The 288,358-nt window shown below is 40.8% G+C and overlaps 2 protein-coding genes across 3 annotated transcripts; both read right to left on the bottom strand.

Annotated features, from left to right (window-relative positions):
- Nucleotides 1–2,991: 2,991 nt before the first annotated feature.
- Nucleotides 2,992–9,851, bottom strand: CDCA7L (cell division cycle associated 7 like). Its single transcript, XM_062508231.1, has 7 exons — nucleotides 9,492–9,851; nucleotides 7,731–7,805; nucleotides 6,749–6,931; nucleotides 5,207–5,341; nucleotides 4,265–4,414; nucleotides 3,562–3,698; nucleotides 2,992–3,219 (listed from the first exon to the last, which is right to left on the bottom strand). Exons 1-7 carry the CDS (start codon nucleotides 9,849–9,851, stop codon nucleotides 3,189–3,191), a joined length of 1,071 nt encoding a protein of 356 aa, XP_062364215.1. The 3' UTR covers nucleotides 2,992–3,188.
- A 68,197-nt stretch (nucleotides 9,852–78,048) lies between these two features.
- On the bottom strand, nucleotides 78,049–232,336 carry RAPGEF5 (Rap guanine nucleotide exchange factor 5). Of its 2 annotated transcripts, XM_062495573.1 has the most exons (27): nucleotides 232,148–232,336; nucleotides 203,312–203,362; nucleotides 202,071–202,177; nucleotides 200,932–201,053; nucleotides 199,400–199,568; nucleotides 194,208–194,274; nucleotides 187,369–187,417; nucleotides 171,672–171,748; nucleotides 165,951–166,076; nucleotides 163,547–163,549; nucleotides 139,083–139,186; nucleotides 138,658–138,746; nucleotides 111,120–111,198; nucleotides 109,865–110,009; nucleotides 107,992–108,089; nucleotides 107,227–107,257; nucleotides 106,204–106,282; nucleotides 103,058–103,207; nucleotides 100,407–100,504; nucleotides 98,545–98,667; nucleotides 97,123–97,301; nucleotides 93,750–93,840; nucleotides 91,043–91,093; nucleotides 89,843–89,930; nucleotides 86,586–86,650; nucleotides 81,489–81,543; nucleotides 78,049–78,304 (listed from the first exon to the last, which is right to left on the bottom strand). In XM_062495573.1, the coding sequence occupies exons 1-27, from the start codon at nucleotides 232,334–232,336 to the stop codon at nucleotides 78,186–78,188; spliced, it is 2,604 nt and encodes an 867-aa protein (XP_062351557.1). In that variant the 3' UTR covers nucleotides 78,049–78,185. The 2 variants fall into 2 exon arrangements, with proteins under 2 accessions (XP_062351557.1, XP_062351566.1); XM_062495582.1 differs by lacking the exon at nucleotides 163,547–163,549.
- Nucleotides 232,337–288,358: the final 56,022 nt, after the last annotated feature.

Below are 288,358 nucleotides of genomic sequence, written 5' to 3' on the forward strand. Positions count from 1 at the left end.
AAGGTGTGCAGATTTTGCCAATAAGGAGGAATATGACCCAGGCAAGAGAAGGAGCCTGTATATGTGTGCTTCCCATGCAAGGTAAGAAATAAACTTAAATTGCTTGATTTCCTAGCTCAGGGACTCTATTAGGCAATCAAGTTGCATCAAGAGCTGTATTAAAGCGTTGTGATCCTAAGAACAGCACCAAGAAGTTTAGGCACCGTGCTAGATTGCTGGCATTTGTCACTGGGACTTTAAATTTCATACCTACTTGGTGGTCTAATCATTAAATATACTTCCAGCATTTACATAACTGTTAGGTATGTCTGAGCAAGGTCTGCATTGTAGTAAAGCAGCAGCTCTAATCCAACTGAGGTTCAGAAACTTAAAGACTATTCCAGAAACTATAAATTTCACAAAAATGAACTTCTTGAAATTTTTTGCAGCTCTCAGAGGTGCAGAATAGAATTAGTAGTTACCACATGTTGGCAACCTGGATCAAGTAATCTACACAACTGCAATTTGAAAAAAAAACAAAAAACAAAAAACAAAAAAACAAACCCCCCCCCAAAAAAAAAAACAAACAAAAAAACCAACCAACCTAATCCCCACAAAAAAACCACCAAACAACCTACCACCAAAACCAACAAAAATCTTTATCCCGTTTTATTTCTTCTACCTTGACTGAAAGTTGCCAATTCTAAGCAAACAGATACGAAGAATTATGAATGTTTTATTTGCTGGGTCATAATGCCTGTAAAGCTTTTGGGGAGGCATACAAATAAAGGAAGTACTTAGGAACACCTGTATTGTGGGTCCCTTCCAACTCAGAATACTCAGTGATTCTGTGATTAGCATAAGGTATAGAGAGGTAAAATTAGATGGGCAAAGCCTAAGTTTTTCATCTAGATTTTCAAGCAGTTATTGCAGTAGCTGTAACATGGTTGGTTGTAGGCTGTCCTTGAATGTTCACCTTTTGAGCTGCAACCCCTCTTTTAACAACCTTCACATGACAAACATTGTATTTTGTTCTTTTGAATCTTTATTTTCCTCAGACTGAAACATCTAGTTCAGGACAGACAATTCAGACCTGCTGTCAACATGAGATTTGAATTTTAACTGAGAAAAGCTGTCAACAAAGCTCATTAGAGAAAGGTGAGTGACTCCCAGTGGCAATAAGAGAAACACCATCGTTACTCATACTCTTCACAAGACCCAAATCTAACAAAAAGGAAAGCCACTCTTTTGGAAGAGTTACTACTACAGCAGGTAAACCCCAAGGGGAAAGCTGGGGTGGGGGAATGGAGCAGTGGCAAGGATGTTATTTGAATGTTGCTTTTTGAAATAGGAGCATCAACTTTTCAAGGGTTTTTTTTTTTTTTAGACCTCTGTTAGTCCAAGACCATACAGACCATTCCTCTTCTGGAGATAAGGAAAGTATCAAGGAAACTTGTGAGTGCAGTTTGGGCTTGTGTTGTGTTACTTATCTTATCTATCTATCTATCTATCTAGTCCCTGCTTTTAGTAAAAGGGCAGGTTGATGTATCCATTCCTGATGCTATATACTCATCTCTGCATCCATACAAAGAGATGATGCATAGCAGGCCAACAAAATCTAAATCAACCAAACCTAGTCTACACTACATCTATATGTTCAAATGTAGCCCTAGCTATTTATCAACTGACAAAACACAAGTGATTCTGGTCTTGCACTACAGAACATCATGTAAAGCAGGTGCTAGTATTACTGCAGGCACAACACAGGACATCCAGTGGGGCCCATAGCAGAAGCATAGCTCAGGAACTGACTTCAACAATGCCAGACTTTGATTCACTGGAATAGCCTTTAAAAAAAAGGGAAACTAAGAATGTTTATGAGTGTCTAGCTGATAAAAGCAAAAGCAGGAGGACAACTTATGTTTTGACTTTCAAAGTGAAAATCAAGAAGTCAGGTAAATAGGTTCAGACAGGAATAGCTTTCCTCCTGGCAGTTTCATACTAAGCTTTCAAAAAATTTGCTGCTTTCTCAATCTGCCTGATAGGAAAAGGAGATAAGGATTTTTCAGAGTCAGCTGAAGCCAGGAGATTTGTCTCACGAAAACCACAATCTTTAATGCAGCACTTATGTGGTCTTTGTTGCTATTTCCTCATCTGTCACTGTTGTGTTCATGTGTTTCTCCACATAATGATTATTGATCTCCAAGCACCATCATACCTGCTATGGGAAAGTAAATGGGAAACATCAGCATCAGGGTAATCTGAATCACAAAATACTCCTCATTAGACCAGTCTTTATTCTCTCTACATAAAATGAAATGTGTATCTTACACAAATTTTAACATACTTTAACATGCAATACAAATATGTTGCATTTAAACAAGGTTGCTTGAAAGCCTGGTTGTACAAAAGAAAAAATATCTAAGTGTGAGCCATAAGTAAAAAAAAATTACTCCTGAACTCTGATATAGAACAGTCACAACAGCTGGGTAGATGCCTCAGGCAGCAGGTGCACAACACAAAAACTGCTGGTGAGAAGTTTTGTTTGTTTGTTTGTTTTTTAACTGGGATATTTGAAAACTTTTTTATTCAACACTCTTCTACTTTCATGTTTTGGTGAATAATTGCACTTTGGAATAAAATTTTCAAAAACCATTCTTCCACTGGTCGATTGCATCAGCTTTGGCTGAAATATAATGGCATTCAGATGAAAGTACCTTTTCCTTCTTTGCAAGGACAAGTTCTATAAAGTACAGGTGGTGGAACAGGTTCAGAAAGCAGAGCTGGAAAAATGGATCTTTATGGCTGAGCTGGTAGACAAGGGTGTTTTGTTTCTTTGAAGATGGGATGCTTTGAAGGTAGTTGTTAAACACCCTTTCTGCAAACTTGCACAATTATATAAATAAAAATATTGCTCATTTTGACCAAGCTCTCCATCATGTGGCTGTGCAGCTCTATTAAAAATTAACCACTCAAGGTTCAAGAGTGCCATTTCACTTAACATATAGGTCTGTGCATGTAGATTTCTCTACCACAACATTTTCCTGAGCGACCTTTTGCATAAGACCATATCAATCAAAAAGTTCCCAATACAGAAATGAATATGCTATATGCTACAATTCTATTTTATATAAAACATAGTAATAAACCTCTGAAGTAAAACTGTTAACATATTAACCAGTTGCAGGCACCGCTTGAGATAAGTGTTCTCAGCTGTCATCCGCCAGTTGTTTTTGTAAACTAGAAGATATGAGAAAACAGTGTTAGTGCTTTTTAGGAAACTCAGCTTCTCCAAAAATTTCCATTGCTGAAGATGATTAACTTCCAAAACAGCACTTCTATGCACTTCAGCCAACCAACAGAGACTTCAAAATAGGCAGAAGTCTCCCAGTTTTTAAATCAAATTAGTTGTTTACACAGACAAATATACCTCACTTGAAAGAAGCCGATTTCAGGCAAGGAAAAAAATCTGAAATCCAAGAAACTTCTTTTACAGGATTTGCCCCGGGGCACAAGAAGTCAAATGTTACTTAAAGGGCTGTAAGAGTTTAAAAAGGAATGACCAGAGTGCTGAACTCTCACCTTTCCAGGTACTCCTTGACATTATTGTAGCCATAGAACTTGGCCAGGTGGATGAGCATGCCGGTGGCACAGCGCCCGTCCCGCCGGCGGCAGTAGCTGCAGTTGCACACCCCGCGACAGGGAGGACAGATCCAGGCCTGCAGGGGCATGAATGTGGAAGGGGGGGTTAAAGCAACTTATGAAAAATATTACATTTGCCTTCCTGTTGCTCAGAGACACACGAGTATGGCTTCCCCGCCATGTGATTGTTCAGGGCAAGGTTTTACAAGCCTCTATCAGCCAGCCAGCCAACCTTATTAACGTTTTCAAAATTCTGCAGGATTAGAGGAATTATTCAGTGCTTGAATACTTCTTACTCTGAAGCCTCAGGTTTTCTGATGTGCTCAGTATTTTCCAACAGACTGAAGTCATCTGTAATGCCTAACATTCATTCCATGCTAGGCTGACAGTAGTCAACTCCCTAGAAGGAGATGGGTTCCCGCTGTAACAAGCTCCTTTGCCTCTCTCTGCCTGCTGGTACAGGACAATTCCCGGGACTGAATTAACCAGCTAGTACATGAAGTCAGGCATCTCCAAACTGCTCAGCGACTGGACATAAAAGCACATGTGCTAATAGAGCAGCCACTGCCACGCTGGGCCAGCACATCAGAGCTACTAGTACTATTCATTACACTTTCATTCCAGGTTCAAGAATGATACTTACTGGATCAAGCAGAGCTGACTTCACATCTTCACCGTATCGATTTCGAAGACATGGTCCACAGAACTGCCCCCTAACCCCTCCACAGCCCTGGTTGCGACAGATTGTCTTTGTATCAGTTGTCTTCTGTCGGCACTGGTGGCAAGTACTACCCTAAAGGTGGAATGAAGAAACATTTGTATGCAGGACATCTTTCTTAAATACCCACTGATGAGCTTTCCTAATAATAATAAGCACAAACCTCAAACAGAGGTCAATTTAAACAATGAAGAGCAAGTTCTTTTACTATGATAAATCATATAACAATGCTAGGAATTTTACAGAGACAGTGCCAAGTTTCAGTTGCATTGGAGGTCTCAAATTACATGAACCTCATAATCACAGTTCTGGTCCTTTCTTCTCTCTAGGAAAAACCTAAAACTATTGAGAAAATGATCTTGTGGCTCATCCCTGCCAACACCATGAAGCATGACATAGGTGGTAAGATGATCTTTATCATAATAATAGCCAAATCCAGTGAAAGCAAGGAAGGAAGAGTTCTATTAAGAACACTGGACACTACACAACCTGTACAGAAATGTCATTTGCAGGTGTACAAACAACAGCAGGGATCACCATTATTTAATGGTACAACACAACATTTTTATTAGAGACAAAAAGAATGCCAACTCTTACCAGTGGCAAGTAATAGCTACAGCAAACTTAATAGCTCTGTGGCACAAAACACTCTTTAGGGGCAGAATGCCAGTGGAGCCAGTATCAACCACCACAGCCAAGCCCAGAGAAGTCTGGCAAAGCTTCCAACACTGTACTTGTGTGACATAATAATGAGCTGAACACCCCAGAGCCTCAAGAAAGGACACCTTTTAGCAAACACCACTGAAATAGTGAGAGACTTTTCATTTCAAGCACACAGACACACAGAATAATATGGCAACCACTTACTAGAACTTTGTCATAGATTTTGTCTCTAACAGTGATTGCAATGTTGTCCAAGTCCTCCTCAGTTATGTCTTCTACTGGACGATGAGACGAATACTTAGATGATCTCCTTCTTTTGCGTACTCCACAATCCCCCTGCTAAACAAACTCATCTCAATACCTTTTGTCTGATGTCATGAAGCCTCTGTCACCACACTTGGTGACAAATTCCTTCATTTACAATGAGTATGCAGTCCACAGCTGGCAAACTACAGGCTCATGCACCACCATAAGAACAGGGAACAGCTTCCAAATCCTCCCTGCCTCTTTCTCTCCCTCTCCTCCATAATCTTTTCTCTACTACACCTTTTACTCGTTTAGTTCCTTTCCATCATTGCTGCTTCTACTGGCACAAATCCCTGACATATTTTACTGCTAACTTTTCTCTGCATTTCCTGTCCTACTCCACTGTAACTCTTCATACTCCATTTCTTCCCTCTCAAAACTAAGAACTGTGATCATCTGCCTTCCCATACTTTCCTCCTTCAATTTCCTTGTATGTTCTCTAGTTGCTTCCTCTAAAGACAATCTCTAATGTCCTGCAAAAAAAACCTCTACTGAAGTTTTAGGTTAGCCCTGCCATACCCAGCCCTTTCTTATAAACCTGTTATTTGGAAGAAAGTACTCTACTCATGATTAAGTGTTTTTTTTTTTTTCCTTCTAAATATCATTCTCTTTGACCCCTATTAATGAATAAATCTCATCAAATTCTTAGCCTTCCCCATACCTGTCTCTGAAGACCTCATTTGTCCTTCACTCTAGATCAGTTCTGTTCTGTCCAAAACAGTCATTTACAGGCCCAGGTTCTCATCTGGTGCTACTACTCTTCTTCTAATAGCTAAGTTCCCTCTATAATGCTTTAACCATGCCCAGCACTTGTTCCTACAAGCAGAACTGGGATCCAGCCCGTAAGGATTCAAACTTAAAAGGTCTTCCTCATATGGGCTATATAGAAAATATAAGCAAGACCATCATAAGCTAGAGGAGGTAAAAACCAGATTTTTAAAAATTGCAAAGAGTAAAACCTGCAACTTTTCAATTACTAGCCTGTACATCAGCAGTTTGCTGGTGCAGATTCCCTTAATTCATTCTCAGTTCAGCCATACAATTCACATCTTCCCTCTGCTATTTCCAGAGAAGTATTTTTGCCTTTTTTTTTTTTTCCTGATTCGGGTAACAGAGAAGATTTGCTTTGCCACCTCCACCACCCTACTGCCTTGCCACTCCAAGGCCTTGTACATTATGGGCTCTAGTAATTTTCAGGTGAAGAGTTATTAGCAGACCATAAGTTAACTGCCTTGTTATGCCTGAATAACACTGGTCACAAATAGAACCCACTTAACAGGTGAAAGATGAGACAGAAAGGTCTGGAGGAGATAACTTATGTAGCTAATCCCAACCAAAGATTAACTTTGCGTAGGATGTGACATCTGGTCCAAGTGCTGGCCAACAATTTAAATGTCTCCTAGTTCCTGACTGCTGGGGATATCAAAATTTTGCAAATACCACACTGAGTCTCTTCAAGAGGTTTTGTTGTCTGCAGCTACGGATGTGTTCTGCGAATTTGACAGCCGACATAGTAAATTTTTCCAAGGCAAATTTTTCTGGTGGACGAGCATTTCTGGTTGGGTTCATCCGACGTGTTATCTGGCCTTCAGAAAATGTCCTCCTTGGGGTTTTCTTCTGTTTCTACAAAGAGAAGAAAACTCCAGTAAATGTCTTTTCAGTTATGTTTGTAGTGTTAAACACTAGAAAAAACCTGAAAATGTCTGTACCACAATTGTACTATCATGAATTGATCTACTGTCCTCCAACTCCTTATTGGTTAAGCCAAACCCCACCAAATATACTCGTACACATTATACCTTTTTGCTCCTTTTAAAACATCATACCTTCATGTCAAATTCCATTGCAATTAACATCACAGAACTCTACCTAAGACATAGCCCTTCAAGTTTCCTCAAATCTTTTCAGTTTATAATATACATGGAAAAATGCTACTCTACAGAGAAAGAAGGGCTGACACTTCTCTGCTTAAAGCTGAGAAAAGTCAATTGAAATAACTACTGTGTCATTTCTGTTTGTGTTGAATGGTTCAACTTCATGAGCACAGCTCTACTGGGAAGCATGGATTTTATAAGAAAATCCTACAAGAAGGAAATTAACAGGATCTGAACCCAAAGGAAAGCAACTACTCTTCCTTCTTTCCACATACAAGACATTTGTCTAAGATCTCAACTGTACTTCTGTAGCAAAAATGATAAAGCAGCATCTCATCTTGGTCTTTCTATTTCTTCGTAAATTATTTTATAAAATTCCATTTCCTCACATAATCTCTGGCACTTCCTGACCAATAGCAAATCTACACAAATGAAGTGACCAAACCCAAAAGAAACCAGAACAAACTTGCTGTAAGTTTCTGGTGAAACACATTAATCCTAAGTCTAACAAAAATTACTGTCACCACCAACTAGTAGTGGGAACTTACTGAAGGAGTCGAGCTGGGCGTTTTCACTGGGAAGAGGTCCGGTATGGAATTCAGTTCTGCCAGCAGCTGGGCAAGCTGGAATCAAGTGAAGTCGCATTGAAAACCCACTGCAACTTGCAAAAAAAGCAACACCACCTACCATCCTTTCTTCATGTGCACTTCAAATTATAGCTAAACATGTGCAAGGAACCTTAATGGAAGCACTTAAATAAAATGGGGCTCATAAAAGGGGTTCATTTACTCTGCCATGAGGAAAAACTCGGCCAACAATACTAACTAGCCAGATTTATATAGTATCTTGTGAAAACAGCACCAAAGGAGTGCATTACACTATGGTAATGATTAATAATGAGAAATTAAGTTCATAAGATAGGAGGGAGAAAAGAAAGACAGGGTGCCAGAAGACAGTAAGACATTCCCAGTAAGCTTCTACTGACTGCAGATACATCTGTGCTCTTTGCCAGGGAGCTCAATGTCCCCCTTAAGCAGTGTAGACACTGGGTACACACTCATTATAAAGAGAGTAATTAAGCTCCACTGGCAGTTCCCCCAGTGCATGCATGGTCTGATCATGTACAGCATCAGAAGTACTTCAGCAGGATGATGATTTCCTGCATCGTGTACAAGATGTCTTGGAGGTACATTTTCACAGACGTAGTGGCTGATAGGTACAAAAAAACCCACTGACCTGTTCTGGAATTCCAGAAGAATGAAGTTAACTTCTGAAAAGCCAGTGGTAGTGGGGATGAGCCAAGCTGCTAGCTCTCTGAGATTGCCACAGCCATCAAGAGATTAAAAGCTGAATACAGTATTTCTGAGTACATACTTCAGTGTGGCATCTATTAAGAGCTATTTAAAGCCATTACAGTACTGCTCCTAGGATGCCAGTGAATTTCACAGTGGTTGAACTGCAAGGAAGAGTGGAAGGTGAGAAGGACCAAGGAGAAGCAAGACCAACACAACAGCAGTGGAGTCACACGACAGATTAGAAATGCGGGTACAAAGCTGAAGCAAGTTTTTACAGAGGAGCTTCAGGCCTACACCAAGAGGGATTGCTTGATCCCCTAGACTGCTTGGAAGCTGCAACGTTCCCTGGAATACAGTAAAACTGAAGGAGCTACTAAAGACTGAACATCAGTTTGGATTACATAGCACCATGATAATTAAAGAGATGGTGGCATGTTGGATAATAGAGGAAGAAACATTAGGAAATGATCAGTTGCCCTTTTCCACACCTACACACACATAGACACATGTTCAGCTGTTATATACTAAAACATTACTGTAAAAATCACATTGCACACAACTGAAAAATTACATTTATCATCCTCAGCAGTTTTTAGCTGGCTTTCCAATCAGTAACTGCAGCTGATCTGTCACACACAAACAAAAAGTAGAAACATTATTGTGCAAACACCATAAACCACCTGAAAGGACCGGCTGGTTTTCTGACATGTTCTGAAGGTTGCAAAACTTGGTCATTTGTAACTTTATTCACATACACATTAAAAATTTTTAGTTCTACTCTGGTTTTAAACTTGACCTGGGTACTTGAAGTTTTTTTAAGGGTAAATGTCTGAGTGTTGAGTGTTTTCTAGGGTTTTCCTAGGCAAAAAAAAAATTCTACCTGGGAAAAACGCTACAATAAGATTTTTCCAAAGTTCCAGCACAGCAACAGCAGGGACCCTAAAATTCAAGTATGCTGAAGCTAAGTAATGGGATGTAAATGTCAGAGAACAAAACACTGCTCTAAAGTCTTACCATGGCTTTATTTTCTTTAATATTTATGGCTCTCTTAAGCAGTGCACTGGAACTTTCCTCCTGTGTTTCTTTACTGTCTTCTTCAGACTCTGAAGCAGAGCCGTCTACTTTGTCCGAACGCTTGAGGCTTATTTCTTTTGAAACAGGTGTGAGGGATTCACTGTCCTTTGGAGGTAAATCAGACAAAGCCTGTTCAGGCACTTTTTTCTCAGATGACTTCCTGGTGGGAAACTGTAAAGCAACACGAAGGCCAAAGCTTCCTCTCTTGGGGGAAACCTTCTTCTTCACCTCTTCTTCCTCCTCTTTCTCATTGTCCAGCATCTTATCACATTCTTCATCACTCAAGTCTGTCTTCACCATCTAGAGGCAGGAAAAATCCCATGTTACATTATTGGCTCTGACATAAGAGAGGTAATTTTTAAATCACTAGTTCTAGACAGCGGTCTTTCCACCCAAAGGCACCACCATAAATTCACCTTAATTTACATCTTTTTGCAAGTTCTGCCTGTTCAAAGATCAAAAACCTCCACATATTAGTATTGTCTGGGATACAGACATGGCTGTTTCCAGAAGAACAATCTTGTCCAGTACAATCTACAAGCAGTGGAAGTAGTTCTTATTTCTAATATGTGATGCTCCATTAAATAAAGCATTCTTTCTCTTTCAAGACAACACCTTTCAATTCAGCATTAAAAAAGAGCATCACAGTATATCAAAAATTCCTACAAGAACAGGAGGTTTACACAGAAGAGACAGAAAAAAACAGAAGTCAACATATACATTCACACGTAGGTGTGACTGCCTTTACCAGAACTTCTTTCTTGTTCACATGCACCTCGTTTGAAGTGAAGCCCTCAAACACTTCTGTTTCAGAGTCTGTGTCCTCAGTGAAAATCCTCTGCAGCTCCTCAGTGAGGTATCTGGACTGAAACCGGAGCCCCTGCAAAAAAACAAACACTCAGTAGCTGCTAGACACACTCAGATACAGAGTATTCACACAGCCACAACAAACAGGTTTTGAAGGTCAAGACAGAGCCAACTAAATAGCATACTGCGACAGCACTTCCCAGGCAAAGTCTGTCAAAAGAAACAAACAACAAGAAGACAACATTCACAGTTTCAGTATTGAGTTATTTTAACTTTGCAAGATTTTTTTTCCTTCATTTTGAGGATAGGGCTTTAACTGAGCTGCTTCTTGTGGGGGAAACTTTCTTCCTCACCTCTTCCGTTCTTCATTGCTACCCAATAAAAATAAACTATCAGTTTTCTTGTATGTAAATTAGCATGTTGTTTTATGCATTTACTTCTGGATGAAAAAAGCAGGCCTAGAATAGAAGAAAATACAAATGAGAGATGGGGTCTGCTCCTCATGCTGTCACACCATCACTGAACTGACTGATACCAACACAAATGATCAGAGCTTTGAACAGCCTGACTACTATCCCTCCACCTTTCAGCTTCTTAACTCTCTGTTTTTTTGGTGCTGTTCATCATTCACATGTGTTCTAGAGTAGACAGCCCTCAATTTCAGCCTATAGACGAGGAAGTAAAAAGATCTCATTAAAACACTCTTCATGATATGTATATTACATCCCAATTAAACACAGGGATTTTTTTACTAAATAGAAAGGTATTTCCATACTTTCAAAGAGAACTAGTAGAAAACCATTTAGTCAACTTGTTCCTGTTAATCTCTTGAAAAACTTGCTCCTGGTAGGAATATAATCCATGCTCACATCACACCTGCCTCTTGAAAGTCAGCAACATATAAGTTTGTTTCCCCAATTTTCCTCTGTTTCTTCTTCCTCTCACACAAGAAACAAAAATTACCTTTAATACAATGCATTTGCTAAATATCTTGCATTTGCTAAATATCTTTATTCTTCCCTTCAATTCCCTCCCTTCCCTGATTTAATTACACATTTCTTTATTTTAAGATAATATCTGGTGGAAAAAAGATACAATAGACAAGTGGAAAAACGTAAGAGTGGAATAGGAGGGGGGAGCCACTGCATATGCTGTTTCTTTACACTTACACATGTACAAATTATTATGGGCAATTGTAATGAGTTTTCTATGAGGAAAATTACTTTGTTCTTTTGTTGATAGCTGCAGTGCAGCTGCTTGAGAAAGGAACAAACACAATAGGGAAGTTACTTTAAAGTTAAATTGCATTCCTTGGAGGAAACTGAAGTTTTTATGTATTCCATGTTTTTATGAAATTCCACAATGAAGGTTGTTGGGAGTAAATGTGCTATTTGTTAGCTGAAGTAACTAAAAATAACACACCTAGATAACACATAGATGCAGTTCATATATGAAGAACCTACTACACCAGGTAAAATACACATCAGGGACACCTATTGTGGGAGAAATTGCAGGAACTTGGCAGAAGCGCAGAGATTATCTGAGCAGGACTGCAGAAAGCCCTGAGGAAAAGCAGGCACACAGAGGTCACTACTCAGCATCCAAGGGAACACCTGATGCACTAACAGCCCATTTACCACTCCAGCAGGGCAGCTACCTTGTCTCCTTTCTCAGAACTGCTGAATTTTTCTGAACTTCCCATCATTTTGCCCTTTGCACCAAAACCTTTTTGTTTCCTGCACAGTGGGGTTTTGCAGCAATAGTGGTGTTTGGCATCATGAACACAAGATGCTCATCCTGATGCAGGGCCCTGATGTGCAAAGACTGCAGATTATGCTGCAGTTGGATGGAACTCAGGGTATTTTTATTGTACCATTTAGTGGTAAGGAAATTAAATTCAATACTGATCAAGATTTAAAATAATTCTCATCCCAAGGGAAATGCAGGAATGGTAAAGAAGGCTGCAGTGCCAGCTGTAAATCTGGAACAAGTCTCACTGGGATTCTCAGCAATGCATCTTAAACTAACAGTACCTTCCACAGCATTTTTCATCAGAGGAATTTAAAATGCCTTACAGAACAGATAATTATCATAATCTCTATTTCACAAATTGGGAAATAAAGGGAGAGAAAAGTGCAGTCAGGTGTCTGCAGCCCCCAAGCAGGCAGAAGCTCCCACACAAGGCTTCCCTTCCACCACCACTACCTCTCCCCACTGACCCTTCTTGCTGCTCCCCACAAAAACACAACTGCAAGAGCAAGTTACTTCCTGGTTTTCTGAAGTTGCCTGTACTGCTGTCTAGCAAAAAGATTACAAACCAATTCAGAGCACAATACATTTCATTACATTTTAGACATTATCTTTCTCAATAGCACAGACTGTGGCTCTGGCACCAAAAGGTTTCTGCACTCTCCTGGGGTCATTTGCCTATAAAGGCTCAGAAACAGTGCAAACTTCTACAAACCTTATTCTGTCTCTTTCTTTGGCTAACATTAATCATTTTCCTTGTCATCAGCACCTCTTAACCAGGTGCTGACCTCAGGGACTAGGGAAATAAAAGAAAGAAAAATAAATTAATGAAACAGAGGGACCTTTGCAAGGGCAAAAATGACAAAGGTATCTTATAGCACATTAGCCCATGGCTATCAAGCATGCAGTTATAAGTTTCTAAAAGACTAAGAACTAAGTATTTTGCCAATTAAGACAGCACACCAGTTCTATTCTTTTTTTTTTTTTTTTGTGAATTCAGCTGGTATCTCCAGCTACCAAATCAGAGAATAAAAACTATCAAATCATTGCGCTGATCCAAGCCACTTCATCATCAACAGAGCAAAGTACCAGCAAATAGCACCACTGTGGCAGGAGCTGATGGTTTCTCTGGGTTACCAGTATTAAAACACAATGTTAATGCAGAAACAGCACAGAGATATTTCTGGAAGACATACTTTGAAGTCTACATACTCACAAATACCCATCTAATATAATGTATTTGCACTGTCTTATGTTTCCAGCAACATCTTCCCAGGATGGTAATTCCCTTTTTCCTGTTTGCAACACTTACCAATTTCACTTAAACTCACCTTCTAATGAAACACATTTTCTTTTTTATATTATGAAGGAGTTTTCAAAAGCAACCACTAAACCCTAAAGAGGATACTAAATTTGTTTACATTTATATTTAATATGGGAACTGCAAATTACAGGTTAAGGTAAGAAGTATAATTCACAGAGTTTTGACACAGGCTCAGATATTACTGCATCCCAAGAGCGTAACTGGACTATAGCAATCTGTTCCTACCTTTTTTCCAGACTCCAGGGAACCAAAACTAGCATAGTTGCTCTCTGACAAGAAGCTTTGTTTGGAAGCATCATCTTGGAATCCTGGAAAATCTTCACCGTCGCTGGGGGCATTAAAAATATTGGCCACATCCTTGGGTATCTGTTTCTGATTCAAAACAAGACAGAAAACATGAGACACACACACACACACACACACACACACCAACTTAACAGGAAAATTCAAATTGGCAACAGTACAACTTATTTTTATACTCCTATGCAAGTACAAGTCTGTAGCACAAAATACACAATGTGTAAATTGTACCTTATTTAGCTAAACTCCAGGAAAATCCTATACAGACTGTTTTAATCCCTGAATACAGACTCAGGATCTGGTATTAGGGAGGGAATGCGATTCTCAGGGCATTCAACTCCACAGGAACATACTTCAGATACATAAAAATACATGTGTGCCTCATCTTTGCAAGCAGGAGCTTTGCAAGCAGGCACCTTTATCCATGGGGAAACCCACCCCTGTCCTGCTCTTTCAGAGCAGTGATGGATCAGAGGAGAGGTGAGGAAGCACAATGCTGAAGTACAAAGAAACCTGACCTTTAGATCCCACAGTACCATTATGGATTTTAGCAGACACTTAGCTAACTCCAAAAATAAAACCAACGCAACTCATTCTCCTGGGTCAGTACTGTCACAGAGTGAAAATGTGCTCATCAAGAACACTTCTCCTTTGCTAGAAGCCCATGATGTGGCCCACCAGGAGAGGAGGAAGCATAGCCAAGGGCAGGCAGCAGCCTTCCCGAGGTGACCAAGGCCACAGCTTCCAAGTTCAAGAAGTCCAGTCTCAGCCTAGGAGACGTGTAACACCACATCCAACCATTCTACTGGGCCATATACTTCACAGCAAACACTATGGATAAGGCTCTGCATGTGCCAGGATAGTAAGGAAGCCTTCAGATAGTTCCCATGTGGGCTGCTTTTGGATCTGGTGTGTATAAGGATGGGATGAACAGATCAAACCTTAAAAACCAAGGAAGAAGGCATTTTGCCAAGTTTCAGAATGCATTTTTACACATCCCAGTATCATCTGCAAAACCATTCTTCTAGTCACACAAATGCTCTGAGAGAAGTGTCTGCAATCCTCACAAGCATCCAGACACTCATCTCCTACATTCCCTGGACCACATATACACCTCACACATGCCACTCTAACATGAAACAACCCTCTCTGCTGTTTGCTAAAGCCACACTCTCATTAACTCTCAGGAAAATGAGATCAATGACTGCCTGGTCAGAGGCCAATTCCTCATCTGAAAGTGCTGTTTCCCTGTCCTGAATATTCACCAGTACATCTCAGGGATGAGGCTCAGAAGCAAGAGTGCAGGGTGCTCTTTTCCTCTGTCACAAGAAACCAAGGTTGCTCATACAGGGCCTACAATGATTTATTTATTTATTTAAGTTTACTTGTGGCAAGGCAAGTGATCCAAAGGAGGCTCATTGTCCAAAAGTAATGCTGCTGAAAAAGTTCCACTTCCAAAGAGCAAGCAGTACCTTCACCAAAGGATTGCTCTCTGAAATAAGCTACAGTAAAGGGTGAACATGAGCCTATTTATTCTTGCTCTGCTCTTACAAAGCTGATGCAGGCTGATGCAAAACCAACGTCCTGTTGCTGGACTAGGATTCACCTCTGAAAAACTGACCCTCTCAGGCCTATAATGGCATGATCCGAAGCATGGTTGCTGAAGCCATGCTGTCCATATCCAAACACCTTTGGACATTCCCTCGCTCCCACCTCCTACAGTGAGAATCCACTTCCGTCGCTGTGACAGTTAACTTAGTACAGAGCAGTGTTAAAAATGAAGCATTACGCATTTTAATGGGAAAACATACAAGCAGCTGAGAGCCTCACTGCTATGAATAAACTGCTTCCAGGAGTCACTGCACTAGTTTTTGTGCTAATGTACAGCTGAGTTAGCCGTTGCTGTATTACTATATGCCTGATTTCTTCTTCTTCTCCTTCTTCTTCTTCATCTGCTACTTCTACATCTGCACCAGAGGAGTCATTATGAGACTGTAATTACTGATTTTGAACAACAACAACAAAATTCTTTCTGAGTAGGAGACTTATTTTTTTTGCATTCCCAAATTCTAAGGTATTGGTACTGATTTAAGTAACTTACTGCAGAGCTTCAAGGATTTTTAGTTTGTGACTTGCTCCCCAGAGCCTGACTACCAAGAATCTCAATTTGGTCACTCATAAGTCCTCATTTTACCAGAAGGGCTTAAGCTAATAACAGACAACACCTGACACGTACAAGGTGGACATACTCCAGAAGTTTAGAAACAGAAGCCTCATGATGAATCTTGATTAGCAACACTATTTCTGCACCTGAAATTGTAAGCCAAGTTTATTTCCAAGAAAAGCCCACTGACATAAAAGACGAGCTTGCAGCAACCATCTCTGCTGTGACAGGTTCATTTACATTTATTGTGTAGTCCTGGAAGCCGCAGACATTTCCATCTTCAACTTTCAATTAAAATATGTTCTGAAATACATTTACAATCAGCATCAGAGCCTAGGATTTCAACTCTTGTCAACAAATTATTATACACCAAGAAAGAATATATATATTTGTCTAAACAGAAATATCAAAATGTAATCTATTCAAAATACCTGTAAAACACAGGCACTCCAGGAGAGGATCTTTTGCCACTAAATCCCTAAAAAAGTCATGAAAGCAGGGATGTGATGAACATTCCAAGCTTGCTCTGGGAAAATACTTCAACATGAATAGACCACAATGGATTGCTGAAATGCTGCAGGTGTCTTTTAAAGATACCTATTACAATGGCTAAATACCAAAAGTCTAGCAAAAGCTGGAAATAATTCACAGCTGCTGAAAAAGTCAGTCTGATTTCTGGTAGGAAATCTTGTATCTATTGAACTCTTTTATTTTCGCACATAAAACACACTTAGTTGTTTAAAACCCCTACAAGGTACTATTTAAAAGCATCAGCAAACATTCCCTGCTATAGATGGCACACAACCCAACAATTGCCAGAGCAACAAATCCTGTGTTTCCCCAGAAGTAGTCCAAAGCTCAAGACATCCATGTTCCTTAGGTTTTTCTTCTCTAAATTAGACAAAATACCACCAGTAGACCCAGGAGCATACACAGGTGTGTTGGGCTGCATGGAGATCTCATTCCCACAGAACCAGGGGCAAGCAGCTCGCATGTGCCTATGGAGGCTGGCAGGTCTGTCACCAAGGACAGAAGGTGACAGAGGCTGGTAGGGTTGTCAGAACTCTTTCAGTCACATGAGCTATAGAAAAGTAAAGGACCCAAGGTCCCCAGCAGTCACAAGAACATTTTTCCAAGTACTATGCCCATGAATTCCACCTTGTTAGGCAAGGAAAAAGAAAAAAGCCTGAGGTGAGCTGTTTTGGTATCCACATCCACAGGAAGAATTTTCATGTTTCAATTGAAAAGCAACTTCCCTGACACCAAAGCCAGAAAAGATGCAACTCGTCCTGTAGGCTGTGAGGAGAGAACACTTGCCTGCATGCAAACCTGTGGATTTAGTGGGAAGCACAATATTATCACACCACTGACTACCATGTTTAATTGTTTAAGTGTTATTTGCACGCATCATTTTCCCTGCCAATTGTCACACTAGCGCATTCTTCTCCAACAGTGATGTATCAGGAGAACCTAGAACACAAGAAAGCAGGGCTAGATGTAATTCTCTATTTTTTTGTCCTACCATGGGGAAAAAAAGTCAATTGGGCTGTGTTCCCTTAACTCAGTGTATGGGCATTCCTACTCAAAGCAGAGGATAGAAAAGTTCAGTCACATTCAATCTCAGTAAAACTGAAATAACCAACGTTTAATCCCAAGCAGATACTCACACAAACCAAACCTGTGCAAAGTCACACTTTCTCGACATGCTGCAAAGCCTCTTGACTTGTCCCAAGTTGAGTCCAGAAGCCAGCCTAAGGCACACCACCCAAGAACCCTTGGCACAGGCACTGCATTTGGCTCACACCTCAAAGGAACAAGGAACAGGGAAGCACTCCAAGGTTGACAATTGTGGGCAGCACTACAAGAAGAGAGGGGCCCAGCCAGAATGTCAGTAGGTGCCAGACCAATAAACCAGAACTATTCAGAAGTCAAGATCCTGGTTTTTCCACTGGAGTCATAAAGGCAAACAGCACTCTAAAAGCTTAATTTTAAGCATCATACAAGACATGGAAAGCACAGAGATGCAAACCCCCATATTCCAGTGCAAAAGAACCACACAGACTGGATGCATGGTCAAAGAGACTGTTAACCACACAGCCTGTGTGTAAGATTCGTGGGCATCAACAAAATCCAGGAAGGCAAGGAAGTTCACAGATAACCTCTAGAATTTCTCAACATCATTAAAGCACAAGAACCTGAAACCCCCTGGAGAATGAAGTGTATTCTTGGCATAAGCAGCAGGAGATTGAAAGGGAAGTGAGTGTTCTGAAAGAAGAAGCAACAACTGATAGAATGAGCAATCATCACCCACTTTTATGATCTTTGCACGAATAAATTGATTCTAAAGCGAAGACAGATTATGCCTGAGCCTTCAATCTGTCACAGCAACAACTCTTGGGTCTCTGAGGGTGTCCCCTCAAAAGGTTCTGGCAATTTTCACACCAGTAAACCTATTGCTCCATGAAATTTTGGTAAATTCTGCTATTTCCAGAACAGCCCAATACGGTTTCTATATTGCCTTATTTAGACAGATAAAATGCTAAAGCCCATAAAGCTACTTTGTCCTAAAATAAGGAATGCCCAAATATGATAATCACATGGCACACCATTTAAAATATTATCTTCTACAGGCAGTACCTTTCTGGAAACTATTTCACACTCTTTAAAAATGCGCATAGTACTGTGAATATCAGCAAGCCAGCATACGAACATAATCCAGACACTGTCAAATACTACTATTTCTTCCTTTGTACCACTGACTCTCTCACCAATCCAAACAGTTACAACAACTATTTCTGAATTAATTCTGCATAATTCAAGAGCATCCACTTCATCTATGGGATGCCTAATTACTGTCCAAGGCCTGGTGTTCCAAGGCAAACACTTCTGTACAATACCACAGGCATGTGATGCACCCTTGCTTTGTGCCTGGACTGCTTGAATCTAGGACTCGAGTTCAGGCCTTCAGGGTGCAACCACTTTGTCACAGCCAGCACTCCTTTAATAAGCTCTATGTACTGAAACTGCTGTGCCAGGACCTAGTAAATCAGACCCCAGGACAGGAAATGGAACTGCAGGTCCTGCAATGCAAAACAGTTTTGTACTGCTGACTTCTTCAGCAATTGTTTTCAAATGGGGGCATTTACAAGCCAATCTGCTTGTCACCAGTGATGAGCCGTGACTTCAGAGGTAAAGAAACCTCGTCACCACATCCTTCTGTCCCAGCCAGGACTGAACTCACTGCTCACCAACGTGTATCACAAAGACAAGGCAGAGACAGCAGAAGGCTGTGCTCAGACAAAAACAAACTCCCGTGAGAAACAGGAAAGCACCCAGACCAGACCATATCCTTCTCCCCTTTGCTGAGCCTTGAAAGAAACGTGATGTGCAGTCTTTTAGCTGTGTACCAGAAAGTGAACTAGTAGATGGTAAAAGTCTTGTGTTACAGCACTAAAGGTGAGAACCAAGTGCCATTTGTGTTTCTTGCCAAACAGGGCTCTCCCAAACTGTTTTATAGTGCCCTTATCTTCACAGCACCAACGCAGGGCCTGAGGTCATACAGAGGTGGAAGGTTTACAAAGTCTCTGAGAGGACAGAGGTTCTAATAAACATTCCAGTGGCTCTACTACACTCCAGTTCCACAGAAATCCCTGTAAAGCTCCAACTTTCCATAAGCAAGAGTTGAATGAGATCCTGAATTTATCCTCATTCCTTCCCACCACCTGGGAAGCTCCCCATGATTTAAAGAGAGTCAATTTAGACTACAGATAAGGAAAAGTAAAACACTGAAACAGGTTGTCTAGAGAGCTGGTGGATGCTCCAGCACTGAAAACATCCAAGGTCAGGTTGGATGAGGTATGAGCAATTTGATCAAGTTTAAGACAGCACTGCTCATTCAAGAAGGTAGATGAGGTCTCTTGCAATCCAAAGTATTCTACGATTCTATAGCCATACGACCTCCCAAGATTTGAATCATACAATCAGACTGATGCATCCAAGCATGCACCACCAGGCTTGGACCAGACCACAGCCGATGGAAGCATGCCTGCCTCTCAGGTGGCTCAAATACGTGTCTGTGTAGGCATTGCGGCGTTTCAACAATAAAAAAAAACAAAACAGAAAAAAAAAACAACTAAGTAAACCAAACAAAAAACACCTAAAGGTAGCCAGAATTAAAAATAAATAAATGCATTAGCTACTTCTGTAGTGGCATCCCCAGGCTCCCAACTAATTAATGATCAATGATCCGCTCCGCCAGCCTTCATTAGAGCCGCTGCAAGCCCCAGCAGAGCTGCAGCTGCCCCACGCCGCTGCTGAACGTCTCAGGGCCGCCCCGAGGCCGGTTTCCACCCTAATCCCGGCCTTTCACAACCGCGGAGCCGCCGCGCCACGTGGATGGCTCCCGGCGGGCTCGCGGGCCGCCCGGCGCCCCGCACGGCGCGCTGCGGGCGGGGGCGATGCGGGGCCGGGGCAGCCGCCCCGCCGCTGGCGGTCACCGGCCGGCGCTGCCGGGCAGCTGCTCCGACCCCTCACGCCGCGGGCAGCGGACAAAGGCCGCCGCTGCCCCGGGCAGGCGGAAAGCTGCGGGCCGGCTCCCTGCCCCCGCCGCCCGGCCCCGCTCCGCCAGCCCGCGGCGCCGCCTCACCTTGCCGCGGGTCGCCGCCGCCGCTGCCCCCCGCCGCCGGCCGCGCCGCGCCATGGCCGCCCGCGCTGCCGCGGGATGAGGAGAGGGACGAAGGAGCGGGGAGGAGGGGCGCGGGGCGGTGGCGGGGTGGAGCCGCCCGGCAGCGGCGGGAAAGCGAGTGGAGGGACGGGGCACCCCGCGTGGCCTGCCTGGGGATGGGCCAGTGCTCCCCGGGTGCGGTTGCGGATCCACCGGGCGCCCGGCATCGTCCGTTCTTTCCTGCGCGCTTCTCGCTGGGCGGCAGCTGTTCGTCTGGAAGGGGCAGGCTTTGCCTTGGGGAAATAGGCTTTCATCCTCCAAATAACTTTAAATGTTTATTTACGCAATACAGGCGAGAAGTGTAAGCCTTAAAAACCTCGGGGAAAAAAAAAGGGGGGGGGTGGAGGGGGAATACAGATGATGCCACTTTCAAATCATAAGATCAAATCCAACCATTAATTCAACACTGCATGCCCACCACTAAGCCATGTCCTCAAGCGCCACATCCATATGATTTGTGAGCACTTTGAGGGATGGCGATTCCACCACTTCCCTTGGTAGCCTGTTCCAATGCCTGACCACCCTTTAAAGCGAAGGAACCTTCCTGGAAGAGTCTCCTCTTGTCCTATCGCTCGTCCCTTGGGAGAAGAGACCAAGCCCTATCTTCTTACACCCTCCTTTCAGGCAGTTGTAGAAAATAATAAGGAGCTCGCTGGGCCATGTTTTCTCCAGGCTAAACACCAGCTCCCTCAGCTGCTCCTCATCAGACTTGTGCTCCAGATCCTTCACCAGATGCTTCACCAGCTCAGTGGCCCATCTCTGGACACTCTCCAGCTCCTCAATGTCTTTCTTGTAGTGAGAAGCTTAAAACTGAAAACAGGACTCAAGGTGCAACCTCACCAGTGGCAAGTATAGGCAGGCTTTAAATGCATTCCCCAGCTTCCCAAGCCAACAGTCTTTCTTTAACTTCACTGTGAAAATGAAATCTAAAAGTGAAAGGGATAGCAAGCAGAACTGGCTGCTTGAAACAGCAAGTCAACAGTTCAAATTTCAAAATGTCACAAATGCTGGAAAGTAAATCTAATCAGATAAATTTAGTTGGGGGGGGGGAAGGAATTTTAAAGCACTTTTCCTCCACACAAGTTCCTATTTCATCACGTTTTCCACTGTGCAGTTAGTAGAAAGAAAGATAAACACAAAACCAGGAAAACTATTTTTTCTAGTTTCCTCAGAATAACCTGTGCTCCTCAATTAAGAGGTTTAATATTTATTAAAACTTAATGTTTTATGTGTCCCATTTTAATCAAAGGGACTGTTACTAGATTAGGTACTTTGTTATGATTACCCCGAAATTCAGTGAGAAAATCTACCCTTTGAGCAGAGAGGTGCTCCCAAAGTTGTCTGATTGGGTGGGGTGGAGGTCTGTACTCAGCTTCCCCCTGTCCCACTGGCACTGTGGATACTTCCTTGCCCAATGTAATGTGAAGCAGGTCCAGCAGAAAACTGTTGAGATGGTATTTTCCTGATGCAACTTTGGTACACTTTCCAATATGGTTACAATTACATGATAAAACATGCCCTAATCAGGGAAGTTCTCTTCCCTTTTCCCATCCTTGCATCTGAGTATTTCTCCCTTGAAGGGCTCCCTGAGAAGCATCACTCGTTCTCTGATGGGGCTATTGCCAGCTGTTCATCGCCCTGTAGGTGGCTCAGAGGAAAAGAGGTCTCTTGGGATCAGTAGTGAAGTACCTCAGTGTTTGCAGTACTGTAAAATAAAAGTGTGTCTTTGCCATTCTCCTTATGGGATTTGAGAAAATAGAAGAATAATTGATGACTATATCTGAACTGGGGGATCTCAGTATAAGGTCTCAGGGTATGTTTCACACCCACGTTTCTTTCTGGTGTCTTCCACAAGCCCTCAAATCTGGACAGCTGGAGTAGAACAGCAAGAAATTCACTTGCCCATGTAATCTGGCTGAACTAAGCTCATAGTAACTACCTTTATAGTTTTTGAATTGATAAAAGCAAATCAGAGGAACCAAGTGTGTTACTCTGTAGCTTACCTTCAAGCACAATTGTGAATTGCCACTCTAAAAATAAATTCAGATTGTTTTGATTGTTTCAGACTTAAAAGCATTATGTATTTTTTCATTTAGGGGAGCATTTCAAAAGGTGCTGTGCAGTCTGCCGACTATGATGAGTTCCCAAGTCTATGGTGAGTCTGATAAGTTAAACACTCCACTGTAAAAACTGGCTTAAAATAAAAGTTAGAGAAAAGTAACATTTGTTTGGAAATTGAAGGACAGATGAGATGAGTTTTCCCCTCTCTCTGAGGGGAAGAGCCTCTCTGTGTACCATTACATGATTGTCAGTATAACACATGGGGACTACCCATTTAAGTACTTCCAAGCCTTTACATTCCAACCATATGGAAGGTATTTGTTAGGAGAGAATGTGAGGGAAGTCGTTACATGCAAACAAAGAAGCATTTAGCCAAAGCAGGCCAATTTAAACACTGGTTTGCATTGCAATATCCACTATTGAGGCACCTTCGAGTTGTCACTCAGGGCTGGAAAATAAGAAGCTTTGGGCATGAGGTGGGTAGAAGGGAATTCAGTAGAAGACAAAATGTGGGAATTATGTATAATATCAGCAAAATTGAAATGCAGACTTCTTAAAATACAAAAGAATAAAGATCTCTTGTGCAATACACTCCTGAAAGGATTGTATATTACGTGTTCCACTGCTGACCCTGGGTTTGGTTCTTTCCCTTTCTCCCAGCAGTCTACATTATGAAGCACTTTGTTTGTTAAAAGCTGTCAAGATGCTATCTTGGATTTGGAACAACAGGTTTGAAATGGCTGTGTTGACTGTCCTGTGCTAAATTAGAGTGAATAAAATTGAATTCTCTTACAATAGAGATGCGCAGCTATTATGCTGTTACAAATACATTATGAACTGTCTGATATCTTCAGCTATTTTATGCAATTTGTTGCTTTGGGTTTGTTTCTCTTTCCCACCCGCACCCCTCCGCCCCCCCCCACCCCCCCCACCAACTTTCCACTTCATTTTGTACTTTCATAATCATTCTCCTTCTCAGCATTTCAAACCCTTCATGTCTCAGTTATTGTTCTTTATTGCTTTATTAGAAGTGTAGGGAGGTTTTAAAAATTTTGTTAGTTTAATTTTTCCATGGCTGTAGCTCAAATACTTCTCAGTGAGGATTATCCATCACTGAATTCCTGCCCATTTTCTTTATCTCTTGTCATATTATTTCAAAGTTCTTTTTTCTAACCCACTATAGTGTCTGTGTTATTGCCTTGTCAGTAGGATCTCATCATCTGCTCAGATAAGGTTTAGCTGAATTCCAGGTACTCTTCAACTTTAGCCTGACATATTAAGCCTGAATTATTTTGCAATGACTGGATGCAGAATAGTTTCTGACCTTGAGCATTTGCTGATAATGTCCAACTCTTCAGACTCAAAACTATACAATGAAACTCCTAACAATGATCTCAGTATGACTGTTATAATCAGACTAAAATTTCCAAACAGAGCAAATGTGTACTGAAGGAATTATGAGCTAGTCAAAATATGTATCAGGTATAGCAGATCCATGAGTCTATGGGATACTCAGTAACAACAAGATACACTGTAAAATTACAGGACAGCTCCACCACCTCTCTAAGGTGGCCAGGTAAACAGAAAATTTGTTTCCCATGAGTTTCAAATTAACAAATACCACTCTAGTTTATAATTTTGGACTTTACTGCTGTGAATTTACCAAGCTGGATAAATATTAAAATCAATCCTTGATCCTGAATTCTGCTTTCACTGCTCCCTATAACATTCTCTAATTTGGGGGCCATTGTAATCACAACTGGGGGCTTTGCTCCCATCTTCCTGCCACCAGGCTTCTCTGAGACCTGTCAAGCATTTTAAGTAGCATGCACTTTCCCACACTTCTCAATGAATGCTGACATACCTACCTTAAAAGGATTACTTTCTGCTGAGAGGAATTGTAATCTTCTTTTCCTGCTCTGCAAATCCTCAAGTAAGTGAAAAAGAAAGGCCAAGATCTGTTCTGCTGTGCAGGGCAAATCACCATCGCAGAAGGTATAGAATAAAACAACAAATCTAAGATTTACTTGTGGTCACGCTTGTCCAGGAGCTGTGTCCCTGACTATTAACTCATTGACATCTTCCATCACAATTTCTGGTGCTTTGGTATTTTCTGGGTTATTTTCTAACAGCTGTATGAATACACACACACACACACACACACAATTGCTACCATGAATGGTATTCAGGACAAAACACTTCTCTCAAAGATGTCTACCAGAAGGTAGAGACACATAATTGCCTTAACTTGAACCCAGTCTTTAATATTATGTATTCTGTTAACAAAACCCAGAAACATACTTTAACTTATATACAAAAACTACTGTTTTTTTCAAACTGCCTAATGTCAATTTGCAGAATATTTTCAAAGGCTGGCACAGAGGATTGTGGTGGTGGTGGTAGTGGTGAAGGTTTGTGCTCCAACAGTAGGTTGTGGGTGGTATCTGACAGAACAACAAAAGCACAAATGTTCCTGCTACCTTGATTTCCACCCACCCATCTCAAAACCTTTGCTCACACACGGTGATTGTTGCAACAAATTGGCTTGTGGGTGAGGCTGAGGGCTTGGGTGATCTTACACTAACAACTGAAAATGAAGCCACAGGTTATTCTTTTGCAGTAGTCACCTTCCCCATGCTCTCCCATAATTCCCTTCAAATTCCTGCAAAAAGAGGGGCGGGGGCTGGGAGAGGGCAGTTTGCCAATAAAGCTTGTATTGCTGAAAATTTAATCTTGTTGTTTCGTCTTGCAAAACATATTTTGTTGCCAGTCATTCACAAAGTAGACGAGCCAGGATTAGAGCCCACTCCCTCTTTCCATTCACTTATTAGGCAGCCAGCTATACTCACAAGGTAGATGAACATCAGCTTCAGGCCTCCTCCCACGAGTTTTCCTTTCCATTATTATACTGCTGCAGAAAAAAACTGAGACTCTTAATTTATGAGAAGATCTTTGACATACTTTTCTTAATCTAATCCTGTAAATCATAGGTCCAGATGAACAGACATGTCCTTTGCTAATTATTCCTAAAATTCTTCGTTAATATTTGTCAAGTGTTTTAATTAATTTTTGGTTGTATTTCAGCCCACTCTGATGGATAGCTGCTTCCAAACTGCCAGTGAGGGGGCCGTGTTAGTTGTCCTCGGGTAAATTCTGCAGTGTCAGCAGGGCTGGAACATTTCAGTTGGACATGGGAAATGCCCTTCTCTCCCCTACCTTCCCAGCCATTCACGTGGGACAAATGATTCTCATTGTTTCAGAGAAATGAGCTTTGGATTTTTCCTTCAGAGGAAATGGGTTTTTTTTGTATCCTGTGAGCTCGGATTATCTGACCTTTCTCCTCTTGCTTTCTGTGGTTTTAGAAAAAGGCTAGGAACATATGACAAAGCCCCATTTAATCCACATTCTCTAGTCATTCACTTCCTATTTTTTTCTCCTTAGTCACACTTTTAATTTCTTTCTGATGCTTATTCGTCAGTTCCATAAATCCTGCTGAATATCACAATCACCAAAATTTGCCTAGTACAAAATTCCTCAAAATATTGTCCAATTGCCAATTCACTCTGACTTCAGAGGATGGGAGAGCAATCTGCTCTGACTTGTCATACCCAACAAAGTCTTTGCATCAAAGCTATTCTTTTGCACGAAAGGTCATTCTTTAGGACTTCTCTGGGTGCTCCAGGCTGCTATTTTCATTGCCTTTGCAAAGCTCAGTTTCAATTTCAAATCTATTAGCCAGTATTTGAGTTTTGCAAGTATTGCTATACCTTACATAAGAATTTCTTCAACTCAATTACATCCTGACTCAATCGTTTTTTTCTCGTGCACTTCGGGATCTCCCTTAGAAACCACCTGCATGGTTCAAACCATGAGTTGAAAGCACAGGAAAGTACAGCTTGTCTCATTTTGAAGCAGAAAATTAAAATAATGGAATACATATTTCTTCAGCTCATTCAAGTTTACTTACAATGCACTTAAACACCCTTTTCTGCAATAAAACAGGAAAAAGAAAACCCAGACTATTTTATTCTGCATGGTTCCACATAATTCATCCCATCTAGTTGTTTATTCAGAGTTAACTTTCTTTTAGCTTGCATTCAGGCCATGTGTCCTCACTGCTTTCTGCCTCTGAAACCACTCAAGTCCTACGTTTATATTCAAATTCCTGGGAAAGCCTTCCCTTCTTTCCTCTACAATAATTTTTGACCTGGTGTTTCACATGGCAAACACTTTGGCAGGTGGCCTCTATTGTGTTAGTTCATTTAATCCATAAAAGGCTTAATCACTTCTTTTGCATAGCGTGCCCAGAATCTGGCTAGTGCACCCAGTAGCTTCAACCTGTATTAGACACACTTATTAGCAGCAAACAGTATGTTTCAGTATCACATATGGTGTCACTCGCCATGTGGGTTTGACTATGAATACTCCATCTTTAATACTGAAAATACAGTGAAAGGAGAAAGGAAGAATTTATTTGCTGTCAATGTAGTTTCAGGTGTAGGAAGCTGTGTCTCTATTCTGTAATCTACCCCTTTCTTTTGCCTGACTGCCTTTTGGGAATTCACACAGGAAAAATATTTAAAGTTTGCAAGCAACCACTATTATTAATGGCACTGCACATCAAATAATATAATGAACAGGTGTATCATTCATGTCTGGAGCCACAAGGGTAGAGGATGCAAAGGCAAAGCATAATCCACTATGAGGTAAAAGTGTCACGATTTGCCTTTATGTGACCCAGCATTGTGCCACCTGGGTCCTCCCAGCCAAATTATAAGTGTCTTACTTCTTTCCACAGCCACTAACTGAAAGTGGAATCAACTTATTCCCAGGATTTCCTAATAGTACTAAATCTTTGCAACAGAGGGAGAAGGAGCCAAGACAACATGCCAGGGTGGATTGGATAAAATGCAAACAGAAGCTGGCAACTGAGCTAAAGCAGCATGGATCTAAAGGTGGGGAGAACCAGGAGACAAAAACACAGAAGCAGAGAATAAGCTCCTTCTGCTTTTGCCTCTTTTCCTCTCTGGTAGCCAAAACAAAACATCTCTTGGGATAGGTAAATAGGATTCAAGCCTAGTCCTGACCATGCTACCACCATTCTGCCTTGCTGTGAACACCAGCCAGAAACTCACAGTAGAGGCTGCAGAGGGGCTGACATGAGACAAGAGGTTCCCAGGACTCCCACTCCCCTGCCAGCAGGAGAAAAGGGTGACCCTACTGACAGCTATGGTACTCTACTGTCTCAGGTCGCAGATGACTTAGGTTTTGCATTTGCTCTTGCCCATTTGCCTGTACTTTATTTTCTGGTAGCTGGGCTATGCCTTGACAAATACCTGTGTGTGAGAGAGATAGTCTGTTAGAGAAATTGCTTTATTTCTGGCTCACATTCAATTCTAGCATCTGGGAATAAGGTGGCTATCCTTAGTATTAAGGACTTCTGTCCCTCACCCCACTTTTCAAAAAGCTCCTGAGTTAATTCACACAGAGCACGAAGTGGTACTTGTGCTGAGGCACCTTCTCCCCGTAGCCCAGTCTTGTGGTAACAGCCTTGTTTCTCCAGTTCTTCTGGACACAGTCTAGTATCTCAAGGTGCACTCACAGCCTGCTGGCATTGGTCTAGAAGAAAGCAGTATCACTAACACTTTTCCCTTTTTTTCTTACAGATTGGACAGAATTGTCAGTGATAATCTACCATCACCACACACCTGCTGAGGGCATCATAAAAACTTCAGCCAGACGTGGGTTCATTTCCAAACTGAATAATCAAGGACCTGTAGCAATCCATCCAGCCATCTTTTACTTCTGTCCCTTTCTACCTAAGTCTGTTAGAACTGTGTGTGCCAAAACAACCTCCTCACACAGCTCCAGAAGTCCCACATACTTACGCAAAATGTCTAAGGTCATTGCCAGGCATCCTGTGTCTGGCTGAGGGCACAGAGTGTGACTGTGGTGTGATGGGCTTTCCCAACAATAAAGGAGTGTTGCCAATGTCTCCAGCTCAGCAAGGAACCATCATACACTCTCCCTCAGGAAGAGCTATCTGGAGCAACACCCCTGAAAAAGTATTTGCTACCACCTCTTGTGCCTTATCACTGGAGAGAATGAGAGGTGTGCCAGTGCTCAGTGTCTGGTAGACAGGACTGCCTGTGTCGGATCTGTCTATGCTTCGTCACTGGCTGGAGCACAAATTGCATATACAGAGCTGGACATTGCCCCAGTGGAGTTATCTTATTTGAATTAACTTCTTCTCCTGGGATTTATCTGTCCTTCATCTTTTAAAGGAGCAGATAACCCTCCTCACAACCGATGGGAGAAATTATCAAAACATAGTGTATTTCATTAGAAATGCATTATTTTGGAAGTAGGTTTTCTGTTCCCTGCTTTATAGTCAATTGTGTCATACTCCTTCTTGTAATATGCTGAATGAACTCCACCATAACAGGATTTTCAACACTGTCTTCTTAGAACAGTTTCAAAACCTCATAGCTTGCATGAGGACTGTCTGCCTCCCAGAAGCGTGCTAGAGAATTTTATCCTTTGCATTTAAAAGTTGCATAAGTCAAGAAAATTTATATTCTACTACAGAAAACTAGGAAAATAATGTCTACTATGCAAATTAACTTAAATGCAGCTTAAATCCAGTCCACAGGACTGTTAATGTTTCAAGCAATCACTTCAAATCACTTTAAAGTGAAATCAAAAAGCTCTTTTAAAAATACATCAAACTTCTTTGTGATTCTAGCAAGGTTTTAGGAGTAAGTTTTAAGAGGTACTAAAAGCACTGAGTGAAATAAGCTCAAACCCTTGCAAAAGCCCACATGGTAATTTATCAGTACCTGGTGCTGGATTCCAGGGGAATATGTAGATGCAATACTCACTAGGTGGGAAACCTAGGAAGAGCCACAGTTTCAAGAGCTGTCCTGATGCATCTTGTGCTCCCAAACCACCACTATTTCCTTTTTGGGGCAAGGAGAGGATATGTGGCCCAAAGTGAACCATTAGATGAGTCTATCATGTTGCATCTCACTTTCTTAAAGTCTTGAGCCCATGGTACCTAATGTGAGACACAGCTGCTGTTCATGCTGCTGACTTTTATGGCAGGCAAGATCTTATCAAAAAATTAGTGCATGCATTCTTTGACCAAAACAATAGAGCACAGTTGAATTCTCCACCTAGTCTTACAAAGAACAAAACTGAACTCACTGTAATTAGTTCTGCCTTAGAAACATTGTCTTAGTCAGTTGTGTTGCACTGTGGCTCAAAGAATGTAAAACAAGAGCCTAGTGCAGGAATAGCCCCTCTTCTTTCCTTTTATTTTTTGGTACTTATAATTAGAACTATCCTCTCCATTGTATCAGTGCAAAGACTCTCCAGATCAGACCCTACCTTTAATAAAGGTAATCTATTACTCCAAAGACTTATGGGCATATCTATTAGAGAGAATTAGGTTTATGCTACCATACAATTGGGAAAGTACTCTATATTTAAGGTCTTTCTGTCATTTGTTAAGATAGATCTCCTTTTTTTTTGTTGCTGCTGATGTTGCAGGAGTGAACTCATTATAAATAAAGCTTGCTGGATGCTTCCAAGGAGGGCAAGGTAGTAATTAAGTGAATTGCACACAGCTCTACCTGTCCTTACCAGAAGTAGAGCTCAAAAGAATTGGTCAGGGAAAATCCATATTTCCCACAAACATACAGAAGCTTCTGCATACTCCTGAGGGACAAAATCTCAGTCCTAGGACTCCCTTTGCATACTCTTGCATCCTCCCTTCCTTGTGCCTCCTGCTAAGTAGCTATCACCCACCCAGGTTTCAAAAAGAACACATCCCCTTCTCCAGAAGAGATGCAGTAAGGGCTGCAATCTGCAAGACTTGCAGGTTCATGACAGGTCATGACCTCTGTTATGCTCCTAAAGTTGCCCCCCCCCCCCACCCCCCCCCCCCCCCCCCACCCCCGTAAGAACAAAGGCTGGTTGGTCAGAACAGGAGAAGCCTTCTGACCCTGCCTATCCTTTTGCAATATTAATAATGCTCAGCTGACCCCAGTAATGACTCTCCTGTATGCACACACTTTAAACTGACTGTATTTCTGAGCAATTCATAAGGCAACAGGTAGTGGTGGAATCTAGTATAGAGAGGAATAGACTGGAAGTTCAAACAGACAGTTTGAAAGAGGCTAAAACACAAGCAAAAACCCAAAGAGAACAGTTATGTAGCATTTAGATGGTGTGTTCTGTCATTACATATTTCAGGTTAGCTATAGTTACACAGCTTTGCCTGATGGTGACAAAACCTCCTACATGTTTAAACAGAGCTTCACAAAATACGGCCTCAAGGCAACTGGCAACACTGTTAAAAGCCATATATCCAGATTAAATGACAGAACTTGGAGCGATGATCACTGTGTTTGGATTTCTTTTGGGAAGCTCCTGTTACAAAGTGGCAAATCAGTCACCAAACCCACTAAATCCCTCAGGACAGCAGACGAGCCCTTTGTTCACATGCCACAGCAAACAGCAACAAGAGCCTGAAATTTTTCCATGGGGAAGCATGCCACAGAAAGGGTGGTAATGCCTGGTTTGGCTGATCTCCAGGACAGACTCAGTACCTACTCTGCTCCAAGAAAGCAAGGACTCAGGCTGAGGAATAAACACTTAAGTGCCTTTGTGGAACTCAAACTTTTGGCTGACTTTAAATATTTATTCTCAAATGCTACCTTCCTTGGAAACATGCAAGAACACAAAGACAGACTATTTCTCTGTAACCACACAGAGAATGAAAGCATAGGGACAGGTTTGTATGAGCACTATCTCTCTGCCTTACCCTTCTTTCCTTATGCAGTTTTGGTCTGATTCCAGGTTGGTTTGCTTTCTTTGCACAGCTGGCAGGACACTAACTCTCTCCCTTGGCAGAATATGAAGGAAGTGGTGGTTGGCTGTTTTTGCCTTCCTCTCTTCACTGATCACCTTCTTTCCTGCAGCAACTCATCAGCCCTGTCCCCCTTTCCCTTCTCTCATGGGCTCTTGGCAGCAATTCTCCTTCCATCATTTGAAATGTAACAGCTGCACTGGGAAGGTAGGACTTTGTGAGAAATGTTCTCACATGCCAGCAAAGACAAGGTGGTGACAGCCACAGCAGAAGTCCCATATCTCCTCAAAATGGCTTGGCATCAGCAAAACTGTGATTTGAGGTTGTCAGTGCTCACAGGAGAGCCTGTCAGGAAAGACTTCAAGATAACTCAGGTGACGGAGCAACATCACCACAGCATACATTCTCCCTCTGGCCTTTGCAGAGCTAAGGTTCTTGTAGTACTAAACCTGCTAATTTTTTACAGCAAAACTCCTTGAGCAGTGAGGGAATGAGGTGGTCTCAAATGGCAAAGAACGTCATGGCTGCCTAAGATGTTTGGCACAGTCCAAAGTAGCCAGAACATAGGAACTGGGCTATGTGTGTGCACCTGACAAATGAAGGGAAGCAAAAGATTATTTGTAGCAGGATGTTGAACAGACTAGGAGGAATTAAGATCTGAATTGGCCTAAACATACATCTGTTGCCAAAAGTGAAGTTTCACAAGTATTTTTCACAGAGATCCTTCAAGAGTCTGACTTACCATCTCCTGAGCTCCTATATTCTAGCCACCATCTTCTTCCTCCTGCACATTTCTCACTGAGTTTCACTAGTCTGTTGAAGGGTACAACTTCTTTCCAGGAATTGTGATGTTTTATATGGTTTTGAGACCCAGAAGAAGGTATGGTGCATTGCAGTCACAGCCACCAGTTGTTTTGTATCCCAAGAGTTAAATATTTTGTAAGCTGCTTCCCTGACTGGAGGCTAGGTAGGAAGAATACCTTCAGGGCACTTATTAGCCATGCTGTATCTCCAGCACTATTAAGCACACAAATGTTTTACTGTGAAAAAAACAGAGCAGTTGACCTGAAACCAGTTCTGTACCTTAGTGCCTGTACTTTGTACTGAAACATGTGTTATAGAGAAATATGAATAAAATGTATTTGCTTGTTCAGTCTAGCAGGCAACCTTGAGCCAAGCCAATAAACTACATTTTTTAAAAAGCCTTTTGCTTCCTGTAGAACTGCTGCTGCTTTGTTTGCCATCATTGTTAGGCAAATAGGAAAGGGCTTATCTCTTCTTTCCAGAAACTAGTGTGGCTATAGAAGAGCTCCAGAAACTTGTCAGTCTTTACTAAGAAAAAAATATTGGTTTAACAGCACTTGCCAGGAAATTATCTGAACCTGCGGAAAGAGAGAAGGTGTAAAAATTAGTTCACTGGGCTATGCCATTCTTTTCTGATTATTAGTTCAGTTCCAATTTGAAGCTCTTATCAGGAATATTTTCAAAGGCAAACTACGGTAACCTTTAATATTAGTGCCTTCCAATATTAGATATTTCATGGTTAGCTACAAAATTAGCATTTAGCCCTCCAGTGCAAAATGTACCATATTTTTGTTTTATTAATTTGTAATTAAAATTTAAGCAACTACGTCTGGTTTCTAGCAGATGGAGGCAAAGACATAGCTTTGACCCTAGTTACAGTTTTGTTTAACCCCCTCCAGAGAAACATAGTTACTGTGCATTAATATACAGTCTTTCACTGCTAGATTGGTTAGTGTACAATATGGACTAATAATAATAATTATATTGTCAAACAATTCAAACTGTGTAACAATACAAAGCTCCTCTGAAATGTGAAGCACTATAGGTAATAAACCTACTTTTCTTTATACAGTCAGCTCAAACCTCTTTTTGAGCAATCTGGTGTTAAATAAATAATTGGCCTCGTTGTCCCCTCCTCCAGGAGGAACCATAGGAGGGAGCAGAGTGGGAGGAAATCTCCAGGAGATTTTGCCTTGAGACTTTGCTTTTGTCAAGGGTGGAGTTGCCCATGCCCTCTCCTCCCATGCATTTGAATGAGGGTGTAAAAAGACTCTTCACCAGGAGGACATTTTGGTGAACAAGCTGGCCAGAATCTGGGCTCTTCTTGCCAGGCCAAGTTTGCGGTTCACTGGGTGTGCAGAAAAGACAGTCCTGCAGCACAGCATCACTACCACAGCAACATCTGCTCCTTTTTAGGGGGGCTATAGAGGATGATGGCTGTGCAGAACATTCCTTTGAGCCATGGTCAAAGCTCTGTGGTAGGACAGGGACCTGTTTCGACTTCATTGTTAGTAACTGCCCATTCCTAGAGCATAGTTTTCCAGTTCTGTATGCCACAGATTGACTAAGTGTATCTAGGTGACTTTCCTGACTAGCACCTTTTGTTTATTTAGTCCCTCACTATGGGGGCAGAGCTGTGAGAGCACCTAAAGCTCAAAGTCCTCTGCAATTTCAGTGTGAAATTTCAGGTAGGAGCTGAAGAAATCTGGCAGACGTTTTCCTAAACCCGACCATATGTTTGTGCAGAGTTAGCACTAGGAGCAGAAGTCACAGGGTGCAGCACGGGCATGCAGGTGAGTGCTTTGAGAAGCTTTGTTGGTGGCTCATTATTTTCCATCTTTGGCCCAGAAGCTGTTTCCCCGCAGATGAGACAATGCAGGAGCGACAGTTCCCGACAGCTCCTGTGAGTCACCACAGCCGATGGGATGGCTCTGGCCTGGGCAGAATCACACACAGGCTCTGTGGCAGCGGCTGAGGGATGACAAACTCCAGCAGCAAGGCAGCAACAAGCAGGCAGGGACAGCGGAGCGGCTCCTCCACCGTGGCATTGAAGACGCCGTGGGAAGTTGATACCGGCAGCAGATAGAGCTGGGTGTTATCTGGAAGGTATCACAGGACTAGAGACAACCCTCCTCACCCTTTTCCGACTGACCTACGTCAGATGCAAACCTGCTCTTCCAGGCCAAAGCCACGTGGCATAAATCTCAACCGCTTTTCCCGATAAACCCTCCCTCTCCGGTACGCCCAAATAAAGGTACCCTCACTCACTTCTTGGCTCCTGCCGCTGGTTTATGCTTCATCTCTTATGTCCCCAGGCTCACCTGGACAAAACGTCCCGGGAGCAGGGACAGGACGAGGCCCACTCACGGCGGCCCTCCCGCCCTGCGCTGAGGCCGCCCGGGCCGGGCCGGGCCGGGGCAATGGCGCCACCTGATGGAGGCGGCGCGGGAGCCGCCATGTCCGCGGCGCCACAGCGCCCGGCCTGCGGAACCGGGCCGCGGAACCGGGCCGCGAGGGGCCCGGGGAGCGGGGCAAGTGTCTGCCGAGGCAGGTCCTAGCGGTGCGAACCCAGCCTGACTTCACTAGAATTTCCGCGGGGAAGCCTGGGATGCGAGGTGCCCAGGTGGAAGGCGCACGGACGTGCGCCTCTGCCGCGTGCTGGTGCAGCTCCCTGCGCTTTGCTAGAACAGGTCCTGTGGAGCCGAGAGTGGACCTGGAGCCTAATTCATCACGCTGAACACCTGACTGAACCATCGCAGTGGCACCGAGCGCTTTGCTGACCGACAGAAGAGCGCCTTGTACCGGAGCCCTGGCTCCTGAGCTGCCTCTCCCCCTCTCCGAGCTGCCTGCTGCCGCAGCAGTGCTGCTCGGGGGATGGATGGATGGATGGATGGATGGATGGATGGATGGATGGATGGATGGATGGATGGATGGATGGATGGATGGATGGATGGATGGATGGATGGATGGATGGATGGATGGATGGATGGATGGATGGATGAAAGGAAACCTTCCCAGGCTGCTCAGACTGGGTAAACTTTCACTCTGCTCTTCCCTGCACTAGCCGGATGGAGTAATGGTTAATACTAACACAAGAAAATAACCGGGATCTTAAGCATACCTAAAAATATATATAAAAATAATCAAAAACCCCTGAAGACACCAATTAGTTAATTCTGTTTGCCCCCCAGCAGTGAGAAAAACAACAGTGAACAACAATTTGTCCTGTAGCACAGTATACTGTACTGTGTGCATCCAGATTCTCCTCCTACTTAGATTATATAAATCAAGAAGCCAGTGGAGTTGCACAGGTATAAAAGTGGCATTATCGGTTCCTGGGTCTCTTTAAACATTACCGAACCATACTGCTGATTCTTCTTTGTTCCCCTGTTAGAAATGATTGTTTAAAAGGCACATGGATTTATCCATAGCACACTGTATCATGCAAAGGGGTTCTTTTATTGGTTCTGGTCTTTCTTTTTACTTTTATTATTTCTTTGAAGAAAATGTGGGATTATTACCTTAATCTAGGCAGCTGGCCTGCTGAGGCTCCCTTTGCTACATCAGGGTTTTCTCTTTTTCCTAATCCTCTCTTTATGGATAATCTTTTTCTACCTTCTAATGACTCTTAGCTAAGGAATGTATTTTGTTATTACTACCTGTTGTTAAGAAATTCATTTTATTTGGTGTGGGTGTTGCTAATTGTTTGCTAATGAAAACCTTACAACAATCAATATGGTCAGGATTGTGCTGGTCTTCAATTAACCCGTTCTTCCTCTCTGTTCTGATTTAGATTTTCTTCATGCACTTTTCAGATTTTAAATATAAAGTTTGATTTTATTTTTTGAGGTCCAATGCATAAGACTTTTTACACTGATAGGTAGCATAGGGAACTTTTATTTCCCATGAGAGATTTTTAAAAGACAGAAGTTGTCATTTTGTAATCTGCAAAATGTTTGTACATGCAAATGCAAGTATGTCTAAGCTGAATTCTGGAACAAAATATGTAGGAAAATCTACTCTTTAAGACAAGGAATGGAGACCATCCTGTTTTACATAAATGTGGATAATCTCAAGGCAGGGAAGACTGTACACTCTTGAAGACTCCTCATGTTCTGCTATCATACATGCTTTTTAGATATTATATGTATCCCCTTTACACACAGAGAATGAAAATAAGTCCTGCTTATTAGAGAATTTACAGTTTAAAAAGATCAACAGCATTAGGAATACAAAGAGAACAGCTGTGCAACATGAAAAAAAAAATACAAAGTTTGTTGGCTACCATTCCCTTCTTTCCTTTCATTTCATTCCCTCAGCCTGACCTTTTATCTTACTAAGTGCCTTACAGCCACCTTATCGAGAGGAAAAATGGGTTCAGGGAAGTGATGCCCCAGCCCGTACACTGCCAAAACCATAGGCTCTCTGAATCTAAGGTGTATACCAAGACTGGGGCTTTTAGGAAGAAAGTGTAATGCAGGATGCATCTCCTTGGGCAGAGGTGCCAGAGAAGTTCACACATACACATGCATGAACACTTTGGGAAAAAGATGAAGCTTCAGTGACATAAAGTGGAACCCAGCAGTGTCACCATCCCTCTCTTCCCTAGGAAGGGAGAAGTGAGGTACCCAACAGCTAATGTGGGTCCAGATGCAAGCAGTGCCCTGTTTGGGGAAAGTAGCAGCTAAAGCCCTGACCCTTCAACCTGGAAAACCCAGAAGACTCTTTCTGATGAGGAATTCATAAATCTGACTCTAGACTCTGCTGAGGGTAATTGCAGCTCATCTGAGACTACATCATTCTACTCCAACAAACCTTGGAGTGGCTTTTAAAATTAACTTTACCACAAATGAGGATTGTTCTAAAACACCTGATCCAGAATGCTCTGAATACCTCCAGTTAGAATACCATGGCTCAGAACAGTCCTTATATTTGTGCTTGTTTACCTTATACTGCATTAGATATTGGGATGTGATGAAGAATTCAGCACTGCAAGTGACCAAAGGAAAACCAGGAATACTACACTATTGTTGCAGGTAGCATCTGGGACAAGCAAGGAAGAAATATTGAAAAAAGAGAGGGAGAGGAAGGGCCATGTCATAAAGGTTTTTGTTTCCTTGCTTCAGTATCATCACAGCTGCTGAATGTTAATGTGCTTTAACTCTTTTTTATTAGAATCTAGACCTTTCTTTCTCTGACAGTCAAGGCATTGTGTTATATCATCAGGATGTTATTTAGCTAATCTTTCCTTAATAAAAATATAAATGTCTCTATTATTTTTTTCCAGTCACTATTGCCAGTTCTGCAGAATGCCAGACAACCATGCTACGTGTGTGACTAATAGCACCCAGCCAGTCTTAAGTAATTATATTATACATTTGTTCATTAATGCTCAAAGCAAAAACCAGTTGACACTAACTTTTCAAACCTGTCTATAGCAAAGATCCAGTTCTTTGAGCAAAGTGTAGAAGAAGGAAGAAGAATGGTAGGAGGACTGGGGCTAATCAGGAATCAGTCTAAGCATCCCAGAGAGCAGCATGTCAGCTTGCTTGGGTATAGATACTGCAACCTCTCTGGGAAAGTGGGAGTGGGAAAAATCAGGTAACCTGGATAATACAACAGAATTGAGCAACTGCTGTGGCAGCTTGGGTGATGCCCCTCATCCTTTGCTTTACAGCTCATGCTTTTTGGCTCAGGTAGAGGCACAGCATGAGCACCAGTCCAGGACTTGCTGAGGTGTGTGCTGTCTGCTCTGACCCCAGGCTAAAGGCCATTCTCAGAAGCAGGACTGAAGAGTGGTGACAGATCGGTGACAGACATGTGGCTTCAGCCCAGCTGGTGCTGAGTCTACACTGAGCTGCCCTGCCAGGCTCAGGCACTGCCAAAGCTTTTTACTTTGGGCTTGATGCCACACAGCTGCAGGTGACTACTGGCTTCAGCAGTAGCACCGTGACCTTTGCACAGCAGTTTCAGACACAGGCTGATGGGTCTGGTTGGACCTAGGCTGGATTTCCCTGAAGTTATCGTAAGCATTTCTGTATCCATGAGTAAGCTATTGTAAACTAAAAGGAATAAAAAGCTAGGTCAGGCATGCACTAGGTAGCATGAACAAAAATAATTTGGAGTCAGAAGGGCTTTTAAAATCAGGGTAGAACTTTTCTTTCATCCTTCTCACCATGGGAAGCATCTCTCACGTTTTTGCAATTTAGCTCTTCATTACTGGGGACAGTCTTCTCCTGCCTTTGGCTCAGCATCTCAGCACAGTTTTAGGGTAAGTTTTGAAAAACAGACAGCAATCAGTACTGCTGGCATGCTCTGAGACCAGACATCCTGTTTAAGTTGAACTGCTTCAAAGAGCAGAGGGCTTCAGAAGTCTCTTGGGGTTTTTTCCTTAAGCTCGGGCCCCTTTACCCTGCTCAGATGCAGTCACAGCATATCTGACAGACACCTGGAGCTACAAAAACTCAGTGAAGGGTAATCAGTTCATCTTTTTGATGCATAGCAGTGTTGTGGTGCAAGGGAAAGGCAGCTCATTGTAATGGCAGGGAGAAAAGAGTGGCATAAAGAGCTAAAAGTTTGGGGTTTGGTTTTGTCCAGCAAAATTATTAGTTCAGTTAGTTCAGGACTGGCTTGCACATACTCATGTATTACTGAAACTGTTTGCTTGGGTGGGAATTATGGCTTGTGAAACTTCTTTCCTTGCAGCAGAAAAGCTGTGGATATTTATGGTTACTTCACCTCACCAGCTATAATTGTGTGCATGCATCAGTGTTCTTGCATTAGAAATGACTTGTTGATTTTGCCCCTGACCAGGGCAGGATCTTTCTGACAAAAGCTTACCTCCTTTATAGGTATGATATATTCTCCTCAAATCACATCACATTACCACAAATTGCATAACTCCTCAAGCATAAACTCCTCAAATGACCTCACATTTCCACACATTTTCTTTTAGCTTAAGACTGTTCTGTGTCCCTTATCATAACCAAAGCTGCTGTTTTAGCAGAAGTTGGTTTGAGATCCTTCTAGCTCAGAGAATATGACCAAAACATTTTCTTTGGATGCTCTCATAGTGTAGTTGCCTGGATTTAAATTTAATTTTTATTCTTTTTCATGATTGATTGTACAGAGCAGATTGTACCATAGTGTACCTAATTTTACCAGGTCTGAATTCTCACTAAGTTTCTGCAAGTCCAAAAATGTCCCAAAAATTATAATCCATTTCTTTAAACATGAGTTACCTGAGACCTGTGATTAATGAATTTCATGGTGCTTCAGCCCATGCAAGTGCCCAAAGTCTGTGCTTTGCTGGTTCTTACAAAGATCCACTAACCCCTTACTCCAGGACATTTCTATGAAGTTTGAAAACTCAGTGTGATGAATGACTGTTTACATGCCTTTACTTGCTCTTTTTTAACCTCACTCAATAACTTTACAGTTCAACATTTTGTGTTGGTCTTTAGGAGGTCCTTACATGGTTTTACACTTGAGGCTGAGAAAGATTCATCCCACTCTCTGTTCTGCAAACTTCAGCCTTACAGAAAAACTGTCATTTGGATCTCAAGAGTTGCCAGACAGAGTTCTGAACTTTGGAGTGACATTCAAGATAAGCTCCTTGAAGATTAAACTCCATGAGCTTGAATTTGACTTGGCCAAAGCACTTCAGAACGGAAGGATGCACGGGCACTTAGGATGTTGGCAAGGGTGTGCTGGCAGTCCTTTGTGTTAGGGCAACATTTCGTATGGATTGACTCACTGCTCTAGCAAAGCTGGCAGCATCATTGACTTGTCTGCCTTGAGGATTCCTATTTTTTCAAGTGCCTTTTCTTAATATTTTTCTCACGTAGAAACAATGTGGCAGAGGGCTCTCTATATTTTGGGATCTGTTGCTGTAACCAGTATAGTGCTGTGTACTCTAGAGGAACTATCCTAATTCATGAAGGACTGCATGACCCAAGGTCATCATGTTTGAATTTTGATAAATTGTCACTGTTTACTTGTTGTCAAGAAGGTCAGCCCTGTTTTGAAAACTAGCATCAGCGAAGTTTTGTTTTACAATGCATGACTTTTAATATACTACATATTTTGTTTCAGTGTGAGTACCCTGAAAATCCAGTAGGCCCCTAAATGTATAAATAAAAAATACAAAAAATAAAAAATAAAATAAAATAAAATTTAAAAAATACATACAGAAAAAGCCAGATTCGTCTGTGATTTCTTTTTTTCTCATTACATGAGGGTAAAATGCATAATGAAGCAATTCTCAGATTCCAAAAGGCTAAATATAGAAGAAATCTTTATCAATGTGTAGTTGCCTGACCTATGACAGCAATGCGAGTTGCTGTTTCGTGTCTCTTTTGGTTTGTCTTGGAAGCATCAAATCCCCACTAGCATTGGTGGAATTGATCTTTTATGACGCTACATGCTTTTCTTCCTGCCAAAAATGGATTGATATTTTTAGAGGTCTAATTAGTATGGTAGTACAAAATCAGAGATCCAGCCTAAGAAGTAGGAGGTATGGTTTAAGCTGCAGTTTTGCCTAATGAAAATCAGCCCTGACACTGAAAAGAGGGACCACATTACTACTCCCCTGCCTTATATATTAGGCCTGAAAACACTTTGGGGCAAGTCCTGCTGCTGTAATGGGCATCTCTGTGTCCCAAGGCTAGCTGGAACAGAAAGCACAGCTGTGGGAGGAATAGTCAGCCTAAGCAGCCATTTCCTGAAACCTGTTAGAAGAGTGAAACAGACAGCATTAAGCTTGTATATGCATACACAACATAAAGGTGACATTAAATACGGATCTCAGTGTGTTTTTCACCCTGAGTGCAAAATCAAGCAGTAACAGAATGAAGGTGGAAATGCATCCATAAAATGGGATTTCCAGCAACTTTGGCTACATATACAGAGACAAAAAAGCTGACATTGGAGGTGCAGGAAATAAAATGTAGCTAATTTTAAATATCTTTTTAATAGTGTTGCTGGCTTTCATACATTAACACAAGGGCATCTGAATGAGGAGATTGTGTTTCCCATAGTAGTATTTTTTTTTGTCATAAAATGCCTTTTTTATCCTTCTCTACTCCAGGAATAAATGAGTGATATGGAGACACATGACTGGCTTGTTGAAATCAGCCATTTAGCAACACTAGGACCAGATGCCCATGCAATAGAGTGCCAAAGCAGAGTGCTGGCATCTTTCACAGCTTGGATAAATGTCCAGGTCTAATGACTCCATGGCAGCCCTGTCTGCAGAGAGTTCAGAGGCACAGTCATAGTAGACAGAGAGTAGACAGAGAGCTGCAGCCAGCAGTAAAGCCTCAGGTGGCAAATTTGGGTGGCTGCTCTATATCATGCAACCATTTTTCTGGTAAAAGTGTTGGAAACTTTCTAAGTGTCCTGGCAAAAAGCAGTCTTGGTGTGCTTGGCCCTCTCAATAATGGTGAAAATCAGCTCACAAAAGAAAAAAACATAAAAGTAGCACTATGCCTACAGTTATAGTGGTGACAGCAAAGAAGTTATAATATGTGATGTGTGTGTGTTCCATTAATTTGTATGTTGTCTTTGTGGGGATTTCAGTGTTTACTTCATAACAAAAAACTGCTTCATGTGGTATCTCAATAGTTTAATGTGACTGCACTGCAAAACACTTATTTAAACAAAAAATTAAACCTTCAGCTCTCCTTTCTGTGTAGAAAAGATTGAAGCTGTTAATAAATTAAACACATTTTTCAAGCAGAAAGGAAATACAAGTGCTAAAAAGATACTTTAAATTCATGGCTTTTATGCCAAGCACATTTTTTGGTGGCTGAGAAATATTTTTTGAACATTTGATGACAAAACTTGCATTCAGAGTCAGGAAGAGATCAAGTTTAAAATATCTGTTGATAAGAGAAAAAGTGCCAGGAAATCCTCAGCTCTGGACATGAGGAGAGCTGACTTCAGACTGCTCAGGGAATTAGTAAGTAAGGCTCCCTGGAGGTGCTGGGGTCCATCAGTGCTGTCACTGATTACCTCTGAAGGGCACAGGAGAAGGCAATTCCCAAATGTCAGAAGTCAAGCAGGTGAGGTAAAAGGCCAGCTTGGCTGAACAGGAATCTTCTACCTCATGAAAAAAGGCAAGGAAAGAAGGTGTATGCCCAGTGGAGGCAGGGTCAGGTGACATGAAAAGAATACAGAAATGCTGCTTGCCATTGTAGGGAGAAAATTCATATGGCCAAAGCTCTACTGGATTTGATGTCGGCAATAGGCAGTGTAAATAAAGCATTTCAGGATGAGGATGGTCACCTCACAAACATGAGGGACATGAACAAGGCAGATATGCTTAATGCATTCTTTTCCCATCTTCAGCATTCTTGGTTTCTCAACTCCATGAGATGTACCTTAGTGGCTAAACTGTGGAGGACCATAGGGGCTAAGAACAACAAGGACTGGGCTGCAGCAGGCAGAAGAGAATGGGAAAAGGGGTGAAAGCAGCAACTCTACCTTTCTAATGCACTGAAGAGACCTACATGCTGAAGGTCAGGCCTCAGACAGGTAGGAGAGGCTGTGAAGGTGAATATTGCTGGAAGGCCTCTTTGGCACAAGCAGTTGTCTGCCACTTATAAACTGTGAGAAGAAACCTAAATTGCAGCTGTGATCAGTTACAATGACTGATTATAATACAGAGCAAAGTATTTCTAACAACAAAAGCCCTAGGCAGATTAATTCATTCAGCTCAGTGCATTTTGTGTAATTCTTGCTTACGCTTGCTGTCATGAAATAGAGTTAAGATTTACAATCTTATTGCTGTGAGAGGATATTTTTATATATGCTACTTTGTTAGCCATTTTACTTCCTAATAATTAATCAGCTCCCCAAAGAAGTATGATGTTGGGGAGTGTGGATTTGTGTTATTAAGCTATTCTAGCTAAGTATTTCTGTGTGGTAACAGCTCTGTTATAATAGGGCCCACTTGTTTTATGACAAGTTACAATTTTCTAGTAATGTTAGCTGCAATTCATCTCAGTAATTATGCCAAATTAAGTACTCATGCACATATAGAAATAAACATTAAATACATTAAAATAAAGTGAGAAACATCATTTAATCTCTCTCAAGATAAATAGAGTGAGGCTTGCTTAGCAATCTTTAACTCAGCCATCTAAACTTGGCTGAAGAGTCCCAGGGCTTTCAGCAGGGCTTTTTTTTTGGGGGGGGGGGGGGTGGGCGGCGGGGAGGGGGGCACACGCTGTGGGTCTCTGACTTACTGGGTCACTGATTTCTGCCACCTTCTAGCAAACCTGCAGCCCTCTGGATCTCAGTGGGTTCAAGCTCTGCCCTTATCCAGGCCTGGCTGTGCAGCACCATGGCCCCTCCAGGGGCTGTTCTGGAGTGTCACTGCTCACATGGGTGAGGGTCTCCTTGATCTTCAAATCCGGGAGCCAGGAGGCATTATGATTGTGTTTCTGCTTGGGGGGCTGCCTCTCTATTGCTGATGAGGCAGGTCTGGGGAGAGCCTTGTGCTGAAACCTAGGATTTGCTGCAATTCCTGTCCGGCTCAGCTGAGTTGAGCTGAGCACTTGAACTAGAACTTGTGAAAAATAATCAGAAAAGCAGTGGCACTGCTGAGGACTGACCTCAGCTTCTTGGTAGACTCCACTTTCCCAGCCACAAGTCCACCCTCATCTATTGTTTTCACTCAGTAGTAGATGCCCCTGAGGAAGGCTGTTGGTACCATGTGAGCAGGGGGAGATGTAACAGAGGCTGTATATTTATTTGCTCAACATACAGACTACATCACTGCTACAAAAAAATTGATTGCAGAGGGAAGACAATGCTCTGCTTACTTTTGACCAGCAGAGTTTTGGCCAGAGTCCTGTTGCCTTCCCTTGGTGACACAGTGATACAGAGTGAAAGTTATTTGACTGGGGAAAAGGGTGGTAAGTAACCTAGGAAGGAAGCAGGAGGGAAAAATATTGTCCTATTGCTTTGAAAAGTTGCTTACCCTTCCAAAGAGGAACTAATAAAGAAGTCTGAAGTTAGTTACTGAATCCACTGTTAAATCCTTTGTAAATGGGGTGCATGTGCTATCAGTTTTTCTCTCTATTTCAAAACTGTTGAAAAGACCTGTATTAAAAAAAACTTTCAGAGAGGATTATGTTCATGATGGCATGTCTTTAAACATCCATCATGAAGCATGACTCAGCTGAGGGTCAGACCCTCAAACCATGCCCAGTCTTTGGAGAGGCTTCCTCTTACTCCCAGATGGAAGAAGTTGGTAAGGGAAATGTACAAGAGACCCTCACCTTCTGCAGGTATGCTGTGAACTTTTCTAATGCATGTTTTTCTTCTCTCCTTTGTACAGATGTTTCCCTAGAAACCATTTTTCTAGTCATTAGAGTCACTGATCATAGATAGATTTACCTAGTACTGCTGAAAATTCTTTAATGGTCTCAAAATATAATGACAGGTTGTGTGGCTCTGACTGTTACTGGAAAGAAAACAGTGACAGAAAGGAAATAAGATAAAGACCACTGCAAAAGCAAAATACTTGGAGATAGAGATTTCCAAAGATCTCTTGTTTTATGCAGGCTTCCATTGTCAGAATTATCTAGCTAGCCAGTGCTGCCCCTGTCCCCAGCATTGGCTGGAGTCACAAAGCCACCTGTACACATGGTCACCAGTCACAGCAAAGCTGGGACTACACTGTTGTTCCAAGAGCTGCAGAGCAGACAGAGGGCATGGCACAATGCTCTTCCCATGATACAACACTTCCTTCTACCTGTAACTACAGACTATCATTCCAAATAAAGTAGGGACTTCAGGATAAAAAAGAATATTTTACAGTCACTCACTTTTCCAGAGGGGAAAAAAAAAAAAAATCTAGCCAAGTGTCTCTTTGCAGTATATTTTCATCATTGCCCATCAAGTTAAACAAGTTCTGGCTTCCTCTACTTCCTTGCCTGGAAATCAAACCACCTGCTGAGATACAAAGTAGCCTATGCTGCATCACCAATTAAATAAAAACCTTTGCTTGACCATGTACTTGTTTGTTTGGGTTTTTTTTTCTCTAATGTGGAAGCACTGGGGCTATAAAAGACCTATCTTATTTTTCTTTCCAAACAATCATGTAATTTGGATGCATTTTGTCATTTAAGAACAGAAACACCACCCAAGATAAAGCCTTGGTTCACTTCAGGGCCATGAATGAATGTGACATTTGAGATTGCTCCAGCTTGTCAGTCTGAATCTGTGCTGCCTTACCTGATTTATCCATTGTCACCTACCAGGAAGAGATCAGAAGATATGCTCAGTATCTGTAAATTCTTCTTCACTGCCTGATCTTTTTCTGTAAATCCATATTCTGTATGATCTAAAAAATGAGTAGTAGCATCTTCAAGTAACAGTCAGTTGCTTGGTTACAAGACACTGAGAGGTCCATGCACTCACACTTTTGCCTATTCATGCTCTGTTGTCCTGAGCATTAGTTTAATTAAGCTGAGAGTCAGACTGATTCCACACTATACACAGAACAAATTCCTAATAAATTCAATTTTCTCTCACTGCCATTCAAAAGTTTTAGATGCCAGGAGGGAGTTTGACTGGTACTAGTTGAGGCAATGGCTTAATGTACTGTGTTACTTATTTATTCCACCCACCCTTCTCAACTTTTTTTTGGCTGTTTACCCAGATAAAGGCATAATCTTAATTAAGACTGAATTAGGGGCAGAATGAATTCCTGCAGGCTATTACACAGTGTGTGATATAAAGCAGCAAATAAGCAAGCATGCTGCACACCATGTCTGTGATTACTGTGCTCAGCTGTATAGTGTAGGTGAATTGGTGTCAATTTCCCATGTCTATTCTCTGCAGTATCCTGGCTTCCTCTGCTGCACTGTAGGATCTGGAAATCCTTCCTGAGATGGGTGATTCATTTCAGGGGACTTTGGTGAACATCACTTCAGCTGAAAGATGTTTCTCCCTCGTGACTACTGGGTGAGAGCTGGGCAGTGGGCTGGAGCCAACCACCACCCAGCTGGGAGGACAGCCTAGCCTGGCCAGCAGGGACAGCAGTGGGCAGGAGAGCATATGGCACTGGTACGTCCCTGAACCATGTATCAGGGCTCAGGGTGTCTCTCAGGAGTGCACGTTCACCTACAGATTCTACTGGTGTAACTGGTTTTGCTCCTGACAGATGGCAACTGCCTCACTTTTGCAGTTCGTGCACTCATCCAGAGATGCTGTGAGACCAACAATACCCCAATAATACCAATAATCCAAATAATCCTGGGAGAGAATGATTTTCCATTTCACATTACTGTGGGAAGCAATGCAATTGTTCATTTGGTCTTGACTTGTCTTCTGTGCAGCATATGCAGCACACATTTCAGTTGTATAAGTTTCTTGTGTCAAATTTCATATACTGCATAGGTGAAAAGAACTCTGGGATATGTGGATATACAAATACTGACATGCAATTATAGCTATATGTTGTCTTTGAGCAAGTAGTCAAGTGGTTTTGGGCCCTGAATTCTAATTTCAAGATTGACCCTATGAACTACTGTATCCCCAAATTTAAGAATTCCTAACAAAGTTCTCAGATCACTCATTTTTGTTTACTGAATTTGATTATTTTTTTCATCAAATTGAATCTGACTTAAAATTGAACATATCTATATCTTGTAGGTGTTCTGTAGAAAGGAACTCTGAACTGTTTTGAATCAATTGTGTTTAGATTTGCAGTAAAACAGATTATTTACTTTCCAAAATAATTAAATATACTGTAAAAATCTGGGTTAAAAAAATCAACTCTTTAGAATTTTTATCTTTTTTAATGATAACACTGTCCTGAAATACTCCATGCTTCTTAAACACAGCTGGGTATTGGAAATTACAGCTGTTCCCAGAAATTCATATTTCCTGAAGAAATTCAGAATATGTTTCACATGCAAAGCAAAATCAGCAAAACCATTAGGTCATAAGCCTTTACCATGACTCAGTTGTGAATTATTCTGGTTTTTGGAGGCCATGTGCAAACTCGCCTTCTCCAAACAATAGGTGACAAATCAAGCTGCCCACCAGTAGCTAAACAGCCACATATTGTTATGCTTCACCAATCCGAATAAATTTATTATTTCCAACATATTTGGAAATTATGATTGTTCAGTTCACAAGATATCGAAGTTTACTATTGTTGCAATTTTCTCATTTCTTCAAGCTTTGCTCAATTATTTTCATCCTTGGTGTTCGTTGATGCCCATCATATTGGATTGCCAAAAAATGGGTGTCCAAGTGCATTTTCAAATACTCTAATTAACCCTACATTCACATCAAATACAGTTGTGAGCCATCTGCTACAACACATATAGTATCCATTTTGAATTATCACTTGCACTATTACTTCACAGGCATTTTGTCCCTTTGCTGTCCTCAGAAGCTCTAGCAGCTTTACTAGTTATTCTTTCAGTTCAGTGCGACTTTCAGGTGTTTTCATCTAGTCAAATGGAAGGCTACTCACTTTTCAGTGATTTAATTCATCAGTCATGTCTCATTCTTTACATTTCTGTTGTACATGTTTTTGTAACCAAAGTCTCTGAGTAAGTACTCTGCACATTGTTTCTTTCATGTAATTACTGTCAGATTTGTTTTTCCATAGTAAGCCATGCAGGCTGCCTGTTGACAGCAAGCTGAAACAGCACTGATTTTTGCAGAGCTCCACCAGTGAGTTAGTATAGTGGCAGGTATATAAGTACAAGATAGATAGATAGATAGATAGATAGATAGACAGACAGACTCACCAATAGATAAAATAATATGGTCATATGGGATAGATATGTAACTATAACTAAACAAGGAGGTGAAGTAAATTAATTTCATGTAAGAGATTAGTTAACTTGCTTTTCTTCTTCCACCTTGGCATCTGACGTGGAAGTTAAAAACAGAGAGGAAAACAAAATTTACACTGAATTTATCACTAACAAAATTTACATTATACATCTAATTTCAAGTATTTTAGCATAATATGCTTTCTGAATCAATATCAGTATTTACACTGCACAAGCCAGCTACGTGAGGACAGAATAAAGGCTTTTTTCCTCTGATATTTGATGACTTTAAAATGATCTTAGGGAGGAGGAGGGAGGGATTATTTTTTTTTTAATAAACTCTTAAAGGTGAAAATTTAGACAGCTACAGAAGAAGGTCTTGTTAAATCAGCACAGTTCTGAATTATGAGTGAGAGTTAAGGAGTTTAATGACTGCTTGCCTCCTTGCTAGGCTTGCTTTCCTGCTAGGCTGACTCAAAACAACAATCCACCAGGAAGATTGCTGCCTTGAGGACCATTACAATGAAACCATGAGACTCCTACAAACAATTTACTCCATTAGAAAATCCCTTCTTGGAACTACTTTTCTTTCCTAGAGACTCGCTAGACTTTTCATTGCCACAGCAGAAGCAATTTTTTCCCCCTCAATTCCTTCCCTGAAACTTTGCCTGTGAAGATGGAGAGACTGGCTGTAGAGGAGGCTGTGGATGATCTCACTCTGTAATAGAGAGAGGATTGCCATCCTTACTTTTCTGCCTCTATGCCAATTTAGTTTTCACCATGGTGGATGTGTAGGGGAAGTTCTGGAGACATTGTAGAGGAAAGAAAAGGAAACTAATTCAGCTGAAAAAAATGCATCACTTGGACTGTGAAAATAGACTACTTTTGTTTGGATCAAACTTTTTATTTTCTTCTCACTTAAATAAACAAGAATTCACCTGACTGTAAACATTGTTTTCAGCTCTTCACAAAATTCTTTGTGTTCTCCTAAAAGAAAAGAAAGACTGGATTCACAAAAGAAATGAGTGACTGTGACCTTTATACTGATGCAGTCAAAGGAAGAACATCAATACATGAATGTTTTATTAGGCTCAGAGAACTTCCTTCAGGTATCTAAAAGAGTATTCCAGTGTCTTAGACAAATCTGGCATTCCTTCCTGTTTTGATTCCAGCCATATGAATGGACAGACACACTCTGCTAGACAACCCTTCTTCACCTCCCAACTTTTTCTTATACTTCCTTTAGCTTCCTGAACTAGCAAGAGACAGAATTAATGGCACTATGGCCTTGTTGACCTCAAAGCTCTGGATCGTATTGGGGGGACATCTAGGCTCCAAGAGTAGGCTCACTCGGTTACCTCACAACATCTTGATCACAGTTTGTGCCATACAAGTTCTCTAGTGAACTGCTTACTGACCAGACTGCACAATTCTTCAGGTCTTTCCTATGTTATCACAGAATCATAGAACTGTTTGGGTTGGGAGAGATCTTAAGGATCATTACTTTCAACCCCCTGCCCTACCTTCCACTAGACCAGGTTGCTCAGAGCCCCATCCAGCCTGGCCTTGAACACTGACAGGAATGGGGCATCCACAAATTCTCTGGGCAATCTTATGGAGTTGTGGGGGGAATAACTTCAGTGATGCTGGCACTCATCCAGTGTCTGGTGGACTCCCTGAGTTACCCAGAGTAAGATATATCCATGTAGCTATAAAATTGTGCTGTCTATAGAAATAATGTCTGTAATGATTTCCTATTGTAGAGTACTTTAAATGGTCAAGAGGTTTATTAAAATACCTGATTCTTTTCTAAATACTTAAACTACAAGAATAAAGAATATGGAATAGTTGCAAAATACTCTAATGCTTTCAGCTGAAGGCAAAAGTGGCTTATAAAAAATCAAAATGTGGCAGGAAGCACTGACAGCCTTGCAATTTGAGCATTATATAGTAATGCCAGCAGCAGCAGCATAATTGCTTTTTTTCTAGTTTTTGTTTGGTCCCCATGCTGGCTCTTAGTGTTAATCTCCATATGACATTTGTTTCTGAAATCAAGTAAATAAAAAAAAAAAGGCTCTGAAGGTACACATTGGTTTTACTTGTGTAAAAGCAAGAGGAGATGGATTATGGAGTGATATGTAATAAAGCTGGTCTGAAGCTATTTTGCTTCTCCTTGGTGTTAGGGGAAAATAATGTCATTCATAGTTCCTTGGTTAGAAAAGTAAAAAGAAATTAAACAGAAATACTTTGAAATCTGTTGAGCATTTAATACCATTAGACTTGAAAGATGGGGATGGTGCACTGTCTCATTTTGAATTGAATTCAGATTTATTTGCAAATGAAGTTGGAAAACATAAAAATAATTTTCCTTGAACTTTTTTCCTCCATGACTTCTTTCCTTCCTGCCCCCCCCTTTTTTTTTTCCCCTAGGGCAAGGTTTGCAGGTAGCTTTGGTTGATTGCTACATGAATTTTGGTGACCAGAAAAGGTGATGGAGCAAGCCAGACAGCTCTGTCATGAGGATTTCAATTATGCTCTATAAATTCTCCAATGTTTTGCTTTACTTTTTAAAATAAACTGGTTATTTTTAAAAAGCATCTCTGCCACCAAAGATATTCTCTTTTCAATGAGTAAATAAATCAACTATGAGCACATTTCTTAAATGTGAGTCATTATACATAGGCAGCTGTCAATATGAGGCTGTTGCCATCAATTAGGATGCAGAGACTGTGCCTCACCATCTGAATGCATGAACCTTGCAAACTCAGTATGAGCCAGCATCTATTAAATATAACTTCCACAATTTCAGCATTTGAGTTAAACAACCATTCAGTTACCCAGACTTTATAGAGTTCTTGCAGTACTTATGAATGCCTGTCTCAAAGACAGACTTCAGTGCTACTGTAAATTCTTCATTAAATTTGGATAGCTGAACATTTCTTGCTTCAGTGCTGTTCTGGTGAGATGCTGCTCCACTGCCGTTTGGAGACCAAACCAATCATAAGCACATGTGAAAGTTTATACACAACTTCTTAAAGCAACAAGCTGAAATTCTTCAGGAGGGCCACAATTACACACATCCTTCATGTTCTCCAAATCCAAATGTACAGATGAGAATAAAAGAATTTCCTTTTTCCTTAATATTCCTGTTTTGAATTCCACAGCAGCTACTGGAGAGGAATTCCATGTGCCAGGTGAAAATGTGCTATTGCCTTTTGTTTCAGAAGTGCTATTTGACATTGCTCCTGTATGGTGAGAAATTCAGAGTGATTGGAGTTTATGATCATGTATGACTCTCTTGTTCTCCAACCTGGTGTCACTTTTCTATTTGGAAATCCTTGTCTCTGGTATTTCTGCTGCCCTCCTCTCACCTCCTGTTGCCCTGTCTATGATGGACCAATCAGGAAGACAAAGGGTGCCCAAGGTATGACCATATCTGGAGTTTAAAGAGGATCAAAATGACAGTTCCCATCTTGTTTATAGCTCCTTTCCTAGCAATTTCTGACTTTGTAAACAGAAAGCACCTTCCGAGTGCTCAGCTGTTGAGAAATACATGATCCCTTTTGGACTTCAGCAAAACTTTTGATATTGTCTCTCACAGCATCCTTTGGACAAAATGTCCATCACATGGCTGGTTAAATACATCAGGAGATGGGTGAGCAGCCAGCTCATGGGTCAGGCACAAAGGGTTATAGGGAATAGGGTGACACCAGACAGTGACCTCTCTCTAGTGGGGTACCACTGGGCTTCACCCTCAGCTCTCTGCTCTCCAACATCTTCATAAATGACTTGGACACAGGAATGGAAGGGATGCTCAGCAAGTTCACAGCTGATACAAAACTGAGAGGAACTGTTCACTCCCTTGAAGGCAGGGAGGCCCTGCAGAGAATCCTCAACAAAGGAGAGTCCTGGGCAATCACCAACCACATGAAGGGCAACAAGGGAAAGTGAGATTCAGCACCTGGGATGGGGAACTCCTGGATGTTGGAAAGGGACCTGAGGGTCCTGGTTGATGGCAAGGTGAACATGTGCCAGCAGTGCCCTGGCAGCCAGGAGGGACGACCCTGTCCTGGGGAGCATCAGGCACAGCATCACAGCCGGGCAAGGGAGGGGATTATCCTGCTCTTGTCTGCACTGGGGCAGCCAGTTTTGGGTGCCACAATATAAAAAAGACAAAGCTGTTAGAGAGCAATCCAAAGGAGGGTTTGGAGGATGGTGAAAGGTCTGGAGAAAGGAAGCCGTGTTGAGGTTGCTGAGGTCACTTGGGCTGTTCAGCCTGGAAGAGACTGAGGGGAGACCTCATTGTAGTCTACAACTTCCTTGTGAAGGGAAGCAGAGGGGCAAGTACTGCTATCTTTACTTCATGACCAGTGACAGGACTGAAGGAAATTACATGAAGTTGCATCAGGAAAGGTTTAGGTTGGATGTCAGGCAAGGGTTCTTTACCCAGAGGGAGGCTGGGCAATAGAACAGACTCCCTGGGGAACTGATCAGGCCACCAAGCCTGACAGAGCTCAAGAAGAGTTTGAATAACGCTCTCAGGCACACAGTGTGACTCTTGAGGGTGGTGCAGGGGGGCTTGATGATCCTTGTGGGTCCTTTCCAACTCAGCTAATTCCATGATTCTATTTTTCTATGAACTAGTGACTGTAGCCTTCTCTCATATGAGGTCACTTGGTTTAAGGCTGCAGCACCTTCCCATTGGAGAACAGATTGGTGGATTGCCAGAAAACAGAGGAATTCAGAGCATATAGGCTTAGTGAATTTGAACTGAACAGAACAGAGAAACACTTTAGGTCTTCAAACAAGGGTTATATAATACCCAGAAAAAATTTCCACTCAAAGTTGGTAATGTCATTATCAATGGCTGATGAAATTAGCTTCCTCAGGTATAGTTTTCACTCTAGGGAAAAGAGAGTCCTACTAGGAGAGCCAATTCATCATCATCTACTCCCATGTAGGTGCAACATGGCAAATCCTGCAGCTCTGGTGCTCTGGGGTCGGTGAACTCAGACCATTTCTACCCCAGCATCATAAAGAGTCCTTCATTTCTGAAAAACCAGAGAATATGCTTAATGAAGTAGAGGATGCAAACTGACAGGAATGTTGGAAATGGGTGGAGAGGAACCAGCAGATCGCAAACAGAGTTGGCAGGCAAGGCGGCTGGCCATTAGCCAGAGGGAAATAGAGTGGAGCTGAGTGTTGGCTGTGGCCAGCTGGTGAAAACAAAAATGCAGCACAAGGAAGTAATAAAATCACAAGCTCAGGCAAGACAGAATATGATGTAGAAACTCAAGTTACTCTTGAAGCAGTAAACCTTAAAAAATAATGACCAACCCTGCCAGCACCATACGTTATGGTAAGTGGGTGAGACATAGAAAATCCCTTGGCCTCCAAGACCGGTAAGCAAGTCCAGAGAACTGAAAGCTTTCCCGGGAGCAAAGAGCAGACATAAAACAGGAGAGGAAAAACAAAACGCTTTTACAGAAGGACTCAGGGCCTGAATTTTCACTGGATTGCCTTTCACCATCAATTAGGAAAAGTAAATTTTAAGTTCTTCTGAACAAATAGAAATGTGCATTGGTATAAACAGCCACAAGTTTAAGAAATTATTGCATTTTACTTTTTAATGCCAAGTTCCTCCCACCCCTCAATGTTTTCTCTTAGCAGCCTGCTACCAAACTCACTAAAAATGGCTTACATAAAAATTTCAGATTTTCCAGTATTTTTGTGCAATGTGAAGCTCTGCTAAAGCTGGCAGAAGCCTTGCCTAGCTAAGAATGATGATATTTCAGATCCATTAATACTTCCATAGTTTTTCTTTGGGGATTATATTCTCCTGACTAGTGGAAATCCATTATTTAACTTTATAAAAACTCGCCTCTTGTTTATTCCTGTTATTCCACTGAAGGAATCCACATGGTCCAACTATGCTTTTTTACTGGTTTGCAGAGAGGGGATGGTAGGGTGTATGTGTGTGCATGCGCGTGTGTGTGTGTGTGTGTATGCACAAAACAAAAAGGATTATGAATTTTAAAATTGCCAATTATGTTGCATCACACAGCTCAGAGCACTGGCACAATGATGAACCCCAATCCAGATTTTTCAGCTTAAATGGCTTTACATTCAAGCAAGCAAATTAACCATAAAATAAAGGGGGGTTTTACAAAATATCCCAAGAAAGAATAAACTGCAGATAATAAGCACCAATCTGGTGTTGAATGCTGCCCAAGATACCAATTGTTTTAAGTCACGACAAAGACAGCTGAATGCTCATCTTGTGGGTATAGAGCATGGATGATTGCTTGCCATGAGTATCTTCTCTCACAAATAACAGTTTTTTCGCTCTTAATTTTCTGCTAAATTGGAAGCTAACTGCTTCCCACATTGTCGTCGGAGCACCTGCAGCTGTGCTGGATTTCTGCGCACCATTTCTTTTAGGTAAAACAGCACTCCACTTCCTTGAGCTCATCATTATGTTTATGTCTTCCTTTCATTGCACTGCCGCACTAATGATTCAGGCAGGCTGGTCAGTCATTAAGTGACAAGCAAATGATACCATATGCAACGTGTGACTAATCGGTCTGAACAAATGAAATCACAGACTTGCTTTTCCCATCATTCATTTCACAAACAGTAGCAATGTGGTGCACAGCAGGTAGTTCAGTTAAAACCAGCCTTGTAAAGCAAATTTCCCGCAGCCGTTTAAGTGCACTGTGATGGATTCAATGCTTTAGCAACCAGATGATACCCGGGGGAACAAGGGATGGTTTGGGCAAAGGGAAGTAGGGAGGAGGAGATATGCTCTGTACATACATTACAGTAATTGAAGGTTTAGTTACCTTATTGGTTTGGGTACTTTGTTTGTATGGATCACAGAAATGACTACTGGATTACCAAACCCAAAACATACATAATATACCCAGTGCTTATCAAGACAGAATACACAGCTCTTTAACTAAAAGTTCCCCAAAGGCGCATATTTTATGCAGATCTAAGCAAAATTATCTCTGATAGCTACAGTGAGAAGACACATGCATGCAAAAGTAGAACTTATATATTTTTTTTCTCTGTGCCCAAAATGCTTTTCACTCATTTTAATGACATACTTTTCCCAGCAATACCACCATTGAAATATTTAATATAGAATGTATTTAACACTTACGTTTTTAAAGAGTATAAAAATTAACCAAAGTAAAATCAAATGTACAGAAATAATGCCATCTGCTATCACTGAAATTTTGTTGTTATTAAATGAAGGCCCTGAGTAGCTAAAGCCATTTCCTGAGTGGCTAGATGAACGGGGGCTTTTTGTTGTGGTTATATGCTAGTTCAGAGTTACATGCTGTCCATACCTCACTAAGCAATCTATTTTTTAATGTAAATAAATGAAAAAAAATTCAAGAGCATTGTAAAAGGTAGAATACAGATACATTCACTTAACCCAAATCAAGGCTTTAAGAAGTTACAATCATAGTTAATGAGAAAACACAAGATTAATCTCTTAAATTGCTAATCTACCATTGACAGGAGCGTAGATAAGAAAGAACAGGACTCATTCATCTTCTAGCATATATGTCACTCCACAGGTATTTCTCAAACCTCATGGAAATATTTGCATAATTAGAATGCAAAGCCAATTCTTAACGAGGATCCAACAGTCAAAGGGTACCCCCTTTTGACCTTCTTTGTCAAAGTAGCTTTGTGGTTTTCTGAGTCACTGACAGTTCAGGGGCTGAAGAGGAGGAATGCTCACAGATCCGTCCTCCGCTATAAAAGCACACAGTGGGAGCAGGTGGCAGGTTTTGCCCATCCCAGTGGATGACCACCTTCTACAGCATCCTTCTGAGACAAAGAGAGTACAAAGATGAGCTCATGGAGACAGAGCACTTTGGGTGGTTTGAGAAGCAGGGACAAGCAATTATAAATATTTGTACGTATTTACAAAGCTGGAAATTAAATATGCAGCATGTCTTTATGAAGAGGGATACAGCAAAACACTGACTTAGAGTGAAACCTTGGAGTCTTGGTGGACAGTGAAAATGTGAATGTCTTCACAGCATACTGGCAAAAGGCTAATGTTACCTGTGCATATTCTGAGAAAGAGCTGTCACAGAGCTGTAGAGAAGTTAGATTTTATTTTTTTTTACTGATATACTATCAACTCTTTTACAGTTTAAGGCCCACGTTGATGCATTGATAATGATCAAATGAGTGCCCTGCAGTCAAATCTGCTAGAGAGCACAATCTGTGTATTCACAGAGCAAATAAAAACCTAAGGTGTTACTTACAAATCTGTGTAAATATCTATAGGAGAACTACATGGACAGCCAGAACAGATCAAAACAAACATCAGTTCAGACAAATATCACCTTTCCAAAAGTACCAGACATGGACATCTGGAAAAGAGGTTAGAGGACAGAGCAAATTTATACTTCTCTCTGTAGTCTCCTGCCCCAAACCCATTTTTAGTTCAGGGAATTTTAGTGCCTCATGTTTCTATGCATTTAGCACTCAGACATGGATTTCTCCCTCATTAATATGTCCAATGTCCTGTAAAATGGTAGCAATGAAGTAGCAAAGACAATAATAATATCTAAAACCTGGAAATGGAAGCTCAACATATTTAGGGTATGGATTTTTCAGTTGGAATAACTACGAATTACAATGTTGTAATGAGGTTTGTGGGCCACTAATGAATCTTAAATCAATTTGAAAAATACCTGCAAATGCTTACTCTACTTTAAAGGGCTGTTTAGGCAACCAGCCTTTCTAATCTCAGAAGTCTCCACGTGAGCTAAAGACATACTGCCTTGGTTCTGTTTATTGATGTCACTCTAGTTCTACAGTTTCCACGTGGTATCTAGCTAGTACTACAGTTTGTAAAGATGCCTTTCAGGAATCAAACATTTCTGCAACTCTTGTTTACGGTTTTTGTTTGCTTGTTTTCGCAGAGTTGCTGTTCATTGTTTAAATCATTGCAAGAGGGAGGAATAATACCCAGTGCCGGTTTCTAATGCATTTTTTCTTTATCATACCCTGAAGCTTCTGACACAGGATGCCTTATTCAGATCCTTTTTCTTCAGAGAAAGTAAAGGCATGGACATCCCAGTTGCAACAAATATGGGATTCCATAGAGGGCCACATGCCACTCAATATAATTTAGTGCTTATCTGCATATATGTTTATCCACATATTTATTGCTATCTAGTACAGATTGTAACAGAATGTTGTAGGACACAATGATTGATGTACCTTTTACACACCTTGAATCTCTGAAGAAATTTTTAAATCTTTTATAGACTACAGAATGATAAAATGGGACAACACAAGGTAAAAATAGTTTTTAAAACCTTTAAAACAAACATTGCAAACTAAAAATCAATGCTCAGATATTTCCTAATGACTTCTGTTTCTTTCTCTATTTTCTTTTAAATACTGACATTAAAAAGAAGAATTACAATGGAAGATGCCCCCCATGGTTTTCTGTCAGATGCTGTCTTATTTGTAAATACTTTTTGTGGTTTAATTATTCCCTTTATTGTTATTTTTCCCATTGGTTGAAGAACAAGCCTCCAAATTGTTCTGTGATCTTTGTATCTATGCAGATGAGATTTGGAAATGAAGGAAACTTGTATTAGCTACATAATTAAGTGCATAAAGAGGTCTGACACAGTTTTTTGGGTGTTTTTATTACTTACAAACACATAAAATATGAAACATTTAGGGGTTTTAGGATTTAAAGAAATATTTTCTGCAAAAGCCCTACTAACATCAAGTTGTGTAAGCAAGTGAAAAATTGCTGCTTTAGTAGAAAAGCTTTTAGTTTTTCAGTCCCACTGCTCCTGTTCATTTGGCATTACACCTTCATCCCTTTCATCTGCTTTAATGAAATATACAGCTGTTTTTACTTATGGCTGGTTTTATACAAGCATCCCTGGAGTGTGCTGTACAAAACTGAGGTCATGAGCAAGAAGATTGTAAAAGGAGCAAATCAGACTGTACACCTGGGACTGGGTATGTCACACTGCTTTTTCCTAACTGTTGTGAAACCTTTCAGTCCCTACAGAGGTTTTCAGGAGTGTTTGAATGCAGAGCTGCTATGTGACAGTTTTACTACCACAAAATCCTGCAAACAGATAAGAGAAGAAGTAATAGGTTATATGATTCTCTTCTCAGTGTGTGCTGTCTATATGTGTCAGAAGGTTCAAGGATGAAATTTAGCCCATTAACACTTAACATTTAAGCCCATCCTCCTCTCAGAGTCTATTCTCAAGGAATGTTGAACAGGCATGTGCCTCCTCCAGACAGTCAAAAGATTGCTGGATGAAAAGGTGTCTTCCCCAAAATCTGTAGAGACAGGGCTTGCAAGCATTGCTATGAAGGATTATACAAATTTGCCCTCAAATTGTCAGTGGAAACAGAGATGAGAATGTAACTGATTTTTACCTGATTGACCACTATGATCACAGGCTGTGTAGGAAGCAGCCTTGGCTCCTACAAAAGAAATTGGTTTCAAGGCAAGCAGCACTTCATGTGTCTGTCAATATCCAGCACATCCTCTCTTCATTTGTTTTCTTTTCCCACCATGAAGGCACCATTTCTTCTCTGCTCACACATTTGGGGCTGTATCACCAAAAATATATAGAAAAGCTGCATATTTTTTATATCCCAGAGCTCAGGAGGGCCAGATGTTTGTTTGAACATAGCTCAGCCAGCCATCACAACCCACATTCCCAACTAAGCAGTGTCCCCTGAGCCCAAGTACTCCACAGGGGAGACAACAATAAGAGGCAAGTAAAAATATTTTAGCACAGATATAAGTGCCAGGAAGACCTTGTCCCTGTTTGATGAGCAGCTCACACAATTTTTCCACTCTCCTGCTGTGCCAGGTCCTCACTGTCATATTGTCAAACTACTAACAAAAAGCTCAATTCTGTATCCCAGAGAAATGCTTTCATCAGGGCTGCCAATTGAGGATAAAAATATAGCTCCCCAAATGCATATACAGAATCAGAGCATTCTAGGACTATTTGAGTTGGAAGGAATCTTATAAAGAATGCTTAGTTCCAAATGCCCTGACACAGGAAGGAGCATCTTCCACAAGAACAGATTCCTTAAAGCCTTCAACATTTTGCACTACCATTGGGAAAGTACTAAAACTTAAAATGTGTGTGGGGTCATCTTAAACATGATTTCAAATGCCATGTAGAAAAGATGTGCATTTCTGGACAGATGAAAGTAGATTGAGTTCCTCTCCCATTCCTTATGATGCTACTTTGCACTCTCACCAGGCTTGTTTCAGAATACTTGGTTCCCTTAAGTTTTCCTTGTTACCAATGTCTTATATTGGCAATTCCTCCCACTATAGTCATCTATTTTCTTCAGTCACTATGACACCAGCAGATCTCAAAATGCTCTTCTTGTGCTCAGGTATCTGTGGTACTCAGTTTTCCCAAGCTATTTTAGCCTGAATTTCTAAAGAAGGAAGACTGACAAAATTAAAACATCCAGTTACTGTTCAATCCCCCAATTTTATCTCAGGAGGTCTACAGCCAGCTGTAGAAGAGCAATTGTACAGCAATTGAATTTGAAAAAGAAAAAAAGAGATACATATATAAATTAATTTGTCATATATTTTCTGAAAAGTTGCAGCTGAGGTGAAGGAACCGTTCAAGGTTATCATCTTCCCTCTTTCCCTGAAAATCTGCTGAGGGAAATCTGCCTGTTTTCCATTGGGCTTTTCCTAGCCAAAGTCAAACCAGACTACCTGGCCAGCCTGTGCCCACCTAGGGATGAGTTGTGATGGACATAGCCTGAGGGTGCTGAGCTCTGGGTAAAGCTGGCATGGGGAGAATCAGGACCGAGGACAGAGGAGAAGGAGGTTGAGAGTAAAATGGGACATGGGGGAAAGATGCAGTCTCTGTTTTAGTGGACAGGAAAGGATTGAAGATAGAGAAATCAACATGGAAATTGCCAATTTAATTAACTGAAAACTAGTTTTCATTAATTTCACTGCTTACAGAACAGTGTTTTTAATAGAAAAATTAGTATTCAGCAACTTGGTGGTTTTATAATGGTGGTCTGAGGAGAAATGGAAAGAAGTGAAATTTACTTTAAAAACTAAATTTTGATAATGGAAACCTTATGGGCGCCTTATGGGTGCCACTGGCATTTACAGTCACATTTATTAAGGAAACTATGTCCTCATGAAGAAACTGCAGGCAAAAGGTAGCTCTGCTGCCTAGCTGTAACCCCAGCAGTCAGCACAGTAGGTACTTGGTTAAAATGAGATTTTTGGAAGCAGAAACAAGAAATAAATCTGAAAAGTTTTGAAAAAAATGGAGACCTGGTTGTGATCCTGAGGCACTTCCACAAACATCTTGAAATCACTTTGCAAAAACCTGCAGCTTCAGGGAGACAGCAGAGGTGTCACTACAAATACGGGGAAGGAAAAGAAAAACCTGTAAGAGGAAAAAGAACACTCACTGCTACCCTCCTTCCCCAAAGGCAGGGGAAGGTCATCCAGAGGGCTGCCCTTACAGCTTGCTTGGATGAGATGAGCACAGTCTCAGTGAAGAAATTTTGTGCAGAGAGCACTTGTATCTGCCACTGTTCAGAGGGGTCATTAGTCCCAGTAGTTTTGACTTTCTGATTTACTAGTAGATAATCTAATTTATAGATTTGACCATATTCTTTAGCAAACTTTCTGCGCTGGGTGACTATCCAGTTCCCAGCCTTTCAAAAAAAGAAAACACTTGTTTAGTTTGATACTTTTTTTTCTCCTAAAGATGTGAACACATATATAGCATATGTATATTTTTATATATAACATATTATGTTGGTTTTGCATTACAGCATCTAATTAATAAAAATCCATCAATGCTTCTGAAAACAGATATAATTTTACATAAATGTTCCAGAATTTCCCTACTGCTGGTGCATGACATTTTTAGAGAGCAGCAGGTTGAGTCTGAAAGCACATAGCAGGATTTGTGCTGTATTAAGTATAGAAAATAAACCAAAAGAAGCAGTTCAATTTCCAGCGTTGCCTGCAAACATTGCCCTGACAAATTGCATGGAAATGGGCAGAAGGTTTGATATGCAATACTAGAAGGAAAATTCCCTCCAAAAATTAAAGATGGCAGCAAAATATATATTTATTTTGTCCTCTTTAAGGAAAAGATATTGTCCTTGCTTTCTTCCTCCCCACAAAAAATACCTCTTCTTTTTCTCCTCTCCTGACACCCTTTAATTAATGCTCTTTTTAGGTGACACTGTGCTCTGTGGTTGTGTGGCTGAGTGGATGCCTGCCCCTGCTTACGGATGAGGCACCCTGTGGAGCACCAACAAAAAGCCCCAGCACCCACCCTGGATGGGCTCCTATGAACAGCTCACCCTTTCTCTGCAAGAGATGTGAGTGCCTGTGTGTGTCAGATTAGGAGAGGGAGGAGCTGTACATGCCTAGATGTAAATACAGCACATCTCCAGCAAAATTCAGAATGCTACAGGTGTTGCTAACCCCAAATGGGATGTTATCCTTGCCAGCAAGCTGGCATGCAAATATTGTCAATATTTCTCAACCAAGGCCACCACCACACCAAATGAAAATTAACAGAAGATGCCAAACAGATGTGGGACCTGCTGCCTGGGACCTTGCCTGCCCTTAGGGCTGGCTGGGCATCCACCACAAGCTGTGGGAGACCAGTAAACTTGGAGGAGGGAATGGGCCAAGAGGGTATGAACTGTGTAGCCAGGGAGTAGGAAGAGTCTTGAGTTCCAAAAAATGAATTTCAGCAGTGAAAGCATGAAATACAAATGATGCCAACAGAGACTTGATCAACACCAAACTCACCTACACAAATTTATATGGACTGGTACTCAAAGCTAACACCATATAAAATTTCAGGTAGCAGCCACAGCAGTAATTTGCTCCTGACATTGCATCTGATATGTTAACATGAAATACCATTCAAACAATGCTTTCTTCTCAATTTTCTTTCAGCTGAATTCTCATTGTACCAGGTACACAAGAGAGTGCAGGTCACTAAAACAGAGGTAATGTTTGATGTGCAAGGGGACACCTGTTTATCTGGGGCACAATCGTGCAAAGCCTTAATGATTCTAATACATACAAATAAAATTGTGAAGTAATATACATTTTAATTGTGCAGTCACTTTCAGAAGCATTATCAGGAAAACAAACACACACAAAAAAAAGATCTGAACTAGCACTGCTGTAGTCAGTCAAGTTATACAGGGGGAAAAAATTCCTGAGAATATATTATATGGAACAAAGCCCAAGTTCTTAGTTTTGCTCTCTTAAGAATAAGGAAGCACTTGCTGACTTGCAAGGAGTTTTAGGGACTCTAATCCAAACCTTCTGACAAGTTTCAGATAGAAGAAATGGTGTTTACAGAGCAGAGCTGCACACGACACTGATGCCTGTGTGCTGGAAGAGCTGCATGGTATGGGTTGTGTAGACTGAATTTGCAGCCCATATTCCCATCATACCCTGTGTTGTATCCTGGTGTGTGTTCAGCCTGTAACATCCTGTGGGTAGCTGTTCCAACACTGAAACCTTGGGTTAACCTCATGATAGCTGATAATTATTGCACCAAATGTGAAGGAATCTGGATGACTTTCCATTCCTAAACAGAGCTTCATGACATTTTCAGTAACCCAGCAAAATGGTAGATAAAGTCTTTGCACAATGCCTTTACAGAAAGCAGAAGCACAGAGGATTATTTCAGGATGTATGTGGCAACTAAAAGGCTGATCAATGGTGAAGACAGCAGTCTGAGGTTCAGGGGGCAGAAATTCAGCTCCCAACTCTGTCATACCCTGCAAGAGTGATTTTCAGCTAAAAATCAGAAGCAGTAAAAGTCCCAGATGCTTTGAAGTTAGGGTTTGCTTCCAAAGTCAGTGCTGGCTGCCAGCTGCAGACCCTGGGGAGGGCATCTCCTGAGCACTGTATGTGGTGACCACACATGGCACAGAAAGCTGAGGGCTCAGGCTCCTTCCTCCCATGCCCCCACAGCAGCTGTGCTCCTGCTGGAGAGTTAACAAACCTGCTCCAGCAGTGCCAGGGCTCTTCACCCAGCACCTGCACCATGAGAATGTAGTGGGTGGAGAGATGGAACAGGAGGTTTGTATTGTGCTTCCTCCTCACTGGAAACAAGATCAAAACCATATCTTACACCTCTTCACATCCTGCCAGGCCTGGGTGGGATGCTCTTCTACTTGTTTTGATGTCAGAGGGCAAGACATGAGATATGACTTTGTAGTCCAAGTCCTTGGACATCACCTGGGGTTGGGGAGTCCTGGAAGGTTCACTCGGTGTCCCCAGGACCTGGTACAAGAACCACTGAGCAAATAGAGACAGAGCTTGGAGCACAGGGACCAAGCTCCAGGCTCCCCTTACTGCTTCCCGACACAAGCCTTAAGCAGGATGCAGAGTCTGGCTCCCTCTTGTGCTCTCTCCTTTTAACAAATTCATTTAGGAAACAGAGTGCAGTGGAATATTTTTAATATGTGGCTTGGAAGTACTTCTAACCTTGGGCAGGGCCCCCTATTCCTGTTGCCATATGAGGAATTCAACTTCTCACTCATTTGGGCAAGCATGCTTTTGGACAGGAAAAAAAACCCCAAACAAATGTGGAATAGGATTGCCAAAATGGTTTTTACAGCTTGAGATATGACAGCCTGGGATGCATGTGTACAGCCTGGTAGAGAAAGCACTTCTCTGTAGAGATATGTGTTTCAGCCCTTTGCCAGGTATAGGTTAGGAATTTCCAAGGGAAGAAGCCAAAGCAGAAAGACATGACATTTCAAGTGTTCTACAGAAGGTGTCATTGTTGTCCTGTTTCATTTGACAAATTTATCTCTGGTGTCCAGGATGCTGCAAGTCACTGCAGCAAGTCACATTAATATTTTTCATTTGCTTTCAGATACAGTCTATCCCATATTAAAATCAAGGTTCAATATTTCCCAACAGGGAGTTTAACTATACATATAGGTAAATATCACAGGCTAGTTCTCCACTTTCTTTCAAGGACAATGAATCAAGTATGTGTGTGTGTAATATCACAGAATCTAAACTTAAATCACTGGTAATAAAGGAAAATTTCTGTTTTAACCAAGTTTTAATAAAAAGCAGGTTGGAGAGGGTGTGACAGTGGTTATAGAATATTACCTGCACTCTTTTGTCATGTCCAATATGTCTGTGCTTGGTAATGCTTTGATTGTGACACAGACACTGGGAATACAGAGGCTTCCAGGACCAAATGTGGTCCCAGGAATGTGCCTGTCAGCCATCAGGAACCTGCTGGTTACACCTCTTCAGCAGAGTCACACTGGTTATCACAAATACCCCAAACATCATCCCTTTCAGAAGGCTGCCTGCCATCTTGCTCACAGAATAAAAGCAGAGGAAGTCACTGATGTATAAAAATAAATACAGCCTAAAATAGGTTCTGCTCTGGCTGCTGAGGAATGAGCCAGGACGCCAAATGCCCAAGTCTTACTGTGATGTTACACACTTGTAGCTTAAATACCACAACCACCATCATTCCTGCTACTAGAACTGCTATCATTGTAATTGATACCCTTGTTCCAGCACTTGTGCTTCAATTGACCTGCTATGATGATGCCATTTTCCCAAATGAAATTCTGCCATAGACAGTTACCTCGCCCACAAATGATTTTTCACTCCACACAGGCTTTCAGCAAAAAAAAAAATGTAAAGCCATGCCATAGAAACAAGAGCAGAACGAGGTCAAGACCACCTTTACTGGAGAGAAATGGGCCAATCAAGACTCTTCTACTGAGTGAATAAAAATAAAAGTCTCATCCAGCTCCCTGCCTGAACTAAAATTAGTTTTTCCTTTTCTGCAGCCAGATTAATGAAAGAGCGAATACTGATCCACATGGTTTTCAAATGCAGGCTTTACCTGACATCTCCCACAGATTGGGCATAAGAGCCTAAAACTTATGACTCTATAACACTGTGAGGCTCTCTCCCATGTATAGGAGGGGCTGAACAGATATCATCCATGTTTGGAACTGCTCTTGCCCAGGTAAGAGCAGTAAAAATGCATTGCCAGCTCCCAGCTAGTGGGACTTAGGCACAGGTAGTCCTCTCTCAAGCAAAGGAGCCCCTAGATGGCATTGTGAGACTCCACTTCCACTCACCAACGCTGAGCTATTCACTGCCTTTTTGTTCCTTTTTACAAAAAAAAAAAAATTAAAAAAAAAAAAAAAATTAAAAAAAAAATCCTCCAACCCTCTCAAAACAAAACACCCATCCAACCAAAAACAAAATAATAAACAATGACAAGCATATTGAAAACCCCAAAACACCAAAACAACCACTACACAATCTTCTGTTTACATTACTTAAGCTCACTTGCTTGCTATATATTTGAAATCAAGACAGGAAACTTGATCTGATGCCTTCCCAGCTTGCTCCAGCTAGAAACATCTCTTTGTAGATTAAAAGACAAGTCAATATGTCTTTGTTATAAAGTACACTTGTACTATTATCTGCTTTGTGCAACTGCAGTTCTGCCTCATGTTGGTGCCATTACTGGATATTCAAATTGTCTTTCTTGTCCAAACAACATTTAGGACTGCTTCAGCTCCTTTCTTCCTAAAGCACTTTACTCACACTCCTTAAGTGAGCTTCAGAAAAGGTGCTGTAAGGCAGTCAAATGTTAGTCTTTCCACCATAAAATATTTAGGATAGCAATAAGACTGATATGCAAATGGATTAATTGTACTACTTAATTAGTTGGGTTTTTTGTTTTGTTTTGGATTTGTTTGGTTTTTGTGGGTTTTTTTTTGTTTGTTTTACTTAGAGTTCGGATTAAAAACATGAAGAAGATTAATTTCTCATGTTCAGATTTGGTTGCTTATTAAATTTTTATTTAAAGTACAGAGAGTTCTGCAGTAGTTTTAGCCACCAGTTAAAAGTGAGTAAAATGGAGACAAATTTAACTAGTTATAAGGTCTTTTAAAGTTGAACAGTCCAATAAAGAGCTAACACTTAGATTACTTATACTTCTGACATTTTAATCAAAATCTACTACCTGAAAACATGAAGAAGGAAGAAGACAGAAAGAGACAATGCCCAAGAACTTATCTTGTCTCATACCCATTATTATATTCTAAACCTCCAAATTTAAAACCCTTCACCATGTGAAATTACACATTTCTATTCTAAGTACACACCCATGACTTTAACTCTATCACTCAGATTTGGAAGCCTCCTCCAAGGCCTCAAATCAAAAGCAGTGCTCTCCTGGAGGATCAGTGTCAGAAAGCACAGGAAGTTCAAAACTCCCAGGCTTCTGCGTTCCAACACCGATACTCAGTTTCTGTTATCCTGAACTGCTCTCTTCTCCATGCTTTTTCTGAGAACTTAAAAAAACACAGGAGAAGAAAGCAAAAATTACTCCTGCTCCCCATTAAATATAAATATATAAATTATATACATATATATATACACCAGTGTTTTACTGGCAGTGATTAGTTAGGAATAGAGTAGCAGGAACATAGGGATATTATTGTAATGTACAGAGCTCAAAAATGGTCGCCCCTCCTGCCTGAGACACTTCATCCTCTTTGCAGGGTGTACAAAAAGGCAGGACTGGGAAAAAAGCAGGAGGAAAGGACCATGACGTGAGCCAAAAGAACATCAGAAGACTTGCCTGGAGTGGCAAAAGCAAGAACTAGATTATGGCCCTGGATCAATGCCTTGCCAGCACCTCCAGACACTAAACCTCCAGGGTGAAAAGCAAGGTTCACCAACAGTACCTTCCTCAAATGTACCCACACATTGTTTCCTACAACCAGCAAAATTTCCACTGGGCAAGAACTGACATGAATCAGGGAAGAGTTGGCTTCTTGCTGGCCACAGAGCACCACAGGGATGAGGAGCAGTGCTGCAGCCTCCTGTTTTACCTCCCCTCATCTCTTCCAGCTGCCTTTTGAGTTCCCTCACAGACCTCTATTTATTTCTGAGCCTTTCCTGACTCTTCCAGATCTGGTGAAATATGTCTCAAGTAACTAGAAATCTATAAGGCATAAGAAAGGGTAAAAATCAGTCCTTTTTCTTTAGAAACTATGTTAAAACCAGTCCTTTCTCCTCAATTGTATCACTTGTAAGTTCTTTCTCCCACAAGTACTCTCTCTGACTCTAGAAATGACTGCTGGTATAAAGGAGAAAAAAAGCACAAAAGCAAAATTTAGTGCATAGCTCCCTAATCTCTCAATCAACTGATGGCACAGCCCTGTACACAAGACAGGATACAATTTTCTAGGTCAAGTTTCCTGTTTTTTGGCCGCAGTGTGTATTTGTTGGCATTCAGCCTGAGATTCTACAAACCAGGAATATAAAGTCACCCCCTTTCTTTCAATTAAGTGATTAATAGAAAAAAAAAACTAAACCAAATAAGCTAAAGGCTACTAGAGACCAAACTATTAAGAGCTGGTTGGTATTTGGAAAAATAAGAGACCCAGAGAATAAACCGCTGTCAGTGGCAAGCCACTGAGGAAGATGCAAAGGATCAGATTGGAAATGTGCCCACCTGTGGCCAGTGAGGAGGCCCCACAGTGGGAACAGCACCCAGGAAGAGGTGGGTCGGTGTCCCCTGAAGCAGGTTACTCCAAGGAGCCTGAGAAAGGTGCAGAACCTTTCTCCAGCTTCCAAAATGTCTCTTCCATGCTCGCAGTTGTGGACTGCATCATCTAACTCCATGTAAGTCACCTTCCCTACCCATACACCCACCCCATTTCCCCAGAGTAGGTTTATCCAGCCAGTCAGCCAGCACAGGCAACAGCTGTAGAAAGTTCAACATCTGAGATGGGCACCCTGCTAAAGAAGAGGAAGACTTTCCAAGTCACACTGATTTCCTCAAAACAAAGTAGTAAACACCTCAAAGTTGTGGAATGGAGAGCCCATGTAAGCAACACCACAGCTGCTCCACCAAGCAGAAAATTGAGCAATTCTCTGGAGACAGAGAGGCTGTGAGCAGCCATCCAGGAGGAGGCTGTGCCCTGCCACCATCCAGCTTCTAGTTGTCTCCATCAGGCTCTTGCCTCTTTTTCCTTCACTGACTCTTTTACAGGTTTAGTGAGCAGCCACAGAGGAAGCACCAATGGAAGTGCCCAAGGGTGGGTGAGGCTCGATCTAGATGATGCTCTAGTGCCATGTGACCTTGGCCATGTCTCTCTGCCTCTCTTTTTGAAGTTTCTTCTCCTTAAAACAGCATCTCCTCTCTGCCTTCTAGTGCCTTAAATTGGTGAGCATTTTCTCTTTGCCTTCAAAGCCCTCAGAGTGCCACTAAATGATTAAGTCCTATTGACAGTACTTTTCACTGCTGTCCAGGAGCACTCTTCTTCCCCAATCCACAAAAGAGCAAGTGTCAGCAGTTCCTGTTATGGCCCCTAGGCGGTCACTGTGACCATAGTTGCAATGTCACAGCAAGTCTGGGGGAGCCCCCAGTGAGCTGCACTCATTAGCTGCATCAATGGTCGGGTAAAGCACGAATACCCATGCTCTGTGTGTAGCTGAAATATGAGGTTTACTCAGCAGAGGAGGCTTGCCTTGTATATGACTACAAAATGCTCCTGTCTTATCTATTTGCAGCTTCCCTGTGACATCTGCAGCTGTGCTGCTGGGGGTACCACTGATACAGAGAACAGAGCCACACACTATCACCAGCCTGCCAGGAGCATATACACAACAGCATCTTCGGAAGACAACCTTTTCCTTGGGCTCACAAAACCCATCCTTCCACTAAACAGTGAATTCAACTTCACCATTAACCCAGCAGGCTGGGGATTTACTTTCTTTTGTCAAACACACTCAGACAACTTTGCAGCATGTTTGGAGAAGCTGCCCCAGACCAAATGCTCTCACTACAGCCAAGAGCTTTGGATGAGATGCTGACTTCAGGAACTTCTGACAGATGAGAAGGCAACAGTCTTTATTTCCACTGGCATCTGTCCTAAGTCAATGTGCACTCTCATCATAAAGCCTGAAAGTTAAATCCAGGGTAGAACATGCACAAAAATATGCTGAACAGATAATCCCATCCGTCCACTTAAAGAGGAATCTGAGTCAACGAATCTAATAAAATGGGGTCAGTGGACCATGCAGATGATAGAGGAGCCTCTTACTGCTGTGTTATGTCCTGCAGTTCCTCAAGGTCATGCTGGCGGTTTTGATGCAATAAACTGACACTCAGGGCACAGGATTTCACCACTAGATGTCAATGGTATTCTGAGTTTTTGAAAAGGAAAATGCTGTTCAAAGCAGGTTGACTGCAGGAAGTTTGTTCTGGCTGACACCAGCCAACCACAAGTCAACCAAACTCATTCCTTGGTCAGGATGCTGATGTATTCCTTGCAGAGATGCCTCCAATAAGAACCCTGTCTTATTCTTAAGAATACATGGCTCCAGTAGTTTCTTGTCTGGTTATTGCTGGGAAATTATACCAACCTTTAATGTACTATGATTTCTCAGTGTCCTCTGAAAACCTTAACATTTAGCTGAAGTCTTTCCTCATTTGCATTTTACAAAGCTGGATCAGGTTCCCTGGAGTCACTCAAATTGTTCAGAGGAATCAATCAGGTTTGCAAAATGCACAGAATTAAATTTGATTGACTAAACTACGTTATGCACTTCAGCAGAAATTCCAATTTAAAAGAAAAGTGAATTACCTCATCAACTAAGTAGCAAACAAGGGTCTAAATTAATTTTAGACATGCATGAAGATTTTTTCAGATGTGTGTTATTTTCCCTTAACAATACTCCCGTGTTCTACCTCTGCTGTGCTGAACTTGTTCAGTTCCTTCTACACCCTGTCTTATGCCCCTCTTCTAGCTCCTACTATCACATCATCACTTACTTGGACTTAAAAAGAGGCCTCCAGCCAACAATGTGCCCTGAAGATGGAGCATGTAGCTGTAGCCTTCAGCAAAGTTCAATGCTGGCAGCTGGTGTCAGCTACAATTTTCATTACTGTGAGTGTGACAGGGCACCCAACAGCTCTGCCTGGTCCTCTTCTGGCACTGCACCACAATTAGAGGGACTGGCCTTCTATGAAGCCCAACATCAGAAGCAGATCAAGCAGTTCAGGGTTATTTGCTAATTTAAAGTATTTCAGATTGGATAGAGAGACCATATTCTGTTTCATAGTGTAGCCAGAGACTTGGTCTGACAGCACACATTTGGGTATCCTGGGCTTTTAAAACCCAGTGGAAATCAATAGAAGTTCAACTTGATTTCACACAGTCGTTCTGAATGAGAGGGAGACGGCCAGCAGCTGGCTTTGTTATGATGAAAGTTTTGCCAAGCTGCTTGGCATAACTTGAAGACTGCAAACTTTGGAGGGCTTTATGACCTAAGAATTGTCACCTAGATCTGCTGGGCTGGCTTTCTCAGCAGACACTTGAGTGTACCACAGTCACCCCCACCAACAGCCACACATGGCTGGGGCAAGTCCCCAGTGACCTCAGTAACAGCTTCATTGCTCATGAAGCAGCAAAACCTCTGACTAGCATTATAGAGAACTCTCACAAACATTTGTCAGGAGCCTCCATAGCTTACCAAGGAGGCACTTGAACTGGGGCTTGATCCTCACCATCCTTTTCATTTCTAGGTCCAAAACATCCCTGTTTACGTTTGCTAGTGAATTCCCTTCCAGCAATCTACAGATCTTTGCTTTCAACCCGTCTGTCACACCTGGCAGCACCTCTCTCAAGGGACACGTCACCACTTAGGTTAAATAGACAAGTTCTACCAGTGCCATTTTTCCCTGCTAAGTAGTACTCCCATCTAACTCATTTCCTACAGAGGCAGTCCCACACTCAGCTGGGACGACAAGACTTTTCCTTTATTTTTCTTTATAACCTTATCTGGAGTGCTAGCAGTCACTCTGAACCAGCCCTTTCTCTGCTGAGGACAGGAAAGGACTTGAATTGGTGTTAGCAACAGCAGGAGAACAGAACAAAAAGCTGCAAGTTTCAGAGGCCCTGAAAACTTTCTGCAAGAAAATCTGTTTGAAAAGCCCATCTCCTTGCACAAGCCATCTTTTAAGACCTACCTACTCAAAGCAGGCTGCCCACCCCAGTTACTGTCCTTCAGTGTGGTTTAGTTTATCTGATTCTGCTTAATGGCATTGTCATGTCTTGCTCGTGTACTTCTATAAACTTATACAACTGAGTCACATTTTCCACTAAAAAGGGTAAAGTTTGGCCTTCCAATCAAATTTTATTCTCAGCTATGTTGATTCACTATTCCTTAGCATGCCCAGGTCTACTTTGACTCCTTACCACAGAGACATGAAAGGTGAAACCTCAGTCATAGGAACTAGTGGCACTAGGATGGTAAAGAACACTAAAGGCAGTCCACAAAACACCTCTTATTAGGAATCAGCCCTGCTTACAAGCAGGCCCAGCACTATCCACCTCTCCCTGCAAAATGACCACTTCACCAGCCCAAAGATCTTGGAGCAGTCCAACAGACCCATGCAGAGAATAAAAATAGAAGAGCTTCCTTCTCATTTGCGGGACTTCCCAAATAGCTCTTCTCCTTCCTAACCCTAAAATGAGTTTTCACCTGGGTTTTAGCTGCCTGCTTTCTCTAGGATGGTTGTGTTTTTCTTAGTGGGGAGGATTGCCTCTAGCCTGAGATTTCCCCTGGGGAAATGGAACCTGGAAAAGGTCAGCAGCCTGTTCAGAAAGCTTTCCAAGGCTTTCCAGACCATGCCGAGAGGAAAGGTAATGTCTTTTACAAACAATTTGATGGGTGTTAATGTCTTTGAAACGGGTCTTAATGTCTCTACCAGCTTCGGGCTGTAGGTTTGTTGCAGAGCCCAGACAGCTTGGCTTGTACAGAGAAGGGTCTGCACAAGCCTGAGTTTCTGAGCTTAGGGATAAAATAGTAGATTCAAGGGGGAATATGTGGTAGGCGGTTCGGGAAGGCTGTACCTCCCGAGTACCTCAGCAATGGAGAAAGGAAGATGGCAACTTGTAGCCAGGCGTTTGGGATAAAAGGAGCCTGTGCCCCAGCGGACTCCCTCCCTTTATTTGAATAAAGTTACAGGAGTCCTCTGTCTCCTTCTTGGACATAAACCTCTGGTGTTTGTGGATTTTCCAGACAATGCCACCTTCCCTCCCTGGCATAAGAAACAGATGAAAAAGCCATGCTGAAGTCCAGACTGTTCCCTAAATGCATGGATTTGCATCTCTGCAAGGGAGTGGTAGTACAAACCTCCTGGGGAGACCACCAGCTGCAACTGCTTATCACTACAATGGGCAGTGAAAATTAAAATTCTGCAGACTGTAGCACTGTCATACTTTTAAAGGGTCTGAGGCAGATGCTGGTCAAGTTAACAGGGGTTATGAAAACACAAAATATTCTGAGTTAGAAGGGACTCAGAAGGATGATCAAAGTTTAACCCTTAAGTGAATGGCCCCTACTGGCATCAAACCCATAGCCTTAGAATTGTTTGCACCATGCTCTAACCACCTGAGTTGATGTCAGGGCCATCACCAGACCTTCCCCCAGACAAGAGGGAATGCAGGAGAACAGGTTTCTTTCAACAATTGTTTGTTTAACCCACCTTTGCCATCCTCATTCCTCTAGACTTTAATGACACTGCTCAATTCTTTTAACTCTGACACACTACAAGTATTTCACAGTATTATTGTGCCCATGAGTGTAAGGGGCCATCCCACACGTCTCCAGTGTTAAATGGTGGACATTGTAGGAGTGGAAGACTTACCTTCCTTGAGTTTTGCTGTTGCATCTCAGGTACCATCCCACGGCAGAAGACAGCAGAACTCCAGGGCAGAGGCTTTGGGTGGCATGAAAGTTTGCTGGGACGTGAAACACAGCAAATATTTGGGAGGTTTGTTTTTCAGGTTGATAATTATTTTCCTCCTGAGAAAATCATCTCTACCTGGCACAAAGCAAATGTCCCCATGCAAGTCAGTGCTGCTCTGCACTAGAGGGCTATGCTTGCCCCGAGCAAACTGCCCTCACCTGCTGCCTCTGGGGTCACACAGCTCCTGTAGGAATGGCTCATCACAGACCCCTGATTACTTCAGATGAAAATTCCCAGAGTCCCTTGAGCAGCTTAAATTGACCAATTGACCTCTCCACCAACCAAGCTCTTCTTGTTGGAGAGGGATAGAAGAGCCTTTATTTGAACAGTTTAGCAGATGGTCTTAAGGGACAATATCCACAGCCCAGCACCCTCTTCTCGTGGCTCTTCTAGCACAACTGGAGCTGTAAGGCAGCTGTCCTCAGCTCCACACCCTGCCATTTACAAGTCATCACTCTTCTTGTGAAAGTCTCCCAACAAGGGCAGTGGAGGTAAGGAGAGCCCTTTCTGCCAAATTAACTTCTTGTGTGGCTCAATAACTGTAACAGGTTTGGAGGTTCTCTCCCAGCCTTCTGGGCTACACCATGGAGAGCAGTGATATTCAATGAAGGGACTGTGATAAACCTCTGAGACCATAAATTCTTCATATTGTGCAACTGGATCTGGAAAAGTATGTCTGTCTTTAAGGTATCTTTAAAGATTATTACAGAGGAGTGTCAACAATTCAGGCTTGTTTTAAATATTAAGGTTAGAATTCACCCTGTCTGTATACTAACACTAACAGACACACTTTTAAGGTCAGGCTTAAGATTACTTCAGGTTCAAGCACTCAGAGGATTAAGTACTGCCTATTTGTAAAGCACTTGAAACAGACATCGTGTTGCAAGTACCAAGTGTTATTTCTGTCTGAAATAGTCAGGTTTGGCTTGCTGGCTCCCGGGGTTTACAAGTGGAAAGGAAGGAAGGACAGGGCAAGCCTCAGCTGCTTTACAGTGCACTTGCAGCCCATCCCAAGCTCTGCCTTCCTGCTGCAGACCAGCCTAGAGGAAGGAGAGGAAACAACACCATCAGGGATGACTGATGACAGGGGAAAGCATTTGCTGTCCTCAGTAAGAGGATCAAGTGCCAATAAGCAGACTCCAGAGGATATGAAGATAGATTTACTCCTCCCCTCTCCCACAGGGATTTCTCACTGTGGCTTGAGGCCCCTCTTTGGCTGTGCTGTGATGACAGGGCACAGCTGAGGCCCCATTAACATCATTCCTGCTTTGAAACATTGGTACCAGCAAGTCCTGCTGACCAGAGACAAATGAGCAGCTCTGAAAGGGGTCAGGCTCCTGAGCCTCTGAACGAGTCTGCATCCATCTCACAAATGCAGTGAGGGAGCGGAACTCAAAGACTGGAAGTAAAATATTCCACATAGGAACAATAAGTAAGTGTGGTAGGCATAAAGGCACAGAGCCCAGACTTCATTAAGGTAGATTTTATATTTTGAAAAGCAATATTAAAAAACACTGGAAAAGGCAAGATAAACATAACAGTTGCTTCTACAAGTTTTAACCTTGTATTGCTTGGCCATTTTGACATATAAATTATTGCTTACTAGCTCTCATAAATACACGACACAATAATATGTACAGAGGCAAACAAGCATGAAATATGCAAAGGAAAACATTGGCAACATTGATTCTGGTAAATCAGATTATTTCATACATACCAGGTCTCATGATGGTGGATAACTACTAGCTGTAGTCCCTGAGAAGTTAGGTAAATACCTTGATTTGGGGGTTTCTATTTTATTACTTTTAATGCAAGCTGACACCATTATGGCACTCAAGAGAGAACAGGCAGGTGTTCTTACACCTCAGCTCATTGACTTCACCCCAGTGTTTAACAGTGTACAAGATGACAATAAATAATATGCTATGCAAATAAATATTACTCTGCTAAAGTGTTTAGTATTTACATCTTTCTTTGTAATTTTACAGTAGCACAGGCCTTATTTCTGATAACACCCTTTTATTTGCCACTGCTATGCAAATGAAATTTATTGCTATTCAAGGTGATGTTGGAATCAAAAAGCTGTGTTAGAGAAACATCTAAATTTGTTGCCACAAAATCCCACATCAAAGATGTATAAAGGGACACAGCTCTTTCCTTTGTTCTAAATACTCTTAGGTACTAAAAAAAAAAAAAAAAGAGAGTATGCAGAGTATTTAACCCCAGATGTGACTGTGATAAATGGAATTTACAAGATTTATAGATTTTATACCATGTAACCTAATTGCACTATTGAAGGATGTAAAAAAAAACCAAAACAAATAAAAAAACCACACAATATCACCAGTGTTGGACCCTGGCAGAGGCTGTATAGTACTGCCTTTCCCTAACACAGGGTTTACTTCTAGTTCTTCTCCTAACTTCCACATCTTCAAGCTGCTTACCAGTCTGCAACAAAGCTCTGCAATACTTTACCTGTGGAATCAAGACATAGAAGGGCCTTTTTAAAATTAGACATACTAGCTATAGGTTTGGGCTATTTACTTTTCCTTTATAGCAACAGTCCTAAGGCCCAATTCTTAACATTAAATTCATGCAGCCATGTTGGACCCCCACACCTGAAACTTAAATCCAAGTTATGCAGGCCCCTATAAAAACTAGTTTGTAAAGCTGTGACTAGCTGCCTAATTAGTCACAGTACAGATAACAAGTTTAATGCTGGCTGTGTGCCTTCAGACTGATTTTATGTCAGCTGCAAGTGGTAAACACCTGATTTAGTGTAAAATTACAGTGGTGCTGAAAGCCAACACCTCAGCTGGCTCAAAGCCTATTTGTATGAGTTAACCCATCCCTTTGCTTCATTTTGAGTTGGCAGAGTGAGGAGTGTTCCAGGTAGGTCTATCAGGTTTTCAAATTAAAGCCTGGGTACAGAGTAATCTTTATTTATTTTTTTTCTCCTTGTTTCACTTCCTTGCCTTTTATTCTTCTCCAAAGAGCTGCTGCTTCATCCACGATAGCTACCAAAACTATCACAGAGCCAAATGCAGTGAACGGAGAAACAGCCCCACCTTCTCACCCTGAATACCTTTGGATGCTCCCTCTCCCACAGATTTCCAGAACAACTTTGTGGACTAGAGTGTTACACCACATAAGCTGAAACATGCAGGCTGGTCTACATACAGCTCCTAAAAATAACGCCAGTAATAATGCACAGTAAAAAAAAAATAAAATAAAAAAAATCACAAGAGGGAGCTCAAAACCTAGGAAAGCATTCACGTAATGAAGCTATATTAGGAACTCCAAGTGCTGTAGCCCTACGAAGAACTGCAAAAATGCAAGCAACAAATTGTATCTGGTTTTTGTTCTTACACTGCAAAAAGGAGCCCACCACAGCTAGTATCTTCATTTGAACAGTTTTGGTCTGTTTGCACAAAAGAGTTATTTACAATATGTGCAGTCACATCTACAGAAGAACATAGGAAATTTTTACTCCATGGCCAGCAAGAGTTTATTTTTTTTTTTCTTTTTACTGGGTAAAAAGAATTTTTTTTTCTTAAAAAAAAAATCATATAGTATTTGATAATAACAAAGTACAAGCAAATACATTTCTGAAACATCTGTTTCCTTTACAATAGATCTATACAATATTTCACAGATGGGAAAACTGAATGCATTCTACAGATTCCCCCACAGACTACTCATTAAAGCTGCTTTTTTTTCAAATCCCTTTAAACCAGAGATAACACAATGATGAATAGCATGCTACTTCAGTATTCCCACATTTTAGTAAAAGAGCATTTTCTTGGAAGTCTTCCTCATGTGGAAAACATACAACGGAGATGGGCAAGCGATGCAATGTATCTTCCCTGCTCTGTAAAGGGCCTGTCACTGTGAGTCAGTGCACAAACACATGCCAAAGAGCACCCTGCACATCGCCTGTGGCATCCACTGGATCATTTCAGGGCAACTTCTCAGCACTGGAAACCAGGTGATGGTGGTGCTTGAGACATAGGTCAGCTGTAGACATGACTTTAGAAATGCTGTCTCAGCTCAGGGCCAGATGAAGTTCTTTTAACTACATGAGAATTGTCCTGGGGAGGGCTGTTCAATGGACAAAAGCAGTAAAGGGACCCTGATGCTGAGAGCCTTGTGTGTATGCAGGTAATTACACTGGTATCTTGTAAGAGACACCTTTCTGTTCTTTAAAAACCTAGAAGCATGTGCAGTTTAGGTGAAGTTATACTTGCTGAAATGTTATTTCCAGTGGGGGGAATTAGAAGTGTAGACGGATCTACGTATTTGCCTATGAACAGATACCAAACAGGGTGTAATCCAAGCAGAAAATAAAGCTCCTGCTATGATAATTTATAACATATTAACTGCAGGAGCCAGTGCTAAATCTGAGATAACTGAAAAGGAAGTAAATAACATGATTTCAGTTTACAAACAATTGTGTCCATAAATTGCAACAGAAGTGGATTGGCTCTTAGAGTGTGTTTTATAAAGCATATTCTTAAAGGAGTCATAACAGAATGAACTGTTTACTGCTGACCTCCACATCACAACACAATCTTAAGTTTCATCTGGTTGCACTGCCTTGTTATATTCCTGTTATAGGTTACTCACACATCTCAAATAGTATGCTCCAGTGGACTCATGAGAGCTGCACAGATTGCACATTATTTTTGGCAACAATACTTTTGGCAGCCTTGAATTAGTGAGGTACATACTGTGGTGAACTGGGAATCCATCCCCTTGCAACATGTTGCTTGCTGAAATATTTTGCTGCTGTGACATGATGATTCCTTTCTTTCTAATACTGGCAGAATCTGCATTGAAAGCTACACTGGACCGAACAATGTTTTCAGAGAAACCAAGCTCCTGAGCTCAAAGGACACTGCTCCACTCCCTCAGGTTGCCCAGAGACCAGCGGGAATGGCACCAAGCTTGCCCTGCAACTCTGTGAGCAGCTCCTTTGCTTGCTCTTGCCTGATTTTCCTGCGCATGTTGTGTGACCTACTGATAAAACTCAGTAAACCGTTCTCATACAGGGAAGCAACATGCTTAGCATAAACATTCACTTAATTCAAAGTGCTGCAGTTACAAGGTTGTACGAAGCTGTGTACGCTCACGCTCGCGGCTCTATCCTGTGGGACAGCTCAAACAGAGCTTGCTGGTTGTCGATGACATGCAGGTGATGGACGTATGGCTTCAGCTCGTGATGCTCTTTCGAAGGAACTTCATTGCCTGCAAGAAAGGAGAAAGGGGATGGATGAGAAAGCTGTGCCTTGCCAGCTGCTTCTCTGTCCTGTGTCACAAAGTCACTGCTGCACCACCTGTCAGGCGCTACACAGACACAGGAAAGACAGACAGTAATCCCAAGGAGTTGCTGTTTAAGTGCAATGCATGAGGTAACAGCTAGATAGAGAAAAGGAGAGAAAAAAAAAAAAAAAGAAATAGGCAATTCTGGGTAGCCAGCATGCAAAAAGGAGGGGGATGTGAGGACAAGTCAGCAAGAATCTGACCCTTCTCAAGAATATTTAGTTTTGCTGGCAGTACAGGCAGTCCATCCCCTGTAGGGGTGGTTCAAGGTTTCCTTTGTGCTGCTCTGGCAGCACAATGGGACCTTGAGCAGGGAAGGGCAACCCACACTACAACTTTTTAAAAATTTTAACCCGGTCCACAGGACAGCAGGCCCTGGATGATTTTCTTCAGAGCTGGGGAAAGGTGACAGCACAGCAGATGGATACGAAAGCTCTTCAAAGCTGCTCTGACAGGCTGCTGTGTTTTGATCTGTTAGGCTTTTGATTTCTGATCTAGTAACAGAGACAAAAGTCATGCTCTCATTTTATGGGAGTTTACGCAGCAAGAGGAATTAGCTGTGTAACAGAAAGGTGGCCTGAATAGCAGTTGTTCTCTGTTACAGCTTTATGCTCAAAATGGGCTTGTGGGAACTCACTGCTTGTGAAACCCTGCAGCATGACTGGCACTAGCAGAGACAGGAAAAAGAAAGCCAAGCCCAAGATCCATCAAGACAGACAGAGAAAGCAACATTGCTGACTTCTGGCAGATGAGCAAATGTTGGAAAGCTCCATTCGTCTACATGTCCTCAAGGAATTTTTTATATTACCATAAATTTAAAAAAAAAAACCCTTCAAAATTCCTTGAACCAATCATCTTAACTCACACACTTCTTCCCTCTCCTTTATTTCATTATCATCCTTTTTTCCACAGTCTCCAGCTATATGAGAAAGTTTCCAGGAATCACCAATCCCACTTGTTTCTGAAGACATCTCTACAATGCTGTGTGAGTAACACGAGATGTGAAAGCAGCCTGTGGCTGCTAATGGGGCTCCTGGGCAGCTGTTTCAAAGAACCCTTGCAGAACAGCCATCTAACTTGCTGGAGGGAACAGGATAATGTGATAAATTTATGTCAGGATAGAGAGCTGACCTTTTTGTTCTAAGGGAATAGGATCCCAGCAGCTTTTCTGAACATAGTGAAAAACATTTGTATTTCTCATTAACACCTCAAATGACAAAAGCTTGAATTATGTTATTTTCTCAGGCTGCTTTTCCTCACTTTCGAAAGTGAATTATTTGTTTTCAGGATTTAGGATATAAATGTTATTTCCATTAAACAGGCATTTCAGATTTACTTGGAACCTAACCAGTTTCTAGTCCAGAAACACTTTGGCCTGCAAGTTTAATACATATGATACAGTTCATAAACAATAACAATATTTCTTGCTTGGTTTTGTTTGAATTCCTTCCTACAGTGAGATTCCTGCTGCTCTTAGGCCAATCTGGGAACTGATGCAGTACAAAGATTCACATTCCTGAGAGCAAAATAAGCCCACTAGAAAAGGAAACTGTCCATAAAGTCTCAATAAATATTCAGTGAATTCATTTCATGCCTAAATGAATTTTAGGGGGAAAAAAGTGCCTACAGGGATGTCTGTATAAGCTGCTTTTTAAATGCCAGCTTCACAATAAATCAAGTCTGTGCTAAAATAAAATAACAATTGCCTACTTCAAACTACCAGATTATATGATAAATCTCAGGTATTAACCTTGGATTTATACTGCAAGCCTTACAAAATCACTTGGAAAAATTAAAAAGGCAAAAATGAGATGAAAGATGTGCAGGGAAAGTGCAAAAAACCCTCACATCACTGAAAGGAAACAATGTTACTTTTCATAATGCCAAATAGGAGACATTTTAATTTACAGAGGTATGGTTTGGATTAATCAGTATTTCCATCAGTATCTGAATTCAAAGAAGGCACATCTTGCTCCTTCCCCCCCTCTTCCTTTCTTATATACATTTACATGCATTTATATATTTATATTTATATATATAGATATATAAATATATTGAGAAAAATTACTCAAGAACCATAACACTGAGCAGCCTTTGTTTAAAAGTAATACTGCATATACATATGGTAGCTCCATAGAGCAAATGTTTAACACAACTCTTAGAAGTACCTATTATTCTCCAAGGTACTTGTATTAATAATTAAAATTATGATTATTATTCTTTTTGTTGGAGTCAATGCTGACAGCTGCTGAAAAGTCAGTGGAAAAAAGATATTATTCAACTCCATTTCCCCCAAGGCTGTAGCACAGTTCTAAACTTCTCTTTGAAAAAGAGATTTTAGTGGCCTCAAAAAATGACATGTTTAGTGGGTTTGGCTTAAAAACTAACTGCTTCCTAAAGTAGTTCTTGCGTCCCCTTCCTGTATTTAACATCTCTGCAGAGAATGAAAACACTGAGAAGGAGAAAAGCAAGGTTTGTCCTCTGCTAGCAGCAGAACAAAGACAGCTGAAGTTTTTTGGCATGGTCCCTTAGGGTTGGATTCTCTAGTGGCTAATAAGGCGGAAACAACAAAAAAAAAATTTAAAAAAGCAAAGAAAGCAAGTTCTCTGTGCAGCTGAGGCACTCACAGTCATTGCCTTCAGCACAGATCCTTCAGTGTCTAAAGCAGGCACAGCTATATTTGCAGCTTCCCCTAGAAAACAACCCCCTCATTTCTTCCTACTCAACCACTTTCACAGAACCCACAGGATCTTCATACCTTCAAAACATCTACAGTTTTGTGAAATGTCCTTAAGAACCCCAGATAAGCCAACAGTTGCTCTTGGTGAAGAGCTGAGTGAAAAGCTGTGGGGGTGAGTGTCATTTTGGAAGCTGTTCCTAATAATGTTTTGTAAACTAAAGCTTCCTCCAACTGTAGTTTTTGCTATGTTGATCTTCCAAAAATGATGCCCTCTGTTGTCCATTGGTTAAATAGTTTTTGACCATATTCTGCCCCTGTAGTAAACCTGAGCAACTGGAAAGAAAATGGCAGGGGGGAAACATACCAAAAATTCAACAAACCCTCAAGGATGTACATGGACAAAATAAGTAGGAAATTTTGTCTACTCACCAAATTGGTTATTTCTGCAATGTCTCAATGACCGAACAGTATCTGCAATCATGTGCTGCAAAGACAAAATAATAAACATCAGCGCAAAGACCTGGGACAGATTCTGTAAATAAAAAAGCCTGGAAAATCTCCTTGCCTTACATGGTACAGCAAAAAGCAACTGTAGTAAGGTAGAAAATGAAGACAGCAGGAGAAACTTTGCTCTTTATCTTAGTGATACCATTTGATGAAACAGGGTTAGTCTAGATGTCTTATTGAGATCACATAGATTAAATGAGAAAAACTCCTCAGGAACCCATGGAAAGTGGTAATGAAAATAACCAAACAATTGCTCATTTTCCTTCCAGTGACTTTTATTAAACTGAAAGCCTACAGTAAGGAAGGCCTGTGGACTGGCCGAGTGCTTTGGGGTTCAACCCCCAGCTTTAGTGCATGATCTAAGGTATCTGCAGCCTCTCCTTCTGTCTCCATATTTGTATACTTGGACTGTAAGCCTCTCTGTGGCACAGGCTACACCCCTTAGTGTACGTCTGTGTAATGCCTACCACACTCAGGCACCACTAGCAGCCAGGCAGCTTTCTGCAACCCAACCATCACACATTAAAAAAAAAATAAATAAATTAAAAAAAACCAAATCCCTGCCCATAGCCTAAATGCTGAAGAGCAAGCACCCTGACATCTCCGCTGGTACGTACCAAGTAAAACTGTCCTGCAGGTATGATATTTTAGCAAAAGCTGATGCTTACAAGGATATTGGATGTTCACTTATATTAAGCAGATGAAATAAAATGTTTAAATTCATTTTCTCATTCAGGGTCATGTCATGAATTTATACAAAAATTTGGATTATTCACTACATATCAAGAGAGGGAGCTTATTTTCACTAGACACTGCCCATAAACTTCTTAAGCAATTACTTTATTTAAATTCTACTGTTTCTACAAGGAAACTGAGGCAGTTCCTCACCTAATCTAGTAACAAGAAAATTGCAGTTAGCAGGAATGATCTGAAAGCTCATGCAAAATCCTGATGCTCATTTCACATCTCCCTCAAAAATTATTAGAGGGGGAAAGGATTAACTCTTGAGCAGAGTATTTTTAAGATCAGAATTGTGCAGAAAAGCTCATCTCTCAACATTCTGGGAGTGGCTTACAAGGCTCCTCCACAGAAAAGCTTTTCACAAGAGCACATTTAATGGAAACCTCATATTTCTTTCATCAGTAAATCAAAATAATTTTTCTTGTTACCCGCTGTGCTTCATTTGCCATGAAATTATACAATCTCTTGTGTTGATGTCCTTGCACTGATTATAATGAAGTTCTAATGAGATGATCTAGATATCACGATCAATAATGTGAGTACTGGCAGTACTAAAACTTCCACCAGTGCTGCTACTCTGATGTTTCCCAGCCAACACTCTCTGCATTTAGATTTTAGAAGTCAGAGAGACACACACATCGCACATACTGTAACTCTTTGCTGTCTCTCTTTTGTAGTCAGTCACTGTGAGGGTCCATCCTATGACTGGCTTCTGGAGCTGATGCTCTGGTAAGGGAGAAGAACTTCTTTATGCAACATTTAAAGCAGAATCCCAAATCCTCTGGCTTTAGTATCCTAATTATGCATTTCTCTCTTCTTTCCATTCTCTGGGATCCAAAAGCAATGCAGCAAGTCAGTCGTGTATCTGCAAAGTAAATGCTATCTCCTGACTGCTTAAACAGGTGCTTGTATACTTGTAAGTGTGATGAGTAACACACATTTCTTGTGGCTCTTCAGCCTGCCAGCTACCCTGGATCATTGGCACTCCTTGCACTGAGGACAGCAGAGCCTCAGGCTTGGGGTTGCACAGATACTTGGGGGTGTGGGTTGAGAACCCAAAGCTGCACGTGCACAGACCTTACAGCTGAAGGCTCTAGGTAAGCAGGTGTTATTGAAAATGGTAATGGTCATTGACCTGTAATAGAATTTGCTGGAGTGTGGCTAAGGCATGTCATTGCTAAGACATAGCTGATGGCTGGAGAGGAAAACCTGAAGAAGCCACATTTCAGTGAAACAGCTAAGAAAATACCACAGAAATACCTTGAGATGTGACCGTGTAAGGCTATATTTTCATTTATTTCTTCAGATTTAGTTGAAGAAGTAAGTATGATACTAGATATTGATCTAACACTATAATAGACTAGACTTTACCCAAAACGCAATTAAATAAACCACTGCAACCCCTTCACCTTTGCTAAAGATAGGCAACATTCCTAAGACAAAAGATTGCTTCTTTTCCTTCTCTTTGCAAATTTCCTTCTTTACACTTTGAATTAACTTTGTATCCTCTGCTATCATTTAATGTCAAATCAAATTCAGTCATGGTAGGATTGCTGAGTTCTAAGAATATAAAAGAAGCAGGGATTGTAGGGAGAAAGAAGGTCTTTTATTAAAGAAACTAATATAGTTGTAAAAAATAATGGCTCAGACTGACAAGTCCTCCTTCAGGTGAGATGTTTAATATAGAAATGAAATATTTCAAACTAGTGATCCAAATGAAGACACAAGAAACTATCTTTGCTTTGAAATTCATAAGTGGAAATTCTAGTCATTTATGACAGTGAGTAAGTTCCTTCCCCAAAGCAGTAATCTGCTATGGTAGAATAATTCTTTTCTTCTTTTTCTGCAACAGCAAATTTGCAGGTGAGGTTCAGTGGCTTGATTCAAATCGAGCAGGAGTCAATGTCAATCCTAATTTTTCTCAGCAAAGGCCAGAAAGTGCTCAGCACTTCAGAACAGAACACCAAGGAGGACATTGTTCTTCTGGACAAAGCCCTTATAATTAGAAAAGAAACATGGACTGATGAATACGTGATCACCTGTAATGCATCTTGTGAGCTCATGGCCATCGACTAAATCCCTTAACGTCCAACTGAGCCAGGGTAATACCAGTGTGCAGCCTGAATTTCCACTACAGTGATATTTTAATCTCTCCTAAGCCCCCACTTCCTAAGCTTGCACTATTGCCCGAATTCATATGTACAGGGTAGCATGAGACAGCATGTTTCTGAGAGCATGATCTGAATGATAATTTGGAGGAATGTCAATCTGAACAACCCTCACCCTACAGCCATCACCTCAGCCTCTCCCCATCTGCCATTTAAAATGCCCATTATCCATTTGAATGGAAAAGGTGAGATCCTGGCTAGCTGAAGTCAATTAGCAGAGCTCCCACTGCCTCTGGAGACACAATGGAGACAGAAAGGAAAGGGATTCTTACCCAGGAAGCCCAGCATACATTAAACATATACAAGATTACACAACAAACAAACAAATGAACGCAGCCTGCTAAGACTGGACAAGAATTAGATCCTACATATTCAATAAATATATGGGCCAGTGGGGGGATTTTAATTACAATTATGGTGCATCAAGGGCTAGTTTAATTTACATGTTAATTGGATGTACTTCCAAGAGGCAATGAAGAAGAAAATGCTAATGAGTTTTATGAAAACACCTAGAGGTCAAACAGTTAATGGACTTGGGACAAGAAAACCTTTCATTAAATGCAAATTAGTACTCTTGTAAACTCTGCAACAAGAAAAGGTACAGAAATCAAAAGAAATCAAATAGAAAACAAAAAAAAAAGGAGCTCAGGTTCAAAAGTCAGAGTTTACATCTGCTTGCAAGTTGAAAGACAATATATATTATGATAGAATGTAAAAATAAGGTCAACATCTGGTCTGTGAATAACTTCATGGTTGTGCATTCATTCTCAAACAAGTGTAACCACACGGAGAAAATAGTTGGGCACAATTCACCAACCACAGGCATCTGGACTAACAGTGCCATGGCACACCTGGACAATTGCAAAGAACATTTTGGTTTCTTAGTCAAATATTACAGGCCAACAAGAAAAAAAAAATAAAATCCAAGCTTCTCTACTCCACTACTGTTCAGATATATAGATTTTGGCTTTCAGTGCCATAGAATCACAGAATAAGGTGAGTTGGAAAGGACCCTCAAGGATCACTTTAAGTCCAACTCCCATCCCTGCACAGCACCATCCCCAAGAGTCACACCACATGCCCATGAGTGTTGTCCAAATGCTTCTTGAGCTCTGTCAGGTTGGTGCTGTGAACACTTCCCTGGGGAGCTGTTCCAGTGCCCAAACACCCTCTGGGTGAAGAACCTTTTCCTGATATTCCACCCAAACCTCCCCTGACACAACTTTGGGCCATTCCCTCAGGTCCTGTCACTGGTCACCACAGAGCAGAGACCAGTGCCTGCCCCTCCTCTTCCCCTCACAAGGAAGTTCTAGACTGTCATGAGCTCTTCTCTAGGTTGAACAGACCAAGTCACCTCATGAAAATGTTATCAAAGAAAACCCCCCAAACCAACCAAAAAACAACAACAAAACCAAAACAAGCCACCAAAAAACAACACAAATTAGGCAACTGAAACCTCTCTCAATAATACCATGCCAGACTAGATGTCATATGGTGGCTAGAGTGTGGCCAAAAATATATCATCAAGTGCCGTTATGCATAAAAGCCACAGTAGTGATATTTACAGCCAGTTTAATTTATATTTCAGGCATTATTTTCTTCCTCATTTAACACAGATCAAAAAGTTTCACTTTCATTTAAGATCCCTAAAATTACAATACCACTGGCAGGTGATAAACTAGAGGAATCTTTCCTGAAGTGATAAACTAGAGAAACCTTGAGAAAAAACAAACAAAAAGGAAAAAACCCCAAAAAACATAATGAGAAAGCTGAAGCAGGAAAATTTAAATCCTAAGAAGCAGCCCACGAGGTGTTGCAAAGGATTTGATCTCACCAGGTATAAATGAAGAGTGGACTGTGTAGCAGTGATGATGGCCACTATTGGTTTAGCCATTTTACACAGAAGTGGAGGAAGGAATGAAGAGAGGAGCAGAGGAAAAGGGCAGGGGAAAGAGACTTGACTGTTTCATCCTGCTTGATCTTTTTTACCCCTGTTTATTTCTTCCTGGATCAGCCAGAAGAAAACCTTACAGTCTTACAAGACAAGGAAAGCAAAGGCAAGAAAAGAACATGAATGTTTTGAAAAACAGGAAGGACAAAATTAGCTTACCAGCTTTTCAAAATTGACAAGGTTATCCAGAAATGTTTTATTTCCTTCATGGATAAATGTTACATCTGGGGGAAAAAAAAGAAAAACAATTACTATTCACAATCTTTTTTTAATGCAAATAAGTAAAACGACTTAACAGCAACAAGAAGCAAAAAAAGGGGAAAGTATTCCATGAAGGATTGACACAATATCTTGTAACAGTGAAACAAAAGCCTGGCCTAATGATGACACGAAGAGATTATTAGATAACAACAGTATTTCTACATTGTTAAAAAGAGTATTTTTAAGTGGGGGCAAAGATTTCTTATTGAACCTGATGTGTGCTACTTCTGGGATGCATTACACACACAGGATGGCAGGGAGCAGGGGAGGGCATCCAGAGGGACGGCTCTGCAGGGCATTCTGCTCTCCACACCCTGCAGCACCAATCCAGACATTCTGCCCACGGCTGTGCCCAGGCTGGGACAGGTGTGTCCCTGAGCCCAGAGATCCACAAGGACAGAGCTACCAGATGCTGGAGCTGGCTCTGATACTCCTTCATTTCCCTCTGGAGGACAAATGACTGTGAAGTCCTCCCCAAAGACAAGGGTACAGCAGTGGACAGCCAGAGAGGTTAAACACAAGACATCAAGGTGAAGTACAAAGCCTTGAAATAAGCATCATGGCTAGGGAAAAACACTTTTAGGTAGTGTTGTTGGAGGGAATTTGCAAAGGCAACAAAAAGGTCAGAGGAAAAGGAAAAGGTCTATATTCGGCTCCAGGAAGAGAACTGAACACCGTGTAATCAGCTAGGGGGAGTATCAGGCAAAATAAATGTTGGCAAGTTAAGATTACAATTAAAACAGTAGCTCAAGGCCATTTTCTCTGTTTTTTTAATGCGTATTAGGTCGGAAGTGAGACCTATTTCGGACATGAAATACCAAGAATATGAATAGATTCCCTGTGGGAGTAGGAGCTCTGACTTCAATAGTGCAGCCACCAGGTTACTGAGAGCACTGGCAGGAGCACCGCATGCCCTTGTCAGGTCTCTCCTGCATGTGAGGGTACCCAGGAGATCCATGAGGAGAAAATGCTAAAGGAATGAGATGGCACTCCAGTACTATTGCTCCTTAAGAGTCACAGCCGTGCATGCGAGCGGGAGAACGGCACGCAGTAAATGGGACGAGTTTCCCTCTCAGCAGAGGTGTCACCCTCCAGCCCACCAGCCAAACTGCGCACCTCGGCATTTCTCCTGTCCTCCCTCACTCACATGGACCCCGTGGCTTTGGGGGATTTCAGGAGTGGAAACCTGCAGAGAAGCTTTGTCGAGAACCACCCCCCCCCATCCACCTCCACCCTCCCTCAAAACAGCCAACCTGATTTATTTCTTTGAGTTTCAAAGGCTCACTCTGTGCCTGAGGGGCATTTTGTAATTGCTTAGGATTGAAATGCTAAACGGCTTCAAATGCTGGTGGAAACCCGGGGCTGGGATTCTTATGGGGAGGTGATGGAGAGCTCCTGTGCCCCCAGGGTGCCTTGGCTGGGACGGACAGGATGGCAGCCTGTACATGCAGAAAGCACAGCATATGCTGCCAAAACCTCCAGCACTTCTCCCACCCCTGGGCTGCATCCTAAACAGCAGAGGGAAAGGAAGGAAAATGACCTTCTGCACCTCCTCAGCTGGGCTGCTTTGGGAAAGGGACACAGAAAGGACAGGACTTCAGGACACAGGCAGTACTTGTGTCTATATCAATGCAGTTAAAAACTGTCCATCACTTCTAATGAAAAACCTATACTGGAAGCAGAAATTTCCACACAGCATTTAAAGTCATTGACAGCAATGTGGATATCTCTGAGGGCAGAAGGAAGAGAAATTTGCTTTGCAGCCAACAACTAAGAGTCTAGATAAATTCAGTGGAGCAGAAAATTGCATCTGAACTAGGTTATAAGGGTATATCACAGTATTTTATTACTCGTTTGAAAAATCTGCCTGATTTTCAAAAGCTGTGTCTGTGTGCTGTGAGAGCTCTGCATTTAAATTTAATTAACTTTTTAAAAGACACTCTGAAGTTATTTTTCATAATCTAAGATTTTTCATTTTTTTAAAAAATTGAAACTACTTTTGTTCCTATTGTGATGAGCTACAGCAATTTGCTGAGTTATTAATGATTTCTATGTAACCCATTCCTATTTTACTGGTCTTGAAAATGACCTTAATACAAATATGCTTGATATGGAATAAATTCCACTGCATTTTGAGAATTACCAACCTTAGCAACATCTCCTTATGGACCACTGTAGCGAAGGACATTATTGTATTAATTTCTAAGTCTTCTTGCTATTTCCAATACAAGTTAAAGATACAAATGCTGTCTAGGTGCATGTTCTTATACCCCATATTGTAATTCTGTTCAAACACCGTTGCTACAAGTGACTTAGGTTTGCTGCCTTTGTTTGTAGGAAAGACATACTTCAGAACACTTTAAAAATATTGATGTTGAAGCCTTGAAAATTGTATCCATCTGAATTAATACAAACTCCTTTGATGTGTGCAAAGAGGGGAAGCGTCTGGTGGCTCCCAAACTGTCACCAGCTGATCTGGAGAACTGCCTTCAAGCATTTCACAGCAGCAGCAGCAGGTTGGAATAAACAGCCTAAAGAGAACACTTTCAGAATACAGGAATAAACAAATGAATTTGCTGTGTTCAAAGACTAGGCAATTAATAATTAAGGACTCCAAGACAATGTAATATTTTAAATACTTGCCACTTAATTAGCTGCCCAGCAACAACTGCATTGGCAAGTAGTTGTACTTGAAGACATTTAAGAAATTTCTTTTATATAGTAAGATTTTATTTATCTCTTTCAGGCCTATAAGAGACTTGAAAATCCCCTCCTCTCAGGACAGATAGACAGGGCAGGTTCTGCTTGCAGGGTGGCACCAGGGCAGGTTCACCCCAGCAAAACAGGGAGGTATGACCATGGCCACTGGTTCAGGGGCTTGCAGGGTCACACTTCTTCACTGAAGAGGATGTGGCTAAAGCAAAAGTACACAGCTCTATCCACACTTGACAGGACAGTATGAAGTTTTAGGACCTGTGTGAAAATTGGCATCTTCCCCCTGTCTTGAAAGGAAGTTGTTTATTATCCAGACCAAGTGTTGTCTTGTCGATTCCACTATATCTGTCACATACTCACCTTAAGAGCATCTGAAGGAAAAATCCCCTTACACTTATTTTAATTAACAACAGTGAGGAGCAGCCAAGTTTTAATGTTACCTTTCAGAAGTAAGGGCATGAAGGGGATTTTCGGAGATTTCATTTTCTTGAATGCATCTCTGTAGGCTTTGTGATTCAGAGAAGGATCCTACAAAACCATTTGAGTAATAGACAGAAAAATCAATAGGCTATAAAAAGAGCAATTCTAAATCCATTACGGGCTTATGATCTGAACATGATTTAGATATAAAAGGTTTCTTTGGGATTCAAGGTAGCTAAAGGTTTTCTAAGCTAGCTGACATGCTAAACTGAACAGGAAACATAAACAGTGAAAGGAACAAAAGCAATTATGTTCCTCTAGATGAAGCAGTGCTAAACTGAGAGGAAGCTGCAGAATCAATTCACTTGGACTACTCTGTAATTTCCCCACAAATTTCTATTAGCAATATCTCTTACTATAAAATGTATCCTTACATTTTGTACAAGTACAAAATGTATCCCCAAATATAGTGCTGATTAATTTCTTCTTAAAAAAACCAAAACCAACATCAACAAACAGCAACAAAAAATCCCAACAAAAACTGCTTTAAGATCCATTGAGCACACTGGAGATTTTCAAAGAAAATAAGGTAGTACATTTCAGTGACACTGTGTAGGCAATTCAAAAAGTCATCTCAATTTCCAATGTAAACATTTCTGTTTACCAGCTCACGCAGGATCTTTAAAGCACATTCATTTACAAAGAACTCCAAGTAGAGAAGTATGACAGCTGGTAAAGCCTGGATCTCCTGTTCCCCATGCCAGGCAGTGATCTTACCATGCACCCACTTTCATGACAGCCAGAGGAAACATTTGCTTATTCTGCTTTGATAATGCTGACAAAGACCCTCAAGCCTCAGATTTTGACATTTGTTTTTTAAAACCTGAGCTGGTCTCTGTTTCTCCTGATCTACAACACGTTGATTTAGATAAAGGCTGATTAACTACCAGGGCAAAAGAACAGTTCCCAAATTGATGCTAGTGAATCGATGCTACGTTTGCCTCTCTCTGCTCTTCTTCCCTTTGTCAGGAACAGAGCCTTTTTCCTTTTCATGTTTGCCTCCACCTCAGAGTTCTGGAGAGCCACGTGGCCTTCAGCAAATCATGGATCTGACATGACAAGTCCAGCTCCAGATAATAACAGGCAGACTCCAAATAAATTAAGAAGAAGGAAGGCAGGTAAAGCTAGCAATGTTCTTCTGCTGTCAACATCATACTTACCGTCAAATTTTCAAGTTCAGTGAAAAGTTTCTTGAACTTCCCAGGAATTTTCTGAAGTGCAGAAAACAGAGGGGAAAAAAAAAAAGAGAGAGGAGAGAGAGAGAGAGAGAGAGAGAGAATTTGATTTAGGCTGAAAAATGCTGAGGCATTTTTTTCCACGAGACTGCTCTGGGTGAAGAGCCTGCTGAAAGCACCAAATGCACTGAGCCCCAGCTCCTCAGCTCCCAGGGCCCTAATTACAGACCATGTTCAGTGCACTGCCAGCAAGGCACTGGGCTCTGCATCCTCGGGAACTGCATCCTTCTTTTATGGAAGCTGCTTGCTAGCAGCTGCCTTTATTTCCTTCCTCAGCTTCCATGACTGAATATCCACATCAAGCTAGAAGCAATAACACAGGCTGAGGATTCAGAAACTGATCACATCCATGTTAAATCATTTGTTGTAATCAATCTCCCCCCAGAACATAGGTTCTAGAAATTAACAGGTGTCACAGTCAGTGCTGTTTAATACATCAGACAAGTGCTGATCAAGGTTAACACTGGCACATAGTGGTGCCAAAGTGAGACATTTCCTTAATAAACTGATTACTCTGTCTCTGGTATCTGATCCTAATCCCACAGAGAGGTGCATAAAACACTTTCTAAGGGACAAAATACTGTCTTGCCCCTCATGTCAACACCTGCTCTACTCCACAAGCACCCACTTTCTGTCTCTAAGATGCTTTAATGGATTCACATCACTACACTCAAAGCAATTGTTTTGCAATTTAAATTTTCATGCTGTTATTTCAGACTTGAAGAATGGTGTGTGGATCTTAAAGCCTGTCTATTTTTTTCCAGCCATAATAGTTAGTCTAGTAAAAGAGATCCCCTCTTAGTACAAACCTTGTCTTGTCATTGTCATTAGATCCTGATAGCTACAGTGACACTACTAAGATAAAAGAGATTTAGAACAATTAGATTAAGTGGATGTGTACAATTAAATCCTAAAATGATTGAACATGGAACTGCAATGGTATTTTTTTTTCATTCTTGAATCAGGGAAAATGAGGTTCATTAAAACACTGGAAAGTGTAGAAAAAAAAAAGTAGAATATGCTTGGGAACATACTACTTGCTTAAGAAATCAAGTGCAGAGCCAATATAATTTAGTGTCTAAATGGCTGCTTAAATTTAGGTTGTTTCATTTACATGTGTAAGTAATTATAATTAATTTAAAAACTTTGCTCTACTTTCTAGAAGTCACATTACCAATGCAAATAACCTTCTGTTTTTTGAAATTTCCTGTGCAATGAAGTTTTACAAATAGAAAAAAAGAAAGGATGTGACTTGATAAATATTTTACACACAAAAACGTGACATATTTACAGAGGTGCATATGCAGATGCACTCTTTGCTCTGACAAGCAACATATTCTGCTCTTCCTGAGGGAAGTCCACTGGCAGCACAACATCTCCAGAGGCCTCAGCACAGAGCAGAGGTCTGCGTGTCTGTGCAGGACAGATCTGTATCATTGCCTTTGAGACCATACTTGGTCTCTTCCACTCTCCTACCAAAGCCCAGAAAAATGGAATGAAGGCAACTTAGGAGGAGGCCAGGGCAGATGTTCCCCAGAGAGGTGTTTTAGAGATGTCAGAGGTGTTTCTGTATCATTGTCCTTGGATATGTAGTTTTCTCTAAAACTTTTACCTGATTTCTTACTTAAGTCAGCTCTTCCTTGCCTGAGTCCCTGTGAACAGTCACTGTCCTTGTTTGCCTTCGTGTCAAAGCCTCAGACAGACAAGTGATGTTTCCATATGCATGGTTTCAGCTAAAGGAGGAGGCTTTGCTCTGGACAGCATCAGACAGGTTTGTAAGTCTCTAATGGCCCTTTGGTCCCAGCTGTTGGTGCTCAGGAGGATCTCCCAGGCAGGAGATCACAGCCCTTCTGTCATTCTGTATTACAGACTGACATTTTTGGAGTACTGCCCACCTGCGGTGTTAAGGGCACGAAGGAGAGATAAGGCTTCAGCCCACCCCACTCAATTACTCCTTCCCCAGTATTTGGTCCATGGGCAGATACAGTAAACTTGCAGATACTATAAATCAGTATGGACACTATGGCTTAATCTACCTGGATGAAAACAAAATATCCACAATACAAGTAGAGATCCCAGAGGGACCCTTCTTTAAACACACTCATGCCCTATGTAGCAACCCGTAGCTTTTTAAGCAAATAATCTCCCTTCTCCAGTATGCTCCTTATTCATGGCTCATTTCCTAACTTTGTTGTTCAAGATGAGCAGCTCCAAAAAAATAAAACAAAAACCCAATGAAAGACAACTAGAGAAGGTTTGTTTCTACTTTGTTCTTTTGGCTTCTTAATTAAATTATTCCATAATAAGGTATTGTTTGTTTGGAACCACCTTTGTAAGACTTTCTGCTCTGACATCTACTTAAAATGGTAGAATAATTTATTTTGTTTTAAGAGGATAAGATCTCCATGCTTTGTTATTATTTAAAGCTCTGGAAGGACACATTTAGGTTTTTTTCTAATACCTGCATATCTAAGGTTTCAGGTCACAAAGAATTTTCTCCACCAACACTCCCTCCATGTTTGATTTCAGCGTGAAAAAGCAATAACCAGGGAAAAAAAGGCAATTCACCAGTATACAGCGTTTGTGTGAAATGGTTTTGAGAGTATCTGAAAGATACAAAGATGTGTCTTACCTCCCAGGTCTGAGACAGCCGGCTGACAGATGCAGTATTGAGACCCATAACAATTGCAAAGAATGAATTCAGATTTCTTTGGGCTTTACAGCTGTGGAATAAAAATATGATTTTTTTTTTTGTACTCAGAATCAGCGATAAATGGAATGCACACGTATCCTAGGTTACTGAGTCTCATTTCAACCCTCAGCACTAACATACAATCATCTTCCACATAATGAACTCATTAAATGTCCTCTCATAACCACCTGCAGTCTAGGTGATGGGGTATCTAAGAAGTTTTTTAGAAAATGTTCTACTGTCTCATCAACCCTGTTGTTGGCAGGTTATTCTTTTCCCTTTGCTGTCAAAAGTAATTTTCCCTTTTCAATGTTCAAGTTACTCCCAGCTGTCCTTTACCATATAGAATAATTCCTTGACCTCTATTCTGTAGTCTAATAAATATTTTCATCCTATTTTTCATCTTTTCTGTAAATTGTACAATGTAGGTCGCTTCAATTTCTCTTTGTGGTTGTGGTCTGCAATCTTCTTTTCTGTATTGTTATTATCCTTCACTGAATTCTTTGCAATTTATTTTTAACTCATATTTAACTCTTATTTCCTTCACTACTTTCTCATGTAATGAGACAGTGGGGAGGGGAGAAGAAATATAATTACTGTTCTACCTTCTTATGTGAGCATAAAACAAACAGCAAATTATTTATTTGGAACAGCATCACATTTTGTCCTTTCTTTTAATTTGTCATCTATTATCACCCAAGGACCTCCATCACAGTGCTGTTCTTTACAATCGTGCATTTATTTCTTCAGCTCAGTATTAGCATTCTGTAGCTGAATTACTTGGCATCTATCTAAATTAAATCTTATCCTACTGTTGTTTGCACATGCCACTAGACTCCTTAGATAATTCTTTTTTTTTTTCTATCTATCCTCCAATGCATTTGCAATCCCTCATCATTTTTATTGTCTGAAAATATGGTTAGTGTTCAATTTACATATGCCTATAAATAAGTTGCAGCTAGTACTGGTCCAGTACAGGTCCCAATGGAATTTGCTCAATACCTCTATTTTTTGACATTTTACTGTATACAATCAGACCATGCTTATTTCTAGTCCATTTTCTAGTTCATTAGGAAACTTGAAATCCTGAAATGCTGAGTCCTTTTAAAACAAAAATATTGCCCTGTCTCTTGCAGATTTTTGGAGACCATACAAATATATGGGTGCAGTTGTGTGTGAGAGTGTGAATCCTCTTTAAAGATAATTTTAAGTATAGATGAATCCACTGGCTTCACTGGGATTTATCAACAGGGAAAAGTAAATGCCAAGGCCTTAGCCTGGAAAATGGCCAGAACCTGTTACAAGTTTTATAAAGCCTGCCCTTATCACTGTGTACTATCTAGAGACAGTGTATTTCTCACTTCACTTCAGCTGTCTTCAAGTTAATCCTAACTTTGTTGCTTAGATCCTTTTTATCATTAAAGCCAGGCAGCTCCCAAAGGCTTCCTTTCAAAACAAGGAAGGTGTCCAACGCAGCCTGCATAAACTGCCTGTTGGGTGGGATCACTCCTCACAGCAAGCTGTGGAGAGAAGGGATCTCTCACAGTCAGCCACTTCTTGCTTGGGGAGAAAAAAGGCTGCTGTTGTAATCTGTTTGTTCTAACCTTACATCGACTTGTTTCTTCAACTCCCCAGGAGGTTAATTTCTAATAACATGCTAATTAATTTTGTTTATTGAGCCACTTGTTTTCTCTTTTAGAGTACTCATCAACAGAAGCGTATGGATTTGTTTTTCAAAAACTCTGTCTCCCTTTTATGTACTGACACACTTGTGTAAAATGCTTTTATTTTCTTCAGGCATTCCTCAACAGCAAAGCACACAAATGATGAACATGCAGTCTTAGTCCTGGTGCTTTCCTGACCAGAGGAGAATCACAGTCCAAGATTCCTGGCTGAGTCGGTGTGCAGAGAACAGGGAGCAGCCAGAGCTGTTCATAGTTCCCTACCTCTCTGCCTTAGTCATAAACGAAACAGGAGGGCTGCTTGGCTTGTCTCATGATGAGAGCCTGTGCTTAGCACACCATCCTTCCACCCTAATTATTCCTGTCATCAACTCTTCCAGAACTGATAAGATTCAGTGGTGTGTTTGTTTAGAAAGCAGTTCTTATGATGAAAAAGAAATCCTGTGAAAACTACACACTGACTTATTTCATCACCTACATTCTCCAGTGCCTCTACAATACACTGGGAGAGCCTGTCTATTGTTTACTGACAACTGTGTTTAGTCTCTATAACTCTGGCTTTTACCTTAACAGAATGGAATCAATAAAAATAGAGCAATACTTTAGTCAGGTAACAAATACATTCTTATTCATGTAGGACTGACACAAAACTTTTCCTGGGATGTAAATTAATGCTACAATGGTGCAAGAAAGGCACAAAGAATCAACCATTTTTTGGCCATTGGTGTGGCAGAAAATGAACATATTACTGGATACTACACAACTTGCCAACTAATTCAGATCACATTTATGAGATACACTAGATTAGATTAGAAGAATTAATTTCTCTAAAGGCAATGCTTCAGCAGAGAACAGTCCTTTGTATGTAAGTGCCTTGCAAATTAAATCAGCTCAGTCAATGAAGGGAACAACTTACACATTTTCCATGAACATACATATTCAAATATTGCAGAAGACCAACAAGTGAAGAGAGAGGTGAGGAGGATGATTGCACATAAATCACATTTAAATCACTCCATTTCCTTGGTTACTAAGACAAAGAGTGATTACAGAGAAATCTGTCCATAGCATATATTTGTATTCTGTTGCAAGACACAGAATAAATGCCAATTCTATTTAGTAACAGTGAAAGAGTAGATTGTCAAATCTAAGACATGAAAAAGTCTACCCCTCCAGTAAGTAAGAGTACTCCAGAGAGGATTACATGGGGCAACAGCCTATTGCAGTTAGGTTCCACTCTAGAGGTAGGACTTTCAAGTTTATAACAGAGTGTTTTGGTTTCTATCTAGTCTTGTGTGATTGTTTTGCTGCCAAAATAGTTCTGTCACATGGTCCTCAGATTATCTCAGGTAAGAAGGATCAATCTCTGCACCATCAGGGATGTTTCAGCTGACACTGCAGACACAGCAGCTAAGCTGCCAGGAGAAATCTGAGCAGCACACGCTCCACCATGTCTAGCTTTGACCAGGCTCTGCTGTTGTTATCCAAGGACTGTTTTATTTAGGTATTCTTACTACACTGTCAAAGCACAGGATGACAAAAATTAATTTTCTTTCCTTGCTTCACCACCTACTTCTTGCCAAACAAACCATGTGAACACAATGATTTCTGTTGCAATGCCAGGAACTTACTGGGCAGCAATCTTGATGAACTTTTTCACTAGCTGTACCCGTTTGCAGAGCTGGCTACAGAGGAGTATCTCGGTGGCAACCCAAAGCTGGACCTCGTTGCATCTTTGAAGCAGAAGGCTGAGATTCTCAGTGTTTTCAGCACTGCCTTGTCTGCTGAACGTGAAGTATATCAGCTCTTGCTGGAAGACATTGACAACATAATTAGGGATATAAAAACAATTTAAATGTAAATGAACTGTAAATTATTTAGAAGTACATTTTTGAAAAAAGCTCTGGTCACAAATGGTTATTTTTTCATTATCCATGAGCTAATCACAAATTATTCAGCTTTGTCTTAGCAAAATCTAGAGACTTATTACAGAAGGCAGGTGGACTGGAAATCCTGCAAGATATGCTCTTCTTGTTAGAATACCCAAGGTTCAATATCTGGCTGTACCCAGGTATAAGACATTATCTATTTCTGTATTTCACCACTTCTGTTCCAGTATGAAAAAGCAAACGCATCAAGCCACTGCAGAATCTGAAAAATTTCTATTCAAATTTGCTTCTGTATTAGACAATTTTTAATCAATACATAATAATGATTTCTGTTAAAAAAAAAAAACAAAAACAAACAAACGAAACTTGGCCAGTTTCAAATTTAAAGTGTCTAAACTGAATGAAAAAACCCAAAATTAATGGAAAGGAAAGCATCTGGTGAAAAGCAAGGGAATTTCACATTCATTTGCTCAGAAAGCCAACATGCTTTTCAGTAAACAGTATTTTCATGAGAGATTTTCTACTGTAACTGTGGGTTTTACTCAACAACCCAAACCAGAAGCTATCAAAGTCATTGAAGCAACCCAGTGGGCCCTGAAGTGCACCATTATCTCATTTAATAAAGTCTGCCCAGTATTTTTCATCTCACTGAAGCCTAACAAGAACTGTAATGTGACCATCTGAATTGCTGAAACTGTGAATTCTTTTCTGGCTAAAGTGATATGAAAGACAGCTATTTGTGGAATCCCATATTTACTGAAACATTATGAAATGCATGGGACATTTTGAATATGTAACACATTCACAGAGAAGGTTTTTAGAAAACAATCATTTTCTACATGAGACTTTTAAAGAGAGTCTCTTTCTAAAGAGACTTTTAGTCTCTTGATGCAAATCTCGAATAAAACACATTAGGTATATAAAGAATGTATATTCGGGTATGAGATGCCCGAATAACAGGAAAGTTACAAACCTCTGACAATTCTTCTCAGTCTCAAGGACTGCAAGATAGCTCTCGGACCTGTCACCACTCTGAGAGCTGCCAAATCATGCTGTCATGACAGTGAACCAAGCCCACAGGAATACCAATGCTCCAAAATGCATCACAATGGTGCAACGGTGCGTGACAGTAATATACCTGGAAGTGAGTGTGGTGCTTCTTACCTCGTGAATTGCATTGAAGAGGCTCCAGTCAAAGTTTGTTAGTTCTAAGGCAAGATCCCAGGTGTTAATTCCCAAAATCCTCACGGATCTTTGCTGCAATTCCTCATTTTCAGAAAATGGGTTCTAAATGAATAGACAAGAGCAAAACAAATTCCTCAATAAATGCCAAAGGTTCTGCTATGAAACAGTTACTGGACTAAGGTACCAAAGAGAGCTGAGTAGGTAATCTTCTTTAAGTGCACTCTGAGGGCTTTTATCCCCACTAATCAAAATGAAGGAGCTTTAACCTATTTAATAAATACTTTGAAATGGGAAATGGGTCAATAGGACCACTGATTTGCTTTGGAGAGTGAGGCCTCATCCCTGTCTCCTTCTCTCTCCTTCTCCCAACCTTGAATATAAAACACTGGCCAAACAGACAGCATAATAAAAATAAAATCCCTGAAGCTATCAGAAAATAAAATCTAAATCAGTAAATTTTCTGATATAAAAGAATCATTCTGAAAACACATTGGATTAAGAATAAATACCCATAACTTGCTCTCCAGTCCACTTTTACAAATAACATAAATCCATACATTTTATGATTACCCCAAATGTAATCAACAAAGAGTAAAATGCTGTGGGTTTTGATTCCTAGAAGTTACATAGTATATTACTGTGGAATGCTCTGGTACTGCTGGTGCTCAAGGTCATTTGACATTTCCATTATTAGCTGGGATTTTCAAAGTTTTGCACTTATCTTGGCTATTTTAACCACATCACTCTGAAACTTGGCATGTGAACCGTCTGCCAAGATGAAAGATTATTTTACCAGCTAAGCCATTACTTTGGTGCTATATTTCTGACAGTTACAGCAAGTTTTGCAATTTTTATTACATAACTAATGAAACTAGGTTGGCTGTCACCTGTCTACACTGGAAATCTTCCCTTAATATTCACATTTTTAGAGATGGCTTGAATGCCGGAGATAATGGGGATGACAGATTACAATTACAGTGGCATGTCAGCTCTTGGGGGCACATTGATCCAACAAAATGTAAATAGACATTTCTCATCCTGAGGATGAATGCACAGATCCTAGAGGTACTGACAACATGTAGAAGTAAGTTTTGATACAGCCCCTACTCTTTTCTGGAAACATCTGCATAATTAGCAGGAAACTACTGAAACAGCAAAGTGCCTGACTGTGCCTGCCTCACTAAGATTTTAGGAAAAGATGGAGGGAGGGAGTTTGCAATCCTGGTTTCTGAAGACAGAGGGAAGGATGAGAGAGATCTGCTGCATCTTGATCCACTGACCTTCCCAGCCCCAGGGAAAGGGGAGGAGAGATGGGCAGAAGGAAGGGAGGAGGACACAACCAGTGGTACACACCAGCTGACCAAGTGGCTGCCACAACACGGGGGTCACACTGATGGGTCTTGTGGAACTCACACAACATTTATTTCCACATGCAGTAATTCCATGGAATTTGTCCACCACTTTGTATTATATATTATGTACCAGCCAAAGTGCTACAGAGGCACAAGGCAGGGTGGGAAGGAAAGAGTCACAAGAGCCCTGAATAATCCTCATCCCATCCATTCTGGTACAAACACAGGTCATCTTTTCCAGGCTGATGTAGATTGAAAGATTTAAGCTGCACAGAAGCTTTGGTTTATTTAAAATTCCATTACTGTTCAGTCAAATAACTGCTGTTAATGAAAGATTTTATTTTCTTTTTTTAGGAATAGAGCAGCTCAGTAAGCTCTACTAAGGAAGCAAAAAATAAATTCTACATTGAAAAAGCCCTCTGAGAGGAATACCAAGGTTTTGATTTGGAGTCAGACAGAAAATGGGAAATACACAATACCAATCCTTACCAAAGAATCAGTCAGATCTTTTCGATATACAAACATACGACTGGATGACTCCAAGGATTTTGAGATAGCCAGATCACTTGGTTGCAGCTCATGTTTTTCTGTGAAAACAGCAAAAGACCCACAGAAATTTCAGAACAGGACTAAAAGCTGTATATGAGAAACAATGGAAGCCACATCAACTTCTCAGAAGGTAACTGAGCCTCAAATTCTGTCTCTGTGGGGACCCATCATCTCCACTCTGCTTAGGCAAGACATCTCTGATGGACTAGAGAACAAAAGCTTCCTGCTTCTGTTTTCAAACTGCACTTCACCTAGAACAGAAAGAAACCCTGAAATCATCTGGTCTAGCCTCCTATGCCTTATAGAGCATTTAATTTCAACACAGTGTATCTAGTATAAATGAGGTGATGTTTGTTAGAGAAGAGTGTCTCAGCCTCCAGACACTGAGCTGCTGTGTGTCACTGGAGACAAAAACAGGGGTGGAGATTAAATCAGTAGCCGCAGCCATTCAACAGGAAAAGAAGTTTCAAGGATTCTAAGACCACGAAATTCACCCCACAGAGCTGAGTTGAGTAGTCCTTTGTAACACAGTATTTATGGTAATTCTTCTAGACTTAGAGCAAATAATTCAGGAAATATCTGAGTAAAACAGTAAAGAGAAAGGACTTTTTTACCCCCTCCAGTCCAGAGCGCTGATCCACCTCTGTGGAATCTTGAATGAACCAGAGAGAGGTAGGGGAAAAATAAAGCAAAAGTCCAAACACAGCTTAAAAACTACCATGCAAAAACTGTCACTTCCTGCAGGTTCCAAGTAATCCTTGGGAGATCTAATACATGGTAGACCCAAAACTACTGCAAGTACACAGGTACCCTGGGCTCTGCATTGTCCATGAGGAATAGGACCAGGAGTCTGAGAGCCAAACATAATTTCAGGCAGTTTTCTATTTTATCCATGTTCACTTGTCCATTGACACACAAATATGTTATGCTGAACTATCATTATATTTTTCAAGGTAATTTTTAATTAAGAGCTTGCTTTTCCATTATTGGAGTACAATAAAAACAAGTTTTCCAACGCTCATACTGCTGCCCTCCAAGCGGATGAAAGACAAGAGTTCTAAGTTACACAAATAGCAAAAAACAAAAAGCAGAAAAAATGCATAGCAGGTTGGTGTTTATTACTTACAGTACAGGATGCATAAGAAGACAGATACTGAAACTGTTGTATTTCAAATTAACTCAGGCAACATAACTAAACATTTTAGGGGCTATAAAGGTCATGCCCAAATAGATTTCCTACTATTCCTGTTTTATTTGCTGTTTCTCATTGAACAACCAAGTGGCAACCACTTCTATTTTGTGGCTTTCCTGGGAACCGATATACTATGTTTCATTATTTATGAATGGTTGGTTTTCTTTAGCTAAGCAGGCAGTTAGAACTAGATTTATTGCTATCAGAGCAAAACTTGACCTGCTCTTGAACAGGAGGAAAAGACCTGAAAAACAACAGCAGCACAGTGATTTTGCAGTGCTGAGAAATGCACTGGAGGTGAGTTTGGGCACACACAAGGGTAAAAAGAGTATAGCTGAAAATGATGTAGCCTGGATGGCCAGGACACCCATGTGTAATGCTCCCGATGGCTTCTCTGTGCCAGGATCTCAACAACCTGAGCAAGGCACCATCTCCCTGCCACCCACACCAGCACACTCAAAAATACCTTTATTTAATTGAAGTCAGCATGGGGAGAAAGAAAAAGTGCCCTCACAGTTCTGAATCAAAGATATAAACAGAACCAGCCTTCCATCACTTGTGTGTATTTCATTTAACTAGACTGACAACGAAGCAGCAACAAATGCTGTAACTCAAAAGATCCATCCTTTGTCTCAGGGGGTCAACACTAACTAATGTTATCTGAGAATATTTTCAAGATATTCTACACTCTTAGTGCTTTGGTAGATACAGCTTCACAGTTCTATGCAACTAGTTATATTGCTTCTAGAAACCACCACAATGATCAAAACAATCTGGCCAAACATCTTGAGACCTGCCACACACCAAAGATCTTGGGACTTTGGCTGCTCCCTGGTATCACTCCACAATCACTCTAGGCTTTCTTAAAAAAGACAATAAGTCCTTCTATTCAATGACTAAAATATAGACAAAAGTTGTCAGTTGTTGCTTACAAAATATTGCTGAGATTGCTCATAGTATCTTAATTGTGCAAATAGGTCTTCTTCCTTTCAGCTCAAGAATATTTGTCACCTAAGCCATAAATGAGGAAACAGCTATGCACATAGTATTTTATATTCCCTTCTCTATTTTTAAAGCAAACCACGCCTCATTGCCTTCAAAATTAATTTAAATTCCAAAATAGGAGATTCATCTGTGGAAAAGAAATTAAACCTTTCAATACTGCTGGAGACTGAGAGTTCTTTACACTCCCTTCCCAGCCAGGAGATGCTACATCCCACAGTACCCAAGAAAGAGCTGTTGCCATGGAAACAAGTCTCTGGGAAGCAGCTCCTCATTGTTCCCTGGTCATCCAGCTGTGGGCCCATAGAGGAACAGCTGTATCCTTGCATCAGAAAATGCCAGCCCTCCCTTACGATGCAATAAAAGGTAAGTAGCCACATGAAGGGAAGAAACTTACCACCAGAGAATGAGACTGTCACCAGTGCCAACTCCTCCTCGGGGTACTGGATCTTTTCTGCCACGATCTTCAGGATCTCCTGAGCTGAAGTTGACACTTGAGCTTTCACACTGACATAGGAGTGCTCTGTTATATACACACGGCAGAAAACTGCACAAAGGAGGGAAGACATGCTCAGCTGTAGGCAGAGATACCTGAATAGAGCAAGGAACAAACTTGCAGACCCCACCACAGCACTGCCTCAGCTGCCTGGCTGCTGCAGGAAGGGCAGTCACTGCACCCTGACACAAAGGACATGAAACTAAGCTTAAACATCACCATTTTCCCACTCCCCACTTGCTGTCCCTGGGAAATGAAAAAAGCAAGCAAATGGAATCACAGACTCCCACAGCAATGTCTATTTAACACTTCCTACCTTCAGGATTTGTCACAGAAAACCTCCTTCACTGCCTATATTCTCTGAAATTCAGCTGCCACCATCTTTTCTCCCTTCATTTTAGGTTCAGATAAATCACTGTCCTTTCAGTATATATCATACATGCTGCAGAAATTACTTTGGACCTCCATTTCTACCTAGAGCAGGAAGATTTGAAAGAACAGTGCTACCAGATTTGAAGCTCTGAAAGAGCAGCTTCGACCACTCCTGATAGCTTATGTCTAGACATCTAAACTTGCATTGCCAGAGTATTTCAACACCAGCAGAAACTGCCCAAAGAGCCATACAATCAGTTCCGACAACTCATTTCCTGAATCACACGCAGCACAGGGACTGGTTTGGAGAAATTCTCTGGGCTCACTCACTACTTCCACTGAGGTCCATGAGTCGGTTCAGCTCTGGCAATGCTGTGGGCAGCTCAGCAATTATTTTTTTTCCACTCCAAAAATGGGTGTATGCTCTCTCTGCCTGCCAGAATTTTAGGTTTACATCTTTTGCCAAGTTTGCCCTAGCTAGCTCTTTGAAATATGGCTGCCACACTTAAAACGGGAGAAACTGAGCTGCAGACTTGCACAAATATTTTGAAAATTACATCTGCTAATCAGAATTGTCACAGCTCTTGGTTTCACGCTCACTTCAGTGCTTAATTAAACTTTCAATTTCCTTCTACTCTAGCACTTCTTATTATAGACAGGCTGCTAGCATGCCAATACAGGACAACTTTTCTTCTCCAGAATGGTTGTATCTTTTTTTATTATTGTTATTGAGAGATGCATGTAGCAATAACTCTTTGCTTGTCCTACAGATCTTCACGGTATCAGGGCACTTCCATTAGTGAAGACTATGCCAGAAGCAGTTAAGAACTCTACACTTGAGAATAGGGTTTTTTCCATTGTAGTAAAGAAAAAAATGAATATGAGATTGAAGGAGGAGCTTAACAATGAGTATTGGGGAAAAAAAGCCATTTGATTTTATAATAGCTTTTTAACTTGTCTCTGCTGACAGAGGGAAAATGAGATGCTCATTCTATGGCAGAATCTTTTATCAGAATGGATACACATCAAGAAGATAGAGATATCTAACTGCACCTTAAATTACTAGGTAGAAAAATACATTTTTAAAAATCTGATGAACATTTGGACTCCATATGTAGACTGACACACCTTGCTTACAGTGAATTTGTTTGAAATGTCCTCTCTGTCATTTGCAAAGGGACAATGACAGCAATGTCAATTCATACATGGGCTATTGATCTATCCTTTCTTTAACACTGAACAAAATCAACCCACAGGTCAGATGCTCAAGCACAACCACCACAGTGATTCTCCTCCTCACACCTTTCCCGTGTTCTGTCTGTGGTGTCTCTTGGGATGGACTATGTCATCTCTTCCAGGAGCCTATGCTGCTCCTCTGTGAGAAGGAGGGAATGCCAGTGGGAGGAAGTGCCCACAGGCTGCAAGCTGCCCTGGTAATGATCGCAATAGAAGATAAAACACCTCAGGTCAAGTGTCATGGTGCACCTTGGACAGACCCATCCTCCCCAAACACCATCAGTCAGACAGCCCTCCACCACACAGGCTTAGATCTCCACCTTCTCCATCTGTCCCTCCCTTCCCCAACTTCATTCTGGTTATTTCATTCCTTCAATCCCATCATAGTCCATGGCTCCTGCTCTCAAGGAGTGAGACAAAAGCAATTTAACTCAGTCAGGACTGGCCTTGCTGGGTCCTGTCCTGGTGACTGTCCTACCACAATCACATGGTCTGTCCTCACTCTTGCATCAGTACACTTTTATTTCCAGTCACCAACGAGCTGTGTCCAGCTTTGAAAGAAAAATGAGCATGGGTATTCTCATCTACAAATAGGATTTTTAGAAGAAGCCTTGGCAACATAAACCTCAAAACCCCCTACATTTGAAGCACAAAAAGAAGACTATCTATCAGCAGCACATACTGTGCAAGTCCTTTGACTTGGCATAGAACGAGCTCAGTTTTTATTCTGTCACAAATGAGGACTAAAAATACATTGACTTCAAGTGAACTTCCAGAGTTTTGTTCCCAGTAAGAAATGAAGATATACTAAGAGAGAGGCTGCCAGGTAGGAGGTCCTTCTGCTGTTCCTTCCTCCTGTATGCAGTGTTCTCCTCTCTGTCTCCTTCCTCACTCAGGCATTACAGGAGGGTGACAGCCTCACTGCCCTACAGCATTACCAGTGATGGAGGGAAATTGCCTTCTGAAACAGCTGACATTAAAGTGAAGTGGCACCTTGCACTCCACACAGAGATGTTTCTGAGCAGAGAAGGAACTAAGGCACATTCCCAGAGTTAGCAGATCCTGGCCCATTTCATGTGACAGGCTTCTTCATTCACCTTTCACAACCCAGATATAGGTCGAGAGACGGAGAGCATGAAATGGAGCAGAAGTAATGCCTGGTGGACAGGCTGCCAGCACACCTGGGATGCACACAGAATTGTGACAGGGGTGCTGGAAGAACGGGACCGGGCAAAATCCCCTTGAGATACCATGGCACTGTTGAGCCCTGCAAACCAGGAGGAAGGAAGGTAAACTTGCACAGCCAAATATTTCTTCTTTTGTGTCTCTAAGGTCTTGTTCAAAAGCTTTGTGTTCACTAAAGAATATTTACATTGAAGTTCTTGAGAAACAATTTTATAGTTTTTGAGCTTTTCCTCCACTCTTTTATTTATACTCACTCTCTTCTGTTTCATTCATGTTTCCCCTGTGCTGCAGCCAGTTCTCCTTTACACTGAACTGGTGGAAAAAGGTTTTATTCTGTGAGGGAGTGGAAAAGAAAGAAAGGAAAAAAAAAATAAAATAGTGATTTTTTGCATCCCTTTTGTTTACAAAGCAGTAATTCACAGAATACAACATTTAACCCATATGTCTGGCCAAAAGATTTCTGTATAGGAAGTACACCCACACGTTCTTGGAGCAGTAAACTGGGAGTTGCCTTACTAAATAATGGCCAAGGTGGGGATTTTGGAGGAAGCAGGACATGCAAAGGCTAAGCAGCCTGCACAATTCAAGGTTTTCTGTATTCATGTTCAGAGCCCATTTCTCATACACTTATTCTTATATTCATTTCCTATGTACCAATCAGCCTATTTAGTAATTTCACTACAATCTCATGCTCTGCCTTCCACGTTTTTGCAGTAACATTTTAATCTTATTACACACTTCAGCTTCAGCCCAGTAAAATTGATGAGCACAGTGATTCACCTCTGAGCAGTTTGTATGCCAACTTTCTCTGGCTGCAACTTCTCTTCCAGTTAAATAGAGAGATTCATGTTCCTCTCTTTTTGTCTGTCCCTGTCACAACAAACCCACCCTTTGCTCTGTTTACTTCACATCCATGTCAATGCCTGTGTTCAGCCTGGGTTGCCCAGCTTGCTACATCCCTCTAGCTCGGTGGGGACACAGGCCTCTCCTGAATTTTGACATCTCAAAGCATCTTGTTAACATACAAATACTGTCACTGCCACCTCAGGTTAGCTCACACTGCTGATATCCAGGATGCACTCAAAGGAAAAAAAGAGTTCTTTAAGCAGCATTGCATGTCTAACCTCACTAACCTCACTGATGTGTCCTGTCATGTTTTTGGTCACCAATCATATTCAGTTAAGAATCCAAGAAAAGAGAGGGAAATGGGCAGAGGTGGGGGGAAAAAGTGAGATGATATGTTATCTAGCTATCAGCAACAATCAGGTTGGCATTACCTTTCGATGAGGTGAATACTCATCTACAGTGCTGAAACAAAAAGGAAAAATCACAATTATTCTTTCCAGCCAAAGCTTAGGAAAAGGAAGTTTTAGCTACAACAAACTTTACAACATCAGAAAGTTTTTAACAGTAAATGGTCACTGCAGAAAGGCTGCAAAGGTTCTTCAGGAAAAACTAAAAGCTTTCCTTTGACTTGCAAAATCGATGCAGTTAAAAGCAATGCTGCCAGCCCATGAGCTGCCCATGAGCTGTTGGAGTAGGCAAACACAGCAGCCAGGGTCACCCTCAAGGGCACAGCTCCTTCCACTTCCCCAATGGCCAAACCATGGAAACAACTTCTTTGTTGGAAAAACATACCAATTAAGTATCTTTTATTAATGCCATAATTATTAGTAAAATAATAACTCTGAAATGACTATTCCAAGTGATTTGCTTCTCATACTGCAGAGAGAATGAAGGTGGCATCTGAAGGCACAGACTGCAAATTCTGAGGGCATTTTTGCCAGCTTGTCAAACAAACTATTGCTCTGTCTGTAAGTAACCACAAATGAAATTGATGGGAGTGAATGTTGAATTACAAACACTGCCCAACAAACATCAGAAAAAATTGAAAAATCTAGCTTTAGTTTTAAAAAGAGAAGATTTGTAAAACTGAATATGCCACTTGCATCACTCATCACTGAATTATAGGAAAATAGCAACAGAAATAAATTATACTCCCAATAAAAGAAGACTTGATCACTAACATGATCAATACTTACTGACGGCGATGCATCCCAAGTATCTTCTGAAACTCTTTCAGGTCCTTCTCAAGAATGGGATACTCATACACATCATCTAAGACATTTCTGTATATTGTCTACAAAACAAAGCAGTATCTTAACACATCTGACAACTCAAACATTAATCTAAGGCATCACGTCAGTGGTCTAAGTCAATTCAAACAAGTTTTATCATTATAATTATGCAAAACCTGTAGGGAGAGAATGTTCCTATTTAAATTTCTGGAAATATTCAATTTTCTGCTTGTCTTGGAGAAACACTCTTACACAGTACTGTGTACCATGTGAGAGGGCAAAATGCTTATACACTGTTTTCTCTATAAACAGGAAAATTTAAAACACCACTTGTGGCTATTACATGAAACCCTGGTTAGGTCAGAATAACACATTCTGAAGCATGACAGCACACCACCCCATCATCACTTAGCCAAAATGGTAACAAATAGGTTCATTGGATTAAGACTTATAAAATGGCATATATTCCACTTCACCTTTCCTCACATTTACATTTCTCCCTAGCTGTAAACTAATGCATAAATAAACCTTACTTTTAATTCTGGGGGAAGACATTGTCATTATTGAAATTCTAGGAAATATTTTCTCTACACTTTTCTACATCTGCACATAGATCCTTCTCTTTCCCTTCTAAGGAAATGAGGACCATATGTATGAGCTGAATCACCAGGATTGCTCTAGCCCCCACATTCACAGATTTCTGCATGAATGATTTTAGCCTACAACACTGAATGTTGGTTTTGCACATGTAACTAAAACCATCACTAACATTTTTGCTGTTTAATATTGCACACAGGCTTCCAGAGGAGGAATTGTGAGACAGTACACAGTCACACACCCCCATGGCCAGAAAGCCCTGCATCCAGGCAGGTGAAACTCATTGTGACATTTCTGATGCCTGAAATTATGTCCCCTTTCCAGTACAGCAATACACATCTAGCACCAAACAGTAAAAATCCTCAGGTCTTTGTTTCCATATGCAGTGTGTCCTACTTAAAAAAACAAGCAAAACAAAAAACACAAAAAAAAGGAATCTCAAGATCTTCTCCACGTTGCCTTTGCTTTGATCGAGTGACTGAAGAAATAAAAGACCCTTAACAAGATCTCCAGTTGCAGACAAAGAGCCTCATCAGTAGTAGTGGAAGGTACTGCAAAGTCTCCTAAAATACTCTCATCTTTCAACCAGCAGGGAAAAATATATATATATATTGAAAAAAAATCACTAACCATATTGATTTTAGATTCTCAACAACAGCACTGTTTTTAAATTAATAAGACTTTTTGAAACTCATACAGAAATACAATAAGAACATGGCTAACAAGTAGGAACAAAATTGTATTTATCAAAAAATACATAAAGCTATGCTGCTCTCCATGTCCACCCAGAAAATCATGGAATAGGATTCTACTCCTCAGTCAAAGCAGCATCTCTTACAGACACCTCAAAACTCTCTATGTCGATGATCCTCTGGATACAAACTGCAGACCCTATTCTGACAGACAGCATTGGTGTACACACCAATCCACATCTTTGTCCACATCTTTGCAGTTTTATTTCTTACCTTTCTAACTTCTCCCATTTTCTAGAGACCATGGGAATTCCATAAGTTTCATATGTTAATGCTTTTAATATTGACTGTACTGAGAGGATTTCTGTTCAAAGTGACTATATTTAAGGCCTTTAAAAAAGACACATGTAAATAATTTTATATTGCAGATTTCATGGAAAAGATCTAAGTATGAAAAAATATGTTTTATAGATTTTGCTGTTGGGGCTTTTTAGACATAGTATGTAATTAAACAGTGCTGAAATGCATCACAGAAACTGTTTCAATACCTTCAAAAATTGTTTTAAATGTTCATCTTCGTGTAACCAGTCTTTGTAGAGAGAAGTCCACTGAGACACCAAGTGCAAGACTTTTCTTTTCCTACAGGACACATCAGAGTCATCTTCTTTCCCTTGGTGGTTCTTAGCACAATAGGTGCAGTAGGTTAAGGAACATATAACAAAACCTCAAAGAAAATTTAAAATTAACTGCTGGCAAAGACTTTGCAAAAATCTCATTTGCGAATGAAAGGTTTTTCTCACTGCCTTGCTCAGTTTTAAATGTTTTATCCTGTCTGGAGCTTTAGGAGTTTCATAACTTTTGGGAATGAAATTCTCAGTAATAGGAATGTCAATTCATCTTCTTTGCCAGCAGGATTTTTTTCCCTTACAGATTAGAGAGGTGAGTCTATGTAAGTAAAATCAATTCAAAAGGAATTATGCAATGTTCAGTCACATTTTTCTGCAGAACTGAGAATGAACCTTTGTCCTGCACACCAATGCCAACATGAATGTCTGTGGGAAGGAGGGCAAAGCATCATTTACAGTAACACAAAAACAGGCAAAGGAAGTCAGTTTCTTTTTGCCTGCACAAATTTCACTATCTGCAGAAGTGACACCATTAAAATTAAAAAAAAAAAAATTGAAAGATTATTTCTACCACTGTTCTCTATTCATAAGGCAGAAATACCAAATGTCAGATGATACCCACTTTCTACATTGTTCCTGTCTCTTCATGGCTCTTTGTTTTCTAAGGTAAAAAACTGATGTTTTCACCACAAAAGTTAAAGACGGGGAAAGGATTTTAGAAATCAAATATTTTATAGCCACAAGTTTACTCAAGCATTGATCCATAGCTCTGTAGCATATGAAAGTCATTAGAAATACAGGAAAAGAATTATTTTATCTCAGAATGACTTAGGACTTATATCCTGTATTACATGAGAAAAGGAACAGAGACTGTAAAATTCTTTTCTTTTTCTCTTAGTGTATTCTGTAATGTATTATGCACATGTAAGTATTTTATGAATTAACATAACCTGAGGAGGTTTTAACCCCAAACTAAATTTTACCTTTTCAAGTTATAAAAGTTTATTTCTCTTTAAAAAAAGCTGACATAAAATTGCATTGTTTCTATGAGTTAGGCATCTGTTTCAAAGCCAGGCATGTAACTTTGATATAAGGCTCAACAATAGATAAAACCATGAGTAAATGTGTGACACCCCCCCCCCCCCCCACATGAATAAAACTTTCAGTAAAAGGATATTGCCTCAGGAGTGCCTGGCACAAGTCATCAGTTGTCATGAAAACCGTGTATGTGAGAAGGAAATCATCCAGGAGAGTTTCTGCAGAGGAAGAAAAAAAAATCCCAATGTACAATACATTAGCAAGAACAGGAAGAGAATTTCTACTGTTACTGTGCATAGCAGGAGCAGGACCCCTGCCCTTAAAAAAAAGGCCCAAAGAATGCAGAAAACATAAACATTTAAGTTTAAAAAAATTAAGTGTGTTATCACTGCAGGGATCAGTCCCTTAATTTAACAAGTACATCCTCAGCTCCCAAAGCACCAACAGGCACAAAATACTTCATCATAGTTCAGGAACCTTATAATAAATGCTGCCAGCCTGGTTAGCTCAGCTGCACACAAAGCAGCCTTCCCACACATTAGCTTGTTCTGGAAATTCAGAAAAATACTTTTTAGTGGTAAGAGGAGAAACTAGGACTACCATGAACCGTGATTAACATCTATGTACAGTAGTTGAGAACCATTAAATAAATATATTCAAATCATTACATGGATGGTTAGTTTTGTGGGCATCACTGTAAGTGCTGAAAAAATTTCTATAAGGTGTGTTCAATTGTATTAATGAATATAATTCTGTATTCTGTAATGAATACAATCCTCCTGGTTTCTATCAGTGTTACAAAAGCAGGCTGAAGGTACTTGCTGACATCTCTACACACTGAAGCTGTAGCACCTCAGGTTGTCAAGACAAACGGCCAGTTTCAGATTTCAGAGTAACTTTTTCATTCCTCATTCCCATGTCACATTATTTTTATGATTTTTCCAAACTTTTACTGCTCACATCACTGGGGTGAAAGCACTGGATTTGCCCTTGGGTGAGTGGGCTCAAGGTAATCTCATGGTGGTCTTCAAAAACCCAGTGGCAGAATAGAGATAAGACCAAGCCAGGCTTTTCCTGGAGGTGTGCTACAAAATGATATGGGGAAACCATCAGAGATGGCAACCAAAGAAAACTTGTCTAGATTAAGGTACTTATTATTTCTTCCTGTGAGGAGGCCCAATATGACAGGTTACCTGCACAGTCTCCATCATCACTGTATTCAGGGCTTGCCTGTGCTAAGCTCTGAGCATCCTGGTCTTATTGAAGCTGCTTCCAGCACGGGTTGGACCCAGTGGTTACACAGTTGCCTTCTAAATGAAATTACTGTATTTTTTTTTTAAATTTGATTCCAATTTTAGTAAACCACTCATGCACGATGCATGATCTAGAGTATTTGGTTCACACAATAAAATCTTTTCTTTTATGCAAACAGACATGTAATTGGTCTTTGTAACCACAACATAAAAATGTTTCTGTTTGTTTCTCTGGTTTTGGGTTTGTTTTTTTTTCCCAAATGGTAAGACTTTCTCAAGTTTTTAGGGATTCCTTTTGACTGTATTTTTTTTTTAATTTCAGCAAATACACTGTGTTCCCTTTAACAAGAGAGCAGCTCTGTTATTTTTTTTTTTTTCCAGATAAGAACAGGAACACGGACAGAGGCCGAACAATAACAAAAGTGATTTCGGTTATATTGTAGAGCAAAAGTATTTTACCAGTATAACTAGCTGGTATTAGTTAGCACCAGTCGTACTAAGTTGTGATTTAAGTGCTGGATTTACAACTGCAAACACTAAGGGCCAAACCAGACCTCACATGAGAAAGACAAGGCTGAGCCTGATTTCCATATCCCGATTTTCTCACTATTTGTCTGTGATCTGTTCTGGTCCAAGCTAGTCCTTTTGTAGAAGTGAGCAACTAAGAGCATCCCAGTTGCTTTCCACAGCAGGACTGCAATTTCACAACAATTTAGACCAATTTCCTTTACAGCTGCTTTGGACCTTATCAGTAAATTATTGATCCCATAGCAGTGGTGCACAAGGGCAATGAGAATCCATCCATATATCATTCACAGGCAGATGTCACGCGGATAAACACGGATGGATAGCTAACGACATCCCACGCTGTGAGCATGGGATTCAAAATACTTCCAGTGTCTTTTAAAAAACTTAAAGTAAGTCTATCTACCTCAATGCATTTAACACTGCTGGTCTAGAAAGAGTCCTGATCTAAGAACACATAGGTTAAACCCCTTGCACCCAGCAGCAAAACAATTAAATCCTTTATTCTACCCAACATTGTTGAAAATGGTGGAAAGTATTATCTCTGCATAAAAAGAGTATTTTGTCTCAGTAAATGAAAAGACACGGTGAACAGCTTGTTCTCTATCTGAAAGGTCACCTATTCATTCTCTTCCATGTTTTTTTTGGATGATACAATGAGGCTATTAAAGTTGGAGGTTTCACAAACATTTGATTGGAAATAGTTGATCTTGGAGTCAACAAACACATTTTAGTTCTTTATTGAACTATGTGACTGTGCAGTGATCCTCACAAAGTCAAAGAGACATTTACACCAGATTATTTCCCTAATTTCCTACCCTGTGTAGGTGATATCTGAGTTTCAGCAAAACATAGCCATGTGTTCAGAAAAGAAATTAACTCCCATTTGAAGCAAAACTGCAATATTATCAACAAACTTCTGTAATTGTTCTAAAGAGTGTGACTTTATCATAATAACTGATGTTTAAAAAGTAACTTATATGTTTATTTTTTATTACCTGACAATCTGTTTTCCAGATGTCAATTCTTCCAGCACCCCAAAGTGTTGGGATGGAAAGAAAAACTGATTTTACTAAAATGTCAGTTTCTTTCTTCTTTGTTTTATTTTCTTGCAAGAATTATGCTACAGACATTACTAGTGTGATTATCTCAAAAAAAAAATACCCAAAACAACAAAACAACAAACAGAAAAATGAAACAAAAACAAAACCCCACAACAAACCAAACAGTGATGGAAAGTCTGGAACTGTACATTTTTTCAGATAACTTAGAATTAGTTTTAAACCCTCTACTCATCTCCATCTCCACACCCTTCCCTTCAAAGTCTCTGTTTTCTAACGACCCCATCAAAATAAAGTATATCACTCAGAGCACCTAAAGTTGCACATATGTACACATAGTGATTTCTTTTATCCTCTAAATACAGAAGTGCTAAGAAGCAAAGCAAAGTTAATAAATTATGTTTTCTACAGCTTGTGTATAGGCTAAATTTCTTCAAATTGCCTCTAAACATGTTTAGAAATTTAAACCCTTGAGGAATATTTTGAACAAAAAAGTCTGGATTATACATGTGGTCCATTAATATCATCACTCATCCGTTAAATTACTTTTACAAGTAAGCATTGAAAGTGCTTTTGCAAGATTAAATATCTATTACCAGACATCACCTAAAGACTTTACAATAATATTCATATTTTAAAATGCCTAAACTGGCTTGCAGGTATTTCCCTAAAGTCCTACTGTTTACTGTAACTATCTTCTGTATTTTCTTCCTAAATGCCCTGTAATTTAAACTCATTCCAGAATGGTTTTTCATTTCATAGTAGGAACACAAAACCTGAGGGTGTACTGATACTTTAAAAATTATTTGCTCAAAACAAACAACTGCACACTTGTCACACACTTTTGGACATTAATGTGTGTTCACAAATGATTTGCTGGTCTTAATCTACAAATGGAGAGAAAGGGTAACCACAAGAGGATTTATCCACAGCACATTATTCATTCTGCTACTAATGGCCACTAAGAGCAGTAAATTTGAATGAGGAAGGGCTGTAAATGTACAAGTTGGGATGACAATTATGAACAACAATCTTTGTGGGATTTTTCTCTTTAGTCACATTTGATTTAAGAGTAAGAGAAAAGGCAATTCCAGTCAACTCATTAATAATTTACAGTTCACCATACCCCCACTCAAAATGGCAGTGAAATGCATACCCCTTCTAAAATTTTACTCCATGCTCCAGTTTCTGCCTAAATTTGTGACAATTTTCCCTATTATTCCTATAGAAAAGGTTTATCTAGCATTTGTAGCAAACAGGGAGAATAAAATGCATAGTAATAGTTAGAAATAAAAATATATTGGAAGGGAAATGTTTGTGCAAAAGTCTGTGATGCTATGGTTCTTTAATTTATTTCTCTTCTTCATTAATTTTCTATTTAATCTTTTTCTTCTAGCCATCAATCTAACTTTTCCTTTTTCCTCACAATTTTCCTTTAATTGGCAAGCAATTATTACAAAGTCTGCAGTTAAACTGTAGCTAAGGAATATTTCATTTCAAAAACAATTTAAAACATTTTAAAGCTTCATGAAGACATGCAATAGAACCAGCATGAGTCCCATGGTCTCCTCTTCTTGCAGCATTTTGGGGGCAGCCTTAGGCAGCAATCTCACCACACCAAGAGTGTACGAGTTCCATAGGCATAAAAATAATAAAAAAGCAGGCACTGTGCTTGTTTGCTGTTAAATAATCAATTTGCAACAGCTTCTGCTGTGACAGTTTCTCACAGGCCATGAGTCCCCTCCTTCCCCCAAGTGAAATAAAGCATGGACACTGCTTTGCCAGGAGCAGTCAGTACTGCATGTCCCATTTTTCTGTAATGGACAAGTCCTTCAGCAAGGCACAATTCAGGGTGGCTGAGGGGTAGAGAGAGCAGTATAGAGACACTCTCACCCGTGTGAAACATCCAGGGAACACTCGCTCTCAGCTGGTTACTGAAGAACCCAGCAATACATCCACTCAAGAAGTTGAAACTGTATTGCCCGTATAGGAGGGTGATGGCAGCCAAGAGCAACAATGGTGTATTTGGTGGGGAAGGGGGACCTAGGGTCCCAGAGACAGAAAACGATAAAATATTTACATGAACAACACATCATATATTTCCACCTACTAAAAACCAGGATTCCCTGCTGCTTTCCGTGTGGCCACATAGCTCTCTAACAGGAGAAACCCTTTCCCTCTCAGAAGACAACTCTACAAACACCAGCTCAAGGTGATGATACAATTTTAAAGCCTCGAGGAAATAATGGGTTTCCTACATGGGTTTGCACATCAAATATGATGTTCCAATGGTTTATTTTCTCCTTTCTCCCTCTGTTCTCTAGGTAGGCTATCAACTACTAAGACTTAGGACAGAAATTAATACAGATCTGTCAAGAAAAATCATCTGTGACACACATTAACAAATCAGGACTGGTAGTACACTTCTTGGCACTGCCACATCAAACATCTGTACCCTCTTCTTAAACTGGAGCATTTTCTTAAACTACTGCAGTGGTATGAGGCATCAGTGAAGCGCTTTAATAACTTGTACCATAAACATTTGAAGATATTTAATCTAAAGGAAATGCCTTTGTCAAACAGTAAAAATTAAATTAATTTGATTAAATTAGATATATTGAGGACAGCTCTAAAAAGCAAATATTAAAAGAAGCTATCTCATAGAATGAGCAAAGAAGGAAAAATATGGAAACATTCAAGTGCTACAGATAGCTACACATCCCTAACTTGCAATTATAGCAGTTTATATGTTCACATATTATTTACTAGCCTGCACAAGCACCAACCAGCATCTTTAGACCACCACAGCTAAACCAATAGTGGGAATACATCTACATTACAGAAATGTCCAATAGCTCATGCTGCATTTAGAATACACCTATTGCCCTATTGCTAATTTTAGACATACTCTCCAGCTAAGCCAGATATAACTATTCCTAATGCCTGAGTCGTTAATCCCTTTATACCCACAAGTAGAGATAACTTGATGCCAAATTCGTTTGTCCTGGTTTTTGGATTACACTACTACATCCTGAATAGATTTTCGTTTGTTACTTCTCAATGGCAAAAATAACAAAAATGAAAAAACAAACAAACAAAAACAAGCAGTAAAATAAGCCAGACAATGACAAACTGTCTTCTGAGATGACAAGAACCATTCTCTTCTTCGTATCAGACTTTACAGAGCAACTTTTCAGACTCTGTCCTTTCCACTCTCTGTAGTATTTCTTTGTCCATGTTCTATCTTTTCCATTATATGCTTATTTCAATATTATGAAAAAAATAAAGCTATGCAAAACAAGGCAACAACAGGATTTAAAACATCCAATGTATTGAGGCTTTTTCTTATAACTGCATGGCTTACAAAAGGCAAATTCCTCTACACAGAGGTATATAAACTTATAGACTCTGTGCACATAGACTCTATATTCATTTCTCTCAAGATTGAATATGTCATGTACTGTTAGTTGGGGAGAGGATGCTGACAGTGAAATCTGTTAAACTGCAAAGAAAAACAAGTAATCTGTTTTTTTTTTTGGTGGGGGGGCGAGGGGTGGTTTTTTGTTTTAACTTATCACTATTCTGAACCCAAATATCTTTGACTTTGCACTGTACAAATCCATTGTGAATGTCTGTGCAGGAATTACAGAAAGATTTAAGGGTTTTTCAGGCTTGTATTCCACACTAAATCGGATTATAAGAAAATATAGATAAAGCACTGGAATGCAAGTCTTTTTCCACTTTATGCAAAGTAGTGATTCAGCTTTCTCCAAGGATTTGCTGGTGGAGGCCAAACCTGTATGGAGATTGAAGGAAAAACCAAACAGCAACAAAAAAAGAGGAAAAAAAATTGCCTGAATGAACAAGCTACTGTAATTCAGTAACTCAGAGGTTAAAACTACTCTTGCCACTGTAGTGGCAAACCTTAGTGATGCTACAGAGCAGTTGTGGTCATCACTATGTGTGTGAGAGTATTAAACTGAGAGAACAAAAGCCATAAAGCACTAAATTAAAAATATAACACACTAAACACGCTGCTTTCCAAGCAGCAGAAATCGCTAAGTGTCCTTCCTTCCTACTCATCTTTCAGAAATGTAACAAATAAAAAGAGGTCATAATAACTTCTTCATCCTCATCATGTAAGAACTTAAGTATAGTGAGTTGGTCATCAGCATCTAGGAACTCCAGCAGCACAAAATACAACATACATGCATTTTTCAAACATCAATGCAAACTCTGAGGGACTTTTGTGTGATAATGAAATCTCTTTGATGGTGGGGAAGGATATTTTTCAGAAAAACAAAGATAAAGAGAAAAACAAATGCATTTTCGACAGCACAGAACAAATTCTAAAACCCCTCAACAATGCCATTTTCCATTTGTGACTATGGCAAAGATGATAAGATGACCATATGGTCAGCTCCTGACATCTCCTTATGTCAATACACTTACCAGTATTAGCCAGAATTACAAATTTAATAATCATCAACAACTCTGCTCTCACTTACATTCAGTGCATTATCCCTACCTTGCAAGAACAGTTGTCTCTAACATTTTATGAGGCTCATCCCCCAGAATATATTTGGGGAAAAAAAGTCAACAGCTAGACCAGCTGAATCCTTTGGAATTTTTATCCTGCTATGACTAAAAAGTTGGCATCAATAACACTAATGCACCTTCTGACCTCATAGCCCATACTGGAAATAGTATTTTAAAAGGAAAATATTCACTGATGGGGTTAGCAACACCACACTGATTAGAAACAGGTACGACATGCATCTCTCACAGTCATCAAGAAAAGCAGCCCTATGAGATGGGGTTACAGCTGGGCAAACAGAGAGATGTGCCCTGTGCCTGAGTAAAATGGATCCTGATTACTTACTATTCCATAGGGAATACATATTTTTTTTCTATTTTAAATATTCAGTCAGTTCAAATTAAACAGAATGAGGGCTACAGCAAAGCATTTTCAAGTTTTTCAGCCTCGCAGTGTTGAAAGCTCATAGCCTTGATAAATTCTTGTCACACCTCTTCCTCCCTTCTGCAAAATGAAAAAAATTGTAACACACTTCTTGGCAGGCAGGGCTACACGTAGATTTTTTGGTGTGGTTTAGTTCAGATAATACTATGCAATGCTCTGAAACCTTTCAGCAATGCAAACACAGGTCCTGAGAGTTGAGTTGTAATCAGAAAATTGCTTGTTCTGCAGAAATGGAAAAACGATTTGATGACAGAAATTCCTTTCAAAGGTAGAAGTCCCTCAGTTTTCTGTAATTCCACAGCAATTTATTAAAAATGTCAGGATGTTTCCGAGTACAAACAGCAAATGCAAATTGCTATCTGATCTAGCAAGATATTGCTCGTGTCTGAGAGGGTGCTGAGAGGTCCCAGACCTCCCCTGCATTCAGCAGATGGCAACAGTGCTCAGGACCTTGCAGGATTAGCCCTTATCTCAAAATCAAATTCTCTAAAAGTGCTGTGCCACCACGGACACAGCATGAAGCAAAAAAAAAAAAAATGAAAATTATGTTGAGAAAGAAAGGTCAATGAAAAAAAAAAAAGAATATCAATATATAATTTGCTGCTAATGTATTAAAATGATTATAGTAGTTATGTCACCTAACCACCAAGGCACTGAGAAATCAATGCACAAAGGAATAAAGAGCAAGACATTTATTTCTGGCATTAAGTTAGGAAACTAAAATACATAAGGGCAAGATATTTAACCTGTACAACCACATTTTTTATTAGAGCACAAAAGTCAGAACTAAGAATCATCTCTAAGGTCATCTGCCAGAAATTTCTGGCAGTATTTTTAACATCTGCAGAATCAATCAAACACATTCTGTCGGTAAGGTCAAAGATGCTCCTAAAGCTGCATTCCAGTTGCTGCTATTACATGTATTGGAGCAGCTTCTTATTTTGTTGGAGGGACAAAAAGCCCTGTAACCACAGGCAGAGAGCAAATGTCAAACTTGTCCAGCTTTAATGAGACACTGATTTTTCCACATAGAAATCTGAAGCTCTCTTTTTTTCCCCAGGTGGGAGGGAGCCCTGGTGATTCATGTGCAGCTATAATGGTCAGGGTTACTTGAAATTACTGGACAAATCTACGCCTTATACACTTCGAAGCATTAGAAATGTTGCCTATAGCAGCCACTCTAAGCTATTGATACTTTTTGTTTAAAAAGTGCCTTTGACTGCTGCAACTAAAACACTGAAGCTTTCCATGCACTGAAACTTGACAGTAAACAGAGGTATTCTAATGCACATGTGAAATCCTCACAGAAGCAAAATGCAGACACTCCTTTTTCACATCAGGCATCTCCTAAAGTACTTGAGGAGAAAAACCCATCCTTTCTTTCCATCGATTGATTATAATAAGCCAGCCAGGCCAGGATTGCCTGGAGCAGCAGGACAGAGGATAAAAGATTTAATGGCTCCCTTTCATCCTTCTGCCTGCAGACCAGCTGCCTGAGCACAGCCTGCTGTGATGTGCCCTCCTGGGTTTGCACCTCCAGCTTGCACATTGCCTGGCACCCCAGACACTGGTGTGGCTCAGTAACAGTTGTATGAGCAAGTACAAGGCAAGGTTCTACTTTTCTGCCTCTGTCTTGCACAGGAATTTCTTTGCCACCACCCACCTCCTCAGGCAGCTAAGGATATGTGATGTCTCCAGCTCAGGCTCCTCAGTGACAAAGTTCCAGGTGTCACCGAGAGCTGTCACTGCCTCAGTGGTGCCAGCAGGACAGGACTTTTTGTTGCCTGGTGGCAGCACAGTACACAACCACCCTCCAGAAACTGGCAGCAGTGCACAGAAAAGGTGCACAGTGCATCATCTCTCCCTTCTGCCTGGAAGCCTGGTCCTACCAATCGGGTGCTCTAAGGTGCCTTAAGGCTGCTCAAGCCTTTAGGCTGGTCCATGAGTCCAGCACACTAAAGGGAACTTGAAAATAAGACATTCAGCTTTCAGAAAGTTAACACAAAGAAAGATGCACTTAATCTCTACTCTTTTAATCTTTGCTGTCCACTGCTTATATGGCATTAAAGAATAACCAAGTTTCAAGTTCAGCATGTCTTTGTCATTGCTGAATTGGAAAATCTACTCCTAGGAAGCAGTAATGTTCAAATCTAATATTATATGCAAGCATAAAAATCATCACATCTTCAAAAAAACACTTGTGAGTTCCTAATTTCTAGATCATTGAGATGCTTTAAAACAGTCTGCTTCTCAGTGACATGTTTCAATATATATATATATATTAAAACTCTTAATTGGCACTATTTTCAAGTCGAGACTATTAGCCCCAAAAAGGCTTTACTTCCAAATCCACTGTGTTTGGACAACATCCAGCCCGGTAGATTATGACAACTACAGTATTGCAACCAGAACACAATCCATGATGGTACATGACATGGATAAAGGACAGGTCAAATTACTCATGGCAGTGCCCTCCCCACCTAAAGCTCTGCAGGTCAGGTACAATGCCTAGACCCCAGCATGCAGCATTATCCCATCACCTGCTGCTTACTGCTTTCCATCCAACCAGAGGGAAGGGTCCCCTAGGGGAACAGAAATGTACGGATCCACACTGTGTATTTTAAAAAGTGTTTAGCAAGGAGCTTTGATCTGTTATTTCCCCCCCTACAAAGCAGCAAGGGGAAATTTCTTTGTGCTTCAGCCCAAGGTAGGAGATATAAGGAGTATCTTGTTTGCCCCTGGGAGCCAAATTATCATAAATATGCTAAGCAGTGCAAACTCCCTAACATGTGGCACTGGAGGATGTGCAGTAAACATCACAGCATCTCTTCAGGGAAGCCTAGCACGACAAAGCCTCCACTGGTAAATCACTCCTGCTTCTGTAGATTTGACAGAATTGCCTATAAAGGGAATTATGGCATTTTCATCTGAACAAGAAATGTTTAATTTGGTCCAAATCTCTTGTACAAGATGGTAATAGCATGCTCTAGGCTAATGAATGGACCACACATTTCTTCCAGCACAGGAGAGGTCAAGTGGTGGGATATTTTTGGTGCATTGGGTCATGCACACTAGGTTAGGGTCTTGCATACACAGCTGTGGCCCACTGTCATGTAGCCTCAAAAGCAGAGACTCACTTAACATCTTCTGACATAGGGAGGCAAGAGGCCCAGCAAAAGTGCTGGATGACTGTGATGTGTTACAGGCTCTGGGGGGAGAGGGCAGAGGGGAGGGAGGAATACATCTTGCAAACCCCACAGGAGACTCAGACAGACACTGGAATACTGCAATGTCACTGCTGTGGTGAAGGATGCCACTTCCAGCATTTTGCCCAGGGTGTACAATACTTCAGCCTGATGGGCAAACAATTCTCAGATGGGCAAACAATTTTCTGAAATAACTTATATAATATTTAACAACACACGTAAGACACACAGTGGAGGGGGCTGGCATGAGGGACATGACATCCAAGAGAACCCAAAAACCAAACAGGGCCATGCTTGCATCTTGCACTTCCACATCTGTCTTCCTCCCCACTCCCCACAGCAGTGAAGTACAGCTTCACAGACAAAAAACAGAACAATGAGCACCAGAGCACTCATAAGGCAGCTACGTTTTGCTTCCCCATGTGGTGAATGGGTTCCAAAAAAATCTGATGTGTTTCATAATGGTGGTGTTAAAATACATTGTGACACTAAGTGCAGACTTATTTATAAGATGTAGGTCCTTAAATTATGACCTGAAATTGTACTTGCTACACTGAGACACCCAAATCATTCCAGTGACAGGTTAACATGTAATTAAAGACAGCTTTTGTGCTTATTATTCTTACAACTTAATGGAAGACAGCAATAAAAAAAATGCCTTGCACTTAGTCTGCATATGTATTAAGAACATCTAAAAACTTCAAACAATTGTGTTTGTCAGTACAACCCTGTGCTGACAGCTGAATGAAAGCAATCACAAAGGTTTTTCCTTGCACTGTTTAAAGATCATACAGGGGTAAGACACAAGGAACAGATATTATCCAGAGTTCAGCTGCTTGTAAGTATTAAAACACCTGTATAGGCACATTTTCCCGTGGCAGCTGAACTGTGTTTGTGTGCAATTTGGCTGCTTGCAATACGCAGCATCTCAGTGCTACACTTTTAAGATAGAAGACCCTTATTTTGATAATTTTCAAACTATTCACATTCATTGGGGAGTTCAGCATTAGATCCTTGGTTCAATGTACTGTAATTACTCAGGGGTTTTTTATTTGATAGCCCTGCTTATTTCAGTTAAATAAAGTGGAAATACTAAGCAATTATAGATGAAAGCACAATGGGGTAATTTTCTAAAGGCTTATATTCACTTTTGCCATAATTTCAGATTTTTAGTGCTATGTATTGATTCATTCACAAAAAAGAAATAGATGCAAAACACAGCTCACAGATAGGCATAACTTTGGAGTTGTACAGTCCAGCTTTCTTCCTTTGTATCTTTCTTTTCCAAATCTTATGAGATACGGTGTTTTTCTCACAAACACTGGAAAACATCTAATGCAGGAGATGCATTCTGTATTTAATGGAAAGTGTTCAATTTTTAACCTTTCAACAAGACAGCCAGCTGTCTCCTGGACTTCACAGGGCACAGAGGAAATCTCCTTGGCTGACAGATAAACCCTACTCTGCTGCACAAGCATACACAAATCTGATGCAATGTTAAGGAAAAAGGTAAAAAATCACAAGCAGCAATAAAAAATAAGCCACCGTATTAAAAGGTGCCTCTTGGATCATCTGCTCTATGACCATGTTCCACCACTACAACACCTGGCTCTGACTAGTGCTCACTGCCATCTTTCATTTCTATAGATATTTCAGGCCATAAGTGCCAGCTCAGTTTTCATAAAACTTGGATATCTTGCCAGTGTATAGCGCAAAGGAAGTTCAGGGTTCAGGAGAGGGTGAGCTACCTTCCAAGGCTGAGTACACAATCCCACTGTCCCCATGCAGACAACACCAGTGCTGTTGGCCAGCACCATCAATTGTGAGTCAGATGGTGATCCCACTGCAAACTGCCTTTGCCTATCAGTTTTTCAAAACCTCTTCAAACTAAATAGGCTAACAGTATAATTTCTCCTTTTTTTTTTTATTAAACTGATTTGCTTGTTCAATTAGTCATTAAAGGCAATTATAAAAAATATTTTTTCTCACTAAGAAGCAGAATGCTTTCTATATCACCGCTGCTTAGCCCATGGGAAATCATCAATTATGTGATGACAGTCTCAGACTGCAATCACTTTTCCATGGCTGCACCCTGCAAACATTCTGCTAGGTGTAACGCCTGTTTCAGGTTACAAAATAGTGAGCATGTATTCGTTGTTCCTAAAGAGCCTGTCAGAGAAGGTAGTAAAGCACCTTAAAGGAAGGCTCTGAGGATTACATACCACCCTTCAGCTAGATGAATACTTCATATATAATAACATAGATTTAGAAGCGATTTTCCATATCAGTTTTTAGAAACACATCACCAATTACAACAAATGTACAGGAGCTGGAATTAATTCCATTAGGAGCTGCTGTACTGAGGAAACAGTAGCCCACATCCCAGAAGGACAATGAACTATAATATGCAAGCCCATTTAATCACTGTATCCAATTACAAGAAGGAATAAATCATCACACACATGCCTATGTCGGAATTTTAAAAGGTAAATAGATCATGAATAGTCAAGCCAAATGTTTTGAATCTCTGGGTTCACAGATTAGCAGAAGTGGTGCATTCACTTCCCATTTGAAATTTTCTGTTCTGTTTGGAGCTTGATTGTACAGAGCTGACATTCTCTGCAGTAAGGGGACACAAAACTCTGACATTCACCTGGTGGACTTTGTGTACAGTCTAACAATAGACTTTCCTGGTCTCTCTGCCCTGATACATATCCAGGACTCCCCTAAATCACAGGGGGTCAGAAGAAGAGCTGGCTTTCTTCCAAATACTACAAATAGCAGCACAGTGGGCTCCTACCCTTTGCTGTAAACTCCCTCATCTCAGACCTACATGACCATACACTCCAGGAAGACCTGAATCCTCTCCATTTGTCAAGAAAACCCAGTACAGCAGTTTCTTGCAAAGCTGATGGCATTTTCATGTTTTCCAGATGCTTTTAGAAAACTATTATCAATTATTTATCATTCTTTGTAATCAAGAACATAGTTGTAATTTCCCAAATTACATCTTACTAACCTTGACTCCCTGAACAAATTTCCTATCCATTAAACTACGATGTAACGTCAAATGTCCTATGGCCGATTTGCATGTCAAAACCCTCACCCCAGAAGGGAAATTAGTTTCTCATTAATACTAACATGATCTGTATTCACACATCAAAGAAAAAAAACCCATTCAAAGTATTTACATAAGCTGCACAAGCAGCCCATGACATATTTGCCTGGAGACATGGGCCATCATGATGGAGACTGTAACAAAATTTCCCTCAAGCCAGTGACACTACACACACCTCAGGAAAATGTTTTCTTTGCAGTGGGAGTTCAATTTCAGCTGGCAGGGACCTTCCCCCGCCTAGAGGTTTGGGCTTCGCTTGTCCAACATGCCCATGTTTCCGAATTGATCACGTCCCAAAATCTCCTTGTGCGTGCTTTGGGACTTCTGCCCGCAGCAAACCTCAGAGGTGCCATGAGGCCAATGGCTCCCAGGGTGTCACACTGCCCTGGGGAAGGGCTCTGTGCCTCTCAGCAACCCCAGCACTGATGGAGCCTCCAAGGTGTTTGCTAGCTACTGTGGCCTAGGAGCCCTACAGAGCAAGGAGGGAATAGACAGTGTCCCTTTGCTTCCCCGGCCCTGCTCCAGGGAAATCCAGGGGAGAGGACAGCGAGGAGCCCGCAGCATATCCAGGGCTGCCTCCTCACAACAGGTTGGGCTCCAGCAGGCCAGAGGTCTGCAGCTGTTTGCCCATCCTAAGAACCACCTGGCTGCCCCCATCCAGCGTCTCTGTTCAGTGCCTGCACAGCTGAAGTGGAAGAGGGGAAGCATTTTGCCTGCTGGAAAGTGAGATCTATGTGTGTGCTGAATTGCTAAATCACCCTGTTGTAGCCTCCCTGCCACTGCTTGATGGCACAAACTGGGATGAAAATTTTCCACCTGCCTGTTACAGAGTTAAACTCTACAGCCACAGAGAAGTTAACATCTACGGACAGTAAGAGGAGAAGCTGTAGTCACCTTAACAGGTTTGCATTTGCCCATTCTTGGTGGTTTTCACAATTTGGGGCAATGCTTCATGGTCACTGCTGCTTTAAGGCTTTGAATGAAAACCCTTTGACAATGGGGATCTGACAAATGCTATTTGTTTGTGGTTGTTTTTCTCTGTCGTTTGTTTGTTTCCAGCTTGTGGCTGTGCATCCCCCATGATGTTACTAACAGTATCAACAAACAAAATGCCATGGACAAGGCTCCTATGGGGCAAAGAATGAAATCCAACAAGGGTTTCATTATTGTGTTGATGCCGGGGATCTGAATTTGTGGCTGGGAAAGAACAAAACCAGGATCTGGCTTTCTGGTTTTAACTGAAGTGGTTCCTAGAGAGAGGTCAACCAGCCCTAAATTCCAAGAAATGGATGTGAAGAGGATTAAAGAAAGGCTGCCTCTGGAATTGGCAGAGCACTGTGGGCAGTGAGAGGAGAAGGGATAATGACAGGATGAGGATGCAGGGTATAGAGAAAGGAAAAAAGGAAGGAAATCGAAAATCAATAAAACGTAAGTTATAAAAGCTTCCAGCAGTCCCAAGTCAGACAGCATGATTTCTTCAATTATTACATCTCTCATTCTGGTAATTTAGATCTCCATCAAAACTCAAGTTCAAGCAAAGGAATAAAATTACAGTTCATGCCAAATGCCATTGCAAGAAAACCAAGTTTTATTATTATTAGCTTACATCAAAATTAGACCCATCAATGCTGCCACTTTATTTACATTCATCTAGTTCCCCAAACCCCCACCCCAAAATGTTTTTGCACTCAGTGTCCTTGTAGCCATCACATTTTCATGTCAGACAGAGTATGATCCTGGTTTTAGAAGGATCGCACAAGCTTTTCAGAACTAAGACAAGGTCATCTCATCATCTCAGCCTGGCTTGGGAGATAGTGGTGTGAGTTGCTGCCACAGCTACAGCTCACATCAGTATTTTCCACCTTGTCGAGAAGATGGGAGAAGTAATGTATTTTATTGCAGTAACTGATGCTATTCTGAAAAGCTCTTTCTGTCAGTGCCATCTATACTCCATGAGGGTAACTGACATCTCATGAAAAACTTCTAGCTGTCGAAGTGCTGTAATTCTACTCCTATTTCAATCTTTGAAAGGATCAAAATTGACTCCAAAAAAACAAGCAGGACTGTCTTCAATGCCAGCTGCGTAGACTCTCTTAAAAGAGTCTCTCTTATAAGTCTCTCTTATACGCCCCAGTAATACCAAACTGGATCAAACTTTTCTCTCTGAAAAAAGCAACAGCAATTTAAAACCTGCATTATGAGCTTACCAATAGATGATGGTGCACAGAGCTTCTGAATTTATGCTCAGTGCATCCTGCTCCATTATCTCCTTTTTAGATAGGCCCTTCCTCTCTCACAAAAGTATTCCTGCTATAGCCATCTATTTCTACACCCAAAAGCCAATCTTCTCCCCTGCCCACTAAAATCAAAACCTGGAAAACATCACAAACCACAGCAGAACACCCTGCCAACCTCTTCCAACACACGGAAAATTTGGCCTTTAGCAGCAGCTGTCTCATCTGCTCTTTTTCTCCCTTTCCCCTGAACATGCTAAAGAAGGCAGCAGTCACTGTTAGGGCGGGGCAGAGCCTGGCTCTGCTGCACCTGGTAATCCAGTGTGTTGGCACCAGTTTGCCAATGCCCCAGACTTTCTCAAGCAATTGCATTTATTCAGCTACACAGCAAGCAGAGGCACTCCATGCTGTAATTCAGCCCAGGGTTCCCAGCTATTAAGGGAGGTCTTAAGAGCCCACAAAGAGCCCACTGGGAAATAGGCAGAAATCTATACCAATTAAAGGTTCACAAATAGGTCTTCGGTTGTGGCTTTTTGTTCTTAATCTCCCTCCCCGGGTGACCTCTGAGCACAGGGATTTACAGAAAACAGCAAAGTGGGAAAGAAAAGGATTGCATCAGTACACTGCACAACCAAGCATCACCTAACAGCAGTAACGGGGAGCATGACAGGGAGCTTGGTAAAGTAACAATAATTGTAGTTTGGCTATAGCCAAAACCAGTCCCACTCTAGCTCACAAAAAGACCAAGGCTGTTACTTCCATAGTACTGTGAAACTGTTTGAACTCAGAGCATGTTAAGAAGGATTGCGGGGGAAGGGGGAATTAACAGCATGAGAGTAAATTTAGTTCACAAGAGGGGAAAAAAGCCGCTTTGAAGAACAGATTTCTTTCAGATTCTTAATACACAACCTCAAAGCACAGGTCTGCAGTGAATCCATCCTTCCACCCTGTGGGTGGGGAATGAAGGCACTCTTTATATTCCTCAGAAAATGTTAATCTCACAATAAAATCATTGTATTATAACAACTTGGAACACTGGAATTCAAACAATGAAGACAGTGCATGAACTGTATTCTTGGACTCAGAGATACAGCAAACATGTCAAGATGCAGTTTTATCTTTTCAGCATTCTTACATAAAAATCCCCCCATTCTATAAAAGCTTTTAAAAAAAAAAAAAAGAGAAAAATCTGAATTTCAGAGCACCATCTCTGAGTTTTATATCATTACAGATTCTGCTTTCAGGAAGGAATGCTTTGCTGTATCCCGAGAACAAGGTTCCAACTGGACAACCATTGCAGTAAGTGCTAATAACAACATGGGAGTCATTGTACAAACACCTACTTAGGTCAGCAGCTGGGGAATCTCAGTGTGATCAAAGAAGAGTACCTGGATGACAGTGCCCAGCTTTTCAACAACTTGCAGATCAAGGTTTGATAGTAAAAGATAGTTTAAAAACTCCTCCCTTCCTTAAGAAGGAAGGAGTACAACACTACGCTGTGAGAATGATGGATGGGGGCCCTCTGGTGAAGGGCCTCATGTTTGGGGTTCCTGAAGGACAAGGTGGTCTGTGGCTCCCACTGAAGGAACAGGATGTGTGGGCACTTTATAAGAAGCAGCAACATTGATATTTCATTTTTACACTTCCAGTCCCCACTCTCACAGCTAACTGACCTGCCAGCCCACACACCATCTGTTGCTATATCTTGTACGCTACTCTCTTAAAAATCAAATCCCACTTTTCATCTACTAGAAACAGCACTTTTTAGATAATAGTGCATGTTTTATAGTCAGCTTCAGTGAGCCACGTTCTGGGAAAAGATGAAGCAGGGCTGTATCTGGGGCCTGAGAGGATCTAGAAAGTTGTGTCACCTCTGAAAGAGAGGTTATCCTCTCCCTTCATATTCTTGGCGGTTTGATCAAATTTTGGCAGGGGAATGGACCTCTAATAGACAGAAGTCAGCAAGAGCTACCACAGTTTAAATTAGTTTCAAAATTTGGCTATGATTTTTTGCTAAGATGATGTTGACTTATTTTGGTTTTGGTGTTCTTATGGCTCACTAGAGGCAGCACAACTTTAGTTGCAACAGAAGGTACCTGGCCTGCTTCATCCCCAGGCCTGCAGCTATGGAACTGACCTAACTCCTGTGTAGCATTTGAGCCAGACAGGAAATCAACCTAAGTAGCTGGCATGTATCTAAGTTGACAGGAGATGACATCTCTTTATGAGAGAGATTTCTTTGGCATGACCCCTGTGCAGCGACTCAGTTTTCCCCTTCAACATTGTGGCCCTTATTCCAAATTCAGACCAAGGCAGAAACCAAGGAGAAATATCTGCTATTCTTTTTACCGCTAAAATACAATAATTTTTATAAAGTCTTCCAATAATTTTTAATTCCTTCCATACATTTCTTGGCTTAGCACCACCAGACAATTAGGAATTATCAAAAGCAGCATTCTGAAAAAATTAGAAACACTTTTCAAATATACAAACACGTCTCTTTATGATCTCAGTTACTTAATGTATCTGGTTACATACATATATATATATAATTTCATATATCTGAAATACTTTCTCCATTGATTTGATACTTATAGCACCTAAACTTCCAATATTATGAGGGGAAAATGGATGTTACAAATAGCTGATTAAATAAACATATATCTGAAATACTTTCTCCATTGATTTGATACTTATAGCACCTAAACTTCCAATATTATGAGGGGAAAATGGATGTTACAAATAGCTGATTAAATAAACATATTTAGGGTTACATTTCCAGCAACCTTACCAAATTCCCAGTGTCATAACACCTTATCTTCCAGGTACCTCATAAAAATGCTTTTATCACCCAAGCTTATTTTGCAGTACAACAAATGAACATTTTCTGCCTTTTCTGATTTAAATGCCTTTCCCATTGTCAAAAGAAAATTACCCCAAAAATCTTCTCCTGATAGACCTACACTTCCAATTATTTTCTGCTTAAAAAACTAAGATCATAAAAAACCCTGGTATTGTCTACAATGCACATCTTCATAATAAATGGTTTCACACTAGGCTTTCATGACAGCTCCTTATCACTTTCTCACATAGCAAAAGGCAACAACTGGCAATAATGAATCACTGAATTACAGGGAATAGACTGAAAAACTGAGAATACTGTGATCCAAATGGCTATCATTTAGAATGGGTAGCTTTTTCTTCTGCAAATTTGACTCAAACACAGAACATTAAATACTTGGGGCTCAACCAGGTATTTTTGCATTGAGCACAAAAATAATGTATTTATGCAGTGCACAAAGTGCCTCGGTGCTCCTGGGCACACCACAACCATGTGTTTTTCTGATGGCTACCTCAGTTACTTTCTCTCCCTGAGAGGGTCTAATTTGCTAAGTGTACCCACAGCATAAAAGTATTTGCAGTGATGAACTGAAAAAATACCATCTGTATCTATAAAGAGGGTCCTGATCATAAATAAAAGTGTTTGCTATCCCCCATGTTGACTCTAGTTTCCCACTCATTGGATACAATGGTGAGACAACTCAGGAGCAGCGTTCCCAGACTCTGCCTTTCCAAAAGTTTGCCCAAAAAAGTTTTAGTGACCAAGTGCAAATAAACTCTTTTCAGGCTCCATGTCCTTATTTCTCAGAAAATACTGTCTGAGCTCCTGACACAAAACAGCATCTCAGACATCTTCCCCTCATTGGTATTTCCCATTATCTTCAGTACTGCAGCATGTGACACACTGTGTGTCTGTAGTGAATCCCAGACATGGTGCTCCTTCTGGAAGCTGATTCAGCTCACTACTGCGACAGAAAATAATCCTATCAAAGGGAAAAAATACATTTCCCTTGAAGATATCTAAATCCACTTGGCACAAGGTCAAGCCAAGTATAGCAGAGGAGATGGGGTAGTATGGCAAGGTGTCCATACAGGTGGACAGTTGCAGGATGTCAGACCTCCCCATTTGAGAAGCCAGTGTCACTGCTGGCAGTCTTGGTCCCAATTTCATGCTACCCAGAGCTCCTGCTTCTCTTGTCCCAGCTTCAGGTTCCACCATTTGCAAAGCCATTCAGCAGGAAATGCTGCTGCCACCACTCTGCTGCCAGCTGAACCAACACACTCAGTTTTCTCACCTATCACATTATAATCTTAGATTCCGATTAACTCTTTCCAAACTGCAACATGCTGCATGCAATACGCTGGGTCAGAGCAAAGATCCCCATAAAAAGAACCAGGTCTTTGACAGGGGATGCCCAAGAGAAGAAAAAAAACTCAGAAAAATATAAACACCGAGTTATTTTTCTCAGACACCCCTTCTATCTTCCAGTGACATTGAGTGTACACTTTCCAAATGGGAAGTTGTATTGACATCACTGCAGCGATGTACTTTTTGCCAGGATTTTGCCTAGTTCATTTTTAAACCCTTCCAAATTTTGGCTTCCACAGAATACACACAACAAATTCCACAGTTTAGCTGCGCATTACACCAGAAAGCTATTTCTCTTTATTAGTTATAAACCAAACAATTTCACTGTGTTACAAAACACTTGCCTCATTATGAGAAACAATGAACAATCTTTACATCTCACCTTCCCCACACAATTAATAGCCTTGTAGATCACCACATATCTCCTTTACCAAAAGCTGCCTTCCTACGATGACCAGACCTAGACTATTTATCCTTAGATGTATTTAATCTATAATACTAATCACTCTTGCTGCCCTTTACTTCATTTTCAACCTGAGCTGGGGGAGAAGAAGGAATCATACTATACATTCCATATAACTAGAGCTCTTGCTTGGCTTTTTTCCTAATTAACCTAAATACCACTTGCCTTTTTGACCAATGCTGATCAAAAATTTCCAAGAACTATCCACACTATCCCCATAGACCTATTTTCTGCATTATAATAGTCAAGTCAGCACCCTGCTGAATACGTATAATAAGAATTTCCTCTTCTTCATGATAGAAAAACACATTACTTTGCATTTTTCAAACTTGGATCCCATCTGCAATTTTATCCTGCAGTCACACAGATTTTTATTCCTTTCATCTTTCTGAAGCCATAGGGCTGGTTTGAGGGGCCTGGTTCCAACTTATTTTCCCAGTTCTACACTGCCCCATTCTTACTACTTTCATTAGACTAATTTGGAGTTGGATCAGCTCCCTGATGTAGCACAACAGCTCAAACAAGTAATCAGATGTGGGGATAACAGGGCGTAAAAGAATATAATTTTGCATGGCCCCCAAAGGTGAAACTATGGTTTTATTTATCAGGAGATCCTCAATCATTTAATAATACCAGCACATGCTGTTACCTCAGATTTCATCCCACACCCAGTAGCACCCAGTCTTCTTTCATTTTCTCCCTTTTAAGTAATCATCAGTCCCAAAAAGTATCTCCTTCCTGATCAAAACAATCTTTAAATTTATGTCAGGATTTTTGGCAAGGGACTTTATCAAAAGCATTTTGAAAAAGATGAATATAAAATACAGGCACACCAGATCAAATATATATTCTCATGCTCTTTCAGACCTTTAACAGCTCTATAGGATGCACAAGATCTGAACTGTCTGCAAAAAAAAAAAAACCTCCTCATTTCCTCCTTCTCAGTATGTTTTGTGTGCATTTCTTCCTTCTGCATCTACTGCCACCCAATTTCCCAGCACAAATTCATAATTTCAAGCTGAAATTTTGCATCTAATCATATACCTGCAAGCAAGTCCAGCTGCTAAAGACACCAGTCCTTTCTCTCCTGCTGTCCTCACCTGCACACCTCTCACTCCCTGCCACCCTCTCCCTGTGTCAGGGGGCAAATTTTGTGTCACTGAAAGATTAAGTGGATCAAGAGACTTATCCATCTTAAAAAATTAATTAAATTAATAATTTAGTATTTCCTAGGTTAGTATCAACTAGGACCAGCTTTGGGTGTGCTACAGAATCACATGACAGACTGTAGAAGCACAGAGGCACCAGTGGCAAGAGCAGCTGGGAAAGGCTGAGCTGCTTCTTTCAACTCCAGCAACAGTTTATGCTAGAATAATGTATGGATAAAATTACAACCTTATTACTTAGATGTTCCTCAAATAGAACCATTTCTTTTAATTGGTATCACATTTTCCACCTTCCTCTGCCGCTCAAGCTGCTTTATATGATAGATTACACACCACTGTTAGGAGTTCAGCAATTTCATATCAGAGTTCCTTTAGAAGTCTTCGGGGAGTAACATCTGATCCTGGTGATTTGTTACTATTCATTTCATTGATTTATTCTAAACCTACTTCTACTGACAGCCTAATTTAGAGATAGCTTAGACTCACACAGCATAAAGCAACGTTTGTCTGCAAAAGCCTCCCCAGGTCCTCTCATATTGAGAACTGATACATATTAGAATTTTTTATCTTTTCTGTTATTCTTACACTGATGTGCTCTGCTAAACTGTTATTCCTTTCCTATGGGCATGGCAATAATATGCATTTAGCCCTCTTATTTTACCAAATCTTCCTAAACTTCAGGGAAAAGTTTACAAAATCCCTCAAAATTATGACTGACAACATTTCATTATGAGCAACTGTTAGGAGGAAGGGTTAGCAGGCATTTTTTCTCTCCATCCTAAAACCTGGAAGGTAGGATCATAAAGTGTTGGGCAAATACTTATTCTCATTGACATCTGCCCACATGCATCAGATACACTTAACACTGACTGTGTGGCAGTCACAGAAGTACATTTTTCAACACCTTTTAATCATCAGTGAAAAGCACAGGGAACAAAAAACCTAATAACATACTTCATAACTAAAGAAAATACCAAAAAGCAGCCAGAGCTCTTTTTTCTTCCCCTTGGAATATTAAAACAAAAGAATCTAGAAAAGGCAGAGCTGTACCCATTTTTCACAAACCTTATTAAGCAACTGACTACAGTCAGTTCATGCAAGGTGGTACCATTCTCCTCCAAGGTCATGCACAGTTCCACAGAGGGTGCCACTGCCCAATAGCACAGCAGTGTCACTGGTGCAGTGCAGAAACAGAATATGTTCAACAAAAGTAACTCCTACTACATAGAACTAGGACAAACAGACATGGTCTGAAGGCCCCTCCAAGGTGGTATGTTACAATCCTAAGATTAAAACTGCTTCTATATGACAAAGGAGAGTTCCCACTAATCCAAGGATCATGCACAGTCCCAGACAAGGTGACACAGCATGGTACAAAGATCATTGCTCCTTTCTCTTCCTACTCCAAAGAAATCCAGACTGTATTTACACTTTTCTGCCTTTCTTTTAGCTATTTCATGACGATTTGTCCTCTTTTTCTGTCCATTTCATCTTTCTCCAGGCCCTCCATCATTTGCCATACCAACTTCTGCAACAGCCTAAGAAAACTGTCATGCCTCCCCCTTGTCCCTTCCACCCAGTCCACTACAAAGATACATCAGTTAACACCCACACCACCATGTTGTTCCAGTCACACTATTCCATGTTTATTTCCTTTCTTCAAATCACACTTTCCCTCTGCCTCCTGCTCCCAAAGACCTTCACAAATTAATCTCTTCTCTATTCATTCCCTAAAATGAATCCTGTAGTAGAGGTAAAAGACATGTGGTGTCAGCAGATGCAGTGGGGGAGATTATGTTCTATTTCAGCAATGTTCTGCTTAAGCTGCCTGGGAGAGGTGACCCAATGGACTGAAGGAAATGGTCTGAGCAGTCCAGGCAGACCTGGAGTAGTAGCAGTGGATGTGATCATCACTACACTGTTCCAGAGGCTGCCAAATGGTGAATGTAACCATCACAAAGCAAGACAGTATGTTTGAACATAGATCAGCTGGAGGAAACTCCAGAGATGATATCAGGATAATATCTAGAGAATGAAATGCTGCAAACATCCAAGAATTAAAAATTTTACATAAAAGAACAATGATTCTGAAATAAATGGTATAGTTAATGGGAAAGGATTAGAGATCCCAAGACACTAAGGTTTGGCCTCTTGGAAATTACTTGTTCAAATTCCCACTCTAGATGAGGATTAGTCCAGGAGGGTGTCTTGCATCTTCTGCCTAAATACTGACATATTTGAAGTGTATGTCTCTATTCAGTTCTCAAAATCTCAAATTGCACTCTAAAACGCACACTCAAGCAGACATGCCCCAGTGATTCCAAACACCTTAGAGATGACTCAGAAAAGTTGTGTTACAGAAATTTGAAACTTCCATCCATCCCACGGCAGGAAACAAGAACAGTCTTCTTGGGGGTTGGTACTTTACAGGTCATAGCACCTCAGTGAGATGAAAACTTCTTCCCTTTGAGATGGAAGCCTGGAAAGCCTTTGTTAGTGGCAAGCCCAAATTTAAGGTGATGTCCCAAGGACTCACATATACTCCCTGACACAGTCATCACAAAAATCCCTCAGTCATTAAACAACTGCTAAGTAAGTTAAGCCTAAAGAGTCTTGCAAACCTCAGGTTTCCAGACATCCTGCCTATGGAAGTCACCAGAGCAATAGACTAGCCTGGCTTTGCAGATTGCAGTGTCTTCTTCAGATGTCCTCAGTTGCTAAAACAGTGCTCTGTTATGTCACAGGCACTGGGATAACTCCTCAGGTTGGGTCCCCACCTGTTTATTACAGCAGAGTTCATTAAGCTGAGTGCTTAAGGTGTCTTGCTACAGATTTAGCAGCAGCTGAAGGAAGCCTTGGAGACTGGGCTGAACACCAGTAAAATTTTTTCCAGACCACTCCCAAAACTCGCTTTATGCCCTGAGGTGCAAGCAGCATCTGCTGACTGGGGCTAGAAAATGGAGGATGGCTGGGAGCAATCCATGGCACATCATTCAGCCATGGTGGTGTTTATAAAAGGCAGCATTCCATGACCATGTCAGCCCCAGGATAGTGGATTTTTTTGTTAACAACCATAGAGGGCTGCAGTTATGATTTGCTATACAAAGGGTGGGAATGAAAACATGCAGAGCATCCCTCCTTGGGAAGCAGAGTGAAGGGTCAAACAGAACAACAGCCCTCCTGTGCACCAGCAAATGTAAGAACAGCCCCTTCTCATGTTCTTTACAGACAAATAAGGAATCTGCATTAGGGGCTGCAGGGAAAGCAAGAGGCCACAGAAGTCATCCTGGAACTGGCAAACAGACAGCAGGAGCAGCAGCTGGGTACAACATTGTTCTTTTATGTTCTGTGAAGCTATGCCTGCTAAAACACAAGCCTGCAGGGCTCTGCAACTCGATCGTTCTCTGAGATGGGCCAGATTGGAACTAGAAAAAAAAATACAAAATCCAGCAAATCCAAGCACCCAAAAGGCAGAAGGATGCCTTCAGGTGCACACACAAAGCTGTACATATGCACAATTAACATCCCATACTTTGACAAGCCAAAGGCAACTGAATCTGCTAAACAAGCTGGTAAAAAAACATTATGGGGCATCCCCCCCGCTCACAAACCTCTGGGAAACATAACCCCTAAAGTCTTTCATTTTGATGAAGTTCTATATTACCAGATTGATAAATTCAGAAGAAAACAGTATCTGAGGAACTACCTTTGAAGAACAGGAGCGCTGCGGGATAAGGTTTAGCACTCATCTTTGTGATGGCAAAAAAACGAAGGTACAGCTACTTTGTTCTCTCCCTGGGATACAGTTAACCCAGGTTACAGGGAAGAGCCTAATTGTTTCTTTCCAAAGGACTTAGGATAAGGCAGGGGTGAGGGGAAGCTAATCAACCTTAAAATACTTTACCATCTGCTAACAACCAAGAAAGCAGCGGTTTAACATTTGCTTTGAGGACAGTTTACCAGCCCCTCTGTACAACAAAAAGACTAGGCTTAGGAAAAGCCTCTCTGTAATGTGAGGGAGAGAGAGCAAAGAGATTTAAAAAAGGTAGTACATGGGAGAATGTATACAGCATCTAACGTTTTACATAAGGAGTGCTTTGCTTTTAACAAACACCAAAATATTAATGCATATCATTACTGAAAGTATCATTATTTTCCAGCAATATTGTGAGTTTATAAAATGAGATGAAGCAGACTATAAAGACCAGCAGCTAATGCTCCCCAATCTGTGTGTGATAGACATTAATGAGAAAACTTATTCTGGATCCAATATTTGACCTTAAAAGGCCAAGGAAGGACCCTCACTACACTGCCTACAAGCTGGTTCAAGTAAATTACACCCATAACTAGCCTAGTGCATCTGTGGAAGGAAAACAACCACAGCCTCTCTCTGCACTAAATATTAATGTCTAGGCAGACAAAAGCAGCACTAGGAGCACTGTAATAATATCACTGGCAGACAGTCCATGTGTTTCTTTGGGGCACTGACACATCAGCACTCGGAATATGCCTATTGTCCCACATTAAACTAATGACTTGTTCTGAGACATTCCTCTGGGAATCACAGATGTTATTTATCTCTTCAGACATTTAAAAGGATTAAAGTGTGTTTATTCTCAGTAATCTCATTTGTAGAGAAAGATATATACAGGCATCAGGAGTATGCATTTTAACCCTATTGGGGATGACCAAATACACAGTGCCCTTGGCAGCCACCTACCCTCCTCTTCAGCATTCAGGACCTCCAAAAGTCTCACCAGCCTGGCTGCTTCCACTAAAAGGATCTATGAATTGAAGGCTACAGACACTTCTGATAAACTATTCCATGAGCTCTTGGTGACAGCAAGCTGTGCATATAGCCCAGAGATCCTGCTGGAAATTAAACTGCATGTCAAGTAGCCTGATTCATATAAAATTGCTCTAGGCTGGAATTAAATATCTCTGGTTGAAGACAAACAAGCAGAGCGCTGGGCTATGAGGAAATTTATAAGCCGAGTTTTATGAAACAGAGGCGCCAAAGTACTGGGCTGGTGGCAAAACCAGTAGCTGGCCAGGAGGTGAGGTGCGCTGCAAGCATCCGGATGGACAGAGGAACAGCTGCAGGCTACGAGGGACGGCAGCCCTGCCTGCAGAGAGACGGTGCTGTACAAAGCCCACCGCAGCCTGCGCTGCTCCGGCGGCAGCCAAAGCCGAAGGTGAACCGGCTCAAGTTGCTGCCGAGCGGCTCCGCTACCGCCGACGCTCCTGTCCGGGGCCGGTGCAGCTCCGACACCTCCCGGCTGCCGCGCCGCACCCGGGGATTCGTCTCGCATCGCCCCGGCTGCGCTCCCGGCTGGCAGCGGCTTTCGGCCAGGGCTGCACGGCGGCGATCCCCGCGCCGCGCCGCTCCGTCGCCACAGGGACCGGCACCTCTCCCCCATCCCCGGCCGCCGCCCCCTCCCCGCCAGGCTCGCTCCTTACCCGTCTCTTTGTCCTGGGCGGCTTCCAGGTGCAGGTCGCTGAGGAGATGCTCCAAAATCTTCTCCGGCGTCCCCGACACCACCACGTATCTGTCGGAAAGCAGAGAGTCCCCGGAGTCATCCTCGGTGGAGGACTGCGAGCGGCTGCTCCACTCATCCTCCTCGTCCTCCTCGTCGATGTACTTGAAGTAAGGCACGTCGAAGGTGGGCAGCGGCCGCTCCCCGCCGCGGCCCGCCAGCGCCTCGGGCACCCGCACCCTGCCGCTGCCCATGGCGCCCCGCTCCCTGCGCGCCCGGCCCCTAAGCTGCCCCCCCGGGGGCCATCGCCCTGCCGGGGCCGCGGGCCGCCGCCCCGCCCGCCGCCGCCGCCGCCGAGCCCGGCCCGGCCGGCCCAGCCCCGCACGCCCGGAGCCGCGGAAGCCTTACCTCCCGCGCCGCTCGGGGGCCGGGCTGCGTGACCACACCTTCCGCAGCACCAGCGCCGCGCCGGCCGCCTCCCGCGCCCGCTCGCCGCCGCCTCCATCGTCCGCCTTCCGTGCGCAGGGCGAGAGGGACAGAGAGAGCGCGGTCAGTGCCCGCCGGGGCCGGGGCTGCCATCCCGTCGCCCGGGGGACCGCTGCCGGACACTAAACTGGGGAGGGGGCTCCTTGCACCCCGGGACGCGCTCTCTTTGTGAGCGGCTCTGTGCTCCGTGTGCTGGATTTTAATTCACAGAAGCCGGTGGGAGAGGGACTTTGAATATGCAGGTTTCCGTTGTCCCCAAGGTGATGGCTTGTTTAATTCCCAGAGAGTCAAACAAAGCAGGGGACAGGTAACAAAAGTCTAAAAGCGGCAAGTGCTCCCTAGCAAGCCAGTAATAGGCAGAATACGCCTTCCGTAAAGCTTCTCCCCTATACTTCAATAAAGGCAATAAAAACAGTGGGGCAGGCATGAAACGTGTGCCTCTGAGCATCCCCTAAAACACTCTGCGTATGGATCTCCCTTCTTTTCAACAACTTTTTAACTTGGGAAGCAAACACCCCCACAGAAAGTTCAGCCCAGTGACGGCCGTGTGTGTGAATCTTGGCTGAGCTGCGGTTTATCCACCGACTTTCTGCCTCTCTGCTGCCTGAAACTGAAGAGAGCTGAACCATCATCCGTTTGTGCACACGCAGCCCAGCTCCCCAGCGCAGCCAAAGCCAGCTGACTGAGCAGTGCGGGAGACGAGGGCTTGCTGCTGACTGAGCAGGGCGCATTGAAACACGGCGGCTGCAGCCCCCTGCGAGATCCTCCTGGCAGAGTCAGGCACCGGAGAGTGAGAGACACAAAAGAGGCAGCTGTTTCAATGCAAGTACGTCCCAGTAGGTGCTGTTCCTCTAATTCTGACCTGGTTTAGTTATTTTGTTCAGTATGTCAAACGCACATGAAGGCCATACATGTACTACTTGAAGAAGACGAAACAGCATTTGTGCATCAAGTGTACAGTATACAGCAGTGAAAAGGACTTTGAATCGGTTAAAATTTGCTGAGGAACTGAGCTACCTTGGCAAAACAAGGGAGAGAAACCACTTTATTATTCCTCTTTCTATTATTTTATTTTTTTATTCTAAGACCCAGTGAATCTGACTGCTACTTCTGGTTGTCACTGCGGAGCAGGCATGCCCAACGATGCAGCCCCTGCCCTGAAGAAGTTTCCTTTATCAGTAAAGAACATGTAGAATTGATCTATTAAATTTCTGCAAGGTCAGACATACAGGTACTGAGCCAATTAATGTCAGATATTCATTGTAACACTCCCAGGAGACATTACTGAGCAGCCGCGTTAGAGGAATACTGATGCATAATTGTAATCTTCCATTTCACTGGCCATGGCTTTTTGTTGCCTACATATTTGAAAAACTGCAATGAAAGAAGCAGCAAAAGAGAAGGCAAGGAAGAATGAGAAACAGGCACAGCATTCAAGGAATTCAGTAAAAGGGAGATTTATCCAAACAAATAAATAGCTCAATTTCTCTGTCTCTTCTCTGGCATTTCCATCCTCTAAAATAGCCCTGATCCTCATTTCCCTGTGCTCACTGACATTCTGAACTGCAGCACATATGGAGAATGTATGTGATGTATGGTGCTGTATTTATACAAGCCATCTATTTCCTCATAGATGGGAATGGATTTTAAGCACACCCATATACATTACATACATGAGCAGCTGGCAGCAAGTCAACAGGGAGCACTGGGAGGGTGAAAGCACTCTCATACTGAAAGGACATTAACAATGGTTGGTGTGGAAGATGGTGTTTCCCCTTCAGCCTCTCACTAGGCTGGAGATATTTTCAAAAAACCTTTGGAGTAGGTGTTTGTAAATTTACAGCATAAAGTTTCCCAATGATAAGATTTTCATCAGGCTCTTATTCTGGTCCCTGCCTCTTTTAGCAATTTCAAGGATGAGAGAAAATCAATCTATTTTATCAAGTAGGACAAAAATTGTTGTAAGGTCCAATTGGTTCAAGTTGGATTCTCATTGCCTATAATAAATATTTTCCCTAAGAAAGGAGCGGAATAGAGAATTTTTTTTTTATTTTGCTACCTTATATCAAAAACAATTTCACTTTAAGGGAAGAATTACTACTTCATTAAACCTCCACTTATACATGTCATATTTTTGCTTTCAGTCAGGCCCTTTCATCATACAACAAGCCACAGCAATTAACGTGAACAAAGGAAAGCACAATGGCAAGTCCTACATATTTTCACAAGTTCCGATTTCAATACAGATATTACTCTAAAATGACATCAAGGCACGCTTCATTTATCAGAATCTGGAATGGTCCGTGAAATAATTCTTGCTGGAAGAAAACCGATCTGCTCTCAGCATGCTGCACCTAAATCCAGTGACAGATGAGAAGGAGGATGCAAGGGGCCCCCAAGTGACAGCAGCGTGTACTGAAGGGCAAGGCAGCACCCTAGCCGAATCCCTGAAAATCAGCAAGCTGACTCAAGGGACGTTCTCATCACGCTTCCGATTAACAATGAAGCCTTCCAGCAGTTTTCCAGACCTTCACACAGCCTTGCAACCTGCGCCGGCCATGCAGGGGCACAGAGGCGCAGCATCACCATCTCTCGTTTCATGGCCGGGCAGGAGAATCGGGGCAGAGAGGCCACCACAAAATTCCAGGTCACTTGGGTAACCCTAAACTGGTACCTGGACTTTAAGCCCCCTTATCTGATATTTACTTTGCTCCAGTGCAGTGGGTTGGAAATTACTCCCAGCAGCCTTGATCAGAATACATTTGGACTTGAGGTGGGACAGGAAGAGGGAGAGCACCAAAATGCCACAGAGGTAAATTGCCATCTCACTTCACATGTGGCCTTATGCACACTATCTCTCATCTGTACCTTCAAAAGCACTATTCACATCCTGTTAGGATGTTATAATCAATCCATGGTACACATTACCCATCCCAAGGAAATTTAGCTAGCTCTGCATCTGTCAGCCACTATATTTCACATTTATTACAGCTTTTAATTAATCATCTCTTGATAGCTAAACACAGCACTATCAACCTCGAAGTCAGTTCTCAGTGGGAGTTTCAAGTAAACAGCAAGGTTCTCTGGACTCAGTGGATCTTCCAACCAATACTATAGCTAATTTTCCACTCCTCTCATCTGTCTTCCTAATACTGAGGTAAGCCATTTATCTCCCGGGTAATATATTTTAACAGCAGACAAGTGCTACCTTTATTTTCAGCATGAAAGGAACCCTGGGGTGGTATAAATATTTATATGCTTACAGGAATGAAACAGCTGGAAGTCCTTGCTTAGCGGGCCTCAACTTGTGAGTTACACTTTGCATGAGCAGGAATATGACCCCCTGAATTAGCACAGAGGAAGAAAGGAGCAGGAGGAACCTAATGGCAGTGCTGAAAACAGCCACAGTGGGCTGGCTTTCTTATGGGAGACATTAGTTTTCTGGGTTATTTGCAATTGGCAGGGAAGAACCCAGTCTCTGGCCAAAGCAACTGATAACTTTGGTATGAGGGATATTTCTGTGTTCCTTGAATTCCTAAGTTTGGCCTTTTAATTAATTAAAAGAGGATCCAATACCCAGAATGCACTACCTCCTCTCTTCCTGTGAGAAACCTCCACTGCTAGAAATAGCATTTAAAAGCTACTCTACTTTCCAACAGCTTTCTAACAGAAAAAAAAACCATCGTGCTCTGCAACAGATAGTATATTCAGAAGCCTGCTTCACTGAAAAGAAAACCCATTTTCACATAATTTCTCCAGGACAGGACAACTGTGCAAAGATTAATTTCTGTATCTATATTACTCATTACTGAAGTGCCTGTTATGTCGGAATGTCTCTAACCAGCAATGCAAACTATGCACTTCCCAATGACACAGTTTTGTCCAACCTATCTTCACCTGCTTTTTTTAAAAAGGGATTAGACACAGAGCTACCCCAGCCAATACCAGATCCAGACAGATTCACACACTACCAATTTCTGTGGGTAAAAAAGTAATACAGAAAAGAGATAACCTATAAGGCACCAATAAACTTAATGGAGCATGGAAAATCCAGTGCACAGACTGATTTTCATGCTGCCAAAGAACCAAGCAAAGGCAAAGAGAATCTTCTTTGGGCAACATGCAACAAAGCAAACTTTACACAGGCTATCTGCTTTAAAATCATATTAAGTAACAAAGAAATTGCTTCTTCTAGAAGTTATGGAGGGCAGGAACATTTTGTTTTCCCAGCATAATTTGGTAAAACTGACTCAACACAATCAGATAATATCAATCACTTCTGCCTCTATGTCTTTTAATGCTGGTGCCAGGTCATGCCCTTGAGAGGTACGGGAAAGGGTGTACATAGAGGATTCCAGGGCTGTTTGTGTTCTGAAGATGAGACTGCTCCCCTCAGTGAATCTAAGGAGCTTCCCTGTGCACACAGGAATATATCCATGTAAGCAGTGTGAAACACAAGAGCAGAGTCAGGAAGTGAGCTCAAAACAAGTGTAGAGAAGATTCCACTGCTATGCAAGGAAAGTTCTCAAATTGATGACAGAGCCTGACAGAAGCCATAAAATAACAAGATCCTAATTTCCAAAGACTGATTGTCTTGCTTGGCAGATGTGTTTTTGTTTGGATATTGCAATATCTCTGATACATACTATCCATGCAAAAGAAGAATTACAAGAATATTAAAAATACAGAAAAGTCAAGTCAAAAAACTGAGAAACATTGACTGGTAATCTTTCTATTATCTAATGTAGTTTCTTTAAATAAAACTTGTTTTGTTTTGTTCTGTTTTTTAAGCTCTGCCCTGCTCCATCCCTACACCTCTTCCTTGTCCAGCATATGTTGAGACTTAACATTGAGACTGAGTCCAAGCCAAGACAACAAGCCTTTGCAGTGTGGAACTGAGGTCCCCAAACCTGCCCACTGGGGACTAGGTTGGACATACCAAAAATGACAGGGTTAAATCTCCGTCCTGGCTCATTACATCCTACAAGCACATTCTGGTTGTAACAACCAGGAGCTGCAGCTGCACAGAAAACACTTCACAGCTCGGGCTGAAGCATGAGCTTCCAGAGCCTTCAAATATTAACCTCTAGAGCTCTAGAAACTCTTTACAGAGCTTGTACAGCTGCATTTTTTGGCCTCTAAGTTGGGTCATATTTGGGCAAATATTTATGAAGATGGCAGAAAAGCCCCAAAGAGATTTCAGATCCCAACTCAGAATAATAAGGGCATAAGAGCTTTTCAGAGAACTATTGACAATTTTTTTTTTTAACACAGCAAAACAGTATTTACCCCTAATCTCACTCTTAGCTGCTTCTGAAAAGTACTGGCTCCATTTTTCATATAGAATCACATAGGCTGACACAGACACCTTTCAGAATAAACAGAAAAGATGCAACTCCTAGAAGCAATGGGAAATAAAGTTTTAAAATGTGAGACATTTGCTAGTGCTAATAATAGACAAGGAGGTGAGTCCTGGCTATAAAATACAGGCACATTCATACTGCAAACATAAAAGAAAGGGGAAAAAAAGCAAAAAAGAAACACAACAAAACACATTCTATTAACAGATCTAAGATATGCTTTCAGACAGCTTCTATCAAGACTAAAGATGATCACTTCTTCACTGTGTTTCCCCCTTGAATCTGTTATTGTGGAAGCTGCAAAATTAGATCTAAAGTCACCAAAGTATAAACTTATGCAAAAATTATTCTATTCTTTGCAGGCTATTCCTCTTAATTTAACAAAAAAAATGGAAATGAACAGATCACAATTAACATGAAGGTGGATGACAATATCTCTGATCTCTGTCGATAATCCATCACAGAATATGTTACTGCATTTTACAGAGTTTCAATAGACATCATAATCTTTATTAAAACGCTTGATTCACTTTCAAATTTACCACAGGAGAAAAGCTTTCAAAGTCACCAGTACAGCTCAACCCCACTGTGTAAGGAGGAAATCAGTATTTCTTCTGCAGTGGTTACCCTCTCTTTATTTTAGAAAGATGAAACTTAAAAAATAGGTATTACTCTACCTCAAGTTAAAATATCAAAACATGAAAAGTTTTTTAAATGGGACTTCTTGTTTTGTAGTTGTAAGATCACACTTTTTGCAAATATCTAGGGAAACATTATATTGCAGGACTGCAGGACCATCAACAGATGTCTGTCAATGGCAATTATTAAACATTAAAAAAAAAGTTACATAAGGCTGTGTTATTTCATTTCATTACAAAATACAGCTCATAGGATATATATATTGCATTTTATTATATTTTCTGATGTCATGATCTTTTCCCCAGTTCTCTGTACTCTAATATTTTTGTTTTCCCCTGCAGTTGTTAAATCCTTTAATAAACATGGGGTAATCACAGTGTAGTGGTAGAAAGCAACTAATGACATAAAAATGCCTCAGGCAGGGATTTTATTTTGGCTCTCAGTGACTTCTGACAAGTCTGTAAAACCATAAAACACTTTAAATTTTCGACCACAACCTCCCTCCAGGAAAAAACACCCAGGTATTGTACCAAAACTTCCTAGTGGTCTCACACTGAGCTATCAGTCTCACAGAAGCACAACAACAACATTCAGCTTAACACAACCTCCTCTGAATTTACCAGCTACACAAATGGTGATAAAATGGGCACAAGCCACAGCACAGAGAGGGAAAAAAAAATCAAAATCCTTTGTTGCTGAAGCCAGTTTTGAATACTGTGTCTGATAATGCACAGAACAAGCCCTTTTAGAAAAAACTGTTGGTGCTGTCATCTGCATACTGAGTATCTGCAGCAAAGCAACGTTAATAGCAAGTTATCCTTGTAGAGGGGTCAAAAGGACAGTGCTGGTAAGACAGAGATGACAGACAACAGGCATCAGGGAAAAGATTAATATCCCTACACAGCCATACATCAAGGAACATAATCTTTTCCTGTAATCCCAAAACTGCTGAGAGTAGGATTATTTCTGCTTTCTCTATTACTAAGAAGAAAGAAACCACTCATGGGAATAGGGCACTGCTAAATGCGACTCCTTATGTGAGCTGAAGGGCTGCAGTCAGGTCCTAAGGGGAAAAAAATCCAAAATCTCAGTTGCATGATGTTCCCACGCAGTGGGCCAGCTACAAGCAGGGTGAGGGGTTCCTTGTTCAGGCCACTTGAAAATAAAGAAAAAGTTTTTGTAGTTAAACAAAGGCAAAAGAAGTGACAAAAGAGGAACCTCATGAAGTTTTTCATAGAATAATATAATTGTTTATGTTGGAAAAGACCTTTAACATGAAGTCCAACTACCAGAAGGTTCACAGTTAAAAAATAATAAAAAAAACCCCTTAATATTCTTTGGAAAATAACAGAAGCATAAAATCCATGACTGAAAACAGGAATCCTGATGTACACTTCCCTGTGGCACACTTTGATGGTCCTGAGCTGCAATAAAGATGCAGATACACTGTTTGGGCATGCAAAAAATGTCCTAAATGGAAGCCAAATGGTTTGCATCCCTGACTGGCCCCCAATTTCCTCTAAATATATTTAAGGTAAGAACACTTTAAGGATTGGGCTTTAATGAAAGGAAGCAACACCTCTAACACAGGAAAAAAAGGGCACACTTTTTTTTTTTTTAAAGTAAATAAAACCATTTCTGGTGTCACAAACACTGAAGTAATGTTATCATAACCTTAGCACTCCCCAACTCTTTGGCAGTTGTTGAGAAATGTCTTCTCACAACAACTGAAGGCTATGCATTTCAGTTTTCCCTTTCTTGGAGCCTACACTCTTCATAGCTATTAGTGGGTAAGTTTGACAGCCTGCCAGAGAGCTGCCACCTTGGCAAGGACACCTGAGGAGACCTCTCTGCAACCGTACAAAAGCAGAGGGGAGAAAAAAAAAGGCGAAGGGACTGAAGAGAGACAATGATGGTATTAATATTGCTGTAGTTCTCTCACAACTGACAGAACAGCATTTACTTGAAAAAATATATGGAAGAATTGCAGGCTTAGAGCATCTGAATTTGTAGGAAAACTTGCACCACACCAGGGCAAATTAACATGACTGTCGAACAAAAGGGGCATATGCAAACCATCCCTTCCAGTGGCCTTGCAATTAATGTGGTGGGGTATGGTACTATGGGAAATTTCCCAATGAAAATTTTATTTTCACTGAAAAAAATATTAATTCAATACAACTGAAACTGTGCCAGAACATGTCAGTTTGAACAGAAAGTAGCTAGCCTAGCTTCCTTCACTGCCTGTACATATACTGCCCACCCCAGGCTGGCAGGTTTTCTGCATCCCCTGCCACACAGGAGCTCAACAGGCCTGGAGGTCCAGGTCCCAAGGTAAGTGTCAGGAAAATTCAATTTTTATTTCTGCCTTAAGAGAGTTTTGCACTGTATTATTTTCACTGGAATCAGAACTGTTTTCCTCCCAAGAATATAAAGTTTCCTTCAAGGCAAAAGCTCAAAGACCATATGCAAGTATCTCCAAGAAGAGGAAGAGAAGGAGAGGAGGAGGAGAGGAGGAGAAGGAGAAGGAGAAGGAGAAGGAGAAGGAGAAGGAGAAGGAGAAGGAGAAGGAGAAGGAGAAGGAGAAGGAGAAGGAGAAGGAGAAGGAGAAGGAGAAGGAGAAGGAGAAGGAGAAGGAGAAGGAGGAGAGTAGGAGTATGTAGATGAAACTACAGTTCAATCCCAGCTATCTGGGAGAGTCTCTGGAAGACACTGGAACAAAGTCTTCCAGTGATATCAGTGGCAGTGGTTCAAGCCTTAGCTGCAGTGAAGAGCATGAGGGAAATTATATTAAAACTGAAGGACTTATATTTCAGCTGCGAGGGGGGGAGGAGTGCCAAAGCTTCAAGGAGAACTGCAGATTTAACCTGGATACCGCAGGACTGATAAGACATACTACTATTACCATATGGCCTCAGGGAAAGAAAAATGGACTGTGCAGATATACAGAAATTATACTTAAGAATAATCCTAACATCAAACAGGTGAAATTCTAGAAATTACTGGCATATGAGGGGAGATAGATAACAACTTGATTAGCATCTGACAGGGCTGGAACTTGACTTCTCTGGTAGCCCCCATATAGCTTTCACTCAAGAATGGGAACTGCAGAACACAGCTCACTAACATTAGTGGATTAAATTTATTAATGTAGACTAATATTCACCTTGGTAAGGACAAGTGTAAAAAGGCATTACAACCTTTATAATGGAAGCAGAGATAAATAAGGTCTCCTGAAGGAATGGAAGAGAGATGGCAGTAAATATATGACACTGTCAGCCTTATATTGCTCTAATTACCAGTTCTGAACACATACACCTTCTAAGTCAAACAGACAAGACCGATGATGCCTTGTCTACACTAGGTATGTAGAAAAATATTATTTTCAAAAACTCACTTGTCCTCTTACTGTCTCTTAGAGAAACCTTTGTCTCTTGACTTATGTCCATAATACCTCTTGATGCTGCCAGTGCCATCACTCCAATAAAAATAAAAATAAAAACAAATGGAATTTGTATATTAGTCCTATTATAAGCCACAATTCCAAACTAGGAAGGTTAAAACTTGCCTCTTGCTGCCCATTACACCTATGACTATAATGCATATATCTTTTTGTTGAAGTGTTATGCTCAAGGAAGGATGCAGATAATTTTTCAAAAAAGAGTACTCAGCAAAGGTCAGGAGCTGCTCTAACCTCATAAAAGGCTTAAGAAAAAGGTTCTCTAAGAGTGAGAATATTATATAAAGATCAAGCTCATTCTTGAGAACTCCAAAATCAAACTCTCTCAAATGCACTGACATTTTCACAGCAAGACTGAAAAAGCACTGAGTAAAGGAGTAAAAAAATAACGATCCAAAGCTAATGTTTAAAATCAAAACAATTTATTTAACTTCTAGACCAATAGCAGTCATCACAAAGTAGAATTTATATCCTGTGGTTTGGTGGTTATTTTCAACTAAGTTAGACATAATATAGTGATTTCTTTTGAGGAAAGTATGAATCACAATGGCTACAATTTTCTTGGGTTTGGATGACAGTTCTAATTCTCTCCAAAATAGCCTGAAATCACCAGCCTTTTTACTAATGCTTTCTAATGGTTCTTTTTTTCTTGTTAATTAATTCATGAATCTAAACCATTCAAACATAGATAAGCCACTAATCACTCACAGACTTGATAACGGATCCTAAGTAGACAGAAATGTGTAGAGCATGCAATAAAGCTGCCAAAAAAAAAAAAAAAAAGGAGCTAGAAGGAAAAATAAAACTCACTCCTTCTACCTAATAGTAGGAGATGTGATTCTGCATTTATTATTCAGGATAAAATGCTCGCTGATGTCAACAGTAACTATAGAAATGAGAAAAACCAGTCTGCTTCTATATAAAATGTTTTTTTCTAATGTTACATGCACAGGAGCAAATTAAAGGATCCTTTTTTCTCTTTCTTTGTTTTGGTACAATGTTTGTTGTCCACATTTAACAAAAGGAAAACATAAAAGAATAAGGGCAGTGGGAAAGAGCAGGTTAACAATCAACTCTTGTCAGCAATAATTAATTCAGAACTGAAAGTTATAGCACCCAAGAAATAAAGAAATATTTTTGCAGGATTACAACAAAGAAAAAGAAGAAAAATGCTTTCTTGTATACTTATATAAAGAAAATACTATAAAGTTATTAAATAAGTTTCCATGTATTCAAGAAAAGCACACAATACAATTTACAGAAAGATGTACAACACCACATTATGAAGCAACATTATATATTTCTTTATATTTTATGACTTTAATAATCATCTATTAATTTACTTTTATTTTGTGCCTGATGGAATCATGTGCCTACATGCTCTAAATTTATTTCAATAGGAATGTTGGGAGTCTCCTCTCTGCTTTCCTTAGATAATACAGTTGTGCCCAACTTTAGAAGGGAGCTAAGTTAGTTATACCAAGGGCAACTTCAACATTTTTTCAAGTTATGGAATGAAGAAAGCACTGTTACCATGGCAACCAGTAAATCATATTGTATCTGCAATGAGATGTAAGGCATCTTGGGTAAACACTCATCTGCCTCTTGTGTGACCTCCTCCACAGGGAATGGCTCCTTTGTGGATGGAGGAACATGTGCAGAACTGTGGCATAGTCCAGATTTCACTGTCTCTTCTGCAGAAAGTTGACAGAAGTGATCCAGAGCATTATTTTTGCATGCGGAGATTTAACCAGATGGATCATTAGAATAGGAAGAAATACTGGAAAAAAATCAAATATTGAATGTTTTGCTGGGATTTTCCTCAGTCAAGACCATGAAACCTTGCAGTGACAGCGTACCTCAAACTCATGTTGTACCCCCTGCACCAGAAGACCATTCCCAGCAGCACTGGAAAGAAGAGCCTTGCTACCAGCATGGAGTCTGCCAGACGTGCAGCAGCACATCCCGCTGGCGCTGGAGCTGTGGCTGCCTCCAGCCATCTGCTCCACCCTTCTGAGGGATGTTGCCACCTTCAAAACAAGGACATCTGATCTACCTTTAACCAGGCTGCTGCATGTTTTGCCAGGCTCTGATATTATCAGCACCTAACATACCAGCTCTGCCTGACATAGCTTTCCCTTCTCCACATGGTAGGGGACAGCTGTCTTCAGAACAACCCCTCAAACCATGTTGCTCTACCAACAGTCCCATCCATAAAGTCTCAGCCCATCCATCAGCCACTGTACTTCCCTGCAGCCCTTCTCTAGCTCTTCTTCAGCCACTATCACGTCTTCCTAAGGCTCCTTCTCTCCTTCATTAAATTCACCATGAGGAGCAGCATTGACACTAGGTTCCCAAATAATCACCCTTGGGTCACACCCCTTCTCTTTCCTCGAAGTATCTCCTCCTGAGCAAGCTGGTGTTACCTACAGGGAGAGAGTGACACTCCATGGTGTCACTTACCACCTTCTGATATCATACTGTATGTGCAGTGACTTTTTCAGCCAACAAGGCTTCACTGAGGGCTGCAATTGTCCACTGACATGTATCTTCTGATCCCATTCTTTTTCTCTCATCACATCCCATTACTTTCAGACTGCATACTACAGACTACTTAGACACTACCAACACCTATTATGCCACCCAAGGAGTTCTGAAACTCTCACATACCTCTGATCCTGGCTTCCCTTTGCCCATTTCTAGCTTTGATTCCTTCCTGACCATCATAGCTTTAAACAATTTATATAGCTGTCTACAGCTACATCCTTTTTATGTATAACCATGAGACATCTAATGAACTTCTTTCTCATTGTTCAGGAAATTATTTTTATGTCATATCTCATAAATTCATCTTCTCTCATAAGTCCTTCCAGAAATTACTTCTTAAACCTGTTTACCTTGTCATTGCTAGGTTCTTCCTTCCCACATTGCTGGCCATTTGCTATTTGACCTGAACTTTGACAGATAAGGAGATGCTGTGGTTGAAGAAGACACACAGTCTGGAATTTACCATCTATCACAGAGCTTTTGAGTAACAGAAAGATAAAATGAGATGTATGAACAGATGACCAGGTCTTAAGTCCCTAACAGAACCCTGTGGAGAGGGTTACAATATCCAAGTACTCCAGGGAAATAACTAATGATCCTTTCTTCAGTGCAGTCATGTTTCAAGAAGCAATTGCATGAGTTACTAAGTGCTTGAGACTGCCTCGGTAATTGCAATGATTTATTTTATGTATCATCATAACTACAGCACTAGGTCAGGAGGACATGTGCCTTATGGATGCCTTGAATTTTAACACATGCATTGGAGGCAATCAGAAACACAGAGACCACAGTGGGGGGCAGGGGAGTAGGGGAAAGTCTTTAAAATCCTATCTGAAACATTAGGTTTCTGTTAATTTTTTTTATAAAATTAATTATATTTTCAGATGACCCTAAGCCCAAGTTGCTTACATTTTCTTCTGCTCCCCTACAATGCAAGTGATCACAGTCAAATGTCCTTAAAATCTATTAGGAATTTTTTTCCACTGTAAGTAATGAATGTGTAGTTTACAGTGTAATTACCCACTAAGTAAAGACAAAAAATGAAAACATGAACCTGTCTCTGTCTTAAAACTCTGTTCATTCCAGACCCTCCCTGTGTAAAGCATGTTTCTTCACCTACCCTTCATCTGTACTGGAGCATTGGTGCTTGCTAGCAACCAGCAAAGAGGAGGGTGAGACTTGGACTCACGAGCACTTGCATGACATGAGAAGTATGATCTCTACATATAGCTACTCACCTGACCTACCAAAACGTGGCTGCACCAAGGATATTTTGTGAGGACTCATATCCATGGCGCAGGAGGCTATGTTTCTGCAGCTTCAGAAGGGATTTGTTAGCAGCTGTCTGGGCAAGCCCATCCTCTTGACATTACTTAAACTCCTTTCTACAGTCACTTTTCCTTTTAGCTATGTAAGGCTTCACTGGCACAGAAGGACATTTTCAGGATAACGATAAGTTAAAGTGCTGTCATCACCAAAACTTTCAGGCTGTTTGAAAATCTTGAAGACAATTTCTCTCCACCCCCATAAACTTCAAACCATTCCCCTATGATAATTCAAGAAAAAGCACTGCTAACCTTCAGCACTGTTTTTCCAATCACTGTGTTTCAAGGTTAGCAGTGTAAAAACACTGAACCAACCCAGTTCTCAAGGTCAAAATAAAAATGCAGCAATGATATTCCACAGTAACTTTAATTCATTGGTATTCAGGACACATTCTTTCTGAATATCAAATCTCAAAATCATTGCCAATTCATCAGATTTTAAGCTTTAGCTTATTAAACATTAGACTAAGATAAAAATGAGATGGAGGTTTTCATCTGATCTTATTAAAATGTTTCTGTACAGCATGACCTAAGTCTCTAATTATCTGTATCTCTATATTATCTCAATTGTTATTTCAATACAAGCAAATTCGATAACAATGCATTTTAATGGAAAATACTCATATACTAAAATGTGGTAAAGCACTAGAAGTCAAAAAGTTGAATGTCAAGATGCTAAAAATGAAAATGTTTCTCTACATTGTGTCTGCCAGGAAAGCAACAGCTCACACAACATTTGGCAGTGATTTCCCATGATGAAGCAACTCTTTGGTGCTTTCATTTCCATAAAAGCTCTAGTCTATTTAGAGGTAGCTCCTTGCCCTTAACAAGGCAATACAGATAAAGTTCATTAAGTATATTGTCTAAGGTAGGAAAATGAAGAAGTTTTGCTGTAGCAAGCACTTAACCTGTGCATGGGGGGAAAAAAAAGGTAGTAAAATAATTGGAACAAATTATTTCTTACAAAAGCAAAGGTGATATGGACATATTGGTAATGCACACTCTGCTGTGTTCACAAAATTGCCCAAATGAAGAATCTTTGGATGGCATGTATTATTAGACCTTAATCAATATGATTTTTTCAAGCAAGCTGGGCATCCAACTATTTGATGCAGATCTTTTCCACACACAAGAGCACTAGAATACTGGAAAATGCAGCATTAATGAATTACAAGTAAGATTGCAAATGCCTATGACCTTAGAGCTAATTTTGACAAGATAATGGTCAAGCAACTTTTACAGCTTTTTAATACATCTGCTGGAATGCTGAATTTTCATTTCTTCTCACGGCAGGTAAGACGTGAATTTCTACCATACTTAAATGAGTAAGTTGTTGTTTGTTTTACTGTTTTTATTCTTGGGGCATCTTTAATATATATTGAACTTCACAGAGATTAAAAACTAATAGCATTTTAAAACAACAGTTATTGCATGATTTACTGTATATCTTTTGTCTAATGCAAATATTTACTATTTACATGTCACTGCAATGGAAACAGTTCAATTGATTAACCAGTAAAAATATTAGACAGAGCTGGAGAGCATTGCTAAAGCAGCTGAAAAGGAAAATGGTGTGGTGAAACTGTAGCTTTTTTGCCTACAGAGTACAAAACTACATTTTGCTCCAGGGAAGAGCCAGTCATAGCTGCATATACACATATGTGTGTCTGTGTGACAGCTGAGGGTGGGAGAATGAGAACAGACGAGTTACAGGGAGCACACGGCCACCCAGTGCAAGAGCAGAGCAGCTCTGCTCTGAGGGTGGCTGAGGATCCCACACAAATCAGAACACATACCCACAGCTCTGCTGGAAAATTGGAACATGTTCCCCCAGTTCCTGCATGCATTCCTACCAGGAAGTGTCTAAAACGATCCAAGAAAAGCACATTTTAGGGGTCCTTGGAAATGAAAGCTACAGCTCAGGCTCTGAAAAAAAAAATAAATTATAGGGGCCATTTTTAAGAAATTACCTGATTTGAGGACCCCACATTAAAAATCTGCTGCTGTAAACAAGTTTCAGGTGGTTCAGGTGTTCAGACTTAAAAAAGGTATCTGCTTCGACCTATCTATAGTATCACTCAGCCACCCAGTGCACTCTAGCTACTCAAACACCCCTTCTGATGATCAAAACTCAGGTTTTAATCCAAAGAACTGAAAAGGAGGTTGAAACTTTTCAGAATCTGCTAGGCAAGAACCCGATGCAATCTGAAAACAGGAAGAGGAAGAGAAGACTGTCAGAACAGATGGGTCACCAGGAGAAAACATTTTCATTATGTTAAGAACTGAAGCTGTGTGTTTAAATGACTGGTTCACTCTACAGTGTGAAAAGGAGTTCCATAAGTAAGAATCTCTTTGCAAGAGATTCACTTTGCTTTTAGCCAGGTATGCAGTTTGCTTAATGAATAAATATGTACAGCACATGCACGCGTAGGCAGGTGTCTCTACAGAAGGAGAACTGGGGGACCATGAGCACTGCAAGTTCCTTGGTGGAGGAGGATTCTCAAAGAGGATGTCCTTGGTGAAATCCTGAGAAAGTCCCCAGATGCAGGAGGCCATCATCTGCAATATACAGGATGTGATAGCTTCCCAGGGTGGCACTGGGCACTGCTCAAACTCTGTTGGAAAAATCTTGTGATGCCAATGATACAGCCGGTAGGAAAATCTCACCTAGGTTTAATTTACTTCTGTCTCTGTGGGAAATAGGAGTAAAGAACTCATTGCAGATAGAGCTCTGCTTAGATGCCACATTTCATTTACGTAAGTTCATCAAAATCCAAGAATCCTAAAAGAAATCAATACAGCCCAATGATTAGCTCAATACAGGTACTGCATAGAGACTGAGAGATTATTTAGACAGACTGAATTAATGTGTGGATTCTACTAAAAAGATCCAGGTTTCTCACCTGAGGAGACAAAGCCAGAGTGTCAGTACACTTCCAGCTATTTGCCATTCACACGAGGAAGCCCAGGCCTGAATGTGTCTGTTTTTTAGCTCAAAGCCTGAATAACCAGGCTTTGCATATGAGAACTGAAATTCTGGCCACTTCAGTCAGTTCTGATTAGTGTCTTCTCTGACCCTGACCACGTCCAGTCTCAACCTGCTAAATAGGGCCAAGCAGCATATATTACAAACAGCAAATCGATTTAATAGTTGTATTTGTAACCACAGATGTGTTTTAAACATTCCTGTGGTGAATAATCCCCTACTTGCAATATTAAAGTATTTTGTAAAAAGACTTAAATTGATGCTGTATTCATTGGACAAATATTAGTACCTCAAATACAGGAGAGACACTGAGATATTGCAAGCAAATCAAAAAGGTGATGCACTTTTGCATTCTGTGCTTGCCTCCTAAAAAGAGCAAGCTCGTCTTTGCTCCTCCCAGCACCAGACTAAGTAGGAATGCTGCTCCTGATGCAACACACAGGTCTACTCCCTTCACCTCCCAGGGAAAATGGAGATGAAATGAGGGATGGTGTTCCCAGTCCAGCCACTCCAAGTGAGAAAGCAGCATCAGCCAGGCTGGCAGGGGACAGAGCTGATGCACGGCAGCCAACAAAGGCATGTGAGAGCTGCAGGCCCTTCCCTTGACCAAACAGGGCTGTGCAGCTCAGCGTCACCCCCTGTTCAGGGCTTACCCTTGTTCAGAGCCTGGAAATCCATCTAAGATTTGATCTTCAGCAAGCTGTTATAGGAATTACCAGCTACTATTCATGCTCTTCCTGACTTAGGTCATCCTATTATTTTCCTAGTCATCAAAAGAGGCTAAAGTACTTTTTCCTGCAGCCAGCAACTGCTGCTGCTCCCACACGTCACAGCCTTTCCCGCTCGGATGCTCGCATTCCAGGCAGTGACAAAAAGAGCTGGGAACTGCCTGCCACGCAGTATCAGAAAATATATTTGAGAAAGGCTGCAAGGTCATTGCTAATTTCAAACCCTGTTTCATGTTTCCACATGAAACACCTAATTAAAACTTTTCACTGGGTAGTTAAAATGAAATCCGTGCATATGAACTTGAGACCTCATTTTCATGTGCTGTGAATTAGAATACAGGAGGTGCTGCACACAGCAGTAGGAACACTAATCGAGGAAAGAGAGGGGAATACCTGCTTTGATTTACAGGAAGATAGTCAGCAAAAATACCACTAATCGCCTGGGTTTTCATTCCTTTGCTCTTTGAGCTGCCACACAGAACCAAGAAAAATTGGATGCAAGTGGTGTATTAACTGCTACCAAACCAGCCTTCTCCACAGGTGTCCATGTGTCAAGCCCATCTTGCAAAATGCCACCACCTTCCACAGCTACAATGTGACAAAAGCTTTAAACTACAGGCTATATCCTGCTCTCACCAAAAAATATCTATTAACATCAGCAGGGGCTGGATTAAACTTTAAAATGGAGGCACAGTGAGTGGACGGAATGGTCATGGCAAAAGGACATGTTTGGGGGGGAGATTTTAGGGAGGTCTCATGATTAAAATAAATAAATACTGGGGGGAAGAAAAGGACCCCACAAAAAAATAGAGAGTCAAAAAATACAAGTCAAAAATAAAGTCAAAGTGTCCTTACATTCCTGCCATATATGTGGTTTCAACAACTTAAAAGGCAGAAACAGCCACTTTACAGCTGCCACTTTTCCAAAAAGTCCTCAGAGCGGATAGCCTGACTCTGGTCCAGGAGAGGCAGCTGAACGTAAGGAAAAGGCTGTCTATACACTGGCATGCTCCAGGTGGTCTCCAGAGCATACCTGCATGAGCCAATGCCTGCAAATGAAGTCAGTATTTATTGCAGTGAGGTCCTGACACAGGCCTCATCCACTCCAGAGAGCCCTGCCACTGGAATCACACTGATATTAACACAGACTCCAGATCTTAGTACAGAATTTTCTCCAATGCAGTTTCTATTCAAAACAAAGCAAAGTTTGAAATGCGGAAATGTGTTCACTTGTTTAATGACACTCAACGGGTATCTTCTGTGTTACTGGCCCAAATCTTCAATGAAACAGAATGCTTTTCCTGAACTTATTCAGGAGGATAAGAAGAAAAATAAGGGAAAAAAAATGGATACCTGCAGCACTGAATCCTTTTTACACAACTCTGATCTCTACTCTCAGACAACTTCCAGAGACGAAGCTGTGGTAGACAGCCATTGGTTTCTAGCTTATCAAAAAGTTTTCCAGTTATCTTGGGTATTTCTTTTCAGCCAGGTCTAGACTGTGAGCCAAAACAAGGTGTCCTTGATTGGTTTAAATTCCAACAGAAAAGTCTGGTATAACTGTGAATTTCTTAAAAATTCTGCCCCACTGAAAAGTAAAGACAAATTACCACCCCTGAAATTCAGAAGCTGTTTAAAATTTCTGACCTAAGTTTGCATTGTACGTATTTAAAGCATTATCAACTTTTCTTTTTTATCATCTTGAATTTAAGTCAAAAAATTCCCAACTTAACAGAGAGATCCAGACACCTTTGTTATTCAGAGTTCCCAGAAAAAAGGTAGAAGTACCTGTACAGAAGTAGATGGCAGATCCACTGTATTATCAGCGTAACTGGGAATTTATTGATGTCATAAATCAGGAAAATGGAGAAAAGAACATTCAGAATGTCATCAAATGCATTTATCACATGGAGAGAGGGACAATTTAATGTCAGAAAACAAAAGAGCAGATGCTTTGAACTAATAAACTGGTAATTTCTACTTATCCAAAGGGAGAATATGATAAGATTAATTCAGTGTAAGCATTTGGACAGTCTAGAAACATAAGCAGGTTAGTGGTTCAAAATCTGAAGAGAAACACAGAAGCAGGGGACGGTGACAACCTGCAGATTGCAGCTCTCAGAGAGTTTCTCTACTTCTTCGTGTGGATAAACGAAGCAAAGGAGCCACACTTCCAGTCTTAATACCACCAAAACTGTGTAGTCCTGCTGCCGGTGAGAAACAACACTCCTGTCCTCTCTCTGCTCCTGGCTGTTGACTCCCATTCATCAGTCACCCCTTTCTGTGTGCTTGTGTGCCTTCATGAAGCCACTTGGTGAAACGCAGGATCTAGATTAAAATACTGCCAACCAAAAACATGCAAGGACATTTCATTTGACCCAGTCCAGTTTCTGGATTGGGTAAGTAACAAGGCTTTGGGGAATTAAGGAGAGTGGCTTAGCAGCAGAGTAGCTCTCACCAGCACAGGTCATCTCTAACACCATATCTCCTTCTCACCCCATATCCGTGCCCCCATAATGTGGGGGGAGCCAATCCAGTTGGAAAATAACCCCACAAGGAAGGTGTCTTTATTGTATTTTTCAGCTTCATTATTCCCTGTGACATTTCACAAAGCAGTACTACATGGGCCAGCCCAGGGCTGGGGACAAGCTTTTGGGGTGGCACAGACCCTGAAGAGATGCCTGAGGACCCAGAGGCTGCGTAGGGACTGCAAATGTTTGGCCTCACCTTAGCTACGCTCAGGATTTTAAAAAAAGTTCCCCCTGGCCATCAGCATTTCAACCCACTTCCAGCTTCCTTGGAATCCCCAAACCATGTCTCAAGGATCCCAAAGCAATTCCTCAACATTCATTAACCACTGCAGGTTTTATGGCACCCTTCGAGGTCCCACACGTTTAAGACCTCATTTTATACCTGGGTAAACAAAGGTGCAGAAAAGTGATGGGATTTGAAGAAGGTTATTTATTAAATAACTAACAGAGTCAGAAATAAAAATTCAGATTTCTGGTTCCCAGGTTTTAGTCTGCTAAATACCATGTGCCCTTTTTACCCCTTTCAGCACAGGACTTAAGTTATTGTCCCACATGAGTCACCATTCCACTCTAAAGAAAGCCCAGCATGCAAAACGTGTGTGTGGAATTTCCTCCTATACAAAATAAGTATAATGTTACAGAATAAATCAAAGAGGAGAAAATTAGGCTTTCTTCTCTTTTAAACACTAGGATGAGCATCTGGAGGAAAGTATTGTGGGAATATGTAACTTGTCTTAAAGGAAAAGGGTGAGGTTTCTATTCAATGTGTTCCTATACTATGCTCACAGCATATCATGGGAGTACAAGCATGACTCAAGTGTTTTTTTTATAAGGAGAAAGATCACATAATTTTACCACTCTTTTGCACTCCTGGCAAGAGGACATTCTCCTCCAAAACTCTGACCACGTTAAACAGACTCTACAAAGGAATAGTAAGTCCTCTTAAAAGCACATAGTAATTAAAAATAATTCTACTATTATTTTCAAAGTGTTGCAATAGACTGAAACAAGCATGCAGGTGACCCCAGTCCTACATCTGAACAGGAGGATCCTTATGCCTGGCAACCTTTTTCCGTTTTGAAAAGATGCCTGTGCCTGTTCCATACAGGAGAGAAAAAAACAAAAACAAACAAACAAACAAACAACAAAAAAAAAAAAAACCCACAAAAAAAAACTTAGGCCCTGCAGAAGCCTTTTTTTCTTAGAAGTTAAAGAGGTTGGCTTATGAAGAGCAAGTGATCACCTGGAGCTATGCATTCATTCCAGCAGATGAAAAATCGAGCATCTGGAGTAGGACAGTCTCTCCAGAACATGACAGAACAAGATTCCACTCCCTGTTTCCCCAATTCTGACCAGAGACTTGAACTTCAGCTTACCTCCAGAACAAACATGTACCTAACTCTTAATTACTTACTCTTACTCAACAAGAAGGCATATAATGACAATCTCATTGATAGTTTCATTTTTTCTTGGCTTGTAATTGAAGACTAAATCAAAATTGCAAACTATCATCTTGCCCTGGTACAGCTCTCTCTGCTAGTGCTGGCAGGTCCAAGAGGTATAAAGAGAAACAGCGAATTCCTATGCTGACAGGCCAAGTCCATTCATTTAAATGACTTTAGACATCTGTACATCTCATAGCTATTCAAGCCGTGGAAGTTTTTGCAAAACTGTGTTATAGTTGTTATGACCACTTGACCCACAGCTCTGCAAGAGATGCAGAGCAGCTGCCAAGAGTCAAAAGCAGTAAACCTGCCCCCAAGCTACCCGATAGATCCGTCCCAAACAGAGCAGATAAAAGAGAAGTTGTGCTGGTTTAAAAAAGTAATGCACAGATTTCAGTCACTGACTGTATTCAGACGTCATTCAATGTCAATATTTTAAAGAATATGTTTCCATTGGAGCCCTGATTACTGACCATTAATCCAACTACAGTACCTCAGCACAATGCCACATCTTTGTCAAGCTAACCAAAGCTGCAGCTCTGGACATGTCCTGACATTCATTCGTGTCTCCTTGCAGGTGTCCAGCTGGGCACCCTAAAAATACCCCTGGTGTGTCATGGCTGGAATTTCCTTAAAAAATTCCTCGGTCATGAGTAATCTGTACAACCCAAGGCTCTAAATCGTTAATCTTCTGTTGTAAGCCTTTTAACAGCTTCAGCTCAACCACTAACCTGCTTCAATGAGCAAATCATCTGTCTTCCTAATAAGACCACCGATTACAAAAGTTAGTACCCAGCAAATTAACAGAACTGTTCTTCAGTATCTGTTGTCCTTTTGTAAACCTACCTGCCTCATATATCTCTTTCATCTTGAATTAAGTCACTGAATCCATACACTCAAGATGTAAATACTTATATTTTTTTAAACAGTACATAATTCTAACTAATATATATATATATTAATCTGTAAAGGGATTACAGGGTAGATTTAGGAAATGTTTCCCTTCCTACTGATGCAGGGAAGTACTGGAAGAACCTCCTTTGAACATTACTGTCAGTTTATGAACATCTTATTCAGTTGATCTGATTATGAAAATTATATTATAATCTAAATAAGATTCTCTCCATTTGCTGAGGTAAGATGACCTTTTACAATTTTACTTAAACAATGACAGACACGATTTTCTTAATGAGTGCAACACTTCATTGAAATAATAACTGGAAATACTTTGCAAAACATTTTCATTTCTATTATAAAGACATTATTTGAGTTGTAGTTGACTAAAAGGAATTCCAAGAACGATGGTTTGCTTCAAATATGTTCTTGAACGCATCCCAAATGTATGCTGGAGGGGAAAAAAGCTATGATAAATGATTTCAGATGGGTTTACACACATAGCTTGCTTTCTATATTATAATTAATGCTAATAGCAAGCAAACCTCTCCAAAAAGCAGGTTTGCTCTGTAGCTGAATATTTCAATACAGATTTTTCATTTATTTTCTGTCAAAGCAAATTTTTTAAGGAGATGAAATATTTAAATTACATAAAAATACAAATATCCAGTTTCACATTTCCCTAGGCTTATGAGTATGATTTGTATGTAATGACAAAATTAGAACTGCAAGCTTGCATAGTTTTTTTTTTTACGCTACCCCACATTCAATATTAAAATAATTTCTGTGTAATTTAGACAATATTTTCATTTTATTTATTTATCAATACATTGTAGGAATGCAAAAGCACAGGGAGGAAGCTTATCTGCTTATTTAGAAGCTTATTCTATTTGCTTTCTACTCATTAGCAAGGCTGACTTTTAGGAAACCTAACATATACAGTAGGTTCACTGCCTTGATTAAGCACTTTATTCTAACACATTAAGAAGTAAGAGTGGGGGAAAAAAATCACTGTTAGTTTTTGTTTTTCTCTACAAGTCTGTGAGCACCATTACGGTTACAGCATTTTATTTACCAGAGAAGAAGTTGGCACTGTGTGCTACGAAGGAACACCAGTTCCAGTATGTTAATATAACCTGATTACTGTCAGCTTCCAGTGTCAAAATCAATTAAGTAGTTCAGATATAACAGAAACTGAGCACAGAACTTTTAAAATTACGACAGTTTTTCAAATCTCTTTTTTCATTCAGACCATAAATTTGAAATGATAGTATACCAGAAAACTAAAAAAAAAAAAGAAAAAGGAGTATGGACTTTCAGATTTTATACAAATCATCTTACAGATATATATATATATATATATATATATACCCCAAATTTATACCCTTCAGAACACAGCCAGACTAAAGGAATCCCTTCTCCCACACACTAGTTTCAAAGCCAAGCTTTCTTCCAGTGAGCCAGCCAGCTGTCACATATATTCCCTCTTCCAGACCGTCTGCTTTTTCTGAGAAAAAAGAACTATATTTCATCTCCTGAACTAGCAACCCAAACCAATCCATGCTTCACCTGTTCCTTGTGGACCACAAACCTCCAACACCACACCTCAAAGAACACCTTTAGGTACTTTATCTGCCAAAAAACCACTTGTGCATTCACATGTCATCTATCTTCTTTAAGTGATTCATTAACTTTGGTCCTCAAACTCACATGAAGATGGTGACTATTTATTTGAATGACAGGAGAGTTTACCAGTCCTCCTAGTCCACCAGTCTAGCTCCCTATCACCCTCCACACCTCATTCACTGTACAGGAAAGTTATCGGGGTACCAAGTTAGTACCAAATTCTTCAGTTAGGCTGAGAATGTTTTCTTCTTCACAGGAAAGCACAAGAATCATCAAAGCTCAATTATAATAGATTTATATTTGCTGTTAATGCTGGAAACCCGTCTGAGGCTGTACTAATCTGAAGAGACCTGCTTTAGAAGCACAGTGGGTATAACACCAGAGGAGCCCTAACTCCATTTCCCATCACATGCCTTGGACACAGTACATGTAGAGAGGAATTATGCATATACACAATTCTAACTCCATGCTCAAATTGGGGTTTGGGATTTTTTTTCATGCTCCTAGAGGAGAACAAACTAGAGGAGAACTCTGTTTCAGGCAAAATTTCCCATTGGCCATCTTGGAAAGAGCAGCTTAGCTTCCAGGCAGGTTATAGAGCCCCCAGCTTTTAATAGTGACGCTGGCCCAGGCTGACAGAAACACATAGCCCTGCAAGCCAGCAGCATTTCTGCTTCGAGCAGGGCTGCCAGGAGGCCAGCCTGGATAGCAGGGAGAACAGCCTGGCAGGGTGTTCAGGCTTCTCATTTACAGACTGCATGCCATTCCTTTGAGGAAGGCAGATCATCCAAGAAAGCCCAGTTTGAGCTCCCCAGAAGGAAAGCTGGTGAAAGCTTTAGGGATACTTGCTGAGAAATTAGGGTCCTGTGGAAAATGCACAGAGCATCTTAATTTTACTCCTGCACTGAGTGCCCATCACCCTGTGTTACAAAGAAAGCAGTGTAAAATAAGCTATGATTTAAAAAAAAAAAAAAAAAAAAAGAAAAAAAAGAAAGATGGGCATGTTACACATAGTAAGGATACCACACCCTGAACATGTTGTTCCTCTAACATTTACAGTGAGCCCAGGGGACTGGAGAGTAAGCTGATGCCAATGAATCTGCCATCACTTTTGTAGCAGCAGGATGAGATGGGAAGGTCTGAAATCCTGGATCCAAGCAGCGTTCACTACAATTTACTCACTACAATTCAGTCTGCTGCTTTTCTCCTTGGAGAAGAGGGGGTGGATATCTGCCTGGAGCAGCGAACCCTGCCCAGCCAGTCAAATCCTGTCACCTGCACACGCACCGGATCAGCCCTCAGATTACATGGAAGGAAGGGAGGGAGAGGAAGGGATGGAAGATCACAGCTTCCTGAACATATGCAACCCACTGCCCTGCCACAGCAGTGTATGCTTTTTTTTCAGTGAAAGTTAGCTACCTGAGTCAGCTAAACTGAGAAGCTACGACAAGCCTTGCCACGTTCCAGATGCCTTCTTGGTGACTATTCCTAATGAAGTCAGTAGTCTAGCTGGGGGCTTACCAAACACACCCATGACAAGGACTGTAGGTCTCTCTTATATCTGGGCATGGGCTGCCTGGACCCACCCTACAACAACCAGCAAAGTGCAGAACATGGGGAAGAAGCACACCATGATTTATTATTACCAGCACTAGCTGCAAGAGATTCCCCACCCAAAAATAAAAGGCAGGTGAGGAATGACCTGGCCTTCTGCAGTCTCTCAGGTGACATTTCTCTTTACTGTCACCTCTAAAAGCATGTCCTAAAGGTCTAAAGGCAAATCCTTGTCTGAGAGCAGTAATTGCTGTGTTATACTACTCAGGAACGGGTATGAGCAAATTGCTTCAGCTGCTGCTAAACTGAAGTCACTCTTCTCCTGAACAGCAGCAATTGCTAAGTACCATACTTTTCACAAGGAGAAGAAAATCTGAGTGCTGCTTTCCTTGCCATTTTTGGAGCTGTTCTGTAATCTGTGCAGCTAGAGCTGCAGCTGACTCCACGGCACCCTTCACAATGACCAGAGTAGCAGCAAAAATATCCACTGAATTTTTTGAGTATCAGTCCCAACATCCTCCTCTCATCTATGCCCACATATCTGTAATCTTGTTTCCAAATCCTGAAACACAATAGAAAGTGTCCCTGTCTTAAAATCTTTGCTTGAGCACCTAAACTTTTAATTGTGCTTTGTGGATACAGTTTAAAGATATTTAAAAATCCTCCCAGATGTCCATTGCTAGAGGGTCAACTGAGAAACAATTTAATCTTTGTGAATTAGCCTGGCTAATTGCCCTCCTCCCTTCTGCACACCTACTGATACAATTACACATCTAACTACACCAAACCAGACTCTCTACTCTGCCGAGCAGAACAGCATGAAGCTCCAAAAAACACTTCATCATTCTCTTTTCCTGTGTACAGCCTTATTTCAGTAGGAATGAACTTGCAGATGAGCTGAAAAGTATTTATTTTCTAAAGCACAAGTCTTTTTTTCTACTGTCCAGTGAGCAGAAAATGGAATAAATTGTATATACATAATGGCAAGAGACATGAGGACTAGGTGGGTTTTTTGTTGTTTCTTTCAGTTATTATCCTCTGCACCTTTAGATAAATATGCAATCAGAACAGAAATCTTTACTAGGAGAACAAAATTAGGAGACATTGTGCTGTAAGCAAAGCAGTCAAGTTTCAGTGCATTTTCAGTCCAGTTATTAACATCTGAATAAGTGCTTTCAGAAGCATTAAACAAAATGCTGCTTTCTTCAGTGTAACTTTTGATTGAAAACACAATTTAAAAGAAAAAAAAAAACACAAACTGCTGAATTCCCTATCCAGACCATTCTTTTTAATTCATGCTGAAAAGTTTCAGCCAATACTTGCATACAAATATGCCCACAGTAAAGTCATTTTAAGATAGAGTACTTGAAGCACTCATATGCTTTATACATTATTTAAATACACTGTAAACCCCAACAATTTAGTAAAAGGCATCCCAAAATCATCTGCTATATCCTATAAGATATTAATAACAGTATCTGACAGTTAATGACAACATAATAATTTAAGTGTATTGACAATTATTGACCTGAACGCACTTTAGAGAAATGTAAATGCCAGAGGAGAGCAGCTACAGCTCCATGACTAATGTGTGCCCTGGATTCTGACCATCAGCTTTGCTATTTCAGTTTTGTGACCTAAATCTCCCTCCCCTACCCAAAAGAAACAAAAAAAAACAAATAAGAAATGTCTTACTTGTCCTGCTTTCTCCAGCGCTTTTCTCTCCGCCTGCAAAAAGTGGCAGTTCTCTCTCGCCAGCTTTTGGACCAGCTCAATCCGTCCGATGTCATCTCTTCCCTGAAGCTTGCATAAAACTCCTGCCTTAAGGGTGGGAGAAAGAGCAAACAGATACTTAAATCCACAATCCCAGGACATGACAACACCACAGATTTCAACCTTAAAAGAAATGTATCTGTTTTCTCATATTTGTGGTACTTCGGTGCCCCTTGCTGAGCACAAACAAGTCACTGCTTCCCAGGAAAAAACTGGAGAGGAACAGAGGCACATCTGAATCTCCAAATGCATCTACTCTGGAGGAAAGAAGGCAGGGCTAACTAAATCAACCTCTCCTCTGAGTGCAACTATCAGATATGCTGTGTTTTATTTGTTCCTGTCAGCCTGTTTCCTGTTACATAAGAGAACAAGAGCAAGAGGTTAAAAACTCATGGGAAAGTTAGCCAGGAACAGTCCTGGAAAAAGAATGAAGTGCAACACAAGGCACTCCTAAAAATAACAAGCTACAATTCCCTCTGCTCCCACTCCAACCATTTTTCACATATGCAAGACTCAGGAGTTAAAAGATAGTTGTACCACATTTCTTTATTCCGTAAATAACAAATCTGTATCTCTTGATATGTTTAGGGAAGGAAATGACATTTGCTTTAAAAACTATGTTAGAACTATTTTTTGGTTAAATCTGACAGTTATTGAAGCTATGCTGATAGTGTTTTATCAAAATATTCAGCACTGGGTTTTTTTCTAAAAATGCCAGATAGATGTATATAAAAAGATGGATTCCTGCTTGCACATAGGCACAGTAGAGACTCATGCCAAATTTAGCTGATAGGGTCTGAACTGTTCCTTGTAAAGTCAGTGGCTGATATCACTGTCCATGATTTGGTTATGGATATAACCTCTGCAAAACCGAGACCTGGGGCAATGATACCACACAGCTTTTAGTGGCCCAGATGTTTCCTGATGGGACCAGCAGATGCCTTGGGTGGACCCATCACGTGGCATAGCTACGATACAGCTATATGACGTCAAAGGCAATCTACAGATAAACATTTTTCCTCTTCTTCCTTCACCGTTTTCTTTTTACTGTTCATCTTGAGTTTAGATAAATCCCTAACTACTCCAGAATTCACAACATATCTTGTGAGTCAGGCCCAAAAATTAGGGATACCCTGACTTGCTAACCCTGCAGAGACCAATCCTTTGGCCTTGAGCAATTCCTTTCCATGACAGATGAAGGTGAGGGAGAGCCTACCCAAATCATCCTACAGCCTGCTGGTTTCTCCAAGGAAGAGAGAAGTGGAGGTTAAGATTTCTTTAGTTGAAGAAGAAACCAAATCAACTTATAAGTTCTTGAATGCTGATGGAAAAAAAACCGGGCTCCATGACCAAATCCAGAGTTATCCTTACCCAACTCATTGAAGATAATTTGTATGTGCCTACATTCTTCCAGTGGGGAAGAAGACATCTCCTCAGAAGTCTGCATCAGACACTTCTGCTCTGATGAAGTAAAGGATTTCAGATACAGCCTATGCTTTGAATGTCCTGTGCTCCTCCTGAGCCCAGCCTCCTGAGGAATCCAGCTTCTCCACATAAGGAGCCTGCTCACTGGTTTGAAGGTCAGAAACCCATTAAGAAAATAAGGAATTGCATTGCCTAATCTCAAATTCCTGACATAGTCCATGAGTTCAATGCCTTATCTTCTAAATTGAAGACATTGGTTTATAAACCAGTTCTGACACACTCTTATCCCCTGCAGATCAGCAGCAAGACTGATTTTATCAAATGTGGAAGAATATGTAGAAGTGAACTAGTTGTCCAGACTTGTTTAATCAATAGAGAAAAGAGGGTATTTAGGAAGAGACTTTTTTTTTTAACTCTACAGTAGACATTTAAAAATGGTCAGATCAATTGTTTCCTAATATTCCTCTTTTTCTCCAGTAATTTACACAGGGAACCTAAGTCTTGGGAGACCTGATGTCTGCACTTCCAACACTTTGAATGCTCAGGGACATCAGCTAAATCAAGCCTGCTATTTCATGATTTCATGGCTGCAGGATGCTTCTAGCAGTGTACTATATCAGTGTAATGTAGGCTAAGGACAACTTCAAAGTGTTATGGTCTGCTAGGTCTTCGGGATGATAAAGATTTTGACTCTCTCCGAATCTGTGATCTTAGTACTCTGGAGGCATTTTTTGCACCTTCCCGTTGTGCTGTTCTGGTTTAGGAATGGCATTCCCTAAGTGCTCCCACTGAGATTAAATGAGGTGTCACTTGCTCCCTCTCCCCTTCTGCTCCCCCACCTCCTGCAGGTAGCTGGAGAGGACAATTGGAGGCACAAAAGGTAAAGATCACAGGTTGAGATAAGAACAATTTACTGAAAACAGCAATGAGAGAAGAAAACACACAGTAAGAGCAACAATAATAATGGCATACAGGGTACAAGGAAAGAATGATTTACATGTAAACCCCTCAACAACAGACAGTACCCAACTGATCCCTCCTCCTAATATCCCAGCCTGGAAAAGAATCCCTTCCTCTGCTCCCATCCAATGATGTGAGGTGGTATAGAATAACCTCTGTGTCCTGGCTATGGCATAAACTAACGCTGTCCTGTCTGGAACTAGGACATGTGTCCAGAGAAGGCAGTCCATGACCTACAAGTGGAAGAGATGGTTGTGAGTCCACGCTGAACAAATATTTATTGATCTTCAGAGTGTGAAGCAAAGCCCAAAGGTTAAAACCACTTACTTCAGGAGGAAGGAGGGGCTTCAGTTTAGGGGCAAGATTTGGCCTTAGCATGTTCAAGCGGGACAAACGTCCAAGAGAAAGGCAAGGTTTTGAATGTTGGGTCTTGCTCTCTTTCACCACTTGCCCATCACCTGTGTTCACACAGAGCATGTTGCTGCCTTCCACGTGGATGAGCACCACAGAGAAGCAACTCTAAAGAAAAGCCCATTAACCCCTGCACAAATCTGGTCTGTATTCAAACTGGCAATTTCACTGAAGAATCACATTATCCTGCTTCAAATAACCATCCAGTAGAAGTACTACACTTTAACATGTCCCCTCCTCTTCTCACAGTTCTTTAATTTAAAGATTTGCAGAGAATATGGAAAAAAAAAATTAATTTGGTTTCCAGAGGAGAAAAAATTTCTGGGAGGGCTAAGGTATTATGAAATTAATTGCATATATTTGGCTCTGGGAGTAAAGAAAGCACTTGAAAGACAAAAGGCTAAACATTTTTATTCATCAGTAAGAAAAAAATATATGCATCCTTTACTTTTAGTTCTGGGTTTCTCACTTATGCTAACTTTCCACTATAAATCTTTCTGCTAAATACTTGTAAGAAAACATCCAGTTCAATTAAATAATTAATTGATGACTGCTTCTAAAACCAGGTTAGGAAAATGTTGATAGTCTACAATTACTGGTCATTTTCACTTCTCAATACAAATTTAATTTTCAGGCAATACTTTGGAAGCTGTTAGACAAAAGGGTAAAGGCAAGTCCCCCTACTTGCAAAGCACAACTTTGATTTTCATTTTGTGCAGGCACGCATCGTCTGAAACCTTTGTTGGTGCTTAGACCTCATGTTCATGTTGACCAAAGCAAATACAATTACTAACATATGTGAAGATAAAAATCAGAAAGTTGCATAGTTTAACTGGCTTTACCTTAATGAATGATAAAAGAATGTACCTTATAGTAAGGCTCTATTATCATTCATGGCACAAAATTATTATAATTTAGTGTGTTTATGTAGCATTTGAAATTACATTTTTAAAGGTTTAATTAAAAGCAAATTAGTCATTACTGAGGGTGAAAAAAGGAAGATGCTGACAACATACTTTCTGTTTCAGCATATCCATTGGAAAATATTCTCTCTGCATAGGTCATAAATGAGCATCCTAGCAATGACACAGAGGTGAATTAACACATCGCTAAGGAGACAAGATGGGATCTTTTATTTACATAATTTACATTTCTTACACTGTGTTTGTTTTTGGAAATTCTCTTGCCATTTTATTGTACACTTCCACCAGTTTGTCAACTACAAGCCTCTCTCCCACAGAGTAGTGTTTAGAGCAGGCACCACACCCTTCAATTCTATTAACAGAAGGCTTGTGGTGGTTTAGTTTTCTTTTATTGTACCTCTCTCTATTTCTCTAGCTGGTAAAAAAAATATTGCTATTACTGGCTTCACCTTTAATCAATGTGAAAACTTAAAACCATGTGCCACTGACTCAAGAGACAGGATCCCTTGCTTTGCTCCAGTCATACACACAGTCCCACTAAAGTGAAAAAAAATTCACTCTTTTAAAACAAACTGCATTTGGCTTACACTGGATGTCATTTTTATGGCACCAACAAACTGGAGCAACCACTGCTTTGATAACACTCCTGCTCTCCTCCCAGAAGACACCATGAACGCTTTTGTTAATGGCTAATCTAATAATTGTTTAATTTTAAAATTGTTTTACATTCTTTAAATTTTAGAAGCTGGTTTCCAGTCAATTGAATACTGGGTGATACAATACCCCAGTAATATATTTTATGGGTTTTTATAATTATTCCAGGTAATCTTATTATCTGGCTGCTTAGGAGCTTAGTGAGTACATTGTCTACGTCATAAATGGGAACAAATATTTTCAAAAAACTGTAATAGCTACAGCAGCTAAGTAGAACTAAGCATAATTAAATACGTCCCCTCTTCCCCTCCCCCCCAAAAAATTCAACAAAAAAACAGAAAGCAAAAATTTTTTGTGCAGTGTTTCCCTCTGGGTCCTTTCCTGTATCTCTGTAATGCATTCTTGGCTACATGACTTGCACCCTTTCAGTTAAGCTTGCTCACAGACATCAGCATAAATCCTGTCTTTCTTACACACAACTTTTCAGTTTGGCAAGATGTTAGGGAGATAAATCAGAGGCAGGAACTTCAAGCTGCTTATAGGGGAAGGAGAAAAGGTGGCAACTGGTGGGGAACATAACATTTGCAAGAGAAAAATAAGGAGAAAAAACAAGTCAAGACTGGGAAAAAATAATTTTAAATTAAAAGCAATAATCAGTACCAGTACAATGAGCAATACAGCTACATTTGCACAGCTTGAACACATGAATGAAATGATTGAATGAATTGCAGATTAATCAAAAAATATTCACAGAATTTAAAAGGGCAAGCAATCCCACAATAAAATACCCTAAAAGGCAGTTTAGTTTCTTCCCAGCAATATCCAGAAGTGTGCTTTGGCTGTAAATGAGGGCAGTTAGGGAAAGAAAGAAGGCTGTTGCTTGCACTTGAGTGACTAATAAGTATCCCTATTTCATTGCATGTCTACTTACAGTGATTAAAATTCAATCAAAATGTCATATGTCCTTGCCTCCTGAAACACATCTCATTTTACTTTCACATCTGGTATATGCTATGTGTATTATCTAAAAGGAGCAGAAAGATAGCTGAAGAATGCTGTCCAATTGCAACATCATGGGATTAATTCCCAGAGTAATCATCAATCTTATTCTAAATAGTCACATAAGACAAGATCCAGCAGTCTTTCTCCCTCCTACATGCTCCCTGCACAGAACATGGAGGAAAATCCATTTCCCAGAGCTACTGAAAGCAGTTCTTTGACTTGTAGATCTGAAAACATTCCCAAGACTCCATTAATCTTACACATGTACCTGTGCATCAGAGGTATCCTTGAGCTCTTCTAGTCCTCTTATTTCTTGACTGCTGTTATCTTCATTTTGATGAATTGCTAAAATAAGAGAGGAATATATTTGAAGCAGGCAGGTTTAAATCACAAAAAGTAGCAAAGCAGCATGGCCCACTTTAGATCAAATAGGATGACCATTCAAGGAATTTTTAAACTTTAGCATTTTAGTTAACACCTGGAGTGGTTTTGGAGAGATCCTATAAGGTACACCTTATTGGGTTTGGAAAAATTCAGTATTTTTCCAAAAGCATTTTTAGTATTATGCACTAAATACAGTGTACTATATTTTTCCCCAGGCAGTAAAATCCAGTACTAAATAGCTATAATTATGCTACTGTTAGTCCTGATAAAACAATGACATTTAAGGAAACTCCACTTTTCCATATATTGTAACAAGATATCATGACTCATAAGCAATAAAAATATAAGGTCTCCCTCTTCTTCCATTATATTGCAGAAGGTCAGATCAGACTAAACAAAATAAGCAGATTTATCCCACACCTCGGACTTGGAAAATTCTCTGTAAGCAAACTGATGTCAATCTTAAAAACATCATCACTAGCCATGAAAGTCATCTCCAGAAATAAATGGTAGCAGGAGATGTTTTATTGAAAGTTCTTTGCTGCTGGCACAATAGAAGAAACCAGCAACCTCACCCAATTAACACGAATTCAATCACTTAAAACCAGCAACTTTTGCTAGACTTTAAAGTTTTGCATCAAACTTGTAATCCCTAAAGGGTCAAAACCTGAGCTAGGAGTTTATCCAGCTAAGAAACCAGGAACCTCTTATGAAAGAACACCTCAGACTTCTGTATTGCAAACGGCTTCACCTATAGGCAGTTTTACTATCTATACCCTTTCAGTCAGCACAGCCATCTGCTGTATTTTGGTGGGACACTGAGCCCTCAGACGTTCTGCAATGTGACACATGGCAGGTTGGGAAAGTCAGACCCAATGAAACACATGCAAAGTGACTTCAGCTTACACTGTGCACATCAACTGAGAAGAACCACACTCAAATATCTTTGATCCTGAGCACACATTGATTGATTTCCTGGTTTAGCCACAACATTTGTGACGCCAGAAGTGTCCTTGAAGCAGCAGAGCTGTCACATCTATTTCCTGAAAAGCACCTCATAGTTCTGATGGATGGGTGGGAGGGCTGAGCTGATGTGCTTCCTCCTGGCCCACCTCCTCTCTCCTTCACCCCTGTGTACCTGAGCTGCTCATCAGGCTGCACCTGCACAGCCATAGCCCACAGCACATGGTATTCAGACAAGGATCACTAGTCCTGAGTTGCCTTAAAACTATGTCTGTGAGCTGAGGCAGCCCAGAATTTGATTGATGAGCAAAGGGAGCAGGAGAAGGGCTAGGCAGGTAGCAGTATAATCTTCCCCAGGCATCCTCACCTATCTATCCTCAGCCCTCAGCCTGAATTTTCAGACATAACCACATTATCATGGCCAAGATCATACACCTAGTGAACAACACAATGACCCAGCAACAAGAGGGATGGCCTGAGCAGCCATGTGTGACCTCTGGTTTTCTAACACAGGGCAGGGTTTCTAAAGGCAACCTCCTTTATCCAGCCAGGCTGGGGGCTCTGCAGTACCTTCCCGTGTATCCCATCTCCCAGCCTTCCTCCCCAAGAGCTGCCTCATCCTCTTGCACAGTCCCACACACGCCTGACCCTGTTCTGCCCCCTGACACTGTGGGAGAGACACAGAGTATTCAGGACATTGATTTGCTGACCACTACAGAAGAACCTGTCTGAGACTGGAATGCTGCAATGCCAGAAGGCATTAACAAATAACTGAAAATCAGTTATTTTCTCACATTGTTAAGTCTGCATTAGTAGAATGTTTCCTCAATCCTCCTTTCAATTTTCTGAGTTCATCTGAAATCAATTTGTTGTAGGCACTCATGGGCAAAACATGCCCCCAGACTCTTGCTATTAATCACAGCATTTAAAGGAGTGGCACCTTGCTAGTAACAAGACCATGCATCCAGGTTTAAGTGATATACATTGATCCAGCCAGCTTTTCCACAGTCCTGAGCAGATGGGCGCTCCGCAAACAGCTGTGCCAGGGGAAAAGGTTGGTGGCTGCCAAATGGCTTCTTGTCACAGGCCTCAGTTACAAGTGTCCCCTTCCCTGCCCAGGGCCAGGGCAAACACCCCAGAACATCTTCAACCCACGTGAATAGGCTGACATTCAGGGAGCAGCACCTGCTGCTGACCTGGCTGAGCACACAGGTTAGAGAGTGGATGGTGTCTGGCCAGGGAAACAGGGACAAGCAGTAAATACCCAGAACTGGGGGCAGCAACATCTCTTACGTGGAACAAAGGGAAAGAGAAAGAGGGTGCATGACCACAACCCCCAATGAATACAGCTGTCCTTCAGTGTTGAATGATTTTAGCATGAGCATCATTTTAAATATTATGAGAAAATTGCCTCAGTTTAAGTGTACTTTAAGTGAATGGATTAAAAAGAAAAAGCTTTTTATCAGCAATTTCGCAACTCAGTTCTAAAGAAACCTGAATAAGTTTATCATCCAGACCCAGCTCTCCTTGGCCTCAATGTTGTTTAGATTGTATAAGGAATGTAGAAAAGAAGCAGTAAATATTTTCTTAAAAGGAAAAAAAAAAAACCAGACCTCACACTGACGTTCTTGCAGCTCTCTTGGGAGAGAAGGAACATTTGGACACTTTTTCGAGAAATTTCCATCATTTTTTTTGTCCTCCCTGTCTCTTATTCAAACCCAAATGAACCAGCCACAACTGAACCATTTAACTACACCCAGGGAGCAACACTCTAGGAATCACACCATCTCATACTTTTTTCCCCATCACAAGAACACAGTCCCTTGAAGGCAGAGGTGACCACACTGACAAGCACCAGCTCCTAATTATATTTTCTTGATTTCTGTAGGATAAGGTTACTATGTTTGTTGTCTACAAACCAGAGAAAACCCACATATTTCTTAAAATATTCTGGTATATTTAGAAATTTATGTTACTGGGGGCCACCACATTTATGTAAGAAATTGATTGCAGCATTTTTAGACACAGTATGCCTCCTAACCCCACAACAACTCATAGACACTCCTTGAATTGGCCCAGGCACTGTTCTCATGGTTTATTGTGCATGCAATATGAGTACTGTCACAAAATATAAGAATTCAAGGATAATTTCCTAGTTACTGTTAGCTGGCCGCTTATTTTATGATTAAAAAAAATTTGATATTGCAAATTCAATTATAGGAAAAGCAAGCAGAAGCTCAGGGTGGGATAGAAAAGTATTTCCCAAGCAAATGCTGATTCTGGAATTGTATATACAAAAAAAAGTTGTAAACTTTGGAACTGAGCCAAACATTTCCTTCTCCACCACCATAAATCCAGCTTTGCTGCCTGATAGAAATATCCCAGCATGTTCTACTAAGCAGTGATAACAGGGAAAGGCAAAGGTAATCTACCCTGATCCATATGTATCTATTTTATGTTGTATTTGGGTTCAGTCTTGAGACCTGAGACAGGAAAAAAATACGAACAAGTGTAGAGTGACTAGTTTCCTGTTCTACCTGCAGCATTTCTTCTTTGGAGGAAAGGTCACCATGAATGAAAAAAAAATATGTTAAATGAGCATTAGCTAGCTAATGTGCAGTTCAAACATATCCATTTGCAAATTACTGTAGGGAATTCAGGATGTTGATGTTTTATGGTGACTTAAGGATCTCAAGGGCCATCATCTGACCTGAGTTTCTTGTGCCCCCACAGAGCAGAGCTGAGATTTTTCTAGTAGATTATTCTGTAAATTTATATTACCACAGACAATTCTTGTGGGGGAGAGGTTTGTCATTTAGTGATTCCATTTCAGATCATTAAATCAGCAGGAAAAATAAGAAAAAAAAAAAAAGAAAAAAAAAAAAAAAAGAAGAAACCAAAATAGATTGTACCTGCTACTACAGCAGGATCAGCCATCACACAGGGGTGTGAAAGGGAAGAATGTAACCATTGCTCACATTGGAACCAACCTAACCGTGCTTTTACAGCTGTGTCACAAAGTTTAGTGTAGATTCAAGGCACAGAAAGGGATTTGTCTTTCCAGCAGCATGAACATTACACACATGCTAAAGGGCTCACCTTAGATAGACAGGTTGGCATGCAGTGATGGTAGCAACAGACACCAGCAGCACTACAGACCTTCTCCTGCCTGTGGAAGAATCTGCCAAGGTTACCCACAGAGCAGTGCCTCTGTGGCACACTTTTCTTTATGCTACAAACTTAAAGTAACATTATACATAATTACATTGATGAGTAAGATCTTTAAAAGTCACATAATATTGCAAGCACATTATTTCATTTTAAGGCTGAGTCTTGTTCAATATAGCAGAATCGTTTGCCCAACTGAAAGTGGGAAGGACAGTTTAAAAAATCCACAAATAAAGCAACTGCTGGAGCCCACAGTGTTGTAATCTTCCCAGAGGCTTTGCTTTATTGTGCTTTCTTCCTTTTCTATAAATGAAATTTCTTCTTTCTACCCCTTCTGGCTGGAAAGATAACCTTCTCAACACAAACCAAGGCACTATCGTCATTCTACTGCTGCAGCCAGCCAGACTGGAACAATAACACCCGGAGAGGTGTGAACTTCCTCCTTTGGCTTAATAGGGTGTTAACCGTGAAAGCTAATTATTTAAATGCTTAAGACAGGACTGTCACCACAGTTAACCATTCTGCTGCTGAACAACAGCCAAGGACATCTGGAAGCAGCTGGCTCTGGGTGGCACACACATGGCCATTGCAGGAAGCCAGTTTATCTCCCCATCCTTGCTGGCTGTCCCACACCCCCTGTACTGATTGTTCCCCACTCTGTGCCACCATAACGCATTTGGGATTTGTGGATTGGCAAACGATTACTATTAACCTGGCTGGGTTTGATGACCTGGCTGAGAACAGAGCACCCAGGGACAGGACACCCCTCAAGGTAACGCTGCTGCCAGAGCCCTTGTGTCACACAGCTCCAGCTGCAGACCTTGAACTTGCAGTGAAATCCATCTTTGGGGCCAGGACCGCCTGACTTTGGGGGACAAGAGCCCATAAACCACCAGAAGCAGAAATGCTTCTGCACTGCCCTAGGCTGCCCCTAAGACCAAACTCACTTAGCCTGCTGCAAACCCTCAGGCATGGCCTCAGGGGCAGCTGAGCATGGGGGATTCCAGCTGCACAAACACTGCCAGGCTCACCTGGGACTGCACAGGCTGCATGGGGACTTCACTGTCCCCACAGCTGCTCCACAAGTAGCTCTGCTTGCCATACAAAGCTCGGTCACCCCTAAGGCTACATCACTCATCTACTCAGAGATGCTCCTTCATTTCAAATGCGGACATTAATTTATTATTTAGTACTGTTCTTTAACCTGCTAGTATCCTAGAACATCAAACTAGTCTGTCCTTTGTATGATTTCAGTCTTTTCAGCACTCTGTGATCACAATTCATATATTAATCTCTTTTATCTAGCCAGTAAGTAAAAGGCTTACCTACGTGCTATCTACAGATAGGAGATATATTCCCACCTTGGAAAAGCTAAAGAGAATACTTCTGAACACAAGGACTTAGTTCATTTGACAAGTCAACAGACTTTCACTGCCTCATATCTGCTGGATGGATATAGCCTGTTGTGAGAATTTTTTTGTCCCTGTCAAACCAACAAAACCTCAGGAATCTGCAAGAATATTCCTCAAGGGAAAGGCTCCAGAATTGCCAGGAGCCGGCACCAGTTGATTTATTGTCAGCTGCTGAGAAGCTCACAACTTCTAACACTCTTCTTATATTCCAATTTTTAAGAGGAATATTTGTTTCTCTTCTGCATTTTTTAATAGGGTTTTTTTGTTTTGTTTTGGTTTGGGTTTTTTTCTGATGGAAGTTGCTGGCATGACGCTTTTAAGAAAAAATAAACCCTCATTTTATTTATTAATTTTTTTAATCACATTACTAAGCTAATTATTTTTGAAAACTTTACTTCCATTTTGAACAATGGAACTTGTGATATCCCTTGTTGTTCTTTGTGGAGGGTATACAGCTAGCTCTAGAGAGGTTTGGTTACTATGGCAGCTCTGAGCTGTTTGACAGTGTTACAATGTTTGCTGATGCTTATTAATTTATCAGAGTGGAAAAAAATGAATAGCTCATACTGACACCACTGGGAAAACTAAAAGCCAGATCCTCTAGGCTATGTAGAGCACTAGTGCTGAGCAATGGAAAAGAAGATGAGCAGCCAGTAAATGCATTGCAAACCTCGGATTTGGGGACCATTTTAGACCAGACCACATCCTCATGCATGTTCCTGCATTTTCTGAGTTCTGTTTCCAAACTAAAGGGGAAAAGTAACAAGCACTGAGTACCTCTCGAATCCCCAAAAGCTGTTTGTAAGAAGGCAATAATCCCAGGAATAAAACCTTCCATCTGAGAATTGGTTCCTTATTTACCATGAAAGAGTAATCTTTTCTCCAAAATTACTGAAAAGAGAAAGCTTTTTAAGATCATCCTTAACGTGTTTCCTTTTGTTAGCAATACAAAAATTGCCTTTGAGCTTTCTTATTCCTTCCCACTATTTCTGCATATATACATGCAAATTATCATACAGATTTCCCTTCACTGAGTACATTACATATCTCTGAAACAGTTGGCAGACCCCTGGGGGGTGTTGCCCAGACAGCTGTGCAATCAGCTGAGAAAATCAGCTAATTAAAGAAACAAAGAAAATGCAAAAATTATTAGAGACAGACTCCTGCTTACAGCATTGTTCAGCACCTCTGTATGTAAAAAGCACAGCAAGCACAAGATGGTATAAAAGTACTTGGAAATCGGTGAATGAACTATTGCATATGTGACAATGATGCCGTTTTCTCTCAAACCCTAATCTGGGATGCTATGATATTTATGCTTTGTAGTTTAAATCAATTTAACATAAACTACTCCAGCATTTTATTTTGCAATTACAAAAGTGTGAAATGTAATGTTGGTCTCATAACTGACTTCTGTATGTAAAAAAATGGTCATTAACTTCTGCTTGACCTTAGGTGTAGAACTAATATTGAATTTGCACAGAGGGTACTCATTATTCTGATTAGTTTCCACACAGAAAAGAAGTTCCCAAGGGTACTAGTGCTACAAGCCATTTCTCAAATCTCAAATAGGAAACAGGACTCCAGAAAATGATGCAAGAGCATTTCCTCTCATTGCAGAGTTTATCAAAAAGAACAGATAACAACAAGGGTAGGTATCTGCAATCTAAGCAGAGCAAAGCCTCTGTGGTAAGAAAGGAGACTGGTAGATGTAGATTTGGTCTTGCTGATCACCATTAAGGCACCACTCCTTCCCACTGCTCCTAAATTACTACAGGAAGGACAAACTTTAGTTAAAATGAGGCTCAGGTCTGCCTACATTACATACCTGTTATAAATTTAAAAATGAGTGTACTGAGCAAAGCTACAAGTATTTCTCAGCTCAGTCAGATCATGATCATTTCACATTATTGTACAGCTGGTTTTGTTAGGAACTTCTCTTTAATTTATTTCTAAGAACCAAAGCCTTTCATCTGTCTTGGAAGGTCCATATTTCATGCAAGGTAGTGGTTCATTAGAACAACAAAATTTGTAAAACACCTCTGGCTAAATGAGACAGGCATTTTTTTAACAGAAAAAACAATTACTGTTGATTCATATGGCCAGAGGAGATTTGGTTTTCAATGCCTGGCCCTTTGTGATGCATGCAAAAATAAAGCCACATTTTATACTCACTGTGTGAACTATGAAGTCATATCAAGGAGAAAAAAATGAGAAAAATTATATGAAAATGCTGTAGGATTACTACAGGAACAGACAAAAGCAAGGGGTTTTGTACCAATTGCAGTGTAAGGGGAGCCATTTGATGCTTGAATGCAGAAAGTTTTAAATTTTATCCAGTAATTGTAGATATTTGTTCTCACGTGCGTGATATTTAAATTAAAAAAAAAAAAATTCGTGGCAATGAAGGTACCTATAACAGTGTTGTCTGAAACAAGATGACGGAAGGATGGAAAAGAAAGAGCCCATTACATGATCAGAGAATGGCTGCTGGGAACAGATCAAACAAGGAGGTATGGACTGTTGCTGAGGGGGCTGGTGCAAAGTGAAACACTGCTCTCTATTCCACGGAAACATCCCCCAGGCATGGCCAGGAAAGGAGCAGGAAACAAAGGGGTTTCTGAATAAATAAATTCTGTGAACTCATTGTAAATGCCTCTCCCAAAGCCCCAGTAAACAAAACATTCACCTGGGGGCTCTTTTTTGCACAACTGCTGTCTTTCCGACCTTACTGTGCCATGTCTTTTTGCGTATGTGCAAAATATCTTTCCCCTGCCCAGCTACTCTACATTGCTGATTTCTTCTATGGGAGTACCTAGGATCACACAGAAAGAAAACTGCAAAAACAAAACCATAAACTGCCAAAATCCCTCTCACCACAATTCCCAGAAGGGAGCTCTTTTCCTTATTTTTCCAAATCTGAGTCCATTCTGCTTTATATCAGCTGTTGAACACACAACAGCTGGTAAGTGTTACTGTGTAGTCCTTTCCCTGATGTTGTCCAGGGCATTTCCCACCCCCAGCATCACCCAGGGTGGGCACAATTGAGCATCATTTCCTAGATGGGGCTAGAAGGAGTCTGATCCTGCCCTCTTGAAATGCTATCATTTTCTAGGTGTGCTTTATCTCAGAAATAATGGAAGAATCCCATGTGATTCAATATATCATTGTAAACCCTGTTGGTCCCCAGGGGTAAGGATTCCCTTCAATAGAGCATAGAAGGTTTTAAAAGGATTGGTTAAAGAAGCAAACATGATTAGAAACATAGAATCATAAATAATGCTAAGTTGGAAGGGACCCATCAGGATCATCCCTGAGCAGGACACCCCAAGAATCACCATGTGCCTGAGAGCATAGCCTCAAAGCCTCTTGAACTCAGAAAGACCTGGTGTTCTGACCTCTTCCCTGGGGAACCTGTTCCAGTGCCCAAGCACTCTCTGAGTGAAGAACCTTTTCCCGATATCCAAACTAAGCCTCCCCTGACTCAAATTCATGCCATTTCCTTGTGTGCTGTCACCAGTCACAAGAGTGAAGAGATCAGTGTCTGCTCCTCTGCTTTCCCTCATGAGGGACCACCATGAGATGTTCCTTGGTCTCCTTTCCTCTAGGCTGAACAAACCAAGATCACCTCCCTTACTTCAAGACCTGAAATCCCAGACTTCAAAGAAAGACCCTAAAGAACCATGTAACTTTTAAAATATTGCTATTTTCAGGTGAAGCTTTTATATTGAATCACATTTCAGTGGGCAGGGGAAAAGCAAAGACACAGTCACCATGACCTAACAGAAGCACAACAGTCTTTAAGTGGCTATGTTTCCAGGGTGAATCCTGTAAGTATCATTTGCAGAAGAATTTGCAGAAAAACTCTTCATTCCACAGAGTTTACTAATTTCAGCCCTTGCTTTAAACAACTGGATGCTTGGAGGAACTGGAAGTTGTAAAGAAATGAGGTACTACTTGAGTCAAGTAAGCAAACCTATTGAAAAGAGACATGAAGAGAACAGAAAAGCAGTGATATTCTACTGATTTACCCTTTTCCCACCCTTCAAACTTTCTCAATGTTTTTCACAAGGGAAAATGGACATCCTTCTGGCACATAACTGTGGCTTTATTCTGCAAATAGGATCAAGTTTTGTCATTCCTCATTATGGCCTTTTGCAGTGGCATAAGTGGCAACAAACTGTACACATACTACTCCAAAGATATTGAATACCTGGTTGTTTATGAGACATGTAAATTCAGTATTACTTAATATGTTTGAAATTTACACACAATGATGAAGTAGTCCATTCTTGAATGACCTTTGATCATGTATTTTTATATCATTTTTCAAGTGTGTATACAAATCTAACTAAAATTTGTAATGATTTTCATTTTCTATATATTTTAACATTTCTACAAGTGAATAAAATTAATAACATAGCATAGGACATGCAGATAGCACCATATGACAAAGCTTTTGCAAATTATTGCAGAACAAATTTATACAGAAGTCTCACAAGAATCTCTACTACATGAGGAAATGGGCTGAAAGATAAAGATGCAGTTTCCTGAGTTAACCAAGTTGATAAAACAGCTTAGTGCTGCCAAAAGTGCCTTACTGGGCTCCTGTCCACACACCTCCACCTCTCTACCCTGATAAGAAGCTGCCACCCTCACTTAGTGTCAACTCTAGCACATGTTGCTGCTCTACTGTATGCTGCTATACTATATGTATACTCTGGCTGCCCCATCTCAAAAGTAATAAAATAGATGTAGCAAAGGTAATCAGATTTAATGGAAGCGATTTGGTATGAGGAATGACTAGTGATACAGCCAGGAAATGAGACAACTCACAGGGGTATGACAGATGTGCACAAAATCCTGAACAGTATAATGATAAATAGGGAATGGACTATTCACCACTCTCTGTCAGCAAAGAGCTATATCACAACAGAGTGACACTCATGGGGAATGCTTTTAGAACAAACAAGAAAAAATATGTTTTAACATATGACACATGTGAATTGTGAGACTTGCTTCTATACGAGATGATGAAGGTCAGGAGTACAAGCAGGCTTAAAAAGCAATTTGATAAATTAATGGGGAAAAGGTCCAGCAAGGGTTACCTACCACAGCAGTGTGGGTACAGCAAAATCCCTCTCACAGGCTGGTAGATGCTGAGTATGTACACCAGAAGGACTGTACTTGCTCTGCTTCTCTACTCTAAGCATGCCCTACCCATCACTCATGGTAGGAGCGTAGCTGATGGACTTTTAACCTGACCCAGCCTGACTGTTCTCATGTGTTTAACCGGGCTGGCATTGCCTGGAGTGTGTTTGAGTCGAGTCACGCAATCAGCTCTGACAGCAGCGCTGTAGAGGTGGTGCAGTGGCTGGGAAAAGGAATATCTGTTCACAGCTTGCTTTTCATTCATGTCGGCAAAGCTCAAGCCCCAGTGACTGCTTCATATTGAATTGTCTGCACTAAAATAAAAATACGAAGCAAATCACACAGGCAGTTAGGCTCTGACAGAAGCAATACAAAAGAAAAGGGAAAGGGTGGCTATGCATACATATATGTAAGAATAGGGTGGAAGCAATCCAGAAGATCTCAAATATGGAGTTAATACATTGCAAAATTCATATTACTATATATTATTATAAATAAAATGTAAATTACATTTAAAAAAATCAATAGAGCTTGCCAATTCAAGAATGGCATGACTAAAAGGTATCTAATTATATAATGGAAACCTGAATATAATTTGTAGAGGGGAGAAAAACCACACACAAGTTTTAGGGCATTTGTGGCTGCCCTGCCTTTCACTGTGGGAGGGAGAAGCACCCACAGACCTGCTGCTGCTCCTGCAGTGCCTGGGGAGAAGCTGTCACCATCATGCTATCTCATCCATACCCTGTCAGCTATTATCTTAATTAGCCCCTGCATTCATAAACACAAAGACAAGAGCCATGCTCTTATCAATTGATCTTTTGCACAAATAAAGTTACATAAATTCCTTTTTCTATGAAGGGAATTGCTGGGTGATGCCATGGGGTGCAGCTCGGTGTGTGCACAGAAATACAAGGCATCTTGTTTGTGGATGGGATTAACACCAGTACAAAGCATCTACCTGACAGGTTTTGATCAGTTCACATGTACCCGTGTAGCTTTGCCACCAGCTAAAGCCTCCAGCCTTAGGCTATTTGCTGCTTTTTATCCTTGTTTTAGCTACCATCTCTAACACAGAAGAAACATGTCATGAGCCATGACAAGCAATTGAGATAAATGCCAACCCTTGTAAACCATCAGACGGGAGGCTGCATTTATTATGTTACATTTCAGCACATTTGCAGAAGCTACCAGAAGCCAGTAAGGTATAAATAAACAAAACAATTTAATGCCGAGTGCCTACAATTAGAAGAAAAGTTCCCTTCTGCTCCAGTTACTTGCTTCCCCAAGACCTTTTACCAAACCACAGAAGACAGCATTTAATCTATTTCTAAGGTTAGGCAAGAATAACTTCAATGCATTTTCATAAGCCAAAGAGAATTGCACAAGCTCATTTTCCCCTCCTAGGTCACCTCTATCCTGAGAGCTTTATTCTAATGAAATATAAATGTGATTTCAAGTCAACAGTGTTACTGAGGTCCATCAACACTTCTGAATTACAGACACTTATTTTACCCTGGTTTAGTTTTATTTGCAAAGAAACTAGAAGTGCTGAGATCCCTCTGCATGAAGGCTCTCAAGCATGCCCTTGTCAGCATATGCCCTGTTATCAGAGCCTACTTGCAGTACATATCTGGAATATGAAAACAGCACTTTTATCCCACAGCACAGAAGTTTTTAATTTTTTGGGTCCCTCATTTTTCTTTCATCATCTGCCAGTTTTACAAATTTGTCCTATTCTTCTGCACCACAGTCAAAACAGAAGAACAGCTCTTGGAGAAAGGCATTCCACCCCACACCCTACTGGCTTTTTATTTTCTGGTAGCAGGCATTCTCCATCAAGTCAGATCCTGTACTAGCAAGAATTCGATACTGTGCCCTACCCCACAGCAGGCTCAGGTCTCTACCTTGGTTTTTGTCAGCAGATACAGCATGGAAATCTCTGCAGCAGCCAGAACTGTAATAGTTGCAATTACTGCCTGTCACATATATATACTAGGTAGCAAACCCAAGCTTCATTTAAACAAAAACAAACTGTTTCATTCATAAACCAAAGGTAAAACTTGCCCCCCATCCAAACACAGTAAACCTTCCTTCTTGGAACCTCTCCAACTCTTGCACATGGAGCTGTGGTGTTTAGGTACTTGTATAAGGCTTTCCATGCAACTTAACAGTGATTACTACAGCAGTTCTAGACAAATAATGCAAAACCTTAAATCAGCCAGTTTTTCTAGTACAATTAAATCATATGAAGGGTCTCTCTAAGGGCAGAGGTACATAGGTACCTCCAGAAATTAAACTAATTCTTGAACACATTATATAGTCCTTGCATTAGGAAAAAGTAATTTTTTTTTTTTTGATGGTGGGAGGGGAGCTGTTGATCTCTAGGAAAGCCTTTGGTTAATGAACCAATTACCCTCTGCAGCCAGGTTCCAGACAGCAGGTTAGGACCATGCCCATTGTCTGCCCTCCCCTCTCATGCATCCCAGAGGGATGAGCCAGGCTCCCACGCCATTCACACCAGCCTGGAAGCCACCCAGGGCAGCTGGCCCAGAAGCCGTGTTCCACTCTTTTCAAGCCAAAATAAACTCTTTGTCTGATTTTCGGTGGCTTATTTCCTGGAATTATATGGAGTCTTGGATAGGATTAGAGGAACAATATCTTTGAAAGACACTGTGGTTTACAGTTCCAGAAGTACTTTCTCTGAAATGTGCTTCATTTCACCAGGCACAGCATGCCATAGCTTGATCACTCACAGTAACTGCTATGCTGCAAATTTAAACACCAGCAATAAAATGAAGTAGCATAACCAACCACCCTAATTTACTCTACACTTACTTTACTAAAGGCATTAACTTAAATTAGACCTTACAGTTATGCCTGATCATACACTCATCTTTTACAGGCATCCAAGTTGGGGAATAAAGAAATGCAAATTTTAAAAACAAGCATGCACTAGTTAAACTGACTAAACAGTTATCTTCTGTTCATATCTGAACAGATATTTTAAGTGTTACATTAATGTATTAGAAAAGGCTGGACAGCACTGTAAAGCTCCATAAGGAGCTTTGGTTTTTTAAGGCTGTGATTTTTGACTGAAGTATTTCTACCAGTTCATTGAGGATTGCAACTACACCAGTAAAGAGGAGATTCCAAGAGATATTGTCCTTTTGGATTTTCATCTCTTGCACCTCATTCCTAATCAATGCCCATCTGATTTTCTACTCTAACAACCATCCACTGAAAGGAAATAAGAGGCTAACTCAGGCTTAAAACAATTCTTTTGGGGAAAGACTTCTATTTGTAGCTAGTAACAGTAGTAATACTTGCTGGCAAAACTGCTCAGAAGCAGAGAGATTTCTTATACCTCCATGAGCAGGAAGCAAATGTACGTGGCACCATGTTCAGCCCATTTAACAGCAAAACAAAAGATTTCCTTGAGCGCTTCTTTAAAACAGCCTGTTTTCCTCTGCACTGAGCCAGAGCAGAAACATTTGCATGTTCAGCCATTACAAGTCAGGTGGGACTGTGGTAACACAGGTAAGGGCAAGCAGCTGAGGGGTGCTGACATCATAAACTACGACAGCACTTTCAAAAGCAAAGCTACCACTCGGAAGCAATTCAGGTCTGAATTCACACTCACATTTGTGTTCGCTTTCTACAGATTTACATTTATAGATGAGTGCAAGTATAACTTATGGGTATGCCTGTTTCCAGAAAAAAGGCATCAAACTATGTCTAGAATATTTTTTTTAATACTTACATTTTCACAAGAAAATATTTGCTGGTACACCAGCCACATCATCTTGGTGCCTCCAGTTTACGATACCATGCTGTGTTTTGTGCATGTGTGTAGTAAATTTTGTGCTGCACTTGTAAGCCACAGACATACTGACAGAGATATTATGATGCAGCGCAATGAACAAAACAGAAAATAGCTCAAGAAGTACAAGACCTGTGAGTCTGATTTCTAGAAAAATCTCTGAAAATCACAAGAGATGTTCGCACTCAAAGACCACAATGGCTTTGGGAACATGCTAATCATTTAAGGCCACTCGACCTCTGTTTTACTTTAAAAATACATTCAGCTTGGTGCAGAAAACACTGCACCAAGACACCAGAGAGTTAACCCTGTAAAGAGTCAGGTCTGGCCTGGTAGGTTCTGCTGATTCCTATGCAGTGTCTGGAAAACACAGCTTCCTTCCTAGCTTCCACTCCCGCTCAGCAATGCAGACTACACCTTCTGAAGTGCCTGTGCTGCCAAACCCTGATGGAGCTGACATATTTCAGGCCACATATTTCAGTGCCTTTGCACTGTGGCACCAGCAGTTGCTGCCAGTGGTTTTACTGTCAGAGACTTCCAGTTACCCAATTGCCTTTCCCCTTCTCCTGCCCTGATCAAAGACTTGCCTCTCCAGCCATACACAATACAGACAGGAAAGAATGCCTTCATGCATGAAGTTGTCCTATTGTTTTATGAGTAAGAAAAATACCTGGCTGGGCCAGTAAAAGGCAGAGAAGATGATGGCATGAGATACTGGATGTTAAAAAAAAAAAAGGAAAACAACCAACATATTTGTCTTAAATGTAAGTCAGATAAAGACATCAGCTTATTTTATAAAGTGCAAACCTAGAGAAAATAGTGATTTTGGCCAGAAAGAGACCCAAGTTCAACTGTAACATTGATTTTATTAGCTAGGTTATTAGATGTTATGAGCTGGAAGGAGATAAGCTTAACTGTAATTGCATTGTGCTGTATACACAGATTCTCCATCACTATCTTTTCTCCCCCTTATTAAAAAGACAGCAGTGATAATTCAGATATTTCAAGAAATAACAAAAGGGAACAGCATTACAAAAACCCCTCTGAAGTTCAGCCTGACTCACCTGACTTCCTTGCTTTCAAGGCAATAACAGCAGCCAGTTCTCTCTGTACCTAAAATATCAGGAGAAGAAAAGAATGGTTACAGTTCCTAGCACAGTGAAATAAAACAAAATGCAACACTGGTAAGATAAGAGCTATCAGTGCTTTGCAGCAATCAACTGCATGTGGAATTATGCCTGGCTTTGAAAATACAGTCAGTTTTCCTAGCAAATCTATCTCTTTTTCAGCTGGGAATTGTGTGACTTTAATTTCATGTAAATACCACACATTCCTTGGGGAGTGGACAAATTCAGTAGCCCGACCTGTAATTTATTTGAAAAGCATATCTCTTTCACAAGTACACACTTGAATCTTCTCCCTTTCCTTGTTACATATTTGTTTTGCCCCTGATGAGCACACTGTAATGCTGGATTTATTGTGTGACTCCAGAATAAGAAAGTCTTTCATGCTGAGGTTTGACAGAGGTTCCTGTATGTAACTGACCTTCATTTTTTGGATCTTCCAGGAGGAAACAACCTCTCCTAGTAGCATGGCTAGGAATTGCAGGAATAAAATTTCACTTGAGATGAAAATGCAGGAGTCAGGGCTATTTTCAGTTTTACAGGCTCCCTCACTAGCCGGCTCCCCTCCTTGTCCTCTTGTTGCTTCATTCTTCACATTCTCTGCATAGAGCAGCTATTCTCTCTTTAGCCAGTTCAACTCTACATTCACTTCTCTCCATAGGTTTATTCCTTTTTCATATAATTTATTTTCCTATCATTTTTCTATACGTTAATCTTATGTTTCCTACTTCTTCTCTGCCATCATCTGTCCCACTGCAGCTGCTTACACTTGTCCTGCAGCACCCCAAATGCTCTCTGCTGCATACACCTCAGTTCTTCCCTTCCTCTGCCCCACCCACTCTTTGAAGATCTCTCAGCTCCTTCCAATTTCTCCAATTTTCCCAAGACAGCTTGTCCTCAGTATTATTAAAAAAATATGGCACATTCCAACTTTTTCTAGGGATTGTCTGACCTCTGTGTACAAAGTCTCCAGCAGTGCATGCTACCCATCTTGTCTAACAGACCTAGGCAAGGCTTAAGGCTATTCTGCAGTGGGAGGTTTGACATGCAGCTTCTGAGAGACATGAAATTTCAAACATGATTCTCAAGATATGTGGTTCGGTCATAAGGCACAAAGCCCACAAAGGATTCCCGAAGCAATACAATTACTAACAACTGCTGTTGATATCCCACTCTCATGACTCTGAAGAGAACTTTGAAAATGTGAAAGAAGAATAGCTAGCATTATACTGGTCTGAGCAGAGAGACAGACAAAATCACTCAGGACACCTCAGTACAAAGGTAACTCCAGCACCCACTGATCAGATACTCAGGAGCCACCCAGCAGTACACCCTGCATGTGGCAGAAGGCAGTCAGACCAGGGGGCCACATCCTTCCTCTACTTGCATCCTTCTTTCCTTTGTGGCAAAGGACCAAGAAGCCTTTTTTGCTGTCCTTGCAAGGTAAAAGGATCTTTTCTATTCCTTGATGCTGCCCCACTGAGAGGGACAGAGTTTTATGCCACTCCAAGCAGGAAAATATGAAGGCAGTGCCACGGTTTTCTTAAATGTCATCCTGTTTCCAACACAATTGTGCAAGCTGGCAATATTACCTTCCCTTCCTTCCTTCCTGTACACTCATTCCCATGTCTGGAGAAATATTAATCATGGATAATGTAAGCATAAACTTCAAGTAAAATGGGAAAGAACAGTTATTCCGTGGAAAAACAACTCACGTGCTTCCTTGCAGCAACTGCTATACACAATAATGCATACAAGCTGTCTGGTTAAAGAGCAGGATTTTCAATAAAAGCCCAAGCTGTTTCTGAACAACAGCACCATGACTTTTCATGGCTACACTTCTCAGACCCCCTCCCTTCATTAAACTCAGAAGGAGGCATAATGTTGATGCCTTAATTCTGGTCTATTGTCACAGGTTACTGACACCAAGAAGAATTTCACTGATGTCTCATCTTTATATTTTAGCATTTAATAAATACATTATCCTAAGATTATCCTTAAGAGACACTACAACCTGAATCAATCGCAAATGTATCTCTTAACCCAATCAAGCATTCAAGAAATGCAAATTTCTCCATGGCTGCAAAGAAAAACCCATCTTATCAGAAGAAAAGGCAGCACTGTGGCATCCTGCAGTTGTATTTGCAGTATTACTTTGGCTTATAAGGTGGCCCCTCCTAGGTTTGAAAAATAGTGCTAAAATCATGGGTAATTAAAAGGCTGAGTTTCTATATTTTGTCTATGTCAAGCTAAATATCTCATAGTCTGCTGCTGGCCAGGAATGCAGCTGGTCTTCTACTTAACTTGAGCAAAACCCTTCAGGATAAAGCAGGAGGAAAATATGTTTCTCTGTTGTTAGCAATAAGCAGAAGTTCTTTCATCAAGAGGTTCCATCATGACAATCTGAGCTCCCTCTCATAGGATTCACTACAATCACAAAGAATTGTTACTGCTGAGCATCCTTCTGGATTTGATTGGTGTCCCTAGATTTCATAATCTATATGCTTTTTTCTCTTTTAGCATAAATGTATTTGACATCCCCGCTGGACATGCAATTCCTCTGCATCATTACACCAATGGAAATCCACGTGTAACACTCATTCCTCACTGCACACATGCTACCCATTATCATACTTCTTCCTAACAGGATTTCAGTTACTGCCTATTTGACAAAATCAATAGCTGCACATCACCTGAAGATGATAGCACAGACACAAAATAAAATATATAATCAAGAACTATGCCTGACATATTGACCTATTAAATTTTTAAAAATGTTTTATACATACTGCTTGTTGCTACAAAGCTAACACTATCCAAACAGTATCTCATTTGACTAGCATTGCAGATGTCAAAACTGATTCAGTTTAAAGGCCAGAACACCACACAATATTTACAGAAGTATTATGAAAGTCTGAAAGAGAACATTTTGAGTGGTGTGTTAGCTGGCATGTTACCACATCTCAGTTTTCTTTTTGCAATATAGAAGATTATGCATAGAAAGTGATACCCAGGCATACTTCTGCTTGATTAAGTACAAATGGCTCATTTATATGGTGAATCTTAGCTTCAAAGACTAGAGAATTTTAAAAAGTAAATGACAACTACTGCTGTTATCACAAATCTTATCATTTTGTCATAGCTGACATAACTGTGCATCTAGCAGACAGTGCATAACACCTTTTCTCCTTTTCCTTTTTCTGCCCATAGTAGTTTTTTTGTGAGACAGTATTCTAGATGCCATTGTGCAAAGCAGGACTTCAAATCTAGAGAGAAAATGCCAATCCTTGCAGAATCTCAAAATGAAATCCTGCAACAGAAGGCTCTAAACAGTAGGGTTTCAAAAAAAGAGTAAGAGTTTAGTTCATATTTTTGCATCTTGGGTTATGATAGCTTCATGGGCTCTAAATAAAAGTAATATTGGCTGATGCCTTAAAGTACCAAAAACTATTTTCCAGATACACCTCATTAACATCCTGATATTATCTTGTTTCATCACAAGTTAAGGTAAAAAAGATTTGCAGTGGGAACACTTGTAGCTATCCCACCGTGTTCTGCTTTTAGCACAAAAAACACTGAATATGAACCTGCTCTTTAGGCACAACATGGGATGCATGATAGCTCTGGAGTGCTTTCTTAAACTCATGAGTATTTTTTTAAAAATTCATGACAAAAAGATTATCTGATGCAAATGTATTTCTAATGGCATTTTGCACTGCTTGAAAATTTTGCACTGCTTGCCTTTAGAATTTAAGTTTGATGGTTTTGCTGGTGCCTCATGTAATGGAGCATATGATACAAGCACATAATTTGATAGGTTAAAAGAAGGATTTATATTTTAGGCACACGGATTCCTCCGATGTTGCTTGGGTTGGATCCTCACAACCAGTGTAGGTTTGAAAATTTGGAATGGAATCCCCTGAAAAAAAATCTGACACAAACTTTCTTCTGACCTGAAAAAAAAAAAAAAAATTGTTCCATGAAAAGCAAAAAGAAAAGTAGAAGAGACAGCGGTTGGATTTGCAACTCCAATTAAAAAGTAAATTCTAATCTTCAACTGCTTTAAGTGCTGGGCTGGAAGTAGGGATGATTTTGTGGGTTTTTTCACAGCTCTGAAATACTGGTGTGAATAGTACAATGAGCAGGACTTTCAATTATGAATTCTTCAAAGAAAAATGGTTTAATTTTGTACAAAATACATAAACTTTCAGGGAGCCAAAAAGCCAATGTGAACACATTTCCAGTAATAGCTAAAAACTTCACTTTCAGTTTCCAGCTCCTACTTACAAAAAAAAAAAAAGAGAACCTAGATACTGGATAGTCCAGCCCTCTGTTGAATGGTGTGAGCTGAGGTTTCAAATTCTTCTGGGACTTAAAAAGGCTTCCCATAAGGTTGCAGTGAGTATTTTAGGTCCCAATCTAATGTATAGAGGGAAAGCAATATTCTGCAGGGATAAACAGTAAAGTTGTTAAAGATGTTAAAATTTGGAGGATTCTGCTCTGATCTTGTGCCTCTTCCCCAGTGTTAGAACAGAAGATCATTATAGAGGCACTACAAAGTTCTGTGGAAAATCAGAAAATGCAGGAGAAAAGATCAGATTCTTGACATTACCATGGCAATAGATGGGTCCCAGGCCATCTGGAGATGGAACTGCCTAATTTTTCTTTAGCTAGTTAGCTACAGTAATATTCATTCATTTAAGAAAACCCTGTCCATGTGCCCTGCTGCTGAAATAACTCAGGATGTAGTTCACAGGTTTGACCTTGCAGATGTGAAACATTCTGAACTCATTGTCAATTAGGTGATTAAGGATATGTATGTTACTCAAGTGCATCCAGCAACTCCTAGATCCAGTTCTTAAACTCAAAAGGTCACTTTGTTTTGTTAAGCATGTCCTCTTTTTTTAACTGACAAAATCCCCCAGTTTTTGAAAAAAATATAACTTTGCAGAAAGTATTTCACAGTTTTTTATTTTTGCTCTGTATGGTAAGAAAAATGGAGGATATTGAGGTTCTGAGTTCACCTTTCATTTTCAGTTAAGAAAAAAAGTAGACAAAGCAAGGAATTTGAATATTGAGACAATAAGAAAAAGAGATTTAAAATACAGCATTTGCTTATGTCATACATTTTAAAATACCCATGCATAAAGTTGAATATACAGACTCACTGGCTTTCCAAGCACATTATAAAATGTCTTTTGCAAAGACATTTGTCTTTACAAAAGACACCAAAAATTCTCTTTTCGTTCCATTTTCCAGCAATTTCAAGATAGCACTTTACTTACTTTTCTTAAAAGAGCTCTTATCCTCATGCCTTTTCCATAGAAACTTTACCTTGCTAGCTTCCTTTCTGTCTCTGTACTTTCTCACATGCCAAAACCAGAACTAACACTAATTCCATGTTTTGATGATACCATGACTTAAGTGCAGTGTTCACAGTACTGCCTAATCACAGAGTGGTAGAGGTAGGAAAGCACCTCCAGAGATCATCTGATCCAAACCTCTTCTGAAAATCATGGCCAGCTAAAGCCTGTCCATCAGGCATTTGTAAACCTCAGTAAGGCCCTCCCACAGCCTTCTGTTCTCCAAATTTCACCACCTCCATTCTGTCAGACTGTCCTTGTAAGTCACGTACTCTGTTCCCCAGCCATCTCTGTGGCCTTTCACATACACTCCAGGACATCCATATCTCTTCCACTGAGAGTTCAGAACTGGACCCAACACTCCAGATCTGGCACACCAGTGCTGAGGAGAGGGGGATCATCAGCTGCCTTAGCCTAAGGACAGTGCTCTTACTAATGCAGCTCAGGAAGCATTTGCTTTATTCGCCACAAGGGCACGTTTCTGCTTCAACCTGCTGCCTTTTCAGTCAATCCCCAGTCTGTACAGAATGAGGTTATTTCTCCCAGATGCAGGATATTGCATTGCGCTTTGTTGACTTTCCTGAGATTACTGTTGGCCCATCTCTCCAGACTGTCAACGTCCCTCTAAACGGCAGCACAACCACAGAATCATAGAATTACTTTGGTTGGCAAATACCTGTAAGATCATCAAGTCCAGCTGTTTACCCAGCACTACCAAATCCACACTAAATCATGTCCCCAAGTGCCACATCCACACATCTTTGAAATACCTCCAGGGATGGTGACCAACCCTTCCTCCCAGTGCCACATTGCTTGCTAATTTTCTCTGCACTTTCTGCTGTTATACAGGTTACATTAAATTGAGTCAGTCTAGCTTAACTTTCTCAAGTCCTACCTGTCTGCTTCTTAGAACAGTGATCTCACAAGATAAACAAGATGCACCAAAGTCTAGCACAGACAGAATAAGCTATTGTTTATTATGGTGAAGTTTACTGAGGCTAAACATAGTTCGGAAGCTCGGGTTTCCCAGGTGGGTCTCCTCAGAGTTTATGATAATCTACACAACAGCTGCTGAAGACTTTTCTCTCCCTTTGTCTCCCATGGATGCACACTTCACCCAAGAGGGTCTAAGTTTAAAGCACATTGTATAAAAGTCAACTTCAAGTTGCTATCTTCTGGGACAAGAATAGCATCTATTGCAAGAGCAGGCTGCTGCAGTCCTTGCTTGGATTGATTTTAATATTTTTGGAATTCTACACTAAGACCTCAGTAAAGCTCTCCCCTTCCAGAGACTAAAAAAACCAGTCCTCATATACAAACATCTGTTCACTTAGACTAAGTCTTTCATTTGAAAGGATCCAAAATATGACAATATTTCAAACATGATCAGTTTAAACTTTGATGCAATGACCTTACCGCAGAAGTGAGACGAGCAAGAATTTCAGCATTGGTTTCTGCTGTATCTTCTATTTTTTGATCGGGCCTTAAAAAATAAAAATAAGATTTTATTATTTCTTTCATTCTGTTTCAACATCTTTTGATTCCTGGAAAGTAAGGAGCTGTGTAGCCACAGGCACTAATGTAAAAAGGCCTTTGAGATTCCACATCAAAATGAGGACTGCAACACGACAATAATTAATCATGTCAGTAATGACAGAGTACAGCCTTTGTCCCTTGCTGCCAAGAACTCTTTTGATCCAACCAACATGAAGAAGTGAGAGAATTCCTCACCTATAAAAATATGAGGAAGAACTGAAGAATGCAGGACCCTTTAGATCAGAGTTGCTTATTTGACTGCATATTTTGCTGTGCTAAGAACATACTCTGTGAGCAAAAAGTTTTCTATCTGCCCACCATCCAGCTTTGCTAAGGTGTGGAGTAGCACCTATGGAATACAACTTCATTGTTTCCACAGACAACACCCAAATAATTTTGTGACACATGAAATTCGATATTCAGGAAAAAATAACTAAAAGTGAAAAAACATTTAAGAAGCCATAAATAACCAAACTAAAGCAATGGCTGAGAACAATATTAGGCTGTCTTGACAGTAACTTGCAAGAAAGTGACAATGTGTCTTTTCAAATGAAGGTAGAACCCTCCTAGAAACCATCCCAGAAGACTGGTCCACGTGGAAAATAGCCACACAAAAGTGGACAATACAGGATAAGACTGTGGTTTTCTATAAAATAGTCTAATTCCCATCACTACAATATCTGTAAGCTTTTCAGAAGCTTTACTGACAATCAGAAGCATTATACCAATATAACAGGATTATAACTACAGGAAGAAGTAAAAGAAAATGCCCTTGAGATCTTTACTTTTCATGGTATTCAAGAAGCATGCCAGCAAGCTGAACAGATACACAAAACTGCAGCTGCTGTAATAAACATAAATCTCAGGTATTAGCAGAAGCTTCTGTCTTTGACTAAATTATTTAATTGCTTATATGCCTTGACGTCCTTAGGGAGAGAGCTGGCAACACATCTGGAATATGCAGCTGGTATATTGTGGATCTTACATCCCATGTCCAAAAATTTCATTCCCTGATTAAAAAATTAAGGTCACAAAGCACAGAATGACACAAGTATTCATTTGGGGACAAGCAAATTTGGATCAAAAGGTAATTCAGATTAAAATCACAATTATTTTCACTACTGCCTTTCCTATTCAAAGAAATTGCGATTCAACATTTTAAGTGTTATAAGCAGCCCCAAAGAAATAAATGAATACATTTTCATTTACAGAGACTGATTTATTCAGGTTTTCTCTTAATAATTTGGAATGAGATTAAAATAATTGAACTCTTTAGGTATTTCTCTACACATCTCTTCTGTTCTGATCTCTTAGAATCAGGCTAGGACCTGATTCTTCTAAATTGGAGACGGAAAATAGCAGCTCTGTACCTCTATAAACCCAGAAGAGCACATAGCATAACTAGTTCCTTCTTGGGCCTTTATCATTTCATTTTCCATTTAAAATACTCCCAGTATTCATCTGCTAATGAGCATCAAATGCTTCTGAAAGCATGAACTAAAAATTAGAGTCAGCTCTTCAGAATCAGAGAGTAAGGGTATATTATGACACCCAGGCCAATAGACAAAAGCAACAGTTATCACCCTATTTTTTTCAGAAGTGGATAGCCAGGACCTAGTGAGTCTGGTACCAAACAGAAGCTGAAAAGCCCAGGCAAATTACTGCTTATACAGATCAGTGGTCAGTGGGCTTAATCTGCTCAGCAGAGCAAGATGCAGGGATGCTTGTCCTAGATCTACAGGCAGGCAAGTCAGTTTCCATACAATACCTGAGAGCTGTCTGTTTTCAACAAAAGCTTTCCAGGAACTCCATAAGGCAGTAATGAAATCAATATCCTATCCTGGCTATTTGCATGAAAACCAAGTTACTTCTAAGAATGGTTACTTTACTGATATCAATAAAATGCAAATTGTTTCAGGACAGAAGACAGAGAATATACTCCTGAAAAATAAACACTCCTGAAAATAAAGAGCAATGCAAGATTAAGGAAAAAAGCTCTGTTAACATACCTTCCAATAATTTTTTAAAAATATTATGGGACACATTTCAACACTCTCAGCTACTGAGTGCATTCTTGAAATGTTCACTGAGTCTACCAGTGGTTCTGGGAATTGTTATAAACACTCCCATTTACAAAGAAGGAAACAGAAGAACACAAGGATTGAACACCTCATCCAACACCATTGCAGTAACTGGAAAAGAATTCCGGAGGCACTGAATAAGAGCCTAAGTGATTGCTCAAGGTTGTAAGGGAGACCATGGCACAGCTTTCAATTCAGATATTTTGTTCCCAGGCTATTGCAATATTCACTTGTTTTCTACTCAAGTAGAATGACTGTGATTAACACCGGGTGTTTAATGACCCCAGGAAGCCTCTTCATTTGTCCCATCTAATTTGACAACATTTACAGGGTCTGAATGCTGTGGAACACACACATTAGCCTTCAGATTAGTGTGAGCTGCTGAAAATCTGCTATGCCCTGACTTGTTTTCTGTGGTGAATTGCCACCAATGTTATGTTGAATGTAAGGAATTTCCACCAAGGCCAACAGGGAGCATTTATTCAGAAATCATAAGCACATCTCAGACTTCAGAACAGCATTTTCATTGTAGAATTTCCTATAGTAATTTGGCAACACCACTAAAACTGACCAGGAACAAATATAGGTCCATTAAAAATCCATATGGCAAGTCAAATCTGAGCTATGTTTATTTAACAGGGTTTCCAGAATAGCTGCTGAAGGAAGTCCCCTGAGCTGCTACTGCCTAGTCAGGTCTACAGATTCCTTCTGGAAGAGCAGAAACATGGTACTCCAGAGACCCACTGATGCACCCAGCAGCCCAGGCAAGCACAAGGCTCCTGCCCACAGCTGCAGAGGAGTCAGAGGTCATCTGGCCTCTGGGACCACCAGGAGACATCCAATGTTCCATTCTGGTGCACAAGCAGGCAGCTGCTTCTGATCTCATCAAAAGTGGGGAATCAAATTAATGAAGTAAGAATTTCTCTATCCCTATGTACATATAGAGTTAATGCAGTCAATACAGATTGTGAGAAAAGCTAGGACAGAAAAATGAGTATAAAAATATTACATTATTTTAAAAATCCTATGCTTCTAATGGTATGCAAAACAGCTTATATATTCAAGAAAAGACAAATGCTGCAGGGAGAGGTTTTCAGAATTACCCTCTTTTCTCACGAAAAGGAGTATATGACTTTATTTAACCAGGTCAGACAACTTTAACAAACATCTCATCACACCTATTCCCTTTCTGACTCTGTTTTAGCAGTTTATTATTTGCATCAAGCATGAAGAATTTTGAAAAATCTCCTTCTGCTTTAATATTGGATTCTCTCGAGGGTATACTATTATTTAAAATTCAATTCCTAAAGTATATACTTTTTCAAAAAGCACCCTCACAATCTGACAGGTAAAAGCTCCAGAAAATAATTTTTCAGTGACAATATTCCCAAAAGGAATCCAGCTTCAGCTCAAATTTGAATAATGTGAGCAGGAAAGAGCTGGAAATGTACATTAATGAATAATTGTTCAATTCATGTGACAGGGATCAACTTCCACTGGAAATGACAGTTGCACTGAAATGATAAAACTGCAAAGAAGACTGTAAACTTGAACCTAAAAAGCCTTCAATCCATTTTCCTACCCAGCATCCTTCACGTAAGACATCAATATGACCTATCTGTTCTGTCCTTTTGATTCAAATCCTTTGAACGAGGAGACACAAACCATGAAAAGGGGTCTGATTTACAGTGATGAGAAAAATCCCAATTCCCACTAAAATCAAGATTAAAATGCCCTGATATTTAAGGGACAGACAAGCTGTTTAGCACCAGAGTTGGCTGGAAGACAAGAATTTCTATTTGCAAAAACAGTCAAAGGTTTTCTCCAATGTGAGTCAGCTGCTTAGAAGACGATATTCAGTCCTGATGCTCTAGCCAGCTTGGGGTTCTTGTCACTTGCCTACACTCCCTCAAGCTGATCAAACAACTGCATTTTGAAGGGAAGCTCCAGTCCAGAAATACCAATATTTGGTTGATGAGGGCAGTCAGCAGTAGGGAAGGGAATCAAGTTTCTGCCTTGAACCATGTAGAGAAATTACTGAGCTTTCTACCAGCTCAACATGCCTGAATTTAAGAATCTGGGCTTGAGGCAGCTTACAGGGTCTTTGGAGTTTGTGCTCCTTTAAAATATTTCTACTGGACATTCATCTTCAAGAATGAGCATTTTAAAAAGCTAATATGTAGAGAAGGAAAGTACTCATAGAAGAAATTTTTTGTTTGTCTTTGGCATCAAAGAGAATAATTTCTAGTACTGCCAGAGTAATAGCTCTCCAAAGTATTGGTTTGAGGATCATCATACTAGGGACAATGAGAGAATTTAACTCAACTTGTCTGTTCAGGCCAACTCTTGCAGATTTACTAAAGCATAAATGGTCATGAGCCTCCAGAGCTCTCATTAATACCTTTCTCCTCTATTTTGGCCTCTCACTGTGGAACAAATAACTATGTTTTCCCATCTAGCCACTGTAAACAGGCAACCTTAGAGTGCAGACACATGAGCACAGCGAGAGCTTACAGAGCTCTGGCAACATACATTAGAAAATTAAAATCTAATTACCGAAGATACCGCATTTCCACCCATCTTGTCAATCCATCTGAAAGCTGATCCTGACACACCACAAGGGCATCTGCACCAGTCAATCAGCACCAGAGCATCCCTGCTTCCAAATTCATGCCAAACATCCAAATGTAAGAGGAGAACAAAAAAAAAAAAAAAAAAAAAATCACATGCCCAGGTAATATAGACAACTAGAGGCAGAAAGATAGTGCCTGAAAACTGTAATATGTCCAAAACTCCTAGTCAGGTGCCTCCATTTTTTTCTACCCATACTGACCTTCTCAGATGAAGAGCACATCTCTACAAGATTTGTCAACCCCCAAAAGAAAGCTGCCTCCTTTGCAAGCTTATTTAGGCGTAAACAGTGTCATTATAAGGCCAGACACTTATATAATAGTCAGTAGAAGTTGCAAACAGCTGTATATGCACACTTACAGATTGCACATGTCAATCCTGGGAGGAGACAGTGGCAGTAGTTGAAGTAGGAGCTTTACTCCATTCTTCCATGCTTCCTCTTTCTCAAATTCACAGAAAAGGTAGGTACATTCATCTGCTGAGAACTGGTAGAAAGCATGACTGTCTTGAAAATAGAGTTGTCTGTCCACTGTTAGAAAAAAATAATATTAGGTAGCTTTTAAATCTTCACCCTGTAAAGATTCCTACCACATTCTGATTACACTTGATCTTAGTGCTGAGTTGTATCATCACACAGGGAAAAAGGATTGAATACTCAGCACAGAAAGAATCCTGACCTCTCAGTTTAATTCAGTGCATCCAAACAGGAAAACCCCAAAACCTCAATTTAAAGATCTCCAGGATCCTGAAATTCAAGCATTAAGGATCCATAATTCAAGCATAACTTACAAGTGTTTAATCAATTTTGGAATCAGTTCAGGTTTAGGGAATAAAAGCCTTCTTCTTTTTCATTAGATTTCTGAGTCTCAGTTTACATTGGTTTCTAAACTCTTTTCACTAATGGTCAGACACTAGTAAACAAAGTTCAGTAATGGCAATGCAGCCCATCATTATTCCAGCTTCTCCTCAAATTCAGGGCTACTTGATTTGTAGACTAGACCTGGTTAAGAAGATGTATCAGCTGTCTTCCCTGGAAAAAACAGGATTTTATGGGGAATAAAGGACAGAGTCCAAAGCCAAAAGCACAAGCTCCTGTAACAAGTAATTTAGTCCTTGCTGAGGTTGCATGACCAATCATGCTGTCAGTTTAGTTGAAGAAAACCTTAAGGTGCACTGTCAGTGTACATATGCAGAAACTTTCCACAACTCCTCACCTTTTCACAAGAAAGAGGTTAAGTGTCTAGCACAGAGCCCAGGGTGGGGTATGACCTGAGCTGAGCTACCTAAGAAGTCCCAGCCTCAAAGTCAAATTCATCAGATATCCAAAGCCTGGTTGCCAGTGTAATTATCACCAGCCACGTTAGCTGGACCAAATCACTCAGTTTGGTGGGGGATCTGGGGACAGCAGGGTAGAACCTGGCCTCACCACCATCTCAAGGAGCTGGATCATCTCTCGACCCATTGTAATTAAAAATTATGGAAAACAGAGAGTGAAAGAAAATCATTAATATCTACAAAAGTCATCTGGTAAAGCCATGATCTGCAGCGACTAAACAGCTGCTGTCTTGTGAGAAATCTAAAATAGCTTGGGGGGAAAAGAAAAAACCAGCTGGAAAAGACACGCACTCTGTCTGCAACTTGATAATAGGCAATTACAGTTGCAGAAGCAAAAGGAACAAAATTGCCCAAACTAAAGGATTGATCTTTGGTATTTAAGAAATGAAAGGTCACAGAAGTCTGCCAAAAAGATAGTGGAATAAAGAACTGGCAAGAAAATAGGATCATTCTGTGGGTTTTTTTTTTTTCCCCTCCTCCGATCAAAACTACAACTCTTGTCCAATGCAGGAGAAAGGGATAGCCTTCCTGACCCTGGAAGCACTGGCAGGACTGACCTGACAATATAATGCCCATATCCAGGAGGAGCTGCCACACTCCAGCTGCTGTAGATCTGCACTTGACAAAAGGGCACTGCTCCAAAAGCCAGTCTACGAGTTCTGATCCAACACAACTTCTCCTGAAAATAAGCAAAACATCACTTCTTGAACTACAGTAATGTTAAAACATTCTTTTATTATAAAAAGCTATTTTTAAAGCTATCAAAACTCAGCCTTTTTGTTCAGCAGAGAAAACTCTTTGTCTCAATTCCAAATTTTTGTAAACCTATTCATTTCAAGGGAAGAAATTACATTGGCAAGCCCCAGGGGATACCTCTAGTTATAATGAAGGAACTTATGTTAGGTGAGCAAGTTCCTTTACATACCTGATTCATGTAGTATACTTGCAACATGTAGCATTTTTATCAATTTGTGCTGCATACAGTTCATCCAAAGATGCATAAGAGATAAATAATATCCAACTTTTAGCCTCAAGATTTTACTTCCTTTCTAAGCACAGGCATAATCAGTACAGCTAAACAATATATGTAAGACCTTTAAGTGCTGCTCTAGAACATACTTAATCTTTCATATTATTGGCAAATGTATATATTTAAATAATAATAAAAAAGTAGTGGATTTTTTTTTAAGCACAGGTGTGAATGAATGGTGCTATAATAGAGAGCTGCACATTTTGGTGTAATTGAAAAGAGGGGAAAGCATTTATGCTACAATGCAACACAAATGGAAAAATCACTTAATTGCAGAAATATTCCATAAATTACATGCAGAAATCACTGTGCCAATAAACCTTGGAATCCAATTAAGGTTTTTTATAACTCCAAACCAGGGCTGAAATTAATACTTTTTCTTTTCAACAAAATAACTGACAAACACTATTGTATATGAAAATCATAAGCAATTGAATAAACGGATATACAATCAGGCCACTGCTGCTTTCTGACAACAGACATTGTAACATAAGAAAAATATTAAGGTACATGAGACTGTAAAGAATTTTTTAAAGAAAATAGTTTCAATTCTTAGTGATATACTCAGAATCTCTCAGTCAGAATTTACTTTCTTGTCAAATCAGTGCATAGATAAATGAAAATAAAACTCTTAAAGTTGATCAAAACAAATTATTTTTGATTTACCTGCAAATGCCAGTAAGGTACACCCTGTCTTTAATCAGGTCAGAAGCTTGTAGAGTAAAAATATTCCTGAGAGCTCTCCCAGCACAGGAAGAACTTTCTCCATAAATCTGAATGAAAAGAGAAATTGAAAAGTGTGACAAGTAGGGATTTATTCCTGCTGTAGCCAATTGCCTTGCCACTGTCCACTCCCTCCCTTTGAACAATGCCTTCTTCCCAGGTAGTTGACAAGCAAGCACTCAGAGTCTCATAAGAAATGCACCCCAGCTTCTGCCAGTTGTATCAACAGCCTCAGGTGCCCCACGAGCTGGGCTGATTTTAGATTTGCTGCCCTAGTAAAGGAGAGGTTTTTCTATCCATCAGCTTTACCTTTGAACAACAGACAAGTTAAATGAAAACACGTGTTGTTTTAGCAAAGCAGAGACATATGAACCATTGCAAAATCACACAGATATAGTTTAAAAGAAATATAATTTCCTATGTATTTAAGCTAAATAATTTATTTCAAGCCTAATACACACTGAAAGACTATTTCATAGTCTTCTCTTTTTGTTCAGAACCTTTGGAGGTTTCCTATGATAGCTGTAGATCAGTTCATCCATGCATTGCCAGGAGGATATGGTCTTTCAGAATGGACACACCTCTGATTTCCCCACACCTGATTTCTACCCTGCACCTTAAGGCTGCAGATGCATCTGTCAAAACAGAAGCCAACTCAGTCTTCCATAAAACCATGTTCCGCCTAGACACTGTGTACCACTCCTTACTGAAGAATTAACCTTGGATTTCTGTTGTGATGTTTCTTCACTGTCCCACCAAAACATGGCAAGTGACACAAAGAACTAACATGATGCTGTTTGGTTTCACCTTTTTGTTTGTTTGCTTGCTTGCTTGCTATGTTTAGGAACTTTTTAAGGCATATAGAATAGACCTGAGACAGCAGAGTCTTGTGACATACAAACAAGAGTTACCAAAAACTGTAAAAGTAAGCTAAACAGTGGAAATCATTTAAGTGACTGGTAAGTAAATGCACATTGGAATTAAAAACAATTCAATTTGTAAACTCAGTAACAGAAGGACACGATTTGTAACACACACACAAAATGATAACTTCTTAACTGGATTTAACAGCAGTTCATGTTCACAAGTGTCTTTAAAGGTACGATTAAGAGGTTGAACTGCAACAGAAGCATAACTTGCATGTTGTTTGATGAAATAGAATTAAAAAGAAGCTTCACAAGTACCTTATTTGAAGGAGTTTCCAAATAAGGATTTGAAATTCTTCTGGACAGGGTCTGCAAGATAATTTGGTAGACCATTAGTTTTGTCACGGTTTTTGCATGGGAAAAAAAAACCAGTTGCAATTTAGTCTTTTAGCTATTGAAATCTACATAAAAATAATTTATCAAATAATCAGAACAGTCTAACATCTGTGTCCAAACAATAATTATTTCACATAAGGAAAAAGGTTTGGTAAACTCAGTTCTGTGTTTTTTATTACATTTATTCTTGGTCTGGAAAAGAAGATGAACAATATATGGAAAAGTTTATAAATAACACACAATTATTGAGTCAAGAAAGATCAAAAATGACAGTGAAGAATCTCAAGATAAACCTAAAAAATACACGTGAAAAGACAGTAGTGTGATGAGCTCAACATTGAAATCAGCATGTACTAGAGGGAGAAAATGTAATTACACATACTCTTACAGAAAACTTTATCAATTCAGTAAAGACACCTCAGGGTCACAGAACCCCTTTCAAGGAAGACCACTCTTCTAAATAAAATTCTTAACTGTAGTTAAAAGAAATCAGAATAAATGGTGAATAAAATTGTGACCAGCAGGGAGGTAACTAATGTAGATCAGCATTATCTCTGCCATACCACATGTTGCACTGGTAACAGCATCTCAAGAAAAAATTGCTCCAATGTTAGAGGGGATTCAGACAACTACAGTAGTAGGAATAATAAAGCATTTGGATAAATTTTAATATGAGAAAAGACAGAAAAGGCTGTGATTATTTACCTTGCAAATGAGAGATTACAAGAGACATCATGCAATTATATAATATGGCACAAAGAAAAGACAAATTTTCTGTGGTCAGCTTTATATTACATACTGATCACTCAATGAAATTAGAGAGTACTTATATTTGAAGAGACAGAAAGGAAAATCACAAATAAGTCTTCACAGCAGGGAAATGCAAATGCCAAAATCTTACCACTGACCAATAAAGACTGTGATTTAAAATTATAAAATTCACAGTGAACCAGAACTCTAAAAGGCAAAGACAGGATAAACATCTCCACAAGAGTCAGGTTACCCGACTCTTATTCATCATGATCCTCCCATATCTTGTCACTATTAAAAGACAAGATATTGTCTATACTGATGCTTACTTACAACTTCTCTCTTACTACAGGCCACACAGGACACAAATAAACACTGCCTAAAGTAAGCCTGGAAGTGGAAAAGGTGTGGATGTGCACTGGCACTACAACAGGAAGATCATGCAGTGCTCCCTCACATCATTCCAACTTGCAAGAAGGATAATTAATTCCTTGCTTTGAGAAGGATTCAATTCTCACTTGGTATATTGCAATCATAAAAAATTGCCATCCTTCACACCCTGTAAGAATTACAGGATCCATATTTCGGTAACACCACCTGCTTCTTCCTTCCTGTAATCTTGTTCCTGTATTTTTAGAAAGGGAAGGGGCGAGGAACCACAGAAGCATCTATCGCTGTTTACCCTTCCACGCTCATCACAAACCTTAGTGTAGTTCCACGCACTACAGTAGCTCCATATGGAAATACTGTAACATATAAGTCTAATTTCCCTCTCCCATGCCCAACAAAGATGCTGTAAGAGCACAACACTGCCTCGGATCCCACTTACTCTTCCTAGCCGGCATGTCATTAGCACCTTGGTTCTGCAGCAGCCCTACATACCACCACTTCTCTTGGTTTCTGTCCAATTCTTTCATGTCACAAGCCTCACTCACTGCAGCAGCACAGTCAAAGTTTATACATGGATTTCCCTGCTGCCTGCTCCTTTCCCAGGCTGGCAGTGACAGAGGACAGGGAGGGTCACCCAGGGAGAATACTGGCACTGCAGTGTGCGCTTACATGGCAGCGTAAGATGAAACTCAGCAAAAGGACAAATTTTGTTGCCTTCTAAAACAGGGATGCAGTGGTGATGAGTAAGAGGAGAGATTGACATAATCTACCTACACTCATGCAAAACATTTCATACAACCCCACACATATCCTTGTCACTAAAATGGAGAGACACAGATTTGACGGATGGATAAGGAAATGGACATGCTAAAATGGTCAATGGTTTGGTTGCTGTGTGGAGACCAGTGACCAGTGTCCCTCTGGGACCATGTTATTTAACATCCTCATGGAATGTGGACAGTGGGATTGAGTGCACACTCAGCAAATCTGAGGATGACAAGTTCAGTGGCACAAATGACACTTTAGAGGGAAGGGATTCCATACAGAGAGACCTGGACAGGATTGAGAGCTGGGCCTGTGCAGTCCTCATCTATTTCAACAAGTGTTAGGTCTTGTGCCTGAGCTGGGGTATTCCCAAACATGGACACAGGCTGGTTGATGGATTGAAACCAACCCCATGGAGAAGGACATGGGGGTGTTGGTGGGTGAAAAACTGGACATGATCCAACTGTATCCTGGGCTGCATCAAAAGAAGGAGGACCAGCAGGTTGGGGTTGGTGATTCTACACCTCTACTGCACTTTTGTGAGAACCCCATCTGGAGTACTACATCCATTTGTAGCTTCCCAGCATAATAAAGATGGGGATCTGGTGGAGGAAGTCCAGAGCCACCAAGCTGATCATGAGAATGGAGCACCTTTCCCATGGAGAAAAGCCAAGAGAGTTGGGGCTGTTCAGCCTGGAGTAAAGAAGGCTTCAGGGAGATCTTATAGTATCTGCCACTATCTGTAGGGGGCCAACAGGAAGGGGATAGATGGACTTTTTATCAGGGAGTGTAGTGACAGGACAGCAAGTAATCCTTTTAAACTGAAACAGGGTAGATGTAGATTAAATATTAGGAAGAAATGCTGAGGAGTCTGCAAAAGGTGTCTGATACTGAAAACCAGTAGAGAAAAAAACCAGAAATTTCTGGTTTATCCTTCAGACCACAAAGTGCTAGCTCTGGTACATTGAAGACAGGAGGAATTCATAGCCTAAAATGGGACAAGGGAGGGCAGGACAATGGCTTTTTGGTGGCAGCCTGAATCCATATCACCATGGAGCAAAGAAGAAACACTGGAGAGACCATGAGAGTACATTTAGCCTGCCATGCAGGAACCCAACCACCCAAAATCTCTAAAAGCATAAGAAAATAGAAACTGGATAGGAGAGGAAAAAAAAACAACCAGGAAGTGGCTTTCTGGAATAGAAAAAATTATCTTTCATGTGGATGCTAGGGCAGCCTGTGTAATGTTGAAACACTCATTGCAGTTAGGCTGAAATTGATACAGAATTTTAGGACTTTTATGTCCCAGATACCATGATAGATCCAGTTTTCCTTTTCTTTTTTTTCTCTTTTTTTTCTTTTTTTAAACTTGCCTCAATAAATATTAAGTACTGAACACACCTCTGTTCAACAGACTCTGATTTTGCTGTTGGGGACAAACTAGGCAGTTGCTAGGAGAGGAATAAGTGGTCCAGCCTATCCTCAAAGACCCCCAGCTTTTGGGTGGCTCTGGTGGTGAAGCACCACTCCTCCCTGAAGATATCTGGCAAATATAAGCTGCTCCCCCAAAATTATTTTGACACACACACACACTGATTGAAAATACATTTGCAAATCATTCTAAGAATGAGCCAGAATGTGCTTTTAAAGCAAATTAATTAGTCACCAAGCGAACAGCTCATCTCTCGTGAAAACGACCTTGGAACAGTTCTTGATGCCCACGCCAAGTGCTGCTTTCTAGCTACTGCCACCCTGGTATCTCCACGTGCCTCCTCACCAGCTTGAGGAGAAGCGTTGCCAAGCCCCATGTCAGGGAGGGGGCAGGGCTATGGCAGCATGTGTGTGTGGTGCTAGGACAGGAGACCACACATGCAGGTGATCCAGAGCACTGGGTGTCCTCCAGAAGGGCTGTCCCATCACATATGAGTAGGTGTACATAGGCAGCTTCATCTTCCCTGGTGGGGATGCAGGAAGAAACAGGCAGGGAGAGGTCCTGTGGGCTGGACGATCCAGAGTCTGAATTACAAACATGGCACAGGGATGGCATCATTCTAAATTGGGGACACAACTTGCACGTGACAGGAGAGGAAAGCTGGCACAGGAGGCCCAGAGAAGGTTTCAGAATAGGACTGCTAGTATCAAATCTGAATACACCACAGAAAATTTAGTCTGAAACTGGGAAAAATTATAAAGGAGTTCACTGTGGTATTTAGAATCACTAAAATCACAAGAAGTACAGTTATGATGTGAAAAGAATGGGAGGATTAAGATAATGTAACTAGCAAGTAATTAAAACAACCAGAAGGAAATATTTATCTACAATCTATACGATCAGCTTATAGAACAATAAGCCAAATAATTAAATATGCCAAGTAGATTTTTAGAAGCAGAAGCTAATTTAATGACTAATACTACTATGCAGAGTCTATACCTAAGTTTAAATTAGTATTGCTTCAACTGTACAGTTATTTTTAAAACAAGCTGAGAATTTCTGACATTATTTAAAGTTAAGTATGCAAAGATATCAATAAAATATTTTAATATATCAAGACAAACTGATTTTTTAGAGGTTTGGAAAGAAATCCCCCACAACATGCTACACAACAAAGTATACTAATGGGTCCACTGGAAGGAACAAGCTGCATCTTACTGTAAGATGCTGACTTAGTTCCTTCCTTGGGAGAGTACTGAACCAGGTCCACTACAGCAACTCCCTGTGCATTTGCTACAACCTGGTTAATGTTCTGTTCAAGGGCTAATGGTACTATAGAGCATGGATTTAGTCATATCTTTTGGAGATACATTTGAATTTTCTCCTCATTTTTAGACCCAGGATTTTGCTTTGGCCACATCTCAGCTTGGGAGAATGACATGCCTACAAGTTGCTTGTGCTTCTCCTCCTGCCCAAGCTGTTCAAACAACTGCTGATATTTCTGCCATTGCCAGCACTGCAGTCACAGTAGCAGCAGCAATACTCCATACATCTGCTAGCAATTTAATCACCAGCATGCCCAGAAAGAAACAAAGTAAGAGTGCTCTGAGCTCCAGTTCAAGTGCTTCCGTCAGCTGGAATTTAGTGCAATGGTATCAGCCAGCAACCTGTCTACACTAGACTCCATAATGTAACACCTCAAAAGAGGCTATGGAAATTGTAGAAAAATAATAATTTCAAATATGGAACAGAAATGTTTTGCCTTTCTTCTAAGAGCTTCTGATATTCATGTGCAGTTAGCAAGAAAAAATGACAAAAAATGGGAAGGAAGAACTTTTTTAGTCAAGATTATTCCTTTTATTAAATCCTCTAAAGTGAGATTTATTTTAAAACCAACAGAAATTAGGAAAGGCAGAATCATGGCTTTCTTCCCTAGTAAATTGTTCAAGGTTCCACTCCAGATTTTTCAAATATCTAGGTTTTTAACTGGCTGTGTTTCCAAAATATGAGCATAATATTCTATGCTTAGGAATTTGCAATGTGTAATCAAACTTTACCTGTTTTCAGTTTACAATACACTCATCAATCTTTGTCTGTTTGATCAGAGCTTAATTTGCAAACATGCCCATGATCAACTCCATGCTTCTGAGCAGTTCCAGAAACATTTTTGTTACGTGCAAATATAACAAAACAATTGTTCATAGTTTCAGGGCATTGTCACGATGTCCCTAGAGAATTTAGTATAACACTCGTGCCTTTCAAACTGGATTACTCAATATATTTAAAATTAAGCAAATGCTTCAGTGTTGTTATTCCCTAAATATAAATAGCCTGAACAAAAAAATCATCTCATTTTGAAATGCACATGGTGTAGCACAGAATACCTGGTAATGAGATCATTTCTATTCCCTGACAGGGGGATTTCTGCAACTACTCAACACCTGAATCCTAAATTGGCTAATGTGACCACAAAGGAAATTACATATTCAGACACATACCCAACAAGAATTTAAGCATCCAAACCTAAAATACATTTTCACAAGTACTCATGCTGGAAACTTATCACATTCCAACCATGACAGCGTATGGAAAAGGATCACAAATAAAGCTGAATACAAATTCACACTCAAAAACAATCATCTGCTTGTACTTTTCTCTCCAATGATCATTCAGCTCTAAGAATACGGTGGCTCAGGAAAAATTTTAAAAATCCACCAGAGGTATTTACTTAATTTCCCTCAGGCTTCTCTTCCACTCCACGCACAAATCAAAAAGTAATTATTTGCATCTCAACCAGATTTTGTTCTCTCATTATGAACCATGACAATGATAATGCCCTAAGAGCGACAGAAACCACTGCAACAGTTACAACTGTTAAAACCTATGGGGTTTTTTATCAAAGAGAGTTGCTGGAGTTGCTAAAAGCAAGCAGCTACAATAATTAGAGGGTTTCCACTCCAGCCCTGATCTGAACACAAATCCTGACACAAAGCTGGGCCGTACCTGCCTGGCACACCCTCCTCAACCTGCAACACAAGAAGGCAGTAATTTCTGCAGGAGTAAATGCTCATTTATTCCCGGTGCTTATTCGTGCCAGGCAAGGAGTGGGGGAAGGGAACAAAAAAATTACTGAACAATATGAACAATCATTTTGCCAACTTTGAATTTTTTGCATTTGACATCTAAATGATAGTTGTTTTAAGCTGAAGTAAGACAAGGGTGTTGTGCTTAGTAGATGAAACGCCACTGTTGTTTGAAGGTGGCTGGATATAGGGAGTGTTGTCATGAATCCCAATCCGTTTCCATGTGGCAACAGATTTTTCCTTGTTGCTAAGGCACAGCAAGCAGAGTTGGTTGGGAAGCTAGCTGACTTTCAGCAGATAGCATTCATAGGAAACCATAGAATATGCCTGACTTTCTGCCAATAATATTTGTAACAAACAACCTTCCCCCGCTGCTCCACTTGAAACCCACTGTCAGAATTCATGGGTAATGAAGAGCAACCAATGTGACAGTTCTCTTCATTAATATTTATTTAAGATTAATTATAAAACCCTTTATAAATGATCTTTTTTATAAAGGAAAGATCTTCTCCTGATCATCTTAAACTTCTTATACTTAGGTGCAGCATAAAAAGGTCAGAAAGCTGTAAAAAGAAAAATCTTTGTTCAGCAGAGCTTGCAATTTAGGGCTCTCAGATGAGCCTGAAGAGCTCTCTAGAGAAACACAAACGAGTAATTAATGAAAGAAAACCAATGAGGTATTGTCATTTATTTTCTGTATTAAAAAAAAAAAAAACTTACAAAATAAGTTATTTCACAAAGGGAAACCCACAACTCATTGTTCTTTCTCACTTCCTCCAAAACAAAAAGAGACATGAGAAGAAAATGGATGCTCTTTATAAAGAGAAGCAGTACTCTTTATGTTTAAATACTTATTTCTGAGACAGCAACAGTAAGGAGAGCTATGCATTTAGAAGCATTTCTTTATTTTTCAGTACCTAGCAAACTAAATATGGCTGAATGGGTTTGTGCTTCAAACAAAACTAATTTTTAAATAATCTGGCATAAATCATCCACTTTCAAAGTCTCTGGAGCTTAGCAAGGAGTGTAATTTAGTGTCCAAGAGCAAAATTTATTTTCAATGTCCTTTCTCTTGTCTAAAAGAAGTTAAGAATAGAAAAAAATATCATAGAAGACAATATGGCAGGGCTGGCTGGATTCCCTCCTCCCTCTCCCTCAGTCCCACCATGGTGAAAAGCCCAGGAAAAATCCAGCTTTGGGAAGGGACCAACACAGGCTCCTCCATCTGTATCCTGTGCCTCAAATAAAACTGCAGCATCCTGACACCCACCCAGATTGAGGGAAAGGGAAAAGTGGGGAGCCAGCAGAAGGGGATGGCTTGGTTAGGAAATTTATGTTACTAAGGAAAGGACACAGCCACCCTGCTGCTAATGGTGGGTTCCATGATGAGATTAAGCACCCTGAAATGAGGCTGCTGACAAGCAGGTCGTGTCCTCCCTACACCTCCTGCTCCAGCTCCCCATTCCCACTGCTCTTCTTTGTGCTTCCACGCGTGTCCATGAAACCATGTCCTGAACCAAGTTGAGCTTTGAATTGGCTCATTAAATAGAGATTAATTTCAACAGAAGTGGTTTCCCCCAGTTCACTGGGGAGCCACACAAATATGATCCCCAGCAAAGCAAGCAGTGGGGGCACAGGCAAAGGCTGTGGGACATGGAGGGAGGCAGGGAGGGACAGCTGTGCTCAGAGGAAGCACTTGTTTATGCTAAACTAAAACTATCCAAGGAATGATGGCATAAAACACATCTAATAAATCCTTTTTATGTTGACAGAGCAGAGACACTGCTCTGTCAACATAAAAAGGAAGTTAACCACGCTCACAAAAAATGACAATACAAAATTCAAGGGTGTCAGCAATGGGAAACTTCACTTCCAACTCTATGTTCACAGCTGAAGCAAAACACAATTCCCATGTCATCTACAGCTGTAGACTACATGGGTATGGTTTGAAATACAGAAACAGAGTTCAAAAAAGATTTGTCTTTCTTATAAAGAGAGAATGGACATTTTCAACTCATATGCTAATACAATGTTTGCAATGAGATTTCATTAAATATAAAAAGAATCAGAATTTTACTGTTTTTTATCATGCTTTATATAACATTAAAATATGCAGAGTACACTTAATTGTCTATTCACGTTCCTTTGTTAGCTAAACTTTATTTGCAGCATTTGTGCTCTAGTTTGCCAGTTCAGCCATACATTTCCTAATGCTGTCTTACAAAATTCCCAGTGCATTTCACTCTTCCTGGCTGTCAGCAACATTTCATAGGAAAGCATATCCTCCCTTTCTCCCAGTGCAAAATAGGCACTGTATACAGACTGTTACCATAAACATTCAGCAATATTATCATACTTTTTTTTTTTTAACTTAGCACCTAATAAATACAGTAAGTGATTTTTGTTATCTACCCTTGTGTCCCTGGCCACCAGCATGGTCTGGATCTGGAGGGCAGCACATAAGAGAAGATGGGTAGGAGGGGGTTAGTGACTGCTAAGATTTTTTTGTAACAGCGAATATTTATAATGACGCGAGTTATAATTTGATAGTACAGTATTTGGAGCTGTTGAAAGAATGTGCACTGGATGTTTCACACTACAATTAAAACAATGTTCCCAGTGACAGGTTACTGTTTATTTTCAGATAAAATCTAAATGAAGACACCAACAAAACAGTTAAAAGAGAGATCAGGAGTAGGAAAACATAGATTGTCTGCATACTTAAAAACTTTTCAAAGTACCTCTGTTGACATTTCTTGTGTTGCCAGCAAAATACCTTCTCATGACACAGTTCCAAAAAGGAAAAAGAAAAGAAAAAAAAGCAGCATGGCACATCTACTTAGCAAAAAGCATTCTGAAAGCCAGGAAGCCTGACTTACAAGAATGCATTAGTAAAAAGAAATTTATGAGGAAATTGTGTGTCAAACACAACAATAAATGCTCAGGTTGCAAAACCTTCTTCCTTGATTTTTTGTAACTTCACCAGACAGCATCCTGCACAATTTCTCTGGCTTTAATTTTGTCCTGCACAGAGCAGCGGTTGGATCAAACAATCTTCTGGAGCAACCTTAGCATCCAGATAATTCTGTAGTTGTTTCCTGCTCCATCACTCCCAGATAATTCAATTCTGCTAGTCCAACTGGCTGTACCAGGCATGGAAGAAAAAGTCTGTGGAGATTCAGGGCAACTAGAGTAGTTTGAATAGTAGAAATGCACCATTTCTAGGTGCATTCTGTGTTTAAAAAGTGTCTCCTAAAATCACATATTTTCATGTTAGCCTTCCACCAAAATTTTCCCCGTCACATTAGCCACTGTGCAAGCTCTCAAGTGCTGACATACCCCAGCTGTCAACATTACTGGAGATAATACTGAATCCAGAACCTGACCTTCAGCAAGCCACATTTTTCAGAGATTAAATACAATAAAAATTTTAAAGCGGACTATCAATTAAGTGATTCATCTGGCCTGTCACTACCAACCACCCACCATGTAGGTGTAAGTTCAAACGTTCCCTCTCTGGTGTCAGGCAAAACCAGCACGGCTGGGTACGTGATTTTTGCCAGCACAGGCTCAGGAGCCTTCTGATGAACTGCCCCATAACCCAGCTGCAAGAATGCTCACCTCCACCACAGGAATTCTAGCCAACAACAGAAGGGCAAAAATATCCAAGATTGCTACAGCTATTTCAGTGAACACAGATGCAAGAACAAATCCCCAAATATTAGCAAATATTCAGCAAATCAGCTGTGAACAATGACGACAAATGACTAAAAATGTCAATTTAGAGTGTATATATTACTAAGAAAATCCATTATAATCTTAATTCATTCGGAAGCAATTTGCAATTAAAGAAACAGTTTTGTAGTTTTCAATAACTAAAGTATCTTTAATGTTTCAAGTACAAAAAGACAAAGTTAAAATTCTGTGCTCTGATTATGATTTATGAAAATACTTCCAAGTAAATTGCATTAGTTTACTATTTGAAAAATGCCTGTCTTTCTGGCAACTTCTTAAAATTTTCTTTTAATAGGCTACACACAGATTGTCCATTATTGGACTTACAAGTGCACAAAGGTATGTTTATAACATCCCTATAATTTAATGTCCCCGCTCCCAGAGAACCCTGCTTTTACCACTGCCTGCACAGAAGGTAGGACACCCAGTAATTTCCCAAACCTTTTTCCTACTAGGAAAGCACAGTTACTCCCTTCTGGTACAAGACACACAAACTATTTCCTCCTTGTTTCTGAGAAACTGATTTTCTGATTTTGCAGAGACCAAGTGGCCCACTGGGAATAACAGCACCAGGCTGTTCAGTGTACCTCAGTTTTATTCCTGAATGTGATGTGGTCACAACCTGCAGCAAGACATTTCCCTTCCCATGCAATGGGAGCAACCATGAGCACGCTCTGAATGCACTCTGAGACCCACTGGCAAAAATCTGCTATCAGAAAAGGGCTAGAAGGACACAAGCTCTCCTCCATGTACCCAGGGCAGCCCCACTAAGACCAAATACCTACAGGACATTTGAAATGCAACAAATCTAGAGTAAAACTGCTGACTTCTGATTTTCTTGCTTCTGAGGTTTCCCAAGAGCAGGAACAGCCTTGAGGGTGGGTGAACAAGCTCTGCTTAAAGAATTTTGCGTGACAGCCTTAACAGTGTGGGAATCTGCAGTGCTGTGGTTTGTATCGGCAGCGCTCCATTATGTGACCCCTGGGGAACAATAATAATTTCACTGACAGTAGCTCTTGGCACAAACCAGTGCCAACCTACTATGAACCAGAGAGTGGGAGTTCCTAACCACTTCCAGAAGAACAGCTGTAATTTACTGTTCTGTAGGAAAAACTATTAAAGCTTAACTACTTTAGTTTCACGGAGCAGTCAAGGCTTCACTGTACAGAGAGCTAAAAAGCACTCAATATACAAAGAAAGAATAAAGATTTCCCTTAGATCACACAAGTAATTTTTTGGCAAAGTAGATCAGGAACTCCTCAACTGCTCTTGGCAAAGCCTCAGAAATACTTGGAACTCAGCTACCAGCACCTTCAAACCATCTGCAGAGTGAGATCTTGCTAACTCTGATCACCTTGCAAATCTTTAGTCTGGCCATTAAAGAAGGAATAAATGAAAAACCAATTGCAAACCACTCCAAAGGGAGGTTTACCACCTCTGAGATGGGGAGGGACCTGAGAAACAAGGCAATTCAAAAACATCTGAATTTTTCAATGTAGAAGAAACCTCTGCATGCCTATCATTCAATCCCAACTATTTTGCACATAAAGCAATGTGAAAAGCAGTGTGCAATAACCATTAAATATGGAATACGATTAGAACATGAAGAGTCTAGAATATATGAGCAACCACTAAAAGCTGCTCAGGTAAATTTAGCTTTCACCAGACTGAGAGGTTACAGAATCAGAAAATATATATGCAAGACACAGATGAGTTTTGTATATTTCTTTTTGCCTCAGTAAAACTGCTCAAGTGTCAAGTAGGTAAGAGATGAAAATTTTACTTAGTGTGATAAAATCAAAACCAAATAGTACAAATTACATATCTTGTGCAAATTAATCTCATAAGAAAACAAAAGACGTGCTGAGCACTGCCACAAGGTCCCAGATACAGTGCAGGCATCTTTAGACAGGAACCTTCTTTGTGAAAATAGGTTCAAGAGAAGAACACAGCCTTTCAAGTGAGGCAAGACATTCACCCTAATAAGGCAGATTTCCTTAATTATATTCTTCATCCTTAAATTTCCTTACCCGCCTTTCATCTGATATATTTCTTTATTTTCATTCTTCATTCGTATAAACAATTGTTTGCACACATTTGATATTACTAGCACATGGAAATGCCATATCAGGTTTATGCTATATTATTTTCAATTTTCATGCTGCTGATTTACCCTCTCTAAATTTAATTAAGTCTACAAGTCCTTCTTCCTAATGCTGGAAGTTTGATCCCTATGTGGAAGGGTTTTCTTCATCTCTTGAGATTTTCCAGCTGGTACCAGGGAATTTTCTCTTTTTGACCTCAAGTTTTGAAAGATAAGGCCTTGATCCAACAATAGACTTTTGAAAATGTCATGAATAGAAACTGTCCTATTAGGGCTCTCTGCATTTATGATTTATTTTCAAGACAGCATGGGTCTTCAGAAGTGATCCCTGCACCTCTCCTCAGGCTTAGACTTCGTTCAGATGTACAGGCATAGTCATTTTAAGCAAAAAGCCACAAAATTTGAAGAGATACTATTGCAAGATTAACATCCTCTGTGGTGATAACTCCACTCAAATTCACAGAGAAAGAATATATTAAACTGTGTTGCACTAAACCTTTTGTGGAGAAAGTACCTATGAAAAAAACTATTTTAGGCAGCCTAACTATACAAACAAATAAACAAATCTTGATTCAATTTGTCCCACATCAGTCTCTAGTCCCCCATCATGTCAATAATTTCCCTCCAGCAAAATTGGACCTGGCATTTAAAGCAAAAAGTTCCCTTTGTTCCATTTTTTAATACATTACAAAGCCTCTAAATGACTTTTAAGGCTTTTTTTTCCCCTGTAAAAGAAAGATACTACTCCATAAATAAAAAAAATACCCTCACAATTTGAGAGTCAAAGGATTAGAAGATTTTTCTGCTTTATACATCTGATTAAATTATCTGAATTAATTAACCTTTAATTACATTTGCAACTATTATCTAGTTTTCCATCCCAACAGAAGTCCCACCATATGATATCTATATCCTACTCAATCTTATTCTCATACTCAAAGGCATATGCAAAAGAAAAAAACAGCTAGAGTCTAAATTAGCATGAAAAACATGTGTGCAGTGGAAAAAAGTCTACAGCATTACATCAGAGCAGGGATCTGAGGTGAATTGCATGTTATGAAACTGAACACACTTCTGTGTAAGATGTGTTTCTTGACAAAGAGGCTGAATTCTCTAAGATTTCAAAAGATCTCTGTATATCAGGTGCTGAAAGGAAAATTACTCCTCCAGAGGAGCTGTTGTTTTAAACCAGAAGTCTTTTGGCTTGAAAGCTGTGGATGACTTTTTCAAGGCTGTTTCAAAATATACACGAGACAGTATCCACAGCCTGCACCTGCAGAATCTGAGATAACCACCCAGGAGAGCACCTCATCCCTCACTGGAGACAGCAGCAGTAGCACCGTAACTATTTTTAAAGAAATACTCATTAGAACACATCAGAGAGAAGCAGAGGGACACAATGTGAACAGCAGCTTGCTTATCAGCTGTGTGAACGGGGCATACAAAAGAAAAGCAGAATAGTCGCTGTATTACTCACAGCCAAAGTGCAGCTGAGCGTATCCTGAACAGAGCAACCTCAAAGAGCCAGCAGAACCGTCTGCTCGTGCCACAGTACAATCAGAGGAAAGGACTCTCACATCACTGCCTTTCCACAGGGTCACGTTTCCACCACCTGAGGACAGCCAGGCCTGGCAGCCAGCGCTGGGAACAGTACACTTGGAGGAGCTTCTGATCAGCACACTTAGGGGCAGCTCATGCATTTCATGTGCTACTTGAAGCTGCACCCTTCTTGCCCTACCACACACACACCAGTGTCCAGGACTTCTGAGGGTCTTCCCTTTATGTGTCCATGGAAAGCAACAACAAAGAACTGAGCCACCTTCTTCTGCTTCACCATGTTAAACCTTTATCCTAAGATCATTGAAGGAGTGCTTTGTCCCATGAGAATAAAAGGAGATAAAGAATGACCACATTTTTTAAGGCCTAAGGACAAAGAGCATTAACTCTCCTGTTCTTCAATATTCTGCATCACAGCCAATGTTTGCAACATTGATCACTTCAATATACTGCTACCCTCCTTCCACTTACCCACTGTATCCTAGTTACCAGCCTACCCATTTTTAAAAGTCACTAATAAATATCATTTTAAGTCAGCAAATGTGTTCTGACCTGCACAAAGCAGGAGGTGGAAGAGATAGGGAACGGTTATGTTGAAAAGTTCAAGCAACATGGAAAATTATAATTTAGATCGAAATCAGGAAAGAAAAATTATCCAAAAGATTAATATATGGCATTATTCCCCCCACAGTGACTGATCTGTCAGAGAGTAGCAGAGATGCTCTACTGTGCTTCCATGAACACTAACAAAAAGCAAGATGCCAGTGACATGCCAGCAGACTGCTGGGACACTCAGCTTACTCTCATCGATTCACCAAAGCAGCCTGGCCAAAGAAGGTAATTTCTATTTAGATTCTTCCAGCCTCCTCACCATGACAATCTCCAAAGCCCATCCAGCTTGATCCCTTATTCTACAGCATGACCCACGGCTTAAACTCTGTCCCTAGAGCAGACTGATGGCAAAACACCACTTAGTGTAAGAGACCTCCATTTTGGGATACTCTTAATGCTCACCCCATCACCTTGCTCACTGCTCCATCTTTTCCCACAGTTTTTTTAGAGGTGACTTCAAACCATCCTTATCTCAATGGAACAACCACCACAAACCACAGGGACTTCATCCATTTTATCCAAACCAGACTAAGCCTATGGATACACTACCTATTTGGTAGCTTCTCCAGCACCAGAAATAACTGTACCAAAATTAAAAGCAGCTTACAAAACTCTTTGGTACATGCACAGAGATTTCAAAATGCAAAGCCTTCAAAAAAAGATCAACAGAAAATTTTCACCTCTGTTTTCTGCTTTTTCTTTATGCAATGCCATAACGTCTGTTTTGGAAACTGGACACACTAGCAGAAGTTTACTGAAGAGGGCCTCTTCAGTTACATTATTCCTGGTCAGTAAACCCTTGCCTTGGAATTTACCTCCCTGCTCCCTCCATCAGGTTATGTTCAAAAGATCAGATGGGTTCATGAACAACAAAGTAATGGGAATGGGAACACTCTGGGGTTTGGAACATTACATGGGAGGTTTGTTTGCATGTTTTTAGCATGCCTCATGCTTATTGACGTTTTTAACCTCTTCACTTGTGCCAAGAGATAACAATGACTAACTTAGGAGGGAAAAAGTCATGGTATAAAGAAACAAGCATACACATACTGAAGCTGGAGTTGGCTCAGGCTGAAAAGAAGATGACTCACAGATCCTCAGCATTTAGCTTTGTTTCCAAAAGTCAGATAACACCAAGAACTGCTAAAGCAAGGGATAAAGATGCAGTCTGTTTTCTTGCTTAACTTAAATCTTTTAAAAAATGAAATCAGGTTTCTAGTTTCAGAAGTTTCACAAAATTTACCATTAGCTTTTCAGTGACCAAGGACAGTTTTTAACATGAAATTATTGTCTCTGGATAGTTTCTTTGGAATTACTTTTATTTACAGAAGAGACAAATGTGATGTTTCCTTATCAATTCCCACCATCCTGCCATAAATTTTCCTGTGACATGTTTTGCTATTAATAAACAACAGACGTAGGTACTTTTCTACAGCCAAAATAAATGGACTCTCAAAGAGCCTAAGTTTGTATTGTTTTTAATCAGACCACAACTCTGATTTAATTGCAGTGTTGCTCTGTTAGATACACTTCTGCTTAAATGCAAAAGACCACTCACTACACAGACATTTTGCATCTCTGTTTTTAATGAAGTGCTTTACAAGAATAGAGAACAAATGCCTGTAATGTGACATTCTTGAAGTCTTAGTTGGTTCACCTGTTAGATAGGTTTGTTCCTAATAGCAGTTTTGCCCAGAAGTTGCCTAAGCAGAAAAATTAAAATAAAATCGTTTTAAAAGAAAAAAAAACCTGCACTTTTCTTCACTGGTCTTTCTTCTTTGATATATTGGAACTACTCCTAACAACTTATTCTCCACTCCATCACTAGAGTTTTTAAGGAAAATGCTGTTAGGACCAGAGTCAAGAGATATTCTTGCAGAGAGCTCTGCTCAGAGACTGACAAAGTTGTTGGTAACTAGTCTGTGGAAAGCCTTCCAAACACTTGTCCACCCACCAAACAGGAGCTTCACTGGTCATGAATATTCTTACATTCCTTAGAAGAACAGCAAAGCCTTTGACAGAGCATGCTGCAACAAACTCAAGACTGACGTGCTATCAGCTGCTTTCCTCCTATGTTCAGAGCCCACCTACACAACCACACTGTACAGCTGTACCTCCAACTTCAGCAAGGACAGTATGGACTCACCCTAACACAGAAAACTCCTCAAATGAAGCTAGAGCAGCCTTTCGTGTGTAGACAAAACATTGCAGTTGATCAAAAACACAGAAGTAATGAAGGACAAGAAGAGGATTAAACAGACTGTTTTCATTTTGAAAAGGAAAACACAAAGATACCCCAACAATGTATCCTAGGCTGGATGTTGTTTCATGAAACATATTTATGATGTCAGCATCAAGATAAGCAAATTTTGCTCATACAAATTTGGTTAGTCACACTCAGAAGCCTACAAATAGCCTGAAATGGACCTGGTCAAGGTAGGCAAGTAAACAGTGCCAAATTATATTTATCCACATCAAAAGTGAGGAAAAGTATGCTGACAATTTATATGGCTTTAAGTTAACTATATCAGCTGAAAGAAAGCAACCTGAATGGCTGGGAAGACATTTTATGTGAAGAACTAATCAGTGGCCCTGGAGGTCTGAAAAAAGCAGCATGCTGTCAGGATGAAAATCCTACATAATGGGGAGAGGGAAGAAACTGCATGATTTATATAAAACAGTGGTGCAGTTCCATCTAGAATATTACATTCAGCACAAGCCATCACTAGTTCAAAGGGACACTGCAGTACCAGATAGAGTTCAAAACAAGGTAACAAAAATGATTACAGCGTGAAAGGAGTCATCTAGAGAGACTGGAATTGCTTGCCTGAAAAACTGCTGTAAAAAAGAATAAAAAGTTAAATGTACAGAAGTTGGAAGTTCCCTGCCTCATAGGAACAGGGGAAGGATCACTGAAATTAAAGGTAGAATATTCAAAACTGATAAAAACTAAATGTTTTCATCAACAACAGAAAAAAACAAAATTTAGTTTTCCTTCCCTTGTAAAGTCATTGTTCCAAACCCCATAGAGAAGCTTTGTGTTCCAAGATGAGTCTGAAAACAAAACATTAACCAAATTCATGAAAAGACTGTATTTGTAGATGCACAACATGAAAAGTTGTAACTAAAATGGTTAACATTAGCAAGCCCCTGGCATCAGAGTATAAACTACCTGACTATTTGAACCTAGAATAAAAAATAAATAAAAAACAGTGTGGGAGGTAGGCAATACAACATTTGCCTAGACACTCTCTTGAAATCACAAGAAACATTATATTTATGCCTGAAACTGTTACCTCTTAGATTAACCTTAAAACTTATGGATACAGGACTAGATAAACCATCATCTTGACCCATTACAATATGTTTTTATGTACTCTGGGTTCCTCTGAAATACTTGCTTTGGGTTTTTATAAACAAAACCTCTACCAGTATAGTGTAAATATTTTTTTCCACACTGAATTGCAAATTATCAATTTATAAAAGGAACTCTTTTTTTTTTTTTTTAGCAAGCCTTCAGGTAAATTTTCGGTTTATGCATACACTGTATGAACTGAGGACAGATAGCTGAATGGAAAAAAACCAAAGAGACATCACTCCTGCTGTTCAGCTTGGAGACTCACCAACATTAATGCATGTCCTGGCAACCTAAGAGACCTATTGATTTGCAACCATTCATTCAAGTGCAGTGAAAGCCCTAATTAGATAAATAGCTTTGGTAAAACTAATCTGAAACTCATTTGTTTTGTTTAATGAGATAAAACAAGAAATTAAATATCTGCTCAATGTTCCTCTTTGTATCGTTCAGCACAATTGTAAAAATATAAATAAAGAGGTATTAATTTGACTACCATTAATTTTTTTTGCATTTTATGTATTTTGTTGCAGTAATTGCTGTCAAAGGCAATTACAAAGATACTATTTATGAATTACTGTGCTCCAACAGGCTGAGCATTTTTATCAATCCCTTTTATACATGTGGAATAATGAGAACAAGTCTTTTTAATCATTTGCAGACACTCTTAGAGCTGACAGAACATAACTTTAAGATGGTATGCATGGTTTAAGTTTTTCAACTATCAAAATATCAACTTTAACATGATTATGCCATTCTTTGTGAATGAAAATTTAACTCCAGGTTTTCAAAAGTGTTTATAACTGTTAAATCTAACAGGATTGTTAATTTTTTGTTTCTTAAATATTTTTTTGCCAAAAAAATGCAAGGAAGGCTACTTTAGAGTATTCCCACACACAAATCAGTGGGAGGACTGACAGATGTTACAGTTTATCCTGCTCAAGTCAAAACACACTTAAGCTTGGGATAGGTTGTGTCCTCCTCTTTCTTCTTTGCAAGCTAACTGCTAGATTCTGCTTCAGTTCCTTTAGGGCTTGAATCTCCCATGGCCTCCCTTAACAAGCACCACATAGCTCAGTTTGTCCTGCAACACAGACTCAACATCAGACTCACAGCCCACACCCCCAGATTTATTTTTACTGCCAAGAGGCTTCAGGCACTGCAGAAATGACAAACCACAACAAAGCACTGGATTGTACATGAGCTGGTATCCAGAGCAGCTCTATGTGGTACTTATATCTCATTCCTTCAGCCACCCAATAAACAACAGCTTCACAACTTTCAAAGCTAGCCATGTGTGTGCATTGTTTTCCTCCCCTTCTTTCCATATTTTAAAAATCAACTGATGTATCACTGAACTGCATTTGCCTATGGGATGAAATGGAGCATCTGCTCAGCAGTGTGCAGTAGCAGTCTATTGCAGTAAATGACTACCACATCCATCTGAAATTACAAAGTGTTTTGGGTCCACTGGGTCTCACTCTCTTGGTGAGAACTTGGCCAGAAAACCACAATTAAATGCTTATCATCTTAAAAAATGTATAAACAAACCCCAAACACCTGCTCTCTCTCCCATTCCCAAGCCACGTCATAAATTCTTGATGTTCACAAGTGGTCTGGACCTCAGTTTTCTGTTTGGGGTTTTCTGTGGGATTTGGGGTTTTGGGTCCCTTTTTTTTTTTTTAGTTTGCACTTTTTTTAACACAAAAGGCAGTCCTTCCTGCTCCGCAGTACTGATCTACAAATTTCACACCATCTACTTCATCACGAAATCATGCTTTGACATACATTTCTGCCACCAGAGGTATCATTTCAAGCAGCCACTGCTCCTTGCTGTGTGTCACTCCTTCCACAGTCAGGGTGCTGGTACTGACACGTTCACCACCTGCAGAGAGGCTCGGAAGGGGCAGCTGCAGGAGAAGCTACCACAATAAAACACACACACACACAAATAAAACATGCCTTATAATTAAACAAAAGACTGCTATTTCTTTCTCTATTGCTCTAACTAGCCCACGTATGTCTCAGTTACATAAAGGCTTGAGTATGAGGTTCAGGAAGCAGGGGAAGAAACGCAATCTCCTCAACAACAAGGGGAAAAAAATTCCTCACAATCAGTATTTCAAAAAAAGGAAAACTAGAAGTCATCTGGCATTTTACGATGTAATGGGTTAATTCAGTTCTAAAACTGAAGGCAGAAGATCCTTACTGGTGCTATGAATACACATCTACTGCTATTTATAGAGATTGAAGGGCTTTTTTCTCCTTCAATCAGCAGAATATTTTCTTTTTGCACTATAAAAAAGTATATTGACTTTTAATCAGTTAGACTGCTGTGTCTCACTGCAGGAAAATATATTTCAAAAAATGAATTAATCAAAGAAAATTGTATAGGATTTAAATTATTAAATTAATAATTGACACTAGCTTAATACCATGTTCTTAAGAGGATCATCTTACGAGGTCAGACTAACCCAAACCAAAAAACAAGTTAACTGAAATAAAAGACATAGTGACAATCATGAATAGCTACTGCATTTTATACCCAGAATTTGCAAATGCTCGCATACTGCTTCCATGATTTTTAACTTTAGAGCCCAAATGACTTCTTTTTAGTCCTTAAACTCATGTCAAAAACTCAGGTTTAACAAAAAATATTTAAATAAAAATGTGTAATGTATAAGGTTTACACCCCAGATACTAAAAAGCAAACTAAAATATTCCACTGAAATGGTTCCATTTGTATGAACCCCACAGGATCTGCAAAGCAGCCTGATTTGGGGGAAAAGAGTGTTTAGGAGTTTGTGCACAGGAGCAGAGCACTGGACAGCCCAGCTAAGCCAGCTCTGAGAGACTACACAAGAATGGGGCACTGTCACCCTGCCCGGAGGTACAAGGTGTCCCATTTGATTTCCAGCCCTAAGCACCCTGCTAAGCCCAAACCAAACTTAAGGCTGTTTTTCTAAGCACTGACGCGAACGCTTTTCAGGAGATGGCTCACATCCCATCCCATCCCATCCCATCCCACCCCATCCCATCCCATCCCATCCCATCCCATCCCATCCCATCCCATCCCATCCCATCCCATCCCATCCCATCCCATCCCATCCCATCCCATCCCAAGGAGATGACTGTGTGACCAGACCTGCAGCATCTGGCTGCCTGGGGATCAGGCACAGAAATGCAGCCAGACCTATCAGAGGGCCCAAGTGCTTTAGCAGAGCCAGACCAAAAGCCTGCAACCTGAACCATCACTTCATACACTGACTGCTACACCCAGCACCTGTGAGGGGAGAGCAGAAACCATGGGTGGGAAGGAGCACTTCCTCAGGAACTGAATAACCAAATTATACAGTATAAAGTTATACAGCATAAGTTACATAGTATAAGTATAAAGAAAAAGGATCTTCCTTTCCTATATGTGAAATATTACTTTAATTGTTATATAATTAGCATAAACCTGTTTTATTACGAGTTGGGCTGAGAAGCCAGCACATTCTGCTTTCCAGTTTTTTTTTTCTTTTCTCCTTTTGAAAAGCTATCACTGTCTATTTTCAGCATTTTCATCAGCATAAAAATGCACAGCTTGTTTTGCAGCTTCCTCACGGTGCAAATGGAATTCAAACCACTGGGGACACACAAGTAACAACAGCTGAATACAAATTTTAACAGAGTTTGTCATAATTGTACAATATGGTGCTGTTCATTCATCCTGGCAGCTGGGAAATCTAGTGTGATTTAACCAATAATACAGGTTTGTAACCAAGCAAATTAAAGTATACAATTCCACTAAGTGAATTTTGTTTCTTTTCCTGTAAGTATGTAACTAAGGAGACAATCAGCTCATATTTAAATCAAGAATTTCAATAGGATGTAACACTAGCAGAAGTTGTGCAAATACACTAATTTTACTTCCAATGGAGTTGATCTTATTTCCTACATAGACTTCCTTGATAGGTTCCCAAGCCATACACAGCAGTACCAGATCTGAGGATCTGGAAGCTACACCCCTTAGGAAGAGGAGCAAAACCAAAAGTGAAACCAGTGAGATCCTTGTCCAACCACACAAAAAAAAAACCAAAAACATGCAAGGCTGCTCTAACTTGCTTCTGCAGTCCTTAACTGAACGCTCTATTTCCAACACAAAACAACATGCACTTAAAGACTGAGCACAGGCAAAATGAGCTCAAGGTATTTTCAGCTGGAGCTCAGTTTGCAGCATGGGAAAGGGGTTACAGTCAAGTCTGGTTTATGGTAGGCAGGTCAAAGAGAACTTTATCAGGATGTGCTCTGGACCAAAGCAGAGAAAGGATACAGAACTTCTCCCATAGTTTAAAGCAACCTGCTGCATGTTTGATGTGTCAAGAAATCCATGTCAATTTTATGCAGCTTCCATGAACACAAGCCACAGGATGGCACCTACTCCCCATGTGTCAGCAGCAGCACCAGCTAGTGCAGCATCTGGACTTTCCCAGGGATGCTAGAAAGCAGCTGACTTGTCTATCCAGGAATTGTCAGCCTCACTCCCAGCACTAGTGCAAGACCACAGGCAGTGGGCATCATCCTATCAATCAGGCTAATCCCCAACCTCAGGGAGAAATATAGCTTTGCATTCTGCAAAACTAACTAGGTTACTTCCTAGGCCAGAAGTGTGGGTTTACTTTCCATTTCATTCAACTTTAGTTAATCAAACCCAGGCATAATTTCTCAGATGTCATAACACATGGGCTAATTAAGAAGTATTCTCAATTTAGTAATTCACTGAAGACTGACTATGAAACAAATTATTATGCAAATAAACACATGAGACACTGAAATTCCCCAGCAGCTACCACGGTCACTGTTACTAGAGCTATTTTATTTGCTGCTCCATATTTCATGTGTCACCAATCACAGAGCTGGCAAGTTTAAAGATACTATACATGATATGTGAAATATAATTATCTTAATTGAATACACTTAGTAGGAACACATAATAACCCTGATTACAATAGAAAAAACTCGAGATTACTTACCACAACTATTTTTAGTCGCAAAATACCTGCTAAAGTGATGGGGGTATTAAGCTACTGAGTAGAACCTCTGTGACAAACTTGAAAGCCAAATGTCACCAATACCAATCAGTTGACTTCAATAATACTTTTGACAATAAAATTTCCAACCCACTGAGTCAATCCAGCACTTTTGTGTGCTGATTTCAGCCAGTACAGCATCTACACAAAACATCACTGCATCTTTTTAATGCAGAAGAAGTGTCAAAATTAAAGTCTCTGTAGTATATATAAACATAGGTACCAGAGAAATCATTATGATTTTTTTTTTCTTCTCTTCTCATTAGCAACACTAGTAAAAAGAGCATAAAGGTGCTAATGAAATGAGTTGATGGCACAAAATTGGAGGTAATGTCAAAACCTGTGTAAACAGAATGGTGCACTGGAAGATTAGAAGCCTTCAAGAAGTGTAATATTAGGAAAAGAGTGTAATTCAGCAGCAGGAAGTACAAGGTCACTCAGGCACCATGAAGATGAGAAGCTACCAACAAGGATATGGGCTGTGATAAATGCTAGCCATTTGTGAGAGGATTATTTGGGTATGAAGCAGATCTATATGCTCGGCTCAATCAAAACCTAAATATCAACCACCACCGTGATGTAAGGACTGTAAATTCTGAGTGTTTCCAGCAGCCAATTTCTAATGTCCTGGCTAAACCTCATCAACAACTACAGTCTCCCCGGCTGCCAAATGAATTGATTAGAGAAGAGCTACTTGAATGACATAAGTAACTGAAAGCCCCTAACAGGAGATGAAGAAAAGTTTAGCAGAATGTAGGTTGAGAGGATCTGATACTTCTTTTAATTAAAACAGATTGCATATAGTTTGTTGTTTTTTTTTTCCTCTGCCAAAGAGGAGTTGTCTCCAACAGCATGACAACTGCTAGTGCCAGAATACATGATAGATATCCCTAATGCACTCCAACCCTCCAGCTATTTTCAGCTCAAGAACCTTCTGTGCCTGAAGAGGATTATGTGTCCTTAATACATTTGTCTTCTATGAACTTCTCCAGACTCACCCTGCACTCATGTAGACTTGACTGTACCACAGCTTCTGTTTATTTTCAACCTGTAACCCTACAGTCAGTTTGCATCCTGACAAGCATACAGCAAGGCAGATGCTCAAAACAAATCTAAGGTGAAGTCTGAGAACAGTCTGAGAACAGTCTGAGAACATCTGTCTAGCCAAAGACCTCTAGGAACCTCACAGATACAAGGTCTCAGAAGATAAGATAGTGATTTTATCTCTTCAACTTTGATCACTCCAAAAGGTATACCCCATGATGAAGGTTTCTACAGACCAGCAGGATCTTTCACAGTATCAGAGTAATGGGGTTTGACACACCATGACATACAAAAGGTTTTCCACAGTAGATCCACTAATGTGACAAAGAGCAATATTGATGGTCATGTATAACAGTATTTATCTGTGTGCAAATACAAACCTAGAAAGCAGAAGAGGTGATTAAAAAGGTGTGTGCCTGTGTGTGTGCAAGATAGTTCCTCTTCCTTCTGAGCCCTTCCTTGCTCTCATGAGCAATATTAGCACCATAAAGAATGAAACTGGGTGTGGTGAAAAGGAGTTTTGGCACAATGGAGTGGCCCACAGGGCCTCACTGCTGGTGCTTTCAGAGGCACAGAATTGTATTTCATCACTAGTCACAAGAGAAAAGGGAAGAGAAGAAGATATCTTTAACAGGCAGAAGGAAGAACAGCAAGGACAGTTCATAAGCAAAGTACTCATGCCTACTGCACATACACTCAACACATAACTCTTGGAGGCAAACTGGGAAACAGAAGGGTCTTTCCAGAGATTTTGAGAAAGGACATTGCAGAGGGAAACAGTTCTACAGGGCATGATAACCCACTACAACAGATCCCTCCTAAACCTCTGCACAAGCTCTGACACACACTCAGCTACAACAGCAAAAGGTTGAGTAATTTTTCTGCTATTTTAGCCAGCACAGGATGATGAGTAAAACCTGTACCTCACAGCTCACTGTGCAAATGCAATCTAATCATACATGCCACCTTGGATAACTGTGCTACACCTGCACTAAGGATGAATTTAATAAAAAACACCATCAAGGACAAGGTCAATGTACAGTTTGAAGATCAAGAGTTTTAAAAGAAACACTGGGCACTGCTAGTCAAGGAACTAAACATTTGTTTGTTCTAAATGACTGAAGCAGTGGAGTGTATTCATGTTTACTGTTCACAGAACAGAAACATCCAAGCAGGGTGGTTACTGCAGCTCTTTCTACAAGGTGCTTTTCCATCTCCAAGTTCTTTACATGTATTAGTACTGGACACATCCCAACACAGAAAGCAGAAAATACCTATTTGCTCTCCAGTTTTGGGGGTCACTGAACTGAGAGACAAATCTTATTTTATTACACTGTATTTTCAGTTATCCCTATAACTAGTCACAATTTTCAGATAATCTGGTGTGAAGGGCCAAGGACTGAGATATCCAAACAGATTGAAAAAATTTATTTCACCCCATACTGATTTTCAGAATGTAATCAATTCTTTTTAGCATATACTACCCTCTACTACACAATGCTTTCCTTTTCCCTGAAGCCCAGGAAGTATTTGAACAGCATGAAGTGAAGTACATCCTTAAAATAATTATAATACCCTTAACACTTCCATTATATTTTATTATCCATAGTTCCCAGGCATGCACACGTGTAGATTATCTGTGCTTTATAGATGTGGAAGTGAACTGCACTGCAGGCAGTCCCTAAGCAAGTCAGCACCAGAAGCGGAACCCCCGTTCAGGGGTCATCATATTTTTCTAGGAAATTCAACAAGCCAGGATTTTCAGCTGGTCAGCATTTATTTGAAAACAGCTCACCTAAGTGAGCAACAGTCCTGATGAAACCAGCTGGACAAATAAGACTCTCAGCTTGGTGTTTAAACAAGCAAAAAGGCACAAAGAAAAAGTCACTGGAGAGGAAGAGCAGACTAAGTATTTTTCATAAGCAAACAACCCCTCTGAAAACTAACTTGAAATATTTTGTTGAGGTAGAGAGAAAAAAAGGAATCTTTGTTTCGTATGTTTGTGTTACTCCTTTCTCCAACCTTATTTGAAGACTTTTAAAATTTTAGGGTCACGTTAAAAAGGGAAACTATAAAATTGCTGCATTTTATTGTTCTAACATACCCCTTTTCTCTCACAAATATTGTCATTTTCAGGGTTTAAGTTACTCTTCATATTAAACAGAAGTATGTGAAAAGTGTCATGCTCCTAAAAGTCCATTTCTGGGGGGGAAAAGGCACATGCATAGAACAGACAGCAATCAACACAGGATACTACTAACAAAAACAAACTGCTCCCTGGATGATCACACATGTAGGGAGACACTCCATGCACTTCAGGTGCCTACTTTGTCTCCAAAGAAAACAAGTGAATTAACAACCCTACTGGACTCTCTGTGTTATCTGCTCCTTGGAACACCCTCCTAGCCACTTATGCTGCTGAGTAATTCTATCTGCAGGATAGTCCCTGCAAACCCAGAGATGGCAGAGCATCCCCAGCATTCCCATTCTCTACATGAGACCAAGACACTTGTCCAAAGATGCTATACAGCATCTCCACACAGTATCTCCCACTGATCCAAGGTCATAGAATCATAGAATGGATTGGGTTGGAAGGGACCTTAAAGACAATCTGGTTCCAGCCCCCTTGCCATAGGCAGGGACACCTTCTGCTAGACCAGGTTGCTCAAAGCCCCATCCAACCTGGCCTTGAACATTTCCAGAGATGGGGCATCCACAGCTTTTCTGGGCAATCTGTTGCACTGCCTCAGCCCCCTCACAGTAAAGAATTTCTTCCTAGCAGAAGACCCACTGGATTGACTCCAGACGGCCTTACAGACTCACCATGCTCTTTCCAGTCTTCCTACCAAGACAGATGGCTCAGGAAAAACTTTACAAAATTACCCACGTCTACCGGGAGGTGAAGCCATAGGTGAAACCACCTCTAAATCTTTCACACTGTGTTTACTGGTCCATAACACAGAACATCAAAGACAACATCAAAAACAACACAACAACATCTCAGCAAAGGCAGGCAGAGTCTCAACTGAAACCCTGTGAAACAAGAGAGCACCAAGGGTTCATCAAGCACGAGAGGAGCTGCGCGACCCAGGAGCAACCCAGGCTTCTCACCAGGGTATTAACTCCCCCACAGCAAATATTTACAGAGTAACTCTTGTACCACTCACTTGTCAAATGCTTCCAGGAGGGGTGAGGAATAACCACGAGAATAACTGTGAGGGGTGCTCTGCATGGTGTCTCCTTGAAGTGTCATGAATTTGTATTGTTAAAACAGTGTTTCAGACCTGCCTGGGAACTAAAGCTGTTACCAGCAGCAGTTCTGCTACCTCTCTTCTCCTTGCTGCGCACTTACTCCATTTCTTCGGTAGTATGCTTTTAAGGAGGAACAAACTACATTCAATTCAGAAAAGCACTTTCTTCACTGGAAGAATGATATTTGTTGCAAACATCCTCCTAGGGCAAAGCAAGACTTTGCTGTTTAACTGGACCCCCTTAGCCCTGTGTTCATAAGGACAACTTGGATTGTAATCAGGTGGATTACTAATTCACCAGAACAATAAAAATAATTAGGCATCTCCATACAGGTTAGTCTTTATTTTGTGTGTTAAATGTGCTGGAGGAAAGAAATTAATGTACAACTGGAATCTGAATCCACATTACTCAGAAATAGTTGTTCTCCTGTGAATTTATATCCTACCTTAATCCTAATTATCTTCCTTGCCTATATATCCTCTTATAACAAAGCATTCACCCAGGAAGTTTGGTTTGAGATTCACACCCTAGTATATTTTACAACTTCCTCATGCAGAAAAATCATTTATTTACATGGGCAAAGTACTGCAAAGTTGATGAGGATACAAACACACACCATGCTGACTTCCCCCAACTCTCTGCCCAGCTGTTTATCAGGGCATTGAAAAAAAACAGCAGCTTGCCTGATTCCCAACACAGACAAACCCAACCCCACGTGAATTAACCCACCACGTCATTTCGACTGCTCAGGAGGTGGGTTACAATTCAGTGCTGGCCTGCAAGTAAGGTGTGATTGACTGCCATTGATCTGATGGCAATGCCACCTCCCGATATGGCTCCAGTCACGACTGGGAGAGTTCGGAGCTGTGAGAAGCAGCTCGTCACTGCAGTCCCCAGCCACGGCAGTGACGGGCTGTACTTCACCGGAGCACCGACTGCCTTCTGAAGACGCACCACCAGCCTTTTGAAAAATGGGTGAAACTGAGTGAAATTTGACTAGGGATCTCGGTGATGCCCACCTGACCCCACGGCCTCACTGTCAGGAGATACGCGAGGTTGATGGCCAGGTGTGCGCATCCCAACTTCGCTCCATCCCAGCTTCACATGCTCCAGGACACGCTGGAGTTCTCTGCTGGAACACGCGTGTGCGCCGGCGTCGGAGCACAGGCGTGCTGTACCGCGGAGAGCAGGCATCAGCCCGCCCGAGGGGACAAGGACAGCGGGGAAGAGCCACTCGAGGAGCCCGAGATGGGACAGGGACCCTTTCTCACCCTGGTATCTCATGTTATACCAGACCTGGCAGCTGCGGCAGGAGCCCGAGGCCCCCCGCGGGCACCTCTCCCGGTGGGTGCCGAGGTGCCGCCCGGGCATCCTCTCTCCCTCCCTCATTGCACCCCTACCTGTGCCCGGCCCCGTGCGGGGCCAGCGCCGAGAGCCCGCGGCCTCCCGCGCAGCGCGGCCGGGCCGGGCCGGGGGCGCTGCGGGCACCGCCCCGCCTGCCCCGGGCACCGCGGCCCGGCGGGCAGGGCAGGGCAGGGCAGGGCGGGGGCGCTGCCCCGGGCCGCCGGCGGCTCCCTCGCTCTCTCCTCACTCACTCCCTCACTTACCCGGCCGGCGGCGGCCGCGCTTTTCCTCCGCAGCGTCAGCCCGCTCCGCAGCAGCGCCGGCAGCTCCCGCAGCTTCTGCCGCAGCTGCACCGGCGGCGGCGGCTCCTGGGCTCCGCCGCCGGGGTTCCAGCTTCGGGCCAGCTCCGCGCCCTCACACGGCGACGGCATCTTCACAGAGCCCACGGCCATGCCGCATCCCTGCCGGGCTGCGGCGCGCAGACCCGCTCGCCTGCCCGCCTGCCTTCCCCTGGCCCCAGCCCCAGCCCCAGCTCCCACCCACAGGCAGGCACACGGCAGGCGGGCACACGGCAGGCGGGCAGGCGCTCCCCTGCACGCAGCACTCGCGCACCTTCCACGGGCAGGCACAGCACGGCACGGTCGCAGGAAGCCCCGCCGGCCCTGCACCGCTCCCGCGCCGCGCCGCGGCTCCGGCGGTGATAAAGTGCAGGTAATGAGGAGGGTGGAGGAGGCGCGAGCGGGAAAAGACAGAAAGTCCTGTTAACTCCTTTGCGCTCAGGAATCGCTGCCCGGGTTGTGCCCACCGGCCCTGGCGCCCCGCACAGACCCGCGCCCACGGCGAGAACGCGTGGGAGAGTGGCCAGCACGCTCAGAGACGGCTCCGAGCCCGGGCGAGAGGGGTGCGGGCTCCTCCAGGGGCTGGGTGGCCTCGGCTTCCTCCTGGGGGCTGTCAAGACCGGGCCGGAGGAAGTCCCAAGCAGCCTGGTGTGTGATCCCCAAGCACTGAGCCTGTCTGGGCTGGAGGACTCCTCGCGTTCCCACCTGCCCGAGTTACCCTCTGGTCCAATGATTATTTGTGGCTGCAAGAGGTGAAGACCTCTGTTCCCTTCCCAGTGGTTTTAAGACTCAAAGAGGTGTTTCATCCTCCAGTGGCAGCCAGCACTGGCACTAGAAAAACCAAGTAGCTCATCCCAAGAGAATGACTTGCTTCCAGTCATTCAGGTAATCCCTGCAAGAGAACTCTCAATGACAGAAACCAATTCCCTTACTATTTGTAATAGACTTGCCTAGAATTCAGTTCCATGAGTTATGGGGACTATATTTAGCTTCTTTATTTAGTGTCCCTGCCTTTTCTAACTCATGCTACAGAAATTGCTTCCTCTCTGCCAGACTCTGTTCTCTCTTATTTAGATCACAGAACTGATAGTAATGTGGATCTCCCTTACGTATATCTTCTGCCTCAAAGCTAAAAATGAGGCTGACCTGCTCATTCAGGATGAGTTTACCAGTGCCTAAATGTCTGAATAAATAACATTATAGTCAAACCAATTTCACACCCATGTTAGAGAGAGTTGTTGTCTTGTCCCAACCAAGGGGTCCCACTGGTTTCAGGACTGACCCTAGTACTCCTCCAGCCCCACAGGGAACTGGCTTAAACATGACACTAACCTTGGGGGGAAAAAAAGTAAAAAAGGAATATTATTTTTTTTTAATCATTGATGTGCTCCCTAAACCAGCTCCTCTGGGATCACAGGGTCACCCATATTAGAAAGATGGCAGATGTGCCCAACCTGTGTCAGGGTGCTGAGGCAGAGAAAAACCTCTTCCAGCATCAGTGTGATGTCTGTCACCTGAAAGCAGCAGCATCCTGGCCTTTCAGGGTCACTGGCCTGACCACAGGCTGCTGTGAAACAGTGATCCCACCATGGATGAGTCTCTCCCTTTGCCACCCTTCCCTGGGATCTGGTAACCATCAGACTCCATTCAGCTGATCGATCTGGTGGAAAAATAACACCTCAGAAAATAATGGATTTTCCATTGGGCAGACAGCGGAATTGATCCACCTTGTGACCACACAGCTGCAGGATCGAGGAAGGCAGAAACCTGGAAGTGAGGTAAAGCAGAACTGCTCCTTACAATAGCAGTTAGATCAACTTAACTGCATCCTCTGGACATGATTTGATGAGCAGTGTGAGCCAGGCCAACCAGGGTACTCTTGAAAGAGAAAGGGTTTGCTGCAGCCACATTCTGGCACCACCTCCTTTCTGCTGATGTTGCCCATTAAATTAGCCACATCTGAAAAGTCAAGTGTAAAAAAAATATTCACCTATTTTAGCAGAGTGATACAGACCATTGCATGATGCCTATTGCTGACACAAAAGACAGAAAAGAGACAGGATATTGGCAGCCTTCAGACAAAAAGTATGCTGTAGACCTCAAAATGCCAGGGTGATCTGGGAGTCTCAACTGACAATATCAGCACCAACACTTTTGCAAGGACAAAGGTGATTATGACAATCCCAGACACTGTCGTGTCCCAAACATTTCTGTTATTATACTTTTTTTGTGCTTTCCAAACTGCCCCACAACGTAGTTTTGACAGCTGTGTTGCCTGGCAGCCACTTTGTCACAGCTCAGGATGTAATTATGAAGAGAAGCGTATCTATGCCCAAAAGAATAATGGATCCTTTAGCCTATGGGATTCACAAAAGGACCATCTTTGTCTGAGTCTTTAGGCACTGATACAATACAACCCACAGTAGCACAACTCAATAAATTGGGACTTAATATGACAGACTGGAGTATAACCAGAAGTAATTTGATTATGTTAAGAAAGGGTAAAATTATGCCAGTGCTCAATTTTTTTTGGTTTTTAACTGAGCAATATAACATGTAAACAGTGTCAAAAGAGAAATAAATATGACCTACAGTGTGTTTAAAAATTATCAGCTGCCAGAGAGCATAATATGGAATATCAGTTGTCCAGAAAATTGAGTACAGAGTAGATAGGCCTCTCTAGTTCTTATTTGGATCATTCCATGTTTTGGGAAGATTGTGGTAGGAATTGTATAAAATTAAATTTTGTATTGCTTTTTTTGCTAAGTCACTGAAAGTTTAGCATAATGAATGAGTGTGGGTTTTTTTCTGCACAGGAAAGGGATGGGGATCAGTGAACAAAACAAGATCTGGTCAGGAGGTATTTGGCAAAACAGTTTCATTTTAAAAACCCAGAACAGTGTGTTGCAGCTAAAATGTTGTGTTCAGAGAAACTTGCTTTCAGTGAACTGTCACTGAAGGCACAGCAGGGCTCTAAGGGACTGTGGTTCCTGTTCTCAGCAGGTTTGGCCTCCAGATGAGTGGATTTCCTGCCCCTCGTAAACACCAGCAATAACACTAAAGGAATATCACATCCACTGACCATGAGCAGATACTGGAGATTTCCAGTTGTCCAGATTAAACACTTTTAATTTAGTCCAACATAAAGCAAAACTAAGGACACGCTCTATCTCGTGCTTTCTAGCAAAAAATCTAAGCTTGAATATCCCTTCCAGAGTGGAGTCTGGACTAGGCTTTGTTCCCTTTCTTTCAAGAGTCTTCATATAAATATAGAAACATCTATGTTTAAATAGATACAGGATGGAGTCTGGAGACCTAAACAACTCTACTGCACTTTGCAGATGTGGAGTCTGGGAGTGTCTGCTTTTTGAATGTGTTTGTTTTTCTTTCATGGTGTAGCACAATCAAAAGAAATGCAGTAAAAACAATGCAAGCTCTTTCATGCCTGTATGTATTTCACATCAGCTTCTAAGTAGTCATTGCAAAAAAAAGAAAGAATTACCTGGTATCAGACATTTCCTGACAAAGCATAATAAACTCTTCCTGTGGACTTAAAGTATTAGGAGTTCTTGACTGTTGGAATAGTTGATAGATGTCACTTTAGTTTTCCCAGCATGAAGACAGGCAGTGCAGAAATAGAATTGCAGAGTACTGGTGTGCAGGAGCCATACGTCATTGACAGGCAGCAGTCCTTTCTGAATATATGCTCTCCTTGACCTGGCAGGAGACATTTAAAAGAAAGCAAGTTTTTTCCCCACAACAACAACACCTGCTACACAACCAGCCAAACACTACTTCCCTTTCCCCAGGCAGTCCCACTGGAGTGGGGATGGGGGTGGATGCTTTCCTACCCTTTCAGAAACTGAGTTGATTTTCTTTTCTCCATCTCTTCAAAGAGCAGGCAAGCAAATTTTTCTTCATAACACCTCTTTTTCCGTTCAGGAGGAGCTGAGCTGTGTACTCCTGTACGCATCCAGATGAAAACCAAATGAGGTCCCTTTTTGTAGGATGCTCTCCTGACGGTTGTATCCTACCAATTTTAGTTTGCCAAATATTACTCCATATCCCCAATCCACATGATCTGCAGACTGCCACTGTCATGCTGCGAGGTCCTGCCAGCTCTCAGGCTCCTGACTTGGAGAAGCCTGGCCTGGGAGATTTTTGTTTCTGGCTTCAAATACAACATGTGCCATGACCCTGTAAAGGGAAGGGCTGGGGGAGGATTTGCTCCATTCTGCCACGTCAGTGCCTCACAGCAGTTTCGGGACACATTTCCCAGTCCCAGGAAGGGAGGAAGGGAAGTGTGCGTGCCCCTCATCACTTCACCCACAGCACAAGTCCAGCAGGTGTGGATTCAGCTACTCTGCTGGGAGCTGGGATAACACTGCAGAAGTCTGAGCACCTTTTTCTGCTTAGGCAATTCTTCATTGGTTCACTCAGCTTCAGAACAAAACCAACCTGTCCACACCTCAGAGATGCTAGGGTTCTGCTTTCTGGCTGAATAACTTGCTTGATACTTGTGAGTTTTTATCTCCCCTCCACCTGATCAAAGAGTAGGACCTCAGTTGCATTCTAGATGTTGAATATCACCAAATTACTATGTATATAAATATCACAAGTTCATTATCAGATTGAGAGTATGTATGTGGACAGTGAATACTTCAAAAAAATATTTAGTTTCTCAAGTAATTTTTTTTAAGAACAGTATAGTACTGTGTCATCTTAATAGACCAAATATTCAGTGACTTAAACTCAGTAGTACTGCTTGTAATATTTCCAGAATGTGAAAGAGCTGCAAAAAGTAATGAATGCTCAGCAGCAGAAAGATACCAAAATGGGAACAGGGGATGAGGAAGCAGGAAAACAGTGCAGGGTGTGACTTGAAAGAAGCAGAAGAGGAGAACAACTACAAAAAAGACTGAAGAGGTTAAAGATAAAGGAGATGTATGACTAGGTGAAATATTTCAAGTAGTTTCATTATTTGTGTGACTCATAGCTGAAAGATCTGAAGCTGCCTCTGTTAATTCAACCCTCAGTTTTCACTTGACAGCCTGTGAGCCTCTTCAAGTTCAGCATCTGACCCTTTCTCCCTGCACCTCACTAAGAGCTGCCTGCCCCTCTGCCCCCAGCACCTCTTCCAGCCTTCAAAACTCTCAGAGCATCTTCAGATGGCTGCTCACCCTATGTCCTGCCTGTTAATCATCCATGGAATTGGGACATGATCCCTGCTACTGACTCTTCAGCACTCAAAGAGAGCTCAGGAGCATCCTCAGCCACCAGGTTTGCTGCTGCTGTGGTTTGAACCCAAATTGTGAAAGGACAGGTGTACAGTAGGGTGTTTGAAATCTTAAATGGATCTCTTGGCATTTCCTTTAGCAATCTAAAGCCTTTTTAAAGAATCACTGAGCCATGATGACAAGGCCAAAACTAATGTGAATACAGCATTGTGTTTACATTGTTTGGTGCATAGCAAACTTTTGCCTTCAAACACATCCAAGGAAGAATTCATTTGCTGTGGTAACTGTGATTTGCCAGAGCTAATGAACCTGACTCAAGTCTTCAGTTTGATTTGTCTTTTTAACATACTTGGTGGCAGGAGACTTTATGACCCCTCAGGGAAATTAAAATTCTTAAAGCTCATCTATCTGGCCTTTTCTGTCAAAACTGTGTTGTCATCGAGCTATTGCTCTTTCTCTTGCAGGCCAAAATTAAACTCCAAAGCCGATAAGATCCTCAATGGAGTTTGTTCAGTTTGGTTGGTTGGTTGGTTTTTAACTAAACATAGACATCTCAAAATGACAAATCAATATCTTTTAATTAAAAATTTGAACAAAAACCACAGAAATTAACTCATGGAATTGGGGAGTTTTTCTGAAAGCTACAACTGAAATTCAAGTTCCTTTACCCCCTAAACACATAGATATATATGTGTTTTGGGTTTTGTTTTTGTTTTTTTTTTTTTTTTTTAATGTGCAATGTGATAGGCTTTGCATACATTTACAGAAGAGATTGTGTAGGAAATTTTAAAAGAGGCAAATTGCAATTAGGTACTAAATTCTCACAGGCAATGGAAGATTTCCCCTGTGTGATTAATGGTTAATCTGCAAATGTATCTCTTATTCCTTAGCTGTTAAATTCTCTGTATATGTTTAAATTCATGTTTTCTGTTTTAATTCGTATTTTATGCTTCTTCTCCATATGTGGGTGAGGATGCTTTAGCTTCATTTTGTAGAAACTGTGTTTAAGATACTGTGCTGCCTCTGAGCATCTGAGATCTGTGAGTCTTCAAATATTTAAGCTCATCAAGCACATTTGAGAGGCATTGAAATCCAAAAACCATTAAGTCCTTAAAAGTATTCTGAAACTAGGCAGCCAGTAAAGAGCTGTGGTTAATGCTTCACTGAGGTAAAAGGTGCAGCACTTCATATGAGACCTCAAAGTCCAGATAGGGTCTCAACCTCAGGACACAAATCCATACAAAATCAGGCTTCATTGATCCCCCTGCTCAGAGAGCCACTGCAAAAATGAGAGAGAGAGGTTTCTAGAGCAGATATATCCCTTGAGTGTCTACTCAGTTTTTGTATGAGGGAGCTACTGTAATGTAATGACTTTCTCATATGATTATATTATCATTTGCAAAAAGAGATATTTGCATATATGTGTACACAGATATGAAAGGTCGCCTTTTGTTTTAATTACAGTGTCAGTATCTCTGGCTGCCTCCATGTGAACAAGCCTTAGTCCCACATAATCTCTTTGATGAAGGAAAAATACAAAACTGCATGCCAAACATTTTGAGTTTGAACATAAACCTGGATCTATGTTGACAAGCTTTTCCCAGGGATAGTAACATCAATTAAATATTTTCATTCCAAGGCCCTGAGAGGTTGGAAAAAATCAACAAAAGAATAGCATGAGATAGGTTGCCAGAAATAATATTACCATTTTAGACATGAAACCATCTCACAACATCATGTGAGTATTGAAATGCTCTAAAACATTTTCTTTAATTTGATTTGTTTGTATTTGTTCTTGGGTTTGTTTTATTTTAACTACTCCTGATTTTTCCTGCTGAATAAGAGGACTGCAGCTGTTGAGCAGAAACAGGGAGACAGATTACTGGAAAAGAAAATCATGGTTTGATTGGGGGTTCAGAAGACAGGCTGCACTGTACCAGGGATGGTGTAGGTTTTTTTAGTGACCAGATAGGTTTCTCTGGTTTTGTTAAGAATAGCATTAAAGGTAGTGAAGCACAGCCATACCGGCACTAGCAGAGGTAATGAGGCTGTGGACAAATCCAGCTGGCTTTGTCCTTTCTGTTTGGATGGTGGCAAAAGAGGGAAGTCTCATTCCAGCGGGTCTGCTGGCATAAACAAAAGTCCAGGGAGAGATACTGCCCTCCACATCTGCCAGTGCAGGAAGGTCATGGGCATACAGTAAATGGATTTGAATGGATTCACACAAGGGCATTTTCAACTCTGTGTCCAGAGCTACAGCTTGCTGAGCCCTCAAATCTCACTCCAGTAGTACTCCTGGGATCCCTGACTCTTCAGTTGTCCTGTGAGACATCTGTTCAAAGGGACTGTGGGAAAACATGATGAAAGCAATCTTGTCGTTCAAGGAAGTAGCAGACAGCAAGGGCAGGGTTGGGGAAGGAGAGGTGGCTGCCCAAAACAGCTCTCATTGTGCTGAGATATCCTGCACACCTGGAAAGAAGGAGAAATTGTCTTTGTCCTGCCCATCATAATCTCCTCCCCTTTCAGTCTTCTCTAAGTGTTTACAAACACGTCTGGAGACTTCTGAAGGGCAACAGGAGTCAGGAAGTTTAGGAAATTAGGACAGCAAACCAGTTTGTCCAAAGACATCAACATATAACCAGTTGAGACGACCCATGGAAGATTATGGATGTTGACTTGTGGAGAGGCAGGTTTTACTAGAACCTCAGCTACAGAGGAGTACTTCTTCATGCAAGCAGTACTAGCTCTGGGGTCTGCATGCATGTGTCTGTCTGAAATGTGTTTAGATTACCTGGAGCAGCCGGAACTGTAAAACAAAACTCTTACAGTCCAGTCTCCCAATAAGCTGCATCAGCAGCCATGTAAAACCTGCTGAAGAGAGTCACAGTAAGCACATGGTATTGTACATGGAAAAGACATGAGATGGATCTTTTATTCCCAGAAGAAAAAGCTGTTCCCTCTCACTGAAGTCCTGGAAAAATGCCTTTTTTGTACTTGGCCTGCAAGACATTCACAGTATTTTCTGAAAATTAGATACACTACCATTAGTAAACAGTATTGTATCTGTAACTGTAATGAAATAAAGTTATACATTCATATAAAGATAAGCTATTTCTAGCAAAATGCCAAACCAAATCAATCTAATTAATAAGTTGATATTGAACATAGTGATTTACAGACAAGCAATTCATAAACTATCTAACAATGTATTAAGCAAACAACAACATTTATCAAAGGAAATTTGAGACATTTTGCCAAGTAGAGGACTTGGTTAAACGAATACATTTGTAGCTGGATCTAATTATTGAATTAGAGCTTAAAAAATGCTGTTATGGCAGCCTGCCTGGACTGTTGTGGTTAAACAATAGCAATTCTTCCCTTTTCTTCCAGTGTTTTCATTCATTTACAATACAGTTTTTGAAGAATGGAGTTTGGAAGCCAGTCCAGCATCTCACATCAAAATTAACAGTCAAACCTATAGGACAATAATTAGGACATACGTTATTGTCCCAACCTTATATATGACTGCCTCAACAGAGTCAGATGTTTACAGCTAGATACTTAATTTCTAAATATTGTCCTCAGCAACAATTCTAAAACAAAACCCTAACAGACACTACAGAAAAAAAATATGGAATTACATATTTCTCTTCCCCAATTCTTGCCAAACTGTATTTGTCTCAGGGAGACAGATCTGCAGTTTAGTTAAGATCTAGGTAGCTTTCTGGTAATAATAAACTAATGGACTGGTAAACTACTTTTATTGGTGTGTGGTAACTCAATCTCTAATTTGGTTCTTCTGACTTGTTAGAAGAGGGAAAAGTAAATACCTGTTGTGAATCTTTCAAAGGTTAAAATGTCTCACTTCCCCCAGATTTTCAGCAAGCTAATAAAAGGCACCTGGGAAAATAGGTGGCTCGAGAAAGCTGATAAAAACAGGTTGAAACTTTGTGAATAAGCTTGTATTAGGCTTGCATTACAAGCCTAGAACATCTTCCTATCTAGCTTTCACTGAAGCTGACAGTCAGTAAGAACTGATTATTAATTTAGTAATTCATGAAAAATTGTATTTTGGCAAGTGTGAATGCTGTCTGAATGACAAGTTTTTAAAACTAATTGGGTCATGTAAAACCAGACAGCTTGTCTGTGAGCCCCACTAACAAAGCTAAGCCAGCTTGGGGAATGGCTGAGAACTTAGTCTGTTTTAGAACTTTGAAGCTCATTGGATCTCATTAACAACCAAATAAATGCATTTCAAAATGGAGAGTAATGTAATGGAATTAGTTCCTCACTCTGATTCTTCACCTTTGGGTTCTAGCTATCTGTAGCCTATCTACACAAGAATCACCAAACTAGGCTCCCTTTTGTGTCAATGGAGAGAAAGAAGACTTTGTAGGTTTGAATTCAACCACTGTGTTTTGAATAAGGCAAGTCTTAAAAATGATGTTTTTAATTCCACTGAGTATAAAGTGAATTAAAGGCAAGCAGCTCAAACGTAGGCCGCTGCACTGCAGACACCTAGCACTGGGTTTCATTCACAATTCTGTAAAATGGGCAAAAAATATAACTGTCATGAGAGAACATTTACATTATCCTTCATCCAAAGGTAACAAAACTCTCAGGTAAATGTCTAACATACATGCCCTACATATTCATTGTCTTGGATATCAACTACATGCCTTAAATAAACAGGGTTTATCTTTGGTTACATCACAAGAAAACCATAAATTGATTTAAAACTTTTTGTTAGGATCTCCAAGACATATTTCACGTCTGAAATCTTTGTCCTCCCCAAGGTATAGAGAAAACTGCAAGGTAAGGCATATAAAACCAGACCATTTGTTGTTCAACCTGTTCTCTGGAGGCTGTGTTGCTACAGATGAATCCACAGCACTTAGTCTGAAGACACCACCATTCAGCCTCACTGTGTTTTCCAGTTAATAGGCATGACAGAAGAGAGGAGCAGTGAAGGAACAGGGAGTAAAACCACATGTTTGCATTCTGTCACAGACTCTAGCATTCACAGAAGAATTCACTGGTACACTGAAGGTAGTGAAATTAATCAGTGTTCACCTAGGTTCAACAACACTGTGGTGAGACTGCCAGACTAAAGCTGCCAAATTCTTCCCTTTTTCTTCTTTAGAACTGTCACAGATAATCTCTGGTCAACTAGCTAGCCAGGTGCTTCTTGCCAGCCCTGCTATCAATATTATGAACATCACAGCCATCGTTTCATTAGGATGCCAGCCATAAGTCCAGCGCTTCTGGCTTGGCCACAAAGACATCAACAGTTACCAAGGTCTGCTAAAATGCAAATGTCTTCTTCCCCAGAGGAAAATATGAGGGGCTGGTGGGGCATTAGCACTGACAGCACTGACAATCATCTCACTGACTACCATATGGCTCTGTCTTCCTACCATTTGCATATACCTCCCTTGCTTTCTACCACTGTACAAGTTCCCCTGCCAGAGGCATGAAACCAAAGTTCCAAGTGGCAGAAAATAAAAGCTGAGGTTGTCCCATATTCCCATAAAACCTTCCTGCTCACATCTCTCCACTGATACTGCCAAATCTCACCCCAAGCCTTCCTGTGATTCCTATTTAATCAATTCTGTACAGATGGATCTTGTGATCAAAAGTGTCAGAAATGCAAAGCAGTATAAAAGGGCACCACTACAGCCAGCATTCCATCAAGGCTTCCAGTGCCCATTACCTTCAACCTGCATAAAGTTTCATATACTGAGGAGAAGGCATGAACCAAGAACTTGACTACAACAGTTACTTTTCCTCCATTAGGGTAAACTGGTGACACCTGACAGAAATAGCTGACATGAAACCTACAGAAGAAGGCTCTCTTCAAAGACACTATTTGGCATGCAAAGTGCCCTGGATGCATGGGTAAGAATCTGTTATTGATTACAGCTAACTTTTCTCCATTCTTCCTAAACAATAACCCAGGATTAAGTGTAGCCTTGTATAAATGAAGCTGAATGGGTATTTTCAGATCCAGGACTTGGATGAGAAACCATTTCAGTGGAAGTAAAATCTCATCTAGTCAGTAGCTACACAGTAAACATCCTTTCTCACACTCCTGGAACTCCTAAAGCATTTGATGCTGTCTCAGAGGAACACTTCCTTTTTCTGAGATAAAAAGGCAAAAGTCCAGGTAACAATCTGAAAAGCTTTTTCTCCATCAAGGCACTCAAAAAATAATGAGAGAAAACTGCATCTTTATCAAAAACTATCATACAGCTCTTTTTCAGTGTCTACAAGCAATCATAATATACAGTAGTGGAAAACCAAGACATGTTCCAAGTTGTTACTTGGAAAGCCATTTGTATCACCTTTCCAGACACTGCATAGCATCATGTAGCAGTCATCCCTGGCTGGCTAGGAAACTTGTCTCCGGTAGATTATAATCTATTTTTAGTAAATCATGCTTTGATCATCCATCAACTGACTGTAGCATGCAGTGTATATTCACAGGAAACTGCAATTACTGTAAAACACTGCCAGGCACCTTCTTGGAAAAGGAAGCTCTCACACACATGCCATATTTTGCTACCTGAAAGAAGTCATACTGGTGTACACAGTTCTTCCCTCAGGAGGAATACACAGTGAAGCACACCATGGACCTGAGTCAATTTATGCAGCACAGTGCCAGAATGTGCCCTATAAGAATCCCACGTAAGTGGGCGAAATGTATGTTTATGAACAGTCATGCTCAGCTGAAAGACTGCAAGAGATGACAAATGGAAATTATATTTGAAATTGATTTCAACACTTAATTATGCTCACAGTTAAAACTTTGCTTTTTGAAAAGATATTTATAACAGACATTTTAATCATCTAATTAAAATGTGATTTAGAACTCACGAGTCTGAGAGCCCAACTACCCAGTACGTCCAAAGGGAAAGACATGAATACTAGCACGTGGCTCAGGGCACCTATAGACTTGTGTAGAATCAGACCGTGTAAATATCTATCTTTGCCTTCATTAGTTTAAGATAACCTAAAGCCATGCTCCAGTTCAGGTTGGTCATCTTAACATAATTACTTTTGATATAGCAAAGAAGTTGAAGCAGAGCAAAGCTGTTGTGAACATAGTGAGACTCAAACTACTGCCACATGCAATCAATAGCTCAACTGGAATTTCAGCCCACACTTCTGCTCCTTGATGGCTTGGGATAGGCTTAAGTATGTACTTATGCCCTGCTCAGTAGGGCCTGTAGAAACAAATTTCAGGTGTTATAACAATGCTTTTGTCTCTGGCACACATCCACATGAGGGACTCCAGCTCCTCCAATTTCCTGAGCATTGCTAGTTTCCTGGAAAATCTGGAAGCATCACAACATTCTTCCCCATTTCTCTGCCAACCTGTGCTGCAGGGCAAAGGGTTGAAGTGGTTTCATTCACTTTTATCAGAGTTTCTTTTTTAATTCCAAAAAAGTGTAAAGAAATATCTAGGAATTCTAGAAAGCAACATTTCGTTTCTTGTGTACTGTCCCATGGCAAAACTTAGCATTGCAAAAGATTTGCCTCACATTCACACTGACTTCAGTGGTTATTTCTTCAGTCATCAAACTCATTTTGTGTTCTTCTTCATGGCTGTTTTCCAGCATATCCAGTGGAGTATGACTTTGGGGCAACTCTAGGGGCTGCTCTTCAGAATGCAACGCTGCTGGCACAGCAGTGCAGCACTGGCTTGTGCTGGTGTGGCCAGGGAGCCCGGAGGTGTTCAAAAACCACTGAGATTTCCACACTGCTGGCAGTGGTTGTGTCCCCTTATCTCCCACCCTCATCATTCTCCTGTTTTGTCCCAGCATAAGGCTCAGGAGAAGAAACAACTGACTAAACAGAATTATCTCAGGAGAAGGGCAGCCTTCAAGGTCGGCACAGGTAGGCAACTTGCTTTTTCTCTGTATCAACAACACAACTGTTTCAGTTTCACATCTCACTGGCAAAATCAGGAGCAGAAGAATGTGAAGCTGCCTCAATTTTCTGAATGCTTGAGCATGTGTTCTCCCTCTGCTCCCAGGTGGCTGTAAAGCACAATCACTGTCTTTTGTTGATGATGTTTTGCTTTCTGAAAGATTGAGTTCTACATCCTGGCTTTCAAAAACCCCAGTTCACAGTGTTCTGTCTTTGCCTGTTCTAGTGCATATAGAGACAGTAGCAAAATGCCAGCATGGGAGTCAGTGCAGTGTGACTGCTGCAGTTTTGACACTCAGCCATGCAGAAGACTTTGGTCCATTCAGGAAACAGTTTTCTAACTCCTCCACATAACACTTTTCTGTTGGAAATTCTTTGCTGGCTTATGTTTCCCCTCACCTGAAGCTTTACAAACGAATCACCAACACGAATCATATTCTCCTTATGAATCTTTTAAACAGCCCAGCTAGAAACTGTTTCATATTCAAGAGAAGATGAGGGGAGAAGAGTTAAAATCTAAACACCCATTTACAGGCTTTTAGAAAAGCATATCATACTACAATGTCACCTTACCGTTGCTCTTGAGGCTGATGCTTCTGATAAAAATATGTAACGAGCACAATGATGATGCACAGATATAGTCACAAAATATATGCACTTGCAGGGTGGGCTAAATGTTATTTACCCTTACTTGCCTTTTTTTCTTTTTTTTTTTTTCCCCTCTAACTCCCTAGGTTTAAAATCTGCACCACATCTTAGGACAGACTTAACTGTGACCTTGGTGCAGCTTGGAAGCTCCCACCATTACCTGCCAGGCAAGAAAGAGCCAGAAGAACTATTCATTACTATCAGATTACAGTACAGAAAAAAAACAAGGATCAAGAAGTACCCACCAAATGCTGCTTTGAGCAATAAGGCATAAGGTGTTTCCACCGCCTTGGGCTGGTCAAGACAGTGAAATCTGACCACATCATGAATTGTGAATCATGGAAGTATCCACCGAAACTCTCAGAAGTTTCAGAAAATAAAAAGCTACCCAAAACACAGAACTGACATTTCAAAATATCCCATGAGACGCTGCTTTGTAAATTTGGGGTTCAGTATGAAATAATTTCATTTTGAATGCACAATCTGATTATTAAGCAGATATGTAACATAAAATGTTACGCTGCTATTGTTCCTCGTATATTTTGATAAAGGTTCCAAAACAGTAAGTGCTTACCAATTATTAATGCTTGATAATAGTGAAGCAGGTTATTTGATACTACTGAAAAAATCTGCCTAATATCAACAAACCAAGCACAGTCAGGTATTTCTTTTCAATCTGCTCAAGTTCTATCAAAATTCAAAAGCTCCTGTGAAAATTTTTATTTGAAAAAAGGATGCACTGCAGCAGGGAAAAGATCTCTTTCCCTAGTCAAACAGTGAAACTACATGGAGTAGCAGAAGTCCTTATTGTATCTGCTAGATACAAATATTTTTGTATTATGTACGAGTCTTATTCCTGTACAAATCCATACTTTGCTGGTCTTGGCTTCAGTCCCTTCACATTCAACCTTAGTCTTTCCCACACTTTCCTATCTAAAAGATTTCTGGAAACCCAAAGGCGATTTAAACAAGAAAAATAAACTCCTGTTAGTGTTTGAGAAACACAGCTACTTTCTCAAAAAATCTCAACATGGAAAGCAGTCTGAATAATCAGATTCTGATTTTATTTAGACTACTTGTTACATTCTGCAAGTCCTGAATATTCTGCTTGAAGTTACCTCCATCACAGAAGAGAGAAGCAGTACAAGAATTCAATAGTGGTTCAGGAATTACCAATACTAGATGGATGAGAAGATGGACCATTGGGTTCAAAAGACAACATAGAAGCCAGTAAAATTAGCAGGAGTTGTGAATGATAATTTACAGTGCTGACACTGTTAAACATCTTCCTCAGCCACCTGGACAGAGCGATGGAGTGCACCCACAGTAAACACCAGATCAATCCAGTAGAGTCAGCATATGAAGGCCACAGCTTTCTCCACGGTGCTAGTGAAAGCCGCTGTGTCCAGTTTTACATCTTCCAGAAGAAAAGTGAGATCCAAACAGTGGTGTGAGCTCAGCAGAAGGCTGCGAAGATGACTGGGGCTGGATGATAACTGCCAGCTAAGTGAGGCTGCGAGAGCTGAGCCTGTCCAGGAAGAGAGATGGCTTCACAGTGAACCTCCCAGCAACCTAACAGGGCCTTTGGAGCACTCCAGCTAAAATGGGTCCTTTCAGAGGTGCGCAGTAGAGGGATGAGAGGCAACAGACACAAGACTCAGCAAGAAAATTTCTGCTTGGTTGGATGGATAGAAAACAATTCGACTGTGAACACAGTTAAGCAATGAAAAAAAAAAAGAAGAAATCTAGTTTCCATAGAGATACTCAAATTTAACTAAAGGCTCTGAGCAACTTGTGACTTTGAATCTGGCCATGTTCTGAGCAGGGCCTAGGACCAGAAGTCCTTTTCAACCTAATTTGAGTTGTGATGCTGTGGCTTTCTTAGTCTGTAAAATAAAATTAATTTCTACTTTTGAATGCTCTGTATGAACTTGTAAAGAAAAGAAAGTGAATGCCTTAAAAATGTAACCTCTTAATTAATACACTCAGGTAAATTGAAATTATTTATGATTTCATGTAGAAGTACTACACAAGACTTTAATCATGCAAATGACAACTATCACTTCCCTTCTTTACATGTTCATAAGCTGCACTCATCAACATAATAGCTGATCTACTTCTCCTAGTGCTCTAAGCAACATGACTAACATCTGGCATGTAGTTTGTTTCATGGTTACTGGAATTCTCTTCTATCTGTTTAGATCTTGACTTCTTTTGTTAGGGATATTCACATAAACAGGATGTTTCTCTTTCTGCCTGTGCTGATATCATATTGATGCGAGTTCTCCTGCAATAGCCATTTTTGGCAAGGTAACATTAAAGGCTGTGATTACCAGCAAACAAAATCAAACCTGCATTCAAAATGACAAAATAAAATGGAATCTTGTCCAGATCCTGTTAGAAAAACTGCTCTCTGTCTCCACTTTATCTGATAGCAGCAAATGTAATTTGCACAGCTGTTCTTCAGGGACTTACACAAAGGCTTCAGGCTCTGGGAAGACCTAACCTTTGTTTCTTTCTGGGCTGATTCTATCTCATTTTTATAAGGTCATAAATCAAGGAAAGAGAATATATATTTGGGCTTTTGAATGCAAAATGAATAGAAAAAAAGTTGTAATTTAAAGCAAATTTCTCCCCCCTCCCCTTTTTCTTCCCAAGTGCAAGCTCCCTGCTGTACAAATCAAAAGTATACACCGAGACAGTGCCTAAATCTTTCATGAAATGGGCCCTTCACTTGCACTTCAATGGAGCTTGCTGTGCATTAAAATTTCTTTTAATGACAGAAGGAAATAATTCTGCAGCTAGGGCACAGTGCTTCCTGCTGCACCTGGTATTTGGGCTGCATATATGTTGGATGAACAATAAAAGGGAAAGAGAATTGATTTTGGTGCCTTTTTGCTGTCATGTCATGGACCACTAGACCTGAGGGTCACTACAGTCCTGTAAGAGTAGAAGACATCTTGTTTTTGAGACCCATCATGCTCCTATACATAATCCCTACATGCCCACACAGCATGTTGCCTTACCTGCAATGTCCCCCATCCTGCAGGCGTGTGGTAGCATGGGGATAGTTAAGCAATCCATTCCTCAAGCCAAGGTGGGAAGTAAGCCAGCAAGGGTGGCCAAGATCAACATTTCTGGGTTGCCCAGGGACACAGCTGCATGCCAGTATTCTCCCACAGGCAGCATATGAAATTCCCCATGGGAAGGTATGTTTTTCTCAGATGAATGCCTCCTGGTGGTCCCTTAGCTGTCTGATGTAATCATCTCATGGATTTAGGACAAACAGGGATTTTGACATGAGATGGGCATGCACCAATGTGCCCAGCAGTGGAGAATTAGATTCTCTGATGCTAGGCATATTTTTTTCTTCCTGAGCTCTCTTGCTTCTCTTTGGTCACTTCGTTGTCTGCACAAAAGATCCCCCCACTAATCACAAGGCACAGGATGTATGAATCCTACCTGGTTTTCCCCAGATTCTACCTACTGCACAATATCTCTATAACCTAGAGGGTATCTCTACAGTTCCTTCACTCTTGTGAAGGCAGCTGAGGTTTGAAAAAATTTCATCATTCTTAAGTTATTGACATTCAAAGAGCCCAGGCGAGAGTGACTCAGATCAATGCAGCCTACAAGGGTGCACGCTCACAGACATATTAGCACCAGCCTTCAAAGAAACCCCCTCGAGCCCAAAAACAACAAAAAGGGGGTCTTCAAAGCATGAATCCACCCCCTCCACAACATAAAGTCCCATGCTTTCTGCAAAAGATAGTAACAGAAAAACCTGCCCTAACAAGATTCATGAAAGACACTGAAGTAGACTCAGCTGAATTCCCTAGGAAGCATAGATTCCTCCAAAATGGAAGGGATGCTTTTTTCTTTTTCCTAAATGGTAGGTATCTTCAATAATACAAAAGCTGCACTATCATCATCCAAATACTTGTTTTTTATCTCTGCCCAGGCAAGTCTGGCTCTGTTCAGTCACATCCTGCTTCACTATACACTTCCAGTGTGGAATCCTCCCCTACATGTTTTTGAGTTACCCATGTTACCTCTAATGCACTCTTCCTTGTATTGTTTAGGCATAAACTTCATTTATAGACCGATGGGTAGAGCAGGGAAAAGCCCTCATTTCCTTATACCTTGACCAAGGAGCATGTTTTAGTGTCTGTTGTAGTTCTATTTTTACCTGGCATCAGATATGAGATATAACTTGTGCTTAGAATAATTTTTCATCATTGAAGCTGCCAGTGAGTTTATTAAAACCGAAAAAGTAGTACCCTGTATTCTTTTATGTATGCTGGTTTTGCCAGTTCCTTTTGTTTGAGCCAGAAATAATTGAATCTAAACAGCTTTTTAAAGAAAAATTTAAGAAAAATATGCATTAAAAGTTGGGGGTGTGGAGTTCTTTGTTGTTGTTCTTTTGGGATATTTTTTTGTTGAGGTGTTTTGGTGGTTTTTTTGTTGTTGTTGTTGGTTTTTTGGATTGTTTTTGGGGTTGTTTGTTTGGTTGGTTGGGCTTTTTTTGAGAACTAAATGTATAGCTATGATAAAAATATGTCCAACATAATCTTGCAGTATGCCCACATTTCCTCCTGGGCTGTTTTTCTACAATCTGCATCATGTTCTATTTCAGCTTGTTTCCCTGTGCTCAGAAGCAATTGGTAGCATGTATCCACACTGGATGTTTTTGTGAAGAGTTTTGTACTGAAGCACAGAGTTAAGATCAAAGTTCATTCACACTTTTGAGACGCCAATGATAATTTTAGAAGTCTGTAATGACAGAAAAGATGTTTTATCTCTTTTTATCAGCCCGTGTTTATTTGGAATATTAAAATAAGACATGAGAAAAGCTGTAAGAAATGGCAGTGAACATCTTGAATTGTAATTTGATCTTGTCTATATAGTTGGTGCCCAGCCACTGGATTCTCTGAGAATTAACAAAAAATAACTGCCACATAAGGCTAGGAAGTTACATGACATAGCTGCTCCCTGTAGTCATCCCTCCATTCTCAACTTCCAATGCTAATTAACCCCAAATTCTGACTGCACAGCTGGGTAATGACCACCATATAAACAGGCAGATAGATGGGTAGCCCCCCCATATGTCTTTTCATTTCCATATCTAGAGCAAGGACTCACTATCTGGAATAGCCTTTCCTATAGCCTTGTTCAAGAAAACATCTTTAATTCTGTTCCAGCTTCAAAAGAGAGCAGAAAGGTGTCTTTTCATTCAGTGACTGGCAGAAGGCCATTATCTATTATTTTGGGTTTTTTGAGAGCAATTCATTAATTCTGCACTAATATCACTGTCTCTTTGACACTAGCAATATTCAGTTTGCACAGTGGACTTTTTTTTTTTTTTAGAAATCATATTCCATTGTCTCTGCAATCATTGTCTATTCTCATTTTCACAAAATTGCTGCTTTATTGAGGAAAGCATTTAGAAAGTAGCTCCCAAAACCTTTACACTGAGTGCTTTTCAAGAATTAAATGGTAACAGAACAATTTCTCTCCCATCACTAGAATGTTAATTAGCAGGCTGTTTTTCTCCTTTTTTTTCAATCTTCTCTCCTCAAATCTATATGTGATAGTTAAGACACCATACTGATGTGGGCGGCTGAAGAACCAGAATAGAATTAAGAAATATTAAACCAGCACATTGCCTGTCCTAGTGAAGGTACACACAAGAAAATATTAAGGTGGGAAAGTCTTGTGAAAAAGGAAGCCAAGGAATGAAAGACAATTTTTATAGTTTACTTTGGACTGTTTTACAAATGTCTGCTCCTGTGTTTATACCCTGCAGACCCAACTCCGTAATTTCACATGGCACAGGGTCACATTAGAAGGCAACAACAGGAGAATGAAGCCAACACTGATGCTGTGGCAAGTCAACCATGGGACAAGGTTCACACATTCAAAATTACTGCTTCATTACACATAGGCAACGGAATACTGCAGCACTGGCATTCACAGACTTATGCTGATGCTCTAATTGGTTTCTCAGCTTTAATTATAGGCAAACATGGCAGGAACATGCATGAAAATGAAGTCTTTGTTGCAGAGGTTGTTGGAGGGCGAGTGTTCCAGCAGCAGTCACCAGCAAGTGGCAGCCACCACAAGAAAGATCCCACCTTTCCAAAGACACTGAAGCCAAGAAACCAGTAGGATATCTGGCAATGAGTAGACGGGCACAGAGAAACACAGGCTTCTCCTCCACACAAGTCATTCCTAGTAGACAGTCAAAGCATCATTCTGGGAGGAAGGTGGTGGAGAAGGAGATGACGTTGCTCCAACCTGAAGCTCCAGAGCCAAACCACTACCGTGGGGTCACCACTTGGTACAAGCTGCCTTGTACTGGCTTGCACAGCAGCCTTCTCACTTTGTATGCATGGCTTTTGCCATTTCCCTCTTCGGACTAAAGAACCACCGTGGCACTTACTGCTTATTGCAGCTTCTGACAGACTGAATCCTGGCAAAATTGAGCATAAGTCTTTTCTCCTTTACTCAGTGAGAAAGTTTTCCAGTCTTTCCTGTGGCATCCTGCAGACTCTGCTGGAGAGATAGGGAGATCCGCAGCATCACAGAGCACCTTGTCACATCAGAGTGAGTTCAGGTAATGCCTAAAGGAACTCTATTAAGAGAATAATCTGTGAATGTATTTTGTAGAGGTTTACTGCAATATATGTGTGCACCACATACAGTAAACAATGTGATGGGATTTCTTTGACAGATGTACAGCGCTTACATAAAAACCAGCTCCTTCCACCGTGGGGTGGAGGTTTCAGATAAAAATCCTGTCTCACCTCAGGCATGTGACTTACTGTCAATCTTGAGCAAGGATTGTTATCCCCAATGCTGTGTTTCTAAAACAATTTTTCAAGAGCACATAGTCATTACACTGCCAAGGCTCACAGTTCATACAATCACAGAACCACTGAGGGTGGAAGGGAATCTTGGGAGCCACCCAAGCAGCCTCCTCTAAGGTTAGTTATTGCCTCTTCAAGTTATATATTTTTCTGGTTTTCTCTTCTTTTTTCTATTAATTATTTTAAAATAATTTCATACTAGGCAAGAGGAATTTTTTCCCCTGATTTGTTGAGATGGTTTCAATAGGTCTGACAAGTGTCAACCAGTCAGGAGGAAATTCCAGCATCAGTTACGTAAATCTCTGAAAACAGGCATGTTTAGAGAGGGAATTCTGATGCTGAGCCATGGCTGTGTCAGTACAGATATTGGTAGACTTAAAAGAGACAGCACTGCATTAGTAATCCTCATCTGAATGACCCCAGGTCAGTTCCAGTTGGATGAGATGTACATTTAAATATCTTCACATTAAAGAAAAGGTAGAAGAAATTATTACACCTACATCCTCCACTTTAATTTTTAAACCAATTCATCCATTGGGGTTGTTTCTAATCAAAATGCTACTTCCAAAAAAGTCTGAAATAGAGACATTATGTCAGGCAGACCAATCCCTTCCTCCTGTTGTGCAGCAACAGATCATTCAAGACAGGAGCCTGGGCTGTGCTGAAGGCAGATAAAATTGCAGTCAGTTCCCCAAGTAAATGTCAAAAACGGGCTCCTCTTCACATTGTGAGAACAATTCCACCATTGTTACGTTGTCAGACTGCTCTTTCCCCACCTTCCCAGGCCTAAGAATGAGACCTTGCCTTCAGAATACTTTCTTAGTCTTATCCACACATTTCCTGTTTCCCCAAACAAGCTGCATTTTTCTCAAGAATTCAGCCCTTGTGGGGTGTCGGGGGTCTGCAACATGGTATCATTAATTTACAAAGAAGTGCAGGACAAAATTGCTGTATGACTGCTTCTTTTCTTCCAGACAGGCATGCTGAGGAGAAACTCAGCTCTACGTGAGTAAGCAGATTTTACACCATCAGCATATGAGCACAGAGCTGGTGCAACAGAGATTCCCACGTTCAGCAGATGGCAGAAAAGCCCCATGCACTGACCCACAATGGCTGTAAACAGAGAAGCTCCGATCCTTCATTGCTCACAATTCATGTTGCACTGTCCTCAGACCTCACAAAACCATCCCCTCTGCCCACCAGAGCAGGGTCTGCATACTTTCCCTGGGAATGGGCACACTGAGACCACAGAAATGTTTGGCAGCACCAGAGACTCAGTAGTGTTGAGAACCTCCAGGCTGAAGCACCTGGAGTGTTTCAAACACCTGGGTGTTTGAAACCTGGACCTTCCACTGTGGTCTCCTGAGTTAGAGCAACATGTTCACAGTCATTCAGCTGGCAAAAAAATAGGTATGGAAACGATTGGCCCAAGAGCAGAACTTGCAAGGAATGTTTCTACTTTGCATGACCCCCAAGCCTCTCTTTAGCACCACTTGGTCTGAGGACAGAGATGGGAACAAGTTCTGGTCTCAAGGACACAGACTCTTCAGATGATGCAAACTCATCCTCAGCAGCAGTTTGTTGCCAGGGGAACTGTCCATTTCCTAATGTGTTGCCAAAAAAAAAACAACAACAACAACAAAAAAAACCCTCTCCCTTTTTAGACAATCTCAATCCTGAGGCTTGCAGTCCCCAGGCTTCCTCTCCCAGCTCTCTCCAAAGTGCCAGTAACGAAGCAATCAGGACAGTTCAGTTCAGCAATCAGTGTCTTGATACAATCCTTCCTCTTTGTCAGTCAGTAGGAAATAAATAACTCACTGGAGCCTGCTACAAAGATACCACCCAGGCACAAATAACATCCCTAAAAAAGGATGTAAAAGACAAAGACTAATCAAGGATTCTTGCAGGTGTCAGAGGAAGTTATTTTCTATGGCAAAGAAAATACCTCATTTTCCTGAGTATGTCCCATGTGATTTTACCTTCATGCAAATTGTAAGCATAGAGACTTAGTCCAAGAGATCTCTAGAGGTTTTGTGAATTTTCAACATCATTAAGCCTAAGATTAAATGAAAATTGGAAGCAAAATATAAGCTTTCTGATGTCCAATATATTTATTCTTACCTAATTGTTACATGAGGTACAGGAGAGATATAACTGGTGAGGAGAAAGACCATAAAAAAAAAAAATCTATCTTTTGACACAATCTAAATAGCAAACCTGGAATGAAAAATCAAAATACTAAAATAGCAGACACAGAAGCCCTTCTTGATAGAAATGGGTTTAGCTTAAAAAAGGATTCTTATGCTCCAAATATTTTTGAAAGTACTTGGTTAAGAACGAACACATTGTAGTACTATAAACTTCACCACCTTTTAGAAGAAGATGAAGCCCCAGCTGATGCTTGACCTAACCACTCAGAGTGTCCAGATCAGTGTTTGGGAAAATGCAGATTTTCTTGTTGTGATGTTTGAGGACAAACTTTACCAATTTCTTTCTATTAGAGATACCTATTTGACATGTGCACATTCCCATATGAATCCTGGTTTGATAGTTTAAGAAATCTGTCAGCAAATTGCTCTGTTCAAAGCAAGCTGGCTATTGCTGAACATTTCAGTAATATGCATTGATTTCAAAAAGGTAATAAAGGTATTTTTACTCCAACCTTTAGCTGCTTAACTCTGCAATTTATCTCATCACTCCTTTAAAAAAGCTGATGAGACTGACAGCTATTTTTTTCATCTTCATCATGATGCTAGAATTAGAATTCATCACCTTGAGAAGACATGGGGATATTCAAGTTGTGGGAACTTTATGATTAAGGTTATAATTTTCCTTTGAAGCACCATGTCCAAAGACTTCAAAAGAATTTTCCTCTGCAGTAAGGAAGGGGTGAAGGGAGAGTGGGAAAGACATGCTAGTTGATATCACAGTATAAAGAATACCTTCGAAGCTGTACCTGAATTTATCTTGGTGTTTACTGGTGCCAAACTCTGTGCAAGCAAAGATTTAGTAACTGCATTTGCAAATGACTGCCGAGTCTTGCCATACAGATTGTATTTCTTCATCATAATTTTGCTGTCATATCTTTTTTCATGCCATGTGTTAAAGGAAAACCAACTGAGATAAAACTGGTTGATAAATCTTTCTGCTCCTTGGGGTCTCTGCTCTTATTCCCATTACAGGACTAATGCACAAGCAGAACAGACCAAAACAAGTCCCTAATTAGCTGAGCTAATTAGTTCAAACTTAAGACCCAACCCTTTTTCACTATTGTAAGGGAGAAAAAAAGGCAGTTTCAGTTTCCACTCTTAATTTCCCAAGTTAAAACTGAACTCTCCTCCAGGTATTTACACACCTGAGAGCCTGCCAGCATTCTCCTGCCCTGGGAGGTTAACACAATCAAGGAACCAGGGGTACCCATGGGTGTAATAGAGTCAGCAAATATCCAAAGGGATGCATTCCTTCACAACTAAAGCACACGCATGCCTCTGTAGCTCACCTATTAGTTGTTTTAATCCATTTGGGAGTACAAAATATAATTCTGATATTCCTGTTGTCAAAAAAAGTTGTTTTTTTTTCTTCATCAAAGGAAATTGGAATTTCTTAAAAGCTGAACTGTATAAGGCTAGCTTTCATTCATTACTTAGTGAGTTAAAAAAATACACAGAGCATCTGGATACTTTGGGAGTTGTCTTATCTCCAGTAATGTCTGTGTGATACAAACGGTTTTATACCAGCCCCTACCCAAGACAGTGTTCACCTTCCAGTGAAATACAGCAGGACAGGCTCTTGACCAAGACTCAGTCACCTGAACAATCCCCAAAGGGACTCCCAGGAAGGACAAAAGCTTTGAAGATGATTCATCAGTGAAGGAAAATTAGGGTCTGCTTGCCCAGAACAAATATGGAGGCAGACTGGATGAAGAGGTAAGACCCTCTGCAACTTATTTACTTTTTTGTTTTAATGCATGGCTATGATATAGAGTGCTGGATTTCATGTCCAACGCAGACCACAAAAATGGTGAAGGGTCTAGAGCATGGATCTCATGAGGAACAATTAATTGAGCTGGGATTGTTTAGCTTGGAGCAAAGGTGGCTCAGGGAGACCTCAGGGTGGCTCTCTGCCCTAAAAGAGGTTGTTCTAAGGTGGGGATTGGACTCTTCTCCCAGGCAACAAGTAATAGGACAAGAGGAAATCATCTCAAGTTTTGCCACAGGAGGTTTATAATAAATACCAGGAAAACTTCCTTTCATGGAAAAGGTTGTCAAGCATTGGGACAGCCTGCCCAGGGGAAGTGGTGGAGTGCCCATTCCCTGGAGGTATTTAAGAGATGTGCAAATATGGGTCTTAAAGGACACGGGTTAGTGGGTGGAGTTGACTAAGTTGAATTAATGGCTGGAGCCAATGATCTCAGAGATTTTTACCAACCTAAACTATTCTTTGATTTTATATCCAAAATTACTGCCAAAGGAGAGACTCTGCGCTGTACTGGGGCAGAACACCAGCAGGTGCAAATTCTGTCACCTACAGGAAAAGGCAGCAAAGTGGGCAGTGCCAGGATACGAAAGAGTGGGGTGGGTGCCTGGGAGGTATATTGCACAGGTCCAGGTGTCCTACTGCCAAGAGAAGGCTGCACTGGACCAGACAGGATGCGGGGGGTGAACACGGACAGGAAGCATCAGACAGAAGACTGCTTGGTTGGTTGGAAATGCTGATGATGCCCTTAGAAAGGCCGGGGAAGGGAATTTCCTAGAGCAGCTGAGCTTGTTTCATCCCCTTATGCTCTCTGCTGTAGTTTGGTGAGGTCATTCCTCCTTCCTCTTCCTCTTTGTTTTTGTGGTAAAGTGACATCTTCGGGTCCAAACAGGACAAGGGCAGAGCAGACTGTGATTATTTCCTTCCCAGGGCAGGTCTCCATCACTGAGTGTAACACTGGGGCCGTCTTAAAACTTTTCAAGGCCACCAACACAGAGTTGATGAAGGACCCACAGACTCCTGTGGATGAGGGGCTGCTGTGTTTCTGCTAAGCAGCTCAGCCCAGTACACAAAGGAAGCCAGCCTAGTGTTCCCATTTGTTTCCAGGGTGTCTTTTCAAATATTTATTTGGAAATCCCATATTCCTTAACAGATATACTCCACACTCAATAAATACGCCTTTACAAGACGGTCAGTGGCAGCCTGGCTAGCTAGGAGATGTGACTGTCAGTCCAACAGAAAAAGGGTTAGTGATTTTGGACCAGCTTTATCCTCAGCCTGACAAAACCTAGTCCTTTTCAGAGGAAGCTTAACCAGGTGCTGTGATTCAGGTGTGCAAAGAGAAAAAATGCACTTTAAACTTTGCTGGGAATGCAAAAGCTGAAATGAATGACTGGGGACATTCATCTGAAGAATCAAACTAACCCTACTCTGGAGTAAAGGGGTAAATTTCTTACAGTGGAGGTGCAGGGGCTCCAATCTGGGCATCTTCAGCCCCTGGATTCGCTCCTGTCACACACAACCCAAACTGGACATTCAGACAAAGAGATGGACAGAAATCCCTTTTTCTCCTTGTCTCTGCTTTGAATTATAGCCTTCAGAACATAGAAAGGACTGTTTGGAGAACCTGAAAGTGGTGGACAAATTCAGGGGCAGTACATATGAAGCAGATAAGCAGGAATTTCTGATATATGTGACTGTTAACCAGCCACATTTATTCAGTGCAAATTTAGCATAAAGAAAAAAGAGGAGGGATTAGGGAGAGAAAACAGGAGAAAGTGATGTTAAGGCACTTGTAACAAACTAAAAAAACTTGTAAAAAAACTAAAAACCACCATACAAAAATGTAGCAGCTGAAGCCAGAACAAAACTGTGTGCCTGACAGTACATTAGATATACCAGAAAGATGTCTGCTAGAGAATTCAGGATACGAGAGTTAAGGAGGTATAAACTATTATTAGAAAATATACAGAGTATGCAATGCCACTTATATCCAGGAATACATTTTAATCAATCTTCCTCATATTGCACATTTATAAAGCTTTTAAGAAGCTCAGCAGCTCAGTGGTCTTTAATACCTATGGATCAGGAGGTGTGTCAGTGGCACTGCAGCCACACAAGCCAAACCTCAGCTGTTCAATGAGCGGAATCCCAACCAATCTGATGGGCAATTAAACTCCTCTGGTGGAAGCCTCTCATCTATCTTGTTCCCAGGTTATTTGGAGGGAACCAGCTGATAACCATGGCTCTGCATGCACAGATAAAAACGTGACACTGAGCAATCCACAGGAACGGATGAACCACTCTTCCTGCTGCATGAGCCCCAGCTGACCCTCTGTGCCTGGCTGTGAAACCAGCTCCTGGAGCAGGATGTGAAGCTGGCCCAGAGGTCAGACAGATGCCAACAGGTACCCACCATGGGCTACAGCCCTTTCCCCACACACACCCAGCTGCATGGTGCTTGCCAGGGCCAAGGGCTGTTCAGACACAGGCAACCAGCAAGGCAATAAGGCTGCTGAGCCCCAAGACACAGCAGGCAGCCTCTGGGAGTGGTTCTCAGTGTCAGACAAGGGCTCTTTGGCAGAGAGAGGAGTGAACCTCTCAGGCCAAGGCAGTGATCAGGAAGGACAAATAATTAACGGGGAGCCAAAGCTCATCTAAACCCAGCTGTATTTCTAACTCCAAGCCTCTATGATAAAATACCCAAGACTCTGCAGCAAAGTGAGCCAAAGATTGGAGACATGATATCTTTTCTTAAGACTGATGGTTTTCTTAGTTACTTCTTTCTTTCTCCCATTTCTGTGAGAATTCGTGGACTTTTAAAAACCATTCAAATGAAATTTCAGTCACTAGGAAACTGCATCATGGCACCTAACACAATGCAAGATTCTCTAGTCCATTGCTAGACAAAACCCCTACGGCACTGTAGGATTAAAACAGATTAATCAATAAAATACTACTGTGTGTGGCACTTAAACCAAAAGGTGTGTTCTTCAGGGAGCAGTGCTTAGGGAATAGACTTCTATGAGCATGCTGGTACTCAGGCCCCATTAAATAAAAGCACTACCAGGTTAATTAGTTAGTGTCTTGTAAGCACATTGAAGAAATATATGGATATATCAGTATGAGCTGTCATTTACTTCAGGGGTAGTGGGGTATATTCTCTATTTGTGCCAGTACAATCCCCCTTGGCTTCAGCTGTGGGATCTGAATAAAGACAGGAAATCAGATCAGGAAAGGATCTATCCTTTAAAAATTCTGCTTTTAGCATCAGCCATGTCCTCTTGACTTTAAATTCTACTCCTAAGCAGAGAAAACAGTTTTCTTATGCAAACAAGAGGTATATTGAACCTCTGGTATATATTGTATGGGAGTATATATACACCCATAGAAAACAGTTCTCCCATGCCTGCAATTCCACTCAAGCCACAGAACAATACCATCTACTCAGACGTAAGCAAGCTCAGGCAACTCTGAGACACCCAAAACGTGAGAAGTACTGCAAAACAGCAGTATGGACAACAGGGGAGTTATTATACTATGACAGATGCATACCCAGGCTATACTGGCTCCCAAGAGCTCTGCAGGAAAAAAAAAAAAATCAGAGCTAGACACATCTGTGCCAATGTCAAAAGGTAAGACAGATAAACACCCTAAAATGCAACTCATGCAGTCCTGTAAGTGTGCTTGAGAGGATTGTGTTGAGGCAGGAAAATGCTGTCTAGAAAGCTATCAATAAAACAGCCCTCCTAGGAAAATATCACCTCTAGTCCTCCTTAGTATTTATACCCTCCTTTAAGTTGGCCTTCACATGTCCCTTAGACTAAAACCTGAGTGTAAAGTCCTCCAGTATATCTATAAAGCAGGATGCCTAGAGTCCAGAACAAGTGAGGTATCCCTAGAAGGATGATATGGTTTGTGTTTGCCTGCCAGAGAGATGCTGTGAACACAACCCTCCTGCCAGAAAATCATTCTAGCAACAGCAGTGGCCCCTGGCCACAAACACCTCTGTGCTGTGGTGAGACCAGCAATTCAACCAAGAACACCATCTAAGCCATCCATTTAACACCCACACACTGACAACATTTGGAAAGCTCAGCTCCCCAGTGCTCAGACAATGCATGGCAAGCATCTTTCTGTGCATGAAGCCAGTACAGACCACAGTTCTTTGGAGACAACACAAAAAATTATATATGTATTATCTCATCATAATTATAGAAGTTACTTTTATATGCCACAGTCTATGCCAACTGTTTACCACTTAGAGCTTGACTGTGTCCCAACTGTGTTTACAGTTCATAATTAATACTAAATTATGTATTGTGTTGCTAATTTTGAATTCTGTTCTTCCATAAGTCTAAGAAAAGGCAACATGATATTAAAGAAAGAACAACTTCTCTCAAGGTAAACCAGTATTATTACTATAGAATAGAAGATGGTTTGTGCATGGAACTAAATATGACTATCCCAGAAATAATAACCTTGAAGGATCTGCCTGCATGTAAATACACCTTTCTGCCCATTCAACTGCACAAACACTCTGCAAAACCTCAGAAAAAGCAATTTAATTTTTTTAACAAGTGCAAAGAGTGAAACAAATCAGGTAGTTCCAAAAAAGCCAAACTATGAAAAATAGATTTCATTACTGAAGCAAAAGGCAAGACCATTTGGAAAATTGGAAGCATGGATTATTACCTCCAAAGGCTCAAAAAGTCTCTTTTACTACATTGAGTTTTCACATCCATTATTCATCAGAGATGTCAAATTAGACAATCCTCATGTCAAATCACTCCTCAGCAATCCAGAGCTGTGCCAGCCGGGGGCCACAGCAGCCCCAGTTCCACCTTTCTTGGACAGGAGCAGTTATCCCCTGGGAGCAACTCTGGGACACATTAGGTCTTCCTGCAGGAGCAGGGAAGAGTTTTGCTTCTCCCTGAAAGATGAGCTGCACAATTTCAGGCCCCAATACCTACCCTACCATTACAAAACACTCCTTGAAGGATTTTATCCTAGGTTTCTTTATATACTTGCACCACTAAGAGTTTTGCAGGAAGCCAAGGGGGACTGGAGCAAATAAAGGTAAAAGACAGATCAGATGGCACCAAGAATACTCTTCTGTCAGATGAAAGTATATCCTGTCACAGTGCCTTCTATGTGCCCCTTTACCTTTACTCTGCCGCTACAGCATTTGGTATTGTTTGCCCCATATTTCTGTTGGTTCCTGCACCCCCTGCTCCCCTCTCTCCCAGCATCTATCATTCTTTTCCTCCCTGCAATTTCCCCTCTTCATTATCAGTCTCTCCTTTTCTTCCAGAATAATTTTTAAATGCTATCCTGGGAGGCTAGGAAGAACTAAGACTATCTCTGTGTGTGCAGCACTTCTCCACCTTCAGAACAAGAAGAAATATATTGACCTTCTCTGCAGTCAGAGGGTGAAGAGTGGAAGAGAGCACAGCCTTGGGGACATGCAAGGTCCCAATTCTGAAAGGACTAGCAGTAATCAGAGACTGAAACTCCTGGTGAATCCACCCCAGCATCTCAGCAAATCCCATGTTCTGCAGCATCACTTCACAGTCCAGTGTCCTGGACGGTGCCAGCCTGGGAAAATAAATATGAGCAGGATACACATAAACCAGCCCATTGCTCTGCCAGTGCTATTTCAGAACCAGCCTTTCCCAGATAATTTTAGCTTGCTTTACTGGTTTATCCTTAGAGCAAGGGAAACTTCTGTTTTTTCTCTTAACATTGTTATACAATATTGTGATGAGCTGAATACATACAGCCAGAGGGAAAATGAGGCTTAGCAAGTACTACTTCTTGGCAACCAGTTTTTAAACAGATGTCCAGCTGTCGTAAGAGGCATTGTGGTGGTGGGCTGGGCCCTAGTACAATGTGCAGCCAAGGATGCAGTGACAATTGTACAGGATTAATTAAACTTCCTGAATGACCTCACTTCAAGGCTCTGCAGAGACCAGATAAGAATCGCACAGCTTTGCCAGAAGGCTTAAAAAGGAAAGGAAAGGGAGGGAAAAGGACTTCCTGTAAACGTGGACTTCTTTCTCTGGGTTGTGGAGCAGCACCTGTGGGTCTGGAGGGCAGGGGGGCAGCACGGCTGTTCTCACCCAGTTCAGGCCTAGAGAAATGAATGGGTCAGGTGTGCAAAGCAGACAGCCACAGGCAGCTCTGGAGCCTCACAGCAAGTCACCTCTGCAGATTCCTTGCAGTCCTGCTGCCCTCACCCCTTTTTCTTATTCCACTTTACACAGCACTTCCCTTCTATTCCAGGATCCCAAGGCATGGAAAGACCCACCAACACAAAGCTGGAGGTATCTATGTTGCAAAAAATTTAATTTTCTGACTCATTCCCTTGATCACCGACACCTCAAATGCACCAAAAGCTGGCAGAATCCACTTAAAAAGCATGAAAGGAACAATTACAATTTTGGCTCCTCCTTCCTATGTCAGACTTCCAACACTATTCCAAGCAGGTTTTGCAACATGCGATGCCATATGTACACCTGCTCACCACTTTCCTGGATGTACAACCTGTACTTTGTGTTGTACTGCTGCAACATCATCTGTCAGGCTGTGAAGGAGCACTCACACTGAACTGCAAAGGTACTGTAAAATAATTACATCCTTCGTCATGAATGAAACACAGGCACTATGGAACTAAACAGGGCCAGGACGTGAGCTTGGGCACAGCCCATATTGTTGAACTTCCAGCAGACTTCCTGGCCCAATTGTGTCTTCCAAGACAATGTCCAGGCTTATTTCAGGGAACACTACAATGTAGTAATTAAGATGACCAAGGCTACCTTGTTCTGGGAGAAAGAGCTCACCCATCAGCAGTGCAGCATCCCCTTGGAATGACCGAGACATGGTCCATTCTACTTGCTCACCAGGGTGATCATGCAAAGCCCAGAGATGTTCCCTCTTGCTGATGTCTCGACAATGGCCAGTTTGCACATCTTCACCTGGGAATGAGGCATTGATCATCAGGGCTGTATGGATATAGTCAGGCCTCCAGCAGCATGGATATATTCAAAGATATTCAAGCGTTTATCTTCTTTTCATTTCAGGCTTAGACAACAGAGTCTGAATTTCACCACAATGCAGGGAGCAGGATTTCACGTTACAGTAAGCATCATGCTCCCCTGGGATGATTCTGCTCTCCACCAACCCCGCTTCAGTTTTGGTGACTCTCTTTTCCACACCACCAGTCAAATTACCAAGCAGGGGCACTGTGTGCCTGGCTGCAGGAGCAGGGTGGCCTGCAGCCAAAGCTGGCATGAAGGAGGTGGGATGCTCCTTTCCACAGCAGGCAAATGGATTATCTTAAACACAAGAGGTGCAACTGGAGAAATTATATTTACATTTCTTAGGAAGTAACATGGCTGTTGTTTTTTGCACAAGTGGTGCTTGCTGTGTCCTACAATGCCTGCAGAAAACATGTTGCTATGTTGCTTAGCTTGCACACCTTTCCCATCAACATCCTAAGATATGCATCAGGCACTAAACCAAGTTCTTAAGCTGTACTCACTCAACCCTGCTGCTGACCTAAAAAGGAGAGTTGGCTCACAGAATTTACGGAAAACAGTTCAGAAAGTTACGCACAGAATGAAAAATACTCTCCTCCAAAAATTGTTATTTCTCAAAGTAGGAAATTTCTTTGGCATTTCCTACCCATAATCCTGAACAGGAAATCGATGTATTAAGAAAGAAATCAGAGGAGTTGATCATCTCAAGGTTTTTAACATTACACTTACATCTAATGTATTTATGTGTTGATTTTGCTGTGTAACATGCAATACATAGGATTGTGAAAAACTGCTGGTAAAGGTAAAAGAGCAGAAGAGTTAAAGAGCAGAATCCAAAGTGATTGGCAAGATGCCTATCAATTTCAAAGGAACCACAATTTAATCCCTGGAGTCTTGACTTCTAACCTGGCCTCCTTGTGGCACAGCAGATTATCAACTGAGAAACTGCTCTTTTTCAGGCTGATCAGCATGACCATGGATGTGACATGCACCTTAATAAGCAAGTTATGATAAATGTGTTTTTAAGCACTGTTTAACAAAATAGATCTAGTAGATATTAAAACCATCAAAAATGTGATTTCCCACCCTCCTCCCCCAGATTTATCTGCTTGATGTGATCCAGGCTCCAAGCCCCTGTTATTTGTATACATCCCAAAAGTGTAGAAAATGTATCATTTGTTTCAGCCAAACACACTAAGTTTCCTTCCCAAATACAGAATCTCCCCTATGAAATTTAGAATAGCACATTCAAATAGTGTTAAACACTTTCATTTAGTATTTGACATGGGTTTTATTACTGCATGGCTTGATCTCCTGGTGCCTTCTCTTCACAATTAGACACCAAAAGGAGAAAATCAAGGACAAGAAGAAAGGAAGAGCTGTAGATGTCACTGTACTTATTATGGGGCACCCCTCATCTGTAAAATAAAGAAAGTAGCCAAAACATTGTGCTGCTTCTGTGGCAAAATGCAATGAAGATGAGGGATATCTGTATGTGACAACACATTTGTAAAGAAGGCAGTGGGCAGCCTGAGTAACCAGTCACCCCAAACCTTGAGCACCCCGAAACACAGGAAGAAAAGCCAGATGTTTTCTCCCAGACTAAGCCTGCCTGGAGCAAGAGGCAAGCATAGAACTGCCCCTGGCAGTACTCAAGGGCCACTTGCTGCTCTGTGCCCTGGGCTACTGAATCAGGAACACATGACCTGGGCTTCCAGCAGGAGACAAGGATTGCTGGGGATGCCAGCAAACATTGCGCCTGTAACCAGAGGGCCTGATGAGCAGAACTCACTGTTCTCTCTGCACAGGGAGAAAACAGCATTATTGCACCCTCTGCACACTCTCAGAGTAACCACATCTGTGCCTTTTGCTGTTTAAAAGATACCGTCATTGGAAAAGTACACTGCAGAGCACACATTTTTACGTTGTCTTCTACACTTGGGGCTCAATTTAATTCCTTTAAAAGTACACTCTCAAACACACTTAGTGACCTTGTGCCAATTCCCAGCTGAATTCTTTCTGCACAACACCTAGACTTTACCTGTAATAACATCTCAACTGGAAAAGTAACAACATGAAACAGAAATTATTCATATATTAACTATAAATAAGTTGCTAAAATGAGTATGTCAACTTGCTTACAGTGGAAGAACGGAGTATGATCTTTCCTGAAAGCCCAGTCCACCTCCTGATCAGACATGTCAGCAGCAGAGCCAATGCCACTATAAATTAATTGCCTGTAGACCCAAGGTTAAAAGGCTGATTTATGTTTAGCAGTAGAGCAATGGTTACAAAAGCCTTTCTCAGCCTAGAGATTCAGATGGAAACAGCCCCCAGGTTCAGAAATTCTTAATTCCAGCTCAGGCCTATGATTAAAAATAAAAGGCATCCACAGTTTAAACAAATGTTGTTTGACCCACAGGACAAGTGTACAAACACGATCCTTGAGTACTTATTATCACAAGCTCGACAAATGTTATTACCCAGCGATTAAGCAATTGTTCAGTATGCTTTAAAAATTATTTTGATAACAAAACAATAAAATTTATCTAAATCCATCCTTTTGATGTAAATCAACATCATTTACACTCAAATTGTCTTAGATGAGATGAAAAATAAACTCCAAAAATGGCCCAGAACTCAGCACTCTCAGATTTAGGAGAAAAAGGGAAAGAAGAGTTTGACAAGTTTCTTCCACTGTTTTTTAATCTCACAAGTTTTATTTGCTTTAAAATATATATTATTTTGCACAGTGAAAAAAATACCAAAACAGTTTTGCTAAGATGATTCCATCTTCAATTCAACAAAATTTTGATGCTATTTCAGAAAAGATCATATGTAAAAGGAGTGCTCTTCTGGCTTCCACCTTTAGGCTTTTCCATCAGCTTTCTGTCATGCCCTGATGTCTCTGCCACTATACCAGCACCCACCTTCACCTGGCAAAAGCCATTCTTGTGCTGCAGAGCCCCAGTGCCCTTCCCCAGGAACAAGGGATTTCCAGGCACCACCAGCAATCCCTGGCAATTGCCTATGTGCTGGCAGAATGCTCCTCTAGGATGATGCTCCTCCAAGCAATCCCAGAGACCTACATGGTCACTCAGGAAAACAGCTGCATGTCCTCATAATCAACACTGGTACCTGCTGAGCAGCAACTTTTTCGAGGTGAACCATGGATTTAATCTATCATTAAATAATATTGGGCCCATTCCAGTTAAAAAGTAATATATTCATAGCATCAGCAGGAGCCAAATGAATTATTTCCAAGTCTTCTTGTGACTGAGGTAACTAGCTTTCTGTCATGCCAAAGTAACAGTTGTAACCCAGATAGCAATTATTTTAGTATCAAAGCCCAACATCATATGTATAATCTTTAATGGAGAAAGCAAGTCACTACAAATTGGTAGGATACTGATGGAAGAGCGACTCCACAGGTGGGAGGGAATCTTGCTCCAAGCAGCTATATGCCTGCCTCCCCCCAGTAAGCTGCATTAACTGCTCCAAGAGCTCTTCATGACAGATAATAACTCCACCAACAAGCACCTGACTCAGCCTGAGCATCTGTGAAAAGTGTCATTGTCACTCGAGTGGGAGCTCTGCTTAATGCTCCTCTCCATATGAAGTAGCTCAGCACAAATTGACAGCTCCAGCTCTCTGCTGCAGCCCTCCTACCTCCTACTTTTCCACATCCTACAGCAGGCTTGGGGTTTCTGCCACTCTCCCTAGAGATGCTGGAAGGATACAGTCCCATTTCTCAGGCGTGGGGAAGCCCTTTCATATTTGCCAATGGAAAAGGGCATCAAGGCTTTATTTGTCTTGGAAAAGGGCATCAAAGCTTTTGAACTGATATTGGACTAAAAGTCTCAAAAGCTTTCAATATGTCAAAAGTCAAAGACACGAGAGGGATAGCAGGGTACTTCAGATATACTTCTCAAGAAGTGGCAGAAAAAGCATTCAGCTGTACCTTTTCCAGAGCCATCTTTCCCTGGAAGAGCAGGTTCTGTGCTGAGGGCTTTGGTTTAGCCGTAATGCCCAGCTCAGGAACCCTGAGTGCAGCAGACCTGTTTGAGGCTGTGATAAACAGTACTGGGTAGGCAAAAGAAGGCAGGAACCAACTGGATTTTTAATCTATAGATACTAGTTCTGCCAGTTTTCATAAATTTAAAGAAGAAACAAAACAGCAGTCAGAGGGAAACACCTGCTGCTCTTTGAGGGCCCCTCAGCTTTGAACTTTTAACTCCTTTGTTTCACTGGTTTAAATTAAACAATTAGTTATGTGCTGACAATTTCTTTTAACGTGCTTCCCAAGCAAATGTCATCCATGAGCCTGAGTGATAAGACTGCAGAACAGAAAAGGCACTTAAAAATTGACTCTGAGAGTTGTTGTTGTCACATTAAAGAGATAAAAAGCCTTTTCTCTGCCACAGGGATGGGGAAAAGCAAAGTATTTGAATTAACTTATCCAGCTGGGTACCTAAGAAAGATAAGTGCATGCAGAGTGTATTGACCATATAGGGAACATGTGTGAAGACTTGACGGTGCTGGAAGGATCTGAAGACCCCACCAGCAAGGTTTCTCTTGGCTGCACAGTTTGAACCTGGTTCAGTCCCTCTACTCCTGTGATCTCCACCACCACACCTGTGCAACCAGCTCTAGATTTCCTTCACAAAAGCAAAATTTACACAATCTGCCTCCTGGAAATGTTCCTCTCAGCGGTCCTTCCCTTCATCCAGCTGTTCTTTCTCTGCGTTGGTTAATCCCCAGATAATTCTGCATGTGCTTAAGAGATGCCTGGGAATAGGAAACATTGTCTGGCAGGAAAAGGAAGAGAAAAACAGAAGATAAAACTCATTTTGAAATGTTAAGTTGGCTATTTTTCATGTCCGGGTGCTAAGTCCACTGAGACAGCATCAAACTGCATATTTCTTAAGCAGTAGCTAGCACCAAAGACTTGGCTCCATTCCCCTTAGACCTGGGAGCTTTGTGGAGCAGAAGACTTCACCCAGGAGACTCACTTCCCAGGAAGGTTTATTTCCCCACAGCTGAGATCTGAGACCACATGCCTGGAAGCAGAGAAGGGAACCTTCCCCTCATCTTAACCCTTTGTACCACACAAGTCACTAACCTACTAACATCCCTGACCTGCTTTGCTTACCCCAGCTGCACATTGCACTTTCCAGGACAGTAGAAAGGCCCTGGGGACATTTCATGAACACTTCAAGGGCAATGTGCTGTACTGTGTGTTTACAGATTTGAACATCTTCACTATGTCACATGAAGCAAAAGCTAAAACAAGCCTCAGTTGCAGCAAATGCTGTATCTTGTTATTACAAACTCCACAGGGCCCATGCAGTCAAGATCAGACCCATTCACTGACACCTCCCCACCCTGGATACCAAGCTTGAACAAAAATTGCTCAGCCTTCTGCCTGCATTGAATCCACTGGTTTGCTTTAAAGCTGCCTTTGAATTAACATGACATTTGCAAATGCAAAACTTCAAGCTACTCAGTTGAGGATTTAAAGAGGGCAAATAGGGCACAGCTATAATGGGAGTGAAAATACCTTGCAGAAAGGACTTCTTAAATCCACAAATCGACATCCTTTTTTTAACTTCTATTTCTGAAATGCATGCAAGCTTTGAAGATAAAAACCAGCATCACATGCAATCACAAACAAAATGGTCCAAAGCCACAAAAATAGATGCAGAGAAATGCAAAATTACATTCCTGCATGGCTGCTTTTCCTCCCCAGTGTGAAGGAGCCACCACTGCCTCTGCCACCTCTGCCCACCAGCGAGAGACAATGAGTGAATGGCTTGTGCCCTCTCTGGACCTTCAGATCTAGGAAAGCTCCATTTGCCCTTGAGTGAAAGCAGCAGACACTTCTCTGCCCCATGTCTCCACCATTTGCTAGACACTGTGTTTCATGTTCTTGCCTTTGAGTTTATGCCTTCTGACCTGGCAGATTTATCTCCGATGCCCTGGAAAGTTTGTGTTGCATCATGCCTGCAGGCATTGGGCCAGGGCAAATTCATGGGGGGAAACAGATTATTTTCCAGAGGAAAACCCCTACAAGCAGCTTTTTGGGAAGAAAGCCAGGCTCAGATTTACATTTGTGGTTCTAAGTTGGGAATCAAGGGAAACTCCAAGTGCTGTGAGAGCAGCATTTGTAGGGTGAGCATACCACATCTCATGCTGTACATGGTATTTAACTGCTTTAAAACTTGCCTTCCTTTCCCCTTGCAAAACTCTACTGCCTACAATTAGAAAAATGTCTTTTTCTACAGCTCTAGACCATATGGCTGTGTTAGTATTACTGGGATTAAGGACTTCCAGCCATGGAATCCAGCACTGCAGGCAGCTCTGGGAAGAGAGTTTTGCCCAGGAGAGGAGAGGTTTCTCTACTCAGCCTCAGAGCTGTGAACAAAATGGGCTGGCTATGCCATAGATCATTGATTCAGAGTGGGCCAAGCTTCTTGGGAAGCTAAGAAAACTCCTCTCTCTGTATACAAGAGGAGCCTGACACCAGAAATGCAAAAAGAAGAATGCCAGAATGCCTGCTTGGAGAAGATGGCATTTGTCTCTCACTCCTTTGATGCCACTATTCCCAAATGTTCGGCTAACCACAAAAATGCACTTTTTTGCAAAGCTTCTCTTCTTGTATTGGAATGAATTCTCACTAATGCACCTTGAAATCTCCTAGAAATATAAACTTCTGGCAAGAAGAGAAATCAAGCCACACAGCCTGAATACAGTCCAGTCAGCATTATGGAAAAAAAATTGCTAATTAGGTGAAGCTGAAGTACCTCAGCCTGGCAGTGCAGAGAGCCACAACTAATGAAGCACCAATGTTGCATCTCAGGTGATCAATCTCTAACTTTTTGAACTCTTTGTTCTACATTTAAATATTTTAATATTAATTTATTCTAATGCCATCTCAAGTGAATAATGAGTTCTATCAGAATTGTGGTTTATAAAAAAACCTCCAACAGCAGAAGAAAGTCAGATTCTTGTAGATCAGCCTGTCCTGGTTATTAAAACCCAGAACACCTATTTTAAGCAGGAAATCTGCCTATAATGGATTCCCAAGAGGGTATTCAGCCAGCTACAAGAATTTAATGTTTACCTAGAAAGCAGCCATCAGTAGACTTAATGATGTCTAAAAACATCCCTAAAACCCATGGTTATAGTCTAAATAACTTCTGTAGCCTAAAATAAATTCAGTTGCAAATGCTCTTGTAAGAACAAGAGTGCAATAAATAACAATTATCATGCAGGCAAAGTGCAGCAAAAGTATAGACAAGGTAGGAAATTTCTGAAGGTCCCTGCACAATTTTTTTCTTGCTGCAACAGGTTTTCCAAATTCTGTCCTTCCAAAATAGAACAATAAGTGTTTCCCAGGGTTTCCACAGGAATCAATTCCAAACCGAAAAAAAAAAATAAAAACAAAGCAAATAAATCGTGAACTGTTTTTTTTTTCCATTTTCTGAAGCAGTCAGAAAATTTGACCCCGGAGGGGCCAAAATGATGAATTTGAATTAGTTCATCAAAGCATAAGCAAAAAAACAGTATCTTCCTTTTCCAACCCATATTTTTTAAACCTGTAAAAAAAATTCCCAGATTTAAGCAATTTCGCCTTCTACATAAGAGCGGGAAAATAAAATTCATTTGTGTGCCTGCCTGAATATGACTCAACCTACCCACCAGTCTCAGAAAATTAACACTCCCTTCAAAGTCTTCATCTTTGCCAATGTCAGCAATGTCTCCAGTCTTCACAGCAACATTTACTTGATCTTTATTCAGCATTTTATAGGTTACAATTATATTTTTTTCTATTTCTCTTCCCAACAGCAAGTAGCGAGAAACACTTTTACGGAGAAAGAGGGAGTGAGAGGAGGTAAGATGTTCAGAAAAGGGGAAATCCACCTGAATTTGGTTGTCCTATGAGGTAGCAAGCTCTGTGGGGTTGCTCCTTGTACAAGAACTTAGGGAACCTGCATTTAAATGTTTCTTAAAATACCAATTCAGTACATGAACTTCCCATTATTTTTTTTTATGAGTTTACGAGTTCTCATCATCCTGGCATCAGTTTTTCCAGCCCTGTGGCCAGACTGCTGATGCTGAGTCTACTAATCTGATCCACGAATCTGTGACAGCTCCTTCCAACAAGTGTGGAATTCAACAGCAAGAAGGAAATGCAGCCCAGGATATCATCTTCATCTTACGAACCGCTGCCTCCTTAAGGGAAGAGCTGTCTCTGTTTTCTCCTTCCATCGTGGCTGTGGTGGAAGCCTGCACATAGTCCTGCTACAGCAGCCTGCTTGCATGACTACAGTATTACACAAATCCCACGTTTTGGACGAGGCCACAGGAAACACTGGGCTGCCTTGTGGCTGTTGCTGCTGACTGTGCTGTGAGGCTGCCAGGTCTCAACACAGCAACCACTCAGCTTCTTTAACACCAAAATGGTAGAGGCAGGTTTCAAACAGGAGCAATTCAGCCAAAGCACCATCCATGAACTACTGTTCTGGAAAGTGAGACAATCCAGGAAATAGAACCAAGATGCTAAGGGTTGAAGTCTGTTCCTCTTTTCCTGGAGGCAGCTGTAGCAGCAGCACCCCTAAGAAATCAGTATTCAGTACTGCAACCAGAACTACCCAACAGAACAGAATATCATAAATACCCAGTAAATAGATGGCTGGGGTCTTACTACTGCAGCTCTACTTCTACAAGGATCAAAGCATTCTAAAATGGATCAAATGAATAATTAATAACCATTGCCTGTACCCCACCAGCATGAAATTGCTCATTTAATTCTAATAAAAGTTAAGTCTTGGTTTTCTAAAACCAGACATTTAATTAACTTTACTGCAAAATAGTAATGTCCCAATATACTAATGTTCCTAAAGATTCAATATTATTTACAGTTTGGTTTTCGTGACATCCTGAAAGGGTTTGTTCTTTTCATTGCTTGCCTCACAAAGGTGAATTACAGAGCAGTAGCAAGCTGCAGGATGTCCAAATACACACACGTCAGTCAGAAATCCAACAGCAGCTGAGTAGCCTGGCTAGCAGTACATCCACCTAAGGCTGCAAGGACAGAATGTCAGCAGAAGCTGTAGGGGGACATACAAAAGACCAAAAAGCAAGGTGGGGATGTACAGCTCAGACACAGACTCCCTTCACAAACCGTGCTCATTTTCACCTGCTCAGACACAGTCTTCCCTTTTCCTTTATGTTCCTTAATCCTTCTGTAGAGGCAGAACTAACAGCTATCACTCACAGCTGGACTCTTCTCACCTCCCTGGCTCTCCCCCAGGGTCCCTGGCTGCAACGCTCTCCACCACCAGCCAAACAAGGTTAGATCCAATGCTCCAGAATCCATCAAAGAAACAAAAACTCAGCCAGAAGAAAGTAAAATAAGCCACTAACCAGGAGGTTATTCCAGAAGTCTCTATGGACATGCCTGGATAATTTTAATAGCTTTGTTTGCTTAAACAGAGTCCACAGTTTGGCAGTTCTGAGTTCTGCCTTCCCAGAGGAAACCCATAGAGACCTTGTCCTCATGTTTTCCTTGCATTTTTCCTTTGATCCAAGGACTGAGGCTTCTAGCTGATAAGAAAACTTAAATTCTAATAAATCTGTGGAATTAGTATTTCCTAACATGATCCTTGAAGTATCTGTCCTGGGAATATGACAACTTCTATTATATCACAGTGACCATCAGTAACATAGCTGACCTAAAAATTAATCTACTCTTAATATTATCTCAACATAAAAATGAGTTCTAGCATTAATCACACATCCTCAGAGCTAATGACCTTTAAGAATTAAATTATTTGAAAGAATATAGAAAAAAATGGAGGAAGCAGAAATATCTGTTTCCCCAGTTGAAACAATCTCCGAAGTAATTTGCTATGTGGGGGGCAATTTACAACTTAAATAAGAAAAGAATTAAGAAGAATTGAGCACTTTCCTGAAATAGCCCAACATCTAACCTTAAGGATCTGTTACAGTAAGTTATGTCAGTGGCAAACACAGGGAGCAAACGTTGCCAGGATCAGACCAAGGGGGCTGCAACTTTCCACCTGCATTATCCCCAGGAAGCTGACATCCCAGCAGAGGACTGCAGGTGGGAAACTGCACACTGCTTGTGAGAAAAGAACTTAGGGCAATAATAGTGAAGTTTTAATGACTTGAGCAACACTGCCGAAAAGAAGAAGGACTGCCTGTACATGTTTGTATTCCACTAAAGGCACACAGTACCTTATGTGGCACATTAGACTTAAAAGCTCCCAGTGTACCTAATGAATTATGCAGCAGTGTTTATTGTACAATTTTACTAACAAGCCATCCTAGATTTAAGTAATAATAATTTTGCATACAAGGCATACAGTAAAAATGAATGGATTCCAAGAGCCCCGAGCAAAGCATACCTTCCCTAAGGGGAGGCTTACTGGCAGCTGTTGTCTGAAGGCTGCAGCTATGCAGAAGAGTGAGGATAGGGGAACAACACACCCCTAGTTCCTCCTGCCAATTCAGCTATCCTAGAGCCAGCCTTGTGCTGGCAGCTCAGGACTGTAAATATTACAAGAGAGTTACTATGAGAGTAACTTAGGGGCTGTAGCTGGCAGCTGCTGATCATTCTTTCTTATACATCTACAGCTAGAGATGAGCAAAAGCTGACAAAACAAGTGAGATCTGTGAGGCCATGAAGCAACAATATATTGATTTTAATTCCATTAATTGGGGGATCACTCAAGGGTTCCATCAAACCCATCAGGAAGGAAAATCAAAACTCTGCAGCACTATTCCATGAGCTTTAGGGTCTTAATGACTTCTGCATCGGTATAATGTAACATTATAATTTGCTGCAATTATGTAATTACAGCAATATTACAAAATATTATAATGCATAAAATTAGTACAATAATGTCGCATAATTATAATTTGCAATATAATACATTAATCAATTTGTATACTATGCAAAACTACATTATAATATTACATTCTGGCTTTTCCCATGCTCCAATTGCAAATTGCCACTTAAAACATTCACTTAAATCCTTATCCACAGCTCCCTTGTGCTTTCCAGCCTACCTAAATTTCTTTTCCATCTTCATCACATAGCTTCTGCCTAATCTGGCTTGTGTTCCACCACAATGTCTTTGCCCTGGCACATGTGGTATTCAGTTCTGGTCCTGGTAGATTATAAACCATTCTGAATGAACGCAGAATTGTTCAAGAACATAATCACAAAGCTCCATAAAAATAAAGCTTATCCAGTGCTTGGGGCCTGGCTTTGTCTTTCTCACTAACTAGAAAATAATTATCTTTCGGAACCATTAGTGGAGCATAGAAACATCCTTTAGATTGAGTAATACACTGTAAATTAGCATATCTGCATACTGATTGTTGAGCATATCTGGAACCAATGGATCTGCCACAGTCTGCAGCAGTTGCTTTATAGCTCTATTAATCATGATAGCAATGGAGCCTTGGATCACCCAGGGACCTGCAGCCTCCTTTCCAGCTTTGCACACTCCTTGCCAATCATTCAGAGCACAAAAATACTTTTGTTTTCAGTATTAACTTAGCAGTAATAAATAATTGTGCTTTGAAAATTTAAATCCAAGCACATAATCTGTATTACTAATGTCTATATATTTTGTTCCAGTTCTAGTTACCTTTAAAAATATGGTGATTTCATGCTCCACCCTGAATGGCATAGGATTATCTGTGTAAATAAGGGAGCAAATACCAGAGGTAGCCAGAAATTCTGTAGGAACTTTTTTCATGGATAGTTGAAGGAATTTACTTTTTAATGGGAAACTTCATTATTTCTGGGAAATCATAATAAAAGTCAAAGTTCTGGATACAAAAGACAGGAATTTCCTGCCACATTAATCTCTATTTGTATCTTGGGTGGCTCAGTCTTCTCTGGATTGATCTGTCATCAAGCATGGACCAAGGGCTCCTCTGGTGCTTGAGCCAAAAAATTGGACAGAAGTTTTACCATCCAGCCACAAAAAGAACAAGCCAGGTACACTCCCAATAACATTCTCAATGTTAAGGAAGATTTTAATTTTAACACAAATATTATACTACACAGAATTTTTAATTCTGCACATCTTGAATATCTTTCTTTCCCCCACCTGCTCCAGTGCTGAAGATAAAGCAGGGAGCTCAGCACCTCAGAGAGCCAAATAAAGCACCAACTCTGATCATAAATGATGCAGAATTTGACCAAAGGGCATAGCTGAAATTACTAACTTTCAACTTATTTCTGTTGAATTTATTTTCAGTGGCTTTCTATTGGTCTCAGTTAATACAGTCTACTTGGCATTTTTGTGAAGTAAATATTTCTAGGTTTTTCCTCTCCTCCCTCAATTACAGCCTAATCATTGGAAGAAAAAAGGGAAGAAAAAATAAAACCCTTTATAACGAATCCAGAACGTATTGTAAAGTCCCCCATTAACTCCTCTTCCCTCTATTTATTCACACAATGTTCTATAAAGTCCGGTGTAGATTTTTGTGACTGGATCACATCTTCCAAGGGAAGCCTTTCCAAAAGCTGTTCTTGCAGAGGATCAGAGCTGCCTTGCCCACTGTTCACTTGGGGAAGAACCGCGCTCATCACTTTGGACAGCCAGCGCTGATGAGACGCACCACTCCGCTTTCTTCGAACACTTTAAAGAAGCCAAATTATTAAAAACCACCGAACATCCATGCTGTGACAAATGAGCGTCCCTGCGGGTACGCCAGGCTGAGTAACTTAATTCATCGGACACTTGGGGAGAAATTTCGGCCGCTTGCGGCACGCTGATTATTAGGCAAATTATAGCTGTATTATTTACAAACATGGGTATTATTCATAAGCATCGGCATTACTCCGATTCGCTCCTCTCCACCGCAGCCTCGCCGCCCTCCCTGCCGCGTCCCCAGCGCTCGCTATTCCCGGTTCCCATTCCCGGGAGCGGCCCGCGGGCTCCCCCTGGTGCCGCCGCTCCGGAGGAGCCTTCGGGGACATAAAAAACCCTTTTGGACCCGGCTCGCCCGTGCACCAGCGTGAGCAGCGCGGGAGAGCACAAAGATGCAGCTTCGCAAACACGGAGGAACGACCTACAACTAGAAAAACAAGTTGGCAAACTTGGAGCGAGGACTAAGCTGACTGGAAGGTATTTAAAATGGAAAAAGAAAACAAAACAAAAAACCCAAACATTTTCTAGATTGAGGTATTAGAAAGCGCTAAATGAAAAACAGCTTCTCTGTCAAATGCTGCAGGGCTTTGGCTACAGCAACACAGAGCAAAAACACCCACCTCAGGCAACCTTCAAAGCACCATTAAACAAGCAAACAAACATTCAGAAACCCACAAAACAAACCAGTCTTTTAATAAACCCCATAGTTTTGACTACAGAAAATGAGAAAATGGGATTTCCTCCATACTACATTGGCTGGTGGCTGAACCTCCCCTCTGAATCAGGAGCTGCCAGAATGCACCTGTCATCAAGGACTTTTCTGGTGTTTGAATCAAACAAACCATACCTGGGTGATGCCTTCCAGCCACAAAAGTATTCTAGATTAAGGCATGAGACATGCACTTCAGGAAATAGCTTCCCAAACAAATAATTGAAAGACTGCTCCTCTGACTATAATGTTCTTTGAATATGGCATCCTGCATCAGGGCTGGGAAAAAAAAAGAAAAAGGCTGGAACTCCAGGTACAGTGGGACTGGGAAGCAGCTGCACAGAAAGCCAATGCTGAAGTGGCTGCATTCACCTTCTGCACAGGGCTGATGGATGGGTTCTCTTACCTGGATGGCCAGGGTTAAAAGACAGCCCTCAGCCCCAAGAGGAGTGGGGCTGGAAAGGCCCTGTCAGCTGACACACGAAGCATTTAATATAAAACTTGCTCTTCTCCATCTCCCTAAGGGTGCCTTACTGACTACCATTTTGGGGAAGCTACAAATCAGCTTTGGGAATATTTTTCCTGCCATAATTACATGCAGCTGCATTTTTAACACCTCTATTAAGTTACTATTACCTCCTTAAATCTTCTGAGAACCTTTCAAACAGATTATAATAAGAGCTTTTTTTTTCAGCCTTTTTTTTTTCTTTAATTAGCTGTTATTCACAAAAATTGGGCTAATAGCAAATGAAAAAATATTTTCGTGGAATTCACCACAGGCTATCTAAAACATCTTTCAATAGTTTCTGTGCAACTGGAGCTGTGTTGTCCTTATTCCCAGTTGTTTTTTCACCTGTCATCTGGGCACAAGTTTGGCCTGATGCACATATGCAGCATTACCACTTCTACTTTACTGGGACCCAAGACACTGCCCAGCCATCCTTAATGACACCACTGTGTGACCATGAGAGTCTGCACCATGTCCATAAACTGCTATAAAGCAAAGGTGTAAAACCAGCCATTTTCCCAGTCCCCTTCCCTAAACACTGAGAAGCATAGTGTATCCTGCTGTCACTCCCAAACCACAAAAAGGTTTGGGTTTTCTGGAGCCAGCAATTTCCTCTGATGTCAAAATACTTCTTGCTGAAAAGATGTAGTGGTGTATAATATATTGCAGTGAAATACGGGTTGTTTGTGGGTGGGTTTCTATAAAACAAGGACTGGGTCATGCTCAGTGCGTTCAGAACTGAGAGTTCTCCACAGCAGCAGGAGACGTCCAGGAGATCAGTGTCACCAGCCACCATTCTAACAATTGAGGCTACTCCCATAAAGGCTTGCATTTAATCTTGAGTATGGGTTAGGATTTCTATAAAGCTGCACTAAGGACCAGCAATCCAGTTGCCTCACAGGTGAGCAAATTTTAAGAAGCAGTTGGCCAAGCCCTTCCTAGCAGTACTCTGACTGCCACAGTTCAAAGGCAGGGCCAGCAGCTGGGGCTGGAACACCAAAGGGTGAGCCAAGCAGCTGCACCAGGTCTGGACCTGGGAGAAGAGGGGGAAACATCCTCATACAGCCCCAGCAGGGATTTGGCATGCACTGGAGCCACTGCAGAGCTGCATCCTGACCATCCTGGCTGGCCACCACTGCATGCAGCAGGGACCTGTGTAACATTGCTAAAGCTCCTGCCACCCTCAGCTGCATTCCAGAGGGCTGTCCCAGCCCACAAAATGTGATGGGAACTGGATCTGTAGTTAACAGATATTTGGCTTTGTGTTAAAAACCGAGGGAACTGAAGCTACTGAAAACCTTCAATAATCCCAGTGCATACTTTTTGCAGCTCTGATTGCTGACCAAAAGAGATAGAATTGAACAAGACTAACATTTTAACCATTGGAATTATGCAATAATACATTCTGTGTTTTTGCTGTCATATTTCTGTCTACCTCTGGTTCCTTTACCACCTCCGAATATATTTTTTGGTGAACTGATGTCTCAAATGTTCCAATTTCTGCTCAGCAGGGGACACTAACTCTATAGAAGAGCCTAGAAACAAACTTTGCTTGCAGTGAAATGACACAAAAATCTCCCAGTTAATCCCAAAGAGAGTTGAGGAGAGTTCTAAAGTAAAGACTAGTCTAATATATGGAAGAGTCAGACAGTTCCTGATTAAATTCAAATAAAAAGGGAAAGCACATAGAAGGTAGAAACAGACACAGGCTGCCCAGGAGGAATACAGAAACTTTGCTTGCATTCACAAGAGTGAAGCTACGGAGGCCAAAGCTCAACAAGGTTAGAATATGTGACAGGTTACATTGGTCATCAAGAGGGACTTCTGTAAGCACACTGGCAGCAGCAAGGAATCTAAGGGAGACACAGCCCTGCTGTGTAGGGGCCAGGGAACCTAGTGACAAATACAGAGTAGGCTGGAGTACCCAATACTTTTCTTTCTGGCCTTAGATTGCACCAGAAAGGGCTGTCATCTGCTCTCCCCTTTCCCTGATCCCACTAACCTAGTCTGGGGGAATATGTCAGGAGGGAGCAAGGGAAGGGGTCTCCGCTGGGGAGGGCAAGACAAAGGCAAAAACAGTACAAGCAGTGAACTTACCACTGGGGCATGGCCCCACAGGCCCCTGGCAAGAAGAGCAGCAGGTCCCATCCCATGGCATCAGGAAAAGGCAAGGTGACAAGCCAGATCCAAGGTCAAGCCAGGAAATCCAAGTAATGACTCACAACAAAACAGGACAGGAAAAATTTTCTGCAGTTGCATCACAGCTGAAGAAAGAGCTCCTACCCTTGGGCCTGCACTTAAGAACTATCTTGGTCTCATGGTCATTGGTGTGTGGATGGAGGTCCCATGTGAGAGTGGTCAAAGTAATTGAAGCCCATTAGTGCACTTAGGGCCCTGTTAGGAAGTTGTTTTCACAGGTGAAAACTGGAATATTGGAGCCACTTGGATAGGTGTAAGTTCACAGGACCAGGTGGGATGCACATGAAAGTCATGAAGTTTTGACAGTGTGGCCCCTCTCTACCATCTTTGGAAGGTCAATGATACTGAGGGAGACGCCTGATATTCAGAAAAAACACATCATAAGTATCTCCATCCCAGGGAAATGCAGGGAAAACAGCTTTGTTTTAGGTCCAGAGAAAGTTATGGAAAAAATCCTCCTGGAAATCATTCCAGACACAAGAAAGTCACAAAGATGACTGAAAGCAGCCAGCAGAGATTATTTAAAGGCAAACCATGTTAAAAACCTTTATAAGACACAGTGTTTCCTTTGCACAACATAAACCAGTTGAAAGACTTTATCTATGTTTTATCTAGGCCAGTTTCCATAGACCATGCCAGACAATTTTAGTAGACAGAAACACTAATAATCTGGATTAGATGATTCATCAGGTAACTGTACCCGTGCGTCCCCTTTAAGGCATTTTGATGTTTTATTTTTTGTTTAGTGTAGTAAATAACTTCTGCCAGTTTCCTTTTTATTGACTCTACTTGAGCAGCAGAGTAGGGAGGGAGGCGTTGTTGGCTGGGGTCGAGTGGAAAGCTTGTGAGAAGAGTCAGTGCTGAGATCTTGGGTTTCACACAGTGAAGGTGGGTGGCATCAGGATGATCTTTCATGCCAATACAACCAGGCTCGAGGAGTCTCTCTTTTAATGAAACATACAAATCAACCTTTTTTGCTAATGGAAGACAATAGATTGTCACAAGAGTGCATTCAGTGGGACTATCTTTGGAGTAACAGAGGAGATAGTTCCTTCAGAATCCACTGCCAAGCAAATGGAACACCCTGCAGTGCAGAATTCCTCTTTTTCGTGCACAGCTTTGCATGAGGTCCTGATGCTTTTCCCTAAATTTCACCGATGCACCCCAGACCCATAACTGAGGGAGATAAACAAAGCACTGGGTCAGTTAACTTGTTCTTCTAGACCCAGTGCAGTTCCACATTAGACTTGCAGCAGCTTTAGTGGAGCCACTTGTTAAAAGAGGAGGAAATAAATGTCTTTGTAAAGTGCATATATGGGTATTGAAATTGTATGGCCTTTTTGATAAAGGAATGGGATCTTCTTCCATTAAATGAAATAAATTATCTTAATATCTATACACTATTTTTCATATTCATGGACTAGTATTTAATTCCTTAAGCGTGAGTATATCTATTCCTTCACAAGTCACATTGTATTTCAAAATGTAAAGATTATCACTTCTTATGCAAACCTTCAATGTCCTCTGACTCACAGCAAACAGGTTCTTCTACATTAATCGTCTTTTACATTCAGGTGATATTTCTATTAGATTTGGGTCATGAATGTAAAAGACAAACTATACCAAAGTGACAAATGATTTAAATATCAAAAGGAGAAAATACAATGGATTGAAAATTAAGCCTTACATAGGTTTTTAAATTGGGGTCTTATCAAGGAGAAGTGAATCCTGCATCTAGTACTCTCCAGAACAAAACTAATCAGTCTATACCTAAAACTGAACACACACACACACACACACACACACACCATTTTATGCAAAGTTCAAATTTTTGAACAAAGTTCAAGTGTGACTCGAGTGTTCAAGTGTGACTCGAGTGTTCAAATGTGACTCAAGTGTTCAAGGGTGACTAGAGGCTCAGTGCTGTGACTGCACATCTGATTCCTAGACAGGGTCTTGTGATTACTCATGTGAACAATTTTAGCACCAAAATATTCTCCCTGAGAAGTCTGTGTCCCTATACCCCTCTGAGAACTATGCAAGTCCTTAATATTATGGGACCATGGCTAAGGGGCATTCCCTTTGGTTTCTGCTGTGATGTGGGGACAGCCTCTGTGCTGGCACCAGCACCAACAAATCTGGAGGTCTCCATAGCCTGGTTAGCTCTGGCTGGATGCCACTGCTTCTAGGGACATCTGCCAGTAAGAAGGAGGTATGATGCACCTGTGCCCCTCACAAAAGCCAGAACACACCTTACTCATAGGCCTCCCTCTTGCCACTGTCTGGAACAAGCATCTGCTTCAGCTTCATGAATGTTTAAGGCTAGTGTGGTTTAAAAGAGGCCCTTGGGGTTTATTCTAGTGAGTCGTGGAAAAAATGAAATTGTGATGATGGATGTGCCACAAGAGTCATGCTTATTGCACTGTACTGTTCTTTCCTCCACAACTCTATGTTAATTCTTCAGTGAGTTTTACTGGGATCTGATGCAGGCTGTTGTTCTATGATGTTTAGGGAAATTCCCAAATTAAAATTATTCCAGTACCAGTTTCATAATTCCTTGAAAAGTTTCATAAAATGCAATTCATGTCACTCCCTGAAATCATCCTCACAATTGCAGAATATGTGGTTACATTAGAAAGAGGAAATAGATTGTTAAAATACATATTTTTAAAAGATGTACAAAGTATCATAACAGCTAATTTGCAATGATGTAAATATTTAAATATTCTTGTTACATTGCATGTTTTATATATTGGTATACATGTAATTAAAAAATACAATATATGTATAATGTATTGGGTACTCATCTGTTGGCCTGACCTGCTTTTAGGGGAGGTGCTTTGGGACTCTGGGAGTCTGGGTCAAGAATGTTTCCAAGAAGCTGCCAAGCCTGATCAAACCCACAGATTGTTACCCACTATTAATGCTTCAAGTGGAAGGTGATACATATGGCAGCACCTCCCATTCTAAGATGGGCTGACAAAGTTGGTGTTCAGACTGGAGAAAAGAAGTTTGCACGGAGACCTCATAGAAGCTTTCCAGAATCTGAAGGGGTCCTCCAGGGAAGCTGGTGAGGGGGCTCTTAATTAGGAACTGTAGTGATAGGACAAGGAATAATGGGTGCAAGGAAGAGGGCAAATTCAGGTTAAATGTCAGGATGAATTTTTCTCATATGATGGCAGTGAGGCACTGGGACAGCTTGCCCAGAGAAATTATGGATGTCCCAACCTCAGCAGCATTCTAAGTCAGGTTGGATAAAGCCTTGAAAAGCCTGGTCTGGTGAGAGGTGTCCCTGCCCATGGCAGTGGAGGTTGGGACAAGATGATTTATAAGGTCCATTTTAACCATTTAACATTCTTTGACTTTATGATATGATAAGATCTCTGATTAGAAAATTTCTGGAGTGTTTGAAGTAGTAGTGAGCATTCTGTTTCTCTGCTGGTGTTGTGGTCCTGTAGTAGCAGAACTCAGCCAGGATAAAGGCACCAGAAAAAGGTCCTGCAATAAGCTCTGTGCAGAGAGTGCAGACAAAGCACACACACAATGCAGGTCAGGCATTGGAAACAGCAGAGGGATAGGGTCACAACATCATGACTTTGCCACACACAGAAATGTCCTTAGTACCAACACACACCAAGTCCAGTCTCTGCACGCGCTTCACATCCACATACTGGGTGCCAGTTTTGCTCTGATGCAGGCAGACTGTTTCTCTAACAAAGGCTGATCTATCCAAATCATGTCTCAGAAGGGGAATTGAAAAGTCCTATATTCACCAGATTAGAAAACTTATCTCAATGTATTATGCCACTGTTCAAAACAGATGAAAAAGCACTTTAAAACAAATTTTTATGATTAAATGTATTCAGACAATTAAAAAGGCATAAAACTGAGGACAGCACAAGTTCTTGGAAAGAAATCCAGTTATGAGTAGGAAGGTCTTAGAGATGGATTAGTCTGTCAAGCCAGTGTGTAACTGCAACAGTTAGGTATGTGACAAGATATTGAGCATTTTAAAAAATCCTTATAGAATAAGAGATCTTAACAAAAACAAAACACCAGGCAGAAACCGGGTTGTTTTTTTCCCTCAGGTTAACTTGTGGTTTTATTTCACTATTGCTTTCTTCAAATAATTGCAGAACTCATCACTCAGAACTTGCTTTCATTTTCTTTTATGTGCCTGCTTTTCACTACCCCAAGTGAAACAGGAAATCCTTCTTTCAGAAGTTCTTCCCTACCTTTTGCAATAGCATTCATTTACGTGGTTAGAGCCAAAAGCATTTAGCAAATCCCACTGTGGTTAAAATAAATCTGTAGGTTTACTCTTGCAATAGAATAAAGCTTTTGTTGAGCTATAAGATTGACTAATGTGGGACAGCTCCTACTTCCCCTAAATTTGATGTCATCTGTTTAAAAGATAAGCAGCAGAAATAATAACTGTATTTTGATGTTTATTTTTCGACTTTGTCTTCACTGACTTTTAATTGGAACAGATTTAAAGGGTGCACAAACCTGTTGGAGGTGCCCCTTTGAATTCCCGGCCATCAGACAGACTACCCCAGTGCCAATCATGCAAAGAAAAGGATCTGTCTTTCCCCTGCTACAGTGAATAGTGATTTTCCTTTTAAAACAAATTCATGACAATTAAGTTTCTGTTCTGCATTGTCACTGGTAACAAAAACAAACTAAAAATCATTACAAGAGGTTGAAAAACAAACTGATTTTTATTTTTTTTTAAAGTTACACGTAACATGCTATAACAAGAAGAGCATACATGATAATTTCTTAATAATTTGCTCTCCAAAACTTTAGTTTTACTTTGAAATGAAAGGAGCCACCAAAAGGGAGCTATAGGACCTCTTTGTTCTAGGAAAATATATGATGGTGAGATGGCAATCAGGGAAGTAAAGACTGATTCTGCAAAGTGAAAGTTGAATAACTATGACTTTTTGAGCTAGATTGTTTCTGCTTTTACAGTTTTCTATTTCGCAGCTTTTCAACTTCACTAGCTGGTTAACTTTTGGGCTCAAAGAAAAGTTGAAAGATCTTGGCCAATGAATTGGTATCTCTGTCCCTTCAGCATGAGACCTTGCTAAGCCTGGTCTCAGAGTCACCCGAGATCTTACACTAAATGGGGAAAACCTTGGCCAATCTGCTCCATAGGGTTAAGGCAGGAAAATAATAATAATAAAAAAAAGAGGATTAATTTGAATGGAAATACAATTTTTTTTCATATATGTTAATAAGGAAATTAAAACCAATATTACTGCTGTTTTTAAAAAAAGAGCTGCTGTTTCAAAAGAATCGTCTTTACTTTAAAAGAGATTTTGATTAAAGTGAAATCACATGTGTATGTGCCCTTTAATAAGTCTTTTGTAGAGATGCTCTCAAGGTTCATCCTCATCAAGGCCATGTCTACTCTCTGTGGTAAGTGTTAGATACCACTTAAAGGTTGGTTAGAAGTGTATCAGCAGGCCTGTGTGATGCTGGCTTCTCCTGGGTTTTTACATCATGAGGTTGCTTTTATTTTGCAGGATATGAGCTGTTTTCTCCAGTGGATTCTCACCTCCTGCAGAGTCCAGGATGTGTTCTGCTTAGGAAGGGAACATCTGCTCAACCCTCTCACTGTTTTTTCAACAGCTGATCCCTCTCTCACCTACTGTCATCTGTGTTTTTCCTGAAATTTTCTACACCTGAAATGGTGGAGAGGCACTAACCACAACAGGATTTCTATCACAGCAGTCTAAAACCTCAGAAGCATTAATTTAGAGGAGGGAAATTATGCCATTAATATCATTCCCATGAAAAATTGAAGACAAAGAGGTTTTCCTGGGGCTTCACACAGACTGAACCAAAACAACACAAACATTTTTCATAAAATGTTTAATTCCTTTAATTCACTAAAGTTGCCTTATTTGTGAAATCAAATGTTTCATAGACAGCTTCAGCTACACAAATGAATTAATGGTAGAGGAATCAAGTCTTTCTTTCTTCTGATACTGTCTCCATTCCTTCAGATATCACAATTTCTTCATAAAGATGCTGAGTACTGCAACGACGTTAGCTCTAGGTATCTGGAAAATAAAAACCATCACTGTTGTTTTAGCTTCTAAAGCCTGGCTATTATCAGTGACCCACGGGGGCTCCATAGATTAGACATTTCCAGTTGTTTACCTTCTTTACTACAGAAGGTAACAAAAGGACCTTGCCTACATCCTTCCTTACTGTTAATAATGTCGAGGAAAATATTCCCAGGGAAAAAGAGTCTTTGAGGAAAAGTGGGAATTAATGTGCTTTTACAAGTTCACCAAACTAAGGTCTTTCATTTATTTTTAATTTTGAACTAAGCATTCCTCTCAGCATTAGGCTTAGAGTTCAATAAGGAGAAGGGTCATTTTGAACATCCTTCTTTAAGTCTTAAATTTTGGAGGGCAGCTGCTGTACCCTTAATATGCAGCATATAAATGGTACCTAAACTATTATAAAATACTTCAGGGAAAATGATGTTTTAAAATGCTCAAAGGACTAATCCTAAATAAGAAAAAAATTTTTTTGAAAAAGTTTTTTTGGTAGTTTTTCATTACCTTTAAAAGGGTCAAGACAATTCTGCAGAAGGAAATCAACCTTTGGGGACATCTCTTCCAGTAAAGGTGGTTACAGCACCACAAAACTTTCCAAAGAAGTCCCCTCAGAATTCGTTCCAAATCTGCTACTTCCTTTTCACATGTAATTTCCAGCAGTAAATAAAGCCCTGAGGATAAATAAATGTAAATGTTTTTACGTGCCCCGCCCCCAATAGCCTCTGACTTGTGCCAAGCAAGAGTCACTCTGCTGACACACCTCTTGCCAGCCAGCTCTACAGTAGAGTGGTGGCTCCCCTGCCCTCATTCTGCTTTCCCTCTCCGCTTGGCAGAGGGACAAGTGTGGGATTTCACTTGTCTGCCAACTTTGTAATGAGAGATGTGTCCAACTACTATTGGTTACTTTCCATTTGTAAGGGCTAAAATAACATTATTTGAAGCTTCAGACAAATAGCAGGAAGGAAAAAAAATATCTCTGCTGTTGATTAACTGGAACACGCTATCATCAAGACTTGAAGGGAAGGAATTTAAAAAGAACAAACTGCATGGATTGCACAAGCTATTAATTTTACAATTTGTTGAACAAACCAAATAATGCATGCCCTAATATGAGAACATAGGTAGCAAGCACCACAATTCACAGCTGTCATGTCTGTCTTAGTTAGACTGATCTTTGCATAACTTCCCAAACTAACTAGCTACTACACTTTCTATTCATCCCTTCTTTTCTGTCTGTTGTTTCATAAATAATTTCCTTAATAGTCAGAACACAGCTAATCCAGTAAGGATTTTACAGATTAAGCTGAAGATCATTGTGGTATATCTAGATTGGCTAATAATATTACATAAACCCTAAGAAACATACAAAACTTAATTTCAAAATGTGAACTACACGTTGCTATATACAGGATCATACTTCCTCAACATAGTGTATTAGCCAGGGTGTCTTGTTCAAGACTCCTCATAGGATTTTTGTGGTTGTTGGAGCAGAAAGAAGAATAACAGGTTTATTAAACAGTGAACCTAATGTTGAAAGACAAAGCAAGACTTTGCACAAAGACTAAGTGTCAGATGTGTACTTCTTGCTCATCAAAATCAGCAGCCAGAGAATTCCCAAGATGCTGAAGAAAATGTATAGAATAAAGACTCTTTCTAAAAACATGCCTGGCAGGCTTTGTAGCAATATTGTGCAAGATTCAGAGTAGAAAAACTCATAAATACCTTAAGGTAAGGAAAATATTTTGACTATTTTTGGTCAACCATGAGTTCTGCTATTTAAATAGGACTCTGAAAATTTTCTTTATTCTTAGTATTTCCTAGCTATCAATCAGCACTCAGAGAGGTTCTCATGTAAGTTTGACAAAAAAGAATCCTTCCTAGCATAAGACTTCTAATTAAGTGCTAGAAAAGTAGTAGGAGTTCATGTTGCTATTTTTAAAACCTCCCTCTGCTGATCCAAAAACCCCACGTCATTCCTAAGAAATGCAAAGTGTTCTAAAAAACTGATAAATGTATTTTTAAAGCTTTCCTCCAAGCAGTTTTACTCTGCCAAAAAAAATGAGTAATTTCTGAAGTAATGAATTTGTTATATAGCTTGTTCTTGCATTGCGCCAGAGACCATTTTATGCTCCTTGTACTCCAGATGGTCCTAAAAGGCTACCTAGTATAATTGTGGTACGACTAAAACACTCAGCACCCTGCAGATGCTTTAGTGTTTCCCCAGACTGCAACCCCAAGTAATTG

Source organism: Cinclus cinclus, chromosome 1 (assembly GCF_963662255.1).
Source record: "Cinclus cinclus chromosome 1, bCinCin1.1, whole genome shotgun sequence".
Classification (NCBI taxonomy): domain Eukaryota; kingdom Metazoa; phylum Chordata; class Aves; order Passeriformes; family Cinclidae; genus Cinclus; species Cinclus cinclus.

Bases quoted from the DNA above. Each gene is read 5' to 3' on its own strand.
- CDCA7L (XM_062508231.1), bottom strand. From the start codon at position 9,851: ATGGTGAAGACAGACTTGAGTGATGAAGAATGTGATAAGATGCTGGAC. The intron at 5,342-6,748 runs GTATTTGCAAAA...GAGTTTGTTTAG, and splicing joins TCTTGAAGAGACTCAGTGTG to CAGGGGGATTGTGGAGTACG. The intron at 4,415-5,206 runs GTAAGTGGTTGC...TTCCACCTTTAG, and splicing joins AAATCTATGACAAAGTTCTA to GGTAGTACTTGCCACCAGTG.
- RAPGEF5 (XM_062495573.1), bottom strand. From the start codon at position 232,336: ATGGCCGTGGGCTCTGTGAAGATGCCGTCGCCGTGTGAGGGCGCGGAG. The intron at 199,569-200,931 runs GTCAGTCCTGCC...TTTTTCTAACAG, and splicing joins TATGGGCATTATATTGTCAG to TGGACAGACAACTCTATTTT. The intron at 97,302-98,544 runs GTAAGAAGCACC...AATGTCTTCCAG, and splicing joins TCTTCAATGCAATTCACGAG to CAAGAGCTGATATACTTCAC.